The sequence below is a fragment of the Pan paniscus genome, chromosome 7, assembly GCF_029289425.2.
Source record: "Pan paniscus chromosome 7, NHGRI_mPanPan1-v2.0_pri, whole genome shotgun sequence".
Classification (NCBI taxonomy): domain Eukaryota; kingdom Metazoa; phylum Chordata; class Mammalia; order Primates; family Hominidae; genus Pan; species Pan paniscus.
This window is the reverse complement of record NC_073256.2, coordinates 98,213,783-98,502,140: the sequence shown is the minus strand read 5'-3', so window position 1 is coordinate 98,502,140 and position 288,358 is coordinate 98,213,783. Positions and strand designations below refer to the sequence as shown.

The window sequence follows — 288,358 nt, the reverse complement described above, 5'->3', positions numbered from 1 at the left end:
GGAGAGGAACAGAAAAGATAACTATGGGGTGCTGGGCTGAATATTTGGGTGATGAAATAATATGTACAATGAACCCCCATGACACCTGTTTACCTATGTAAAAAACCTTCACATGTACCTCTAAACATAAAATAAAAGTTAAAAAAGTATTTTCTGAATTTATAGCCCCCCAATTTTAGTACAATCATGTATGTCTTATATTGAATAACTCTTAGAAAGAGACTGGACTTCAAATACATTTCACTTAAATTTTGATTCTAATACATATAATCAAATATTTATGTTGTATTTTATTTATGCTATTTTACTTATAGTCTTATTTTTGTTTTATTTTACTATAGTAACTCTGAAGGGTTTTCTCGAAATGAATAATTGAACACTGTTGCCCTTGAGTATTTAGATAACTTTTTTGAGCAAATAAACATGTTTGCTGTGTATTGTACAGGATCAATTTAATAATAAAACTGATTTTATGAGGTTAAAGCTTAGTTCATAGCTACTCTATAAGACTACTGAATGAGTTTGAGACTTTTAAGTAGTTAGTCATAGTAGTTTTGTGTTGAAAAAAATTTAGACTGATGTTCCAGAGGAGGTATGAATCATATCTCATGTTTCCTCTTCCTTATTAGTCATTTTATTAAATCTCTAATTTATTTGAAGTATTCACTAGCAAAATAATAAATAATAAATAAAATTGTATTTCTGAATGAGCAAACACAGGAAAAATAAACAAAAAAGTGTTATTTCATCTATGTACACAAGGGTATTTCAAAATAAAAAACAACCTTATGTAATATTGGGGTCCATATTTAAACATTTTTGTCATGATTAGAACTGACTTTCAAAACACTAAAATTTTGACTCACATCCCATTTATCTTATTTCTAAGTTGTAGTCTAACCATAGGAAATTACCAATATATGCAATATCCAATTTATTTTCAGTTGATCTTGATGCTTTGATGTAGACATTTTAAGAGATTCTCCTTTAGTTCATTTCTGAGAATATTTACTTGAATGCAGACATAGTTTCTGAAGGTATTTGCTAAAATATGCTATATTTTACTTGTTTTAACAATGTGATAAATATTTTAAGTGCCTCTGATGTGCTCAGCATTGTTTTAGAGGCTGGTATACAGAAGTGAAGACATCCAATGGAGTCTCAGCTTTTATTAAGTTTATATTCTGTAGGGGAAAAGAGATGATGAATAACAAAAAAAACTGTAGCATCATATATGGATAAATGCTATACACAAAATGAATCACACTAAGTGGAGGCAGAGTAATTGCAAAGGTGATTGCTATTTAGGAACAGATAGTGAGATGATGCCTGTATTCCAGTTATCCACTTCTGTTTAACAAATTGTTGCAAAACATGAAAACTTAAAACAATTATTATATCTCACAATTTTTTGTGTTGGTAATTTGGACAAGTATTCTTTTGGGCAAGAAGAATATGGGAGATTCTTCTGCTCCAAGTATGTCAACTGATGTTCTTTGGTGGTATTCAGCTGGTGGATGGACTAAATCTGGAGGGTCCAAGAGGGCTTCACTTACATATCTGGTACTTTTGGAAGGGGCCAGAAGGCTGGTCCCTGCGGGGCTTCTTCAGCATTAGTCTCTGGACAGCTGGACTTGTTACACTGTGGTTCAGGGCTCCCTGAGAGAGCCTTCCAAGAGACTGGAAGCTGAAGTTGCACATTTCGTGAAGCCCATATCTAGAAACTATCATAACATTGCTACCATCATAGTCTATTGGTCGAGCAGTCACTGAGTTTATCCAGACCCAAGAGAAGAGGAAAGGGAACTCATCTAACAGTGGGAGGAGTGTCAATGGCTGTGCAGCCATTTATAATCTGCTACAGTCATGTGTGCAGAGGAAGTTAAACACTGACATACACTGTCCATTTCAGTGGCAAGTATTTGAGTATGTGACTATGTATGTATTTACACGTGAGGGTTTTGATTGTCAAAATCATGTGTTTCTTTAGATTTCATCATAACCTTGTAAGTGGAATAAAGCCTACCGCCTCAGTCTTTCTGTAGAAAGGAATCAGTAGTATTTGTAGCTAATTCAGAGTATACTTGCAGTCCACAGAATGAGATAAATATTCCTTTATTGATGATGGTGCCAGTTTCTGTAAGTCCCTTTTCTGTATTGGATTTTTTTTTCTTTTTCTTTTCTAAATTCACATTTTCTTTAAATCTTTGCATTCTGTATAGTTGACTATTTACAAAGCAAAATTATACTTGCGAATATTAATCTCTCTCATAATGACTTAGATTTTGGATGTATTATATAGAAGTGAATATGGAGCTGGGCCAAAAGGTGTGTAGAATAGAAAGACTATTCTGGCATATTTTTCAGGGTCCTGATTTTTTTGCTCTTGCTTTGACTTTTCTCTTTCAATTTTTTTGACAGTTACCCAAACAGGCCCTTGTTCCATGGATATTCACTCATTTTGTCTCTCATTGTATTGGTCAGTAGTATGCTGTCTTCTGAGCCTCTATGAATAATATTGAATATTTCAAACCAAGACTTTATCAAACAATTTGAACTTGACTAGAAAAATTGGCAATAATTGAAACTATAGCTTTATGACAACATGTATTTTCATTTCTCATTTTTTTCCTGTGAATGGACCATTCCATCACGTTTGCAAGATATCTATATTCCTTATCTCTAGTTGATTGCCTTCTGTCTAGATGGAAAGAAATATAAACTCACATATACACTTAATTGAATCTATTTAAAATTCTTTTATTTGTTCATTTGGGGCATCAGTATATGTCAAATATGAGGCTAAGTTTTGAAATGCTTGAGGTGACAGTATTTGCATTAGGATTTGTCTGTAGCCACATGATTTATTTTGCCATGTTTTATTTGTAGTTTTCAAGCTGTAGATCATATTTTATTTACTTTGAATTATTTTATCAAAGATTTTCATGTATAAACTTATAGACTGCTGTTTAATATGTCACTAGAGCTGTTTGGTTCCAAAGGAATTTTATTCCATTTCCTCAAACAGATCTCCAAGTGAACTGACTACATCAAAATCAAATGGGATTCTTGACAAAATGCTTATTTATTTGCCCTAACTATACTTAATAAGTCAAAGAATTTTGAGTTAATTGTTGGACACATGTCTTTTTCCAAAGCATCCCAGGCAGTTCTTATACACAGGTATTTTGAGAATATATTACATGTGTCTCAAACATTTTAATTTGGGAACTGATTGTCTTAATTAACATAAGTTCCTCCCTAATCATGAAATAGACAGAAATATAAATTTGAAACTTAGCATTTACTTTCCTATTGCAAACATAATTTAGGAGAAGCTGGTATTTTTATTTTCTTACCAAAGTAAAAAGTATTTACTTTATGTATATGTTCTGAAGTGTAGAGGTATTGACTCCAATGCAACAGTATTCTGCTTATTTTAAATCCCTGCATCAGAAGTCAGAACCTAATATAAACCAGTATAAACCAAAGAAGCAAACAATTTTCAAGTTCATGTGTGCAGTTCTATCCTTGTGCCATAGATCACACTTCTTCATTTACACTGAATTATCGTATCAAAGATTTTCAGGTATAAACATATAGATTGCTGTATAATATACCACTACAGTTGTTTGGTTCCAAAGGAATTTCACTCCATTTCCTCAAACAGGTCTCCATGTGAACTGACTATAAGCCCAAGAAGCAAACAATTTGCAAGTTCATGGGTGCAGTTCTGTCCTGTGCATTGTAGGGTGTGTAGCAACATGCTTGGTCTTTATCTACAAGATTCCAGTAGCATTGTCCAGAATCTACAAGATTCCAGACAACCAAAAATGTCTCAAACAATGTCAAATGTATCTAGAATCAGGGCTAGGAAATTACCTTCAGTGAAGAATCTCTAATCTTTTTCATATTTTAAAGATAGAAACAATGAAAAACTCTGTCCCTCTGGATTTTTCCTAAACTTCTTTCAATTTGGTGCAGAGCATTGCTAAATGACTGCCAAAACCAGAAAATCTATAAAGGCCCCTGCTCCCATAGGGCAAACAAAACCTTCAAGAATATTACCCTGAGAGGAATAAATATGCTTCCTATTTTTCTAATTAGAAGGAAATACACAGGCAAAAATATATTTATGATTATCTTTCTAAATTAGGAAAGTAAGCTATTCATATTATGGTGTTTGTGTGTGTGTGGTGTGTGTGTGTGTGTGTGTGTGTGTGTGTGTGTGTGATTTTAGCATTTATCCCAGGATTCTGTATCTAACCTATAAGGAATTAATATGTGGCAAAAGGGAATTTTAATGAGGGATTATATAAAGTATCATAGTTCATAGTAATATTAGGTCAAAGGGCAAAATAAAATATTGGCCTAATTTGCTTATAAAACCATCATTTGTATTACTATGCTACTTTTTAAAAGATTTATTATAGAGCTCGTTCTTCCTCTAAATCGCTTAAAGCTATTGTTCCATACCAAAAGATAAAGTTCAATTTTAAGCCATTTTGGAGGTTAGCTTACCTTTTTCATCTTAAACACAGAAATCCAATTTAGAACTTAATCCTTCCATATGATAATAGATGATTCCATTTTCATTTAGTTTTTAAAACAATTATAGCAGGATTTGAATAAATCAAACTCCCTTCATTGGAATAGCCCAGAACTCTGATCCTCTGTGAACTCTGCTTATTGCCAGATGCCGATTTCACAAAGTAAGTTATTCTTTTATCAAACAAAATTGTTTGTACTTCATAGCCATAGAAGTAAGGCTTTAAAATTGATAAAGAAGTTATTTGTTTTGTTTTTAACCCATTTCATGAAATAATGTCATTTTAAAAGGCAAAATAAAATAACTATGAGCAGCATATGTTTTAGAGACAATAAAGATCTAATTCTAAACTCTGGCTTTTGTCCAAACCTGACTATCTTTGTAAACCTGGAAATGATAATAATCTTGTCTAAGTCTCAGTTTCTGCTTCATAATATGGGGTTAATACACTACTTGATGGCTTAATATTTAGGGAGGACGGAATGAGGTATAATGGTTAAAGTGCTTTGCACAATGAATGACACAGGGTGATTCCTCAAAACGATTCCTCAAATATATAATACATCTGTTCTTAACTTTCAAAATGGAATCGCCTTCTTAAGTATTCAAAAGTAAATGCCTCCTCATATTAAGAAATTCTTGTGCAATTTTATTTGAGTGCTTCTGAAAAGAAAGACAGTAAACATATCTGAGTCTTCCCGGGTCTATCATCACCTGCTTCCCTCACTCACAGCTAACCCTAGTCAAAAACTGTTATGGTTGCTTTCCATAAACACGTTTGAGTAGAAAATATCCATTCAAAGGACAGCATGGGTTTTGGGGTTTCTATCTTTTTAATTCTGCAGTATTTCCTCAGGCTAAAGCAATTTCCACAAGGACTACATTGCCTGTAATATATATATATATATATATATATATATATATATATATATACACACACACACACACACATACATACACATATTTATTATATATAATATATATAATAATTATAATATATATAATATATATTATATATAATATATATTATATATTATATATAATATATATAATATATAACATATAATATATATTATATATAATATATATTATATATAATATATATAATATACACATATTTGTAATATATATATATACACATATTTCCTAGATTTTATTGTTCTGTAGTGAAATGTAGCCAAAAAGCAACATGTATCTAAGGACAAGATGATATTGGTTTAACTCTTCTCCTCAATAGGTGGTTCTCTGTCAAATAAGGGGAGAAGGGTATAATTGTGCATTAAGGATGCCAATGTATAAAACATTTTTAGTTCTCGTTAAAAATAATAGTTCACATATGAGTAGAAAATACATTTGTTAAGGTTTTAATATTATTAGAAATACATCAGAGATTAAATTGTGAGCCTTTATTTCACGACAATTTTCATGTATGTTTTGCATCTTAAGAATTCTTTCTTTTCTTTTGTTTTTTGGTGACTAACTTGATATACCTTCTGAATAGTCTATTCTCATGTTATATTACTGTTTTCAAGTTTATTAAAAATACCAATATATTGGTAATAGTCCACCAACCTTAGGTCATAGCAGACTAAGCCAAGGCATACTTATTGTCTTTGAGGTTGGTTTGGCAGTCTAGGAAATTTGACAAAGCATGTTAAAAGGAATTTGTCTTGTCATTAAAGAAATACTGTAGAAGCCAGAACTTGAGAATTCAGTGTTGAGGAAAGAGTATAAACTTGGAAACCTTGTTTTTTTTTTAACTTTTACCAATATTCTAGTGCACCTGAAAAGCAAAATGATAGGCAAAAGTGGCAGCTGGTTGAAACACCAGACAGAGTTTCAACTAATTTCATAACACTGAATTCTGTGTTCAACATTGCGCTTCTGGGCCCACCAGTGAGAGTCCTAGTGAACACCACAATGTTTCTAAGCTTTCCCACCACAAGCTTGGGATGTAGATGAACCATAAATAGACCAGTTTCAAACTGACTCAATCCTAATTGAATAAAACTACAGTATATTCAACAATTAAAAGCTGGTTAACAGAAAGGTAATTCATTAAATGATACAATAATTCTATTTTAAAATATAATATTACCTTCTAAGCTAAAATATACATGCAAATTTTACACCTTCCTTTTGTGTCAATTTCGAAATGTAGATTAGATACTCAAATTTTGAATTGAGAGTATTAATTGAAAACAGAAATTTCTATAGTTCAGAACTGTGAAAGAGGATTTCATTTCTGAAAGCCACTCAGAATATTATCATTTGTTCCATTGCGTAAGTCTGCTGGGTATTATAGCAAAATGATTCAAGTGGACCAGACCATATGTGGATATTAGATATGACTCTTTCTAGTTATGCAACATTAGGCACATTAATTAACTTCTATGTTTTTCAGTTTTCTCACTTGTACAAGGGAGTTAGTGATACATACTTCCATGATTTATATTAATGATTAAGTGAGAAAATTCTAGATAAAGGGAAAGCAGAGTGTCAGGTACTTAATGATAGCTTTTGTCTTTCAAATTTTTCTTAAAGCCAAGGTTAAAAAATAAAACCAAATAGGAAAATAAAAGAAGACAGTTCTCCCCTGATACTCTAGTTCATAAACATCATTGATTAACCAAAAGTAAAATGCTGCATTGTATACCACTGTATAGATTTAATACACTTCTAAAAATTCCAGTGCTTGCCAGGTGTGGTGGCTCATGCCTGTAATCTCGGCACTTTGGGAGGCCGAGACAGGTGGATCACCTGAGGTCAGGAGTTGGAGACCAGCCTGACCAACATGGAGAAACCCAGTCTCTACTAAAAATACAAAATTAGACGGGCATGTTGGCACATGCCTGGAATCCCAGCTACTCAGGAGGCTGAGGCAGGAGAATTGCTTGAACTCAGGAGGTAGAGGTTGCGGTGAGCCGAGATCGCCCCATTGCACCCCAGCCTGTGCAACAAGAGCGAAACTCCATCTCCATCTCAAAAAAAAAAAAAAATCCAATGCTTATTACCATTAGGAGATACCACTGCCAGTTTTCCAGTGGTTGTACCAACTTGCTCACCTCATAATTTTGTATGAGAGTTTTGTGAATTTACCTTTTAAACAATACTTCAAAACTTATCATCATCAGACTTTTTATGAATTGTCATTCTGTTGAGTATTTGGTGTTATCTCATGTTTATACAGTACATATCACATGGCTAAGCCTATATCTCATTTTGTTCAACGTAGTACAGCTCCCATAGACCTTTTGTTCCAGCATAAGTGTTAATGGCTTTACATTTCTTAAACCTGTCTTACTTTGGATGAGTAACTATATGACCAAATTACACACAATTTGCAAACGTTGGTATCTTTGATCTTTAAAAAAAACTTTACAAAATAATACAAAAAAGATAAACAACTTTGTCAAATAATGGGCCAAAAAAAAAAAAAAAACCTTGAAATGACATTTCACAAAGGAACATCTTCAACTGGTGGCTAAATATACTAAAATGTGCTTAGTTTATTAGTGACTAGGCAGTTTATAAGTACTGTATTATAAATATTTTCATCACTTTATGGGTTAACTGTTAAGTCTCTTATTAAGAAGTTCCAAGCTTTAATATAGACAAAGGTATCCATCTCTTTTCTCCTGATATATTTTTTATGTTTTTATATTATTTGCCTGTCACAGTTTCACAGAAAGAGCTCCCAGTGTCATCGTTTGGAAAATCTATTGTTCTTAATTTCATATTAGTCCTGAAATTTACCTGGGCTTGATATTTGCATAGAATGGAGGTCAAAATATATGTTTTCTTCCATATAAACATATAGTTGACCTAGATTAATTATTAGAAACACTGTTCATTCTCTTTGCTTTACAGTGCTACAGTTGTCAAGCGTGTATGTGTATATATGTGTGTATTTGCGTGCCTGTGTGTGTATGTGTGTGTGTGTGTGTGTGTGTGTGTAGGTCTGTTGCTGGACACATCATTCTGTTTCATTGATCTGGTTTTCTATTGCTGCCAATACCCCAGCATCTTCCTCACTGTAGCTTTATAATAAATTTTGCTTTTTATGTAGTTTCAGCCCTCCAGCTTTTACAATATTTTATTTACTATTCTTGGTCCATTGCATTTTTATGTAAATTTTAGAAGTAGCATGATGAATTCTAAAAAGTCGTTTATGATATCAACTAGGTTTGCATGGAATCATTGAATTTATAGGTGAATTTGGGGATAAATTGTATCTTTAGTGTTCAATCTACTCCATGAACATGGTAAAATATTTTATTTCTATTTAAGTTTTCTTTAATTTCATTCAATAATATGTGTTATATTTTATTTGTGCTAGTCTCACATATCTCTTATTTAGATTTATTTCTAGGCATGTTTACTTCCTATTAAATGGTTTCACTTTCAAGATTTTATTTCAAACTGCCCTTTGGTAGTGAAAGGTAATAAAACTGTTGTATATTTATTTTGTGCCTAATGATCTAAATGTATTCAGAAATTTTCTAATTTTTCTACTCACATCATTAGTTCATTTGCAAATATTACTGGGTTTTTTCCTTACCACATTTCTATGTTTTATTTCTGATTTCTGGTGTTTTTGAACTAGCTGAGGCCTCCACTTCATTGTCTAATAGATGTGGTAAAGCCTCATCCTGGCCTCATTCCTGTTATTGGTAAAATACTTTGCCATAAAACATGGTGTTTTGTAGTATTTCTATACTAATTACATGACTACATAACCTCTTAACTGTCAAAAATATGCTAAAATATTTTTGAAATTAGAAATAATTCCAATCCATTGGGTCCATTTCTGATGAGATGCCTCATCTGTTCACTCATTATTGTTAGTTTTTTACATACTTTAACTGGCAAAACTTAAGGAGAAGAATAAGATGAATAGACAGAGAGAAAATAATTTTTAGAACAGTAAAAATACTCTATACTTCATTTTGGTTTAAAAGCAGTTATCTAATGAAAATATCTGATGGCATACATTAAATGATTACCACAAAAATATTACCGAACTAGGATTCTCTTTTTATTTAAGCAGATAGGTAACTTCATAAAATTTTGCAAATTACTTTTTGTATTTTTATATAAGTTTTTGCTTCTCTTATACATTATTGCATTTAATAACAAAACTGAAGGAAATTGACCTAAAATCTTATTAACTTGTCTGACTTTGGGAAATTAATTAAAGTTTCTATGTGCTAGTTTTCTTATTAGGGAAAAATATTCACAAAGTGTTGTGAGAATTAAATAAGGATTAAATTCAATGAGGATTGAATAGGAAAGCATAGAATAATCTCAGGTACAGTGTAACAAAGTAAATTGTAGCTATTATTTATAGTAATTGCAATTTTTCAGGTGATGAGCTTAGGAAGTTTAAGCTACTTGTCAAAGGCTCAAAAGTAAATTGTGACAGACAACCTGACTCCACAGACTTTGATTTTAAACAGAAAGCTGCATAACTCCCTCCCATAGAAACCACTGGGTCACTTCCAACTCACTGGGCTTCTTTTTTTACACCAAAGACCTAGTCTGACTCCAGGTTCTATTCATGATGTATTTATACCTACTTCGCAACATGTTTCTTCAAATACTTTCTTACAATAATCCTTTCCACTTGGATTTCATCTAAGAAGAATTGTAATTCTTTGAGGTTAAGAAAAATCATTTTACATTTGATCTCTGTGAAGCCTTCCTAAATCTCCACAGGAATACTTTTTAAAACCTCAAAATACATTACAAGCCTCCATTTCAATTTATTACTTTTCATAGCAATTATATAAATGTCTGTAGTATACATTTATGAAAGCCTGTGGCTCACACCTGTAATCCTAGCACTCTGGGAAGCTGAGGTGGGTGAATCACGAGTTTGGGAGTTCGAGACCAGCCTGGTCAACATGAGGAAACCCCGTCTCTACTAAAAATACAAAAAATTAGCTGGGTGTGGTGGCGGGCAACTGTAATCCCAGCTACTCGGGAGTCTGAGGCAGGAGAATCGCTTGAACCTGGGAGGAGCAGGTTGCAGTGAGCCGAGATCGCGCCACTGCACTCCAGCCCGGGTGACAGAGTGAGATTCTGTCTCAAAAAAAAAAAAAAAAAAGAATTGTATCTATATTTTATATCTAAAACAAATCATATCTAATTACATATATTATTATATACATATTTTATAACACACATACAGTTACTTAACTAAGGTTTAGCTCAATACTTAGAAAGGTGTTTATTAAACTGAAAAGTAAATTAATAAATATTCTGGAATGTCATGGCTAAAAAGGACATGACATATATTTGGCTTAAAAACTTCTTTTGCTGTAAATATACTACTAAGAGGATTTTTGATTGGATAATTGATAGATATAATTTGTTTTGAATACCTATAAAAATTGTCATTTCAAAGATTTGTATGTTAACTTCCATATTTCCTAGCAGATTAAAAAGGTTACATGCTTATCTTTGGAGTTAGAAGCAGAATTGAACATAAGCAAGCTGTAATATGATTTGCATTCTTGAAAGTAGAAAAGGTATATACTGGGATGAGTATTTTGTATGTGTTTCTATTAATATCATGTTATATTGTATCAGTATGACCCATTTAAATGAAGCTTAAAGCCTAAAGACTTTTTTAAAAAGTCAGAAATATAATTTAAGCTTAAACATAGTTTATTCATGGAAACAATACAATTTTATTTGTTCATTTCTTTATTCAGACCATTCTCCATAACAAACAATGCCATTTTAATATCCAATTTTATAATTGCAAGAGAAAATGTGAATATGTATTCGTTTTTATCTGGTAAGTGGCTCTTAATACTTTTTAAGTTTTAATTAGGTTGCCATCCTTTCCTTTGACTTTTTTTCCATTTTAATGTTGTTGCTCACTCTGTAGAATTATGTACTCTCCTCCTTGTGCTCTCTCACCCTTGTATGCATCTTTATTAACATAGCAAAGTACATCTTTGCCCACTCCATCACCACCACCCCCACCACCACCTTAACCACCCACGACTCCTCCATTAGCTTCTGATTTTCATAAAGTAGTGATAGCATCAGGGGGCAGATAAATTCCTAGGCAAACAGGCATGGGTCCCTGGTGAAACCCAAACTTAAAACCAAAGACAGTTTGAAGCCTGAATAGTGAGCTGTCAGTTTCTGGTAGAGTGCATGACCAGAGTGAGAACTTCCTTGATGCCTTTTAGTCAATCACATGGCATTTTTTCCAGTCCTGTCCATGGACCAATCAGCATGCAGTCTATATTCTGAGCCCATAAAAACCCCAGACTCGGCTACACACTGGGCTGTCCGCTTTTGGTCCCCCTCTCACATAGAAGACTACCCACTTTGGATCCCCTCTGACTGTTGAGAGCTTTTCTTTTGCTCAGTAAAATTCTTCCCAGCCTTGCTCACTCTTAGGTGTCTGTGTAACCTCATTCTTCTTGGTCGCAGGACAAGAACTGGGAACTTGCCAAAGGCAGGAGCAAAAAGGGCTGTAACACGATCTGGGCCACCTTACTTAGCTGTGGGTAGTGGGAATGAAAAAGTTGCTACTCTTCTGGGGGTCCAGACATTGGGACTCTCCAAGCCAAACCTGTAACATGCTCCCATTTGCCATGCTGCAGGCCACGGGAAGGAGAGAGAGCTGTAACAGTTCTTGGAGACTCAGACCTTCTGATTCCCCATGCGAGAGCCATAATACCCCTTGGGGCTCTGCAGTTGCTGGCATCTCTGACTTTTGGGGTGATGCTGTATCCCAAGGCAGAAGCAGGTGGTGGCACACTCGACCCAGTTGCAGGCTGAGCACAGATCCCATGGTGAGCATGGGATCCGGACTGGGGCACAAAAGGAGTGCAGCTCACTGGGCCAAGAGGGTAGAGCGAGCCCAGTGGCAAGCCCAGAGCCAAGTGAGGCCCAGGCAGAGGCCATGCTGGCTGTGGAGATTTCTGGCTGGTTGAAGGTGCACTGAAAGAAACCTGTGTCAGTAGTTTTGGTTATTTCCTTCATCATCTAATTTACAGTGTTTATCCTAGTACCCAAGACTGAGTAAATTGTGTGCTAAACTTACTGAAACAAATGAGTTTTCTTGAATTTGAGCTCCTCTTACTATATTTATTAACTTTAATTGAATTATAATATGTTGATTAAATTAATATGTAACTCATGTTGTTAAGATTTGAGAATGAAGTACAAAACCCAATAGAAGTAAACGTTTTTTCTGGATATTCCAGCAATACATATAGAATATTAGGTAAGTCTCTGAATCCAAGGAATTGCTGAAGAATGGTTGATATGTTAAGCAACAGGTCCCTAAAAAAATTACAAATCTCATACAGCTGGATGAAGAGGTTTAGAAACCAATTTGTCTAAATAAATTTAGTATTGCTGATTTTCCTTTGAGTATATTTCATTGTTTCAAATTAGTAATTGAATTATAAATGGCATTTATCTAATTCAGTCCTCAGTTGTAAGCATATCTCTCTTAAAATATGATACTATATACTTGCATTAATAATATTAATAATAATTTATAATACATGTATTCATAAAGTCATCCTTGGAAAAAGGATTTTACATGGAATAACATATTTCTGTTTGCATAATGTTTGTGTAAAAATATAATTTACTATTCCCAGTTACCCAAATAAAATTGAAGAATATCAATATCAATAAATTGTCCAAGACAAGTAATAAGATACATAATAGTTATGGAATCCATATATAATTACCTGAGAGTTCAAATTCATACATATATTTACAAGATTCTTAAGTGGCTACTCTGAGATTTTATCTCATTTGTGTTTCTTCTTGCTCTCTCCTTTCTCTCTCCTTCTTTCTCTCTCCCTCCCCACCCCCTTTCTTTCTGTACCTAATTGTGGACATATTTTATTATTCAGAACAAAAGAATACAAATCTATATTAAGGAATCAGACTCTTTTCTAGTTCTACATACTAGTGACCTGATTTGTTTGTTATAGCCATAGATATATCACTGCTATATCAAATGTTTTTCTACAGTTTCTGTTTCAACAGACATTTCATCCCCTGTTAGAAATACTGTTCGGGAAATACTTTTCACACCCTTTGAGAAGCAATCTGAGATTCACCACAGATGAAAGGTCTCCAAATGTTAAGGGTCACATTTCTACACAAGGATTCTATGAGATAAGGAATTTCTAAACAACCTATGTTTGTATATCTAAGAATTTCAGCTTTGAATATAAATTCTACAATATTTGTGTTTCCAGTGTAAAAACTAGAAAATTCTTTTAAAAAAGTCCAATTATTTTCAAAATACATAAAATGTGTACTTTATAAAATAATAGGCACACAAGTATTTCTTTATCTTACAAATTATTTATTCTTCAGAGTAAAATGAAACTTAATAGTTTATGTTTTTTTACTTAATGTCTTGGGAGGAATTTCACTCTCTGAATTCTGCCCTACATTCTTTGTCTTCAGAGAAAATGTTTATTATGATCTTGATATGTATGTGAATAGGTGTGAATTTCAAACAGATAAGAAAAGCCTTCTCAAAGAATGTGTCACATAGTTTTATAGAAATGTATGTTTTTGTTGAAATCTGGCTGAATGCCTGATATTATTGGAACCTTCAGAATGGCTTGTTTTCTGTGTTGCCAGAGGAATAATTTTCTCTACAGGAATTGAGATGCTTTACAATTTTATGAATTCAGTATTAAAAATATGAGGTTTGCCTATCTAGTGAACACATTATTAGTTTATACTCTCATTTGCTCTTATTGTAAAAATAAACTTAGATCAAAATCCACTAAATTAAAGGTTTACCATCATAAATTAGTTCAAGCTTATTTACAAAGCATACTTAGTATGTTTAATTGTAAAATTTATATATATTATATACATAGAGAGAGAGAGAAAGAAAGGGAGAGTGAGAGAGCTACAATGTCAATAAGTTCCTATTTGATTTGGATTAAAGAATTTATTTTAGTCAGGGTTCTCCAGAGAAATAGAACCAATAAGATGTATGTAGATATAAAAGGAGATTTATTAGGGATAATTGGCTCACAGGATTACAAATCGAAGTTTCATAAAAAGCCGTCTGCAGGCTGGGGAAGGAGAGAATCTGGCAGTGGCTCAGTCCAAGTCTTAAAGCCACAAAACCAGGGAAGTCAATCGTGCAGGCTTCAGTCTGCGGCCAAGGACTCGAGATCCTCTGGGAGACCACTGGTGCAAGTCCCAGAGTCCAAAGGCTGAAGAAACTTGAGTTTGATGTCCAGGGGCAGGAGGAGAAGAAGCAAGTGTCTGGCACAAGAAAAAAAAGCCAGAAAACAAGCAAACCTATCTTACCTCATTCTACCTGCTTTGTTCTAACCATGCTGGCAGCCTGACTGGATGATGCCCACCGACAATGAGAGTGGGTTTTCCTCACCCAGTCCACTGACTCAGATGTCAAGCTCCTCCAGCAACATCCTCACAGATACCTCCAGAAACAATACTTCACCAGCCATCTAGGTATCCCTCAATCCAGTCAAGTTGACACCTAATGTTAACTGTCCCGGCACTCATTTTGACCACTACTGGGATTTGGGTGGCTGTTGATAATCCTTGGCTGACTGAGTCTCTATCCAGTAGCTGCCTTTCACCGAGAGAACTTTACTGCCCGAGGCCCTGGCCCTTCGCTGAGTGCTGTTCATAATCAATAATGGTTGATGTGGAGTGCAAAGGCCTGACTCCTTTATCTCAGTTACACTCTGTAGGGTTGGCTGAACTCTCCTGTGGAAATGTCACAGAGCTCAACTCCTCCTCTTGCCAATCCTTCCTTCATATGCTCCTACATATGTTGTAGAAATTATGTAAAAATTTCCATTGCTTTGATTCAATAAACCAATTTTAATATTATTAATAATCTGTGCATTGGGTTAATGTTACTATGTACACTAAATATGTTATCATCAACAAACAAGTGTCAAGCCACTAATATATACCAAGATCTGAATGCACATGCTGCTATTATGTATGATCACATCTAAGATTATAGAAGTAACATGAAATCAGTGCTATTAGACCTATTTTAAAGATTAGTAAATTGAAATTCCAAGAGATTAAGTGGTTTGCCCAACGTTATCTCTCTGGTAAATGAGCTGAGATTTTAACTAGTTATCGATGCCGATAATAAAACTTTGTTTTATATTTTATAATTTATTTCTTATTTCCATAATCACCCTTTTTCATATTCTTAAAATATTTTAAAATTAGAAGTTTTTTTTAATTTAGGGAAAACTCCACCCTTATTTATGTTGCCTAAAATACCATCACATTTTAAAAGCTTATCTATTATGTCTTTTTTCCTTAACCCATATTTGACCTTTTTTCTGGAAATTATATATTGCTTTTAATTAAAGCTCTTCACAAGCTCTATTGGACAACATTTTGAATTATGAATATATGAGCAAAAACTTTCCTTGGTCTCTTCTTTGTTATTATAATGTTACAATAATGACTAAATTCCTAGAAATTTTTCAGTACTCTACATTAACTCTAATGTGTCTTTAATATCTTTTACTAATAAATTAATGTTGTATAAATTCAGACACTCTGAAGTTAAATGATAATCTGATTAGAAAAATCTCACTACACATGCCCTGTAACAAACCTAGAAATTGATATCTTACTTAATCTGTTTCTTCTTTATGGTTTGAAAGGAAGTATCATACCTAGGTACAACAGTGAAGACAAAATAAAGAATATCACCTGTATTGGATTTGCCTAAGCATCTCTACTGCTGTATTTCCATTGTCAGTTTGTTCTACAGTTTCTGAATAGTTAAAATTGAGGGCAATGTCATTCTCGTGCATTTGAATAAATCAGGAGCTACCAAGGCAATGGATACTTGTAGGCCAACATTCCTGAGGGAAGAGGAGTCCAGAATATCAGTTAAATACATTGAACTGCTTTTCCACGTGAGATGTTTACTGCTTCTTTAAGGGGCACCGAAAGGTTGAGAAGATAACATCACTCTTGGCAATCTCATACAATTAGGGAATTCAAGTCCCACTAATGAGCAGGGCACAGGTAATCATTGCATGCTTTCCAGTGGGACCACACAGAGGTGCCAGCAAGAACCAAGGTTAGATGGTACATAAGCAAGGTCTTAAAAAAGTAGACAACCAACATTGTTTCAGCTCAATATTTGATTGGATGAAATGATTTTATCCTACTCTAACTACTTGCTACCTACTAAATAAATGCTCTATGAATGTAAACAGCCTCAGCCAGAGCTCAAAGCAGCTCTATACTAATTCATAACCAAAGACCAGCATTCAGTAAAAATTAGGCATAAAATATGCCAGATGAATGCATTAACATTTTATGTCAACATAATGAACAAAGTAGATAAAATTTTAAAATGTTGAGAAGCACCAACTTTTTAAAACCAAAATAAGAAAAATAAGAAATTCTGATTTGTAAAATTCTATTAAATAAATCTCTAATTAAAACCTTCCCAGAAACAATATTTCAAGGCTAGGGTATGGGAGTAATAGCCAGCACATCATAATAATAACAATTACATTACCTAAATTATTTCAGAGGAACTGATAGACTATTTAACCAAACTTTAGTCAGGCCCCTCTCAGCCTTTGTCTCAATTAGACCTTGACAGTGGTCCCTGTTCTTGCTGGGCCTGCGCAGTCTAGGTTTAGCAAGATTTCTGTCCTGCCACAACAGCTTAGAAAAAAATACACCACCCTTGATACTTGATCATTCTGGATTTTGGATCAAGTTTAGCATCCTCCACTGTTAATATCTGATAACTCTGGCCTGCCTTCAGCAAGAATCCTGTTAGGTCAGTTTAGCAAAAAATTCTCCCTACAGTTGATGTCTTCTCTTAGTAGCTTCCGATCCACTGACCCTCCCCGCATCCCACTCTTGGGCTATAAATCCCTACTTGTTCTTGCTATATCCAGAATTGAACCCAGTACTATACGGAGGTCTATTTTTCTATATTGTTATAGTTCCTGGATAAAATCTGGTTTTACCACCTTAACTACTGTCAGGCTCTGATTTTCTTTAACAAAATGGATCAAAAAAATTTTTTCCAACACTTTTTATAAGGCTCTCATAACCCTGATACCAACACCAAACCCTATGTTGTGGTATAATTACTCCATTTGTTGCAAAATTTACTAAATTGTAGTAAAATTGCAGGAAAATCTCACAAAAGACAATAAAGTAACAATCCTAATAAAGTATCAGGAAAATGAATCCAGCAATATGTAAATAGAAAAAAACACCGTGATCAGTTTGGATTTATTTAATAATACAAAGTTGACTTAATAATTGAAAATTTCTTTCTTAATTAGCACCACAATAACAGAATTAATGAAAAAATTGGGACATCTAAATTGTGGCACAAAAATAATTGAGGTTTTGGACCATAAATTTTAAATCAAACTAGTCTCAAGCACATCTTTATTAATCAAAAGGGGAACCATTACAATCAACACATTTTGCCAATGAGAAATAAGTTTGTTTGTTTCTGTAGCATAAAAATCCATGATTCAGAATTTGACAAACTCTTGGAAAGCATTTTCTGCATCCTGCTGATTGTGGAAGCATTTTCCCTGCAAAAAGTTGTCCAGATGCTTGGACAAGTGTTAGTCAGTTGACAAGAGGTGAGGTGAATATGGCAGATGAGACAAAACTTGGTAGCCCAATTTGTTCAACTTTTGAAGCACTGTTTGTGCACCGTGCGGTCGGGCATTGTTGTGGAGAAGAATTGGGCCCTAACTGTTGACCAATGCTGGCTGCAGGCATTGCAGTTTTTGGTGCATCTCATCGATTTGTTGAGCATACTTCTCAGATGTAATGGTTTCACCAGAATTTGGAAGGCTGTAGTGGATCAGACTGGCAGTAGACCACCAAACAGTGACCATGACCTTTTTTTTTTTTTTTTTTTGAGACAAATTTGGCTTTGGGAAATGCTTTGGAACCTCTTCTTGGTCCAACCACTAAGCTAGTCATCACCACTTGTATAAAATCAACTTTTTGTCACACGAGACAATCCAATTGAGAAATGGTTCGTTGTTGTTGGGTAGAATGAGAAGACAACACTTCAAAACAATTCTTTTTGATTTTCACTCAGCTCATGAGGCACCTACTTATCGAGCTTTTTCACCTTTCCAATTTGCTTCAAATGCCGAATGACTGTAGAATGGTCAACATTTAGCTCTTCCACAACTTCTTGTGTTGTAGGAGGATCACCTTCAATGATTGCTCTCAATTGGCTGTTGTCAACTTCCAATGTCTGGCCACCATGCTACTCATTTTCAAGACTCTCATTTCCTTTTCAAAACTTCTTAAACTACCATTGCACTGTACATTCGTTTGCAGTTCCTGGGCCAAATGCATTATTGATGTAGCGAGTTATTGCTGCTGCTTTATGACTCATTTTAACTTGAATAAGAAAACTGCTTGAATTTGCTTTTTGCCTAACATCATTTCCATAGTCTAAAATAAATATGAAATAAACAGCAAGTAATAAGTCATTAGCAAAAATAGTAGAGCAAGAAATGCACATTAAGATAATGTATAATATAACCACATTTAAGAATGTATTACAATATCAAACATCAAATTCCAACAATGCAAAAACCACAATTACTTTTGCACCAATGCAATATATAAAACGTAATTGATAAATTTAATATTTAAAAAGTCTTAGCTAATTGGAGATGGAATGAGCTTCCTTAAACTTAGGAAATATAGCATTGTAAAAACCTTAAGAAACATCATTCTTAAAACTAAAATATTGAGATCTTTCTCCCAGATAATAGAAATGAGAAAAAAATGTATATTACTACTTTCAATCAAACTTGTACTATATTTTTAATAGAATAGAAAGAAGAAACAAGTATAAAATGACTGAAAAGGGGCAAATGAAACTATTTTTATTCACAAAAGAAATATCATATGTAGAACATTAAAAATAACTTACAATTCTAAAAATATCACTTATACCTATATAAAAATAATCATATGCCTAAAAATGAGTCATGTGATAGTTGTGCAAGAACTGCATACAGAGAAATAATAAAACATTACTGAAAGAAAATTAAGTTTTTTAAAATAGGGGATACATTATGCTTATTGATTGGAAGTCTCTCTGAAATAAACATGTGAACCAAATCAATAAAAATTCCAGCAGGTTTATTATGAAAATTGGCAAACTGAATCTAAAAGTATAGAAGCATGCAAAAGGCCCAAAATAGCCAATCATGAAAAATAAGAAAATGTTGAAGGAACTACACTACTGGATTTTACAACCTACTATGGTTTCAGTAATTAAGACTGTGTGGATGGATAGAAAAACAGACCAACAGAATAAAGAGTTTTGTAATAGAGTTGATTAAAAGCAAAGAACACACACAAAAAATGTTGGACTACATAAAATTTAAGGGCTTCTATTCTTTAAAAGACAACTTTAATAATTGGAAAATGGTAAACCACTGAAAGAAATATGTAATTCTATATTTAAATATGTATTTCCATATATTTGCCATACATATAACTTGGATCATCATACATTCTAGTTTTATTTGGTTAAGTCTGAGTTTTGCCAATTTTCTTGGTATAATTATAAATAAAGCCTTCTCTGTTAGGCCCTTCTTGCATTCTTATAAAGAAATACCTGGCCAGGTGCGGTAGCTAACGCCTGTAATCCCAGCAATTTGGGAAGTCGAGGTGGGTGGATCACCTGAGGTCAGGGGTTTGAGACCAGCCCAGCCAACATGGTGAAACCCATCTCTACCAAAAATACAAAAATCAGCTGAGTGCGGTGGCCCACGCCTCTAATCCCAGCTATTCGGGAGGCTGAGGCAGGAGAATCACTTGAGCCCAGGAGGCAGAGGTTGCAGTGAGTTGAGAACATGGCACTGCACTCCAGCCTGGGTGATAGAGCAAGACTTTGTCTCAAAAAAGCAAAAACAAACAAACAAACAAAAAAACCCAGAAATAACTGAGACTGGGTAACTTAGAAAGAAAATAGGTTAAATTGGCTCACAGTTCTGCAGTCTCTACAGGAAGCATGGTTCAGGCATCTGCTGGGCTTGTGGAGAGGCCTCAGGGAGATTTTTTACATGGCAGAAGGTGAACTGGCATGTCACATGGCAAGAGCATGAGCAAAAGAATCAGTGGAGAGAAGGTGCCACACGGTTTAACAACCAGATCTCAGGAGAACTCACTATCACCAAACCATGTGGGATCTGCCTCATAACCTAAACACCTGTAACCAGGCCTACCTCCAACACTGGCGATTACATCTCAACGTGAGATTTGGAGGGCAGATCCAACTATATCACTTCCTATCATTCTCAAACATTTATCACTTAATCAATAAATTGTTGTCATTCTACAAATAACCAACAAAATATTTGTATCTAGAATATGTAAATGTCTCTTATAAATCATTCAGAAGGAGAATGAAAACCAACTAAAAAATGTTTAGGACGAAATAAGAATTTCATAAAATGAGTGTTCCAACGGATGATAAAAAATGATAAAGTGCTCAACATTTGTGATTAGTAGAATGCTGGTTAAAACCACAATTCAATATCACTATACTAAGAGCAGAGTAGCTAAGTTTGTTGTTGTTGTTGTTGTTGTTGTTTTTACAGTGACAACATCAAATTGAAGCTATGATTTCAAGCAATCGAAATTCATACACTGATGGGGTAGCATGATATATTTAAATTATTACAACCACTTTGGAAAATGTTTTGACAGTGTTCACTACAACCTAAACTTATATTTACTCTATGAGCTAGTAGTTCAACTCCTATTTATATAGCCAAAGTATGTACATATAAATATTATAAATTATTTATAAAGTTGTTTATAACAACATTGTTCAAAATCAACAAAACTAGAAACAACAATAATGTATATAACCAGTTGAATGAATATATAAACATTTGTATATAATATAAAATATATAGCAATTAAGCAGAATGTACTATATCACATGATATAAGTGTATATCAAAAGTAATGCAAATTCAATAAATCAGACTAAAAAGGATTTATACTGTATTATTTTATATTTGAGAAGTAACACGAAAAGTGAAACTATCTTCCAGAAATTAGTATAGATTTTCCCTTCAGGGAGGAAGATAAATATATTAACAAAGAGGGGACACAAGAGTTCTCCTGGCCTGCTGATGCTTTCTGTCTTAACTTGAACTGTGGTTACATGTATGTGATCTTTTTGTAGTGATTAATTAAACTGCACAATTGTGGCGTGTGCATTTTTATATATCTATTTTATACTTTAATAGAATGTGTCAAATATATTTCAACGAATTTCAGCAACTTTCCCTTTTCATTGAGGATAATAGTTTCTAATAAAAGAAAATGAGTTTTCTACCTTAGCAACACGATCCTGTCTACTTCACATATCTAAAGCATTTTAGTGACTGCTAAAAATAAAAGTTAACAACCCCAAATTGCAAGTCTTCAAAGAAACAAATATGCAAGATATAACATATTAAGATGCAAAAAAAGAATCTAACCAAAACAGAGTATGTTGCATCTAGATATAGCAAACACATTTATAATTTTTCTCCTATGTTCGCCTCTAAAACGTGGTGTGTGTGTGTGTGTGTGTATTTTCAAAATTCGTAGCAGTTGCCCACAATCTTACCTCTACACATTACAACTTGTTTTTTCAATTTTTTTGAGATGAAGTCTTGCTCTGTAGTCCTGGCTAGAGTGCAGTGGCTCGATCTCAGCTCACTGCAACCTCCACTTCCCGGGTTTAAGCAATTCTCCTGCCTCAGCCTCCCGAGTAGCTGGAATTGTAGGCGCACGCCACTGCACTCGGCTAATTTTTTATATTTTTTAGTAGAGACAGGATTTCACCATGTTGGCCAGGCTGGTCTTGAACTAAGACTGTAAGTGCTAAGATTACAGGCATGAGCCACCGTGCCCAGCCTACATGACAACTTTTAAGGCTTTTATTCCAAGTCGGTGTCCCCCATCAGATGGTGTTGGTTTAGGCAGGCTTCAATCACTCATTTAAACACACATATATTGTTAAAGTTCATCATTGGCTTGCTGGATTATTAAATCAAGATCAGAGTTATGCATTTGGTCACTATCATAAATTTTATAGGTGAGAAAATGGACAAAAAAAGAAGGTGTTACAAAGGCCAATTGCATTTTTATATTGGCTAGCGTAGATCAAGACAGATAATGTAAACCTTAGCTTTCAAACTATTTTCCCTATATGATATGGCAGGCAAGAAAGTTCTAGTGACAATTACATTTGTTTAATCTGTTAATAGATGATAAAACAACTTCTCTGCAACAAAATATGTATTGCAGTCAAGTACCTCCAAGTGCTCTATGCAAAATCTCTGAGACTTACTGTAGGACAAAAACTGCCTTCATGTTTAATATACCCTTGTTACACGATGTGCCAATGAAAGTTTGAATGTCATCAAATTAGTTTTATTTAGTATGACAATCCAAGGTTAAAAGTCAGAATAGTACTAATGAGTATCAAGGAATGTGTGTGTGTGTGTGTGTGTGTGTGTGTGTGTGTTACGCATATTCAATGTCAATTCAAAACAACTTCTATTTCTTTTTTTTTTTTTTTTTTTTTTTTTTTTGAGACAGGGTCTCACTCTGTCACCAGGCTGGAGTGCAGTGGCGCAATCTTGGCTCACTGCAACCTCTGCCTCCCAGGTTCAAGCAATTCTCCTGCCTCAGCCTCCCGAGTAGCTGGGACTACAGGCGAGCGCGACCATGCCCAGCTAATTTTTGTACTTTTAGTAGAGACGGGGTTTCACCATGTTGGCCAGAATGGTCTCGATCTCTTGACCTAGTGATCTGCCCGCCTTGGCCTCCCAAAGTGCTGGGATTACAGGCGAGAGCCACCGAGCCCGGCCAAAAACTTCTATTTCTTATATCTATTTAGTATAATACTAAAACACATTTCTTTGAGTCTAAGGGGACTTATAATTCACTAGATGAGCATTAGAAGTTAAATTTTGGTGAGTATATAGAAGAGAAAGGATTGTGTTCAATCGATATTTTACCTTAAGCTGAAATGTAAAAATACTAACATACTAAATTATACTGTGCTAATGAAAAGTAAAAGGAAAAAAATAAAGTCAATCTTTACCCCATTCCACTTTATTTCCACCATACTTTCAGTTTTGCTAATATTTACAGATTGAAGAAAATATCCAGAAAAACCATGAAATTCAGCACATATTAAAGAATGGCATTGTATTTAGTGTATCCCGGTCATGACTCACTTTGAAGACACAGAGATAAATTACAAATTACCCACAGGTGTAAAGTGTTTGAATAGCAGTATTGCATTTGAATATGACTATATGTACATATAATTTTTCATAAAATAAACTTTATTTGCTCCTTTTGTCTAGCCCTCCTCCTTCTCTCTGGGAAGAACAACATCTCTCCCTCTCTTCTCACTATAAAACAATTTGACCCTCTTTCCAAACATGAGATTTTTACTTAGAGTTTCCAGTCAAAAATGATTTTCCTTCTTGAAAAAATAATGGAATAAGTAACCTTAGCCACTCATAATACCAATTGCCTTAGCATTTACTGCTTACTCCAGGGTAAACATATGCCCATGATGGGTCTGGGTCAGGTAGAAGCCCATTTTTGTATCAAGTGGTTTAACTGGAGACGTGATCCCACAGCTGTTGATGGCCATCCACCACAATGTGTACACAGAGATAGCTAGAAAACAGAATACAACCAGCACATCTAACAAGCAAAGATCCAATTCTGAGACAAGTCATACTGGTTATACCATATGCCTGGATACCTTTGCTCCAAGCAAAATTGATTTTATGAGCCCCAAACCCTGTCTTTCACATACATGAATTTGAGTTGGATTGTTGTTGCTTGTAACATAAATAGTTCTAATTAATTTAGAAAGTGGGATCTGGAAATAGGAAAACTGCTAGGCCACAGGATGAGATTTATTCATCCCAGATATGAAGATAGCAATCCATATTACATGTTACACATATTAATATTAAACAGTTTCCTAAATTATTATTGGTACGTCTAAAAATAATTCACTCCTAGGATGGGGCTTTTGCAAACTGACTATAAACATGTCAGCATATTATTTGGCGTTATCTACTTCCTACGGCCTTCAGCATGTGCCATGAGAAATGCAAGCTGCAGTCCAAGCCAGATCATTTGAAAGCACACAAGGAACAGGTAAACAGCTATCTAACTTTTTCAAGAGATGCTCATTCTGCCAGTGATCCCAGATCTGAGAGGGTTAGACTATCATGAGCTTGCCTGACCTACAAAAGTCAATTACTCTGCTCCATGCTGAAGTTAGTACATGTTGTAGGGCTGAGACTACACTGGAAGAGTCAGAGGAACTGTGGAAGCCAGACCCTCCAGGCCCTCCTTTGGACCTCTTGCTAAGCTGTAGGATGCACACTGATGGAGCTGTCAATGGATTTAAAAGCACTTAGTAAATAATGATGTGTTGTATATTTACAAGGTCATGGTATTCAGAGTAGTCAGAGCATTAATAAGTAAAAGTCACAGCAGCAGCCATAGCAGTAGTGGTAATGGTAGCAGCAGCGACAGCAGCAATGCTCCTAATTAAATAGGCCTACATATAAAAATTTGAGTGGCATCTGGAAAATCAGCCCACCAGTATAAATAGGCTTGAAGTTACTTTACTAATTACGTTAAAATTTACATTTCTCAAGATTGTCGCTAATAAGACAATATCTGGATAAAATCAGCTGCTGGGTTATTGGGACATTCATTTTGTGTCTAAAATTGTCTCTCCCTTGAGATCCACTAGTTGGTTATTGCTACCCTCACTTTATAGTGGCTTCGGGATAGAGAGGGATGACTTTCTTTGTAATAATCTAGTACACATTGGTTATCATTTATTTGCCATGGAAGTGCTAAACCCCAGCTAGTTTATTCAAAAACACCTTAAACATACCGGATAACTAACCCAGATAAGTGCAAAGGTAGATAATCTGTATTGAAAGGCCTGGCTTATTCTCAGGTCTTGTTGAACTTTTATGTCAGCATTTCCCTCTGCTTCTGGTTTCAGGCATTTTTCTCTCTCTCAAGTCATGTGCTGGACTCTTTAAACCAAGATCAAAAGATCACAAAAGGTCTCTTTCACTTTTGAACTGATATACCTATTCTCAAATATTTCAAAGACCTAAGGACCATCTATCTCTTCTCTAAGTGATTGACACAAGCAGCAACCTCAAACTTTAGATGAAACTACACCCCAATAAGAAGTGCTGCTTTTCCCTGTAATTCCTAACAATATTGCTATCTAAAATAGTGCCACACCTTCAGTATGCACTCAACGACCCTATTACAATAACAAAAATACACTGACTGTGCTTCTTTTGCATTAAATATTATCAGTTCTTTGTAGTTTCTTAATTTCATTATATAATGTAAATATTAAATACATGTTTTTCTATATGAATGCATTTATTGATACTTCTTTCTATCTTTCATTAAATAGATCCAAAATAACAGATCCCTAGAAAGGAAGGGTGTGCTACAGTGAGGAAGGACTCAGGGTTGGAATTTTGGAGTATGTCTCTGTGTGTGTGTGTGTCTATAAGTTTCAGTGATGACTTTCATAAATTTCTGCCTATAGATGAAAAGATAAGCTAAATAACTATTGGGAAAAAATAAATGTCAAATCTTACTGATTACATAATGTTTCAGATGTTCAGACAAGTTCAAAGGGAGATTCTGGTACGTTTCTGTCACCACCTCACCTACCACTCCTGAACTCCATGCAGAGACATTAATTAGGCTCATTATTGTGTTGGTTACCTCTCAGTATAAAATAAAGTGTGTCAAAGTCAAGTAGAAATAATGTTAATTTTACATGGAAATTATGGTATTTTAATCATTAAAGTACACAATTGAATGTGTAGCATACAACGAGGAAATATAGAGCATGGAGATTTTCTAATATGTAATAGGAAAAAGGCAGATTATAATATGAAGCAGTGCTTTTTAATAGAAAATACAGAATACCTAGAAAAAGTTTTCTTTGGCAGAAAAACCTATAAATGCTTTAGTTGCTTTCTTTGTGAACATTTTAAAATTACATTATTGGCTATGACAAGTTATTCCCTAATTCAGGACTTAGCTTTAGATAGTAACAATAAAAGTCATTTGTTCAATTTAAAAATTGTGTGGAGTCTATTTTATAGCAAAATTCTTGTTAAAGCAATTATTATTAAAAATACTGACATTTAAAATAACATTCAAATGCTGACAGTGACTATCAATGTAAGATCACAACCCTCCTACAATATAGGATACCTGAATCTTTACACACATGGAAGTTTTTAGATGGGTGAAAGGACATGGAGAGAGAAGGGTTTAGTAAATCATAAAAAATATTGAGAATAAAGATATTTTAATCGCTTTTTCCATCACAGACCAACAGTACATGCATTACTCTTTCTCATGTTTATGAGCACATATCTATTTTATTTCATCATATAATGAGTGTGTGGTTGCATATACAGGATAATAAAGACAGAATAGAATGTTTGAGAAATATTTCTTGTGAACAAATTTTAAACAATCAATTTAAGCAAGTAAGATACTTGGTACAGTTCAATAATAAAACTCAAATTTATAAACCACTTTATTTGATGGAGACTACCACTATTCTACTTTACTTCAATAATTTGAGGAAACACATTTGAATTCTAGATCAGCATAAACAGTTTTTACTACACAGTAGTCATACATAAAAGGGTTTTAAATACTGGCAAAGGTAAAAGGAAGACTATAATATCATATTTCTTTGGAATTTTTTAAGAAGCCAAGAGAAAATACTTCTCAAGAGTTTGTGCTAATTAGTTGGCGTTCTTTACTAGGAACTTTCCCAAATCGAAGCATATCCTAATCGTGGTAACATATTCATGACAACATTATCTGCAAAATATTTATTACAGTCAAGCACCTCCAAGTGCCCTATGCAAAATCTCTGAGACTTACTGTAGGACAAATTTGCCTTCATGTTTAATACACCCTTGTTACACAGATGTGCTAATGAAAGTTTGAATGTCATCAAATTAGTTTTATTTAGTATGATAATCCAAGGTTAAATGTTAGACTAGTGCTAATGAGTACCAAGGAATGTGTGTGTGTCTGTGTGTGTGTCTGTGTGTGTGTGTCTATAAGTTTCAGTGATGACTTCCATAAATTTCTGCCTACAGACGAAAAGATTAAATAACTACTGGGGAACAATAAATGTCATATTTATGTCTTATTGTGTTTCAAAGTAAAATGCTCTTATATATAAGAGCAGTTTCTATAAAATGCAAAATCTTCTGCATGTAAGGTACAATGTTGCTATTAACTGAATACCCAACAATTCAATCATTGATTATTCTAGCGAGTTCTTGTTTCATGCCAGGCCTATAGATGAGGCTTCATTTAGGAAATACATATATATTTGCAGTGTATTTCCATGCATCTCCACATATAATGTAAATGTCATTTTTGAAGGGGCTGGCCTGGTACTGTTCCTGAGGTTTTCTTTGGTACGCATATTTTATCTTGGAACACAAACACTTTCCACATTTTTAGCAAGTGCTATTGGGGCCTTGCCCTATAACCCTCATCATTGTAGTGCACTCCTGCCTCTGTTTCCAGACAGTACCTTCATCAGTTTTCCTGAGCTTTCTCTGAGTAAAAGATCTTGCTCTTTCTGAGGATAGGATCAGATTAGGATCTGAGCAGATGAGGAATGCCTGGAAATTAATGCCCTACTGTTCACTCTAAGAGCCCTCAATCACTAACTGATAAAGTTGGTGTATAAATACCACAGCTCCCTTGTTCCTCAGGTGGGTAATTCTGAGGCACGTTTTGATTCACTGTATCCCAGAGATACCAGAAGAGTAAGTTTTAGTTGACCATATGGTAACTTGCCTGGTAATATAATTTTTAGGATTTCTTTTATTTTTTGAGATTACTGCTCTACTTATGTCTATTTCTTAGTTTTAATTATTAGTATCTGATGGTGTTTTTTCATATACTTATGCATGCATTATATTAAATTTATTACTACCTATATATAATTTAAATTCATATATTTCCAATGTATTTATTATTGTTGACTCCCCCAAGCCTCAAGCTGATCTAAGATTGTATTTGCCTCTTTCTTTTGAGATTGCATAAAAATATTAATTTTGAGACATTTTCTATGATCTAGTATTCTGGCGCTAACATTAACAAGCAAGTAAATGGATTTTCATTAAAAGTGAAATATTAATTAAATCTTTTGCATATCAACAAACATGAAGCAAAATTCACATTTACAGATATTTATTCAAATTTTATTTATGACAAAAATCAAACCAGATTTATTAAGTCCTAACATCCAGTATGTTTGGAATTAGTTTGGCTAGATCTCTAAAGCATTACAAAAATTATTACTTTGCTTCCTGCTGAGTAGACCCAGTCATGAAATAGTAGAATAGTATCTTTTGTTGTTTCCTTATTATTATTGACTTTTTTAAAAAAAGCACTCTTAGTAGGGATAAGTATACATCAAATCTGACTTCCCTATTCTGATGTGACCAATCAGATAACAGACCATAAAACTGTAATTTCATATAGTTTTTCTTGACTTTAAGCACACGTACCCTAAAACTTAAAGTATAATAAAAAAAAAGTCAGTTTGAAAATCTAGACATTAGGACATCTTGGGGTAAAGCATAAAGCCAGTAACAACCCCATTGAACTAGTTGATTGCTCTTGCATTTTGCTGGCAGAATTCAATTTCAACAAAATTGATTCTTTTTTTAAAAAAGGACTTTCCAGTCTTTGATGTAATCTATTTATAATAAACCTCCAAGTTTTCAATTATTAAAAAGGTACATGGACAGACATCTCTAAATTTTAATAAAAACTTGAGTTATCAGCAAACATCAAATATGGTAGATAGGAAAACAAAATATATCTGAGGAGTTGGTTGCTCTTTAAAAAACTCATCTAAGTAAATCAAAAATTTTGCACTTAAGATAGTGAATAAAGACACTGCTTTCTTTGGCAGCCTTTGTAGGAAAGGTCTGAGGTCAACTGAAAGGCCTCAAATCACTGTTTACCATTCATACACAGTGCTCTTCTATATACATGGAAGACATTTCTCATAATGTTGATTTATAGATGCACTTAAAAAGGGCAATTGAAAAGAGTGCTCTTTGGGGTGAGTATTAGCTGTGGGAGAAACATTCAGAGAGGCTTCAACTAAGCTTCCTAATGTCAAAAAATGCTGTTATATCAATTTGAGTATTTGGAGACATAGATTTCAGTTTAAGAACTGCTGTGTTTAATGCATTTTATCCTCTCAGTTCTATTCCTTTTATACTTTAAACAACATACCGAAGATGAATGGCTTTTAATATATAACTATTTTAGTGTGAGTAGTGAGTAGAACAATACAAATGACTTATTTAGTTGGAATAATTCTTGTTATTGCTATATTCCTAACTAGAAAAGTTAAAAAAAAAGCTCCACTAAGAAAAAAAAGAGACATACTATCTTTTGTTAAATGCTACCATGAACAGATTATTGTTTGTGCAGTAAATTATAGGGATATTTCCTAAAATCTTTTCAAAAATACTGATTTTTTCCAACCATTACTAAATTTTGAGAAAGAACGTTCAGCAGATTCAGACCAAAAATAAACATAACAAAATATGGCAATGCTCTTACATCTAAGCTGTTTACATGTATGTACATTATTTCTGAAATATTACCTATGTGTAATTTTATTTTATTCTGTAAAGATTTTATTTCTGTAAAGATTGTTTGAGTGAATAAACACAGTAACCCTCCCCCAAAATACATCTATTTTCATTGTGGTCATACCATCTTCCCTCTGCTCTCTGATAGCTAGGAAAAGGGCCTACTGGATTTTAATCATCTCTCAAGTGTAGGGTCTATGAGATATCATTTATTTGTAGTTTTAGCTCTAAAATGTCTTCACTTTTAAAATACTCAATTATTCAATATTTGTCAAAGGAATTGATTAATCAAAAGCTGAGGGTATATGTATTTTTTCCCATAGTGAGGGGAAATGGAGAATCTGTTCTAAATACAGTCTTTAAAATCTAATCCAAAGGCATGGTTCTCTATTAAAATGTGTTTGATCTAATAACTTGGAATCCATAATAGTTACATTGTCAGTTTTAAATGTGAACATCTCATGATGATGGTGATGATGATGATGATGATGATGATGATGATGATGATGATTAGAGACAAAGTCTTGCTCTGTGGTCCAGGCTGGAGTGCAGCGAGTCAATCATGGCTCACTGCAGCCTCAACCTCCCAGGCCCATGTGATCCTTCCACTTCAGCCTCCGAAGTAGCTAAGGCCACAGGTATAAGACATTATGCCTAGCTAAATGTTTTACAAATATTTTTTGGAGACAAGGTCTCACTATGTTGCCCAGGCTGGTGTCAAACTCCTAGGTTCAATCAGTCATCCTGCTTCAGCCTCCCTAAATCCTGGGATAACAGGCATGAGTCACCACACCCAGCTCATGATTATTTTAAATTTTATTATCTCCTCCGTTTGTCTAGCTCATCATAAATCACACTAACTTGATGTTCCTATTTTCTTCATGGGTCTTTTCCAAGTGTTTTGTCAATTCAATTGTGTTTTATGACCCTTCATGGTCCTCAAGGTTTTTTGTTTTTTTTTTTTTTTTGGACATTTATCTAATTATTAGTATATAGTATATATTTATTTCTAAAATATTAGAGATGTATTGAATATTTAACTAATATAGGTAGATACGCTACAAATTTCAAATAAAGCGTGTATGTCTAAAATTTCCAAGTAATTTTCCATCTTAGGGAGAAATGTTTTTAGTTCTTTTAGCCATTTTATATTACCTTTATAATCTGTTGTATTTACCTAATTGAAATACAGTTAACATTATTTCTGCTAATCTAAGGAAATGAAATTAGTATAGTATAGTTGAAATATAATCTAACACTTTTTTCTAGAAATGATTTTTTTTTCCAGAAATCATCAAGTAAACATCTAGAAATCTAGAAACAACAGAGGTTGAACCACAAAAAGGGAACGATTATAAATCTTGTGAAAGAGTTAATTGGTACTGGAAACCCGATTGTGATGAATAATTAAAGGACTCTGGTTTTCACCTACTAAGGTAGTAAATATCTCATAATAAACAGCATGATGCAATTTTTTCCATTTTTGTTCCCATTGTATTTTTAATGTTCTACAGGGGTTATTACAATAAAAATGACTCTAGTAACAACACTAATTTCCTAAAGTACTGAGAACCCTAATTTACGGGGGATTATGCAGTTTTGCAGAGATGGGTGATGGTACAAGAATGTCAATGACGATACCAAACTCAAAAGGCACCAGTCATATTAGTGCCAGCACTAATGACCTCATTCAACCTTAGTCATCTCTTTTAAGACTGTATCTCTAATTGCAGTATTATTCTGAGGCACTGGGGGTGAGGGCTTCAATGTATTCAATGTATAAATTTTTACGGCATACAATTCAGCCCATAACAGCAGAGAATAAGTAACAAGTACAGGAGATTACGAACTATGTTCATTTGCACAATATAACACACAAAGATGCAAACAAATTGAACAAATTTCTACCTACGCCTTGTGTGCTCTGTGATATTAAGTCAAGCCTTTTGGGTATTTGAGTGATTGGTTCATTTTAATTACTCTGTTCTACTTTAATTCCTCTTCCAGTTCAAAAGTGTTCTAAAATGCCTGAATGATTGCCATATATAAGACAGCCTCTTTTAGCCTCGTTTTTCTAATAAATGAGGCCTACATGACTAGTGTTTTGTATATTTACCTAAGAAAACAACAAAATTTGGTAATATGCTTTATAGTTCCGGTATAAACAGAGATTTTTCTACATGGCTGCTTATCATGTAGTATTCGCCATTATTATTCAGTTCAAGGAAGACACATCATCTTGGTCAATAAAAAGGAATGTTAAGGAGACACTTGCCCCTTATCCATTGTCTGTTGGGTCTGAGGTTACTTTCACTAGCTGTCCCTAAATGTATTTTGGAACTCGTCTCTCAATCATCACCCAAAGATATTCTGGGGCTGATGCTTTGCTGCTGATGCAGAAGCTCTTCCATTATGTCACCGGATTAAGGATATTAAGCTCTTGGTAGCACTTGTTTCTTCTAGATTTAAAGGAAAACTGAGTCTAAGAATGGTTCATATAACATAAATTCTCTAGGAACTAGCTCATATATCAGTGAAGTTAAAGGAATCAATTTGACTTTAAATATTACTAAGTCATCATGAAATAATTTTTGTAACAAAAAAAGTAAACTTATAAGACTGCAGTTTATTTTGAAGGAAGAAGATGCAAAGTTAATAAGTGCTGAGATTAATTTGGAACTTTTTCCAAATCTTGTTTACTCAGTCTTTAAGAATTTATATTAAATAATGTGTTGTCTTCAATTATATATAATTTATTTTAATCATAATGTCTACATTGTATTCACTCTGCAATTTATATAACTATCTACATGAAAAATCTCTGTCTTAGAACTTGTGACAACATAAATATATATATATAAACCCTGTGTATTAGTCCGTTTCCACACTGCTGATAAAGACATACTCAAGCCTGGAAGTAATGAGTGGTAATGGACTTACAGTTCCACATGGCTTGGGAGGCCCACAATCAGAGTGGAATGCAAGGAGGAACAAGTCATGTCCTATATCAATGGCAGCATGCCAAGAGAGAGCTTGTGCAGAGTAACTCCCCCTTATAGAGCCATCAGATCTTTTGAGACTTATTCACTATCACCAGAACAGCATGGGAAAGACCTCCCCCCTTTATTCAATTACCTCCCACCGACCCTCCCACAACTCATAGGAATTCAAGGTGAGATGTGGGTGGGGACACAGCCAAACCATATCATTTGGCCCATGGCCACTCCCAAATCTCATGTCCTCACATTTCAAAACCAATTATGCCTTCCCAACAGTCCCCCAATGTCTTAACTCATTTCAGCATTAACCCAAAAGTACACAGTCCAAAGTCCATCTGAGACAAGGCAAGTTCCTTCTGCCTATGAACCTATAAAATCAAAAGCAAGTTAGTTACTTCCTAGATACAATGGGGGTACAGGCATTGGGTAACTACTGCCATTCCTAATGGGAGAAATTGACCAAAACAAGAGCCTACAGACCCCATGCAAGTCCAAAATCCAGTGGGACAGTCAAATCTGAAAGCTCCAAAATAATCTCCTCTGACTCCATGTCTCACATCCAGGTCATGATGATTCAAGAGGTGGGTTCCCATGGTCTTTGGCAGCCCTGCCCCTGTGGCTTTGCAGGGTATAGCCTCCCTCCCAGCTGCTTTCATGGGCTGGCAATGAGTGCCTGTGGCTTTCCAGGTGCACGTGCAACTGTTGGTGGATCTACCATTCTGGGGTCTGGAGGATGGTGACCCTCCTCTCACAGCTCCACTAGGTGGTGCCCCAATAGGGCCTCTGTGTAGGGGCTTTGACCCCATATTTCCCTTTTGCATTGCCTAGCAGAGGTTCCCAATAAGGGTCCCGCCCCTACAGCAAACTTCTGCCTGGGCATCTAGGCATTTCCATACATTTTCTAAAATCTAGATGAAGGTTTCCAAATGCCAATTCTTGACTTCTACACACTCGCAGGCTCAACACCACATGCAAGCTGCATGTCTTGTGGCTTACACCCTCCAAAGCCACAGCCTGAGCTCTACATTGGCCCCTTTCAATCACAGCTGGAGCAGCTGGGACACAGGGCACCAGCTCCCCAGGCTGCACACAGCACCGGGACACTGGGCCTGGCCCACAAAACCACTTCTTCCTCCTAGGCCTCCAGGTGTTTAATGGCAGGGGCTGCTTTGAAGACCTCTGACGTGCCCTGGAGACATTTTCTCCATTGTCTTGTTGATTAACATTCAGCTCCCTGTTGCTTATGCAAATTTATGCAACCAGCTTTAATTTCTCCTTAGAAAATGGGATTTTATTTAGTGTCACATTGTCAGGCTGCAAACTTTCCAAACTTTTATGCTCTGCTTCCCTTATGAAATTGAATGCCTTTAACAGCACCCAAGTCACCTCTTGAATGCTTTGCTTCTTAGAAATTTTTCCGCCAGTTTACGTAAGTCATCCTTCTCCAGTTCAAAGTTCCACAAATCTCAAGGACAGGGGCAAAATGCCCAGTCTCTTTGCTAAAATGTAACAAGAGTCACCTTTGCTATAGTTCCCAACAAGTTCCTCATCTCCATCTGAGACCACCTCAGCATGGAACATATTGTTCATATCCCTATCAGCATTTTTGTAAAAGCCATTCAACAAATTTCTTAGGAAGTTCCAAACTTTCCCACATTTTCCTGTCTTCTTCTGAGCCCTCCAAACTGTTCCAATCTCTGCCTGTTACCTAGTTCCAAAGTCACTTCCACATTTTCATGTATCTTTTCAGCAATGCCCCACTCTACTTGTACCAATTTACTATGTTAGTCCATTTTCATGTTGCTGATAAAGATATACTCAAGACTGGGAGGAAAAAGATTTAATTGGACTTAGAGTTCCACAAGGCTGGGGAGGCCTCACAATCATGGCAGAAGGTGAGGAGCAAGACCCGTCCTACATGGATAGTGGCAGGCCAAGAGAAAGATTGTGCGTGGAAACTTCCCCTTATGGAACCATTAAATCTCTTGAGACTTACTCACTATCATGAGAATAGCATGTGTAAGACTTGCCCCCCTGATTCAATTACCTCCCACCAGGTCCCTCCCACAACAACATGTGGGAATTCAAGATGAGATTTGGATGGGACACAGCCAAACCATATCACCCTGTTTTCTAAAAGGTGATTTTTAATGACTGGAACACACACACACACACACACACACACTTCTCTTTATATATCAGAATAATTGAAATTAGAATACAGGAAAGTTAGGAATTGGGAGCACAAAGGAATTGCATACATTTTGAAAGACAGTCACTCTCAAATCCATAATCTACTTGTCATTGTGTCCTCACAGGTGATTTATAATTATCATTTATGACATAAATAATGGTGGCATACATTATTTATGTATTTATAAATTTATGTATTTATGTATTTATAAGGGCAGCCTACATGTAGAAGATGCTTTAGTTTTTAAGTTTACTGTAGATTAATTTATTTAGGTATTTAGGGGAAATGGCATGCTATTTATGCTTCTCACTTTATTGGGATGTGTCCTTTAGATTTATTACATGGAAAAATCTAATTATATATTAAAAGTTTAATAACCTATGCTTAGGATTTAAGAATTGTATTGACTATATGATAGCCACAGATAACCTTTAAATTTTATAGTAATGAAGTTTCAACCTTTCTCTGACAAATCCTCTATTATTTGAACCATAAAAAATTTTTGGATTAACTAATTTCAGTTTTGTTTTTCATGGTTTATATAATCTATTGAGGAGTAAACTAAGTGAATTTGTGGAAAAAGTGGGCAAAATACTGAAATAACAGCTTCCTCCTTTTGACAACATCTAAAAATTTAAAGTTGATCTTATGTGCATTATCGTTGAAGAGGATTGGTGGTACCACAGTGCATGGTAAGAGAAGACAATTTACCATGTTAAGATAAATTAATGTACATAAATAAGAGTATTTCTAAATTAAAAACAACTGTGTGCTGATTTGAATTAAGGTGGGTTTGAATTTTACAGTGTACGAAAAAGAATGTGCTCCTTTTAATTCTTGAGGCAAAATGATTTATTGAAAATGTTTGATGAGTTTAAACCAAATGAACAAGAAACCATTTGTTTGCTTTTTCAAACTGGTAATGTATTCTCAATGTGATATGATACAGGAATTATTACAACTGCACATATATATTTATTATTAAATACATATTGCTATAGTTGTATAGTATGTATTTTATAGTATTGAAGATTCAATTTTTAATTATGTTTTGAAAATTAAATATGCAAATTCGAAGGCATTGATGTCCATAGTGATATTGAGACATTAGAAAGCAGATGTCCAAAGGAAAATGCTTTCCTTTGGCTATTTGTTGACTAATTAGTATATTCTCAGGTTTATGCTGAATTGGACTTAATTATTCCATTAACCTATTATTATGATTAGAACATTTCTTTTTTCTAAGGATAATGTATTGTTATATTATTCTAAGAATATTTCTGAAAAAAGATAAAATCTTACAGACTGCTTAAATGATAAAATGAAAGAAATTGCTCCAGGAGTTTATATGGCTAGCTTTTAAAAAAGGTTACATAGTTTTATGGTCAATAAAATCTATATTTAGACATAATGAAAGAAAGGCAAAGGCTATGAAATATTATGCTTTGATATTTTAATAGTGTAAGGTCAGGAATGAAGTTCATTTCATTCTTATATTGTCATATTAACTTAAATAGCTCCAACAGAAGCAAATATGTTATTAAATTTTGTTTATTTTAATGAACAACTACAATGATGAATTCTAAAATTATGATGCTATTTTGTTTCTAATAAACCTATAAAATTAATTTAATTTTTTTCATAAAAAATTTAACATGGTAAAACTTGAAGAATATAGGATTTATAGTCACATATATAAAGGATAGCAAAGAAATGCTTGTGAGTGCCCCAAAACACTTAAAGTTGAACTTTATGTAAATTTGTCATTGTGTTTCACAATCACTTGCACATACACACATTTATCATCTTTTCCACATTTGATTACTAACATGCGAAGTAGATATTTCAACACCCCTAGAGCTAAGGTTATTACCATCCTGTTTAAAACAATTTATTCTATTCAGTTTTGTTGTAGTTTATTTTGTGAGCCCTGTTTGTGTTATGAAGTAGAAATAAAGAATAAATATGATATATTTCACGATTTTAAATTACACTTATATTTCGTGACACAACGAAAATGAAGTAAGCAACAGCAAAGTATCTCCATGGCGATGGGTGCCTTGCAAGAGACAAAGATAAATAGGAGGTTCTTTATGTAGCTTGTATGCAATAGTAACATCAGTCTACAATCTTATAGTCAACAGTTTTTTTTCCATTTTTGTCTTTAAGTTTTAACAGGCAAATAAATTGCTATACATGATACTCTATCTATTCAAGTATGAATGCATCCATAGAATCAAAAAACATTTTAAATGTTTTATAAGCCAATTTCCAACACAGATTCTGATTAATAAGTTAAAGTACTCAGTCCCCTGAAATGTAATGTAAAATGCAGGGAAAAAAAAGCAAAATCTTTCTATAATTGACTAATATAGAACAAAGGGTATACATGGATGTTCTTCCACTTTTTCCACAGAGAAAGTTTATAGCTTTTATATAATTTTATATAATTCAAAATTTTATATAATTCTTTTCTTAAAGATATGATTTTTTAAAAATGTTATTCTTTTTTCCTCAAGTCTACACAAAAAGAAAAGGAGAAAATACAAAGATAGAATTGTCCATAGAGAAGAGAAATAGTTGTCAAAAGTAATAGCCTAATATTGAGAAACAGGTCAGAAAAAATTTTTTAGAAATCACAACAGTAACAAAATAAAGCATGCTGAGATGACTTCAGATAGTTTTCCATAATATAAGTTAACTACAATGAGTGAAAAGAATCACAGAAGATCAGTATAGCAATAAGTACTTTTTAAGAATTGTATAAATTAAAGCATTGATGATTGATCAGGATAATTTGAACTATTCAAAAAATCCCCTAATGTAGAATACCTTATTCCAAGATGCCATTAAAGGAGGTAAGACTGCATCATATTAAATACAATGAGTTTTATTATTTAATAAAGTTAAATATATAGCTCTAAAGAGTTTAAAAGGACCTTTTGGTTCCTCTGATCCAACACTCATTTTATAAATATAGGTAAAATTCAGTTATTTTGCTCTAAGTCATGAAGGTAATAAAATGACTTGAAACTGAAGTTTGATATTCTGATGCTCCCTTACCCAGCTTAGCCTTTGCTCTCCAGGATGCCTCTATCTTCCTGAAGTTTTCAGTATTATTAATACAACAATTTATATTAAATACCTTAAATTTAAATATATAAATAACCCTCATATAAAGTAATTAAAGGTTTAATACTTAACAACATTGACAAAGCATTAGAGGGGTATCTTTAATACGTAAGTTCTGATGGTTGGCCACCAGTTTGTTCTGTGACCATGGATGAGGTTTTTATTATAACTTGTCTTTGCTTCAATTTCCTCATCCATGACACATGTATTATAATATCAGCCTCACATGGTTGCTGGACTTTTAACAAACAGCAAATCAAAGTTTGCTGGACTTTTCCCTTTATTTTAAGGGAAAATATAGCAGTTCAATAAAAAAAAAAAATAGCCTTAGTGCCTCCTAGAATATGATAGTGAAGAGGCTTTTTGGGTATTGTTCATTGCTTTGAAATATATACCTAGTGTTCGTAGACACTCAAATATTTGCTGAATGAATGAATAGATGAATAAAAGCTTGGCACCCATGGGGCTGAGATACAAGCATCTAAAAAAAAGATACAGTCCCTGCCTCCATGGAAATTATAGCTCCTAATATGTTAATAAAATGAGAAGATAAATTTAAGAAAATAGACAGACAAACTGTGAATGTACCTGCCCTTACAGAGCTCATAGCACAGCATGTTATTTCTGATAAATTATTTTCTTCTAAAATAAAACATGTCTCATCAACCATCTCAGCAGTAGTTGAAACAAGGACTTTCTAACTCCATAAAAATAAACCATGTTTCTAGTGTCCTGTGAAATTCAAAGGAAGAAATATAATCAATAAGGGGACTGGAAGCAGATGAGTCAGAAAAAGTGGGATGATTTAGTTGATTCAATCTGAAAACAAGCCAAATCAGGGGTTTCGCTATGCAGACATACACACACAAAACCACACACACATTTATAATTATTTTTACTTCTTTAAATAGAAAGAGATGATGTATATGTAACCTGGGTTATCTTCTTAACTATGCTAATTCTTTTACTACAGATGTAAGCCAATGCAAGTTATTATTCTGTAAATTATGTATGTGCTGTGTGTCTATAAAGGCATTATTTTCTCATTGTTTGATTTTCCTTTTTTATTTTCTAATGTAATAGGTAGAAATAATTTTTTTAAAAAAATTCTGGGCTGAATTGTATGATCATTGCCTAAATATTATTGATTTATGATACTAAAGGCAAAAATAATACTTAGCAATCATAATAAAATGAAACATGGCCTTTATATAAGAAATATTTTCAAAGCAATGAACAATAAAACATAAAAGCCCTATTAACATAAATGAAAATGTCACATTTATTGCCTAGAAGTCTAGCCTATAATTAATGTTAATATTTTTTATTGTCAAAGCTGATTATCTAAACAATTATAGCTATCTGGATTTAAATATATTTTTCAGAAAATATTTTACACACAGCCATTTGCAGAATATTATGGTTTGATCTCCTGAAATATACATGTTCCCACTGGGAAGATTTAAAGTATAAGGAAAACTGTGTAACAAGATCACGTTAATATTTCATGGAAACCATTGATGACTCTATAAAGATAAGACCATTGATTGTGAATTTGAAATTCTGCTCATTCTTTCCCTGGTAAGAAATGCCTGGACAAATTTGTCTTTTTTGTTGTTTCTCAAGTTTTTGAATGGGACTGTTCTTTCAAAGTTTGTACGAGAAATAATGTGATTGCCTATCAACGAGTCCCATATGAGGAAAAGTAAGACCACACATTCAGACTTTTTTGTTTTGTTTAGATAATCAAATGTCTAACAATATACACCAATCTAAAATGTTCTCACTCTTTCATCAGTTCGAATATACTGAAAAATGATAGGTTGGAAATATGTTTAGGATCTAAAAATTTTCACTTTTTATTTAAATCATGGTCACAAAAATGTAGAGTAGCCACTACATACTTTCATTGTTTTTTAGGCTTTTATTTTTTTTAATTTCAGACAGCAATTCCAACTTGAAAATATTTGCCTAGTGAATTTTGTATGTGGAATTTAAAACCAAATGAAATTTTATTTTCTCAGATAAGAAATAAAACAGACTGGATCAAGCTTTCAGTAAGATATATAGATAAACAGTTTTCAAGTTTTCAGCTTTCAAGTTTTCAGTAAGATATATAGATAAACAGTTTATAGAAACAGCAAACTTAACTTTCAATGGAGATGCAGCTTTGCTGGCATTTTTGGTTTGCTCTGCTACATAGTAACTTGATAGCTTTTCTTTTGGGAAATTGGTTTTGTAACAATTTATTTCTGGTTGTTTTGTCTCAATAAGGTTATTGAGCTTCACACTGACTTCAATGTAAAATGTCTAAATCCTAACTGCAAGCAGTATTGGCCTATCGTTTCGGGATTCAGAGAGAAAGAAAAATAACAGATTACACTACTGGAGATAAAAAGAGAAGTGATTCAAAGCTGTGACCCTCTCAGTTTATCTTATGATATTCAATAATTCAACTAGAATTTATTAAGAATGTATAATGGAGCGGAAAATTGCTTCTTACTTATACTTAAATGTAACGAAAGGCAATTTAGTAAAACCCACTAAAATCTACCCTACACATTCTGTTACACTGGAAACTTCTTACATTATATTTATTTTAATAACTAATATAGTTCAGTTTCCAACCAACTACATTATAGATTACTATTACATAAAAGGCAACCCATTCAGAACATTTACCCAGAGAGTACTAGATTCTGTGAATTCTGATGATCTTAAAGATCACATGGTTCAATTCTCTTAACTAAGGTAATACATCTATACCTTTTTCTTCCAGTCGCAAAGAACTGATTTCATTACAAAGTTATCAGTCCAGTTGCAATAATAATATCCAAAGGTTATACATGTTATTAATATTTTAATAAATGGTTTTAAACATTATCTTATTAGCTCAAACGCCAACTCTATGACTTGGTATTTATTGTAATTTCCAATTTTATAGATGGGAAGGAGATTTGAAAAATGTGCCTGTTCCACAGCTCATAAATCAAGATGTAGGGATTCAAACCCCAGCAGGATAGTCCTGGAGACCACATCCTGGGTCACTGGGCTAATCTATCGCATTCATTATTGAAGAATTCTTTCTTGTGTTTAACTTTAAGAAGGATCATAACCTGATTTGCCCTTTGGAGCTACATGTAACAATCTATGTCTTCTTCCATGGTACAGACCAATGATTAGAAGGTATTCATTTTGATCTTTCTCTGTTATTGGTCACCAAGTTAAGCACTGCCATACCCTGACATAGTTGTCAGACTCTTCTCTATATTGTTCACACACCCTCCCCTACTCCTGCATTTGCACTATATTTTATTACCTCTCTTAGAATGTGGTAAATTAAGGATTAGATCAATTTACTGGTTTGACAAAATATGGGCACTGCATTCAAGGATAGTTAGGATTTTTCATAAGCTTTTTAGACAAGATATTTTTCTAAGAAGCACACATTATAAGAATAAGGCTGATAAAAATATACATCAAATAGAGATTTTTTTAAAACTGAAATTATTTATTTCATAGCCCCTGTGGTAAAATGGAAAGTTACCTCTAAAACTTTATTATATTGAATGTTGGAGGATTTAATACTTGCCCTTTTTAATTTCAACTTTCATTATAGATTGAGGGGTACACATGCAAGTTTGTTACATGGGTAATTGTGATACTAAGGCTTGGGGTCCCAGTGATTCCGTAACTCAGGCACTAAGCATAGAACACAACAGGTGTTTCTTCAGCCCACATGCCCCTTTCTACCTCCTCCATCTAGTGGTCCCAGTGTCTATGTCTATTGTTACCGTCTTTACCTTCATGCGTATTCAATGTTTAGCTCCCACTTATAAGTGAGAACATACAGTACTTGGTTTTCTGTTCTTGTTTTAGATCACTAAGGATAATGGCCCCTAGCTGCATCCATGTTGTTTCAAATGACATAATTTAATTCTTTTGTATGGCTGCATCGTATTCCATGGTGTATATGTACCACATGTTTTTTAATCCACTATTGATGGACACCTAGATTGATTCCTTGTCTTTGCTTTTGTGAATAGTGCTGCATTGAACACATGGGTGCATGTATCTTTTTGATAGAATGATTTATTTTTCTTTGGGTATATGCTTAGTAACAGGATTGCTGTGTTGAATGGTCATTTTACTTTAAGTTCTCTGAAAAATCTCCAAACTACTTCCCACAGTGGCTCATCTCGTTTGCATTTCCACCAACAGTGTATAAAAGTTTCCCTTTCTCCATAGCCTCACCAGCATCTGTTCTCTTTTGACTTTAAAAAGTCAATTAAAATAATTGTCATTCTGAGTAGTGTGAGATGATATCTCATTGTGGTTTTGATTTGCATTTCTCTCATGATTAGTGAAGTTCAACATTATTTAATATGTTTGTTAGTCACTTGTTTGTCTTCTTTTGAGAAGTGTCTCTTCATGTCCTTTGCCCATTCTTTGATGGGAGTTTCGTTTGTTTGTTTTTTGCTTGTTGATACGTTTAAGTTTGTTATAAATTCTAGGCATCAGACCTTTATTAGATGCATAGGTTGAGAATATTTTCTTCCATTCTGTAGGCTGTCTGTGTACTCATTGGTAATTTATTTGCTGTACAAAATCTCTTTAGTTTAATTAGGTTTCATGTCTAGTTTTGTTTTCATTGCAATTGCTTTTGGGGTCTTTGCCATAAATTCTTTGCCAACACTGATGTTGAGAAGGGTATGTCCTAGGTTTTCTTCTAGGATTTTTATATTTTGAAGTCTCACATTTAAATTTTTAATCCAACTTGGGTAAATTTTCATATATTGTGTAGGGTAGGGGTCATATTTTATTCTTCTGCATATGGCTATTTAGTTATCCCAACATCTTTTATTTGATAAAGAGTTCTTACTCCATTGCCTATTTTTGTTGATTTTGTCAAAGATCAGGTGATTTTAAGGGTGCAGGTTTATTTCTGGGTTTCCTATTCTGTTCCATTGGTCCATGTGCCTTTTTTTTGTACCAGCACCATGCTGTTTTGATTACTGTATCCTAATAATTTACTTTGAAGTCAGGCTATGTGATGCCTCTGGCGTTTTTCTTTTTGCTTTTACCATGTTGCTTTGGCTATTCAGGCTCTTTAGTTCCAAATGAATTTTATAATAGATTTTTGCAATTCTGTGGAAAATGACATTGGTATTATGATACAAATAGTGTTGAGTCTGTAAATTTCTTTGGGCAGTTTAGTCATTTTACACTATATTGATTCTTTCTATTCATAAGCATGGAATATATTTCCATTTATTTGTGGAAATATTTTTTTTTTCTAATTTCCTTCAGGAGTATTTTGTAGTTCTCTTTGTAGAGATCTTTCACCTCCTTGGTTAGATGAATTCCTAGGTATTTCATTTCTTTGTGGCAATTGTATAGAGGATTGTGTTCTGGATTTGGTCCTTAGCTAGAAAGTTACTGGTGTATACAAATACTACTAATTTTTGTATCTTGAAACCTTACTGATTTTGTTTATCAGTTCTATGGGCCTTTTGGCAGAGTCTGTAGGGTTTTCTAGGTATAGAATCATATTGTCATCAAGGATAGATAGTTTGACTTATTTTTACTTGCATGCATCTTATTTATTTCTCTTGTCTGATTGTGCTAGCTAGGACTTGCTCTTAATTTATTCTTTTCTCTCTTTTCTACAATTCATACTAATGACTTATTTCCAATACAATAAACATAAATATTAAAATAATTCAAATAATCTAAATTTTATTCTATGAAATTTATAATTTTCACTAAATTTCACATCTAAAAGTATCCTCATTAGGGGAGATTTTCCAAACTATTTCAGTTACTTTTTGTAGAAGAAAAGGGAAATGAGGCTAACTTTTTAAATCTATGTATCTAACTTTTTAGCTTGTAAATATCAACTCTTCTGAGACACTAATAATTGCTGTACAATCCCTCAGAATTTTGTATTTACTAATATAATCTTGTAGTCCCATATAATGTCATCCTTTCCTACCACTCTAAGAAATAACTGGGTTTTTTGTTAGATTGTTTCTTTGATTTGTTGTTTTGTCTTGTTTTGCTTTGTTTTGATTTTGGGAACATGCAGGGAAATGTTCTAATGTACTTGACAATTTTATCATACCCAAATGCTGAAAAATATTGATATATTGAATAGAAAACATACAAAATTGCTAATGGGACAAATATTAAATCTGCAGAATCCATTCCCAAAGTTATTACCGAGTTCCTATAATTAAAGTGTTTATTTATCCTGTAACCATGGAAGGTGGGAAAAAATAAGAGATGAGGTGAATGACACAGCTTGCTTTTGTGTCTGGAAGCCAGAGATTCTGTACAATCTACCCACAAGTTCCAGATGGGAGCTTTAGTATTAATCCCTCACCAAACACTGCCTTACTTCAAAATTGAAAACTGTCTTCTAGAAGAAAAGCCATATGGTTACAGACCTTTTTATCTTAATACATCTTGAACCTTTGTTTTGGGAGTAAATATTTAAGAAGAAAGTGTCCTCGGTTTTCAGTAGCTTGGGATGCTTGGCTCTCTCCTTTCACTTGTCCCACTCATACTGATTTCCTGTGTCACTCATTCAGTACTTCTGATACAGCATGTAGCCAAAACCACCTCTCAGGATGTCTACACTTTAATACTTTCTTCCTACCTCGATTTCATCCTTTTCCTAAATATCCAAGTGCCTATAACATGCCAGAACTTTACTAAATGACAGGAAAAATGATGACTAGAATGCAGGTCTCTTTCTTTATGAAAGTTAGTTTTGTGAAGGAGACAAACGGGTATTTTTAATATTTGCTGCAATACATATAGAATTTATTTGCATGGGAGAATATGTAAAGGAAATAGCCAACTTCTGGGTGAGGGTTGGAAGACAGGCCTCATGAGAAAACAAAACAAAACAAAACAAAAAATCTGTGCACATACCAGGAAGTAAGTCACTCTCTGTGAACTGTGAACAGCACTTGACTAATGGAAGCAAGGGGTTTAAAATAGAGTTCAATAAAAATTGAAACTGTAGACGTTAAAGGTCAAATGTTTATATTTTATCTGTTTTAAAGATTTAAGATTTTACCTTGCAAATAATAAGGAATCATTATAAGTTTTTAAGCCAAAACTCAAAACAGAATTTTGAAAAGCTAATTTGGCTCAGATCAGAAAAGGCAATAACATATGCAGAGATAACAGTTAGATGGTTGTTATGCCAGTCCAGTCAAGTGACAATAGAAACTGACTTGAAGAAGTGGCATTTTACTAATGTAAGTGACTGTGACCTACAATTTCTAACTTGCTCTGTGTAAACACCAGGAATTCAATCTCTTTTTTTTTTTTTTTTTTTTTTTTTTTTTTTTTTTTTTTTTTGACAGAGTCTCCTTCTGTGGCCAGGCTAGAGTGCAGTGGCGCAATCTCGGCTCACTGCAACCTCTGCCTCCCAGATTCAAGCAATTCTCCTGCCTCAGCCTCCTGAGTAGCTGGGACTACAGGCACCTGCCACCATGTCAGGCTACTTTTTTGTATTTTTAGTAGAGACGGGGTTTCACCATATTAACAAGGATGGTCTCGATCTCCTGACCTTGTGATCTGCCTGCCTCAGCCTCCCAAAGTGCTGGGATTACAGGTGTGAGCCACTGCACCCCGCCCAGGAACTCAATCTTACTGTGATTGAATAGTTAAATATTTATCAAGGTTTCATCTTTGTTGGCAAAATGTGCAATCATATCAAATTATGAACTAATTATTTGCTGAATTTGTATTGTTTAAATGTAGCACAGTCCAGTAACTTATTTAAAAATAAACAGAGCCAGACACAATAGCTCCGATTGAAGGAAGGAAGGACTAACTCCTGTGGCTGAGCTTGACAAACTCAAACCCCAGCAAGGGAGACATGTGCAAAAAGTATCATTTTGGCTTGTGCTTTTTGACTTTGAAATTATTTAGGATATGTTAGATTCAGAGTCCATTTCCTAACTCTAACATTAAATGAGAAGAGGAATATTCCCATGTATATTCATAATGTAATTGATGTATAGGATGGAACACTTCTTCCAGCATAATAAATGATACTGTCATTTCAAAGAAATTGATAGTGTCTAATAGCACCATTTTCTGATAGCTCTACATATTTCTCCACTATAACCAGTAGAAAACAATGGATTTGCTTCCACATTCCTGACTTAGTTAAATCATATGAATATCTAGCATGAACTTAAATTGGAGAGATTATTTTATTATCTGTGCATGATCTATTTTATAAACTTCGTGTAGTTAATATATTTTGTCTGGTGTCTCTGTCTTAATTATTTCTAGATCTATGAGGTAAGCTGATAGGCAGAATCATTTGCCTCATGGAGTACCGAGTGAACCTAAGATGCACAAGTAAAAGAGTATTTGCAATATAAACCTTAATAATATAACATCTGCCCTTATTATGCCTTAAGTGCTTACTTGTGCTTTTCTTCCTAATTGTCATGTTTTGCCTTCCACACATACCATAGTTCTGTCATTCATTGTCTTTCATTAGTTTTAGTAAATTCATCACTGTTTTCTGTTTACATATATTATGGACGTTGCCCATGCTTTGCTTTCTGGAATCAAATCAAACTTGTTGTACTTTAAATATGTCTCATGGCTCTTGCATTATCTTTCCACTATTTTCCTGCATTTTTAAAATTAGCATTGCCATGATTATGTATATCATTACAGAATATTCGGGCGGTTTCAAGATACAAAATTATAATTTTTTTTCCTTTTCTCAAAAATAATACAACCACAGCTCACTTTCCATTAATAACAGAAGTTATCTGACATATTATTTTCTATTATTTTATTTTTCAATCATTTTTAGATATATTGCTTTTTCAGTTTTCATATCTTTTCTATTAAGCAGAGAGTTAGGACATAATTTGAATTCACTTGCAGTACACTTTATGTGGATTTATCTCACTTAGTTTTATGACTATAATAGATATATTTTTTCCTAATATATTAGGAAATTTTGTTTAGTTTAGGAAATTGAAAATAGAACAAATACTCAAAGGCAAAAGGATGAATAAAATTTATATACCTGGTTAACAATTGGTCCAAAACATACAGCTTGTAAATAATAATAATAATAATAATAATAATAATAATAATAATGTCTTCAAGATCAAGTGCCTGAAAACAAGACTTTGGCTTCTCACGAGCTAAGATCTCAATTAGCGGCTGGAACTGAAGCTGGATTTGGCATGGTGGGTCTTCTGTTAAGAAGGGAAAGCAGGTAAGGAATTTGGCATGAGGAAGTGAGAGATAAAGCCATAGGGCAAAACCTCATTGATGCCACCATGTTCGTTTTTTTCTGATTTATGCTGCTTAAAAGTTGGGTGGTCTAATGTTATTGGCCTCTCATACACTCTGGCCTTGGAAGATAATCATGAATCATAGGAATGAAGAGAAAAGCAGGGGAAATAGATGCACAATGGAAATAGGATGACAATACGCAAAAGACAGGATAGATTACTTTAGCTTTTAAAAAATAGTAAACATATGTTATAAAGGAGTTACACTTGCATTTAAAGGTTTTAAATAACATTTTCAAAAGCCTACTGAATTTAATATTTCTCAAATTTTTGTATATGACGTATTTGTTTTTATAGTGAGACTGTTCAAATAAGAGAAAGCAGTGACAGATATAAATATTCAAAACAAAAAAGTATTAATCTGGGCCACTGGATTTTGTAATATTCAGGATTAGTTTAGACAGTGTAGTTTAGATAGTGTAGAAAACAAATACTAAGATCAAATCAGCCTGGCGAAACCTACGAGATCTACTTTTTATTCAAAGAGTTGCTGTGGATTTAGCTTTTCAACGTATTTGGTTCTTATTGAAAGCAATTTTTCTATAACTTGAAAATCCATCTTCTTTTCTATTTCTCCCTCTCCCCCACCTCTCCATTTTCTGATAAACTCTTGAGATGAGACAATACATGGGAAGTAATGGGGCATAAGCCAAGTGTGCTGTGAAAGGGAACAAATCAGAAGGAATATTGCTTGAGGTCAGCATCTGATGTGTTCGTGATTTCTAGATCTGTGAGGTAAGCCCACAGGCAGAATCATTTGCCTCATGGAGTACCGACTGAACCTATCTAAGATGGACAAATGAAAGAGTATTTGCAACATAAACCTTAATAATATAACATCTGTCATGTTTCATTTATATTAACATAGGAAACATATAGTAATAACAGTAATGTAGCTTTAGGATAAATATACAATATTTCATGGCACTTATTGTGAAAAATAAAGATTAAGAAAAAAGTTAAAAAAATCTTGTGTTCAGTAAAATAATACACACAATTTTCACCTTCAGGCCACCAGTTTGAATCAGACTCATTTTTGATAATGAAAATGTGTCAGTTTCAATGTAATTACTTTGCTTACTATATATAAGCTAACTGGTTCTGTTCTTTGTGGAAATAAAATGCCCCCATTACAAAAATAGACAATGCAGATGAAAGATGTTCTTTCTTGATGACACTGGTGATTTTGTTAAATGCTGTATTTGTGCCGATTTAGAAACTGACTTCATGAACCCCATTCTATATAGATTTAAATGTTTCTTTATTTTATATATTTTCTGCTGGAAGTAAGTTTGAAAAATTAACTTGAAGTTGGAAATAAAGAAGTATTTATCTGGAAATTTTTAACGCAAACTTTTGTGCATCTGTCAGATACATTAGAGAAAGAGAATTTTGTACATGAGTGAAGCTGGGTGATAGAGATTATGATCCATTATTGGGGACATGAAGTTAAACAAGCTCCTAGAACACTGGCTCTGCTTAATCTCCTGGAAAAAAAAAAGTCTACAGTGACTGCCTAGTTTGAGTTTATGCCATGTAGGTTAAAATGTAAATCCCTATACTGCCTAGCATCACTCTTACCCCCAGGTGCACACATGCATGCTTTCACCATTCCTCTGAATTTACGTTGTACATTTATATGTCTTGAGCCTGCCTAACACATCTTACTGTTCTTCTAATTCCTTTCCCCATAACCTTCTACCTATGTTTTTCTTTTTCAGACCAAATACTTGCTCGATGATAATGTCACTTAAAAACCCAATTAGAAATGTTTTTCTTTTCATTGGCCTCAGTGAGAATATAGCTATGATCTGGTAGAAAACAACACAACAACAACAAAACATTTCAGACAATTCTTGGTCTTGCATCATTTTAGTTAGGTTCAGCTTATTGGATTGTGTTTAACTTGGCTGCCCCTTGACTAATTACTGCATTTGCTGGCATTGGCATGTCAATCTAAATTTGACATCTTGCTCCTTTTAATTTCTACTTATTTCAGGGACAAAGATTTTATTCCAAATAAACATTGCAAACAAGGGACTTTTTTTCAATCATTGCATACCCTTCATTTAACATCTTGTTATTGTTTCTTCTCATGGTTATTTTGTTGCCTTTTGAATATAGTTTCATTTTTATAACAATTTCGTCATGAAGCCGATAACAGAATTAAATTAATCACTTCTGGATTTGGCATTACATGCTATAGCATAATGTACATTTACAATACAATATGGCACTTCTCTTTATAAAATTAAAATATAGGCACAATGTCATATTTTCAGGAAAGTAGATAAACATCAATATATTGTTTTATCCTATGATAAGCAGAAGACTAATTTGAGATTATTAATTAATGGCCTCTAATAGTTTTCCTTTGAAGTGAGGTAAATATATTTTTTAAATTATGTTTTGATAAGAATTGTTTATTTAGTGAATCTTACATATGGATACTCCAGGGTGCATCAGATTTTAAAAAAAAGAAAAATAATCTTCACTTTCTTATATTTAAGTTCAAATCATGCTGAGCTACTGTTTTACTGAGCTTGTATTACTTGTGTATACATTGGCTCATGTTAAAGTTCTTGGAATTAGTTCTTTTGCTCCAGTTTATGTATCCTTTCAGTGACGTCTTATAAGCTGACAAGCTTTAAATTAAGCATCCCTAAGCTAACTTAGGCTTTGTTCCCACATTTCCATGAAATAGATTGGACATAATATCAATTGCATTCAGTCATCACTGATAACAAACATCTCAAATATTGTTAAACTATGTGTCTGTTCACCATCTTTATACTGACAATGAAAATCAATATCATGAACTTAGCAGTTCCAAGTATGTAATCAGCAGTATATGCAACTTAGTAACTAAAAACAATTAAATATATTCAATAGAAAATAAATATCACAGAGATTTGATGCCTACAATACAGTTAAAACAATGATTTTGATACATTTTGAATTAATCAAAAATTATATCATTATTTCTGACTCCTGAATTCACATACATATATAATATATATCTACACATATATATAATACACATATGTATACATACACATGTATGCAATTTCAAATCCTTATGTAATTATGTTCTTATGTAACGTATGTCAAAACAATTTTAGTAATCCAACTATATATTACTTTGCAGCAAAAGTTTCTATATTCTTTAGAAAAATGTATGGATTGTAAATTTCTAAGTCTTAAATATTGAAAAGGACTACCACAATTATTCAAAAGATGATAAAAACATTAATAATCTTGAAAAGCAAAAATGAGAAAAATGGTGATTCTTTTCATTAATTAATATATCCGTGATCAAAATTACTTATTTCTAAATAAATTAGGGGACTACATTCATTTTCTATTATTCTTTTTGTAGTTGTAAGTACTTATACACTTTGTTTATATAAACAAGTTATATATAAGCAAATGTGAATGGACTTTTGTTATTAAAATTCACCTAATTTTTGAACATGGTTTGGGTTGAATGCCATAAATCACAGTGATCTACTGTCAAAAGTTATTTTTAGATAAAAAGGTTTTCTAAATTTCTCTTTTAACTGACAAAAATTTTATATGTTTATTTTGTATAATGTGTTGTTCTGAAATATGTATACATTGTGAAATGGCTAAATCTAGATAATTGGTATGTGCATTATCTCACATGCTTGCTATTTATGGGATGAGAACACTTAAAATCTATTCTCTTAGCAATTATCAAGAATATCATACATTATTATTAAATATAGTCACCATATTGTACAATAGATTGAATTAATTTCTCCTACTCAACTGAAACTTTGTATCATTTGACCAGTATCTTTTCAATGCCACCCTTCTCCTCCTCTGGTAATCACCATTCTATTTTCTACTTCTGTGAGTTAATTTTTTTTTATTATACTTTAAGTTTTAGGGTACATGTTTAGATTCCAGATGTAAGTGAGATCATGTGGTATTTGCCTTTAGTGTCTGGCTTATTTCATTTAACATAATGTCCTCCAAATTCATCCATGTCATCACAAATTACAGAATTTTCTTCTTTTATAAGGCTGAATCATATCCCATTGCATGTGTGTGTGTGTGTGAGTGTATACACACATACACATTACGTTTTCTATATTCATTAATCTGCTTCAGGACAATTAGATTGATTCTATGTCTTGGCTCTTGCGACTAACGTTGTAATAAACAGGGAGAGCGTATATCTTTTTGAAATACTGATTTCATTTCCTTTGAATATGTACCCAGTAGTGAGATTGCTGGTCAGTGGTACTATTTTTAACTTTTTGCAGAATGCCTATACTGTATTCTACAACAGTGGCACTAGTTTATATTCTCACAAATAGTGTACAATGGTTCCGTTTATGCCACATCCTCACCAGCACTTGTTATTTTCATCTTTTTGATAATAGCCTTCTAACAAGTTTCTGGTGATAACTTACTGTGATTTTAATTTGCATTTTCCTGATGATTAGTGACGGTGAACATAAACCTGTTGGTTATTTAATGCGTTCTTTTGAGAAATGTCGACTCATATCCTTTGCCCGTTTTTTTGTTTCCTATAATACTATTGAGTTGTTTGAGTTCCATAGCTATTTTGGATATTAAAACCTTATCAGATGTATGGTTGGCAAATCTTTTTTTCCATTCCATAGGCTGTCCCTTTACTCTGTTGATTGTTTTCTTGGTTGTGCAGAAGCTTTTTTTTTTTTAGTTTGCTGTAATCCCACATGTCTGTTTTTGCTTTTGTTGCCTGTGCTTTTGGGTTTATATCTAAAAAATCATTGCCCAGACAAATGTCAGATCGTGCCACTGCACTCCAGACTGGGCAACAAGAGCAAAACTCCATCTCAAAAAAAAAAAAGAAAAAAGAAAAAAAAGAATAGTACTGGAGGAAGAAAGAAACAGAGGATGATATCTAAAGACTAGAAAGCTGTTATCAGTCCTGAGAAATATGTAATCAGAATGTAGTTTTGGTATTGTGTCCATTTAAACAGTATAAGGTGTATTGAAAGTAAATTTGGCACTTCCTTTCCTTCCTTCCTCTTCCTTCCTTCCTATTTCTTTCCTTTCTTTTCTTTGTTTCTTTCTTTCTTCCTGTCTTTCTTCTTTCTTTTCTTTCTTTTTTCCTTTCCTTCTTTCCTTTTAGTTTTTCTTTTTCTTTCTTTCTGCCTTTCTTTCTCTTTCTTTTTTTTCTTTCTTTCTTGCTGCGTTTCGTTTCCTTCCTTCCTTTCTTCCTTCCTTACTTTCTTCCCTTCTTCATTCCTTTTTTCCTTCCTTTCTTTTCCTCTGGAGGGGAGGAATACTGTGCCCTCTAATGGTGGAAGTTAGAAGGCAAGCTTTAGAACCTGTTTGAAGCCTCTTTTATAAGGACCTTACTGTCATTTATGAGGCAGGTGCCCTTTTGGGCTAATAATCTCTTACATGCCCTATCTCTAAATACTACCACATTAGCAACACTTGAATTTTGTAGGGACACATTCAAACCACAGCACAGAAATTTTCTGTTAAGCTGGCATTTGAGAAAAAAAATTGAGGAAATATAATACAGCAATTTGATACTGCAGAAAGAAATTTTCAGACAGATAATACACTTAATGGAAAAATTCCTGAGACAGTAACTTGACTGGCATTTTCAGAGAACAAGGAGGTCAGAATAATTAGAGTAGTGTTACTAAGAGAGAGAGGGTTAAAAGATGTAGTCAAAGAGATGGTGGGTGGAAGACGATTTCAGACTATGGAAGTCCTTATTCACCATTGGTAGAAATTTGCATTTTGTTCTCATTAAGAGGAAAAGAAAAAGGATAGTGTTGAACAGTAAAATTGCCCAATAATCCTCATCTCCTTTTCGTAATCCTATTATCTCTTATGCAGGCTGGACCTAGTGAATTGTTTCTAACAAATAGAACATGATAAACATGATGGAATATCATTCCTGAGTCTGAATCTTCAAAACTTACAGCTTTCAAAATCTGCGAACATTTTTAGCACAATAACCCTAAAACAAATCTTATGAACATCGTCCATATCCCAGTTTTCCAGAAAGATTTCCAATAAGTGTCTTTGAAGCAGTCCCTGCTCACCGATTGGAAGCTGTACTATTTCTGGAAAAAGCACTCACAGACTCACTATTATTTCAACTCCACACATCACTCTGACTGTTCACATATGGCTGCTAAATGATCAGGACACCTTTAACAAAAATCTTATTTCCAAGGAAAGGTCAGGGTTGAGAAATAGAAATCATTTTAAAGGGATATTTCTAGACTTATTCATAATGAAGGCATAATTTATCAATCTTCAGTGGTTGGCATGGTATCTTTAATTTAAAAAATACTTTCCTCTGAAATAGGGACTTAGATAATTGTATACATTGCAAAAGCTAAACTAGTCAAAATTTTTGAGCTCACATTCCTATTAAAGGTGCTGTCTGATATCTAAAGAAAACTACCAAAAGCTTTTTTATTGCTATCTGAAAGTATTAGAAACTGTCATATTACTTCCAAAAACAATAAAAATATTTAATAAAATGTTTCCTGGAATAGTTTGACATAAATCTGATTTACTTTTGGATTACATTATAATTATATTGTAGATTTTTTTTTTACTTAAAGGTTTTCACCAAAAAAAAAAAAAAAATCCCGTTCCTGAAAACCTAATTGTGAAGCTTCATATATTGGCATAATTAGGCCAAAACTCTAATTAAATATGAAGTGATATAAATGACCCTCACATGAACCTAATGTACAAAGATATGTATGCCAATACTGCCAATAGGGTGCATTAATAGGACAAGTTCTCATTTTTAATAAGTAATTTACTGCTCTTTAATAAATATTTGTTTCCTTTTCCAATAAAGTAAAATGTGTAAAGAGATCAAATCAGTATACAATAGCTTCCTCACAACAATATGCTCAGGACCAATTGGCTTCACTGCTGAATTCTATCAAACATCTAAAGAATTAACACCAATCCTTTTCAACTTTTCCAAACAATTGAAGAGGAAGAAATAGTTTCCAATTCATTTTATGAGGTCAGCATTATTACACTACTACTAAAGTCAGACAAGGACACTATAAGATGAGAAAATTGCAAGTAATTTTCCTGATGAACATAGACACAAAAATCCTCAAAAAAAAAATACTAGCAAACCAAATTCAATGGCAAATAAAAAGGTTCACGCCCCTTGATCAAGTGAGATTTATTCCTGTAGTTTAAATATTTAAACGTAAGACCTGAAACTCTAAAACTGTCAGAAGAAAATTTAGGAAAAAAGCTCCATGACATTGGTTAATAATTTTTTTTTGGATATAAACCCCAAAACACAGACAACAATAGCAAAACCAGACAAATAGAATTATACCAAAGGAAAAGCTTTGGCTCAGCCAAGAGAGAAAAAAAGTTAACAGAGTGGAGGGACCTCTACAGACTGGATGAAAATATTTGCAACTTATATATCTGACAAAGGGTTAATATCCAAAATACTAAGGAAATCAAGCAACTCAATAGTAGAAAAACAAATAACCCTACTAAAAATAGACAAAAGACCTGAATAAATATTTCTCAAAAGAAGACATACAATGGCCAGGAAGTACATGCTCAATATCACTAATCATCAGAGAAATGCAAATTAAAAAACACAATATCACCACATACCTGTTAGAATGACTACTATTAAAAGATGGAAGATAAAAAGTGTTAGTAAGGTTGTGAAGAAAAGGGAAGCACTGCACATTGTTGGTGGAAATGTAAATTAGCACAGCCGTTACAGGAAAATAATATGGAGGTTTCTCAAATATTAAAAGTGGAACCACTAATTCTACTACTGACACATATTCAGAGAAAATAAATTCAGTATGTTAAAGAGATATGTCCACCACATGCTCATTCAGCATTATTTACAGTATTTGAGATATGGAATCAACCTAATTGTCTAGAAACGGATGGATATAGAAAATGTGGTATATATACATAATGAAATCATATTCAGTATTTTTAAAAAGGAAAACTCTATCATTTGCGACAACGCCGATGAACCTAGAGGACATTTTGTTAAGTGAAATAAAACTGGCACAGAAAGACAAATAATGAATAATCTCACCTATATGTGGAATGCAAAAAAGTCAAACTCAGAAGTAGACAAGGAATGATGGTTACCAGGGGCTGAGCAGAAGGAGTTGAAGAGATGTTCAAGAACTGATACAAAATATGAGTTAGGAGAAATAAGTTCAAGAGATATATATTGTACAATATGGTGACTACAGCATATAACAATGCACTTTGAAACAAAATTTAAATAAAATTATTTTTGCATATATGTTCATGAGGGTTTTTCAGCTCTCTTTTTTCTTGCAGTGTCTAAGTCTAGCCTTAATATTAAGGTAATACTAATTTTATAGAATGAGGAGAGGTATTCTTTCTTCTATTTTGTAAAATAGGTTGTGAAGGATTATTATTATTTATTATTTACATGTTTGCTATAATTCACTATTCAATTCATAAATAAAAGAAACAAAGTTGTGGGCTTCTTTTTGTATCAGCATGGGGGAAGATTTTAAATAATATTCCTATTTATTATATTTACTCATTATAATCAGATTTTCTTTGCCCTCTTGGTCGATATTTGATAATTTTTGTCATTCTAGGAATTTGTTTATTTAATCTAAGTTGTCTAATCTGGTATCCTAAATGTTTGGCACTTCTGTGATCTATTTCGATACCACCTTTTATTTATTTATTTTTTCCAATCCATGACAAGTGGAGTGCCCCTGGCTTAAAAAATCACGGAGGATAAGGGTTCATAGCACAGGCATGAGAGTTTGGGATCCTTCACCAAGTAAGTCACTGAGACCTGCAGAGGTGTTTGCTAGCCGAGTGTGATTAGCATCCAGAATGGGTAGTAGGAAAGGGAGATGAATACCAGTTGTGGCCTTAACAAGAAGCAGCAGAGGGTGGAGAAGTTTGTCACTTTATCCTTCCTGTCACCTAACCACTCCCTTAAGAAAACATGATCACCATAATCCTCTAAGAACAATTCCCAGAGCTTATTTGAAGAAGTAACGCTCATGACTGCTCCTATATTTAAAATTTTTATATTGCTCAGCAGGGATTCTGATAGAATTCTTCAAGTTAACAATTTCCTTTTCCAGTGCTTGTTATTCATTATACATTTCAAGAGTTAAATAGGTAAATCTGTGTACATGGTTTGAATGTAAAGACACCTAAAGACTGAAAAATTAATAATGGTCTTCAAGCTAGTTTCAATATTTCTGTAAGATAGAACAATTTAAAAATTGTATTATAAATGTCAAATAGTTTGTTCTCTTGTTCAGAATACTATCAATTAGATGTGATAACAGCTTTTACCTTGTGCTACTCAGGGGCTCTGGTTGGCATTACAAACAAAACAAAAAAGAAAAATAAAGTTATTTCAAAGCACAGAGCATTCTGGTCTGACTACATTTTCCTTAAAACACACCTTGATATGCCAATAAGTTTAATTAATATAGTATATGAGATATAATCCTAATTTTTTAAAACAAACTAAAAAATAAAGAAAATACTATAAATATGTATGCACTTGTATGACTATTTTCTATGAGTCAAGTTTGCAAATTAATTTATAATCCCAGAAAAAAGGATGGAAGGTTTAGTAATAGACTGCTATTGAGTTACAGTAATAGAGTACTACTAAGAGAGGAGATGGAGAAAAAAATTAAACTGTTTTTCAAGTATCTCTTTATGTACTATTTTATTTGTTATAATATATTCTCAGGTATTACTGATACAGATATTATAAGCAAAAGATTAAGGATACAGTGAAAATAGTAAAATGCCACTATTATTTTTGGGAGGCTTAGACAATCACTATTATATATCTATATATCTAAGTCATTAAGTTCAAACATTGTGAAAAAAATTATAGAATATTGGTTCTTTGGAACTGTGGGAAAAGGCATTTCCTATTCATTTTTTATATGTATTAAACCAACCAGCACATGTATTGTTTGAATTTCATATATTTAAGATAAAAATGGTTTTTAAAAGCTTGTTGCAAACTACAGTCCTCATTCCTCTCTGAAATCAACGATGGGAAACAGTAATGCTGTCTGCCTCTTATTATTTTCAGCATAGATTTCTTCATCCATTTTACTAGCCAACAGGAAAGTTTTCCACTGAGCTACGTTCAACATCTCAGTATTGACTCAGACTTGACTCCTCTCCATCCAGTATATTGGTTTGTACCTACAATACATCTTGCTCTCCAAGAATCCATAAATCAGAACAGAACTTATTTCATTTCATCCTTGTGTTACCAGCAGGTATCATAGTGCCAAAATATTGTAGATTTACAAACTGAACATTGTGTGTTAAACACCATCTTAAGTAGTTTTTATGTACTTCCACTAATTTTTTAAAAAACTGATTAGTCAGTTATTATCCCCATTTTTCAGATAGAAACACTGAAGCCCAGAGAGGTTAGGTCACTTTTTAAAGTAAAAGAACATAATACAGAGCCAAGATTTAAGCCTAGACAATTTGACACCAGATCTCTACATTATACAGTCTTACTTGTGTTCTATTAGAAACTTCAAAGGGAGGCTGAGAACAAAAACGAATTATTGGGAACAATGTGGTTATTTCCAATAAGATGAAGAAAACTTTACCTTATTAATATAAGAATTGTAGTTTATTTCTAAATGTCAAAGATATAAAGTGCCCTTTATTAAGAGGTCATAGCAGATCTAAATAAAGTTATGTCAATGAGGCTTTAAGCAAAAACAATGTACAGACTTCATATGTCAGAACTTGTAATCTGGAATTTCCAGTATCAGCTTTATTGTATTTTATTTTTACAGCACATATATTCATTATGATGCAGTATACAAAACTCAATTAAATTGTGCCTATTTAACTATATTTTATGCATGGATGCTTTGTTTACCTTCTTGTACTATTCCCTTAGTTATGATTTTCAGTTTGGAACATGTAATTTTTTTTTCTTTAACTCAGGATCTCACTTTGTTGCCCAGGCTGGAGTACAGTAGAATGATCATAGCTCACTGCAACCTCAATCTCTTGGGCTCAGGTGACCCTCCCACCTCAGCCTTCTGAGTAGCTGGGACTACAAGCACAAACCATCATATTTGGTAAGTTTTTATTCTTTAGTAGAGACAGAGTCTCGCTATGTTGCAGAAGCTGGTATTGAACTCCTGGCCTCAAGAAATTCTCCTGTCGGCCTCCTGAGTTGCTGTGCACATCTAATCTTAAATGTCATGGATATCATCTACTTCCTTCACTTCACCTTATTTTTACTATTCTAACATATATATACACACACACACACACACATACACACACATATGTGCGTGTATATATGTATATATACATACAAAAAGATATACATACATTCATATATATTTTTTTTTTGTGTGTATATATATATATATATAGCAATGATATGAGCAAAGATCATTTCTTAATTTGGAGAAGTAAGTGGTCAGGGATGTGAGATATCTGCAAGATGAAAGATGAAAGAAAAACGAGAAAAAACAAGTAATTAAACCATCATTTAAATGGGAGGAATGATTAGGGAAGAGAAGCTGAGTAGATTGCATATGAAAGTTCCAAATTAACATTCCCCTGCTCTGCATCTTTGGACTGTTTCCACTACAGTTTTGTAATTTGTAGTTCAGCAACCATGATAATCCCTGGGATCTTGTTAGAAATGAAAAATCTCAGGATCAAAACTACTGACCAATACCAATAATTCATATGCACATTAGAATTTGAGAATATGTAAAATTTTATCCTTATTGAGTTTAGGCTATTTTGGTTTTCAAGCTTCAGTTAAAATGCCATGAAGACTCATAACCCTCAGTCATATCTTTTCAACAACTACGTGAGATAGCCACAGACAAGCAAGGCAGCCATAAAACCAGCATGACTTAAATTTGCCTTTACTCTATGTATTCTTTCCAGGGCCAGCACATGCAGCAGCAACTCATTACAATCTTTTAAACTACTGTGTCACCACACTATCCAAGTGCCTCAGACATTTGGTTTCTCCCATCACCTTGTCTTCCACTTGGATTTCATCTCATGTCACTCTGTGGATGGTTTAAAGTGTCTATTTTCCCCAGTAAGGAGGTAACCCATGAACTCTTCAGATATGTAAAACTGAAATCTCAAAATTCTATTTTCAAGGACTGTTTCCTGGGTCACTAAAGATACCATCTAATATATTGGTGGAGGCCCAAGATGCCAATAAGCGTATCTTCCAAGAGGTGATTGAACATAGTATAATGAAGGCACCACTTTCAAAAGTGTAGACAAGGTTAAGGGAAGCAATAGGCATGGTGGAGCACCCTAGTTGTGGTAAAAGCTAGCTCGGTACCTGAGGAGACAAGGTAAGGGAGTAGTTACCAGAACCCAATCTAATTTAATAAAGGAAAACGGCCATTGAAGAACTGTTGTAGGCAGTAAATGAGCCACAGAAATGTATGAATCATCTCTTCTTCCTCTGAGATCCTGCTATGAAACTCAATTCCTGCTGAGAAAAAGTAAGAGGGTACATTTTTGGAGGACATAATTCAAAGAGTAAGAACAAGGTGGACAACTCTGGATATTGGGTCTAGAGAGAGGAATAAAAGAATATTCCAGAAAAACTATGCGTTCTCCAATATCAATCCACTTATTGAGCTTTTAAAACCATTTTATTTTAAGTATTATATTTTTCAGACTTCACATTTCCACCTGGCTTTTTAAAATATTATTGTTCTTGTTACATGTGAATATCTTGTCTTACATCTCTATCTTATACATCAGATATACTTAAGTTTGTGTTTTATCTCTTTCATTATCTTTATCATTAGTTAAATGTTAGCATGTTGTGTTTCTCATGCATCAGTTGTACTTTAGAGATATCTAGGAGCTTAGCTTGTGGGCTCACATTTCTTTCACCATCAGTTACTCTGTAAATAATAAATGTCATGCAATGGCTAATGGATAGATTCTACTCCAGCTTTTGGCCCATTAGTGACATAAGAAGTACGTAAGCATTGTCTCTCAGTGTATCCCAGGCATCCAAGATACACTGCTAATTACTCTACTACAGAAGACCTCTGGATAGGTGCTATGGTTTGAATGTATCCCTACAAAATCCAAGCGTTGAAATATAATGTTTAACATGATAATATTAAGAGGTGGGGCCTTTAAGAGCTGATTAAGCCATGAGGGCTCCTCTCTCCTGAATGGGATTAAAATCTTTATAAAAGAGGTCAGTGAATACACAGTGTTTAATTCACTCTCTTCTGTTCTTCTGCCACATGAGGACCCTGTGTTATTCAGACAATGCAACAAAAAGACACCATCTTAGAAACAAAGAGCAGCCCTCATCAGCCACCTGGACCTGCCGGTGCCTTGATCTTGGACTTCCCAGCTGAGTGAACTGTGAGAAATAAATTTCTATTCAATATAAATTATCCAGTCACAGATTTTTTTCATGGCTGTGCGAATGGATTAAAACAATAGGTTCTGTCTTTAGAGCATGAGGAAGAAGCAACAGTACAGTAGACAAACCCCTTAAGTTTTAATCTGTGAGCTCTGACTTTCAGGAGAAGGCAATGTGGAAATGAATGCTTAAGAGAAGTAACTGTTGCATCAATTCCTCGTCCTGATAGAAATTTGTGCTACGTTGATCTTACCCCTCAGGTATGAGCCTTAGTGGCTGCACATATCTATAAAGTGGAAGCTGATGAACACTACAAGGAAATATGGGAAGGGAGGAGAACATAATTTTATGACTTACTGACCTATTCACTCAACTCTTGGATAGAAACAACTCCCATTCCTACTCCCAAGACAAGCAGCCTTACTGTTTTCAGGAATTCAGCCAAATGCACGATAGAGACCACTTAAAAGGTAATTTTGATAAAGTTTAATAAATGCATTTTGAGTAATTCAGGATTTTATGGGCCCAGAGAGAAGGGTCACCTAATGCTAACTAGAAAATCAGGGAATATTTTTGGGAGGAGGAAATCTATATCCCGAGAACTAAGCAATACGTGATTTCTTTCCTGCTGCCCTGCTACGTTTGAATGGTTCTCTGCTCAACGCACTACATGATTTAGAATTGACTTTTTCTATACAATAGAAAGTTTAAATTGGTAACCTCTGCTCCTATTGTAACTACCTGAAAAAGTTTATGTCTTGGAAACTAAACTGGCTCTCTGTTGGCAGAAACCTCTTGACCTCATTCCACGTGTTTATAAATACACAAGTGTATCTTGAACAGATAATAATACAATTTTCTCTACAGGGCATGTTTGCTTCTATCAGTTTAGGCTATTTTCAAATTTTATTTTTAGGGAAAACAAAGTCCCCAAATTAAATAATTTGTTTGCTTTTCCTATAAGATATAGTTTTCCTTTCTTAGGGGTCAGCTTTTCTGAAATAAATCCTGTCTCTAACACAGCCTGCTTCATACATGAAATCCTTTTACTGCTATTTTGTATCTGCTTAAACATGAACCCAAATGTCCACTGTTTTTTATGACTCTGTACAATAAACTTCATACAACTGACAATGCTGAGAAATGGCTCTACCCATCCCTTTTCCTTCTGGCCCTTAAAAAGGGGTAATTAGAGTATAAGATTTCAGGGCAAATACAAACAAATAAACAAAAACTTGGCTGAATGTATTATATTTTGGCTGCGCATCCTACCTAAAAATAAGTACATCTATTATTTAGTATTTATCTATGAATTTTGCACCCTTCAAAGTTTGAGAACATTGTCACATTATATTTGATTATTTAAAAGATATTGCCTTTTAATGTTCTCTAACCCACTCCTACCTTTGCTGTTAGAAGGAAACATCAAAGGGAGTGACTATAAATGAATCTCTAATCTCACATTAATTAATAAGCAAAGATCACTTAAGTTTTCTATTATTCATTTATGTATTTTGTGTTTGAGACAATCTTGTTGTGTCACCCAGGCTAGAGTGCAGCAGCATGGTATTAGCTCACTGCAACCTCTGCCTCCTAGACTCAAGCAATTCTCATGCTTCAGCCTCCTGAGTAGCTTCGATTACAGGCATGTGCCACCACAGCTAGTGTAATTTTTGTATTTTTAGCAGAGACAGGCTTTCCCCATGTTAGCCCGGCTGCTTTTGAACTCCTAGCTTCAAGTGATCAGCCAGCCTTGGCCTCCCAAATTTCTGGGATTATAGGCGTGAGCCACCATGCCCTGCCAACATAACATTTAACATATTTATTCTTCCTATACATTTGCATAGTTCAGTCATGAATAAAAACTACCGTTATCAAACATTTAGTGTATTCGCAGTGCTATAGTATGTGGTTAGATCATAGTATATGATGTGCCAAAACTGGCTTGTACTGACCCCACATCCAATTGTTAATTTTCAGAGATTTTGTGAGCTGGTAGAGGTCACATTAGTAGCTTAAAATCAACCATGTTGGGAGTCCTTATACCATGGAAATCAGCAATACTACAGATCACAGCTTTTTTTTTTTTTTCTGGAAAGCTAGTTGTTAGACATTTACCAGAGCATCACTGTGTTTGTGTGTGTCTGTGTGTGTGTGTGTGTGTGTATAACTAACTTTCCAGAAAAAAATATACATATATATTTGTGTATGTATATATGTGTGTGTATGTTATATACATATATACACATATATGCTTATTTTGTATACATATATACACAAATATGTATACATATACACATATATGTGTGCGCATACATATACACACATATATCATTTATCTCTAATAAAATCTATAAGGCAGGCATTATATTCTTCATTTTTTAATGATGAAAATAAATCGTTTTTATTATAAAACTAGCAACTGTAGAAAAACCAGGGTACATATGCTGTAAATGCTTTGAAAATCAAGAAGATTTCAAATGCTTTGAAAATCAGGCTACACTATGCATACTCATGATATTAACAACAAAACCTTAGAGAGACCACTGAGGCAAGGTTATTTCCTCATTTCAATAGTGTGGCATACAATTTAAAATTGCACACCACTTTTAAATCCTAGCTGACAGATTGTGGTTGTCTTTCTATTGTTTTTGTTCTTTGACGGCAGAAACTCCAAGGATCTTTCTGTATCCCTACTTGATTCAAAAATTGGTATTCAGTGAAAAATTGTTAAATCAATTCATAAATGTAGATTTTCAACCCATATGGAAAATGCATAAAGTTGTCTTTGGATATGCTCCTTGAAGGGAATCCGGAGAAACTGAAATGTTTTCATAATTGAAGCTGTTTTCTTAAGCAATTAAGGGTTAGAGAAGAATATAATCGTAGCTATTTTTAATCTCCCTAGCAGTTACCAAAAAACCTTGGAGAAATGTGATACTGATGGGCATTAAGAAATGGAACAGACTCTTTGTCTACATCTGGGAAATGAAAATTATTATCCTGAACATAAACATTAATGAATTCAGAGAGACTAACCTTGAAATAATGTGAGTAGGCCGAAGGCAAATAGAATGATACAAATAATTCAAGAAACATTTATAAATAAGTCAGAGGGCAGGTTTAAAATGCAAAATTACAAAATGAAGAAATGCAAACCGATAAAGTCTCCCTTTTCCCCCTTTGTCTGAAAAGATATATGAGGAAATAGTGAAGAAATTGGTTTTGAGATTCAAGAAGGTTAGCCATTTTTTTTTCTAGTCAACTTCTATTTTATTTTTTTTCTTCTTCCTTGAATGTAAGCAGATATTTGCTTGGCCGAGGACAAATAAACCTTTCTTTCTCTCTTTTCTTTCCTTTTCTCCTTCCCTCCTTCCTTCCTTCCCTCCCTCCCTTCCTTCCTTCCTCTCTCTTTCCTTCCTTCCTTCCTCCCTTCCTTCCTCCCTCCCTCCCTCCCTCTCTCTCTTTTCTTTCTTTCTTTCTTCCTTCCTGTCTTTCTTTCTTCCTTCTTCCTTCCTTTCTTTTCTTTTTTTTTTTTTTTTGATATTTCTAGGCATTGTATCTAATGGAAATCTCACCATTGTAAAGGAATCCACTGAATGAAGGGAAGTGTCCACCATGTTCTTCTGAATTTTAGTAGGGGTTGTTGAATAAATGCAGGTTCCTCACTCTCTTTGGGGAGTGGAATTTAATGTTTTTTACAATTTTTAAATATCCCATCAAGAGAAACACATCTGGGCTGCTTCATAAAGCATCTGACAACATGGATCAAATCCAGTAATGGAATAATCCTCCATTAATATTTATAACCATCATTTAATAGAGTATTCACTTGAAAAAGAATTTTTCTGGAATCTCTGAGTCCTCTTTACTTGGCTTGTCTTCTCTCTGCATCTTCATACAGTCTTTCCCTTGTGGATCTGGGTGCTAAGTTTTTTCTTCTTATAGGAACACCAGCCATATTGAAATAGACACACACATGTGACCTCATTTTACTTTAATTACCTCTTTATACATCCTATCTCCAAACACAGTTGCATTCTGAGGTAGTGAAGGTTAGAATATCAAATTATGAATTTGTTGGGGAGGGGAGCAAAATTCAACCCACGACAGTTTTCTATGGTCAAATTATTTTTATTTTATTTTGTTTTATAATTTTTAATTTTTGGAGGTACATAGTTGTTGTATATATTTATGGAATATATGAGAAGTTTTGATACAGGCATGCAATGTGAAATAATTCCATCATGGAGAATGAATGGGGTATTCATCTTCTCAGGCATTTGTCCTTTGTGTTACAAACAATCCAATTACATTCTTTTAGTTACATATATATATATATATATATATATATCATTAAGTCACTATTGACTATAGTCATCCTGTTGTGCTATCATATAGTAGGTCTTATTCATTCTTTCAATTTTTTATACCCATTAAACATCCCCACCTCTCCCTGAGTCCCCCACTACCTTTTCCAGTCTCTGATAACCATCCTTCTGCTTTCTATGTCAGTTATTCATACATTTCACATGCATTGAAATTAACTTATTTCTGTCTCAAGCTAATTTATTCTGTATATATTATTTCAATAAATAAAACCTACAAATGTTGTTTCTGGTTGATTTACCATTAGAGATGGTGTTGCCTGTTGGCAAGACAAGGGTTTGCAAATGGAAAATGTTGACTCTCAGTTATTCATATTAGCCTGTTTGGTTTCTGAGTATGAAAGATAATTTCCAAAGCTTACACTTACAATGTATTATAACATCATTAGCATTATTGTCTTTGAAAGAAAATTCATCAAATTAAAAATAATTAGCCTTATTTCTGATAATATTTTCAAAATGACCTCATTAATAATTTTCAGTAGATGACAATCAAGAGTTTATAAAGCCTTTCCAAACACACAGACACACAAACACGTATGTTCCAACACACTATTTTTTTCCCTAAGAACACTTTCAAGAGCTTTCTTCTGGTTCTCAAGATAGATATTGACTTAAAAGTTATTAGATGTGATAAAGCTGGTATCCGAATCAGGGCTCTGAAAAGTAATAATCCCTGTACTAGAACATTTACATAACTGGTGGTCCTTGACTCCACAGATTCAAAAATGATCTTTAGTCTTTGCAAGCAGATAATTGTTGGTCTTTTAAAATCTGCTTCATATCAGCTAAATTCAGAAATGCTCAATATATGAACTAAACTTCAATTAATTATTTATCTTGAAGGAGAAAGTTGGCTAATGGATTATATGGTTGTGAAAAATGTTTCTCCTTGAAGGAATTCCAATAAGAAGACATCCTTTAATCAAGTGTTTGTGTGAGTTAGCTCAGATTCAGGGCAAGGGTATTTGGGCATCTGGTAAATTGTTAATGCTAGTGGTATCAAACTATAACTCAGTGTTTCACTAATCAATCAATTATAAAATATTGACTTAGTGCATACTCAGTGTTAATTACTGTGCTAGGTCTGGGGATATAGCCAGAGTGATACATTCCTCACGAGTACATCACTTCAGTGATGTGTTTACAGAGGGTTAGAGAAAGACATTGAAGTGCAAGTACCACAGAGCATGAATGGCTTTGCCTGGTCAGAGGAGATTCCAGATCTAGATAAGCTCTCCCAAAACTTGTACTGGATGCTAACCATTTTCCAGTTGTTTCTGGCAATCTTTAAATATTTTGGTGAATATACTACAGTCAAATTCTGCATTTCCTATTTGTCTCTTTACAGATTATATTTCTAAATATAAATTGTAATTTATCTGAAAGAATTTTGAGTATTCTATAATTTTGCCTAAAGTAAAAATGTATATATGAATGAAGTTGAAGAGATTAATATGTTCTTTATTTCTGGTAGCTATGTATTAACAAGCTAAAAGTACCAAGTAATATTTGCAGAATGCATTGTATTCTGGCTATATGTTATAATACTTTAGGTAATTCTGTCATAACCCTTTTCTTCCATATTATGAACACATTGAGGGCCAGGGAATTTGTCCTAGTAACCATTGAGCACACAGCATCTGGTATGGTGCTGGTGAGAATATGTTGGATGATTTCCATTGAAAGGTTTATTCTTTCTGCTATTATTTTTCAGAAAAATAAAGCATTCAAATATTATATTAGAAAAGGTACTTTAAAAATAATGTCATGCCATTTCCTAACTCTAGAAATCTTTCTAAAAGTATCTCAGATAGATGATCACAAATTCCTGTTTATTGAAAAGAGAATGACTTTAACATTTTTTCTTTACAAAGGCAACAACTGATCACACTAATAATTCAAACAATATAGCCATTTTCACGATATTGATGATTCCTATCCATGAGCATGGAATGTTCTTCCATTTGTTTGTGTCCTCTTTTATTTCATTGAGCAGTGGTTTGTAGTTCTCCTTGAAGAGGTCCTTCACATCCCTTGTAAGTTGGATTCCTAGGTATTTTATTCTCTTTGAAGCAATTGTGAATGGGAGTTCACTCATGATTTGGCTCTCTGTCTGTTATTGGTGTATAGGAATGCTTGTGATTTTTGCACATTGATTTTGTATCCTGAGACTTTGCTGAAGTTGCTTATCAGCTTAAGGAGATTTTTGGGCTGAGACAATGGAATTTACAAAGAACTCAAACAAATTTAGAAGAAAAAACAAACAAACAAACCCATCAAAAAGTGGGCGAAGGATATGAACAGACACTTCTCAAAAGAAGACATTTATGCAGCCAAAAGACACATGAAAAAATGCTCATCATCACTGGCCATCAGAGAAATGCAAATCAAAACCACAGTGAGATACCATCTCACGCCAGTTAGAATGGTGATCATTAAAAATCAGGAAACAACAGATGCTGGAGAGGATGTAGAGAAATAGGAACACTTTTACACTGTTGGTGGGACTGGAAACTAGTTCAACCATTGTGGAAGACAGTGTGGCGATTCCTCAAGGATCTAGAACTAGAAACACCATTTGACCCAGCCATCCCATTACTGGGCATATACCCAAAGGATTATAAATCATGCTGCTATAAAGACACTTGCACACATATGTTTATTGTGACACTGTTCAAAACAGCAAAGACTTGGAAACAACCCAAATGTCCATCAATGATAGACTGGATTAAGAAAATGTGGCACATATACAACATGGAATACTATGCAGCCATAAAAAATGATGAGTTCATGTCCTTTTTAAGGACATGGATGAAGCTGGAAACCATCATTCTCAGCAAACTATCGCAAGGACAAAAATCCAAACACCGTATATTCTCACTCATAGGTGGGAACTGAACAATGAGAACACTTGGACACAGGAAGGGGAACATCACACACCGGGGCCTGTTGTGGGATGGGGGGAGGGGAGAGGGATAGTATTAGGGATATATCTAATATAAATGACGAGTTAATGGGTGCAGCACACCAACATGGCACATGTATACATATGTAACAAACCTGCAAGTTGTGCACATATGCCCTAGAACTTAAAGTATAATAACAAAATAATAATTCAAACAATATAAAGATATATAGGGAAAATAAATGATCTACCTTCTTCAGTCTAGAGATGATAGTTTTTAATATTCACATTGTAATCAAGAGGATAATTAAATGCATATAGGATAAATGGAGGTTTTCTTATGATTTCTTTATACTATCATGTTTTACTGCCTCCTAAAACAATAATTCCAGATACTTCTTTCACCAATTTCTTCTCCCTTTTTCCCGATATTGGTTAGGCAGTCATTATTCAAAATGCATCTTTTATAACTAACTCTCTTCTCCCATTATTCCAAATCACATTAATTGTCATTCTGAACATATAACAGATTTATTGCAATAACAGCTCCTTTTGGTAAGTATGCTAGAGCAAGCAATCTTTTGGAATAACTAGAAAAATTGCTGTGATCATTATGAAAATCACGCAGGAATGTGTTCTAATATAATGAAATTTCATGTATCTGTTACAGTCTGACTGATTTTAATAAAATAAAGGTTATTATTGTGATGAAGCAAAAAACAAAATAAGTAAAAATAAGTAGTTTAAAATGAACTAGATTTATTGGTAGCTATGCTGAAATAATAACTATCAGTTTTATGAAAGGTGAAAATGTATTCTTATTCAAAGTAGCAATTTTACAATTCACGGTACAGAACAATTTTTAGTGCAAAATCTAAGTTACAACTTGTAACTTCATCTTTGAATAAATTGCTAGTAATATTGCAGGTAAATGAGGACTGGTTTTTCATTTAGTTGTTATATTAGAATTATAAGTGAAATAGTTATTTTGATCAAATAATGAATTATTTCTCTAACTTTAACCATTATTAGATCATTCCTTCAGTAGTGACTTTTACCTATGTTTTGCAATACTGTCCCTCAAATAGACACATGAAGCAATCTTCAAACCCAGTAAGCATGAAGTTATTACAATCACCAAGTGACTCTCCACATCGTATGTGATTATTCTGTTTTTAGTAAATAAAATCATATAATTCAGGTCCATTTTAGAACATTTTGTTTTATAAGTCCTTTTTAATTTACAATTGAATTTGTGAAAATAAAACTTAAGACTCCACTAGGGATTGAAAAGATTTAGAGTTTACAAGTCAGGCACTGTGTAAATAAAAAGTTTACATCACTCATTTTATTAAATCCTTACAACGTCTCTTTGAAAAATACATTATTACATACTATACCAATTTGTTTTGCAAATGAAGAAAAGAAGTTTCAGTGTAGTTAAACTACATAACCAAATGTATATATTATACAATTACTGACCTTGAACTCCAGGTCTGGTTGACATATATACCATTTTTTCAAATGCTCACTCTACTTCCTCCAAATGGCCCAAATCTAAATGGAATACAATATATTGGGTTGGATCATGGGACAAATGGTGTTAGTGGAAATCTCAATAAAGTTTGTAGTTTAGTTAATAACGATATACCAATGTTAATTTATTTGTTTTGACAGTGTGTTATGATTATATAAGGTATCAACATTAGAGGAAACTGGATGAAAGGTCTATGAGAATGTGCTGTACTGTTTCTGTGATTTTCCAGTAAATCTAAAATTATTCTAAAAATAATTTAAATATTAAAATAAAAAATGACTCAAACACACTAAGTATAATAATGTGATTCATCATTGAACTGAAAAGCAAATACTGGCATGTTAAATATTTAAGTCTTTTTCCTTCTTAAATATTTTCATACTGAGTAGCAACTCCCCAAAAATGGGTAATTGTATTTCATACTAATAGATCTTTCGCTCACAATTTGATATGATAATTTCATTCTTAATAAACAGCATTGTATTAAACATTGTGTTAAAAATGTTTCAACAAGAAAACCAAATAAAAGACTAAGTCCCAGAAACTTTCATACCCACGATAAGTTATTCAACTTTTAGTAATTCCTCTAACAAAAGTGTTTTCTTAATATGGCCATGCAAAAATAAACAACTTTCGACAAGCCTCTGTTGGTTAATGGACTTTTGTACAAAAGCAACTTATTTTTCTTTTCTAGTGTTTTAATTTTTTGAGGACCATTATCACAGCTATACATATCTATTTTTATCAAGTTGGCACCCATTGTTATGAAAATTAAAACAAAGCCACTTAGAGTTATTTCTACAAAGTTTATTTTATTTCCTCCAACACTACCTCTAAATTGCTATTGTCTTTTAAAGCAATTATTTTCCCTTTACTAGTTCACTGCGGGCTTCCAAGCATCTTCCAAAGTGTCTAGAAGATGATAGGTACTCAAACATTTTTCAAAGTGTTGTAAAAACCCATGCTACAAGAAAAATGCCTGCAGTAAGCATTTTAAATTTGTTAATTTTGTATTTCTTTAGGCAAACTCTGCCTTATTCCAGGGAAAATTAAGTTGATACATTTATATATAATGTCTATATATGCATATATGTATATGTCTGTCTGTATGAATACACACACATATATACATGTATGCATACATACACACACAAGAAAATGATATAAAATAAGTATTAAATGAATAAAGAATAATAAACAAAGGCAAAATAAGCATAGGAAATAGAAAAGTGAAGCCAAGAATGAAGTTACAAAACAAAAATAATTCTGCAAAACTCTCCCAATACATTTGCTAGCATGGGAACAAAAAAAAAAGTCTCAAAAGTTTCTAATAGTAAAAATAAAAAGGGAGTCATCAACATTCACAAGATTCTTAGCATCAACCCAATTGCCCAGGATAAGTCCAGTTACTCCTGGCAACAAGAAGAGAAAGACATTTTTCTCCTTGCACTTCTCGTGAAGCTAGATGTTGTATAAATGTCTGAACAATGTACTTATAAACTTTCTGCCAGTAAATACAAGAATGAGTCATCTAGGACTATTCCTGGAAATGCCTGTTTCTTAGTGTAGAGGGCATCAGCTTATAGATAACTTCAGCAAAAACTAATTCTTCTGTATCAAAATAAGGGAACTCAAATTTGTAGTTCCTTTCTTTTCTGATTTATTACAAGGCTTCATTTCAGAGTATTTAGATGTTAGAATGGCACATAGGGGACATGCTTTTTGCTTATTCTCTCTTTTTTCTTCTGAACTTGATTGTGGCCTCAGACTCCTCCTCAACAGTGCAGGAGGCAGACCATACTAAATAGTTTCAGCTTCCATCCGAGATAAAACACATGCGCCAGTCCCTATCTAGAAAAATAAATTGACTAGATATTATTAGCCAATCTTTCATACATGTGATTACTGCCAAGCTAATTAATTTTAAGTGGTAATGAATGTGAAGCCATATTTTCTGAAGGAAATATATGGAGAATATAACAATTCTTTGTTTGCAGAAAACCAGAGCCACACACTTTAATAATCAAATAATCAACATGATGATAAATACATAATTTGTATTGAAATGTTACTCTGTACAAAGCACTGTACTAACACTTTCCTTGGTTTTTTTTTTCTGTTTAATTCTTAAAATAACTTTACAAGGTAGTGAATATCATCAGCTGCAGATGAGGAGAGGAAACTGAAATAAGGTGAAGTTGAGACCTTCTAATACAATACATGGAACAGCCTGACAAAGTATTTGCTTAAATGAAAGGCCAACCTACTTTTACTTGGGGGAAGACCATGGAAAGACCATTTGGAAGAGTCATGAGTCTCTCAATAAAGATAGTTGAGAATGTATGATACCTCTCCCAATGAAAAACAAACAAACAAACAAAACAGATACTTGGGGTTTACACACAGCAGACATTATGTCTGTTCTATTAAAAAAAAATCACATAATATCTAGAATCTTAGTAAATCACTATTGTAAAATGCGCTTTCACTTTGAGCTTCATTTCAAATAAAGTCATCACAAAATATATGTCTAGATGATTTAATAACTGAACTCATTGTATAACATTATTATTTATTTATTTATTTATTTATTTATTTATTTATTTATTTATGTAGAGACGGAGTCTCGCTCTGTCGCCAGGCTGGAGTGCAGTGGCGCGATCGCCGCTCACCGCAAGCTCCGCTTGCCGGGTTCACGCCATTCTCCTGCCTCAGCCTCCCGAGTAGCTGGAACTACAGGCGCCCGCCACCACGCCTGGCTAATTTTTTTTTCTTTTCTTTCTTTTTTTTTAGTAGAGACGGAATTTCACCGTGTTAGCCAGGATGGTCTGGATCTCCTGACCTCGTGATCCGCCCACCTCAGCCTCCCAAAGTGCTGGGATTACAGGCAAGAGCCACCGCGCCTGGCCTGTATCACATTATTTTAAAACTTAACTAAATGTAGATGATTACCAAAAATTATTGCGTGAAATATGTAATCTGCAGACCTGCCATTTTGGAAGTACTTATATAATATGGGTAGTTGTCTACTGTGTTCCAACTCCTATTTCTAGTAAATTTTCATATACCAAATCATGTATTTTTCCTCAACTAAAAATCAGGCACACTCTTAAAATATTTTAATATGCTACATTTCCACATAAAAATAAAATAACTAATTCAACCCATCAAGCCTTATGTCTCACTGTGCCCCAGTGGGAGATTTAATTTAAATTCAGGGTCCAGCTAGACTAAATGCACTATTTGCTGCTTGATAAAGCACAGTGCAGGATTTCTCCTCAGGTATGCTTAACTCTTCTTATGAGATCATTCCTAATTCCTTCAACTTGGTAATGAATTCAGTTATTTAGCTTAGACACTGCCACTGTAGGAAAACTACTATTTTTTATTTTATTTATTAATTTATTTATTTTCAAGATGGATTCTCCCTCTGTCGCCCAGGCTGCAGTGCTGTTACGCGATCTCGGCTCACTGCAAGCTCCGCCTCCCAGGTTCAAGCGATCCTCTTGCCTCAGCCTCCCAAGTAGCTGGGAATACAGGCGCCTGCCACCATGCCCGGCAATTTTTTTGTATTTTTAGTAGAGACAAGGTTTCACCATGTTAGCCAGGATGGTCTCAATCTCCTGATTTCGTGAACCGCCCGCCTCAGCCTCCCGAAGTGCTGGGATTACAGGCGTGAGGCACCGCGCCCGGCCCTATTCATTATTTCTTAAAGCTAGGTAACGTCCTTCTTTTAGGTGTTTATAACAGAAACTTATCTTGCTCCTACTATAACACTTACCACACTCATATTAAATTGCCTTTTTATGTGTCAGTCAACCGCATTTTATTGCAAGTAGCTTGAGAAAAGTGACTGTGCCTTATTCATCAGCAGTTCCTAGCACACAATAATAGTTAGATAAATATTAGCTAAATGACCTAAAGAATAAGTTAATAAATGTCCCTAATTTTTATTGTAGATTGACATACAATATATTTGAAAACCCCAGTTGGATGAATATCTGTTTATTTCAAGTGGCATTGTTGATAAATTTTTCTTGTACAGAGCATCAAAGGCAAAGAAAAGGTCAATATTTATCACTACTTACAGATTTATCCACAAGATTATAAAAATAGCCACTGCCAGAATAGTGCTGTCTAGGGTCCAATTTGTAAGACTGCAATTTGTCAATAATAAAATGCATGTAAATATTTTGGATAGTATATCTAAGAAGATAGTAAGTCTATGTTTTGAGAAGAGTATCAAAATTATCATATTTAAGGATTGGGAATTACTCTATCCCAGCTAGATATCAGATGTAAAATGTTCAATTACTGGATAAAACAAAATATGTGGTAAAGATCGACATTCACCATTAAGTATAATAATCTCAAATTGTTGAGTAAAAGGAAATCTTACCCTGGAACTTAATACAGAAATTTTGCAAGCCATTTGGAGTGTTGATTTTTGAGAAATAAAAATTCCAATTAAATGAAATGCTTTATTCAGGAAAGATCATGAGTAGATGAATTCCTTAGGGGGAAAAAAATCAGTGTGGAGCTTTACCAAGGACAGATCAGGCAGTTACTACCTGACTCACTAAATAGTCTTCAGTCTTGGTAACCCTAGAGTGGGAAAACCAGACATTAAAAACTCTTGATGTGCTGCTATATGAAGCCCAGGCTTGAAGGATTCTTGTTAAAAGAAAAAGAATGAGCATGATTCTATTCATGTCATTGGAGATAACTTTCAATTGTCTAGAAATATCGAAACTAGAAAAGAAATTCAAGTGAAATAACATTTCAAAGAAGTCAACAGACTAATCCAGATCCTAGGGTATTATATCATGAATCCAGTTTCTTTTAAAAGATAATGGGATAAGAAAGGGGTAAAAGGGCTGCTGCATATTAAATGGCATTTGAAATCTAATGACTATATGCAATGTTGGCATTGTTTTGAACCCGATTTTTACAAAATTCGGTGAAAAGACATTTTTTTTTTCTGACAGTGTAGTCATTTGACTATGGATTGGGATTAGATAACTCCCCCAAATACACTGTTAATTTCATTAATATTATGTAAGAAGATTGGCATAGGATCCAGAGATGAATATTAAAATACCTAGGACAAAAATGGTATAATGTTTGAGAGTTGATTAAAATGTTTTAGCAAATATAAAATAAGACGGGTAACTAGAGCAAGTCTAGTCAAACTATGATAAGTTTTTAATGCTAAGTATATGGGAATTCATAATGCTAATCTCTTATTGTGTAAGAAAATGTTATTTTTTAAAAATCCAAGATTAAATACATATGTTCTTTAAAATCCATTATGCATGCATCACCTTTCAAAAATCGTAGCTACTCTTTATTCTTCAGCCACCACGGTTTTGCATAAAGTCATGTATATCAAAGGTTATATAATCACCAGTCCCTAAGCCAGTGCCATTTACCTAATGTGTACTGAGAACTGTAGATAATAATAAATGAATAAAAAATTCAGCCTCTGGTTCCCAATTGATTTTAAGATTGGTGAATATTAAAAACAAATAAACAAGAAACTAGTATAGAAACAAGGCAAATCATACTGTGTTGACCGGTTTTCTGGATATTATATGTGAAAGTTTTGTTTTATCTTAAAACATTTTGTTGCTATATGGCCTTGACAGTTTATAAGTATGTAACAGTATTGCAACATTCTTTATGTTAGAAGGCTTACATAAGAAAAAAAGAATAGTAATCTCATCTTTGTCTTTATTTCACATTACAGCAATTGCTGAGAAAGATAAAGGCTTAATTTATGCATATTATACATAATTTGTATCCTCCCTTTCTTAGGTAATATAGTTAATGCTGTCATTATGATCATTGTAACAACCAATTCACAAGGTTCAGAGAGGGGACAAAATCTAGCCTTTCCTTAGGGGTGAGTTTTTTTTGTTCTTTAGCCAAAGGATACTGTTGTGAGTCAAATAAAAGACATACTAGTTGAACTGCATGGAAGATTTCTCTTGGAGAGCCAATGTATTTCCCTACCCGGAGTGAACACATATTTTTTATATGAGAAGGAGAATTATCATATTTCTATCAAGTATATACTCATGGTATATTTTTTTAGACTCTACGCAATATATCTATGTAATAAAACTGCACTTGTACCCTTTACATTTATACAAACAAAAATAACAATATAACTATAAAAATAATGCAATTATTAAAAATAAGACCAGTTTTTAGGGTTGGAAATATTACTGTACTCCTATTTTGTGACTAGTGAGAAATCCTATTGTATGTAACACTATTAGCTGTTACATGGTTTAATTAAATTTTCATTATGAATTTAAAAAGAGTAGTGCAAATTTTCATATTACTCAGTGCCTGAAAATAACATAGGTGATTAAGTAACACTTCAGTCTACTATGTGTTAAAGGGAATTCATTGTTATTTGTCTACTCATTTTTCAGAGAACTGCCTGCATGACAGTTTACATCTATAAGCATTTCAAACATATTGTAATAAAGTTATCAGAAAATAATACAATAATTAAGAAATATTGAGAGATGCAAATAAAGATGCAAAGAAGCTATAGACATATTCACACAAAAATCAACTGGAATGTTTCTAATTTGTATCCAACTAAAAAATCTGGTTATATTAGGCATTCATTAAAAATGATTACTTGTACTTTTCCACATGTAAACAAGGCTACTGAAGACAGATAATTATATTAGAATTAAATCATGTAGGTTTTTCCTATGAAAACATTTATGCTGTGCAACTAGTGAACCAAAACAACAATCTTTATATCTCCATGAGTATCATTAAACTTCAATAAATTATTAAGATTTGGTAAAGCAAAATAGGAACACCTGCCACTCTGTCAGCAGAACAGATGGTCAATAGTAAATTTTCAAATAGTCATTTCCCAAATTGACAAGAAGAGGCAGTTTGACACTTGGCACACAAAACAATATGTCTCTTGTGTAAAAAAGATCTATGCAAGTCTGAGGGTGAAATCCCATTTCCATTTTTTTGTTAAAAAGGCAAAAGAAACAATTGTTTTTAAGTATTAATGTGCATTTTAAATGTCTGCCAGGTGCTTAACATTTCATTTAATATAAATTCTGTCAAATGACACATTATAACTTAAACTCTCTGGTGAATCCATTGGTGTTTATTATATTATTCTTTTTACTATTTTTGTATTTAAAAAGTCATGAAATAAAACCCACACTGCTTCTAGTGACAATTGATCCTTGTTCTTTCCAAATATAGCATTTTAGATATTTTCACAGGGCTGCAGTTACGTAGAATTCAAGATGATATTTTTCACATACTGAATAAAAAATAAAATAATTCAACCTGAAATGCAATTTAATTTTGCTTTGAAAGAAACAAGAGGCCCTGTAGTGAGGTTAAAAGTCAAATAAATAAATATAAAATAGGTTTTCTTGCTCACTAATGAAAAGGTATATTACTAGTTTGACTTACCAGTTATTGTTAGTGGATCAAAAAATCATAGAATTATCTTTTTTATTATATTTAATGACATAAAAATGTTATTGAATATAATTATGTTCTAAATATGCTGAAGTAACAAATTTGCAAATTTCTTACTTCAGCATATTTAGAACATAATTATATTTCTAAAACAGGATATTAAAAATATTTCTAGAAATTTTGTTGAAGATATGTTAACTAACATAGTTTGCCCAAAAATTGTGCTTAGCTAATATAAAGGTTGATAAAATTGAGTCATTTTATTGAAACTGAATAGTTGAATTATAACCAATTCAATAAGTGTACCTCAATCTGTCCATACAATTCAAGAAGTAATTTCTGAAGAATGCAAATATGAAAATGCTTTACTAATTTTAAATTTGACAAAATCTTTCTGGTACTTGTCCTCTTTGTGGATGTGATTAATAGACATAAATTACAACATTTTCATGTATATCTTATAGACATTAAACAGGAAAAAGTCTTTAAAATTTCAAGAACAGTTCCTGAGTATACATTAGTTTCTCCCTGTGGGTTCCTTAACCTCAAATTTTGATCTCACTCAGGCCAACATGTACACCTATACACCCACCCATACACTCACACAAACTCAAATATACATGTGTACACATACATGCTCACATACACATACATGCTGATACACACACTAATAAAACACACACACTCACAAAACACACACATTTGACTTGTCCCTACATGGACATTTTTCCATATAAAAGGCCTAAGTGTCATCATTTCTGAACTGCTCTATAAGAGTTCTGTACATCTTACTTTTGCTGAAACACACGTACCTTCAGGGTTGTAATGACCCTGTATCTTTTTTTAATACCCAATGATTCATGTCTTCTTAAGCTTACATTCACTTAAGACCTCTGCATAAAGAAGGCTTCTATGAACATCGTATTATTTTGTCGTAAAAATGATAATTATATCATGGATAATTATATATGATGGATTATATTGAGAGATTTACTAACATTTAGCCACTTTTCTATCCCTGAAACACAATTCAACTGATTACAATGTACTATAATATTATTCAATATGTTGATAAATTATTTCTATGATTATGTTTTAATTTATTAAATCATTATTATCTTTATCAACTCCTCATTCCTTCTGTGTTTCTTTTAAACATATTTTCCCTTATTGGAATTTCATGAATTGTTAATTTTTAAGTTTTTTTTCCTATGGAAATGATTGGAGTTATAATATTTTCTCTAAATACTGCTTTAGCAATATCTGGTAGGTTTTCATAAGTAGTGTTTTCATTATTATTTTTATTGTGTTTTGCTTTATTTGTTTTTCATAGTGATACATATTTTGGGGATACATGTGATATTTTGACAATTCATGTAATGTGTAAAAAAGATCAAATATGGGTATTTGGGATATCCATCACCTTAAATATTTTTTCTCTTTATACTAGGAACACTTAAATTATTCTCTTTTAGCTATTTTGAAATGTATAAGACTTACTGTTAACTATAGTCACTCTATTGATCTGATGAATGCTAGGTCTTATGTCTTCTAATTGTATATTTGTAACCATTAATCAACCTCTCTTCATCCCCTTCCCCCAGCCCTCTTCTCTTTCCCAGTCTTTGGTAACCAGCAATCTACTCTATCTTCATAAAATCCACTTTTTTAGCTCCCACATATGAGTGACAACATGCAATATTTGTCCTTCTGTGCTTGGCTTATTTCACTTAACATAATGTCCTCTAGGCTCATCCTTGTTGTCACAAATGATAGGATTTCATTCTTTTATATATCTAAATATTATTCTGTTGTGTATATATAACACTATTGTTATACATTCATCCATTGATGGACACTTAAGTTGATTTCCTATTTCAGCTATTGTGAAGTGTGCACATGTAGTAGCGCAGCTTTCTGTTTCATATATTGATTTCCTTTTATTTTGGATATATATCCAGTAGTGGAACTGCTGGATCATATAGTAGTTCTAGTTTTAGTTTTATGAAGGACCTCTATATTATTTTTCATAGTGGCTTTACTTATTTATATTGTTACCAAAAGTGCATGAGGTTTCCTCATTCTTCACATCCTTGTGAGAATTTCATCATTCTCTTTTTGATAAAAGTCATATTAATTGTGGTGAGATAATATCTCCGTGTGGTTTGTTTGCTTGTTCGTTTGTTTTAGAGACAGGATTTCACTCTGTCACCCAGGCTAGAGTGCAGTGGCATAATACAGCTCACTGCAGACTTGAACTCCTGGGCTCAAGCCACCATTCCAACTCAGCCTCTCAAGTAGCTGGGGTTACAGGTGTGTGCTACCACATACAGCTAATGTTTTTTATTTTTATTTTCGTAGAGACCTAGTCTCCAACTCCTGGCCTCATGTGATCCTCCCTCTCGGGTCTCCCAAAATGCTGAGATTACAGGTGTGGAGTCACTGAGTCTGGCTTCCTTGTGGTTTTGATATGCATTTCTCTGATGGTTAGTCAAGTTGAGCAATTTTTTATATCTGTTAGCCATTTGTATGTCTTCTTTCAAAAAATGTGTATTTATATCTTTTGTCCATTTAAAAATAAAATTATTTTTTCACCACAGAGTTGTTTGAGCTTCTAATATATTCTGGTTCTTAATCCTTTGTCAGATGGATAGTTTGCAAACATTTTTTTTCCCATTCTGTGTGCTGTCTCTTCACTTTGTCAATCGTTTCTTTTGCTGTGCTGTAGCTTTTTAGCTTGATGTAATCTCATTTGTCTATTTTTTGTTTTGTTGCTTGTGCTTTTCTGGCCTTATACAAAAAATATTTGCCCAGACCAATGTCCTGGAGCATGTCCCAGAATTTCCCCCACAAAAAAATGTTTTATTTTCTAATAGTCTCATCGGTTTACTTCTTAGATTTATGTCTTTAATCCACTTTGATTTGGTATTTGTATCTAGGAGAGGTAGCGGTTTAGTTTTATTCTGCTCTATATGGTTATGGAGTTTCCCCAGCACAATGTATTGAAAAGGCACCCCTTTCTCCATTGTCTGTTATTGGCACCTTTGTTGAAAATAAAAGTTAGTTGTAAGTGAATTCATTTATATCTGGGTTCCTGACTCTGTTTCACTGGTTTATGTGTGTTTTTATGGCAGTACCATACTGATTAGGTTACTATAGCTTTGTTTGTTGTGTATTTTGAATCACATGGTATGATGCCTCTAGCTTTTTTTTTGTTTTTGTTCTTGTTTTTTTTTGCTTAGGATTCCTTTGGCTATTTGGGGTCTTTTGTGGTTTCATATAAATGTAAACTTTTTAAAAAAAAAATTTGCGATCAATGCCATTGATGTTTTGGTAGAGATTGCATTGAATCTGTACATTGTTTTAGGTCATTATTGACATTTTAACAATAATAATTCTTCCAATCTATGGTCATTCAATAGCTTTTTATTTTTTGGGTCCTGATCAATTTTTTTCATCAGTATTTCTTTAGTTTTCCTTGTGTATATCTTTTATTTCCTTGTTTAAATTAATTTCTAGGCAGTTTATGTCCTTTGTAGCTTTTGTAAATGAGACTACTTCCTCAGTTTCTTTTTCAGATAGTTTACACTTGGTGTGCATAAATTCTACTGATGTTTGCATGTTGATTTTGTATCCATCAACCTTACTGAATGCATTCATCAGTTCTAAGAGGTTTTTATGTGGAGACTATGTTTTTCCAAATATAAAATCATGTCATCTGTGAATAAGGCTAATTTGACTTCTTCTTTTCCAATATGGATACTCTTTATTTCTTCTATCTTGCCTAATTGCTCTTGCCAAGATTTCCAGTATTATGTTGAATAAACTGGTGAAAATGGGCATCTTTTTTTGTTTCAGATTTTAGAGGAAAGACTCAATTTTTCCCCATTTAGTATGATGTTCATTGTGGGTTTGTCCTATATGGCCTTTATTATTTTGAGATATGTTCCTTCTATACTCAGTTTGATAAGAATTTTCATCATAAATGGATGTTGAATTTTTTTTCAAATGCTTTTTAAATATCTATTGAAATAATCATATGATGTTTTTTCTTGTTTCTGCTATTGTGATATATCACATTTATTGATTTGTGTATGTTTAATCATCCTTGTTTCCCTGGGATTAATCACACTTATTCATGGTGAATGATATTTTTAATGTGCTGTTGGATTTGGTTTGCTAGTACTTTATTGGCAATTGTTGGATCTATGTTTATAAATTATATTAGCCTATTATTTTCTTTTTCTTTTTTTCTTTTTTTTTTTTTTTTTTTTTGGTGCTGTGTCCTCATCAGGTTTTGGTAGCAGGATAATAGCCTTGTAGAATGAGTTTGAACATATTTCCTCCTCTTCAGTTTTTTTGGAGAGTTTTAGTAGAATTGATTTTCGTTCTTTTTTCTATGTTTAGTAGAATTCAGCAGTAAAGCCATCATATTTTGGGCTTTTCTCTGATGGGAGACTTTTTATTATGGCTTTGATTTCATTACTCATTATTGGTTTGTTCAGGTTTTCTATTTCCTCATGGCTCTATGTTGGTAGGTGGTATGTGTTCAGAAATTTAACCATTCCCAATGAGTTTTCTAGTGTGTTGGCATATGGTCATCCATAAATCTCTAGTGATTCTTTGTATTTCTATGATTTTGACTGTGATATCTCCTTTTTGTTTCTGATTTTATTTATTTGGGTTTTCTTTATTTTTTTTCTTAGTTTGGCTAAAGGTTTTCCTGTTTTGTTTGTCATATCAAAGAAGCAAGTTTTAACTTTGTTGATATGTTGTATTTTTTGTCTCAATTTTATTTATTTATACCCTAATATTTATTACTTTTTTCTTCTACTAGTTTTGGATATGGTTTGTTCTTATTTTTCTAGTTCCAGAATTCCCTTTTCCTGTATGTTTCTGGGTAAGTTCCTTGAGATGCATCATTATGTTGTTTATTTGACGTCTTTCTACTTTTTTGATGTAGGCATTTATTGTTAAAACTTCTCTCTTAGCACAGCTTTTGCCATATCCCATAGATTTTGGTAAGTTTTGTTTACATTTTCATTTGTTTCAATACATTTTTAAATAATCTTCTCAGTATCTTCATTGACTCATTGGTCATTAAATTACATGTTGTTTAATTTCCTTGTATTTCTATTGTTTCCAGGACCTCTTGTTATTAATTTCTAGTTTTATTCTATTGTGATCAGAAAAGATACTTGACATAGTTTCTACTTTTTTGAATTTATTAAGCCTTGTTTTTTGGCCTAAGATATGCTCTATTCCAGAGAATGTTCCATGTGTAGATGGAAAGAATGTATTCTATAGCAATTGGGTGAAATGTTCTGTAAAATCAGTTAAGTCCATTTGGGGTACAGTATAGTTTCACTTTGATGTTTCTTTTTTGATTTTCTGTCTGAGTGACCTCTTCATTACTGAGAGTGGGATGTTAAAGTGCCCTACGATTATTGAGTTGCAGTTACTCTATCTGCCTCTTCAGATCTATTAGTGTTTGCTTTATATAGCTGGGTGCTCTGGTGTTGGGTGCATAGATTATATATAATTGTTGAATCCTCTTGTTGAATTGAAACCTTTATCATTATATAGTGACCTTGTCTCTTTTTACAGTCTTTAACTTGTCTATTTTGTCACATATAAATATAGGTACACCTTCTATTTTGATTTGTGTTTTGTTTTGATATTTGTTTTTAAGAGAAAGTAGGCAATTTTCTTTTGCGTATGGTCCAGAGTTCTGTCAGACAAACAGAGCCACGATAAGAATTATATATCCATGATAAGAATTATGGAAATAAAAGGTATATTTTAGAATTTATTTAAAAATTGGAAATAAAAATCTGAAAAATAAATGAGAGAATCAAGTAAAAAGTAAGCAATCAGTTATCCTAAGTCAGTAGTACAGAAAGAAAAGTTGGAACTTAGGGAAAAATGTGAAAAACTAGGCATGGCCAGCTGCCCAAATGGGACCACAAAATAGACAATTGTGACAAAACTAATATGAGCTGGCAATTCTTGGAGGGCTGTGTCTTTGGTGTAGCTCCTGCATAGATTAGTGTACAGCACCAATTGGAAGGGTAGGGTGGGTAGGGCTGTTAATCAGAAGGATCAGCAGTCCAGAAGCCTAATTAGACCTGTAGCAGAGTAAAGTCTCTGACCTTGTCAGGCTATCATAACCTTGTGATAATACTGGCTCCTTTTTCATTTCCCCCTTTCAAATTTTATGAAAGTTCCATTTCTGGCAAGATGTTACACAGAAACATACAAGAAAAGGAAATTCTAGAAACAGCTCTAAGCCCTGGCTGTGTTGCCACAATAAAACTTTGTTGACGAAGGGGGAAAAAAGGCTAGTTTCCTTATATTATCATTAATTTCCAGGTATAATACATTAAGATCAGAATTATATCTGCACTTTTCATAATTTAGAAAATATTGAGGCATTCAATTATTTTAATATATAGCAATTTTCATAAGTATTCAAGGTATAGTTAGAAGAAAGTTGTATTCTTAATGTTTCATGTTTCAAAGTTTGATTATTAAACCTTCATTATTTTTGGCTACTTCATCTTTCTTAATTAGGGAGGTAAATAATTAATTGCCTTCTAATATTAACATGTTGCCTTTACTTTTCCGGTTTTTTTTGTTTGCTTTTTTTGTTTGTTTTTTTGTTTTTGAGATAGCATCTCACTCTGTTACCCAGGCTGGAATACAGTGGCACAATCATGCCTCACTGCAGCCTCAACTCCCTGGGCCCAAGCTATCCTCCCACCTCAGACTCCTGAGTAGGTGGGAATACAGGAGCACACCACCACAGCTGGCTAATTAATTTTTTTTTAGAAACAAAGTCTCACTTTGTTGCCTGGACTGGTCTCAAACTTTTGGGCTCAAGCAGTTATCCCACCTCGGTCTCCCAAAGTGCTGAGATTATAGGTGTAAACCACCACAACCAAACTCATATTAAAATATCTCTAATTTTCCTTGTATCTTCTACAGTGTCTGCTTTACAAAATTTGCTGCTGTGATATTTGAGGCATATATTTTATACCTATTTGTTCTTCAGTGTTATTTGCAAAGTTTGGAGTGTGTCATTTTAATAACTGGAATCAAAAATATGTGAATTTTAATATTTACTGCTTTATACATTTAATACTGTTTGGGTCAAATTCTTTCTTGTCTAATATTAAGAAAAATGCAAGTAAAACATTAGCAGGAATCAACACTTAGCATATAACTAAAGCAGTGATTTAGCTAAGTCAAAAATAAAAAGAAGGCCTGATTCTTAATATAAAACATTAAGTTGAGATTTGCTTTTTGACCCAGTCTAAAAACATTTTTTTCTTTATGTAGATGGGTTAAAGTCATTTACTTTTCTAAAATGACAGACATTTGGCCTCCGTTCTGAGTGCTGAGAAGATGAGAATATGGATTTCAATCATGCCGATTATTAAATATAATTATACTTTATCATTTACTAGAAGAGTAATTGTTAACATATTCAAAATTCATGTATCAGTTTTTCCATCTATAACATTATGATAATAATATTACTTCTCTCCCAATGCTATTATGAGGAGAAAACAAAATACGTATGAAAATAAACAGAGCACATACATTTTTTGGAGATGTAATTGATGACAAACAGTAAACGTATGAATAGAATTCATATCCTCACATGTTCTACAGTTTATAAATGATCTTTATGATACAGTATGGTCTAAAGCACAAAATCCCAGGACGCAAAAATAAATATTTTGACAATATTCTAGTTTTCAGGATGTAGAAAAGATATTGCATATATTTGCCAAATTTTGAATTATTTATAAAACAGATTATTTTGGCCTTTATCCTTCTATCTCCCTTCATGTAGCTATATTTTATTCAATTTTATATTCAATAGTTTTTTCAATTTTATATTTCTTAATATTGACATAGAATGCTATAAGTATTTTTTTAACTCTTAGCAAAAGAAAGTCATTGCACTCAACCTAAGCACATTAGTGCATGCAGTGTTGGTATTTGAATGCATTAATAACTTTGAAGTTAACTAAATAAACAATATTTAATAGGTGAAGAAGGATGTGGAGAAGTGAACACTTCTAATTTTTTATAGCATGATTCTTACATTATTTTAATTGAAGAACCATTTCTGGAAATCAAGAGAGATAGTTGATTTCTTATTCCTCAGCACTTCTATGAAACCCTCTAATGATGGCAAGACAGTTAATTCTGAAATCAAAGGGGAAATCAAAGAAAAGATCAGAGAAGTAACATCTGATGGAGTTGAAAAATGAAAAAAAAGTCTCCACACTGTGAATTCCTAGAGCCATGATAAAACTATAAATAGCTGTGTACTTTATACAAATTACAAAAACTTCTTAACCTCTGCCCCAACTTTGACCACTCTCTATCAGGAAAAAAACATGGCATCACCTACAAGCAGCCCCATGTCTGTTAGTCAAAGATCTGTCATTGTTTATAAGGACAGTTTGGCTCTAGATTACAAACATGAACCAGATATTAGTTATAAAAATGGGAGTTTTTCTCCTTTCAAAAAGAAATATAAGATATATCCAGTACTAGCACAGAAGTTGTCACCTCTGTCTTTACCAAAAACAAACAAACACAAAAAATGGGCAAACCAAAAATTAATGATTTCTTGCACCCATCAAATAATGAGCATCCAGAGAGGTACTTGAAGAGAGAGCAGCATACCTGGAAGAGAAGCCACTGGAGCCATAGGTTGTTGATTGGGACACTGAGATGGAAGTTTTGAAGAATTGTTAGAGGCTATGAGTGGAATAGTGTGAGGCAGAGTAACTCTTTAGGACTGCAGTCTTACACAGGTATTCTCACTTGCATGGACTTTTCCTCTAGTAACCTCACCAGGTTCCCATTCCAAGGATCTGATAAAATCCTCCCCACAATCCTAGCAGGCAGAGAGGAAACATAACTTTTGTGAAATAAGCTCAGTGCCTTCTCCATAAAAAAGAGCTACTATCCAGAGGAAAGGGCTTTGTCAGAGTACAATTCTAAAATTTTATCCCAACTGGAAGAAAAGAATAACTCATCACTCCAGTCTTTTCCAGCCTTCTTATGACACTTAATAGGAAACACAAAATTACACAAAACTGAAATCAGCATAACAGCAGATAGGGCCTCAAGGAAAAAGATATGCAATGCTGACTGGTCATGGGGGGCGAAAAGTTACAACCATGGGGAAATATTTGTGAAGGCCACAATCTTTTAGTAAATAGGTCTACTAAAAGACTGAGATTTACTTGGAGGATGATAGAATGTTTCCCATCTCCCCTATCTTACCACACCAACAGGTATCCAGAATAAGAGCAGTGGACTATAACTGAAAGAGCTGCAAGACTTAGATTCAACAGGGTATATCAAAATCAAAGACACTGGAGGAATTTAAAGGCTCTGGTGCCCATAGTTACATCAAAAAGAGACCACAATTTGTAATCAGACTAACATAAGTCCTCACAGTAAAGGCCTATTTGTCTGAGTTTCTGTTACTTAACACAACATATCCAGCTGTGGAAAAAAATACAAGCCATGACAAGAGACAATGCAATCATCGAAACCAGGCTGAGATTTGACACATATGTTGAAATTCTCGCACAAGGATTTTAAATGAACTATGACTGATTAATATGTTAAAGGGAAGAATTAGACAACACGCAGTAACTGATGGGTAAAGTTAGGAAAGATGGAATCTCTAAGAAAGTGTCAGAAGGGAATGCTAAAAATCAAAACTGTGGTAACAGAAGAACAATGCTTCCAACAGGCTTATCAGTAGACTGGACACTGCTGAGGAAAAAATTAATGAACTTGAACATAGGTCAACATAAACTTCTCAAACTCTATTGCAAATATTTGTTTTAAACAAAAACAGAATAAAACCTCCAAGAACTATGGAAAAATATCAAAAGGTATAGCAAACACCTAATTTGAATGCCACAGTGAAAGAAAAAGAAAAACACTGAGAAGAAATATTGGAAGTAATGATGTCTGAAAACTGTCCACAAATATTGACAGACACCAGACCAGAGATCCAGGAAGCTCAGAGAACACTGAGAAGCATAAATTCCAAAAACAAAATCAAAACACTTAGACATATCATATTTAAAATTTAGAAAATAATGAACAACAACAAAAGGATCTTGACAGAATCTAAACAAGAAGAGGAGAGAAGCTTACCTATCCAAAAACACGGGTAAAAATTATATTAGATGTGCTACTGTAAATTCAGGTAAAAAAAATCAGAAGCTCTACAGGGAAAAAAAGAGTTGAATGGAATCTTCAAGGTGTTGAAAGAAAAATACAAAGAATTGATCAACCTAGACTTGTATACTCAGTAAAATTATTCTTCATAAATGTAGAAATAAGACTTTCTCAGACAACTAAAAACTGAAGTGTTATGATTCTCTCAGATTTCCTGTTATGCAAGAAATATGAAGAGTTGCTTCAGGCAGAAGAATAATGAAATAAGTCAGAAACTTGGCAATACATAAAGAAAAAACGAGTATTAAAGATGTAATAGAATAAGTAAAATAATATATTTTATTTTTCTTATTCTTAATTGATCTGAAAGAAAACTATTTGTATAAATACATAAATAAATGCAATGTACTGAATCAGAATAGCATAAAATAAATAAATAAATGATAATAATGTCACAAGGCAAGAGAGAAGAACTGGGAATGCTTTGTCATAAATTTCTCATAGTACACGTGAAGTCGTATAGCATTATTTGGAAGTGTGTGTACTTATTTTCACACTATATTTTAAACAATACAGTAACCACTGAGTTTTCTAAACTTAAATGATAATCTAAGAGACAAGAAAAATGGAAAGATAAAATATTTAGTTAAAAGTAGAAATGGAAAAAAGAAACTTACAAATGTAATGAACAGAAAATAGAAACAAACAGGCCGCTCTTGCTATCAAGTGGCCATTCTTTTATTCCTTGACTTAAAAAGAAAATAGTTACAAAGCATGTAAATAGTAATCAAATAATAGTAGAAATTATTTTAAATGTGAATGGTCAGATCATACAAAATACCAAGAGAGATTCTCAGAATGGGTTTTGAAAAAAAGAGTCAGAATGGATTATGAAAAAAAGAGTCAATTATTTTGTCGTGTATAAGAAAACCACTTTAAATATAATGGTTCAGGTAGGTTAAAAGTAAAGAGGAAGAGAAAATATACCTTCCTAACATTATTCAAAAGAAAGATGACATTAGCTATATTAATTTCAGAAAAGCAGACTTCAGAATAAGGAAAATTATCAGAGAGTAAGAGGGGCAGTACCATTCTTCAAGAAGACATAGCAACTCTAAATATGTAAGCACTTAGCAGTGGAATGTGAACATGCATGAGGCCAGCATTACACTAATACCAAAAAAAGTTAAAGACATTATGAGAAAGGAAACCACAGGGCATAATCTTTGTGAAACTAAACACCAAAATCCATAGCAAATCTTATCAATTTAATCAAGCAATACCTAAAAAGGATAATACATCATGACTACATGGATTTCATTCCAACAAAGAATGCTGATTAAACATTCATAGGTCAGTCCATGTAACTCATCATCTTAGCAGAATAAATAAGAAAATAAAAAGATCCTATCAATAGATGCAGAAAAAGCAGTTGACAAAACTCAATTCCCCTACATGATAAAGTATTGCACAATATTAGAATTGGTAGAGAATTTTCTTAATCTAATAAAGATTTATGGATACTTATACCTAATGTTGTACTTAATGGTGACAGACCAAGCTGTTTTTCTCTAAGATCAAGAATAGGTCAAGGGGCTGGCTTGGTGGCTCACGCCTGTAATCCCAGCACTTTGGGAGACTGAGGCAGGTTGATCATCTGACATCATGAGTTTGAGACCAGCCTGGCCAATGTGGTGAAACTCCATCTCTACTAAAAATACAAAAATTAGCCAGGTGTGGTGGTGCATGCCTGTAATCCTAGCTACTCTGGAGGCTGAGACAGGAGAATCACTTGAACCCGAGAGGCGGAGGTTACAGTGAGCCGAGATTGCACCATTGCACTCCAGCCCAACATGGGCAACAAGAGCAAAACTCTGTCTCAAAGTAAATAAAATAAATAAAATAAAATAAAATAAAATAAAAAGGATGCCCTCTCTCACTACTCCTAGTCAGCATTGTACTGGAAGGCCCACTGAGTGGAAAGAGATAAGAAAAAGAAATGAAAGTTATAAAAACTGGAAAGGAAAATTAATATTGGTTTTATTCATGATTACATGACTATGTGAAAATCCCTGAGGAATCTAAAATAAAAACAAGCTCCATAAGTGTTTGCTGTGCATAGTGAATTTCTTCTAAATAGTGTAGCATGGAAGGAAGAGGGACTTTCCAGTGGAGAAACATGGCAAACCTTACCTCAGCCAGGTGATCAAGGTTAACATCAACAGTGATAAGCCATGTTGCTAGCATGTACCCTTGATATGATGTGATAAGAGTGGCACTTTACCTCTATAATCTTCCTTCCCCAAAAGTATAACCTCAAAGTAATTATAAGAAAAACATCAGACAAGCCACAAACCTAGGGAATTCTATAAGGTACTTGAAGAGTTGTCATCAAAATTGTCAAGGTCATCAAAAGCAAGGAAATTCTGAAAAACTCAGTCTATAGCAGCCTAAGAAGATATAGCCACAGAATGTAATATGGCATTCTCAATGAAATTGTGTAATCAATAAGTGACATAAGGTAAAATATGAAGGAATCTAAATAATATATGTACTATAGTCAATAATAATGTATCATTTTTGGTCCATTAATCATGATGATTATAACATACTAATGTAAGATGATAATAATTGTCACGACTCAGTTGCGGATATAAGCAAACTGCCTGTACTATTTTCCCAACATTTCTGTAAGTCTACAACTATTCTAAAATTAAAACTTTATTAAGCACTTTCAGATAAAAAAAGATATCTAGAGAAGACTACAATTCTACAAAAGCCATAGCGAAACTAATGATTTACATCCAAGAAGTGTTCAAAATTTCTGGGAATGCAGCATTCAAAAATCACATAATCTCTTTTGTTAGGGAAGTAATATCTAGTGGGGACACAGAAAAATTGAAATACAAGGAGAGTATCTATCCCATCTTTGAGGGGTAGAGAATTCCTTGTGGAAGGAACCATGTTCAAGAGTTAATCAAGGTAAATGTGTAAAGTAGTTGTAATTCAAGAAAAGAGTGGGAAGAATTTTCCAGACTAAGGTCATGAATACAGTTTTAAACATTCTACTTACCCCTTTTCGTTGCAGCTTCCTCTTGCTGGACCTAAAATTTACTCATTTTCTCAGGGTACTTGTAAGAAATATCTTCCCTCCTCCTTCTTCTCCTCTTCCCTCACCTTCTCCCATTACTCTTTCTGAGCTTTATCTTCCTTCTCTTCCTCATCTTCTCTTTTCCCTTTGTCTCCTCTTCTTCCTCTTTCTTCTTCCTCTTCTGCTGCTTCTTTCTCATGTTTTTTTCTCCTGTTTCTCACCTTCCTCCTCTCCCTTTTTCTCTGTTTTCTCCTCCTCCTTTCCATCTAATCCTTAATGTTCTTTGTTCTTAGGACTGACATTAAGAAACTTCCAGAGGAATGTCATTAATTATTATTTTATCAACACCTTCAACTGGATTTGGATTAAGAAGTCTGACTACCATCAACTAAACTGGCCTCAATTTATCCTCCTGCTGAGTCTGAGGACCAACAAAAAGCACTAGAGACTACAAGAACACAAATAGGAATGGAAGGGTAAAGTGACATTTAAAATAAGACTCAAAAAGCAAGCAAACGTAGTTATGAAAAGATTTTATTTTTAAATGAGTTTTCAATTCTACCCTTGCCACCCCACTAAGTAGTTGCATAATAAAATTTCACGGTTGCCTTTTTATAACTCCAGTTATCCTTCTTGTGCCTAAACTATGCCCTTGCTGTAAATTAGACATTTTCAAAAGATATTTTCACTCATTCTTTTCTCCACATTCCTATTTAGCACACTAGCAGTAATGCGTCTTCAAAAAAAATTATTTAATCAGAGCATAATACAATTTATTACTTCCTCATATTAAATGAGCTGACACCCTGATGATCATTGAGATTCAAAACAATTTCCAAAGCTTCTTAATTTACAGCACAGTCTAGTTAAAGCTTTGGGGGAATCTAGTCATATAACATTTGTTGTGCTATCTGTCCAATGAAGGATGAATCTCCAGATACACTGAGCACACGACCATGTGATTTGTCCACTCACCACAGTGGCCAGAGATGCAAAAATACCATTATTAGTTCAGAGACTGGAACAGTTCTCTGCACTAAGATACTTTTCATGTTTATTACACTGTTTCACCTTCTGTATAATTTAATATTCAAGCTGTGTAAGCCTAAATAGCTCAGCACAGCTGGTGTGGTGTCTTGTTATTTCTCACTTTTCCTCTTATCTGTGCAATTTTAATAATTGGGAGCCTAAAACCGTTATGGTAAAAGGACAAAATTATTCAAGAAATTCACATACTTGGCACATAGTCAGTGAGAAGCTTAAATCAATTTTCTTGAACTGTCAGCCATGATGTAGATCTAAATGGAAAGCTAGAGTTTAGTCAGATTCATTGCTTATTGTTTGCCTCTGCAATTATGAAATATGAAGGTTGGTAAGGGTTGTTCAATGTATTTTATTTTTTTCCAATTTGAATGGCTCTGGTAAGTTATAAATATTTTGCAATTTAATCATAGAAATAATATCCCTTTTTTATTTAAAGAAATACACATTAAAATGTTTTCCTGTTTTTGTTAGGGAAAGAAGCAATAAGTTAAATCAAACTGCACAGTTTTACCTTGACCTCTCAGCCTCAGCAATATGCTTTCTCATATTTGATTCAACTAAATGCAATGTCTATGCAGCTCCAGATTTAAAATATGAATGTTAGAATATAGGCTTTCTTTGTTCTACAGTGACTTATTTAGATTGATATCTTAGCATTTTTCATCCAGATGCTTTTTTTGTGATAAAGAATTAAAACTTGTATTTTTATAAGTACAAGTTTGTTTACAGAAAAAGTTGAACACCTTGTGGAAAATAGAAAGATTTCATATTGGATAAATCTCATTCAAGGTTAATACTACACATTTCTATTCACTGCTTCCTAATTCTAAAATGAAACTGTCCATTAGGAAATATTGCAAAGGCTAACTGTTTATATTGAAGTGCAGAAAATTGCCGCTTTTTCCTTTTTAAGTTGTATACCAGAACATAGTTTTTTTGTTTTGTTTTGTTTTGTTTTTTTAAACTGCCTACAACAATTCATGTATTGTCTAGGTGTCTAGGTAATTGTCATTTGGGGTCATTTTAATTTAAATTTTAGATGAGCAAATTAGTAGTATTTTGAAGAGGGGGACATCTCATCACATTCTTATTCTCACACTGAAAATGACTCCATTTAGCTCAGTCCACTGGGTATTAATTCAGTAACTGAAATATAGCAATGTAGGATGACATTGTTTCATGGGTGTGCCTCCAAGTGGAATCCTAGACAAAGCGATCTGCATTTTACCTTTCTTCTTTAATTTTGGCCCACACAAGCAAAGCCTACATCTCTCACAGGACAGCACTCCAGATTTCTTTAACTACCTATCATCTCAGGTATTTCCTTTCTCTCTAACTTCTGAATTATTTAGAGACATGAGCCAGTTTGTGAAAAGAACTGTCTTTTAGCTGTTCTTTGGATAAGGAAATTATTTTTATAAATGTAAAAGTGACTTTTGTGAGCAAAGCTTCAGTGAAGTTCTGTATAGTGCAGTCATCTTTCCTGACTCACGCTACTGCTGTTGATTTGTTTTTTTCTTGAGGCAGAGTCTCACTCTGCAGGCTACACAAATTGGTATCACGTCAGAGTCACCTTCTATTATAAAGACACAGGCACGTATATGTTTATTGCATTCTTTTGCATTTGCTGAGGAGTGTTTTACCTCTGATTATGTTATCTAGTTTAGTGTATGTACTATGTGGTGATAAGAAGAATGTATATTTTGTTGTTTTTGGGTGGAGAGTTCTTTAGGTGTCTATCAGGTCCATTTGATCCAGTGCTGGCTTCCAGGTCCTGAATATCTTTGTTAATTTTCTGTCTCAATGATCTGCCTAATAGTGTCAGTGGGGTGTTAAAATCTTGCACTATTATTGTGTGGGAGTGCAGGTCTCTTTGAAGGTCTCTTAGAACTTGCTTTATGAATCAGAGTGCTCCTGTGCTTGGTACATATATATTTAGGTTAGTTAGTTCTTCTTGTTGAATTGAAGCTTTTATCTTTATGTAATGCTCTTTGCCCTTTTTTTTTTTTTTTTATCTCCGCTGGTTTAAAGTCTGTTTTGTCTGAAACTAAGATTTCAAACTCTGCTTTATTTCTGTTTTTCATTTGCTTGGTAGATTTTTCTCCATCATTTTATTTTGAGCCTATATGTGTCATTGCATGTGAGATAGTTCTCTTAAAGACAGCATAGCAATGGGTCTTGGTTCTTTATCCAGCTTCACTCTGTGCCTTTTAGTTGGGTCATTTAGCCCGTTTACATTCAAGGTTAGTACTGATATGTGTGGATTTGATCCTGTCATCATGATGTTAGCGGGGTTATTTTGCAGACTTGTGAATGTGGTTGCTTTATGGTTTCTCTCGTCTGTGTACTTACCTGTGCTTTTGTAGGGGCTGGTAATGGTCTTTCCTTTCCATATTTAGTGATTCCTTTAGGAGTTCTAATAAGGCAGGTCTGGTAGTAATGAATTCCCTCAGTATTTGCTTGTCTGAAAAGGATCTTATTTCTCTTTCACTTGTAAAGCTTAGTTTGGCTCGATATGAAATTCTGGGTTGAAAATCCTTTCCTTTAACGATGTTGAATATTGGCCCCCAATCTCTTCTGACTTGTAGGGTTTCTGCTGAGAAGTTCACTGTTAGTCTGATGAGCTTCCCTTTGCAGGTGACCTAACCATTCTCTCTAGCTCCCTTTAACACTGTTTCTTTCATTTCAACCTCAGAGAATCTGATGATTACATGCCTTTGGAATGATCTTCCTGTGAAGTATCTTACTGCTGTTCTCTGCATTTCCTGAATCTGAATGTTGGTCTCTCTAAAAGGTTGGGAAAGTTCTCATGAATGATATCCTGAAATATGTTTTCCAAGTTGGTTCCATTCTCCCCATCTATTTCAGGGACACCGATGAGTCACTGATTTGGTCTCTTTACATAATTCCATATTTCTCAGTGGTTTTGTTTGTTCCTGTTATTTCTTTTTTTCTCTATTCTTGTCTGTCTTATTTCAGAAAGTCACTCTTCAAGCTGTGAGATTCTTTCTTCCACTTGTTCTATTCTGCTATTAATACTTGTGATTGCATTATAGTGTTTCTTGTAGTGTTTTTTAATTTTTTTCAGGTCTATGAAATCAGTTTATGGTTTTTTTTTTCTATGCTGGCTATTTGTCTGTCAGTTTCTGCATTGTTTTATCATTATTTTTAGCTTCATTGGATTGGTTTTTAATGTAGTCCTGTAGCTCAATGATCTTTGTTCCTATTACTATTTGAATTCTAGTTCTGTCATTTCAACCATCTCAGCCCAGTTTGGAACCCCTGATGGAGAGGTAGTGCAGTCGTTTGGAAGAAAGAAGGCACTCTGGGTTTTTGAGTTGTTAGGCTTCTTATGCTGAATCTTTCTCATTTTTGTGGGATTATTTTCATTCAATATTTGAGGTGCTGATCTTTGGATGGGTGTTTTTTTCTTTTCTCCTATTTGATGACCTTGAGGAGCTGATTGTAGTATAAGGTGAGTTCAGCCAATTCGCTTTTTTTCTGTAAGATTTTAGCAGGTCAGTGCTCAGTTCCCAACTCCTAGACTTTACGCTCTTACTCCAGGAGACTTGTATTGGGCCCTGACCTTGTTTACTGGCTCTTTGAATTTAGGAATCCACTGTGCAGGAGGTGAGGTGCTCTGGGACTGCTGATCACTACACTCCAATGGGTGGTGTCAGCTAAAGCGTTTCATAGAGTAGTGGCAGCAGGATCCACCCTCATTTTCAAGTGCTAGCAGCAGTGGTGACGGCAGCTGCGACAGAGTGCTAGTGGGTGCTGGGGTGCCTGCCTCCCTGCCAGCATTCACCAGTGTCAGAGGCAACGCAGCTCAGGGGAGTAAACGGAGCCTGCTGGTGACTGTGCACATGGCCATGCTGGTGGCGGTGTTGGCATGGGGACAGGGCAGTGGCTGCTGCAGGTCTGGGTGCCTCTTCTATGCCCTGCAAGCAGGAGTGGTCGCTAAGGGTAGGGGAGGATCTGCTGCTCTCTGCCTAGTGTTAGAGTAAAGGCAGGGTGCTGGTAGGGCAGGGCTTCCTGGATCTGTGCCTGCCAAGGCTCTGTCTTCAATGGCAGTGGGGGTGAAGTGCTCTTGCACAGGCTGACAGAGCAAGAGAAACAAAACCCATCTGCACAGACACACTCCAGCAAAGCAATGTGATGGGGCCCAGGGAAGCTGCAGTGTGGAGAGGGAGCCTGCAGACTGGTACGTGGCCCTAGGGGCCGCCCTGCTGGGGCTCTCCATCAGTCAGGCATGGTCCTTCAGTGCAGAAGCTATGGGGCGGGCCCCCAAGGCACTTGAGGCTGCTTGCAAGCAGGCATGGTCACGCAAGGGCCCCAGGAGAGGTCAACAGACCAAGAGGTGCTCAGTTCATAGGAAGTGGTCTGATGGGCAAGACCACCCTGCAGAGTTGAGAACCACAGTTCCTGTAGCCTAAGTCTCCTATGGGAGCAAATTGAGCCTAGTGGGATGGCCGTCCCTGGCCATGCTCCACCACAGGTGCTCCCACACTAAACCCTCTGGGCTCCACAACAGTTGGCTTGCTGCCCCTATGAGTTCTCTAAGCAGCTCTCTCTGCCAACTTGCATGTCCATGGTGGTTGAGCGGTCTCCTGGTGGGATTCCAGAGGTCCGTGGGGATAACAGGTTTCTCCTTGCCAGTTCAACTCACCTCTTCCTCCAGAGCCTTTGGGGACCAGGAATTAGTCTGGGTATGCTGTAACCCCAGGTAGAATTCCCAGGTTTTTTTCCCATTCAGCCTAGCTTCTGTGTCTTCCCTCCATCTGCTCTCAGTGCCTTCCCATGAAGAACTGTTAGGGTGACGCTCGTCATCTCCCTGTTTTGGTGGGAGCTGTTCCACCTGGCTACATCTAGTTGGCCATCTTGCTCTCCTCCCTAGCCTTTTAGTTTTACCTCTGTTATTGATTTCAAATCATTCCATTGTGATTGGAGATGATACTTTACATTATTGTAATCTTTTGAACATTTATTAAGAATTATGTTATGGGCTAAGATATAGTCTGTCCGGAGGATTATCTGTATTTACTTGAGAAGAATATGTATGCTGTTTTTGTTGAGTGGAGTGTTTTGCATAAGCCTGCTAGGTTCAGTTGGTCTCTACTGTTGTTCAAGACTTTGACTTTCATTTTAGTCTTCTGTCTGGCTGTTCTATTAATTATTGTAAGTGGGGTATTTACCTTTCTAATATATCTCTAGCCTTCCATTTGTAGTTACAAAAGTGTTTTGGCAGCTGCCAACATCTTCATTTTGTACCACACTGGAAAATAAAATAATAGTAGTCACTTATAATGATTTGTACTAAGCCCTGGGTTTGCTTTTTCTGATTATCCAAAATTATATCACTTGGCTATTTGTAAACCAATTGCTATGGACAGGAAAATGTGCTGCTCCTGTTGCCTTAAGTGAATGAGGACCTATTCCTGGATTTGAGAGTATGGTTATTCCTGCCCAAATCATAGTCATGAATTCAAAGGAATAAATTGTCCCCCTGCCCCCACCCCCAAAAAAGTGAGAGTAAAGGTCTTCAGTTATGTTCCCACAGAAGTGGACTCTAAAACAATGATGTGAATACAGCTGTTTATCTCACCTTGGGAGATGAAGCAGTAAGCCTCTAAAGGGTGAAGTCTTAAGCAGTTTTCTATGTAGGCAACTGGTGACCAACCAATCTCACTAGAAAATTTTGGAAGAAAAACTTATTGATTATTGGTTGATGCCTGATTCAAAAGGGTGGTAACTCCATAGACCTTTCCACTTGGTTGGTAAGAGGGCAAAGTGGGGTCAGGCAGTTAGAGAAAGGCCTTAATCAAAGTCACAAGGGCTTGCAGTTGGAAGTAGTTAGCTCTTGGGACACAGGAAAAAATGCTAAGGGGTATATACTGTGCATGTTCAGCCTATAGTATAGAAATATAGATGTGAAAACCAAAACAAGACTAAATAGATTCTTGAGAGTCCAGAAAAAATATCTACCACCACGGCTCTAAAAAATTAAGCTTATCTAATTTGAAAATACAAGTAGTATTTATTTATTTTGCTGTTTTAAATAAGTATTTTTTAACTTATTAAAAGGTTGCCAGTTTTAACTAATTGCTTCATAAATTTTAATTGAATAAAGCAATATTCTGCTTACACTGCATTCTTTCTTCTCTCTTTTTATTTTTGATTTAAAATTTAAGAAACTATTTTTCAGTGTGTGTGTGTATATATATACATATATACATATATACGTATATATATATACGTATATATATATGTCAATTTAAATACATCTTTTTTGTAAAGAGCTGAACAGTACTTTGGATTTAGCATAGCTTCAGAACATCACATGTTATGTTTTAAAGCAATGCCAGAATCCACAATGTATTGGACACAATGTCTTTATAAACCTATTTAGGAAAAGTAATAAAAATACAACAGCTTTCATCCCAAAATTATTCAAATGTGCTATCCTCAAGATGGCCTACTTTCTAACATTTTAATAAATTATCCCTCTACTTTCCATATTGTCTCATAAAGGCAAGAATGCAATTCTTTTGGCTACATTCAGCTGAACTAAATAAAGTGCATAAGAACCTCTTAAGATTTTTCTTTTGAAAATATCTTTATTTCTAGAAAAATATGTAATATGTCTTTTAAATATAAAATATGTATCTTTATTTAAATCTAAAATAAAATTATTCATAATTATATATTATTTTTGATATAAAAATTGTTTACAGAGCCATTTTCTTTACAATTATCACTAAGCAGTCTATCAATATAGTATTTTACATTTCAGCCTTCCATATTCAGCAACTATTTTAATTTTCTACATCACCTGCTTAAAATAATTGTAGTCAATTTAGAAATAATCTTAGACATCTGAGATTAACCACTTCCACTCTGAGATTTAAACACAAAACAAAACAGAACAATAAAATACATGGTGTATTGTCTGAGGCATATCAAACGATAGTGGGCATTGCTGGTTGCCTCCCCAACATCCATTTCCCTGTTTCCTAATGGAAAATCTTCCTTGGTGTCATATATCTCAGGGGAAGTTGTTCCTCTCTCAGTCTCAGGAATGGTCCTAATTATATCTGCTTGTAGTAATTGACTAAAAAACAATTTGATTAAATTAAGGCCAATGAATTATAAGTGAATCTTTATGATAGCATAGAGATTATATCTTAAGAAAGGGAAGTTGGAAAACTATCCCCCTCCCCTGTGAATGAAAAAAATCTAATTGCCCTTGGATGGCATCCTGTGTTCTTTATGGGAGAAAGTCAAAAGATGAAGCTAATACTGTGTGTGGCAGAAATGAAATTAGAAAAGCAAATCCAAGTATTTAATAACACTGCAGAATGACTGGTTCAATATTCTTAAGCTCACTCTGTCTCTGAACATTTTGTAGACGAGCGAATCACTTTAGTTATTGTTCAAACGAGTATTTATTTCTATTATTTTTAGTGATACATAATGCACAGCTACTGCTCTTAGCCATTTAATGTCCTATATTTAGCAGTTTAATCTATAGCTTAGAAAAATCATAAAGTGCTTGTGGTTATTTTTAATTTCGTATATTGTAATTGTATATGATTTATCTCTGTTTTACAAATAACTCTAGCTTAAAATAATGAGCTACTTTTAAGCAGCATTCAATAAAGCAACAAGAGGGTTGTAGAGAAGTATATTTTCCCCAGATTCCTACAGTAACAATAATATTTCTTATAGAAGATAACATTGTCATCTATGTATCTAATATCAGATTCAAGTATAGACAATAAGCAAGCAATGCTATCTCTAGGAGTCTACTTGAAACTTAGTGTGTAATTTTGCTTGAAATACATAAAGACAACAATGATTAGTTACCTTTTGATAATTTATTGCCTTTTTGTGAGCTGCAGTTGACTAAAATTTTTTAAAAATGGTCCTGGAATACAATGATCAAGGAGGCATAATTTGAAGCTCATGCCATATAGTGATGTATTTTTTTCTGAGCAACTTGTCTATATATTTTTTCAAAGCAAACATAATGACAATGAAAAGGTAGTAAATTTGTGTGTAACTTTAGGTAATTAGCTTCCGTCAAACTTTCTCTTTATCTCACTGGCAATATTTCTAAGTCTTGATTCAATTATGTTCTGTAAACTATGAAATCAGTAATGTGTACTCAGATATAGGCTTAGTGCATCCAAGAGATTGAGAGTTTGGGAAAGAAAATGAAAGTAGGTAGTAAATTCCAAGTAAGTCTAAACATTGGCATTTGGTAATAAAAGAAAATTGAGAATGTGAGTGAGTATATATACATATATATACACACTACCTATACAGACAGACACACACACACACACACACACACACACACACATAGGTACAGTTGTCTCCCAGTATCCATGGGGAATTTGTTCCAGGACCACCTGGTAGATACTGAAATATATGGATGCCCAAGTTGCTTATAGAAAATGGTGTAGAATTTGCATATAACCTACCCACATCCACTTATATACTTTAAATCATCTCTAGATTACCTATAATACCTTCTACAGTGTAAGTACTATGTAAAGAATCATCGCACTATATTGTTTAGAGAATAGTGAAAAGAAAAATAGTCTGTACATATTTAGATACTTCAGAGCTGTGGTTGGTTGATTCCATAAATGTGGAACCCAGAGGTACGGAAGACCAGTTATAAACACAAATATATATATTTGTGTGTGTGTGTATATATATATATGCACACATGCAAATATAAATATATGTGCACACACACATGCACACACACATATAAATTGTCACAAAAAAGTTAAAAATCACACCTTGCCTTATAACATAATTTGAGTTCACACCTACAGCATCCTCAATGCTCTAATCAATCTCATGTTAAAGCAATGACAATGACACAGTGAAAAACTGATCCACTCACTACAACATCTTGCACTTACAAGGATCATTTCTGGAGTTAGAGTCATAGTGAAGCACTGGCTAGAGATTGCCTTAGAGAGTTGCATTTTATTGGATGGACAAGTGACTTTGATGATGAAATATTATTGTTATGTTCCTTATGCATGCTTTGCAACTACTGCTATACTACCAATAAATATTGTTTAATAATTTATTTTCATAGAAGTATGCTTAGATAACACATTAAAAAACAAATTTATACAAACATGGCATTATTTAACTAATATTTTAACCATTGCATTCCACAGGCAGGCTACCTAGGTAACATTAAATACTTAAAACAGAAGAAAGAGATAAAGTCATGTTATAGCTTTGAGTTAAGAAACAGAGGGTAATTCAAGCATGAAATGGGTAATCTTTGATATACAATCAGAGACAGGAAGCAGTGAATGGAAAGCCCAGTGACCGAGATGAGATACTGCATACAAAACAAATGCCTAGCTGATGTGATACCACCTTGTGCCTTGTACTGTTAATAGAAGCTCACAATCATTTCATTCTTAAAGTGAGAATTCATTAGGCTGAAATGAAAAATAAGTCTCTATAGAATAAGAATAAGGAAAATTATCCCAATAGCTTTGCTTTTTTTTACATAAAACTTTTCTTCAACAGCAACAGATAATTCAATATAGCCTATGGACTTACCACTACATACAGAAGCAAAATTTTAAAAAATCATATATTTACTCTTCTATATGGATTAAGAGGTACATAGGCCATATTTCGATGAGGTTTAAATACAATAATAGAATGAATATCTATTCTCTATTTCTCAAGATTATCTCTGCATCCTGACTTCAAATTTTACTTCGCAAAGGTTTATCGAGTATCAAATAAAAAAACACTGTGTGTATGCTGATATAGAAAAAAATCTCTGCCTCACAGAACTTAAATTCTAGTGGAGAACCTAGTATCTTGTTGGAAGGCATCTTTCATTTCCTATAATTTATCACGCTCTTTTTTTGCTGCTCTTTGAACTCAGAGTTTCTTTTGTTTTCATAAAAATTACTCTTACCTACTTCTACTCACTCTCCAATATCCCAAATATTACTTCTGGAAAGGTTTTCTAATTATATAAAATTTAATTTAGTGCTTACACTTTATATCCTAAGAGTAGCTGATGCATACTCTATTATAGTGCTAATTATATTTTATTGAAATTGAATTGGCTATCTTAATAAGATTTATATGTATTATTGGGTCTATTCCAGTGTCTACAAAACTGCTTGAGACATAAAGAGCGCTGAATAAAATTTGTTTAATTTAGGGGATGAATAGGCATTGTGTTATATTCTCTCTCTATATAAAGAACCGTTATGTATAAGTATGTTCTCTTTTATTTTAGAATGGATAAGATTAAGAGTTAAATGTTTCTTAATGAAGCAAAATCAACTATTTAATTTAAGAATCTGGTCAACAGATGAGCCTGGAGGACATTATATTAAACAAAATAAATCAGGCACAGATAGATAAATAATGTATATTCTCATATATGGGAGCTAAAAAAAATTGAGCCCCTGAAAGTAGAGAGTAGCATTGTGGGTTAGAGGCCAAGAATGGTAGAAGGGAAGGGAGACTAAGGAGAGATTGGTTAATGGTTAATTACAGCCATATAGGAGATATTAGTTCTGGTGTTCTACAGCTAGATTATGGTTAGCTATACTTTATTGTGTATTCTCAAAAAGCTAGAAAAGAGGATTTTGAATCTTCACAACACAAATAAATGATAAATGTTTGAGGTGATGGTTTTGCTAATTACCCTGATTTGATTATTATACATTGCACACATGTATCCAAATATCATTCTGTATTCCATAAGTGTGTATACTTATTACATGTCAATTAAAAATAAAAGAAAAATAGAATCTGGCCAAATTTATCTATAACATTATTTTTAAAGAATTCACTTTTTTGAATTTTTTCTTTTTGTTTTGATGTTATTGTGTCATGTCAAACAAGCAAGCAAAATAAATTAGATTTTATATTTGGTGACTTCTCAAATGTGCATTGAGAATATGGAAGCATACAGTGATGGAAACGTTTTATTAGTATGTTAGAACATAATTGGTAGTTTGTTCTACTAAGATTAAATGTAATTATGCATCTAAATTCATTTAAAGACAATATAATTTTCTAATATGCAAACTATATTTATTAGTCACAGTATGAAATGAGGAATTGGATGGACTGAGCAGGTAAAAACATTTGATAAAAAGCCCTATTCTTACAATTTATACCTGTACAATTGTGACAAGTTTTTAATTTCTCTCAGTATCTACTTCACTTTTAAAAAAATCCAACTGTCTTATTGTTATATTATAAAATGATACTCTTTTTAAATGTTTGACATGTATATATTAGAACTAGAGTAGTTGCAAAAATAATAATAAAATGTCAATGCTTTAAACTCTATACTTCATAATATTGGCTTAGCAAATTTTCTTTCTTCAGTGTAATGTATCACTGACAGCTTAACAAATTATTGAAAAAATGAAAAAGAAAAAAATGAGGACAATTTGTCTTTTCAGTCTTTGTGTATACTAGATTTGAATGAAAAACTATATTATGAATTGACCCTAAACTGTAATCTTAAAATAATCTGATAGCTATTATCTGTTCTTGTCAGAATATTTAAAAACCTCTCTATACATGGTATATTTAAATAATTTTCCTTTGGTTAAATAAAAATCTTATATGCAACATACTATGAAAGACTTAATTCATAAGGCAATATTATGAATGGAATTCTATAGAGGTCATTGTACATATTTATTAAGATTTTAAAATAAAGCTTCTAAGATACAATGTTTAATTTCTTTGCCTAACACAAAACACTTCATCTTCTATGTCTACAAAAGTTTTAAAAGCTTGCATACAGGTAAATGTTTGAGGAACATTTACCTGTGAAATAATTATTTAAAAATTAATATAAAATATTTGAAAATATTTATTTAAAATATCTTTTAAATTGAAATGAAAATATAAAAATATTTATTTAAAATTTTTAAAATATGTACTTAATATACTAGTACAATACCACCTGGTAGAAAGTGTTTATTTTTATTTTTCATTTTTTCAGAACAGTATTAGTCATTGTATGATACTGCAAAAGTCACACCTCACTATACTAATAAGCACACTGCAACCAAGTGACAAATTTGTTTGAAAAAGCCTTTTGTCTAAAGTCATGATTATGTCCTAACTGAATGGTAGACAGAAAGAATAAATTGCTGATTGTTCAGATTATACACAGCAGCTAATAATCTATAACACTGGATAAGAAACACATTACAGTTATCAAGTAAAATGATATTTTTCATATAGTTGAGATTAATGTGAAATAATATGGCTAGCTTGAAGCATATTGCTTTAAAATATATAACCCAACTTCAGATTTAAAAAAAAAAAAGATTAAAAGTAAGCAATATTAACGATGGGCAAATTATTTTTCCTCTGAAAATGAAATGAAAATCTCTAAATGTAGTGAAGTACATCCAAATTAGATTTGTTTTCTTTCCTTAGTCTTTCTTCCTTTGGCGTGTCCTTAATTTTTCACTTGCTCTGGATTTAAAAAGTGGTTTGACTCTCTTTCATTTTCTAACAAATCTGGTGCCTGATAAATGTTCACCGAGATCCTCATACTCTGGGGAACTTAGATCTGTATATATTAATCACAATGTGGATAGTTTATTTTCCTTTTTTGTTCTGCTTTCCTTGTCAAAACTTGAGCTGATATATGGACCCAGGAAGAAAGTAGCAACCTCAGTTCGATGTAATTCATATAATACGAGTTTGAATTTTTGTTCTCAGGATTTCCTCCTTGTCTTTGTGTTTTGAAGAGGCTTTAAATCTTTCTTTTTTCCTCTTTCGTCACTGTCACCATCTTTTGCAATTTCTTTGGCAGCTTTCTCACCATTCTGTTCAGGTTTAAAAAATCTTCCTATTACAAATGGCTTTTAACACATTGTTCTCTGTTCTTCTTTTCACGGCATTGTAACGTTGCTTTGATCCCTTTTCTTCCCATTTCTTCTCATTTCTCCTCTTTTTTTTTCTTTTGGTTTTCATTCCAAATGTCTTCTTATATTGACACTAGATTACTCAGTAGGTAGTTCACATTGATCTGGCTACTGTTTAGAAAGCAGATTTCATTTTAAGTAGAGAAATGGGAATGTCTGAAGAAGTATCCTTTGTAGAACAAAACACTAGGCTGCTGCTTTCAGATTCTTCCCCACTTTGGGGAAAGTGGGGAGTGATCGACCTCTAAAAATACTAACAGTTTATAATTTTATCCATCTGATTATTTTAAAACCCATAAAATTATTAATAAAATTCAAACCTTTCTGTATGTATTTTTCAAGTAATTTTGTTAGTGTAGTCTATTTCTTCATATACTAGAATAGCTCTAAGTTAGAAAAAAACAGAGGAAAGGAGGAGCCAAGGCAGGGATTGTTATCAAATCAAATGGGATGAAAATATATTCCTCTGGAAGCATGTGCTCATTCTCTTTAATTGAGCCCCTATTTGTTTCTCAATTTTTCTCTGTTGTAGTCTGATAGCTTTTATCCTCACTGTTTTGTTTCTCCCCTCTTCTCATTTATACTGTCAACTTACATTTAGGGCAGTGAGAGTTAACTGGCTCACTGTGACATTGCAATCAATTAATCACATTTAGCTTTCCATCCTGACTTCTTATTGGCTGGTTTGTAATTGAGCCATGGGGCAAAAGCCATTTCCAGCCACAGTCTGTCAGCTTGTTCAGCAGTTCATTTATTAGTTTGATAAGATAACCTTTCACAGCAACATCTAATCAAAAGCATCAAGTTTCACATACAGTGGAATTATTCAGAAATTCACGCCTAGATTTTTCTTGGGTCAGATATAAGGGACAGAATTTTGTTCTCTGGGAATTCGAAATAGTAATACAGTGTGTAGCCCCCTGGCCATTAAGCTCTGGGTCAAGATTTTGATAAAGACCGTAGACTATAAGGCACTTGACAGCTAAGTTCCTGGAGTACAGAAATGTAATTTTTTCCCTAACTTTAAATTTTATTATATAAATCTAAATTTACTAAGCCATAACATTTAGAAATGTTAGTAAAGTACTATATTTTGTAGAGAAATTTTAACTTTTTCTGTATTTTATACTGTTTAATATCTAGTAAAAAATTATCCTGACTTCACTCCTTTTGTATAATAAAAATGGCACATCAGCAAAAAGCCTCATTTTCTGTAGAGAGACATCTCTACTGTACTATTTAGTTCAGTGTAGTAGAAGGAGGCAGGGTTCCACTTACCCTAGGAGATATATCGCCAATACGTCAGTACTAACTCACAATACAAATACAACTCCCATCGTATTAAATCCATGGCAGAGCACAGCAGAACAGAAAGCAACATCACATACTCTCTAATATCCAAGCCCCTGCCTCCCTTACGGAAAGTATTACAGTCCCTTTTCTTTTAATCTTTTTATGTTTAATTTTATGTGTACATAATATTTGTACATATTCATGGGGTACACATTATATTTTGGTAGAAGCCTACAATGTATAATGATCGAATCAGGGTAATTGGGATATCCCTCAGTTCAAATGTTTATCATTTCTTTGTGTTGATGGATGAAGGGGGTTATGTAAATGCCAGGCCATTGCAGCCCTTTTAAGGACTGGACAATTTTAACAGATTTTTTAGATCCAGAGCTTCTCCGTGAGTTTGGTTGAGGCTGACACACCCGATCAGCATCAGAACCCAACTACTGTCATTTTTATTTTGCTTTAGTTTCCAAGATGGCAGATTAGAGGCTTTTAGTGTACCTCTGCCACTTGGAAATAACAAGATAGTGCATAAAAATAAATTCTGTGAGCTTTCATTCAAGAAGGAAAATGGAAATCCACCGCAATCAGGAAGGACATTCCAGATCCCTGCGAGGAGAACGTTGGCAAACAGCCCCTGTGATGGATCCGACTGATAAAAGTGAGTGAAGCCCCAGTATGTGAGAGCAGCAGAGAGCCTCCTTCTGTGACTCATCTTTCCACTGTGAATCTGAGCAATAATCCAGGCCAAGAGATAGCACTTTGTTTTTCCCCAGTGTTAGAGCTAACTTGGAAAGAAACTTGGAGCTGTTTAGTGGGAAAACGTGGGACGAAGAGCAGGCTGACATTTTTCATCCGAGTACATACAAAGTCAGCTATTCTTTGGAAACCTAGTAGCGTGGCTAAACAGGCATTTTATTCTTGGGCCAAAAACTGGAGTGCTTGCTCTGGAGTGGGACAGGCACCTCCACAGCCAGAATTGCAGAAAGCTCCTCAGCAGTAGATGCTGAAATTCTGCTCTCTCCTGGTGCAGGTCTGAGGTGGGAGGAGAGTTGCTACAGCTGCAGTTTCTACTGGGCAGCAAGACTTGCAGCCAGGACCAGTTTGACAACCTGGAACCCATCTGCACGCACTACTGCTGTATGCCCCAGCCTCCTTTCCTGAGATAGTGGTGCAGTGAGACCCTGTATGCTCCACTCCCAGGCAGAACTCCAGGCATTTGGAGCACACATTTACCTGGACCAGCAGCCTGAGCCACTCTACCCTTCCCGGGCATAGATCGTGATGCAGGAGAGCCCTCTCTGCTGCTTCATGACCAGGCAGATATCGAGGTATTTGGAGCACCTGCTCATCCAGATCAGCAGCCTGAAACACCCTCCGCTTCCTGTGCGGAGATTGTGGTAAAGTCGGGCCCTCTGTGCTCAGTTCCCAGGCAGATCTCCAGGAATCTGGAGCACCCACTCTCCTTGATTAGGAGTTTAGGCTGCCCTCACTCTGCAGAGTACTTGGGGCCAAGGAGGATTCCCAGCTCCATGCCTAGGCACACCTCTGGGTGCTTGGTGGCTACCCACTGGATTCTCCCTTGGCACTGGTGCTTATGTCTGCTATTGGGGGACCTGCAGGTCGGCCTGCTTGGTCCAGCCCTGCCCATCTTTCCCCCTATCGCCCCTGAGGCAGAGCAGGAAACTCAGACCTCTGTGCATTCCACAAATCAGTCCCTTGCCTGAGGCAAGAGAGAGTTTCTCCCAGTAAACAAGGATCACATAGAAACCCAGCCACATTGGCTGCAGCTGGCTCTTACACTTAAGTGCCATCTACTGTCTTGTAGGTCAAACCACACGGCTCAATATAAAATGTGCCAACATAAGTGCATAGGGCTACAGAAGCAAAACCAAAAGACCCTATCCATCATTCTCTATATTCACACCCACTAGGGAGAGAGTAGGAAAGAAAAAAAATAGAAAAATAAAGAAAAGGAAAAAATCTTAATCACATCAAAATAATTACAATTAGTAGAAGTGCCAGCATCTCCAGATGATAAGGAACCAAGGCAAGAATCCCGGCACCATGAAAAATCTGAATGTAGTGACACCACCAAAGGGTCACAGCAGTTCTCTAGCAATGGTCCCTAACAAAAGTGGAAACACAGAAATAACAGATAAATAATTCGAAGTGTGGATGCAAAGAAGTTGAATGAGATTCAAAACAAAGTTGAAAATAATCAACACAAAGAAACTTCCAAATCATTCCAGAAAGAAAAGGAAGAGATGAACATCTTAAAAAGAAATGAATCAGAGCTACTGGAATTGAAAAAAATCACTTAAGGAATTTCATAATACAACTTAAAGTGTTAGCAATAGAGTGAACCAAAGAGAAGAAAGATTTTCAGAGTTTGAAGGCCAGTCTTTCAAACTAACCCAGTGAGACAAGAATAAAGAAAAATGTTTTTAAAAAATGAACAAAGCCTTTAAGAAATATAAGATTATGTAAAGTGACAAAATATACAAATTATTGACATTGATGAGAGAGAAGGAGAAAAAGTAAACAACCTAGAAAACATATTTGAGGGAATAATTTAAGAAAATTTCCCTAATTCTGCTGGAGAGGTAGACAGTTAGATACAAAAATTCAGAGAACATCTGTGAGATATTACAAAAGACAAAAATATTCCCCAGGTATATAGTCACCAGACTGCAATGGACGATGCTAAAAAAAAAATCTTAAAGGCAGCTAGATAAAAAAGGTCATATCATATACAAAGGAAACCCCTATCAGGCTAATGACAGATGTCTCAGCAGAAACCTTACAAGCCAGGAGAGAGTGGGGGCTTATTTTCATCATTGTTAAATGCAAGAAATTCCAACCAAAAATTTCCTATTCCACCAAAGTAACTTCATAAATGAAGGAGAAGTAAAATATCTTCCAGACAAGCAAGTGCTAAGGGAATTTGTTACCAGCAGAACAGTCTTAAAAGAGTTATAAACATGGAAATGAAAGATCAATGCCTGCTACCACAAAAACATACTTAAGTACATAGCCCTCAGATTCTATAAAGCAACCACACAATATAAACTACAAAGCAAGAAGCTAACAATTTCAAAACTTCCCATATCAATATTAAACTTGGATGTAAACGGTACAAATGCCCCACTTAAAAGGTATAGTTACCAATTGCATAAAAGAAAAGACCCATCCATCTTCTGCCTTCGAGAGACCCAACTCAAAATGGATTAAAGATTTCAATGTTAGACTTCAAACTATAAAAATTCTAGAAGAAAACCTCAGAAACACTATTCTGGACATCAGTCTTGGAAAATAATTTATGACTAAGTCCTCAAAAGCAATTGCAACAAAAACAAAAATTGACAATTGGGATCTGATTAAACTAAAGCGCTTCTGTGCAGCAAAAGAAACTACCAACAGAGTGAACAGACAACCTACAGAATGGGATAAAATACTCACAAACTATGCATCCGACAAAGGGCTGGTATCTATAATCTATGAGGAACTCTAACAATTAAACAAAAAGCAAATGATCTCATTAAAATGTGGGCAAAAGACATGATCAGACCTTTCTCAAAGGAAGATATACAAGAAGGCAACCAACATGAAAACATGCACCACATCACTAATCATCAGAGAAATGCAAATCAAAACTGCAACAAGATATCATCTGACACCAGTCAGAATGGCTATCATAAAGGAAAAAAAAAAGGTGCTGGCAACACTGCAGAGAAAAAGGAATACTTATACACTGTTGGTAGGAATGTAAATTAGTTCAACCACTGTGGAAAGTAATTTGGAGATTTCTCAGATAACTTAAACTGTCATTTGACTCAGCAATTCCATACTGGTTATATACTCAACAGAAAATAAATTGTTCTACCAAAAATATACCTGCAGTCATTTGTTTATTGCAGCACAATTCACAATAGCAAAGACAAGAAATCAACATACATACCCATCAACAGTGGATTGGATAAAGAAAATGTGGTACATATACACCATGGAAATCCATGCAGCCAAAAAAGAATTAAATCATGTCCTTTACAGTAACATGGATGTAGCTGAAGGCAATTATCCTAAGCAAATTAATGCATTATCGTAAGTGAATAACAGAAAACCAAATATGGCATGTTATCACTTATATGTAGGAGCTACACATTGTTTAGTCATGAATATAAAGACGGCAACAATGGACACTGGGGTCTGCTGGTCAGGGGGCAGGAGCAGGAAGAAAGTTAAGTTCTGAGAAACTAACTTTTGGATACTGTCCTCACTACCTGGGTAACAAGAGCATTTTTATCCCAAATTTCAGCATCATATAATATACCCATGTAACAAACCTGCACATGTATCTCCTGATTCTAATATAAAAGTTGAAACTATTTTAAAATACAATAAAATAAATAAAAGTTAAAAAAAAAAGAGACAGAAACTCAACTACTCCCACTGCCAGACCCTGCTTCCTACTTCTCCTTTCCACAATCTCAGAGTCCATCCCAGTCTCCTTCCCAGAGAACTTGACCCATGAAATGTGGTAAGAATTTTTCACATTTTATTCATGTTCTCAATTCCAGTATGCTTTCATTATGCAAAAGCATAGGTTGACTCAATGCTATTAACTATGATTAAGAGTAAGGAAAATGAGCGTTTCTTCATTTAACTTACTATGTACTCACAAGACGAGCTGCTTAGAATGAAGTTAAAATGTTCCATTTGTTGAGTACTTACTATGTTCCAGTCATTTTTCTAAGTATTCTATTGGTATCAATTTTTTAATGTAATCCGCAAAACAATTGAGGAAAGAGAAATATGGCATTTAAAGTAATGAACAAAGTTATATGGCTCCCTGAAAGTACCAGAACCTACATTTTGGATCTCAGGCAATCTGATCTCAGAATCTCTATTGTTAGTTAATTTGGAGAAGGTTTATTCCAGTGGCTCTCACATATGTACATGCACATGTATCAGAAGTACCTGGGAAGCTTGCTAAAACACACATTGCTGGGCCCCACTCCCAGAGTGTTTCAATTAGTAAACTGGGGGTGGGGTCAGAGAAAGTGTATTTCTATCAAATTTTTAGGTGGTAATGCTGCCAACCCAAGACTACACTATCAAAACCACTGGTTTCAACAATGCTATAGATATCCTCTTCATTTATCTAGGTGTGATATAGTTGAATCAATTAACTATGGATCTAGACTAATTATTTACACAGTAAATGAAGTAAATGGATATGCTACTATATTTTTCAGTTGCTTATAACTGCTATTGTCTCCCCATGAACAAGGGAGTTGAACCCGGATTAACAATCTATATATACACTTTGATTTGTTTGTTGATAACAACGCAAAGATCTGAGAAAAGCTAAGTGGTAGAGTGGTTGTGGTTGTGGAGTTCTTTTACTTTTAAAAAATTTTATACAATTCTTCATTATTTAAAAAATAGTGTTTAAATAAACACATTAACTTTATAATTAAGCAAGAAGATGAAGAAAAAGAGGGAGAATGGAAAGAAGAAAACAGAAAAGCAGCTAAGCCATTTGCCCTTGGCTGAATAGGTAGTCAGTTCTGCTATAACATGACATGTGCATTTTAAACAATTCTTTTGCTACACAATATTGCGTAATAAAAATCACAAGGATGATGGAAATATGGAGAAACAACACAAAAATTTTCTCAGTGACATACTTTTTAAAAGGTAGAATCCTAATAAAAATTATAGCAAATTTTATTTATGTTAAGTAGTTAAGAAATGCAAAAGTAGTAAATAAATATATTAGAATGCCTTGGAAAAGACCTGACACTTGCTACAGGAAGTGTTGATGTTAGGTGGCTCATTTTTCTGAAATGTTGGAAGGAGCATTACTTAAAGTTGGATGTGAAATTTCAGCACATCCAACACATGCGGATGGGAATGGTTAATTGTCCTTTGCATTAGTACCAAACATTACAATTGCAGCAAATAGTTTTTATTTTTGACACTGAGGCATGATTTTATTCTTTCAGGATGTAATCTCTTGAGTCATGCATCTCTGAGTGATGCCTATTTCATCAAAATTGAAAAGTCGATCAAATGTGTAGTCTTCTTCAAATAATTTCTGTAGAATGCCTGGGAATTTTTTTTTTTTTTTTTTTTTTTTTTTTTTGCCCCTCAAATTTCTCCTATGCACTAATGGCTTGACCCAACAGCTAAATACGTAGGAGATTATAGCAATGTTTGAAATCACTAAACCAGTCACTTCCACCACTCAAATGAGACCCTTCTACAATGTAGGCATAGCAATTTAAAGTCTTCATATATAGATAATGCTTTTTTTTTTTAATTGTGAAAATGGTGCTTCCAAAATTTTTACAATTTGTCCATCCTTAGGCTCAAAATGGTCTCCCTTTTACTATTTCTTTAGATCGTGTTCTTATGGCTTCGCAGCATTTGAAGTTGTTCTTTTATTTTTGTGTCATTGTCTGATGTTCTACGATGCCGATTTCTTTATACCTACAGCTGGAGATACCACATATAATGTAGTTTCTCCCAAAATACTTTATTATTCCAATCTCTTTCTTACTGTCTAGATTTCCTTTTTTCATTCACGGCTTGGTGTTCTGGGATTGGAAGTGTTACACCTATTTAGTGTTAAATCATATATGTGTGTGTTTGTGTGCATGTATATACATATGTATTTTATATATATATGTGTATAAACATACATAATCTCTCACGAATGAAAAAGAATTGCAAAACACACCTTAGTTGAATAACAAGCAACATGAACCAAGACTGAGGTAGGTGGCGGATGTTTGAGGCCTATGCATGTGTGTCTTTTGTGTATTCCTACACAGCTCAATTCAGCTGGATGTAGTTATCTGCATTCACCTAGGGTTTATCAGAAACAAATCATGCCTAAGCAAACATGAAATTTTCATTATATTTAAATTGTTGACTAATATATCAATTGCATGGAGTAAATTGTTTTAAACCAAGCATTATAGCAGAACTGACTGTATATGCTTGTGAAGATAAAATATAAAATCATAGAAGCTGTGGCTGTTGGAGAGTAAATATTGAAAATATGCCTTGGAAAGGTTATAGGGTTGCATCTGCTATTATATATGTCATTTATTTCAATGTATTTTATAGGCTGAAGTCTTCTTATTGGCTGACAGAGAATTTATTTTCCAGATAAATGCACCCAAGTTAAAGATTTGCATTCATATCTTCTTTTTTTGCTTAGCACAAATCACTTTGCACCTTTGGTTCTTGGCAAACAGCATCAGCTGAAGAAATTTTGCTGGCAACATTTGACAAATATACCCATTTAAATGGTTCTTATATCTAATACCATATTCAATATTTTCTTCTAAAAATAATATCCTTTGTTCCACCAGATTCTATGATTTCACATATTACTAAAGCTGACAGTTACCTTTGAGACCAGCATTTTATTACCACAGGTTATACATGAAGAAACCGAGGTTCAGAGGTAGAGTGCTCCCTCTATTCCCACAGGTGTTCAGAGGTTACAGCAGGGCCTATATTACAGACCTTTCTACTCACATCACTGTGATTGTTTGCATTAAATATAGTTTTCTTTCTTATTGCACATTTTACTCTCTAATCACTTCATACACTCTCCCAGATAAAACAACAAACTTTTTAGAACTCTGAAACAAAGAGAATCCTTTCTCAAACTCACTGTCAATTTATCTGAGATGGCTTAACATAAAATCAATATATTTTCAAGAACTTCCTTTTGACCCAGCCATGCTTAGCAAACAAGGAAAGGTATTTCTGTGCACTAAGTGTAACAGGCAAAAAAGCCATTTTCAATTAAAAAAATTCAACAGAACTAGAAAAGCCAGATATAACTGAAAACACTCTCCTGTGATTTTTATATTTATGCCTTCTTTCCTTCTTTAGATCACAACTCTCAAAGAAGTCTCCTTGACCTGCCAGGTATATGCATATCCAAGGGTTTTTCACTCATTACAAAAGACATAAATAGACTACTGTCTTTGAAGTTAAAAAATATTGAGACAGACTTAGGAGTTCTGCCTATTTGTAAAGACGGCGTTAGTTAACCTCTCCGGGGATCTTTATGTGGAAGAGAGATCACTCTTGGATTGGTTGTAAAGATTAAGTAAGAATATAATAATGGTGGTTGGCTCATAGTAGGCTCTGAAATGTCATAGATATCATCATTACTTCTGTAAATGTAGCATTGCACCTATTGGTCACAGTGTGTGAACTTTAGAGCGTCATCACTTGAGTTTGTGTCTAGATTGCCACTTCCTAGATGAGTATCTTTTATCAAGTTCCTTAAACTTGTTGAACATCACTTTTCTCGTTTATAAAATGGGGTGATATTATTAGTACTTAACTTATTGGGTTGTTGTAAGAATTAAATGAACAACCTAAAACTTTGCATGTTATTTCACCCTCCACCCAGCTACCATAAAAATTCCCTATGGGGACTGTTGTGGAGTTGGGGGAGGGGGGAGGGATAGTATTGGGAGATATAGCTAATGCTAGATGATGAGTTAGTGGGTGCAGGGCACCAGCATGGCACATGTATACGTATGTAACTAACCTGCACATTGTGCACATGTACCCTAAAACTTAAAGTATAATAATAGTAAATTTAAAAAAAATTCCCTAAATGAATTTATATGTTTTCCCAATGGCACAAAAAACACAGGAAGTCAAACTTAAGGTTAGCTACTCTTATTGGAGGCAAGTTACAAAGAGAACGAAATACAATGATCCATGGTTTTCAACTAGGTTTAGTGCTATTTCTTTTATTTTGTAGTTTAGTCCTGATCTTATGTTGTAACAAAGAGTATGATTTTTAAAAGTACTATAAAGCCTAGAATTCTTCTGTGCAAAATCTTGACTATGTAATTTATAAATGCATTACATGTTTCACTGACCAAATATACCTCATACAAACAATCACATTCAAGCACCTGGAGAATTCTAGAAAAAAAGGAAATTGGAGCATAAAGGGATACTGAAAGCTGCATAGTGAAACTGTGGGTGCATAAAGCTACACTTTCAGATAGGGAGGCAGCTTTATGTCTGCAGTTAAAACTTAATCTACCATTAGAACTCAAACTCAAGGTCTAATAGGAGAGAGGAGGCACTGCATAGCGAGAGCGAGACTTTTATTCATACACAAATAGCAGTCGGGAAATACAACGCAATTATATAGAGAATTCCAGGCACAATAAATAAATGCACTCTTGTTAAATTTGCCTCAATGTGAAGGTAATATTTTAACATTCTGTTCTCAGCCTTTCAAATTGATTTCCTTTACTTGTCGTCCATTTTTAAACAAACAACTGCATTAAAAAAATAAAGTCATTTCAATTGTTGAGCAGTTAATACTAGTATCTACCTTATTTAAAAGAGTCAAAACAAGGTTAATGCAGGTGTATTGACATCTTAACGGCTCCTGACAAGGTAATAGCTCCCTAAGAAAAGTAAAGGGGAAAGGTGTGGATACTGTAGCAACATCTAACATAATAGGATAAAATTATATTAAGTATATTTTTTGCTTTGTTTTCAGGGGTATAGTATATAATAGCTTTTTGAGAATAATGGTCTTACTAAAAATCACTACAAGAGTTAACTAAGAACACAGACATAAAATGTATATTAAAATATTAATACAAGTTAGTAACTAGTATTCGTTAACTAGTAAATTAATAAAAATGTTAATATTAATATAAATACTAATATAGATTAAATATAATATATGAGTCAATGCACTAAAAGTTGTATATATTTCTTTCAATATGCATAAGAACTTTGGTGGTAGGTTTTATTTTTATCCCAATTTAATACACAGGGAATGAAAATACTGCAAGAGATCAATTACCCTGACCAAGGTCATGGCAACTTAGAGACACAGCAGAGAAAAAAGAGCCCAGTACCTGATTTACTTTTAAATATCAATCAAACGCATATGAGTTTTTCTTTTGTGTGACTTTTAATTCAGTTGTGCTGACAACATTTTCAAAATCTATACCTATACCGAAGTCAACTGATAAACCCATTTTAACATGGTGTTTATGTTCCTTTTACACAATCTGTAAATTAATTGCATTATGGTTTCTGCCCACTCACTTGTCATTACCGTCAGCCTTGTTTGGTGGATGCACTTCTCAAGGGTCTGCAGTATTTGAACAATTCAAAGCAATATTTATGAATTTGCAGTGATCCTTCCTTAATAACTGAGACAAGCCTAGTCATTGCTCAAAATTTTCAAGATATTCTAGGACTTTCATTGTGAAATTTCCTTTCTGAGCAAAGCCACATATACTTGTATTTTTCTCACTTCCTAACTCCTATGCAACAGGGTGTGCTTGCTTTATTTCCCTGTTTTCTAGTTTATAGGCTGTCTTCTGAATTAACCTGGTCCTCTATGAAGTCCAAACCACATGAACCACAATTTTAATGATGCCCTGTTTGTACAGCATTAGGCTTTTCTCAGGACTTTGTAGAAGAATGTCTGGGTCTCTAACTTAGCTTTAAAATATGCTATGTTTGTATTCTTGGGAGTTAAATAATTTTTGAAATCCAATTCCTTCATGTGTGAAAATGGATTAAACAACAGTAGTAACCATATAAAGTTGGTGAAAGCAATGTAATGAAAGAATTCAATTAAAACATGTTGGTTGACAAATAATATGTGTTAATTGACATTATTAGCATATAATATGTCTTTACCAAGTTTAACCTCCACCATATATACTAGCTTATGATCATTTCACTAGTTTCATCTTCAAGTATTTTCAGAATGAATCTATATTTTTATTACTAATGCTTTCTCAATATCTTGATGGCTAGTTGGAATTATTACAAATAAATTCATTATATCATCATAAATGGACATTTTCTCTGTTGTCTTCCTTAGAAATTATTTCAGAATTTGGCACTTTTGACAATAATTGATTTTAATTCTTATTTTTTTGTTTCTGCAACCTTTACTATTCTTGTGTCTTCTCCCACCTCATCAACACTTTCATATCTTCATCACTTCTCCTCCTATTCAATGAAACTCCTGTCATCAAAATATGTCATTGTTTTACCAAAAGGGTTTGGATTGTAACAGAAATCAGACCTTACCTAGCACCAACCTACATTAGTAATGTAAAAATCTAGGTGAAACTCTTGTTTCTGTAGAAATTCATATCTGTCAGACAGTTTCCTCAGTTTCCAAATTGATTTAAAAATAACTGAAGATCCTGAAAAATGTGTGCAGATATATTATTCTCAAAAAAGTTGTCCCAGTTTTGAGCTCCTTAGTTTTATGCTCTTATACAGAAAACTCCTAAACAACAAGCTCCTTTTAATCACGCATCCAAGCCCCACTAATCCAGATCTTTATTAATAATAGGTAAATCAAATGTATACTTCTAAAGAGCATTTTTTTAAAAAAGGACCTCGGTTAACTTTTCATTAGTACTACCATTAGTACTTTTCCAAGGACGTGTGATCAAAGTTGTTTATTTTCTTCTGCAATGAGACTTTCAGTAGGGAAGGAGTGAGTCAGTTACATGTATTCATTTCATGGACTATTTTTTTTCAATCCAATCCTAGAACTGGCATTTCCCCAAAATCAATTTCCACATCTCTTAACAAATTACTAACTCAAATATTCCTGCAAATGCCCTGCTATCACTTCAAACTCAATATCTTCAGAATCACAAACATCATCTTGTTTTATTTAAAATTTGTTCTTTCCATATTTTCAATTTGTCTTGATCACCTCAATGTCCTATTAGTCATTCAAACTTGCCTGGAATTCAAATCTTCAAATGTGTCATGAATTGGTCCTCATTTACATTTTCAAATCTACTTTCCAGTCACACTTTAGCCAAGTGGAACAGCTACTTATTACTGTTCTAGTCTATATTCTCTCACCTTTAATTCTTTTCTCAGTTCCTTTATTCAGAAAACCAATTTATGTATTTCATTATCTCTGAAAACCCCACTTAAACTAAACTTTCTTTCTCTCTCAAAACACATCTATAGATCTACTTCTTTTATCAATAAAGTAATTTTCCCTTTTTATTTATTGTTAACATTCAGATAACATGAAAAATTCAAAATGAAAGTGATATTCCTAGGTATACCTGCCATTATCCATTACAAATTTGTAGTTTCCACAGAGCAAGACCTCCAGTGTCTTATTGTGGATAGCTTTCAGCACCTAGCTAAGTGTAGTTTCGATTTTAAAAAAAATTTAGATGTTGTAGATTTAAATCAAATTGCTTCTTTGAAAAGCTCAAATTTTCTAGATCAATTTTCAATAAAATGTAATGAATAATATTTTTTTCTGAAAGCAAAGCTGTGAGGAATGAAATAGATTGTAAGTAATATTTCATTTCATATAGAATCTCTTGCAGATCCAGTTTCTGACTAAAAACACTAGTAATTTTCTTCTACTTTTCCACTTGCTTTGCCTTATTTGCCCACACTGAATTACATGTTTTTCTCAAACTTCTTCAATTATAATTGTTGTTCCGATGTGGTTTTATTGTATTATCACATAGAGCCTGGGCTATAGAGGGTGACGGTACAAAGACATATAGTACAAATTATAGTAGAGGTAATGTGTATTGGTCTGTTTTCTGTTGCTTTTAAGAAAAATACCTGAAAATGAATAATTTATAAAGAAAAGAACTTTATTTCTTACAACTTTGAGGCTGAGAAGTCTAGGTTGAGGGGTCTCAACTTGTGAGAACTTTCTTCTTGGTGGCGACTCTATGAAGTCACAAGGCAGCACAGGGCATCATGTGACAGAGGGGATGAGTGTGCTAGTTCAACTCTGTCTCTCTTTCAGCTTTATTGTTAGGATTTAAACATTTTACTAGTCTTTCCAAAGTACCAGCTTTAACATTGTTGATTTCTCTATAGTTTTTAAAAAAATGTTATTACTTTAATAAAATCTGCACATATTTTATTTATTTTATTTCATTTCATTTAATTGTTTGAGCTTTAGTTTTGTTTTTTTTTTTTCTTTTTCTAGCCTTTTCAAGTGAAACGTTAATCATTGTTACTGAAGTAGGAGGTGGGACTCGATTCTGGTGATGGGGCTCAGACACCAGAGCAAATTGAGGACTAGGTGAATCAGGGCTGGGATAGAAGCAGCTTTCCATATGATACACTCACCACTGTGCAATGTCAATTTACCATTGCCATGACAAACCTGGGGCATTTTGCATGTAATTAAAACTGGGTATAAATATGACTTCAGAATTGCCTCTGGGTTGCTATTATGGCCACACTGCCTATGGGGCCCTGCTCCACAAGGAGTAGAATCTCTGCTGCTATATATTGCCACTTCAATACAAGTAGTAGTTTAACACCACTGGCTCAATGTTGAATTCTTCCCTGGGTGAAGCTAAGAACTCTCCCAGGCTAAGCCATGATTTTGGGGCTTGCCTATCCTGCATCAATAATAAAGCATTATTTTGTTCTAATATAGGCACTTAGAAAATAAATTCTTCTCTAAGCAATGCTTTAACTCCATCCTATATTGTGTGTGTGTGTGTGTGTGTGTGTGTTTGTGTCAGGGTCTTACTCTGTTGCTCAGGCTGGAGTGCAGTAGTACAATCATGGCTTACTGCAGCCTCATTCTTCTGGGTTCAAGCAATCCTCCTGCCTCAGCCTGTTGAATAGCTGGACTACAAGAACATGTCATCATGTCCAGCTAATTTATTTTAAATTGTATTTGGAAAGATGAGATCAACAGCTCAGAATGTTGATCTGGGCCTCAAGCAATCCCCCTGCCTAGGCCTCCCAAAGTTGTGGGATTACAGGCATGAACCATCACACCTGGTCATCCTACACAATTTGATATGTTGTTTTGGTTAATATAACTTAATTCCAAATATTTCCTAATTTCTCTTGGCATTTATTCTTCAACACATGAGTAATTTATAATGTATTGTTATCTAAATATCTTGGAATTCTCTATTCTTATGATGCTTATTGATTTATAAATTGCTGTCAGAGAACATACTCTGAAATTGAGTTGTGACTTTCATCAGGCCTTATTTTATGTTACATCATATGGTCTATTTAGGTAAAATTTCGGTGTGCATTTGAAAAAAAACGGTCTATTCTGTATTTGTTTGATACAATGTTCTACAAATTTCAATTAGGTAAATGTGATTGATAATGTTATTTAGATCTTCTACATGTTGACTGATACTTTTGTACCTGTTTTACACAATTACCAAGATGATTTAATATTCCATATTATGATTATGTATTTGTCTAGTTTTCACTTTAGTTTTGTAAATTTTTGTTTCATATAATTTAAAGCTCTATTGTTAAGTATGTACACATTGAGAAGTGTTAGGTGTTTTGATGAACTGAATCTTTTATCTGATACACACACATTTAGGATTCTTATCTATTCTTCTGAAATGATCCTTGTAAATGGAAATGTCCCTTTGAGACGAGTCTCTGTCACCCAGGCTGGAGAGCAGTGGTGCAATCTCAGCTCACTCCAACCTCTGCCTCCCAAGTTAAGTGATTCTCCTATCTCAGCCTCCCGAGTAGCTGAGACTACAGGCGTGCACCACCATGCCCAGGTAATTTTTGTATTTTTAGTAGAGACAGGGTTTCATTGTGTTAGCCAGGATGGTCTCCATCTCCTGACCTCATGATCCACCCGCCTTAGCCTCCCAAAGTGCTGAGATTACAGGCGTGAGCCACCCTGGCTCGCCGAAAATATCCTTTTTTACTTCTCCTAATTTTATGATCCTTAATGTTTCCTTAGTTCATCTTATTCCACCTCTTAAATTTCACCCTGTCTTTGTCATTTTATTTTAAAGGTGTTGTGTAAGCAACAGATAACTGTTTATTGTTCTCAAAAAAAAAAAAAAAATTCCAGTCCACCACACTCGGCCTTTTAATTGGGAAGTTTATCTATTTTCATTTAATGTAATTGTTAATATGATTGGGTTTAAGTCTACCACTTATTTGTTTTCTATTTATTCAATCTCTTTCTTGTTCCTACATATCTTCTTTCCTTGCTTATTTTCGGTGGTCTGGCTATTTTGGTAATATTCTTTCCTTGAATTGTCTTTTTAGTTGTGTATCTTTTGTATCTTTAGATTTGCTCTATAATTTACTATATGACTTTTAAATTTATTAAGTCTATGTTCAGCTGAAATTGTACTCCTTCACAAATAATATGAGAGCCTCCCAAGCTGTGAGACATATCTCTTTTTTTGTATGCCACCTGCTAGCTTATGGCATCACTGGAGAGTCATCCTTGCCCTCCAGTTGTACCCCTTGTGTTCTGCTCCTCGGTGGTAGCTAGCCATTTTGTAATCTTGCCTCCAGTCTTCAAAGGGTGGCTACACAGTATTCAGTGAAGCTCAGATAGGCAGTCCTCAATGAAGCCGTCACAGGCTGGAGCTGAATTCTCTTAGCCCTTTTACTTTTGCTCTAGTTTTTGATTCTCAAATTTTTGTATTTCTACTGTCTTGTATTATGGAGAAGCCCTGAATGCTTTAGGATACTCCTTATTCAGATCTCAAACCCTGTCTCCAGTCATAAGTTTACTAGCCTTGGGGACTCAGTGAAAATAGGTAAGAAAAAAGGGCAGGCAGTTGCAACTCTATGGCTTATATTCCTTGGGATTCTAATCCATTATGTAAATCCACATGTACTACCTATTAAATGCCCACCTGGTTTCTCCTTAAACCTATCTGCCAATGTTGGATTTATCTTTATAATCTTACTTCCACACTGTAAATGATGAAATGATGGAAACAACTAGTAGAAAACACGTGTTAATACTTAGTATTTGGTTCTTCTAGATTTGTTTGTGCTTCCAGCTATGTATTTCTTTTAATGTTAGCATTCTGTAGCTTACATGACTTGTTCCCCTGGTTCAAATGAAAGTGACAATCTCTTGCTACTTTCCTACACTGTAACCAGTAATTGTGCTTCATTTTCCACTTAACCCTATATTTCAGGCTCTCCCATGAATCTACAATTAAATCTAATTACAGCTCCTGTTTGTTGCATAAACCATGCTATAATAATCCTTTTACCTGGTCTTGGCCCCATAGATCCCCTCAAGTCTGCGTTACCTCCCACAGGCTGTGTTGACTCTCCTGGCATCTGTCTCCTTATGAACTTTAGTTAAATTTATTGGAAGGGTTGTTTTTAATTGCTTTCCAGAAAAATCATGAGAAACAGAAGCTGAGTTGACCTTTCTTAACCTCTTCTACTATATTTTTGTTGGTTCTATTTATATCTTAGGTGGCTGGTCAGATTTTATCAGTTTTACCTGAGGTTGAACTCTCAGCTCCTCCGTTTGCCTCAGTATCTACCACAGCATGCTGCTTCTGGACAAGCCCACACCTGAAATGGTACAAACAGTTGTACCATTTCTTCACCTGAAATGGTACAAACAATTCTCCTACCTCTCTGGTCCACTTCCTGACTTCATTGAGAAACCGTTTCACAGGGCTTTAGATCCACCATCCTAAGCATCTGCCAAAAGTTCTGAATGAAACAAATTGTTCTCCAATGGGATGGTGGAAATAGGAAAGAACCAAGGAGATGAATTATTTTTCTCCCTTGGAGTGTTCCTAGGCAAATATTTTCTATGATGTTTCTTCAGTGATTTGCAAAATTTCACGTGCAGAGCCATTCATTAAGTCCTCTTGTGGCTCATTGTAAATTGGAAAGAGCTCCAACACAACACATTGCATTTTTTCTCATTCTCCCTGACCTTCCTTCTCTTCCTCCACACCTTTATTGTCCGGGATTTCTTCTCCCAAATAAAGCTTTAGTATCCATTTCTTGTCTTCATCTTTGTTCTCTAGGAACTGGAATATAGTGGTTAATAGTGCAGTCAGATCAGCTTGGCTCTGCCACTTCCTAGGTGTATGGTTTCTGAATGTCACTTCATCTATAGAAACATCAGTTTCTTATTATATAAAACAAAAGTAATATTAATAAATAATTTTGGGCTACCCTCTTTGGGTCCCCTCCCTTTGTATGGGAGCTCTGTTTCCACTCTATTTCACTCTATTAAATCTTGCAACTGCAAAAAATAAAAATAAAAAAATAAATAATTTTATGACTACATCAATGTAGTTAGAAGAGCCCTAGATAGGAAATAACAATTAATGTAGCCTGACTGGTCAGCCTCCAAGTATTCCCTGCCTCTACTTCACATCCTTTCTCCCAGTCCTGTGTACTTGCCATCATAACAGATGGTGGCAGGCCCTCGGAAAGGCCAAAGCCTGAGGGGTGAATGGAAACGGGGAGAATGATCCCAGATTTCAACGCTAGTGCTCTGAGACAGCCAGCTCTAAGGAGAAGAAAAGGCATGCAGCAGAAATGGAAAAGAAAGCAGACATGCAGGAAAAAGATTATAGCTACAAGAGACCATGTGATGAAAATGACTTTTGACATGAATGTAGATAGCTTCTACTTTGTAGTTTATGGTTCTTACTAAAAATCAGTCATCATTGTTCTGGTTTTCCATGTGTTAACCCAGTTTTCTCAAATACCTTCCCATTTTTCCCAGAAGCAAATTCATAACAGATTTATATTATTTGCAACAAGAATTTTAATTGACATATTCTTTAATATTTTTCCAATCTTAACTTATTTTCTTATCATATATTTTAAATTCATCAGCATTTACTCTCTTAATAAACTATTATGTTTTTGTAAAAGATTTTTCTTTTCATTTTAAGAAAAAAGACACAAACATAAGTATGATACGTTATGTGTGTGTGTGTGTTGATTATTACCAAGGTCTGTGAAGTTGAGCATTATATATTTAGGAAGAATTACCTTATCTTCTCTCGGCATAATGCCTGTCATATCTTCTGTGCTCAGTAAATATTAGTTTGATTAAATGGAATATGAATATTTAAAAATCTCATAGTGCTCACTAACTATAGAATTTGGTAAAAATGAATACATCTTTCAATTGCGTTAGTGACAGAGATATAGAGGGAAATATATTTTTGGAAACCTAATATATATCTACATTTTAAATAATTTTGCCCAGAGCTTAGATATGATGTTTGAAACATGAACAAATGTCAGGAAAGTATTATGATAAACTTTACATTAACACTAAATAAAGGCATTTTCTCTCTTTCTTTCTTCTAAGGATCAATAATTTGAAAGGTTAACATGTACTCCTTTGCCTAGTAACAAAAGGCAAAAGCACTGGCAAAGCTTCAAAATCAATACACATATTGGAGAACTGTTGAAACTCGTGGCTACAAGAAATAAAATAGAAGAAATGACATAAAAACCAATTATTGCTATCAGGTTTAACAAGATAACATGAAACAAAACAAAATTTATTGCAGCTTAGTGGCTAAAAATCAAATTATACATTTCATGTAAGAGCATATATTGCTACAAATTTTATCATTCTTCTTTGCCAGTTCATATCTACTGTAATATAAATTTCATCAATCCTATGATTGTATTGTGTGTCAGTATCTAATTCTTAAGCTACTGTAAAGCAAAATGTTATCATTAGCATTCTTTGTTTTACATTTTATATGTGGTATTTAAAAATGTGATATTATAAAGTCCCACTTTGTAATTAGTTCATGTTCCATAAATAACATTCCTGGCTATTAATAAATGATTAAGTTTTTCATGTGTTTATTACAACAAATGCTAATCACAGCATGTTCCCCAAGTACTTGCTTCCATTGTTATCTTTGCATGGTACCTAAGTGAATTTATGGGAGAAGTGTGTGTATTTACTAAAGAAGATGTTTCAGTTGTTTACTTTTACCATTACATACATAAGGTCCCATGGCTAGTTAATTTATAGCTTCATGATCACATACTATGCTAAACGTGTAGATGGTAGCTCTCCAAATATTATCAGCTCCTTTATGAATATATGATTAAAAAATATATCTCTGGCCATTTATAATTTGAGAAACAAAAACAACTACAAAATTATTTATATTTTTAAGCTGTGCAATGTAATTTTTTATTGGAGTACCTACAACTGATTTATAAATGTGCTGCTTAATATGTGGATGAAAAATTCTGTAAAAAAGAGAGCTGGAAAACAAGAGTAAATTAAGGAACATTTCACACAGCAAGAATGTAATACATTTATATTGAAAAAATTAATGAATTACTTAATTAGTGCAGTAATGAATGAATTTGTTCTTGCCTGCATGATGGATGAATGAGTAAAACACTGAATTAAAATCACAGAAGTTGTGGTTAAATTGGAGTTTCATTTTTGTTCTCCAACTGAGTAACTTAAGTTTGGAAAAGATAGACATATGTAAACATATATGTATTAATATACATTTTACATGTTATAAAATATATATTTTTATAAATATAGTTATATATATAACATATAACTATATATTATATAGTTTATATAACATAGTTTATATCTTTATATTAGATGCTAGATAAGGATCAAATTCATCACACTAAAAGAAGAAAGAGCATATATTTTTTGTCCACAGGTTTGCTGACTTGATCAAAGAGGACTTAAAGTGAAATTGTAGGAATCAAACCAGATATCCAGATAAAAATTTAAATATTGATATTATGAAGAACATTGCACTATTCATTCAGCACCAAACATGACAGTAACAAAATTAACGTGATAGTTTAACATAAGAATTCCAAGATGAGGTAATAAAGTTCTCATGGCTGTATTACTTTATGTGAAAAAAGAGATCTTATTCAAGATTACTAACACACTACTAGGTAAAGTAGAATTTTTTTTATATTAAGAAGATATAATACACCTGTCTAGAATTCTATTATTCTGGGAATGAAAATACTTTATGGGCTATTCTGATGGAGAAAGCTGAAAGGGAAATGAGCAATATAGTTGTATGATACTATTAAACTGGTTGAGCAATACAAGGACATTTATAATACAGTCTGAGTACAGATCGAAACTCTAATAATACAGAAAAATATCAAATATGGGAACTGCAAATTTCAGGTAATTCTAGAATTTTTACAAGCGCATTATATCTAATAAATTGCTCATATCAGAGATAAATAAAACTATTTGTATCAACTTATGGAAATTGGAAATGAAAGAATTCTGAAAATTTTGGAATAACCATAATTAAAGAGTTCAGTAATACTGAATATACAATAGGCCTAGAGGAAAAGAAAACAAAACTGTTGACCAAAAGCCTGTAGCATGTTGGGTTACTTTCCTCAATATACATTAAATGCCTGGGAGATTTTGCAATTTATTAAAAGTTTCACATAGCTTTAGGTCATCCTGGGAGGCATAATTAGTCAGTTTCTCAATGTGATCAGGCCACAAAAATCTACCAGGAAGCCAGAAATGTCATAGTAATCTCTTCCCATTAATACTTAAAAAATTATTCAAATCAAATTTTTACAGAAATTTTGATCTAGAAGTGTATGTCACTTCTGAGAATATATATTAAAGACAATATTTAGAAATGCAGGCTCCAGGAAACAAGCAAGAGTCACTTGAGTTTTAAAATAAAGGACCTTAAATGCTTATACAGGCAGACAATGGAATAGGTGAGATATCAAACAAAGGATGCTGAAACAAACCGTGGTTTAACAGCTAGAAGGGATTGCCAATGCTTGTTTGGAAGAGCAGAAGGAGACATTAACAGATCCCCAAGTCAAGGATAATATAACAGAATATGAACCCAGGGAGGAAAGAGTTGTTGCCACCCCCTCTTATTTGCCTGCTTTCTACCCTCTCCTTTCTATCCTCTGCTGCCATCCAAACTCTCACTAGTATAGCTCATTGGCCAGACACAGCCAGAAGCCAGCCTGGAGCCAAGGAGATGCAGCGACAGGAGTTAGCTCCTCTGTATTTTGAAAGAGGAAAGCAGAGGAGGAACGTAGATGTACCCCAGCTTTCACATTCCCCAAACCATATACAAGCATTGTGAATTTGGACAAATTGTGAAACTACTCTGAACTTTGGAGGCTATATCACTTTTCTCTTGAGAGTAAGAGTATATATATATATATATATATATATATATATATATATATACATACACACACACACTTTAATATACATTATATATAATATATAATAAATTGAAAACCTAAGATTATGTACAAATTAGAGATGTGACAAAATTAAATCAGTAATCCATGGAAAGGAACTCAAGGCAGCCTTTTTTTTTTCCAGACAGAGTCTCGCTCTGTCACCCAGGCTGGAGTGCAGTGGCAAGATCTCGGTTCACTGCAACCTCCGCCTCCCAGGTTCAAGTGATTCTTCTGCCTCAGCCACCCCAGTTGCTGGGACTACAGGCATGCGCCACCACGCCCGACTAATTTTGGTATTTTTAGTAAAGACGGGGTTTCACCATATTGCTTAGGCTGGTGTCGAACTCCTGCCTTCGTGATCTGCCCACCTCGGCCTCCCAAAGTGTTGGGATTACAGGCGCGAGCCAGCGTGCCAGGCCAAGGCAGCCTTTTTTAAGATAAATATTTTACAAATATGATTCAAATATTATAAGCTAGTCTTTTTTGGCAAAAGAGCAACAACAGAGCACAAACCTTGACTTACCCTGTGATCAAACTACATGAGATAAATATGCCTACCTAGAGAAATTAGTATAATGGAACCTAGCAAAATGTTAGACACAACTTTCTCTGTGTGCTAAGAGTATGAGTTTATTTTAGGTGTTTTATTTTTGTATTTTCCAAATTTTAGCTTTATATGGAAAATGAAACAAAAAAGTTAAATGATAAAGGATGGAGGCAGCATGCTGTGGAAAGTGGAAGCATACAGAACCTGAATTTAAGGATAGACCCATGTGCTTATGGTAACTATAAAATCTTTGCCAAATAAATTGACATCTTTTAATAAATTAAAGCATCTCAGTCACACTTTTATCATGCATAAATTATAGTTAATAATGTCTAAGTTATGGCATATTTGTTGGGATTAGTGAATTTAAAAAACCAACATGAATAACATAAAGGATTACATTAGTGCCTACTATAAGATAGCAGACTGAAAACTGTTCACAAAAATCCATTTCTTCTTCTCATATCAAACTTCTGGATTGTATTTCCCAACCCTCTACTGAAATTAGGTTCAAGAATGTGAATTAATTAGTCTTTACTGCAAAACAAACAACGCCCAAACTGTGGTTTCAAATAAAAGGCATCTATTAAATTTATAATTCCTTGGATTTGCCTTTAGGTTGGGCTCAGCTGGGCAATTTTGGTCTCAGCTTAGCTCTATTAAATGTCTTCAATCAGCAGATGGCTATGTGAGGGGCAAACCACTTAAAAGCCTCAGCTCAGAAGAAACACACATCAATTATAGTTATATCTTGTTATATGGAACTCTTCAATAGAACTTGCTGAGATGCTAGAAAAATTCTATGATTTATTTTGTCCAGTAAAGTAGCCACTAGCCATATGTAGTCATTGATCACTTAACATAAGGTTTGTATGACTAAATTTTAATTTTATTTACTTACAATAAACAGCCACATATGGCTTAGACCACCATATTGGACAGTGCATGCTCAGACCTTAAAGACAGAGTATACTAGAGAACAAAAAATGCTCACAGCTATTTTTGTCTCAATAATCATGGCTCTGGCAATCTGACTTTTCAGTAATTACCAATCAGTTAAAATCCACTTCCTCTCTTTTTATATTTGGGCTGTTTTTATGACCATCCTTTGGCCAAAACAATATGGCAGAAGCACTTGCCAGCTTCATACCTAGCCTCCCTCTCCTGGAATCTGCCCATTTATCAAATGAACAAAAGCTGCTAGCTTGTGCAACAATGAAAGAAAACCAGCAACACAGTCAATGAGGTTGTACACCCACAGTCCCAGAGATGTGAGATAGCCCATTAATATCATCATAGCCATCTACACATGAAATAAAATTAAACTCTGAAATCTTAGTGTATATAAAGTACTTAATGCAGCATCAGCCTGATTGGTGTTTTTGAAATTATCACTAACACTATTAGTACTACCAGTAAGCATCATTATTTTTATTATGACCACTGCTATTACTATCACGATTACTCTTAATCTGTCTCGCTATGACCACACTACTATTACCCATGTCACTACTACTGATAATTATGAATAGGATTTAAGTAAAATATAGATATCAAAGAATATGTATGTTGAAGTAAAATAACAGCAATATTTGTCTCCTGCTTACCTAAGTTTCAACTTAAAATTTTTAGCATTTAGTCAACAGATGCTTATGTTAATAACGTTTGTCCAAGAGAAAGGCAGTATAGGTGGAGGTAGTTAAGAACAATGCAGACTGGGGAATGTGATGTATCATCTCTGGATTCTGGGGAATTTATTTACATTTTCTGTGCCTCAGTTATCTCCTATATAAAAGAAAATTATAATTGTGCTTTCTTCATAAGATTGTCATAACAATTACATTTTTTTCTTGACACACATAGAGTGATTACTTCAGGTAATTAATCAAATGTTATTATTATAAACTTTAGGAAATCTGCATGAGGGCTCCATTAACGTATGTTCTATTTTATACTCTTTGCCAAATTTGAAAAAAAATCTGTTTTTGAAATTTATTGAAACATAAATCATTTTGAAAGTTCCATTGAAAAATTTTTTTATCTATTTGTCTTCCAACTATCTTAACCTATCATAAAATCCAATATGAACATATATGCTGATAATCAGATATGCAAATCAAACATGGTAGTAACAGATGTGACTTTTCCAATTATGTGAAATATCTCCTTAAAAATCAGTCAATTGCTATTCTTTAGGAAACAAAAATTGATACATTAGAAAATGTAAAAGATATTCTGTGAAATGTTTATCATTACTAAAAAGAGGCATTCTTTTCTAAAATTAGCAGATTTATTTTTGTGAACCCTTAATTTTTTTGTTTCTCCAGCATTGCATGATTTGGGGAAACTGCCCCTTCCTCACCCTTGAAATTATGGTGGGATAATCACCCATGGGAAAGTACAGTCTTCCTTCACCAAAAGCAGAGTGGTGGGATGTAATCGGCTGAATTGTTATCATAAGCTGCGCCACTTTAGCATAAGAGGTAGTCGGATCTTGTATTAGCATCATCAGACAATTTTTATGCCAATGTACTTGGGAAAATGTGTTCAAGTTTCTGCTTCTTAAATAACTAGAGATTCCTTTGTTTCTGTTCTTCTGAAGATCTTATTTTTCATAATCCACTGTTACCGTGAGCTATCCATGACCATTCCCATAAATACTGTTTTTTTGCTTCAGTTAGGCAGTGTCACTTTCACAAGATGTTCAAAAGAGCCACTTGAAGAAACTATCTGATTTATGATTCCTGTTAACGAATATAAAATGAATTGGGCCAATAAAACAATCATTAATAAAATAATGTAGGTAAGAATATGTATAATGTCCATAAGACTATGTAAAAGATTCTTATATATATCTGTGTATATATATGTACGTGTATGTATATATTTATATACATACACATATGAAACAAATTTTTCTCTTCTAAAAAAATAGTATGCCTCAGAACTACCTGCTCTAGTAGTGGAACATAGTGCTAATTTTTAAAATATTTCTTCTCAATTATTTCTGAAGCTGGGAAGTCCATACATCAACAAATAAGAAGAGAAAATGAAAGAATAATAGTTAGTGTTTCAGCAGGCATAGGAAATAAGAGAGAGAAAATGTTCTCACAGTTCCTCACAAAAATTCTATAATCTTGCCTTTATCACTCATTATATATACTTAGTTAACAGGAAATTAATCTTCATAAATTTTGGTTCACTTCAGATTCTACCAATTTTAAAATTTTGTTATTATTTACGGTGGATAACTAATGCCCTCTTACTCCCTGTTGGCAAATCTGACACCTGATGATCATCTGACTTCTTGTGTGGATCTATTTATATAGGGAATATGCTGGTTGGGGGACAAAGCATTTGGTATTATAATTCTCACTGGAATTACATAATTATGAATTAATTTAAAGTAAATTAAAGCTTTCTAATTTTTTAACAATGATAAAATAATGCTAAAAACAGTAATGCTATATGAAGTACATTAGATTGAATTACCTAAATCTATACAGAAATGGATTTCAACCGTTCTTTTTTTCCAACATAAATAAATGGTAAGACATTTGTGTAGGCATCAATAGTGTTATATCAGATAGAGTCTTGGCAACAATTATATAACACATTCAAATTAGTAATTTGAGAGTCTATTTACAAAGCTAGTTAAGGGCGACTGGATAATGATATTAGAGGACCTCAGAGATGGAAATAGCCAGAAACTCCTTTTACCTTAAACCTCAGAAGACAAGGAGACAGAGCAGTTACCAAAGCCCAAAAGGGCAGCAATTGAGGTACCAACCAAACAAGAGCTGTGGCCTTCAGGAGAGGAATGAAGCCATCTAATGTGAACTTACAGGGAGAAAGTTGGGGAATATGCACCATGACTTCATCTTCTTGCTCACTTGAACTACTGCCAGTATTTTTCACTGGTCAAACCAGTTGGAAGAAAGAAGGCAAAGGACTTGATTTATGAAATCTTTGTAAGTCAGCTTCCCAGGGTACAGAGTAGGGCGGAGAAAGGAGGGAGTTTACTAGAAAGGGAAATAGAAAATCTCTGCAACAAGCAGCTTACTGCTAAAGTGAAGGCAAAGGAAGGCAGGAATGGATAGAGCACATGCCCAGCAGAAATCTCAAGTAGCTTCATATTTTCCAGGTGACTTTGTATGTTGTGCTAGGAAGCATATTTTCTCCCTTTAGTCAATTTACATTGCTGCTTCCCCATATTTTATAAAATACATGGTATATTTCAAATGACTTTGTTTACTAATCTTGAAATATCTTTAATTTATATAGGGAATATGCTGGTTGAGGGACAAAATTAATTGCTGAAATAATTTCTCAACTTGTTTTGGTTGGTTTGATATTTTTAAAAGTATAACCAACATTTTTGCTAAATATAAAAATGCTTAACATTAGGTCTTTGAGATTACTAACTTTTAACATAAAGACAAAATATTTTAAAGTATGCTTATTTTAAAAGCTACTTTCTAAATCTGAAAATGAACAACAGTTGATTTGGTAGTTGCCTTTTCCATATCCTATTCTAACTTGCCAACAACAGGATACATTGCCTCTTCAAGAACAACAACAAAAAAAGGCATATAAATTTATCACAGTAGATCGTACCAAGTATTTTGAGGGAAAATTATCATCTAAGCATGTTGCTATGCCTTGTTTCTACTTACTGAAAATTTGATTATAGATAGTTAAAAAGTCCAAAGATATGCACGGAAATATGAACATATATTATGTAACTGTGAGTTTTACAATGTAATTTTGAAAGTATTGATGTGATTTGCCATAAAGAAAGAGCTTTAGTGAAAACAAAGACAAACAACTGATATATGTAAATAGGTAGCATAGGCATTGCATCAAGTGTATATCAAAGGAAAATGAAGTACAGTCTCCAAATTAGTATGAAATTAGACTCTATCCATTGAATACATGTGGTCTTGTTGACTATAAATTTTGGATTCTTAGTTACAACTGCAGGAAGTAGATTCTGGCTAATGAAAAGAAAAAGGAATTCAGGTATGTTATAATTGAAGAACCCAAGTCAGATGCAGGCCAGCCAGAGTTTTAGCCACAATGGCACCCTGAATCTGTCCCTTGAAGTCATTACTGCTATCTCTGCTGAAATCTAGGCACTGTCATGGTTGCCAACACTGTGAGCACAGGCCACTGGAGAATGTAATGCCCCTGTGGTTTGAAATTCAGATGTTGCATAACTGGTACTGCCTTTTTTCAGAGTGAATATTTCTACATTGTTCTTTGCATCACCAGCCACTACTATGGAGGATGCATTTTGTAGGCTGAGACCAGGTTATGTGCTGTGCTCCATGTACAAGAAACGATAGGAAAGTAAGTATCTGACAATTTCAACACTTGTATTTGGCAAGGGAGTTCCCCTTCCTAACAAGGATAGGAAATGTTCTCAATAGAGAAAGGGTGTCAAACACTGGAAAACCAAAACAATAATAAATATAATTCCATTAGGGTGTGGGTACCTGAGAATTTTTTGAATAACCAGATTTTCAAACTTTACTTTTGTTTTATATTCTAATTAGATATCCAATATTTTATCAGTTAAATGTCTTATAATTTTATATATTGCACATAATACTGAATATTAATATATAATAATATAAAATGTTATATATGTTTAAATGCACATGTATAATTTAATATAAAATATTGTTTATAATTTTATAACTTGAGTAACCTATAGTTATTTACTAATTAGATACCAAATAACTGCCACAAGATGTCTGTATTTTGTCTCATTTTAATAATAATAAAAAATAAGGATTATTAAATGTGTTGTAAAAGACAGCAGTTACATGAAATTAACTTAATTTTCGCTTTTATTAAAAAAAGTAAATTAACAGTTAGTTGGAAAATTAAACCACTGAAGTTATTTAGCTATTATTTTCTCTATGAATGAACTTTTCATGATACAAATTGCATATATTTGATTAAAATAAACAAAAAATGGAATTTCTGCACATGTATTCCAGGACTTTAAATAAAATAAAATTTAAAAAAATAAAAATAATAAATTAGAAAACAAAAAGTCACTTTTTTTGAGACAGATCTCACTCTGTCACCCAGGCTGGAGTGCAGTGGTACAATCTTGGCTAGCTGAAACCTCCACCTCCTGGGTTCAAGTAATTCTCCTGCCTCAGCCTCCCGAGTAGCTGTGATTACAGGCATGCACCACCAACCCGACTAATTTTTTTTATTTTAATTTTTGGTAGAGACGGGGTTTTACTATGTTGGCCAGGCTGGTTTCCAACTCCTGACCTCAGGTGATCCACCCACCTCAGCTTCCCAAAGTGTTGGGATAACTGGCGTGAGCCACTGCGCCCGGCCTAAAAAAACACTTTGAATCTGCACTTTATATTTATGTCAAATCTTCAGGTATAGGAAGAGGAGTGACGAAGAGGTAACCAGGTGAGAGTATATATCGCTTTGTGTATCTGTGCTTGGGTCAAAAAAAGGACTGTAATTTTATGGCATAAAATCTAATAAAGTGTATATAGTGTATAAAAGAGTAGATGGTGGTTACCTTAGTAAGAAATAGCTTTTTTATATTGAAGCATGGTGTTGAGGAAAAAATGTTTGTTCAAAAGTAGACAACATCTTAATAAACATGTATAGACCTGTGAAAGTTTGGGAACTTGTCAAATCTTATTATTCATACTTAATATATATCAGTTTTCTATAAATAGAGAGAGGAACTATGTGCAAAGCTTAATTTTGAGAAGCAAAACCTTTGGTGTGTTAAAGTAACTTGACAGCAGTAGGGTCAGTTAAACAAAATGTACCACATAAAATGACAGTTCCATAATTTTACTTAGTTAAAAAACAAAATTACTGACTTCATTGCCAAAACTAAAGATTTATTCAAGCACAGAGGTAGTGAATAAAACACCCAGAATATCTAATAAATATTAGTCCTAGACATTCATTAGACATCTTTTATCATTTCTGCTCAAAAACACACTATTCTTCCAGATTCAAAGGCAGTTATTTAGGCATTTTCATGCTCTACTACCCAATATTTAAAACTCTCTGGCAATCAAAACCATGGCTGAATTTACAGTGATTACAGAAAAAAATTGAGAAAGTTAATCTTAAATAATATAATGTGTGGGGACATATAGTGTGTCAATTGCACTGAATTGACTTGATCGTAGATACAATTCATTCATTAGTGCATTCATTATTCATTTATTTATTCAACAAACACTATTGAAAGCCTATGATGTAGCAGGAATTGTGAATAAACTTAATTAAATACTGTATCAGTTTTAAGGAACCTACAATTCATTGGAGAGAAATTATATTAGAGTAATAAATGATTTGGAAGCACAGAGGAATATTACATTTATTAGACCGGGAGTAATTCATAATATCCATCATTAGTGAGTTATTACACTATAATATTTGCTATATTTGAGTGTATCTCTACTGTGTACACATTTTTAAAATGAAACTTCAAATCAAGTTAAATGCCTGGAAAGAGAATAATAATGATGACCGATTAGAGATGCATGATATATTTCTAATACAAATAGATATAAAGGCATAACCTAATTTTTATCTCACGTAACATATATAGTTATCTGATGTCCCTGATTTTGGATAACACTAGATTTCAGGGTGAAGAAATTCATCCAGGTGAAAATTAGAATCAGTGTTTTATTGAAAATAAGAAAATAGACCTGATTAATCCACAAATTTGGAGAAAGGGATTTTAGACCAGCAAGAGCAAATTTGAGAGAAGAGCAAATGTGCAAAAGCATGTTTTGATTAGAATACTCCAAGAAGATGGATATGGCTATTACCACTTTTTTCTGATTTTACATTCAGCAAGTATGGAACTTATCTGTGAGATTCATCTGCCCATCACTTGTTCCTCACCTTCTTCTGTAAACAGAAGGCTGCTCTGTCAATGGAAAATAATTTCATGGGATTCAGGCAGGACCAACTCTACCTCTCTCTGTAGTGAGGGTAGACCAATGACAGAAGCCCTAGGAATCATATTTACAGATCTCTCTGACCACGAAGTTTCCTTCAGAGATGGTAAGATGAACCAAAGTACATCAAGCTGTATTACATGAATGTAAAATCATGGCTTAATTCTTTTGGCAACCTTCTTTCCTCTGTCTATTCAAGAATTTTGCCATCTTCAGCACAGAAATATTAACACTTTAGATGTTGCTAAATATACGTTATGATGAAAAAGAAAGAGCAAAATTATATTTCAGTTAGCATGAGGGTAAATATATAATTCATAGATGTAACATTTAGTGCAGTGATCACAAGGGATGGCTGATAATTAACATACAAATAAACTGATGAAAGCTGACATGGAGGCTGTCATAAAGTATATATCGTGGTGGTGGTGTGGGGGTGTGTCAGTGTGTGTATGTATGTGTGCATGTGTGTGTATGTGTGAAGTAATATAGTGTAAAGGAATAATGGATAATTCATAGTCATATTGAAAATTCCAAAGAAATTAACAAGAGTACAAAAGGTTCTATTTCACATTAAATAAAATAGTTGAAAATAATGTGAAAAACATTAATTCACTAGGAAAAGACAGGGAAGACAGACCATTATACAATAACCACAGCAAAAGCAAACTGATGGTACAGATAGAAAACAAATGCCAAGATGGTAGACTTCCAACCATATTATTCCTTATCTTGTGTGAAAATTAATTAAACATTCTGATTAAAAAATAAAACTTTAAAACTGAATAAATTCAACTCTATGTTCTAATATATCATAAATATTAAAAAGCCATGACCACTTGGTTCACTTGCATTTCATTGCTCAAGTTTGTTTTGACAAGAATTAAAGAGATAACTATACTGGGGAAAGATAGCTAGAGAGAGAGACAGATATTCTTTTACTATTTGACAAACTAGACTGTTTCATTAAGCAATGAAAACAAGAAAGTTTGAAATTTAGAATCATGAGATTATATGTGTATATTAACGAAAAGGTGATAAACGAAAGAAATTATAAAACAAATAGCCAACGATTAATGTACAAAGCGGTTTTTCTAAGACATTATTTATTATATTAAAAAGTTGAAAACTAACAAAGTATCACACACCAGAAGAATGGTAAAATAAATTATAATATTGTGCAAACATACTGTAAACCTTTATGTGGCTATTAAATCATGTATTCAAATACCATTAATACAAATAAATTATGGTTACAAAATAACATTCAAAGAACAAAGCATGATATGCTATATAACATATCTTTGTTAAAATAAGTAAAACTACTATAATTTTAATTGAATATACAAAACACATAGGGCTTTTAATTTTCTGCATTATGTCTTTTTATGTTTCTCATGATTTTATAACAAAGTATTCATTCTATGTGTATAGTATAAAGGGTTATAAATGAAATATTTATAGTATCTCTTCCCAAACACAATTATAAAAAAATGGTTTCAGGGTATTGAGCATATAAATTCATAAAGAAACTTATGTGAAAAAGTATCTTATGATTAAATTTTGTTAAAAAGGCTTTTATATACTTGGTCTGTAGGCTCTACCATGAGACTGCGTTTGAATTTGTTCCTGTTGGAAACAAGAAAATAATTTTTAGACAAATTCATCTATTTTTAAGAAAACTTTAATGTAGACAATTGAAAAGGACCTAATACTTATTGGTATTCTACTATCACTTCCAGAAGTACGTAAGACTGGTTCATGAGAAATAATAAATAAATTAACAAAAATCATCCTATTCCCCCAAGTTTTATGCTTGACTTCATTGTCTATCTTAAATTATGCTAACTTATATTGTCCAACATGGAATATACAGTGTCCAAACTGGGATATACAGTGAGTCAACTATAATCTAGTAACTCCAGGTAAAATGCCAGCTATGTAAAAAACTAGAGGTGTAAATGCCATCAACTCAATTCAATTATTCAGTTACTATTGTTTAATTTTCTAAATGAAATCTACTTCCCATGTTAAAGCCTGAAATATAAAAGTACAAATCTCTCCCTTCCTAATTTTTTCTTCTTATTATTAATTTATTAACAAGTATATAATTTGTGGGGTACAATGTGATATTTTGATGTATTTACACAATGTGGCATGATTAAATCAAGCTAATTAGCATATTCTTTATCTCAAATCCTATTTATTTATGGTGAGACGTGAAATTTACTCTCTTAGTTATTTTGAAATGTACATTATTATATATAGATCTGAAAACCTATTCTTCCTGTGTATCTGAAACTTTACTTCCTTTGATCAGCAACTGTACATTCTTTCCTTCCCCAGCTCCTAACCCCCTGCCTTGGGTAACTATCATTATACGCTCTACTTCTGTGAGATCAACTTCTTTTTTATTCCAACATATAAGTGAGATCATGCAGTATTCGTCTTTTCAGTGCCTAGGTTATTTCACTTAGCATAATGTGAATTCATCCATATTGTCCCAAATGACAGGATCTCCTCCTTTTCAAGCCTCAGTGGTCTTCCATTGTGTATATAAACACATTTTCATTTCCATTCATTTGTTGACGGACACGCAGCTGATTTACTATCTTGTCTTGGCTGTTATGAAAAATACTGTAATGAAAATGAGAGTGCAGACACTCTTTGACATGCTGATTTCATTTCTTTAGGCATAAACTCAGTAGCGAGATTGCTGGATCAGATAATGAATGGTTCTATTTTCAAATTTTCGAGAAATGTCCATACTATTTTTTATAACGGTTTTATACAAATTTACATTCCCACTACAATGTATGAGAGTTGCCTTTTCTCCACAATATCTCCAACACTTGTAATGTTTCATCTTTTGATAAAAAGCCATTATAATGGGTGTGAGATGATATCTCATTGAGGTTTTAATTTGCATTTCCTTAATGATTATGATGCTAAGCATCTTTTCATGTACCTGTTGGCCATTTGGGTGTCTTATTTTGGGCAGTGTCTTTTCAGATCATTTGCCAATGTTTTAATAGGTATATTTGTATTCTTACTATTGAGTTAAGTTTCTTATATACTTTGGGTATTGACCCCTTATCAATCTCATCTAGACAACATAGCAAGACCTCATCTTTAAAACAAAACAAACAAAAATTTAAAAAGATTCACATTTACCTATTTCTGCTTAACTAGTTTCTACATTCTTCGAACATGAGTACATTTTCCTTATAAGTCTTTAACTTTCCCACAATGTCTATAAATGTTACGTGCATAATAACACAATATATGCTTATTAAATGAAATATAAAGTTTTATGGCATTGGATTAGTTTTAAGAAATAGGTATTAGTTCTCTAGTCAGTATGAGTAGTTATTTGATTTTCATTGAAGAAAAACGTTTTTCTTCAATAAAAACAAACCCTAAAGATTCAGCTACGATTGCTCAAATTCTTCTATACTGCCAGAAAAATAGCTGATAAAATTCAGAAACTGGAAAATACAAAGAATCAGAAATTCTAAGAGTTCTGGAACTCAACCCTTGCTTTAGGCAAATTTTGTATACCAAAAGACAAACAAGGAAACAGAAGGCTTATAATTTATGAAAAGTGTTCTAGGCAACTTGAAATCACAATTCTAAGTATCTACTTCTGTTCTGAGATATGTGGCCTGCATTTAGCAATCAATAGTTTCCCGAAATAAAAATGCACACTTGGCCGGGCATGGTGGCTCACGCCTGTAATCCCAGCACTTTGGGAGGCTGAGGCGCGCAGATCATGAGGCCAGAACTTTAAGGCCAGCCTGACCAACATGGTGAAACCCTGCCTCAACTAAAAATAAAAAAATTAGCCAGGCATGGTGGTGCACACCTGTGATCACAGCTACTCAGGAGGCTGAGGCAGGAGAATCGCTTGAACCCAGGAGGTGGAGGTTGCAGTGAGCCAAGACTGTGCCACTACACTCCAGCCTGGGGGACAGTGCGAGACTCCATCTCAAAAAAAAAAAAAAAAAGCACACTTATGACTTCGTTATTTACATTATAGTTGTTTAGACAAATGATCACAAATGCATAGGATTTACAATATATTTATGGTATATAAATTTATCTATATAAGAGAACTTTGATAAAGTGATAATTTAAACTACCCTTGATTATAAGCGAAATTGAAAGTCTAAGTAACATTTTAATTCAAATTTCTCTTAGAGGTAAATATTTTAATGACAAAATTACCATTATGCTGTGATTTAAAGTTCTGAGTAATACTCATTTTATAAAACTTAAAACATAAGGGATACCTACTGTACTCAGTATTCTTCATATGGAAAAGAAAAATATTTGTGACTATAAGAACACAGAACATTTTTCTTTTCCTTCCTAAAAAATAGCAATAATTTAGTATTTAAAAAAATAATTGCAGGTTTAGTAGTAAAATTATTTCATTTCTTACAGACAGTACATTTTGTCTTAGGTTAGCATTACACATTTTTGAGTTTCACAATTTCAATTTACCTAATTAAAACAAATTTAAAGTAGTAAAAAAAATGAAATTAGGTTCCAGTTCAGCTTTCATTTTTCTAAACTATATTATGTTCTGAAATACACACACATTTTTGTAGCACATTTTTGCAGACAGAGAATTTACTATCAAAACCTTAAGTCAATAAGGAGCCAAGTCAGCCAATATTTATTTCATGTAACATTAATGTGGCTTTCATGAAGTCTTAACTCAATTTTACCCTTTCTCTAGGCCATATTCATGTTACTCATGGTTCTGCATAGATAAGCACTGTCTCATAAGCTCCAGTATTAACAGAATTAAGTACAAAGGAGTACATAGAAGTATGAGAATCCCCAGGGGAAGAAGAACACGCCAATGGTCTATATCTATGAAGAGAAAATAAAGAATTAAGACTTTGGCTGTATAATTTGAGAAAAATACATTACTTGGAAAACATCTTCAAATATTTTTTAGAACAGAGCGCTTCTGCCTGAGACTTTCCCTATGAAGATAAATAATTTTTCCATGCTATTATTCTTGTTGCCAATAAGTCCAGCAAGAAGCAAAACATTATTTTTTAATCTTTTAAAAAGAGTTTTCTGCTATTTGCTCTATTTAGTGTCGATGAAAATATTTTAGTTTTTATTCACCTAGAACAGAACAGTGTATGTTAATCAAAATTTATATGAGCCGAGATGGAGAAACAGTTCATTCTAATTCAAACAAAATTTTCAGTATCTTTGAATTTATATAAATTATTTTTCTATTCTAATAATTCTGGATATTTGTGAAGGACTATGAGAATTTTGTAACTATTACATAAAATAGTTGAGATTTGTTCATTTAGCTCTTTAAAATATACATATTGAGGCTATTTTCCTTAGCAAACTAATGCAGGAACAGAAAACCAAATACTGCATGTTCTCACTTAGAAGTAGGAGCTAAATGATGAGAACTCATGAACACATAGAAGGGAAAAACAGACACTGGGGTACACTTGAGGTCAAAGGGAAAGAAGAGGGAGAGGAGCACAAAAAGTAAATATTGGGTACTAGGCTTAATAACTGAGCGATGAAATAATCTGTACAGCAAACCACTATGGCATGAGTTGATCTATGTAACATTCACATGTACCCCAAAACCTAAAATAAAAGTTTAAAGGTCTTAACTATTATTATTATTTTTTTATTTAGCCAAACTTCAAGCTTTCTGTCACACATAAATATTCTTCCTCATCTTCTATTACCAGGACATGGACCTGAGTGAGAAAATGGTCATATGTATCCAACACCAAACTGAAGATATTTAAAGTTTTGCTTATTGATATATTAAGGGTCTTTTACTAACACTTCTAAAATTCTTTCACTATTTATATGTGATTTTATAACAATAAGAGATAGAGTGGATTGAACTGATTTGATTTATTCCACCATGTTTTAGCTACACAGACCATAAAATATAATTACATAAAATTTGCCAATTGATAAAGCTGTAACATCTATGACTTAACTTTATGAATAAAATTACTTTGCCTTTATTTACTCAGGGAATGAATCATCCATGTAAAATTGCCTTTTTAGAATAGATTTTAAAATAAAGTGTGACTGATTTACACTTCTAGCCTTTTTTATTTGACTCCGGTAAGTTAACTGAACTTCACTTAATTCACCTTTATAATGGAACTAATAATCCCTACTTCAAATAATTTTGTAACAACACAATTCATTTAAAACCCCAACGATGTACATAAAATTTAATATGTATTAATGTTTTCATTTGTAACTGCATGTTAATTTACTCTGACTGCATGTACAGAGTATGAAAGGTAACATTCAGTTGAAATGTTATCAACTGGTACTAAACATGGTTACATGAACATAAAGAGATCCTTTTTGTCAAGGCTCTACCTAGACAAGAGTACTACAATAAGAATGATCTGGTAGAAGGTTAAACTAGCACAGCTGGTGAAATGATCAAATCAAACTCACAGAGATCCCACCTTGTGTCAAATTTTACTAATAAATTTGAGGACACAAGTAACCAAGGAAGCCAGGCAGAGAAAGGGAAATCCGGGACATCCTATGTGGATCCTTCCTTTACTCATCACTCACCTGCAGTGACCCAGAGTAACAGATGGATTCTCTAAGGGAAGTTTTGGAATCATCTCACAAAGTGGGGAGCATTTAGGTTATTAAATGTCTCTATTTTATATCTCAGATTGTCACTCAGATTTCTAGACATTCCTGGGGTCCTGGGAGACATGCCCCATAAATCTATGGAACTTACGTTTGTGAACCATAAAATATTTTAAACTACTAACTTTGTGCTGAGAATATTCCATAAAGAAGAACCTACCTTCTAGAAAATATTGTTAATCTACCTACCAGGAGGTCAGTTATCAGTGTATTTACTAGAAGTTTAGACCATAATCTACCATTCCTTCTCTGTGGACATTTCCCACTCTCATAATCTAGAGAGAAGTGAACACAGGCCCATTACTTTAATGTATTTCTCTATAACCTGAAATCAGTCAATATATCCAGGCCACATTTCCCTCAAGTATGTTTTCATAATTTGACCTGACATATATCATTCACAAAATGTGAGTACACTCGATGACTATGAGGCTTTGAACATCTCACAAAGAGTAGATATTCAATCTATAGAAACATTAATGTTGGTCATCTTACTTCCAATAACTTTCAAAGTCTTTGTATATTTTCTAACCAGGTGAATTACTCTTTTTTTCTCAATTATCTGTATTTATGTGACTTTTTCATATGTATTGGTGAAGGCATTAATTAAGTATGTAATTATTCTAAGGCTGAGCTCACTTGCTTTTTGGGCCCATTATCTTCCATATGTACTGAACCAACAGGTGCTCTGACTCAGGTTTATGTAATATTTTCTCTTCCTGGTTCATTAATTCTCTACAGCTTACATTGCAATGAAGGGAAGAAGAAAATAAATAAATAAAATAACATCTGCTGGTACTGTGATAAGTACTGTTAAAAAATAAAGCAGTAACATGATACATAGTACCTGAGTGGAAGAAGGTGTTTCCTGAGTTGATTTATATACTGGGTCACATTTGGTAGGAAATAATTATTCCAAGACATGAGAGAAGAAATTTCTAAGAGGGAAAGCAATCAGAAAGACATAATTCTGTGGCATGCATGTATGAATAACAAAAAGAAAGGTAATTAAGTGATGTGAGCCAAGTGGAAAATAATTTGATTAGATATCAGAGAGGTAAACAAGGATCAGGTCTGGGTGTTCTGGCTTGGTCAAGTTTGGAGTTTTATTCCTCAGGTGATGGGAAGCCTTTTAAGTGTCTTTGAGCTGAGGAGTCATATGATCAAATTTCGTTTTTAAAGATTACTCTGGGAGCTTCTTCTTTTTTATAATAAACTACAATATTAAGGTTAAGAGCAAGGAGACTAATTAGGAAGTAAGCATATTTAAAGAGAAAAAAGTTAAATGATGTGAGTTCCAGATTCAAAATAATGATTTGTTTTTATTTTTGCAAATTTTCAACCTAAATATTAAAGGAAAAAGAAAGTATTGGATGTCTGCCAAGAACACAATATTAACATGATAATGTAAGCCATCTGCATTGTTTGTGCACTAAAAAACTTACTCTTCTTGTAGACATTTTTGGGAGTTACGGCTGCACATTGACTAACCTATTACTAAAAATAATATTTCTTCTAAAATGTATATTGTCTTAGTTATGTTTCCTTTTCCTACATAATGCCTTTCAAGTTTAGTTTAAGCACCAAGTTTGTCTTTTAAGCACCAAGTGATTCTGATTGGAAAAATTGAATAAATTATTGGTTTTCCCCAGAGTGAAATGACATGAATACTTGGCTCAGAAAATTCAGAAACAAAAATGCTTCTGGCTAATTCTTCCTTTATGCCTTGTTGCTAGGCTCCATAAGCCACCCTCTAAGTTGAGTTTAATGAAAATGAATTGCCGTATTATGTTCCATTCACATGATAACACAATTGGAATCCCTTTGACTGAAGAGAACTAAATAAGAAAAGCTAATAAGAAAACAAATATAATGTTAACTTTGGAAAGGAATAAACACATAGTTACTGTAACTGTTTTCACACTGTTAGTAACATGGCAATTACTTGAAAATTGCATCTTTTGACATAAGCTTCCTCATACTTCCCCTGCAAATTAAATTACTCATCTCTGCACCTGCAGTTCACTGGAGAACAAACTCTGATAAACACAAGACCATACAGGCATGCATATTTACTCTTTTTGTTTTTTTGTCTGCAGTGTCTCAAGATAAGAAAAGTTAAACCTAACAGTTAAGACAAAATGATAGCCAATGAACATCTCAATTATTGCCCTAAGAAAGTATTATCTGGAAAAGCATATACATTATGTTAGGATTTATATTTACTATTAAATGCATTTCAAATTTTGGCATGAGAGGCAATCTCTGATTTTCCAACTAATTCTCTAATTCATAGATAAGTAATTGGCATGAATGGAACCAGCATGGGAATCTCTTGTGAATATATATAAGTTGAGAGGAATCAACTTCCCAACACCCACCAACACTCCATCACACTATGGCAGATACATTTAGTTAATTTTCAAATATATTATCAATTAGATTTACGGAAAAGACTAAAAGTAACTTATTATTCAATTCAACTCACAGAAATAGTACACTATTTGAATTCTCTTTTTTTTTCAATCTGCACAAGAGCTAATTGGTATTAGTTTAAATGCAAGTAGGGAGAGAAAATTCTCAAATTAAAATCTTATCTAAATGTGTTTAGCTCTGAATAAGCGATTAGCAGAATTTTTGTAGATGTCTATCTCCATTTGACCTCTAAAGACAAATTTGAAAATTAAGATATCAAATTATTGATAATAAACAAACATATGAAAATTAGATTAAAACACTGTATGGCCAAGTCACCATCCTTCCTATAAGCTTAGTATGACTCTTAATAGTTTGTGTGACTAAGAGAGTAATTTGTTTGCTTGTTTGTTTTCAATTTGAGTAGCAAGGATATACATATGAAATATGGGGTGTTCATGTTATTTGTGGACAGTTCTAAGAGAACAACTGCAAAATATATAATAAACTTGTAATTCATAAGGAATATAATAACATAATGAAGAAGATCAAGATAGAAAAAGAGTAAGTTGCTATAGATGAATAGAGTACTTTGTTGCGGGTTATTCTGTGAAAAATCTCTGAGAATAAGGTGTTCAGAAAGATTTCAATAAGGCAAATACTTAATGAGAATATAAAATTCTAATACTTGAAAGCCATTTGTATGTAGTTCTTTAAGTATTAGGCAAAGGCAGAAATAAAGGGGAAATTAAGCTGGAAGTAAGGAAGATTTGGTCTGAGATTTGGAATAATATCAGATCACAATAAAGGACAGACAGAAGAAAAATAATCAGAAAACTTAGGATACCGAAGCTAAAGATGCCTTTAAAGTAATAAGCTCTTCAAGATGTTTCACAATAAATAATTTTAAGATAACTAACGTCAACTGATACATAGGTTACATTTTCAAATATTGGAGGATAATAACACTGTAATATTAGCAATATTAAATAAATACTTTCTATATGCCAAGCACTGAACTAATAACTTTATGTAGATTATCTTATTTGAGTATCACCAAAACCTTATGACATTAGTGTTTTTGTTACTCATGAAGAAATTAAACCAAATTATGCCAAAGCTATACATAACAGTAAAATAATAGAATATATATGCATATATATGGATATAAACACACATTCATACATATGCAAACACTAGTAAAAATAAGCTGGAGTCGTTATATTAACATGAGATACAGTAGACTTTAGAACAAGTGGTAGTAACAGGAATAAAGAGGGACATTGTATAATGATAAAATAGTTCATTATCATAATTGTAAAGTGTGTGCATCTGAAAACAGAGCTTCAAAGTATAGGAAGAACACTCCTAGAACTAAAAAGAGGAATAGGCAAATCCACATATAATTGGATGCTTCAACATTCTTCTCTCAGTAATTGGTGAAACAAGTAGAAAATCAGCAAAGGTATAGAAGATCTGAACATTATCAACCTAATTGACATATATAGAACACTATAACCAAAAAAAAAGGAATACATATTTTTTTCTAAAAGTGAACAATATACAGTCAAGATATATCCTATTCTGAGCTGTAAAGCCTGAATTAACAAATTAAAATAATTCATACAAACTATGTCCTTCAGTTCACCACTACAGAATTACACTAGAAATCAATATCAGAAAGGTATTTTGGAAATTCCAAATATTTGAAAAGTAAAAGACATGTATTTATACCTATAACTCAGAGGGTCTCATGGAAAATTAGAAATTATTTTGATTCATGTAAAAATAAAAATATAGCATATCAAAATATGAAGGACACAGCTAAAGCAAAATGTAAATGTACATTTATAGAATAAAGTAAAATTTGGGGATAAAAGAAAAATCTCAAATTGTAATCAAATGATATATTTTAAAAACTAGAAAAATAAGAGCAAATTAATCTTAAATAAAATAAGAGGAAGGGAATGATAAAGATAAGGGCAGAAACCAATGAAATTGAAAACAGAATAACAATAGGCTGCATTACTAAACCCAAAACTGGTTCCAATAAAAGGTCAATAAAATTGTTAAACATCTAGCCTGATTGACAAGTAAAAAAGAGGAAAGATACACATTACCAGAATCATCATAAAAAATGGAACATCATTATAGACACCACAAATATTAACTGGATAATAAGGGAATGAAACAAACAACTTTCTTCTAATAATTTTTACACTTCAGATAGAGTACTTCTTTAAACTATCAATACTAACTCAGGAAAAAATAAATAATCTTAATAGTACTAAATGTATTAAAGAGATGTAATCCATAGCTTAAAACTGTGCAACAAAGATAGCTCCAGGCCCAGAAGGTTTTGCTGATTAATTCTCTCACATATTTCAGAAAAGAGAGTCAATTCTATACATTGTCTTCCAAAAATATAGAAGGAGAGAACACTTCCCCACATACTGTATAGGGCTGGCATTAGCCAAATACCAAATCCAGGAATAGACATTACAAGACAAAAACACGGACAACCATCCCTCATTAACATATATGCAAACATCTTCAAAAACGTATTAGAAAATTGGATATAATAAAATGAAAAAAAGGAGAATGGACCAAGAAAATGAGAGAGGTTCTTCTTAAGAATGCATGGCTAGTTCAACATTCAAAAGTCAATCTATATAATTCACATGAACTAAAGAGAAAATGTGAATAGTATTCAATAAACACAGAAAATCATTTAAAAAATTGACTATTTAAAAATACAAGAAGACTGAAAAGAAAAAATTTTAAAACAACAATATTTGCAGGTGACATAATTGTCTATATAGAAAATACTAAAGAATTTACAATCTCACATGACTTAATTTAGCATGGTTATATAATAAATGTCAATATATAAAAAGCAATTATATTTCTATATACCAGCAGCGAATAATTATAATTTATTTTTTTAAAAAAACTGTACCATTTATAATAGCACTAAAATTTTGAAATTCCTAGATGTAACCCTACCAATATCAAGGTAGGATCTGCATGCTGAAAACTGCAAAACACTGATAAAAGTAATCAAATAAAACCCAGTTTAATACAGAGATATACCATGTTTATGGATTAGAGAAATATTCAACTATTGCTAAGATATCAATTCATTCTAATTTGATCTATAGATTCAGTAAAATTTCTATCAACATACTAGCAGGCTTTTCATCAATAAATATTTTATCAATAACATTTTTCTGAACATTATATGGAAAGGCAGAAGTATTAGAACTGGCAAGAATATTTGAATAGCCAGACAGTTTTGATGGGTTGAAGTTAAGAGACTCTGTGCTCCAAATTGAGGCTCATTAAAAGTAATCAGAGTTGTGTGAAGTTGGTGAAATGATAAATATGTTAATGGAAAAGGAGAGTTCCACATATAGACCCACACGTATAGAGTCAACAGGTTTATGACACAGTTATAAAAGCAATTCAATGGCAAAAGGATTGTCTTACTTCTTAGTCTGTTTAGGATTTCTACAAAGGAATACCTGAGATTAGGTAAGTTACAAAGAAAAAATGTTTATTTGGCTTAGGATTCTGCAGGCTGTACAAGAAGCATGGCACCAGCACACACTTCTGGTGAGGGATTCATGCTGCTTCTACTCATGAGGGAAAGTGAAAGGGACCCAGCATGTACAGAGATCACACGGTGAGAGAAGAAACAAGAGAGAGAACGAAAATGCCAGGCTCTTTCTAACAATCAGCACTGAGAGAACTAACAGAGTTAGTTCTCTCACTGAGCCTCCAGAACCTCCAGAGAACGTAAATCCCTCACTGAACCTCCAGAGAACGTATTCATCTATTCATGAGGGATCCACTCCCACGACCCAAACACCTCCCATTAGGCCCCACCTCCAACACTGGGGATCAAACTGTCACATAAGATTTGGAGGGGATAAATATCCAAACTATAGCCTCTTCTCAACAAATGGTGGTGGAACAGTTAGATGTCCATATGCAAAATATTAACCTTGACCTAGACCTCACAATTTAAACAAAATCACTTCAAAGTGGATCATGAGCCTAGTTATAAAATTTTAAATTCTGGAGGAAAACAGCATAGAAAATGTTTGCAAACATGTGTTAAGCAAATAATTTTTAGATACACTATAAAAATGGTATCCTTTAAGAATAAAAATAAATTGGCCAGGCACGGTGGCTCACGCCTGTAATCCCAGCACTTTGGGAGGCCGAGGCGGGCGGATCACAAGGTCAGGAGATCGAGACCATCCTGGCTAACATGGTGAAACCCTGTCTCTACTAAAAATAAAAAAAAAAACTAGCTGGGCGTGGTGGCGGGCACCTGTAGTCCCAGCTTCTCAGGAGGCCAAGGCAGGAGAATGGCATGAACCCAGGAGGCAGAGCTTGCAGTGAGCCGAGATGCGCCACTGCACTCCAGCCTGGGCGACAGAGCAAGACTGCGTCTCAAAAAAAAAAAAAAAAAAGAAAGAAAGAAAGAATAAAAATAAATTGGACTTCAAAAATAAAAAATTTTTCTATACAAAAAAAGAATGTTGAAAGAATGAAAATATTTGTAAATCACATTACTGGAAAACAAATTTTTCAGAATATATAACAAACCATCAAAACTCAGACATGAGAAAACATATAACCCTATATATGTGAACAAACATTGACAAATAACATATTCGGATAACACTAGACCAACATAACAAGACATTCTTAAGGAATTTCTAAACATGGAAACAAAAGAACAATACCTGCTACCACAAAAACACATATAAGTACATATATATTCCTTACACTTTATAAACAATCATATAATATATACTATAAAACAACCAGCTAACAAGTTCATGATAGGGTCAAAACATCATATGTGAATATTAACCTTGAATGTAAACGGTCTAAACAGTCCACTTAAAAGACACAGAGTGGCAAGTTGGATATAAATAATTAAATAAATAAATAAATAAATAAATAAAACAAGACCCAGCCATCTGCTGTTTTCAGGAGACCCATATTACATGTAACAACACCCATAGGTTTAAACTGAAGGGTTGGAGATAGATCTATCATGCAAGCAGATTCAAAAGAGAGCAAGGGTCACTATTATTATGTCAGATAAAACTGACTTTAAACCAACAATAGTGAAAAAAAAATGACAAAGAAGAGCATTGCATAATGGCAAAGGGGCAAAGAGTTCAATTCAACATGAAGACTTAACTGTCCTAAATGTACATGCACCCCATATTTGAGAGCCCAGATTTGTAAAACAAGTACTTCTAGACCTATGAAAAGACTTAGTAAGCCACACAATAATAGTGGAGTAATTTGGCACCCCACTGCATTAGGCAGATCATTGAGGCAGAAAACTAACAAAGAAATTCTGGACTTAACTTTGACATGTCACTAACTCTACCTAATAGACATCTACATAAGGCTCCATCCATCAGCCACAAATTTTACATTCTTCTCATCTGCACATGGAACATACTACAAGATCATCCACATGCATCCCTTAAAACAAGTTTCAATAAATACAAAATAAGTTGAAATCATACTAACTATACTCTCGGACCAAAGTGGAATAAGAATAGAAATCAACACCAAGAAGATATCTCAAAACCACAAAATGACCTGGAAATTATATAACTTGACCCTGAATGACTTTTGGATGAACAACAAAATTAAGGCAGAAATAAAAAAAATCATTTGAAATAAATGAAAACAGAGACACAATATATCAAAATCTCTAGGATGCAGCGAAAGCAGTATTAAGAGGAAAGTTTATACAGTTAATTGCCTATCTCAAAAAGTTAGAAATAGTTCAATGAACGATTTAACGTCATACCTAAGGGAACTAGAAAAATAAGAACCATAGAAGAAAAGAACTAGAAAAATAAGGCCATAGGCATGGGCAAGGACTTCATGACTAAAACACCAAAAGCAATGGCAACGAAAGCCAAAATTGACAAATGGGATCTAATTAAACTAAAGAGCTTCTGCACAGCAAACGAAACTACCATCAGAGTGAACAGGCAACCTACAGAATTGGAGAAAATTTTTACAATCTACCCATCTGACAAAGGGCTAATATCCAGAATCTACAAATAACTTAAACAAATTTACAAGAAAAAAATCAAACAACCCCATCAAAAAGTGGGAAAAGGATATGAACAGACACTTCTAAAAGAAGACATTTATGCAGCCAACAGACACATGAAAAAATATTCATCATCACTGGCCATCAGAGAAATGCAAATCAAAACCACAATGAGATACCATCTCACACCAGTTAGAATGGCGATCATTAAAAAGGCAGGAAACAACAGGTGCTGGAGAGGATGTGGAGAAATAGGAACACTTTTACATTGTTGGTGGGACTGTAAACTAGTTCAACCATTGTGGAAGTCAGTGTGACGATTCCTCAAGGATCTAGAACTAGAAATACCATTTGACCCAGCCATCCCATTACTGGGTATACACCCAAAGGATTATAAATCATGCTGCTATAAAGACACATGAACACATATGTTTATTGCAGCATTATTCACAGTAGCAAAGACTTGGAACCAGCCCAAATGTCCATCAATGATAGACTGCATTAAGAAAATGTGGCACATATACACCATGGAATAGTATGCAGCCATAAAAAAGGATGAGTTCATTTCCTTTGTAAGGACATGCATGAAGCAGAAACCATCATTCTCAGCAAACTATCACAAGGACAGAAAACCAAACACTGCATGTTCTCATTCATAGGTGGGAATTGAACAATGAGAACCTTGGACACAGGGTGGGGAACATCACACACTGGGGCCTGTCATGGGGTGGGGGAGTGGGGAGGGATAGCATTAGGAGATATACCTAATGTAAATGACGAGTTAATGGGTGGTGCAGCACACCAACATAGCACATGTATACATATGTAACAAACCTGCACACTGTGCACATGTACCATAGAACTTAAAGTATAATAATAATAATAAATAAATAAATAAAATAAAATAAAAATAAGAACAAACTAATCCCAAGGCCAGCAGAAGAAATGAAATAACTAAAATCAGAGCCAAACTGTACAGAATTAATACCAAAAAATCCATACAAAGAATCAAAAATACCAAAATTTAAATCTTTGAAAGCATACATAAGATTGATAGACCTCTAGCTAGATTAACAAAGAAAAAAAATAAAGATCCAAATAAGCACAATCAAAAATGAAAAAATGACAAAGGTGACATTACAACTGATCCCACAGGTATACAAAAGATACCCAGGGATTATTATAAACACATTTATGCAAACAAACAAAGAAGAAATTGAAACTCTGAACAGACCAATATTGAGTTCTAGAATTGAATCATTAGTAAACCTACCAACTAAAACAGGTCTCGGACCAGAAGGATTGACAGATGAATTCTTCCAGATGTGAAAAAAGAGCTGGTACCAATTCTACTAAAACTATTCCAAAAAGTTGAGGAGGAGTAACTTCTCCCTTACTCATCTTACAATGCCAGCATCACCCTGATACTAAAACATGGAAAAGACACAATGAAAAAAGGAAATGACAGGCCAATGTCCATGATGAATATACATACAAAAGTCCTCAACAAAATACCAGCAAACTGAATTCAGCAGCACATTATAAACTTAATTTACCATGATCAAGTTGGTATCATTCCTGGTATGCAAGGTCAGTTCAAAAAACACAAATCAATAAATGTGATTCACCACAGGTATAGAATTGAAAATAAAAACTATATGTTCATCTCAATCAACACATAAAAACTTTTCATAAAATCCAACATCCCTTCAAAATAAAAACTCTCAAGGTACTAGGCATTGAAAGAACATACCTCAAAATAATAAGCAATACCTCAAAATGATAAGCATACCTCAAAATAATAAGAGCCCTTTATGACAAACCCACAGCCAACATTATACTGAATAGGCAAAAACTAGGAACATTCCCCTTCAGAACTGGATCAAGACAAGGATGCCACTCTTACCACTCCTATTCAACGTAGTATTAGAAGTCATTGCCAGAGCAATCAGGCAGAAGAAAGGAAGAAACGGCATTCGAAAGAAAAGAGGAAGTCAAACTCTTTGTTTGTTGTTTGTTTGTTTTTTGAGACAGAGTCTAGCTCTGTCGCCCAGGCTGGAGTGCAGTGGTGCCACCCCGGCTCACTGCAAGCTCCATCTCCCGGGTTCAAGCCATTCTGCTGCCTCAGCCTCCCAAGTAGCTGGGACTACAGGCGCCTGCCACCAGGCCCGGGTAATTTTTTGTATTTTTAGTAGAGACGGAGTTTCACCATGTTAGCCAGGGTGGTCTTGATCTCCTGACCTCGTGATTCGCCTGCCTTGGCCTCCCAAAGTGCTGGGATTAAAGGCGTGAGCCACCGCGCCCGGCTGAGGAAGTCAAACTCTTTTACTGATGAGATGATTCTGTACACAGAAAACCATGAAGACTCTGCCAGAAGGCTCCAGAAACTGATAAATGACTTCAGTCAAGTTTCAGGATACAAAATCAATGTAAAAAAATCAGAACCATTTCTATACCTCAATAACATTCAAGCTGAGAGCCAAATCAAAAATATAACACCATTCACAATAACTGCAATAAAACTGAAATAAAATGCCTAGGAATATATTTGACCAAGAAAGTGAAGCATCTCTACAAGGAAAACTACAAAACACTACTGAAAGAAATCACAGATCAGAAAAACAAATGGAAAAGAATTTCATGCTTATATATTGGAAGAATCAGTATTGTCAAACTGACTATACTATCTAAAGCAATGCACAGTTTCAATGCTATTCCTATCAACCTACCGACATTATTTTTCACAGAACTAGAAAAATATATTTAAAATTCATATGGAACCAAAAAAGAGCCCAGATAGCCAAAGCACTTCTAAACAAAAACAACTAAGCCAGAGGCATCATATTACCTGGCTTAAAACTACACTAAAGGCTACAATAACCAAAATAGCACGGAACTAGTACAAAAACAGACACAAAGACCAACTGAACAGAATAGAGAACTCAGAAATAAAATTGCACATCTAAACCTATCCGATTTTCAACAGAGTCAACAAAAATAAGCAATAGAGAAACAACTCCTTATTTGATAATTAGCACTGAAAGAAATGGCTAGCCATGTGCAGAGGAATCTAACTGAACCCTACCTTTCATTGTAAACAAAAATTAACTCAATATGGATTAAAGATTTAAATGAAATACCAACAACTTGAAGATTCCTAGAAGAAAACCTAGGAAATGCCATTCTGGACATCAGTCTTAGGAAATAATTTATGACTACATACTCAAAAGCAATTGCAACAAAAACAGAAGTAGACGAGTAGGACTTGATTAAAGTAAACAGCTTCTGCACAGCCAAAAAGCAATAAATAGAGTAAACATAGAACCTACAGAATGGAAAAAAATATTCACAATATGCATCATCCGACAAAGGTCTAATATCCACAGTCTATAAGGAATTTAATTAAACAAGCAAAAAATAAAAAATAAAAAGTGGGCAAAAGATGTTAACAGATACTTCTCAAATGTAGACATACAAATGGCCAACAAACCTATGAAAAAGAGTTTAACATCACTAATCACCAGAGAATGCAAATCAAGACCACAATGAGATATCATTTCATAGTAGTCAGAATGGCTATTATTAAAAGTCAAAAACCACAGAAACTGGCGAGGCTGCAGAGAAAAGGGAAGGGAATGCTTCTACACTGTTGGTGGGAATGTAAATTAGTTCAGCCAATGTGGAAAGCAATTTGGAGATTTCTTTCCACAAAGAACTTAAAACAAAACTACCATTTGACCCAGCAATCCATTACTGGTTATACATAAAAAACAAAACAAAACAAAACTGAAACAAACTCTCCTAGCAAAAAGATGCATGTACTCATATGTTCATTGCAGCACCATTCACAATAGCAAATACGTGGAATCAACTTAGGTGCCCATCAATGGTGGATTAGATAAGGAAAATGTAGTACATTTACTACGTGAAATATGACATAGCCATAAAAAAGAATGAAATCATGTACTTTGCAGCAACATGGATGCAGCTAGGGGCCATTATCCTAAGTGAATGAATGCAAGAACAGAAAACTATGTATTGCATGTTCAGTTGTAAGTGGGAGCTAAACAATGGGGGCTTATATAAAGATGGGAACAATAGACACGGGACTGCTGGAGGGAGGAGGCAGAGAGGGAGACAAGAGATGTTAAAAGTTAATTATTGGGTACTATGCTCAGTACCTGGGTGATGGGATTAATCATATCCAAAACCTCAGCATCACACAATATACCTAGGTACAAATCTGCACATGTACCCCTAAATCTAAAATAAAAGTTGAAATGATTTTTTAAAAAGATGTCTGAATAACAAATGATAATATAAAAATACTTTCAATATAATTAACCTTTAGAGATATCCAAATTATAACTGCAATGAGATACCACTGCACACCTATTAACATGCCATCTTCCCAGCAAAAATATAATAATGATAGCATTGTACTAGATAGCTGACAATATCAAGTACTGGAGAGGATACAGAGCAACTGGAACTCTCATACTGCTGTTGGGATTGAAAGCTGATGGAATCATTTTGGAAAATAGTTTAGCAGTTTCTTATGAATTCAACATATAACTAATAATAGTATTATATGCCTACATATGTAACTCAAAGAAATAAAAATGTATGTTTACCCAAAACTTATATGTTAATATTTATGACATCCTGACTTATACTCACAGAAAGCAGAAAACAACCCAAATGTCCTGTGACTGATGAGTGACAAACTTTGGTATACACATACATATTAATAGTATAAAAGACTTGGAATACTACTAAGCAAAAGAACAGAGTGAGTCATTGATATATGAAAAAATGTGGATGGATCTCAAAAGCATTTTTTAAGTAAAAGAAAGCAGACTTGAACTGCTATATGTTATTTGATTCCATCTATGTGACATCTGGAATAATCAAACAGTAAAATAGAAGCATAGCAGAGCCTATGAAGGAGCAGTACAAAGGAATATTTGAATTGCTGGAACTGTTCTACATAACAGCTATGGTGGTGGACGTGTGACTCTATGAATTTGCTAAAATCCACAGAAATGTATGCATCAAAGTCTAAATTATACCTTTTGTAAATAAAAAACTTCAGTGACAAGAATAATATTGCTTTATATTAGTAAAGTTCTGTAAAGTGGATGTTTGTTCACAATGTTTAATTCTACCCCAGAAGAAAACAGAGATTAAAAGAACAAATTCATATTATCTACATCATATAGTTAATATTTTTAAAGTTGGCATTCAAACCCAGCTCTTTTGATTCTGAATCCACTGTTCTTTTTATTATACCAAGTTAAACAATTTATATGATTAAAGAAACTATATTCCGTGAGATAATTCTTATTTTTAAATTATCCTCTGTATTTTTCAACGATTTAAAGGACATTTATATTTGCCAACTTGACAAACATTTAATGTATTCCAAATATTATTCAGAGTAGAAAAAGCACTGTTGACTCCACAAATGCCTTGAAGTTTTAACATCTAATTTAGTATGCACAACACATATTTTTAGGTAAGTATCATTACATTATTTATCAGGGTGTAGTAGTCAAAATTGCTTTTACAATATTGCTAAAAGCAAGCTTGTGACATGATGATGTTACCTTTAATCATTTAGAAGCATAAGCTGATGAAAGCAAGTTTTCTTTCCATAATAATTATTTAATGCAATATTGCATTAAAAATAAATCATTGTTTCTCTGATTTTTACTTTGTGATCATTTTCATACAACATAACTACTTTGTTGCATACCTCATTTTTAAGTTATGACTATTCTATTATTTTGTCTGCTTCTTCAGGTGTGTTTTAATAGGTGCAACCAATTCACGTGTTTTTTAAATGGTATCAGTAAGCTATAATGATATTTGAATAATTCAAACTAAAGAGCCAACAAGAAAGATAAAGAAAAGCATTTTAAATTTAGTCCAGATCCACATTCTTCATAATAACTTATTCTTAGTATATATTTGGCAACTAATCTCAGTGTTTCTGAGAATATCAGTCCTTTGTTTCTATGGCTACTCATCAGAGTCAGTGTATGAGTATATGTGTGTATATATTTGGAGCTCAGAACAATGGGGTCCAGTACTTTTATAGTTCCAAACACGTCTGCTAGATTTTTCCTTTTTACTCTAGGTAAAATTTAACAATTTTTCTAACTGATGGAATGCGATTCTGAAATAATGGGAATTTACCCAAGAGAAAACCTATTTTTTGAATGTAAATTTAAAAATTGAGGCAATTTTCTACAGTATAAGGAAATAAATGACACAAGTTTATTCTTGTTCTTGTTCAACAAGGTTACCATTATTCTTCCATTTTGTGACTATCCAAATAAAAAGATAATAATGTACTTATAATTTAGACAGGAAATGAAAGAGCTTTGCTGAATATTGCCATGCTTAGGATTATAAAATATTGTGGGAATGATGCGTGAAGGAAGAAAGATTTCCTCAACAAAGTTTCTTTCTGTATACTATTAAAGAGATTCTAAAATCTATTTTATCTCCTTTGATGAAGACGTTACTGATAAACTTTGGTAACAGCATTTCAAGACATGGTAGTTTACATTTTTTAAAAACAATTAACCTAGACAAGGGAAGGACAAAGGGTGCATTTTTCCTTTACTGGCAAGTATGGAGGATTTTGCAGCACAACTCCTGTGAATATTAACAATGCCGATTACTGATCCAGTAGATGATGACGGCTCATTCTCAGCAGTCACAGTCCATCATGTAGAGTCATATTTAGGGACTGTAAGCAAGTTATGGTTCTTGGGCATCCTTTAGCTTGCAGATTCTTGACACAAAAGACAGTTACAGTATATTTATAGCCTTTAAGGTCACTGATCATTGATATGATGGACCATTATGTCTCCGGAACGTGTCAGCTGTTGGAACTATTGGTCTATTAACAGAATCTCCCCTGCACTAAGCCACATACACTATGAGTCCATCTGCCACATACCTCGATGAAAGAATTGCTAGAATCTGTTCTGCATATCCCTGCTACAGTAATTTCAATTTACACAGTGATGCTTCTGTGCATCTATCAGGCTTATATCTGAAAATCCTTGAGTATCTTTGCCACCTTCCTTATTAACAATCTGAAATATTATAGTTAATTATATTGTAACACGCTACTATAGCAGCCAACAGCAATGTTTATTAAGTCTCTTCATTGACTCCTATATGAGGCAGATTATTTCTTTTAAGTTTCACTTTTTATAAGAAGAGTTTTTGCGAAATAAAAGGCAATTTTGAAGAAAATTTCATTGATGTTAAATTTTGGGGGAGAGTAATTATATAATTTTGGACTTACAGAAATGTACAAAAACAATGCAGAGATTTTCTGTTTATCTTTCTTCCAGCTTCTACTTACACTGATGTTTTATATAACAATAAAATATTTTAAAAACCGTAAGCAATTAACCTTGGCCCAGCACTATTTACTAAAGCACAGACTTACTCCAAATTCAGTGGTTTTCTCATAATGTCCATATTTTTAATATGCCACTTATTATGCCCGGCATAAATTTTTTTTCCTCAAATATACTACATCCAATGCTCATCATTCTAAAAAGAATTTCTTTTAGTATATCTTATTTCCTTCAGGCAAACAAGAGGGAAGCAAATAACATGCAGTGAGTAGCCCTGACTAATGCTTACTAAGGACCTGAGGCCTTCCAACAGCCCTGATTGAGTTTGAAAGTGGACCTCCTGAAGCCTGCCAACAGGCTCTTTTTCCTCAAGTTTATTTAGTATTTTCCCTGCTGGGGCTTAAAATCAATCAGTTCTCCAAGGAATCTTGACTCCTTTAATTGGAGAATTGTATTTAGGAACTATGTTCTTGGTGCCAGGTGTGCTCAATGCTATTGTGGTGTCACTGCTTCTACTCACAGAAGAGACACATGTATAATCACACATGCTTATATACAGACATATATTTATTCCACCTTTTCTGTATTTTTATACATAAAATGAGTACATATTGATACCACTGACTCCAATCTAGCACCACACCATTTATTCTAGCCTGTCCACTTTTTATTTATAATGTCTCTCTCTAACAACTGTTTCTGAATGTTTAACTCATACCTTTATGAGAAATTTATCAACATACAACATATGTATGGCATCCTTTTTGTCTTTAATCTTACAGTGTTCAGTCAAGTCCTGAACTGCCTTGAATACACTCTATCATAAAATATGAGAAGAAATCTGTAAATTCATTAACTATTGTTGTATACCAGATTATCACATATTTAGTAGCTTGAAAAAACTTTTTTAAAAATCTCACATATTTTGTAGGTCAGTCACCTGGGTATAGTTGAGCTGGGTGCTTCTGATTTAATAGGTTTCACAGGCCTGCAATCAAGACATCAACTGAAGCTGCAGTCATCCTAAGTTTTTGTAAATAATCCACTTACCAGCTCACTCAGATGGCTGTGGGAAAGCCTCAAAAATGCACTTCCAGATTCCACACATGACTGTTGGAAGGCTTCAGAAGATCCACTTTCAAACTCACTCAGAGCTTGAAGGAAACAAGAAATAAAAAATATATTTGTAGTAAATCTCCTCTTGGTGAACATAGTTCATATGTGTTCTCCACATATATAATATATATTTTTAAACTATCAGATCTCAAACATATTTTTGTTTATTTTGTATTTTTTTTAAGACAGTCTCACTGTGTCGCCCAGGCTGGAGTGCAGTGGTGCAATCTCCTCTCACTGCCATCTCCGCCTCCCAGGTTGAAGCAATTCTCCTGCTTTAGCGGCCCAAGTAGCTGGGATTACCGGCATGCGCCACTATGCCTGGCTACTTTTTGTATTTTTAGTGGAGACGGGGTTTCTCCATGTTGGCAAGGCTGGTCTCAAACTCCTGACCTCAAGTGATCCACCTGCCTCAGCTTCCCAAAGTGCTAGGATTACAGGCATGAACCATTGCTCCCGGCCTTAGAATTTTTTTTTAAAGACTCAATTATGTGCTATTTTTAAGAAATGTATTTACATATAAATATACTTTTCTGATAAAAGCAAAAGCATGCAAAAGTTATACTATGAGAACACTGAATACATATAGAAAAATTAGAGTATCCATATCAATATTAGGCAATGTAAACGTCAGAGCAAGGAATATTCCAGGGATACAGCAGTACTTCTCATAATGATGAAGAGATCAATTTATCAAGAGGCTAAAACAAAACTAATGTGTATATACCTAATAACTGAGATCGAAATTATTAAAGAGGCAATTAAAAGAATAAATAGAATAATATCATTTATAATGGAATATTTTAATACCTCTCTCAATAATTTATTAAAATTACTTACTGAGAAATTTAGTAAGGATATACAATTTTTGAACACAACTGTTAAGCAAACCAATCCATTTATTTATGGATAACTCCACCCCAAAACACTAGAATACATATTCATTTTAATTGTACAAGTAATATTCAACAAGATAAAACATTTAATGCCAAAATGATTTTCAATTAATGTAAAATGACTGAAATTATTCACAGTATATTGAAGTAATGTAATTAAACTAGAAATCAATATTTGTCAAAACTCACAAATATCAGAAATGTAAGTAAACATGTCTAATAAGTCCAATAAGTCTAATGTCTAATAAGTCAAAAATCATAAAAGATACTAGAAAATATTTTAAATTTGATGAAACTAAAAATAGACCATATCAAAATTTATAAAATCTGTCAGAGTGACATTCATAGAACTAAATACTCTTATTAGAAAATAATTGTTTAAATGAATGATCTAAATTTCAACCTCAAGAAACTAGAAAAAGAAAAGCAATCGTAACTAAAAACGTGAAGAAGGAAGAAAATAATGCACCTTAGAACATTCCTCTTTTCTATTTTTGGATTAATAATGGATGCAGAAAAAAAAAGCACTTGACAAAATTCAACACCCAATCATGATATAATTAAGAATAAAACAAACTTCCTCAACCTGATAAAGGGCATATACCATGAATCTACAGTTGATATCACATTAAATATTGAAAGACTGCATCATTTCCCTATAGTATCAGTAGCAAAGCAAGGATTACCTCTCTCAACACATCTATTTAGCATTGAAATATAGGCTCTGGAGGTCTCATGTCTTGTCAGATACATTTGCCCTTCTGCCAAAGACCTATGATCTAAAGATTAAAATTATCTGCTTCATATTCACATTCTACAACAAAGGTACAGACATAGCAACTGCAGGGCATTTTTCTTTGAAAATGGAAATAAATGTCACTGTTCTGTACAATATCTGACATCCAAGCAGACACATGACTGCTCTCTCGAGATCATTTGAATGACTTGGTTCCACCCTCTCAGCTCTTATTTTCTCTCATTAAATCCTCTTTTATTTTCCATAAGAAATAACCCATCTTTACAATTGAGTACTTTTCTAACTGTGCTTCCTGTCCAAAAAAAATCTGTGATCTACAGATCTTTATTAATTATCTACTATTTACTGTCTCTGTCCTTTTCAGTTCAATTCTACAAGTCTTTCAAAAACCTTGTGTGATTTTTATAAAGCAATTTATAATCCACTCTCTTTGAGAGAAAGGACACATGTACATTCTCTATTGGGAGCCATCCTCTACCTTGGGGTCGCTATGAGATGGCTGTAGGAGAAAACATGAGAGAATCTTTGAAGTTCTAAATTTCAACCCAAAGATTAACCCGAGGGCCAAAGCAAACCTTGAAAGCCCTTTTCTCTGCTGGAAATGGTCTATTAGGAACCACTTTAAATTTTTCTGAGGATCAAATCGGTGTAATAGGTAAACACTTGGTTTCATCTTTATCTGAAGAATATTTTACTGAGAACAGCAGCGATTTCCTCCTTAACCAGAGGCCCTTTCCAAGTTACAGAAACTTCTGCTTGAGAGAGTTGGGATGATATATAGTTGTATTTTCTAACCCAGCTAACCTTATTCCTTTATATTTCCTCTACATTCTGCTCTATAACTGAATAATTCTTCCTTTATCATATCTCTATTAGCATCTTACAAATCTCAACTAAAAGAAACCAACTGACGCTTTCTATATCCTGCCTGGAAATAGTCTTGGTCAAATCCATCTATTCATTAGGTACATTTTCCTACTTTTCATGTTATCACAGCTGAAAATTTTGTTAAAATTTCTGCCACTATATAACACTGTTTCTTTTCCTTCAGCTTCCAATTATTATTTTTTTCCCTCCCTTCTTCAAGCTTTCACCGACAGACATAATGAGAACCATCAAATTTCTGAAGTCTTCCTCCAGGCCCTGCTAGCTTTTCAGCTGCTCAGTCCCAAAGCCAACGCCAAATATTTTAAGTTTTATTTGTAAATGTCTTACCTTCAGTTACAAATTATGTTCCATACATCTATTGCTGAATTAAATATTCCATAATTTTTTGTGGTTTAAAACAAAACCATTGTATTTTAACTCATGGATTCTATGTGAGTCAGGCATGTACACAGACTCAGCTGTGATGCTTGTTTTTCTCTTCATGGAGTTGTCAGCTGACAGATGAGCTGGTCTGAAGTGTTCAACATGGTTTTACAGAATGCATATAACTGTTTATTTTTTCCACTTAATCAGCTATTTAAATTTCACTAAATATATTTACTTCAGAGCTAACATTATGTACCTTGCAATTTTATGACCACATATTTCATATCAAGACATATTTTTAAAACTTGCTGATAATATAGTGGACAAAGATAGAGTATCTTCTATGCCAAATGACAGGCTGCTATAAACAAAACCATAGAAAAAAAAAGGTAACGGCCCAGCGCAGTGGCTCACGCCTGTAATCCCAGCACTTTGGGAGGCCAAGGTGGGCGGATCACTAGGTCAGGAGTTTGTGACCATCCTAGCTAACATGGTGAAACCCCTTCTCTACTAAAAATACAAAAAATTAGCCGGGCATGGTGGCGGGCGCCTGTAGTCCCAGCTACTCAGGAGGCTGAGGCAGGAGAATGGCATGAACCCGGGAGGCGGAGCTTGCAGTGAGTCGAGATCGCACCACTGCACTCCAGCCTGGGCAACAGAGCGAGACTCCGTCTCAGACAAACAAACAAACAAACAAAACCAAAAAAAGAATAAAAGGGTAACAATAAGACAAATATTTCACTAAACAAAGGAAGCAGCTTTAATTAAAAACTATGAAGCAAAAACTAAGATCATAAATCAATGAAATATAAAACAAACAACAGTTGAAAGGGTTAGTAAATGAAAGATGACATTTGAATGAATGAATAAAACATATTTCATGGCAAGACTGAAAAAATAAAAAGGGGTTGTGAGTAAAACAATATATGAAGTGACTAAGAGAAAACACCGAGTACAAACATGCCTTTCAAATATAATTATTTATAAATCACTACATACCAATAAATTAGAAAACCTAGCTAAAAATGTATACTTTGGGAAAAATATTAACTTTCAAGATAGTGTAAGAAAAAATTGATTAACAATAATTAGTAAAATTTATATATAAATTAAATTTTCTTAAATATCCCCACACTAGTCAGAGTTAGTAATCAACTTGTGCACAATTTTAAGAAATATTAAAATTTCCATTATATATTTTATAATAAAAATAATAAAGAAAATTTTCCATTTCATTTTTAGTGTCTATTAAAATATTGGCTTCAAATCCACACATTGAGAGTGTATGAAATAAAATAAGTTAAAAGTCCTATTCACATATGAAAGTAAAGTGATACAGTGTATATACTTGTCTATAAGTTAACAATAACTAGCAATCTATTATATAATTATAATCCATTCATATAAGTTAGATAAAGGTAAAGAAAAAAGTATCACAGAAATGCAAGGACACAAGACATACAAACAAAAAAAAAACAAAAATAAATGCAAGGACATCTGTGGTATAGAAACTCTGTCAATACAATTTATATTAATGAACTAAAAGAAAGATATTTTTCAAAGTATAATTCATTTTATGGGCTAGAATAACAAGTTGAATTACAAGAAAATTTATTTATGTAAGAAAGTCAAAAATGAAGAAAGAAAAAATAGAAATGTAACAACAAAGAAAAGATAACCTATGGTAGACATTATATTTAATTGTAGATATATTTCTCTAAAGATCGTTTTAAAAAGGGAGGTCACCAATTATCAACAATACTAAAAATCTGTAGCCAAAGAAAAGAAATAAGGACTGAACGAGAAAATGTCAGAGAAAGAGCTAACACAAATAATTAATAAAAACTTAGAATAAATAAGATAATCAACAATGCTCTAAAATACAAGATCAACCATAAAGTACTGTTTCTTTCTAGCATAGTAGCACACTAGAACTTATGTTAGAAAATAGTAATGCTTATGTTTTCAGAAAAATCTGTGAATTTTCTTGGATTTAACTGTTCAAGATCTTTAGGAAAAAAATTTATTAACAAAAGTAAATGGCCTGAGTAAATGTAAAAAACAAATGCAAAAACATGAAAAACAAATGTAAAAAAAAATTCAGCATATATTCAATGTCTAGTACATGCCAAGTACTCCTTTGCATTTGGGGAAAACACACTTCATAAAACAGATATAACCAAATATGTTCATGTTCAGTTCTCTACACCTTAACTTATTCATGAAAATAAATCCAAATAAAAATACCTGGATTATGAATAACATATATATATATATATATATATATATACACACATACATATATGTATATATAAAAAACACATCCTATGATTTATATACAACACTACATTTTCATTAATAGGTAAATAAGTTTGGAGAAAAAACAGCACAGATGGTAAATTCACATCAGATAAGAATTTTGGTATAAAGACTTAAAAATTAAAACAAAACCAAACAAAATATGCCTGTGGATAAAATACAATCAGAATAATAGAATATAAAAGACTAAAATCTGATTTATCTGTATAGGAATATAATGTATGATAAAAGTATCACAAATCAATGGAGAAATGGCATGTTTAATAAATGGCATTGGAGATAACGACATATAAAATAATAAAGCTACATCATAACTCTCTTTACAAACATTGCATAGAAAAGTTAACCATATGAATTATATGCCTAAAGGAAAAGCAAACTATAAATTTTAAAAATCTAATCAAATAAAGAGAACATGAAAATATGTCTTTGTGGATGTGGAGAATGTGAAAGACTTACTAAATAATACAAAACACAACAAAGTATTAGTCAAATATTTGCTAAACTTGATTTAATGAAAATTAAGAATTGTTTTTCAGGAAGAGGGAAGGGAAAGTTAAAATTAATATATTAAAAACATTTATAGTTTGAATGTGTAACATAGACTGAAGAAAAAATACGTATATAAACACATATACATCTATATATAGATATATATCCATATATGTGTATATATACTTACATATATACATTCATATGTATATATGTGTGTATAAATGTGTGTGTGCATATATATATATACACATCTGTGTATATATATATCTGTATATATATACATATATATCTGTATATATATACATATATATCTGTATATACATATATACATATATATCTGTATATATATACAGATGTGTATATATATACACACAGATATATCTTTTTGAGAATATGTCTCACTCTGTTTCTTAAGCTGGAGTGCAGTGGTACGATCTTGGCTCACTACAGCCTTGACCTTCTGGGCTCAAAGATCCTCCCACCTCAGCCTCTCCAGTACCTGGGACTACAGGCATGCACCATCAGGCCTACCTAATTTTTTGTATTTTTAGTAGAGATGGGGTTTTGCCATGTTGCCCAGGCTGGTCTTTAACTCCTTGACTCAAGAGATCTGCCTGCCTTGGCCTCCGAAAGTGCTGGGATTACAGGTGTGAGCCACTGCACCCAACTCTGAAGAAAAATAATTTTTATACACAAGAATTTCATGCAAATCATGAAGAGACAATGATAGAAAAAAACCTGCAAAGGTTAGAATAGTTGATTTTCAGAATGCTATGGACTGAAGGAATGTTTGTGTCTCAAAATTGATATGTTGATAATATCAGAACATAAATGAACATATATGCTTATGCCAAATAATACAAATTAATACTGAAGGAATGATAAAGTGACATCTTCTCTTTCGTGTAAAATAAATTGTCAATGTGATGGTATTTGGAATTGGGGCCTTTAGGAGGTAATAAGAGCTAGTTAGGTCCCCTAATGGGATTAATGCCTTATTAAAAAAAAAAAAAAAGAGGCAGTAGATATCTCTCTCTCTCCCCACGCCCACTCTTTCTTTCTCTCCTCTTTCTCTCTCTCTCTCTCTCTCTTTCTCTCTCTCTCTCTCTCTCTCACCAAGAAACCAACCATGGTATCACCCTAATTTCACACTTCCAGCTTCCATAACCATGAGAACTAAATTTGGTATTTAGGCCGCCCAGTTTATGGTCATTTGTTGTAGCACCTGAAAATACTAAGACACAGAAAACCAATCCAAAATTACAAAAAAAAAAGAAAAAGGAAAAGAAAAAAAGGGCCAGGCACAGTGGCTCACGCCTGTAATCTGAGCACTTTGGGAGGCCGAGACGGGCGAATCGCAAGGTTAGGAGTTCGAGACCAGCCTGGCCAACATGGTGAAACCCCATCTCTACTAAAAATACAAAAATTAGCAGGGCGTGGTGGCGCACACCTGTAGTAATCCCAGCTTCTCGGGAGGCCGAGGCAGGAGAATTGCTTGAACCTGGGAGGTGGAAGTTGCAGTGAGCCAAGATCGTGCCATTGCACTCCAGACGGGGTGACAGAGCGAGACTCCATCTCAGGGCATGGGGTGGGGGGAAGAAAAAAGAAAAAGAAAAGAAAAAGTGAAGAGATACTTGATCACTACAGAAATTAGTGAAATGCAAGCCAGCATAGCATTGAGATGCACCACACAGGCATCAAACTGACAAAATTAAAAAGTTGTCTCAAAATGAATCAAATAAAGAACATGTCTTCTTTCTCCAAAATTAAGAGGGGAAAGGTGGGAATGGCAAATGGAAATCATTTTCATTTGTAACAAAGTAAAAGTTGCAGGGAATTTGGTTTGAGAGTTAAATGAAATGTTTCATATAAATTCAACTAAATAGCACAATTCCAAAATGGGGTGGGCCTTTATCACATGGAGAGATTGCCCAGGAGAATCAGAAGAGAATCCCTGCTGCTTATGGGCTAACCTTACCAAAGAGGAAAACGAGAGTAGCAGAATCAAGTAAATAATATCAGAACATAAATGAGCATATATGCTTATGCCATATAATACAAATTAATACTGAAGGAATGATAAGATGACATTTTCTCTTTCGTGTAAAATAAATTATACAAACAAATAGCAGAAAAATTGCCGTTATTATGGCAAACAAATTATGTCACACACACAAAATCAAAACTGTACAGGTGAAATAAATAGGTATTATATGGGGATGATAATTGTATTAACTTTTATTCAGTATATTAGATACATTCACATTCTGAAACGAATACATTTGAGCAAAGATAGGCACAAAGATACAAAGTAGCTTGGCCACTTTCATTTTAGATTCATAATGTTAATTCCAGATTTCTCTTTTCCTGCTTAGAAGTTTTATGTTTTGCATTTCTTGGAAACCTAATCCTTAGATAGCAATAAGTGTGAATTAGAAAACGATTTCTCCAAAACATCTCTCATCTTCATTACTGTATACTACTGCCCTGTCCTCCTCTCTTCAATTCTCGCTGTCAGAATTAAAATATAATTTATTTATATAATATATATTTATATACAATATATAGAAATACAAATAATATTTATAATTATATTAAAATATCATCTATATAAAAATTAATATAGGTATAAATATATAAATGATATATAAAATTATGTACATTTAATATACAATATATATTTTATAATTGCATATATAATTATAAGATACATATGGAGAAGTGGTTGAGGTGAATTTGAGTAGTATTTCCATTATAAAGTTAAAAAAATTAGCCATGCAGTGACTACCCATTGTTAAGTCAAGCTTTCTTCAACTGACTCCTCTTTTTCCTCAGAATGGCCTACATAAATGAAGAAATTCCAAGTAGTCTCAAACAAGTCATACTTAAAGCATGCTAGCATTCTTAGTCATTCAACTTTCCTAAAGTTAGCTCAGGCTCAAATAGGAATTCTTTCAGAATTTGGTGTCCTGAAACAACACTAACAGTGAACACATTAAAAAGACTGTCTTGGTCTATTCGGTGTGCCATAACAAAATGCTATAGACTTGGTAGCTTAAACAACAGGAATGTATCTCTTAGAATTCTGGAGGCTAGAGGTCCCAAATCAGAGCTTCACATGGGTGAGTTCTAGTGAAAAATCAGAGCTCCAACATGGGTGAGTTCTAGTGAAGATCAGAGCTTCAGCATGGGTGAGTCTGGTGAAGGCTCTCTTCCTGGCTTGCATATAATCTCTTCTTGACTGTGTCTTCACATAGCAGAAAGAGAGAGGAGAGAGAGAGAAAGAGAGAGAGAGAAATCTTCCTCTTTTTATAAAGCCATTAACCCATCATATTAGGGTACTACCTTCATGACCTCATCCAATTGTGTCCCAAAGTCCCCATCCCCAAGTACCAACAAATCAAGGGTGACAAATACACTACAGATTTTTGGCGGACCACAATTCAATCCATAGCAAGCACCAACCCTAAACATGGATATTGTAAGCAAGGCGGTCTCTCTCTTTACCCTATTTAGTCAAAGGATGTCAATTTTCCTTTTTACTTTCATTTCCACAATGAAGGTTGAAGAAGGAGATGCCCTAGTTAAATGAACACTCTAATAATTCTATAACAAAGAGAGTAATTTAAATTCACTCATGTGCAGTATTATTAATTAAATAACACTTTGGTCTCCATGTTAAAATAACATAAACCCTGAGATTAAGAATATACAATTAAGAGTAGGTAGTTAAGAGATAAACATGCAAGTATACTAATAAAATAAAAGATATACAGAGGACTATGTAGTAGCAATTCTAAAAGGCCAGTTAGTTTTTGATCATCTCTTCCTCCATACCACAACTTGTTTCAATTAAACTATTCTAAAAAGACCACTGTTAACTTGCAGCATTATAAAGACATCTTTACAGTTTCTTTAATCATATCATTGGTCCACTCTTCTACTTTACTGCTAGGATTTTTGTTTTTGCTGGTTTTTGGGCTTTCTTGTTTACATCAATATTAATTCTATAGTAATTGCCTTAAGTGTTCAATTGCTGGAAAAACAAGACTCTGGTTTTTGTTTGTTTGTTTTTGTTTTTATTATTCCAAAAGAGATTTATTATAGGCAAAGGAAACACAACAGCACCAGCAAGGAAAGGACATACATTGAAAATGGTTTGGAGAGAGCAGGTGCAGCCTTCATTATATCACTGGGTCTCACAGGACAAACTTTGGATCCAGGTCTTGAAGCCCCTTGTGAACAGAAAACCAGAAGTCCTCTCCTGCTGGACTTCTCTTATAGTAAGCAGGTCGCAGAAATGCCTGACCTGCTTTTACAGTAGAAGAACTCCCAGCTCTACCAAAGTCAATCACAAATCTAGCTGTTCTTATCAAAAAATGCTGACATGCTAATGCATCCTCCCTCCAAAAGAGCTAACAGATTCATGATTATAGAACATCACCGATCTCTAGTTGATACATTCTATATATTCTTAGCCAAAATTCACCATCATGTTTCTTCACACAAATCTGAAGATAAGCATGTGATCAACCCAGCACAGCTGGAATTAGCCCATGCTCTTCACCATCTTTTAATAACTAATATGCCCAGGGGAAAATTCAGCACGTATCGAATTATGTGTCCATGCAGCAAAATTTTATCAAGTAAGTCAGTAAAGTTTTACACAGTTTATAATAAAGTACGAATTTGTAAAAAAAAAAAAAAGTCAAATAACTATCTCTCCATTTTCTCAGTGTGATATGTTAGAAAACCATACTACTATCAGAAAGCCAGACAAGATTTATTTAACTAAAAGTACAATGTTACAAATATTTTATATTTTTTCTTTTATAAGCCTTATACCACAGATTTCAGCAAATGTTTATAGACTGCTACAGAGTGTCTATACAAATAAATGTTGAAGAAACTGATGGATTTTAAGATAAAAATAGGAAAAAATTAAAAAGAAACAAATAAATTGCAATAATGACAAACCCACAGATATGTATAGCTGAACTTGCCAAATAAACGGCAACAGGAAGTTTTCAGAGGAGTCTCAGAAACAGACTGTTTCATTCAGTATAATTTGGTGTTGCTGTTTATTATTTGCAATGCTAACACATTAAAAATAATGTTACATTACTACACTTCTCAATATTACTATAGATTTAAATCTAAGGCAGGAGAAGATAATTTCCAGTTTACAAAACAGCACTGAACTTTGTTTGACCCAGTTCAGGGGACAGTCACTAGAAATTCCTAATCTCATTTATGTCTTTCTATTGTTGAAATGTAGGTGTTCCCCCAAAACCTATATGTTGGAACCATCACCAATGGGAGGGTATTAGGGGCCTTTTGAAGGTGGTTAGGACACAACAGTGGATCACTCATGAATGGCATTAGTGCCCTTATAAAAGAGAACGAGTTGAACTCCTTGCCCTTTCCACATGTGAGGACATAGATAGAAAGCACCATTCTGAATCAGATACCAAAAATGATGGTTCCTTGATCTTGGACTTTCGGGTCTTCAGAACTCTAAGAAATAAATTACCGTTGTTTATAAACTGCCCAGTTTACGATTTCTATACCAGCCCAAATGGACTGAGACATGTAAAAATAAGCATGCCTTATTAATAATCAGAACAAATCCCAAGAATTATTTCACATTAACAGCTCATGTATTTCTCTTCCTTTGACTGGTTGTCTATAGGTTTCTATTCGTCTTGTTGACTATACTTCTCTTATTTCTATTCTTTTATACTTTTTTTTTCTTTTCTTTTCTTTTTTTTTTTTTTTTTTTTGGAGACAGAGTCTTTCTCTGTTGCCAGGCTGGAGTGCAGTGGTACGATCTCAGCTCACTGCAACCTTCCTCTCTCTGGTTCAAGTGATTCTCATGATTCAGCCTCCCAAGTAGCTGGGACTACAGGAAAGTGCCACTATGCCTGGCCAATTTTTGTATTTTTAATAGAGATAGGGTTTCGCCATGTTGTCCAGGCTGGTCTTGAAATCCCGCCCTCAAGTGATCTGCCTGCCTCAGCCTCCCAAAGTGTTGGGATTACAGGCGTGAGCCACCACGCTGCGCCTTGTTTTTATTTTGTAATACAAGAAAAATATATGTGAACTACTGGAAAATATAGTAAGTTCTCTATTCCAAAGGCTCAAAATATAGAAATGTGAATACTTAATACTTCTCCTTAAAATGGCAAAACATGTTTTCCTTTTTCCTAAAACTGAGAGACTTATTTTCCCCCCAAGGCTAAAATCACTCTTGGTAGGAAATAAAGCTTCCTTATCACTCATTGTTCAAAGTATGAAATTTTGTGCTTTAAATAAAAAGTAATATAAAAATCATTCAGTCATGTATTGACAGCATGATTTTTAAGATGGTCTGGTTTGGGGACAATAGGAAAAGGTAGGATAAAACATTTATTTGAGATGGATGCAGAAGAGTAATTGTCAATCATATTTTATGAAACAAGAGTTCTCATTCTTCAAATGATCTTTAATGTAAGATGGAATTTAAGCATAGTGGTCAAAACCTGCTTTCAAAACTGTAAGATATACAAATGAAAATGGGAGCTGCAAAGGTCACCAGCCTCTTTTATAAGACAAACTAAACGTCTAAGGATTCACAATTCACTTTGCTTCTTTTCTATGTATTGATTTAAAAATCCAATCAATGACTCAATCAACAATATTAAAGATCTACTATGTGTCTAGCATTATTTTCAGCAGCTATAGGCACATCCATCTTAAAGCATGTATACATCAGTAGCCAAAGCATTTTTGGTTGCACAGCAATAAAATATTTGTCAATAATAACTAAATAAACAGTAGTATTGAGTGAAACTCAAATTAAACCTTTCTATGTAAAGTGGAATGTCAGATTACAATAAATATAAAGTTAGCTGAAGGGCAAAATAATTTATATGTGATGTGTCATCTCATGAGAACCTTTATTTTCCCCCAAATTTTCCAAAAATGCAATCACTTCCCATCACAGATATGAAAAAAATTCCAATGTCTTTTAAAATACTCTGTGATATTTTAACACCTTATGTCATGAGCATAATTACCTATGGAAAAAAATGGTATTTACAAAAGGAAGTATGAGATTTTTAAATCACATTGTAAATTATCTGTAGGCTTCAACTAACAGTAAACATAACATCTAGCCATTCACACCCCAAAACCATTTTCCCTTTAATCTTAAAATAACATTATACAACACACTAAACAAATGACCAAGAGTTTAATTAGTACTTACAATGTTTCAACTGGTAACATATATATTTTCTTCAACATTCTATGTCACCTTAGTAATTTAAAGAATGACTGTATATATAACCAAGTTGGAAAATACTACTTATTTACCCCCATATTCATTTGTGTTTTTCCCCCATAGAGTTGCAACTTTTCTCTTACTGTTGCTACAGTTCTGTGATTTCTCTATTGGGCATTGAGTTAGCAATTTTCGGTGGAGAGTGCAATCTATCAGCTGCTTTACTATATCACATTACAATTTAGGTTCCATTTTGTCAGTTTTGCAACTATTCTGCTGTGGGATGTGATATCTCAAGACAATTCTGTACTTTTCCAAGCTATCTTACCACTTTGAAAGTGTTGTCAGAGGAAGTATTATTTGGAAAAGTCAGTCTGAATTATGCTGCTGCAAATCTGTGCTGCACAGCTAACACAAATTGATTTACCAGAAAGCTTGCTGCATTCCTAAGACATACAGCCACTACAGCAGCTTAGCGAAATTATCATTCACAAATAATATATTCAGATACAGCATAAGAAACTCTCAGAATAAAGCTCTAATAACACTTCAGTACATTTAAGGTATATTTTATTACTAATTTGGAAGGAAAGGAAATATTTCCTGTTTAAGTAATGAGGTGTTATTAAAATTCATAAATTATTTACAACAATTTCTCTGACAGTGAGAGAGAACTAGTGTTCTAGAAGATACATGGTTCTTTTGGAAAAAGTAAGGATTGAACCGGGCATTTTCAGTCAAAAAGCAATGGTTGGTTTGACAAGGAGAGAAATTTCTATATATACATTGTTATATTTTGTCTATTCTGTAGTTCGCCTATACGTTCTTAACTTTGGGGATACCTGCACAAAACACACATGACATCTCTTCAAAATGCAAGAACATTGTGTTGATGAGTCATTGGACAGGAACCTCAGGTATCAAATGCAGATGATTTGGCCTCTAACTAGGAGTCACCATTCTTCTGTGTGTGCCAGCTCCCTTCACCCCCTCGAAGGAGCTGGATATAGATTCAGTAAATCCAAGGAGTTAAGGCTGTCATGCTACTAGAAGGATTATAATTTATTTGAAGTGCATTTAATAATCTGCAATTTTCCTTTTATTGTCACTTATTTGTTTGGGGCTCTATTTTCCTTGCTAAATAATTTTCAATGTTAAACAGAAATTTTAAAAATGCCCAAGAGTTATTAGGTTGGATTTTGGGGGTAGCTTTAATAAATAAATCAAGGGAAGATTATACTTGGTATTGTTCAGAACTTTAAAAGGGATTGTTCAATACACAGAAAAATAACATTATTCATGGTATTTTAGTTTCCAATAAAATCACACCTCTATGAGCCAATGTGTCCTCTCTCATAAACTCCTCTCCACGATATATAATACTATACCTGCAATTCATTCCCATTTGTTGTGTACCAACAAATGTGTTCTCTTCCTTATTTAAGCTTCCATTCTCCACGTTCCATGAAAAAGCAAAGGGAAATAATCACCATTTTTCCTATTCAACTTCCTGTTGAAAGACTACTGATTTTTTAAAAATAGGCTCTATTTTTAGAGAGTTTTAAAGTTAACAGAAAAAAAGACCAGAAAGTATACAGAATTCCATATACTACCTCCCTCCCCATCACCCTTTGTTTCCTCAATTATTAACATGTTGCATTAATGTGGTGTGTTTGTTAAAACTGATTAATTAATATCAATAGATTATTATTAAACAAACTCCATACTATATATTAGAGTTCACTGTTTATGTCATACAGTTCAATGGGTTTTGAGAAATGCATGTCAGATAGTAAGTGATATATTATCATATGGAATAGTTTCACTGCCCTAAAAATCATCTATGATCCACTGATTTATCTCTCCTTTCTTCCCCTTTCAGGTTGCTTCCCTAGAAACCACTCATCTTTTTACTGTCTCCACAGTTTTTCCTTTTCCAGAATATAGCTGGACTCATGCTCTGTTGTCTTTAGAGACTGACATTTCATTTAGTAGTATGCATTTAAGTTTTCTCCCTGTCTTTTCCAGGCTTAATAACTCATTTCTTTTAATTGTTGAATAATATTTCATTTTTTGGATGTACCACAGTTGTTTACCCATTCACTTATAGAAGTGCATGTTGGTTGTTTCCAATTTGGGGCAAATATGAACAAGGCTACTATAAATATTCATATGCATGTTTTTGTGGACATCAGTTTTCAACTTATTTGAAAAAGTAACAAAGATCATGATTGCTAGATCTTTTGATAAGCCAATCTTTACACTTGTAAGAAAATGTCAAAATGTCTTCTAAAGCAGCTGTATCATTTTGTTTTCCTACCATCAGTGAATCAGAGTTCCTGTTGCTCCAGATTCTCAAGAACATATGATGTCATCAGTGTTTTAGATTTTGGTCATTATAACAGGTATGCTTTAATTTGCGATTTCCAATTACATGTAATTTTGAGCATCTTTCCAAATGCGTATTTGCCTTCTGTGTATCTTATTTGGTGAACTCTCTCTTTATATCTTTTGCCCATTTGTCAACTGGGCTATTTATTTTATAATGGTGGAGTCATAGTGGATTTGTATAGTTTGGATATGAGTTCATCGTCAGGTTTGTATTTTGCAATTTTTTTCCCCATTCTGTGGCTTCTCTTTTCATTCTTTTAACACTGTTTATTTTTTTCAGAGTAGAATTGTTTACTTTTAATTTCTAATAAAGTCCACATTATTTTTTTCTCTCATGGGTCATTTTTATTTTATTTTATTTATTTTAATTTTATTGATACATAACATTTACATATTTGTGGGCTATATGTGATATTTTGTTACATACATAGAATGTTTAATGATAGAGTCAGGGTATTTGGGGTATCCAAATACATGTGAGTATTTACCATTTTTATGTTTTGGGAACAATTTATTTTCTCCCTTGTAGTGACTTTGAAATATACAATATATTGTTGTTAATTATAGTCAACTTATTCTGCTGTTAAATATTACACTTAATAACTTCTGTCTAACTCTATGTTTGTACCCATTAATCAACCTCTCTTCATTCCTCTCTCCTACTCACACGCTTTTTGCAGCCTCTGCTATCTTTCATTCTACTCCTACCTCCATGTAATCAAGTATTTTAGCTCCCACATATGAGTGAGAATATGTGGCATTAGGCTTTCTGTGCTTCGCTTATTTCACTTAATAAAATGACCTCCAGTTCCATCCATATTGCTCTAAATGACATAATTTTATTCTTTTTATAGCTGAATAGTATTCTATTGCGTATAGATATTACATTTTATTTATCCACTCATCTGTTGATAGACACTTAGGTGAATTGCTTATATTTGACACTGAACACTGCTGCAATAAACATGTAAGCCCAGGTAGCTCTTTGATATACTGATGTTTTTTCCTTTGGATAGATACCCAATAGTGGGATTTCTGCGTTGTATGGTAGTTGTAGTTTTAGATTTTTGAAAAATCTCCACTATTTTTATAGTGGCTGTACTAATTTACATTCCAACCAAATGTGTGTAAGAACAGCTCCCTTTTCTCTGTTTCAAAGCCAGGATCTGTTATTTTTTGTTTTTTAATAGTTTCCACTCTAACTGGGATACGGTAACATGATATCTTATTGTATTTTTTTTTTTAGATGGAGTCTCACTCTGTCACCCAGGCTGGAGTGCAATGGCATGATATCAGCTCACTGCAACCTCTGCCTCCCGCGTTCAAGCAATTCTCCTGCCTCAGCGTCCTGAGTAGCTAGGATTACAGGCGCATGCCATCACACCCAGTTAATTTTTGTATTTTTAGTAGAGATGGGATTTTGCCAAGTTGGTCAGGCTGGTCTTGAACTCCTGACCTCATGATCCACCCGCCTCGGCCTCCCAAAGTGCTGGGATTACAGGCGTGAGCCACTGAGTCCGGCCTATTGTAATTTAAATTCAGATTTTCCTGATCATTAGTGATGTTAAGCATTTTTTTTTTCATATAACTGATGGCCACTTATTTTTCTTCTTTTGAGAAATGTCTGTTCATTTCATTTGCCCACTTTTCCATGGGAATATTTGCTGTTTTTCTGAGTTGTTTGAATTTGTTTTATATTCTGGATATGAGTCCCTCGTCAGACGAATAGTATGCAAATATTTTCTCCCATTAAACAGTTGTCTTTTCATTCTGTTAAATATTTATTTATTTATTTATTTATTTTAATATTATTATACTTTAAGTTTTAGGGTACATGTGCACAATATGCAGGTTTGTTACATATGTATACATGTGCCATGTTGGTATGCTGCACCCATTAACTCGTCATTTAGCATTAGATATATCTCCTAATGCTATCCCTCCCCCTCCCCCCACCGCACAACAGTCCCAGGAGTGTGATGTTCCCCTTCCTGTGTCCATGTGTTCTCATTGTTCAATTCTCACCTATGAGTGAGAACATGCAGTGTTTGCTTTTTTGTCCTTGAGATAGATTGCTGAGAATGATGGTTTCCAGTTTCATCCATGTCCCTACAAAGGACATGAGCTCATCATTTTTTATGTCTGCATAGTATTTCATGGTGTATATGTGCCACATTTTCTTAATCCAGTCTATCGTTGTTGGACATTTCGGTTGGTTCCAAATCTTTGCTATTGTGAATAGTGCTGCAATAAACATATGCGTGCGTGTGTCTTTATAGCAGCATGATTTATAATCCTTTGGGTATATACCCAGTAATGGGATGGCTGGGTCAAATGGTATTTCTAGTTCTAGATCCCTGAGGAATCGCCACACTGACTTCCACAATGGTTGAACTAGTTTACCTTCCCACCAACAGTGTAAAAGTGTTCCTATTTCTCCACATCCTCTCCAGCACCTGTTGTTTCCTGACTTTTTAATGATTGCCATTCTAACTGGTGTGAGATGGTATCTCATTGTGGTTTTGATTTGCATTTCTCTGATGGCCAGTGATGATGAGCATTTTTTCATGTGTTTTTTGGCTGCATAAATGTCTTCTTTTGAGAAGTGTGTGTTCATATACTTTGCCCACTTTTTGATGGGGTTGTTTGTTTTTTTCTTGTAAATTTGTTTGAGTTCATTGAAGATTCTGGATATTAGCCCTTTGTCAGATTAGTAGGTTGCGAAAATTTTCTCCAATTCTGTAGGTTGCCTGTTCACTCTGATGGTAGTTTCTTTTGCTGTGCAGAAGCTCTTTAGTTTAATTAGATCCCATTTGTCAGTTTTGGCTTTTGTTGCCATTGCTTTTGGTGTTTTAGACATGAAGTCCTTGCCCATGCCTATGTCCTGAATGGTATTGCCTGGGTTTTCTTCTAGGGTTTTTATGGTTTTAGGTCTAACATGTAAGTCTTTAATCCATCTTGAATTAATTTTTGTATAAAGTGTAAGGAAGCAATCCAGTTTCAGCTTTCTACATATGGCTAGCCAGTTTTCCCAGCACCATTTATTAAATAGGGAATCCTTTCCCCATTGCTTGTTTTTGTCAGGTTTGTCAAAGATCAGATGGTTGTAGATATGCGGCATTATTTCTGAGGGCTCTGTTCTGTTCCATAGATCTATATCTCTGATTTGGTACCAGTACCATGCTGTTTTGGTTACTGTAGCCTTGTAGTATAGTTTGAAGTCAGGTAGCGTGATGCCTCCAGCTTTGTTCTTTTGGCTTAGGATTGACTTGGCAATGTGGGCTCTTTTTTTGGTTTCATATGAACTTTAAAGTAGTTTTTTCCAATTCTGTGAAGAAAGTCATTGGTAGCTTGATGGGGATGGCATTGAATATATAAATTACCTTGGGCTATATGGCCATTTTCACGATATTGATTCTTCCTACTCATGAGCATGGAATGTTCTTCCATTTGTTTGTATCCTCTTTAATTTCACTGAGCAGTGGTTTGTAGTTCTCCTTGAAGAGGTCCTTCACATCCCTTGTAAGTTGGATTCCTAGGTATTTTATTCTCTTTGAAGTAATTATGAATGGTAGTTCACTCATGATTTGGCTCTCTGTCTGTTATTGGTGTATAAGAATGCTTGTGATTTTTGTACATTGATTTTGTATCCTGAGACTTTGCTGAAGTTGCTTATCAGCTTAAGGAGATTTTGGGCTGAGACGATGGGGTTTTCTAGATATACAATCATGTCATCTGCAAACAGGGACAATTTGACTTCCTCTTTTCCTAATTGAATACCCTTTATTTCCTTCTGCCTAATTGCCCTGGCCAGAACTTCCAACACTATGTTGAATAGGAGTGGTGAGACAGGGCATCCCTGTCTTGTGCCAGTTTTCAAAGGGAATGCTTCCAGTTTTTGTCCATTCAGTGTGATATTGGCTGTGGGTTTGTCGTAGATAGCTCTTATTATTTTGAGATACGTCCCATCAATACCTAATTTATTGAGAGTTCTTAGCATGAAGGGTTGTTGAATTTTGTCAAAGGCCTTTTCTGCATCTATTGAGAAAATCATGTGGTTTTTGTCTTTGGTTCTGCTTATATGCTGGATTACATTTATTGATTTGCATATGTTGAACCAGCCTTGCAACTCAGGGATGAAGCCCACTTGATCATGGTGGATAAGCTTTTTGATGTGCTGCTGGATTCGGTTTGCCAGTATTTTATTGAGGATTTTTGCATCAATATTCATCAAGGATATTGGTCTAAAATTCTCTTTTTTGATTGTGTCTCTGCCAGGCTTTGGTATCAGGATGATGCTGGCCTCATAAAATGAGTTAGGGAGGATTCCCTCTTTTTCTATTGATTAGAATAGTTTCAGAAGGAATGGTACCAGCTCCTCCTTGTACCTCTAGTAGAATTCGGCTGTGAATCCATCTGGTCCTGGACTTTTTTTGGTTGGTAAGCCATTGATTATTGCCACAATTTCAGAGCCTATTATTGGTCTATTCAGAGATTCAACTTCTTCCTGGTTTAGTCTTGGGAGGGTGTATGTGTCGAGGAATTTATCCATTTCTTCTAGATTTTCTAGTTTATTTGCATAGAGGTGTTTGTAGTATTCTCTGATGGTAGTTTGTATTTCTGTGGGATTGGTGGTGATATCTCCTTTACCATTTTTTATTGCATCTATTTGATTCTTCTCTCTTCTTTATTATTCTTGCTAGTGGTCTATCAATTTTGTTGATCTTTTTGAAAAACGAGCTCCTGGATTCATTAATTTTTTGAAGGGTTTTTTGTGTCTCTATTTCCTTCAGTTCTGCTCTGATTTTAGTTATTTCTTGCCTTCTGCCAGCTTTTGAATGTGTTTGCTGTTGCTTTTCTAGTTCTTTTAATTATGATGTTAGGGTGTCAATTTTGGATCTTTCCTGCTTTCCCTTGTGGGCATTTAGTGCTATAAATTTCTGTCTACACACTGCTTTGAATGTGTCCCAGAGATTCTGGTATGTTGTGTCTTTGTTCTCGTTGGTTTCAAAGAACGTCTTTATTTCTGCCTTCATTTCGTTATGTACCCAGTAGTCATTCAGGAGCAGGTTGTTCAGTTTCCATGTAGTTGAGCAGTTTTGAGTGAGTTTCTTAATCCTGAGTTCTAGTTTGATTGCACTGTGGTCTGAGAGACAGTTTGTTATAATTTCTGTTCTTTTACATTTGCTGAGGAGTGCTTTACTTCCAACTATGTGTTCAATTTTGGAACAGGTGTCGTGTGGTGCTGAAAAAAATATATATTCTCTTGATTTGGGGTGGAGAGTTCTGTAGATGTCTATTAGGTCCGCTGGTGCAGAGCTGAGTTCAATTCCTGGGAGAAATAAAAAACTTCACAGACAAGCAAATGCTGAGAGATTTTTCACACCAGGCATGCCCTAAAAGAGCTCCTGAAGGAAGCACTAAACATGGAAAGGAACAACCAGTACCAGCCACTGCAAAAACATGCTAAAATGTAAAGACCATCAAGGCTAGGAAGAAACTGCATCAACTAACGAGCAAAATAACCAGCTAACATCATAATGACAGGACCAAATTCACACATAACAATATTAACTTTAAATGTAAATGGGCTAAATGCTCCAATTAAAAGACACAGACTGGCAAATTAGATAAAGAGTCAAGACCCATCAGTGTGCTGTATTCAGGAAACCCATCTCACATGCAGAGACACACATAGGCTCAAAATAAAGGGATGGAGGAAGATCTACCAAGCAAATGGAAAACAAAAAAAGGCAGGGGTTGCAATCCTAGTCTCTGATAAAACAGACTTTAAACCAACAAAGATCAAAAGAGACAAAGAAGGCCATTACTTAATGGTAAAAGGATCAATTCAACAAGAAGAGCTAACTATCCTAAATATGTATGCACCCAATACTGGAGCACCCAGATTCATAAAGCAAGTCCTTAGTGACCTACAAAGAGACTTAGACTCCCACACAATAATAATATGAGACTTTAACACCCCACTGTCAACATTAGACAGATCAATGAGACAGAAAGTTAACATTCTGTTAAATTTTTATTTTGGTTTGTAGAGGCTTTTTAGTTTAATATAGTCCATTTGCCTATTTTTGTTTTTGTTTCCTGCACTTTTGAGGTCTTAGTCATAAAATCCTTGCCAATATCAATGAAGATTTTGCTGTATGTTTCCCACTAGCAGTTTTATAGTTTAAGGTTTTCTATTTAAGTCTTTAATTCATCTTTGTTAACTTTTGTATATGGCAAGAGACAGAGATCCAGTTTTATTCTTCTACATAGATATCCAATTTTCACTGCAATACTTATTGAAGGGGCCATTCTTTCCCCAGTGTATGTTCTCGATGCCTTTGTCTACAATCCTTTGGCTGTAAATATGTGGCTTTATTACTGGGTCCCCTATTCTGTTCCATTGGTTTATGCATCTGTTTTTACACCAATACTGTGCTGTTTTGGTCACTATAGCCTTGTAATATATTTTGAAGTCAGGTAATGTGATGCTTTCTTCATTTGTTCTGGGTTGTTTTGATGATTCAGGCTTTTATTTTATTTTATACAAAATTTTAGATTTTTTTCTAATTCTATGAAAAATAACACTGATACTATGATACAGATTGCATTTAAACTATGGATTACTTTGGGCAGTATGGCCATTTAAACAATATGAATTTGTCTAATCCATGAGCATGGTATGCCTTTCCATATATTTGTGTCTTTACTTTCTTTCATCTGTGGTTTGTAGTTTTTCTTTTAGAGGCCTTTTATGTTTTTGGTTAAAGGAGACTTTCTCTCCCTTCAGTCTGGGTCCTCCAGAGTTGGATGCAGGTATGTTTAGAATTGTTATATTCTTTTGCTGAATTGATCCCTATGTTATTATATAATGGCCTTCTTTGTCTTTTTTTACTATTTCTTTTTTATATGAAATATTATTTTATCTCTTTTATTTCAGTCTGTATGTGCCTTTACAGGTGAAATAAGTTTCTTGTAGGCAGCATATGGTTGGTTCATATTTCTATTCATTCAGCAAGTCTGTATCTTTTAAGTGTGAAGTTTAATCTCTTTTTGTTCGAGGTTATTACTGATACGTGAGAACTTTTTCCTGTATTTTTATTAATTTATTTCTGATTGTTTTGTATATTGTTTCTCTTTTTCTCTCTTATTTATTATTGTGGTTTTGTGGTTTCCTTTAGTTGTATCATTTCAGTCTTTTCTCTATGTGTTTGTTCTACCAATATATCTTATATTTTCATGTGTTCTTATGATGATAGATGATGTTCTTTAGCTTCTGGGTGTAGGACTTCTGAAGCATTTCTTGCAGGACTGATCTAGTGGTGATGAATTTCCTCAGCTTTTATTTACCTAGAAAAAAATATTTCTTCATTTATAAAGAATAATTTTGTTGAGTACAGAATACTTGGCTGCCTTTTTTTCCTTCAACTCTCTTAATGTATCTTTTTTTTTTTTTTTGCCAAGAAGGTTTCTACAAAAAAATGCTTTTAGTCTGATAGGCATTCCTTTATAAGTGACTTGAAGCTTTTCTCTTGCTGTTTTTAGAATTCTGTATTTGTCTTTCACTTTTGACATTTTAAATATAATATGCTGTGGAGAAGACCTTGTTGACTTGTATCTATGAGATTCTCTGGGTTTTCTGTATCTATGTTTATAAAGGTCTTGCTAGACTTTGGAAGTTTTCATCTATTATTTGGTTAAATAGGTTTCCCAATCTTTTAATTTTTACCTTCTGGAACATCTAAGATTTGAATATTTGGTGCTTTATAGTGTCATATATGTCATGTAGGTTTTTCTCTTCTTTCTTTTTTTTTATCTTTATCTGAATTGAGTTATTTCAAAAGACCTGTTTTCAAGTTGTGAGATTTTTTTCTTCTGCTTGATAGATTCTAAATTATTGAAGCTTTCAGATATATTTTATATTTTATTCAATTAATTATTTGGTTCCAGAATTTCTATTTGATGCTTTTTTATGACATCCATTCTTTTGGTGTATTTTTCATTTATGTCCTGAACTGTTTTTTCTGAGTTATTTATATTGTCTTTCAGTATTCTTTTTGTATATCATTGAGCTTCTTTAATATGATTATTTTGAATTCTTTTTCTCAGAATTCACGATTTCCTTTTAATTGGAATATTGCTAGAAAAGTTTGTGTTCTTTCGTAGGTGCCATATTCCCTTGCTTTTTAATTTTTCTTGTGTCCTTATGTTAATACTTGCACATCTACTGTAACAGTTGCTTCATCCAGTTTTTAAAATTTGCTTTCATAGGGGAACACTCTTTTCTGAACATGTATCTATGGTGTTGGATGGGTAGGGAATGTTGGCTTTGATTCTGGGTGTATGCAGTGGTGTAGTCTTTGTATGATTTCCTCGGATGTAAACAGGGTCAATCGTTTCTGTGATTTCCTCAGTGGCTTAAAATGTAGTTGTTGGTAGAGGCTGTGGTGAAGTTTTACTGGGGACTAGGATGCCAAATAGGTCAGTCTTGAATCCCTTTGGTGGCAGTGTTAGGCAGAGAATGCCTGTTTTTGAGCCCCAAGGTAGCATATTCTGGCACCAGTGTTAGCAGATCTAGTTAGCCAATTCTTGGGCTCCTAGTTGGGTTGCTTGTGTGCCAGTATGATAACAGTGGGCTGGGAGAATGCACAGGTTCTTGGGACCCTGAGCAGTGGATGTGGCAAGTGGTCTGCACTGATGTGGGCAATGGTTGCAATGAGCTGGATAGACAAGTTCCTAGGTCCAGAGGTGGTGCATGTGGATGGATGCCAGCTGTGGTAGTAGTGACAGGTTGGGTGTACCTGAATTCAGGCCCCTGAGCAGAGTGCTCAGATATCAATGCTGATGGGCTGAACTGAGTAATCTTCAGGCTGTAGGTGTGTTTGGATACTGTGGGGGCAGAGCTGGGTTGAGTGGACCCATTCTGAGGCCCCATGGTGACATGTGCATATGCTGCCTGTGGTAGGGAGGGGCAAATGGTTCCAGGCTACCAGTGTAAAGCTCAGGTGAAGGTAGCAGTGGTTTCACTGTGGCCCTGCTACTGGGATGAAAATGGTTGCTTTCAGTGGCTGCAACCACAGGTAGGCGACTGGGAATGGCACATTTTGCTTTTGCCTTGCCCCTGGCTGCAGCAGCCTGTAGCAGCAGTGGCTGCAGGCAGTGGTGTTCTTCCTTGAGCTGTGTAAAAATGCGCAGTCAATTGTCTGCTTGGGGGCTTGGATCAGGGTTGCTTCCAGTGGTTCATTCCTGGACCCTAGCACTGGGAAAACTGGCAGTTTTGGCCATTATAAATGGGGTGGCCTTCACAGCTGCCCCTCTGCTTGGGGTCAGGTTTGCTGGTGATGGCTCACTCTTTGGCCCTGGGGTGACATCTGCTGGCAGCAGTATCAGTGGCTGCAGGCAAGATAGCCTTTAGTCACAGCTGCCACTCTATTGGAGGGGCGAGGTTGCTGTTGGCAATTCCTGTTTTGGCTCTGGTGGCACTGGCAGTAGGCAGGGAATGTCAATGGAGCTACAGGGGTGTGGAGATACAGGGGCTCTTCAGCTCCAGAGCAGGCTACAATCTGACGGGGTGCTGAGCTGTCAAAATGATGCCATGCTGTAGCTGCTTAGGACTTGGAGGCTTGTGGAACTCAGCATGAGCTCTCTCTCTGGAGTAATGCAGTTGTACAGTCTTCAGGCATATACCTGTGTTGGTTTCAGGGCATGTAAGGGTCAAGGAGCTCTCCCATGTCTAGGGTTTCAGGAGTCCACAGTGAGAATATGGAATACTGGGGGTATCTCACTTATTCTTTCTCCACATTGAAGAGTTTCCTCATGCCTCCAGCTGATCCTGGCCAATCAGACTGCCTCACTTTCCTCTTTTTATTCTCCTGTAGGTGTTTTCTGTCACTTATCTGTTGAATTTCAGTGTTCTCTTTTATATGATCTATTTGAGGTGTGATTATCTACTTGCTGTTTTGGTTTTACTTTGTGGAATGTGTGAGTACCAAATGTATCTAGTCAGCCATCTTGAAGCCCCTTAATTGGGTCATGGTTTTTGTTTGCTGTTGTTATTATTTTTGTAGAGATTACTGATTTTCTGTTCCCATTTAAAATATTCTTTGTTGTACACATACTTTCTTTTGATGCCCGCTTTTATGTTGAAATAATTTTATATTTTTCAGAGAATTGCAAGTAGAATACAAATAGTTTCCATATATTATTCACTGAGCTTCATTTAATATTAATATATTGAATAACCACAATACATTTACCAAAACCAAGAAACAAACATATGTACCATACTGTTAATTAACCCACAGACTTGTTTCAGGTTTCACCAGTTTTCCACTAAGGTCCTCTGCTGTTCCACCATCTAATCCTAGATGCCAGGTTGTATTTAGTTATCATGGCTCCTTAGATTCCTCAGATCTATGACTGCTTCTCAGTCTTTCTTTCTTGTGTTATACATTTGATAATTTTCAAGAATACTGGTCAAGCATTTTGTAAAATGTCTCTCAAGTTTATATCTCTTCTTATGATTACACAAGGAATATAATTTTAGGGAACAATATCAGAGATGTCAAATGCCCTTCTCACCACATCATATTAAATAATATCAAAAAAATTTATTACTGGTAATTTTAACTTTAATCATTTGATTATAGTGGTGTCTGAAACACTTCTCTATTGTAAAATTACAATTCATCTTTGTTATGAACTGAGAGTTGTGTCTCTTCAAACTCCATCTGTTGAAGCCCTAACCTCCAACATGATGGTATTAGGAGGTGGGGCTTTTTGGAATTAGTTAAGTTTAAATGAAGTCAGGAGAGTGGAGTATCCATGATGTAATTTGCACCCTAATACCAAAAGGAAGAATAAATTTTAAAAAGGAAGAGAAATCAGAGCTTCCTCTCTCCATCATTTGAGTAAACACAAGAAGGAGGCATCTGTAAATCAGGAAGAGAGCCCTCACCAGAAGTCAAACATGCCAACATATTGATCTCAGACTTCTAGCCTACAGAACTACAAAAACATATTTTTTTTTCTTATTTAAGCTGCCCATTCTATAGTATTTTGTTATGGCAGCCTGAGCACACCAAGTAATTTGTAATGAGAAGTAGGGTGCTGCTGTAATATGTGTGTAAAATTAGATAAGCAGCTTTGAAACAGGGTAATTGGTAGAAGCTAGAAGAGTCTTTAGGTGTATGCTAGAAAAAGCCTACATTACTTGGTGATTCTGGTGAAGACTCAGAAAAAAAAGGGAGGAGAGCTAGACAGGAAGCCTCCAACTTCTTAGATGATAAATAATCATGAACAGAATATTGATATAAATATAGATGGTAAAGGTCATTCTGATGAGGTCTCTGATGGAAATAGGAAATATGTTACTGGACAACGGAGAAAAGGAGATTGCTTATGGTGTGAATATGCCTTAAAATTCATATGCTGAGATTTAATCTCCAATGTGATAATATTAAGAGGTAAGTCCTTCATGAGGGTGGATCCCTAGGATTAGCACCCTCATAAAATGGCTTGAGGAAAAGGATTGATTCTCTTCAGTCCCTCGTACCATGTGAGGATGCAGCAAGAGGTACCATCTTGAAAGCAAAGAGTAGACCCTTGCCAAACACCAAATATGACAACTTCTTGGTCTTGGATTTTCCAGCCTCCAGAACTGTGAACAAATAAATTCCTCTTTTAAAATAAATTACTCAGACTTAGGTATTTAGTGATAGTATCAGAAACAGATGAAGACGGTGATCTTTGTTATAAAGTGATATATAGCTTGTCTGAATTTTGTTTATGTTATAGTGTTTCAGGGAAGGTAGAACTTGCAGGTGATGAAATTGAATATTCAGTTGAGGAGATTTCTAAGATTTCTAATTTTTGAAGGAATGGCTTAGTTTCTCCTGTAGGCTTATAGTAAAATGCAAGAAGAAATAAATTAATTGAAGATGAAATTGTTACGCAAAACGGAACCAGAAGTTAAAAATTTGGAAAATTCTCAGCCTATGTTGCAAAAATTATCAAGAGTGTGACTGAAGACCCTCTTTTGATGAGATTAATAGAAATATGAACCATAGACCTAAAAGCCAGCACTTTAGAAACACTGCCAGTTTGAGTTGAACGAACAAAATTAAGGAAGACTGCCAGACTTCTTAGAGCCTATAGGAGTGCTATTTGGCTTCAAACAGTGTTACTCTTCAAGACAAGGGAAGAAAGGCCCCTAAGGCAACTCAAATACTATATGGTTCCCAGGACAGCTTCAGAGATGAAGTGGTTAGTGGGGTTATGGAGTAATCACCCTTCATCCGAGTGAGTTCTGAAGGCAGAGCATCAGACCAAAGAGAATTATTCCGAGCCTTAAGTATTTGCCTTGCTAAGTGGTGGACTTCCTTGAGACCTCTTACTATTACTATTCCCTTCTTTTTGATTTCTGTCCTTTGGAATAAGAATGTTTATCCTTTGCCTGTCCACGATTGTAGTTTGGAAGTGTGTAGCTTACCTGTTTTCACAGGTTCACAGCTGCAGGAAAAGCCTTAGGATGAACCATACCTCTACTCTTATTTGTATCTGATGATGTAGATGATATTTAGGTGAGACTTTTGACTTCAGGCCTTAGAGTTCATTCTGGGACAAGTTAAGACTGGGAGCTTTTGGAACAAAATAAATCCACTTTGCATGTGAGAATGATCTGAATTTTGGGAGGTCAGGGGCAGAATGCCATACACAGAATATTTGTGTCCCCTCAAAATTCGTATGTTGAACACCTAATACCCAATAAGATAATACTAAGGGATGAAGTTTTTAGAAGGTAATTAGTTTAGATGAGGTCATGAAGGTAGAGACCCTGTGACGGGATGAGTGCACTCATAAGAAGAAGAGACACCAGAACTTCCTTTCTTCACCACATACATATACTGTAAGAGGGTGGTCATCTACAAGGCAGGAAGAGGCCCTGCTCAGAACCAGACATGCTGGCACTATGATCTCAAACTTCCAGCCTCTAGAAGTGTGAGAATAAATTTCTGTCATTTGAGTCATTCAGTCTATGGCATTTTGTTATGCAGTTAGAGCAAAATAAGACAGTTTATTTCCATACTTAATTCATGGAAGTAACTAAATTCAGACATTACTTGAGGGGAGAAAATTAAGCTTTACCTTCTAGAAAAAAAAAAAAAAACATTATCAAAAAGTGTATGAACATGTGTTACACCACCACAGTAAGTTATAAGTATTTCAGAGGAGAGGCCTTGAGTATCTCATTTCTCTTTAAAAGTTCCATCTCTAATTTTAGCGTTCATCAGTGGACTTTGCCTAAGGTGATTATCTCTATGGTGTTCTAATGGTGATTTTCTGTGTCCTTGATTCCACATATTTATCATTTAAAATTATTTTGTAAGGAAGGATTCTCTCATTTATTTATTCATTCATTTATTTATATCAGGATGAATCAACGGATATTTTATTATTATGTAATAATTCAATACTATGGTTATTTATTATATTCAGCAAACACCCTTATTTACTGTCCACTTATCATCTTTCTAAACTCAATTCAAATGTTACCTTCACTGGCTATCCAATTCAAATCCTGTATGCTGGTTTAAATGTCTCTTCTCTAAACCTTTGTAACATAAACAGACCTTTTTAAACCTATCGATCTACTTTCTCTCTCTCTCTAGGGGAATCTGACTGTGCCTTATGTCTGTGTCCTTGGCATCATAACAGTGACTAGAGCAGCATAAGCACTCAATATGTCTTTTTAAAATGAATGTAATTGTTAATGAGAGATAATGAAATGGAAGTAGTGCATTTGGACCATTCTTTCAGGAAACTTAGCTGTGCAAGTTAACAAAGAGTACACTCATCAGAGAGGGATTTATATTAGGAGTATAATTCACTTTTGTAGATAGAAATACATTGAATATACAAAAGGCATAGGAAACAAGATAGGGTGAAAAGAGGCTGGCATACTGAAAAGATTTATTGCCGCTATGAAGGCAAGGCCCCAGAGGAAGTAAAGGGAGCAAGATCACAAGGAATCTAGAGAAGAGTGGGAACGCTATCCTTGGTCAGAGAAAGAGGGAAATGTGAATACAGATTTATTTGGAGATAAAAGATGACAAAGAACTGAGAAAATTGAAGCAGATATGCTGCTGTAAAAGAGAAGATAATGTAACATTCTGGAAGGAAAGTGAGGTTTTACTTTTGCTACTTTAATACTTCTAAGTTGCCAAAAAAGGGAGCAGTAGAGAAAGAAGTGTGGGTGTGGGTACTCACCTTTGTGAAACACACTGATTCTTCCAGGTATTGCAACCCATGCCAGTACCTCAGCCTAGAATTCTTGCTGGAAGAAATTTTGCCAATAGCCAACTTCTTCGACTCAAACTTCCTCTACCAAACCCACCATACACACACATACACACACACACACACATAATTGCTACTCTCTAAGTGCTGATATCACATTTTGGAACTACTTAATTATAACACATATACTGTACCATAATATCATTGTACTCATATTACATCTACCTTACCAAGTAGATCTCTTAACATTTTTCCTCATCTGGATATGAACCATATCTTGTCTTATTTAACAACAGTGCAAGGACAGTACCCTGATTATAGTAGGTTTTAAAAATAATTTACTGAATAAAAAATAAATTATATACATAATGACATAGCACAGACATATAGGTTAAGGGCTTTGTTATATTTCTAGTTCTTAAAATAGTCTATAAGGAAAATTCAGAACTAAGCATCTATTTGTTAAATGAACCAGAGACTATTATCAGAATTTTACATAAGTTTTGAATTCACAGCTCAGAGACATAAAGAGGCATTAGCTCCCTGCTCTCACCAAAATTTAAAGATAAACAATAACATATTTCACTAAGGAAGAGAAAACCAATTTTCAATTTAATGGGTAAGATTGAGAGATATGGTAAATTTGAAAAACAGAATTAAATCCATTCCAAAACAATCAAATAAACTATTCTTAATGATTGAGAAAAGATTTACACAAGAGGAAAACCCGTATTCAGAATTAATCAATAGCAAGTACAAGAACATCCACTAAGCAAGATTAACTACTGAGATTTTAAATGTTGCCAACGCTGTTTTATGTTAGAGTAAGAAATAATTGTCAATACATGTTTTAACAACATTCCTAATTCAAAAGTAGTTTTCTCGACTAGAGAGAGAAGAAACAAACAAAATCTTACTTGAGTGAGGCAGGATTTGATGGAAATTCTGATTAAGAGATAAGAAAGGAGTAAATAAACTATTAAATCTCAGAAAAAAAATATAGAAGACATGCAAATTTTTCCATTGTGTCATCACTTTTATATTTTCAGGGAAGGATCAAAGAATTTGAAAATAGAATACAGATTTTGTGCATGGTCATAAAGTAAAACCTTTCTATCACTTAGTCAAGATAACTCCTCTTATGTGCATGAGATATCCTAGAGAAAATAATTTTTTATTCTTTTTCAAAAATATCCTCTAAACTTTAATACAATTTATTGAGCTCCAAAAATAATATAAAGTAAATCCCCTATTAATTTGATGTTTTCATATATGATAAGATAAAATTTATTTTTTTTAGCAAGGCTGGAAATCATATTTTCATGGTATTATTTTATGTTGAAATCACACTTGCTATTTGGTGGTATCTCTGAGTCTCTATTTTTTCATCTAAAAATTGAAGAAGACTTTTTTAAGAGTTTACAGAAGAATTAAAATAATTACGAAGCTTAGAGAAGTAATTTTTTTCTGGCTTGGCCATCAATAAATATTAATTACTTTTATTTCCCCTCTTCCCTATTTGAGCAGATTAAAAAACATTAATAAAGAATAGTCTTAAGTTTCTAAACAAATAATGCAGAATCTTTATTTTAGGCAGCAGCATAAAAATGTCTGGAAGTACAGATCACATGATCTCATTACTGTGAAATAACTTATGTGTTAAAACTTTTATTATGGAAAATTTCAACCATCTAATAAAAGTATATAAAGTAATGTCTGTTAATGTGGTGAAATCAATTGATTTTTTAGATTAAACCAATCTTGTATTTTGGGGATGAACCATATTTGAACAGGATGTAATAAACTTTATATATTAATTGGTTAGATTTGCAAATATTTTCAAGGATTTTTGCATTTATGGTCAATAGAGTTATTGGATTCATTTTCTTTTCTTATAACATACTCTCTTTGGAACCAGAGCAATGCTGTGAATATAAAATTAGTCAGGAGACATTATCTCCTCTTTAACTTTCAGAAAGAGCTTGAGTAGAATAGGTTTATTTTCATATTTAAGTATGTGTTATAATTATGCAGTGAAGTCCATAATTTCAATTCTTTTAAGTCCATTCAGCCTGTTTAAGATACATATTTCTTCTTTAATGAGCTTTGGTAGCTTGTGTGTTGTAGGATATTTAAGCATTTTATCTAAAATGTCACATTTATTGGGATCAGTTTCCCCATAATGTTTTTTTATATCATTTTCACATTTGAAGGATCTGCAATATTTCTGACTTTCATCCACCATATATATAGATATTCTGAATATTCTTTCTATTCCGATTTCCTGATTAGTTTGATTAGAGATTTATCAAGTTTATGCATTATTTTAAAATGACATTTTATTTTTATATTATTTGTTTTGTATCTTGATTTTCTGTTTTCCTTTGCTTTGGTTTATAGCTTTATCTTTTTTTTATATGTAATTTGGGTTTAATTTTCGCTTTTTTCTCTATTTATCTATATATTCAAATTTGGGATTCAAATATTTTTTATTTTTATCCATACATTAATGATATAAATTTCATCTTAGCACTGATTTATCTGTATATTACAGTTTGCATATGTCTTGGTTTCATCTTTATTCAGTTCAAAGTATTTTCATACATCTCTTAAAAATTCATCTTTTGATCCATGAGTTATTTAGATGTGTGCTTGTTTATTTCTAAATATTATCAGATTCTCCAGATATATTTCTGTTATTTATTTCTAATTTCATTGTAGTCAGAGAATATACTTTGTGTAATTGGATCCTGTTGAAGGTATTGTGATTTGTTTTATGTTCCAGAAAATGATTTATATCTGTGAATGCTTTGTGTCCACTTAAACCAAATATTTATGCGTCTGTGTTGGTAAGAGCTTTTTAAACTTATCAAGTTAAATTGGTTCATAGTATTTTCAAGTATATTAGCTAGTTTTTTGCTTGCTTATTTTGTCAATTACTATGAGATGAATGTAGATTGGTATTTCTCTTTTTAGTTCTAACAGTTTGTCTTTTTGTAAGTAGAATTTCTGCTGTTAGATCCATACGTATTAGGCTTATTATGTCCTTGTGATGTGCTAACTCTTTACAATTTGGTGATACCTGTCTTTGTCATTGATATTTTTCTGAAGTCTACTTAACTGATGTTCAAATTATTCCCCCATGTTTCGTTTAGTTACAAACTGCATATATTTTTATTTTTAATTCTTTTAAGCCATCCATCAGTAGACATTTTTTTCAGACAGAATTTTTTAAACCTGTTTGAACTTCTATGCTTTTTAATTAGTATGTTTAGGGTATTTATAGTTAATATAATTATATTATAATTGAGTTTCATATCTATTGTTTTGTATTACTTTGCTACTAATACCCTCCTTTTATTTTCTTTTTCTGCCTTTTTTATTAATGGAGCTTCTAGTTCTTTTATCATAATAAATATATATTTGTCTTATAGATTTATTATTTATCATAATAAATATATATTTGTCTTATAGATTATTTTAGATATTATTTCCCTTGCATTCGTCTAATATATTATTTGATTTAGATATTATTTGCCTTACATTTGCCTTACACATATAATATTTTTATGGTTATATACAATTATATGCCTTATTTATTTATTGGCTATACCTCTATGATTTTTAAAATTATTTTCTCTACAATTTATGATATAATACTCAATCATCAAATAATAATATATTATTCCATGTCTAATAGAAGGTTTAACAGCATATTTTCATTTCAAGCCTTCTATATTTTTTGCTTTTTTATAATATGCTATAAATCCCTCTATATGTTGTTACTATGTTTGCTTTAAATAGTAAATTATCTGTTATGAATTTTAAGACATGGGGAAAAAGTGTTTTATATTCATCTATCTATGCCGCTTGCATCAACTTTTTTTTTCTTTATGTACATTCAAATTTTCGTCTGGTATCATTTCTTTTCTGCCTAAAATGACTCCGTGAGTATTTTTTTGTTGCGCAAGTCTGTTAACAATGAGTTTTCTGAGCATTTGTTTACCCGAAGTGTCTTTATTTTGTCTTCAATTTGAAACATATTTTGCTGAGTCTAGAATTTGTTGGTTCATAATTAGTTTCAGTTGGTCAAGTATATTGGAATGCTTAATAGTTTTTTTCTGGGCAACGAATACACTTTGTAAATGTATTTATACACTGCATCTTTCAGTATGGAAAATTTCTATTACTATATTCAGAATCATTCTTCTGCAGTGTTTATTTTGCTACTAGTGATATACGATGTATTTTAAGTTTTATATTTATTCTTTAACATAAAAAGCTTCATTCAGCCTTTACAATATCTTACATTTCTTTCCTATCATGCCCTGTATCATTTTGAACTTATGGAACATATTTATAATTTATACTACAATGGTCTTTGCTGTGTGTCTCACCATCTATGTCACATTTTGATTTGTTCCTATTGATTATTTTGCTTCTGGTTTAGGGTCATATATTCCTATTTTTTTGTGTGCCTGACAATTCCAATTACCACTGAAACCTGGAAGTGGTGAATTTTATACCTTAGCTGCTGGATTTTTGCATTTCTTTAAACAGTGTTATATGTTTTTTTCTTTCACATTTAATTTTCCTGTTGGATATTTTCAAGAATTAAGTTTAAATTATTTTTTTCTAAATATTTCTCATGCAGCTTTTACTTTAATGATACTGTTCCTTCTGCATCCCTAAAATATCTTTCAGAGGATAATACCTAAATGCCTCATAACTAGGAAGTGTTTTCCTCTGTCTTGTGGAAATCTAAACTATTCCCAGTCCTGTGTTGTCCTGGATACTTTTCAGCTTAGTCATTGCCAATGATTCTTTTCTGTGCTTTGAGTAGTCTCCTCTCATTACTGTGAAGATCAGCTCTGAGTCAGCAGTTTGAGTGGCCGTTTTGAACATTTATCTATCCGGTTTCCTCCTCTCCAATACTTTGCTTAAAAATTCTCATTGTCTTAGCTTCATTGAACTCCAGTCTCTGTCTTGTGTCTGCATTGAGAAATCTGGGATCTATCTGAGTTCCTTCTCTCTGCACTATAGTCTGGAAATTTCCTGTAGGTGACTTATACCGCATTGCGCTCATGTTGTTTATTCACCTACAACTAGGAATCATAGCCCTGTACCAACTGTTGACTAAAGGCTAAAAACCACTTTTTAAATGTTTTGCCTGGTTTTCTTGTTGATCATTGTTGCGTGGTAAATCCAGTTTCTGTTCTTCCACATGTCCTGAAGCACAATTTTGAGGAGGATTTTTTTTCAGCGTATGCTAGTCAGAATAATGGCCCCACAAATTTACCCATGCCATAATCTCTAAAACCTGTGAATATGTTATTTATGTGACAAATGGAATTTTGCAGATGTGATTAAGGGCATGGATCTAAAGATGGGAAAATTATCCTGGAAGCAGAAATTCTAAGAAGCAGAAAACCTTTCCCATTGAGTTCAAAGAGATTTGGCCTGAGAAGTACTCTACCTGCTGTTGCTGGCTTTGAAGATGGAAGAAGGGGACCATGAGTGATAGCTGTCTCTTGAGGTTGGAAAAGACTTGCACACAGCCAGAAAACGGGGACTTCTGTCTTATATAATAATTGCAAGAAACTGAATTCTGCCAACAACAAAAATGATAAGAAAAATCCATTTTTCTCTAGAGCCTTTTCTATTCAAGAAATAGTTGTTGAGTAGTAGGCTTTCATTATAGAAGTATTCCAGCTAATAAATGAATAAAAATAATAGAATTACAATACTTTTATTTTTCAATCTCAAGTGAATTAATAGGCACTACATATCATTTGATGCTAAAATCACAAAGAGAGATTTTGTGTCTGCTAATTAAAGAATCTTACACTTCTGATACAGTTGTCTTGCAAAAATCAAAGATAATGATTATGGCAAAAATCACAATGACTTTTGCACCAACCTAATAATAGATCTACATATGATTAATCATAATGAATGTAACACTTTTGAAGACATAAAAAGGAAGAGGGATTTATTTTATTTATTTATTTATTTTTTTGAGATGGAGTCTCGCTCTGTCGCCAGGCTGGAGTGCAGTGGCACGATCTCAGCTCACTGCAATCTCCACCTCCTAGGTTCAAGAAATTATCCTGCCTCAGCCTCCTGAGTAGCTGGGACTACAGGCACACATCACCATGCCCAGTTAATTTTTGCATTTTTAGTAGAGACGGGTTTCACCACATTGGCCAGGATGGTCTTGATCAGAAGAGGGATATTTTTTAATGTTTCCATGGGATGCAGTCACTAAGATCCAGAATATATAAAATTCTACTGGACAAATAAATAGTTTACTCATAAAAAAATTGCAAGGAAAATCAAGAGAGATGGAGGGAACAACCATATATTGAAATAAATGTTAAATGCAGCTAAACAATAGCAGTGTATTTGTATTCTGAGTCAAATGATTGGTCAAAAAGGTATTTCTGACATTTATGAAACAATTAGATGAACAATGGGTAGATATTTGATGAAATTAAGTTGTTATTGTTAAATATCAAATAGGTGTGGTGATGGAATTGTGGTTATAATAAAAATACTCAATAACTTTTAAAATTAAGGAGAAGACTCATGAAAAACAACAGTAAGGTATAAGAAAGAATTTTGTTTTCTCCTAAAAGAAGACAAATGATCAAAGGAGGAAACATTTAATGCAATAAAAAAATGAAGATAAATGAAAAAATAAATATTTAGGTAAATATAAATGAACATTGACTACCTAAAACATAAATAATAATGTTTTGTGGAATTCAACTATACAGTTGGCCCTCCCTATCCATGGGGTCTGCATCTGCTGATTCAACCAACCATGAAATGAAAATATTAAAAAACAAAGCAAAAAAACAAAACAAAATAACATTACTGCAATAAAATATAACACAAACTAAAAATAATGCAGTACAGTATAAGAAGTATTTACAAAGCATTTATCTTGTGTGTTAGGTATTATAAGCAATTTAAAGGTGATTTAAAGTAAACCATAGGATGTGTGTAGGTTATATGTAAATATTATGCCATTTTATATAAGAGCTTTAGCATCCATGGATTTTGATATCAATGGGAATGGGTTCTAGAACTAATCTCCTCGGGATACTGAGATACAATTATATATGGACTTTCAAATGCATGGCAACAATTGCAGAAAATGCAGGAGAAGGTATATGGATCTTAGGTGTTTCTAATGTCTTTTACGGCCTGGGAAGTGTTAAAAGTGTTCAAATTAATATTTTATAAGCCAAAGATGCATGTTGTAATTTTCAGTGTTACTATTAAAAGTGCATCAACATATTTTAACTAAAAGTGCATAAGATTAAAATGAAATAATAAAAATACAATTTTAATTAAAAAGAAGACAACAGGCCAGGCACGGTGACTTACAACTGTAATCCCAGCACTTTGGGAGGCCAAGGCGGATGGATCACGAGGTCAGAAGTTCAAAACCAGCCTGACCAATATGGTGAAACCCCGTCTCTACTAAAAATACAAAAAAATAAAAAATAAAAGATTAGCTGGGCGTGGTGGTGCGCCTGTAGTACCAGCTACTTGGAAGGCTGAGGCAGGAGAATCGCTTGAACCTGGGAGGTGGAGGTTGCAGTGAGCCAAGATAGTGCCACTGCACTCCAGCCTGGTTAATAGAGTGAGACTCTATCTCAAAATAAATAAATAAATAAATAAATAAATAAAGAATAGAAAGAAAACGAAATATAAAACAGAACAAAGAGAAAACAATGAATTTGTATATTTAAATCAAATTTATCGTCACTGTATTTTATTTTACTTTCAAACTCTTTGAGTAATTATCTTTAAAGTTTGTTAAAGATAGTTTATAATTAAAAGCAAAATTTCTTTAGACATTATTGCATTTTAATTGGATTATTTCTTAAGGGCTAAATCAATTTAATGAATGCATTTATTATTTCACATGCTTATTTTTTGTGGTGAGAACACTTAAAATCTACTCTTTCAGTAATTTTCAAGTATAAAATAAATATGCCACAAACAATCTTCGTCCTTGGAAAAATGAGCCAAAGCAATAAACCTCTGATTAGCTGAGAAGAGAGAAAGAAAGGAAATTAGTAGTAGCGGAAGTTAAAACGGGAATATTACTGAAGATTTTACTGACATTAAAAAGAATGAGATAATATCACCAAGAATGTCGTGCTTGTACATTTGAAAATTTAAGTAAAATAAACAAATTTTTGGAAAAATTCAAACTGTAAAAATAAGTAGAAAATTTGAATATTCCTAGATCTATTAAGCAAAATTTTTCTTTAATTTGCTCTCTACCACAAAATGAATCTCCAGGCCAAGACAACTACATCAGTAAGTTACTTCAAATATATAAGGTGGAAATAAGAGCAGTATTATGCAAATTTCTTTGGTAAATAGACGAAGATAAAACATTTGTAAAATATTTCTAAATATTGACCTCTGAAAAGTTTTGAGGCCAATTTCACTTATGGATATAAATGCAGAAATGCTAAATAAAATGTTATCAAGCCAATACAGTTTTAGATTAAAAAAAAATACCCCATGATGGGTTAATCCCATTATTGCGAGTTTGAGTTAGTTTTCAAAACTCAATACATAAATTATATCACAACATAAGAATTCACGTGATCTCCATTTTATACAAGTATCTGATAAAATTCAAATTCATAGTGATAGCAAATTCACAGAAACTGTCATTTCTAGGAGGTACGTCCTTTAGTGAATTGAACGTTACGTACAAGAAAAAGCTTATGGAAAACATCAAACATAATACTTAAAATTCAAAATCAATTTCCCTGCATTAGGAAATCTCACAATATGGTATCACTATTTTTATTCAGTACTGCATATAATTTATGTTATTCAAAACTTCATGTAACATATATGTTGGAAGAAATCTAACAAGATCCCACCATAAAAAACTACAATAAATTATTGAGAAAAATATTGAGCAATATCTGAATACTCAGTTATGAGAAATATTATATGTCATGTTTTAGAACACCAATGTTGTGAAGATGTGAACTATTGTCAAAATAATCTATAAATTATTTTGATTTATTACTATGTAGTAATTAGATGAATTATCAGTATGATTTATTATATTCTGTGTAACTTCTAAAAAGTGAAATGTGATGCTATAAATACTTACACCAGGACAATAGAGTAAATTTTGAATGTTCCAGGCAAGCCTGGTTATATGGCCACCCCCTAACTAGAGTCAGTCAATTTTCATTCAAAAACACAGCATGATGTTTCATGGAAATGGCTGTGACAATCCTAAAATTTCTACAGAAATCTAACAGCTAAAATTGACCAAGGCATTTTCTTTAAGAAAAATAAGATTAGAAAACTTGCTCTACCTCTGTAAGTCATGATCTTCTCAAATATGTCTTATTCTGTACACCAAATGAAGGTTATCATATCAGAATATGCTCCATTAAGAGGCTAGATTATTTTATATCTACTTTAGAATAAAAGTGCTAAATACATTAAAAGGTGTACTTTGTATCTCTATAATTTTTTTCTCCTTCTCCTAGGCATTATTGGCAAGTGGAATGAGAACAAGAAGAGGTGAAGTAATATAGTTTTGTGTGATTATATGAGGAACTATTTGCTCCTTTTTCTTTCTGTCTTGTACGTTCCATAGATCATCTTCCATATTAGAGCTTAGAAAATGGGTTTTCTCTTTTTCTTTCCTGATTTTTAAATTATTTTCTGTTTTTAACAATGCTGAGATTGTCTCATCCTTTCCTTTCCCTTCATGAATGCATTATTTGTTATTATTATTTTAACATTTTAATTTTATCACTGTATTATAGAATATTGTTTTAAATGTAAATATATTCATATTTTTCACGATTAATTGGGAATACTATTAATATTCTACATTTTAAATATTTTTATACTACTGAGTCTAAATGTTGATCATAAATCAATAGTCAGGTCACACATAATTCATTAAATGACTGGGTTATTATGTTGCATTCTTAAGATGTATCTTTATACTTCTGAAAAATCATCCCACTTGAAATAATTATAATTGTACATTTGATTTTTGAAATTTCAGATTCTTCCACTGCTATTGATTTGCATTAAGTACCAAAAGACTTCCTGACTTAAAACAGTCCAAGAATATGCTAAATTTAAAAAGAGTTGCCATAGTGATTTTTCTTTCTGCTCACTCTGAGGTGTCATCTTCCACCTTTCTTTAATCTCTCTTTATCTCCTGAAGTGCCGAGTGCTTGCTTCTACTTCAAAAGAAACTTAGTAAAATATATTTCTGCAAGGAGTAGTTACAGAACCCCCAAGGAGACTGCAGGCTAACCTGACACAAGTCATTGTCAATTCTTTCCTTTCCTTCTCCCACCTGAGTCCCTTACATTATCCAGATCTCAATTGACAAAAGAATTGCATTTGTACCAAGATCTATCTGTGTGCAATGGGCAGTTTTTATGCTTATTTGGTACTACCATTAAATAAACAAATTTTCTTATCAGAAAATTTCCCTCGCTTTTTATGGCTTTATATAAGTTTTGATTTATTCATGTTTAAAAATTCATTTGAAATGTATCATACCATGGGAAAATATATTCTATAGTTAACACTTATTTTGTCAATGGTAACTGAAGTGAAGTTTGGGGCCAATATAATAAAATAATAGACAAACAGTCATCTGTTACTATGATATATTTATTATAACTGAGTACTCCTGATGGATTATAAAGCAGTAGATTGGAATTGAAGTGTTGTGATCCAATAACTACAGATCTTCTATTAAACTACAAATTTGAAGAATATATCAATTTCATTTTTTTAACTTGGTAATACTTCCTGTTGAGAGAAAAAAAAAGGGAAACATATTCTGGAAAAACCAGGAATGAGCTTGTCAGCTCTAAGATCATATATAAAAAAATGAGTTCTGCATTTTCAACTAGTTAGACAACTCAATTAGTACAGATAACAGGAAGCCATCCAAAATATTCATCATTTTGTCCTACAGTGAATGGAGTTGCCATGATCCAGACTTGCCTTTTGCACAGCCACTTGTGAGGATACTAAATAGTTTTCTTTATTCATAGATGTTTTCACGAGAACCGATTCTGACAACCGATTGCAAAAGCTGAATAAAAATAATAATATAAATTGCAAATTGGATTCAATTAAATGTGATGAAATTGCTACATGAAAACATGTAGATGTATTTACCTAGCCAAATACTGATTAAAGGCTCAAGAGTTGAGTCCTTAATTTGTATTATTTCAAAATAGTGTTGGAAGACAGTTCTACATGGGTCTATCATGTTTTGTTTTTGGTTGTTGTTTTTTGTTTTTATTTTTTGCCTGGTAGATCTTGTAAGGAAGACATGTGCTCCCTTTTGTCCTAGACTATCTCTTCAAGGATATCTTTCTAGTGAACAAACTTGAGTTACAGACGTAATGTTTATATAGTGACTTATAAAAATAAACAAGTTTTCCTGCAGTCTTAGAGGAGTTACACTCTCCCTCCAGTAAAAAGGCAAAGGCTACTATCAAGAATCTTACAGCTAATGCATTCCTTGAAGGCAAATAAATGTTTAATTTATATTGTAAAAGCTATGAGTTCTCCAAGATCAGTGTTCTTTCCCTGTAAAGCAACTCACTGTGTGTGCAGGTGTTAACTGGCTTTTACCTCACTCTGTAGTCACTGGGGTTCAAGAAACCAGAAAAAGAATCCTGATACTATGACTACTGCTTTTGCTCTGAGCAATAAGCTGTCCCTCTCTGACTCAAGAGTCTCATGTCTTCTACCAGCATTCATTAGAATTTTGGTTGATTCTGGCTACACCACTGTAGCCCTTAAAACTAATCTTTGTCATGTTTTTGCTTCACAGACTATTTGTAATCTAACACTTTATTGCAAAAAACAAAACAAACAAAAAACAAAGAAAAACCACAAGAATGGGGTTATAGGCAAATTGTCCATGTCTCCTACCTTCCACAGTCATCCAGTCTTGTGGAGTATTGAAATGGCTTTCTCAGTAATTGACTCAAAAACAGTTCTGATTCTACCTTCATCATTTCCTTCTGGTTCTCTACCTTAGTAAGGCAAGTTGGTCACTAAATGTGGATGTCCTCAGAAAGAGAACACATATCAGCTGGTTTCTGAATAATAATCACAACAGAAGTGATAGGAATTCATAAAACATCTATTTTATGAATTTGAGATTCTGCTCAGACTATTTTGGGGCATCATATATCTTTCTTACCTACTGACAATCCCTGGTTGGACTTGTTCAAATACCGTCTGGGTGGCAGGCTGTCCAGAGGAAAGCCTAGAAAATTATGACTTAATTCCGGTTTACTACCTGGATTTCCTATTGAACTCTCATGGTCCTAGATCATAAGGATAATAATTTTATGTTTGAGTATACTGTGCACCATGCATCTCTACATATGCTTACATGGGTATTTATAAATTTTGTAAAAATTCCCTTGTCTCTCCTTCACTTGACATTGGACAAAATGTCTGGGTATATATAGGGTCGATTGGAAACAATATGCAAATTATTTGCTACTAGAATGGCACACACTATTTTTTTTTACAGTAGAAGAACAACAATCTTAGAACTTAACATCTCAGATACCAAGATTTATCAAGGAGAGAAGCGTATTAATGACATTTATCATCCAGGATTGTTAACTGCCTTAGAACATTCCTCATTAAGGAAAATGACCTGGCATATCTCTCCTAAACAGTCTCAATTGCTTTAAATTTAATTGACTTATCTAGATCAGCCATCAATTGTCAGATGACTGGTAATGATTTGATTGAGTTATGTTAACTTTTCTCATAAGTCTATCAAAGTAAGCAAGGAGGGCTCTAACATCTAAACTTGCCATGTAAACATGTCGCAGTGTCTGCAGCTTTCTTTCCCAGTGCCATTGCTATTCCTCATCTTTCAGTGATGTAGACAAATTCTACACTGGAATATATACATAATTCTCCCCAAGAAGTGAAGGACATGCTTGATTACCTCTTTGGAAGATATAGATAGTGTCTCCTACCTGAGAAAAAGCCAATGTGGCAGGCCAAATTCTAAGATGTCTTCTGATGACACATCTCTCTCTACGAACTCCTCCCTTTTGAGTGTGTGAAGAGCCTGTGTATATAGTGAGATATCACTGCTGCAATCACGTTACATTATGAGGCAAAAGGGACTTTATCCTGGACAAGTATGACCTAATCAGGTAAGCCTTTTAAATGCAGATATTACAAAAAAAATCAGAGAAACTCATAGTGGGTGACCTGAAAGAAACCAAACATCCATTTTTTGAACTGCCTCTGTGGACCACACTGTGAGAAACTGTGGGCAGCTTCTAGGAGCTGAGATATACCCCTACCAATCACTAACAGGAAAATGGGAACCTCAGTCCTGTAACTGCAAGAAAACACATTGTTTCAATAGCCAGAAGCTTCGAACAGACCTCTGAACCCCAAATAATAACTACAGCCCAAGTGACACCTTAATTTCAACCTGGTAAGACCCAGAACAAAGAACCCATCCATTCTATGCCATGACATCTGACCTATAAAACTTGTGAAATTATAATTGCTGTTGTTACAAGATTCTTAATTTGTGGTAATTTGTTAGTATTACAGAAAACTATACAGGCAGGCAAGTTATTGCCCATTATGAAAGATTTGGGCTCCCTAAGCTCAAGGAACACACAATCCACTATTATGTAGATACCATTTCACCCTCCTCACATTGTCCATGAATTTGGGACTCAGAAAGCTGGTACAAAAATGCTGGTACACAAACTACTACTTCTGTAAGCAACAAATCTTGTGTCAAAAAGTTGTGCTATCTTCCAGCATTTATGAAACCAGCATCTATGAAACCATGGCATGCTAAATTGTTAGGTTGTAAGTAGGATGAAATCTCAGAGTCTTCACATTTGTTCTAATATAACTTCCCAAATTTCAAAATACACACCTTTTTTTTTTTTTTTTTGAGATGCAGTCTCACCCTGTCACCAGGCTGGAGTGCAGTGGAGTGATCTTGGCTCACTGCAAGCTCCACCTCCTGGGTTCACGCCATTCTCCTGCCTCAGCCTCCTGAGTAGCTGGGACTACAGGCTCCCGCCACCACACTGGGCTAATTTTTTTGTATTTTTAGTAGAGACACGGTTTCACTGAAAATACACAACTTTTTATACCCATGCCCTTATGTGGAAAAAGGCTTAACATCACAAGCTATGGATAATTATTAGCTCTTACTTGACCTCCTGTAATTATATATCTTCACTTATTTAATTATGATTGATAAAAGTTATACTAATTTTATAGTCCTTCAAGATAAATACCACTATGTGCTGCTTATGTTATTTTTATAAACAGAAATGTCAAGGTGGCAGAAAATTGTAAAAGTCCTTTTCTAATAGTAAGTTTGAAGATATCTTTTGACATCTTTTTCTCTGCTTTCTTTTTATTCCCATCTCATATATATATATATATATATATATATATATATATATATATATATATAAATTCTCACCTTGAAATAAGTCCTCAGGGATGTCAATGAAAATGTAGGCTGAATAGTAAACATTGAAATGACTCAAACAGGACAGTAGGAGTTAACTCATTATTGAAAAGATTGTCAACATTGCATTTAGTTTCATAATCAATTAACCAATTTAGCTGAGGACAATGAGCCCTAAGAATCACAAATGACACATTTAATTTATAAAACTTGGGAAATTTTTTCACTTTTAACTTTAGTTAAATGTCAGATTTTTTAAATTTAAGGATTAATTTTACTTTCAGGTCTTCGAAGAGGCTTTGACATTATCTGAAGCTTCCTATGAGGTGAACTTTGAAGAGTAGATTGTTGTTCCAGAATCTATCCCTTTTTTTTTGTTCCTTTGGTTGTTGGTCCCTTGGGATATCTGCTTACTCATGAAACAATTGAAAACTGAAAGTTCTTAGTTGATATGAAGGACTAAATATAAAATTTTTACCACATGTGTTTGTCAGGGTGATGTGTTAAAGTATTATCTGAGATGAAAGGATACTGAAGATTTACACAGAGAAGTAAGAATGTTAATCCAGACACTAAAATTAACTTCAATTAAATAAATGCAGCATTGGATATTAATAATGTAAACATCAAAAAGAAAGCTTTGCAAACAATTAATTACTAATGTATAACAAGATAAAGAGATTTCTAATGAAGTACAGGACAAATTTTAAGAAATCTTTACTTTTATTTTTGTGTGTGTGTCCTTGTTGTTTGTTTGTTGTTTGTTTGTTTGTTTTGAGATGGAGTCTCGCTCTGTCAACCAGGCTGGAGTGCAGAGGCTCAATCTCCGCTCACTGCAAGCTCTGCCTCCCAGGTTCACACTATTCTCCCGCCTCAGCCTCCCAAGGAGCTGGGACTACAGGCACCTGCCACCATGCCCAGCTAATTTTGTTTTTGTATTTTTAGTAGAGGCAGGGTTTCACCATGTTAGCCAGGATGGTCTCGGTCTCCTGTCCTCGTGATCTGCCCACCTCGGCCTCCCAAAGTGTGTGTGTTAACTTTTTAGTAAATACTAATTTAAAAAGTTTGCATTTTCTACTCATTAGGAAAACAACTGAAATGCAAATTTTAACTTCTGATAGTATTAGGTGGAATATTTGCATTTTTAATATGTGTCATACACTGTTCTGAGTACTTTGATTTCTTTATCAATTAGCTATTGCTACATAACAAATAACCCCGATCTTTGCGACTTAAAACAATGGCAATTTAATCATAGACTAATTTAGTAGTAGTGTACAATTCTGTTAATGGACAATTTGAGATAGTTTCAACTGGATGGTTCTTCTCAGAATTCACACCAGAGTCTGGGTGAGCTCATGCTACCGTCTACAGTAGATATACTCTGCAGTCACCTAGTGGTCATCCAGGAACTGGCAGTTTTAAGATGGCCTTATGAACATGTTTTGTCATTGGCTGGTTATCAACTGGGATGGTATGAATGAGCAAATTTTCTCTCATTATCCAGTAGTCTAGCATGGGCTTATGCTCATGATAGTTTGCCAGGTTTCAAGAGAAAGAAGTCTACAAGACTCTTTATGCAAAACCTGAAAACTAGCACTCAGTTACTTTTGCCACAGTGTATTGGCCCACTCAAGGAGAGGGAAAGAGACAACACAGCCTAATGAGAGGAGTGTCAAAATCACACTGTAGAGGATACAGGATGGAGTGAAAAATCACAATTATTTTTGTAATCAATCTTTCACACATGCATTATCTTGTTTAATTTTCTAATTAACTTTTGATATTTGGGTCATTATAATTTCCTCTTTACAGTTGGGTAAACATGGGCTTGCAAGAGTTAGTAACTTGAGTAAGGTCACAGTCCCAGAGAGTATAAAAGTTGGATTCTAGTACAGGTTTGCTTGAATTCTGATGATGCTCAGCTATCAACTACTATTCTATGCCCTCCAAAACAAATCTACATACATTTTGAATAGGTTTCCATCTAATATTTGAATTTGTGAGCGCTTATTTAGTGAGAAAGAGGAATAAGACAAACTGAAAAGACTTTTGTCTCCATTAGATCTACTTTAGTAATAATTTCCTATTTTTTAGGTCACTTAACCACCAAATATGCATATATTTTACTGCTAACCCAAAAGAAAAGAAAAAAAAATTGGTTTTACATTTTTTGGTTTTTGTTTCCTTTTTTATTAGAAAGATAAAGAGGATGAAGGAGGGAATCTATTTCAGTGCAGGAAAAAAATCTATACAAAAATATGTTTAGAATTATTGTTTAAAATATTAATGTTTTAGGTAAAAAAATTTCCATACCATTTCTAATGTTTTATTAAGCTGCCCTTTAGTGTGTCCTATATTCATCCCATAGATATTCATTTTTCTTCTCTAGTTTCAAAGATCTCAGATATACCTGTGTAATTTATCTTTGATTTTTCTTTCTTTGTAGTACTGATTATTGTCTAAATAAGCACTCCTTTTCCTGCAGCAGTGATTTCTTTTCTTAGCAGGTTTTTTATTTTTTTACATTAATTTGAATCTTGATGATATACTAAAAATCATTCTTAAATGAGCCAGGGGACACTGCAGTTTGCTTAGTTGATGTGATGCATCCTACAAATCTCATGAATGTTTATGAGCATAATTAAATCACATATAAATGTAAGTGGAAGAAAATTTACTTCTTACTATTACAGACTCTGTTTCCTAAAAAAAGATTACCTACCACAGTGTGAAAGGAAGAAGTAAGAATTATTTACCAGGCAAAAGAATGACATGTAAATAGTCACCATACACATGTCATGATGAGTACATTAATAAGCAGGTATTTATTCTAACAACATTTTCTAGAAAAAAACAAGAATATGTAATACTTTTGCAAAATAGCAGGTAGTAAATTTGCAAAACTATAAGACAAATTAGATAAATATTATAATTACGGTATGAGAAATGTAAAATTTGTGCTATTAATAATAAGTGCTACAAAAATTTTGTAGTTTTAAAGCTTTTGTTTTTTTTTTCAGCTGGAATAGACAATGTTTTGTTATCAGATCCTATTTTCCATTGATTTAATAAGCCAGATGATTTCTAAAATTTATTTCTCTATGTAAAGGTAGTCCATGTTGATTGAGGTCAAATTATCTCACGCTGCCTGAAAATAAGACTTTTTAAACTCTAACATGGTTTACTCATCTTTGAGTAGACACAGTTGGAGTGTCTGCCAGCCCTCATGACATTGCTGTGTTGAAGATGTTGCTTAAGAGGACGTAGGAAGCCACAATCAAGACACAACTGATTGGATCAGGAGGGTGCAATTGATGTGCTTGTGATTTCCCCTCCTCCTTTAGCCAGGAGTCAGTGAGATCCCTGTGAGTGAGAATTTAAACTAAGAGACAAAATACTAAATAGCTGATGCCTGGAAATGCTACATCAGGACAAGCAGCTCACTGGTGTATAAGCAGAGAAAGACAGTTTGGAGAGAATATCAGTTGAAGAAAGTAAGGCTTTAGTTGAACTAGTTTAAAGTTTTCTCTTTTAGAAATCAGGTCATAGTAGCTAGAGTACAGCCATCCAGAGGAAACCATAAGTTAATAAACAAACCACCCAATTTCTGGCACAATTCACACTATTTAGGGAAATAGTAAAAATTTGTTTTAACTGACATTCTTGAGAAATTTAATCTATATTTCTGTGTGTGTCTGTGCAAATAGTCAAACTATGTGCAAGATTCAAGAAGAAAATGACCTCAGAATTCTGATGTAAAGATCTAATACCAAGCATGAGTATTAATTTTTCAAAGTGATTTATAAAGGTCTCAAGGTATCACACAAAATTCACTCTTAATAAATGTGCAATTTGCTAATTTTTAACACATATAAAGAATTCTGCAAATTACACAATCTAAATTTTACAAAACAAAATACTTATATTTAAAAGAATAGAAACATTATGATGAAGAATATACTATGCTATTAAAATGTAAATAAAATACCTAAAATATATATATGGTTCATTATTTTTCATTAAAAAACATTTTCAGATGTCTTTCTCAATAGGATTTTAAAATTGAAAGCATATTACACTAATCATCGTATATATAATGATGCATATATATTGTTTCATGAACCGAATTTGGAGTCCAAATATAATATGGATAAATTGAAATAAATGAAATAAATATAATTATGAAATAAATATTAATTAAATATAATACAGATAAATTGAAATAAAATGAAAGAAAGGAATATGTCTATAAGATCATTGGGTAAAGGAATTAACTAAACAGAGCAGATATGCTTCCTCTGATGATTGAAAGCTAAAGTGTGTAGTCAGCCTGATTCATGGCTTTTTCATGAATATTTTGTCATTACTTTCATCAGCCTGACTCCTTAATTTTAAGAGGTCCTGTTCAGTCATTACCCTTTCCCACTCATTCTTAACCTCTCTTTAGTAAAATTCTCTTAATTGCTATGCTACTTCACTCAGAATATTGTTTCCTGTTGAAGGTCATTAAATTCAAATATTCATTCAGCAAATATTTATTGAATTCTTACTGTGTATTCATACAAAGCATAGTTTTAAGCACTGAGGCTAGACTATTGAAGAAATCAGTGTCTTCCTTTACAGAGTGTATTATATTTCAGTGAGGATTAGAGGCAATAAACAAAGGATCAAACACAATATTAGATTGTGACAAATTCTAAGAAAAATGGAGCAGAGCAAATAAGACTGCAAAAAGACTCAGAAGGAGCCTCTGGAAGAGACTCAGAAAGACTGGAAAGAGACTCACTGTCTATTTCAGATAGTGTGGTTAGCAAAGGTTAGTTCTGAGGAACTAACATTGAAGTTGAGGTTTAAATGAAGTAAGAGAATGGATCCAATGAATATCTGAGAAAAGAGCATCCAGGCAGAGAGAGTAGAAAGTGAAAAGGCCCTGGGCTGCAGTGTATTTGAAGAACTTCAAGAAAGCCAGCAGGGCTGTGGTAAAGGATCAGATGCACCTAGTAGCCATTTGGGTTTTAAGAGCCAGGGAAATAATATGTATGTGGTTTTAAGTGTGATAAAAAGTCGTTGGTGTGTTTTGAGCAGAAAAATAGTAAAATCTGATTCCCTGGGTAGAACCAAGTGAATAAACATATAGGTGTACATGTGCTTAAGCAATAAACCTTGTTGTGCTGGGATACATTGCTTCAAGAAATAAGTTATCAAAGGGTTATGACCTGAAGGAGTAGGCTCAGGGCATTTACTGCTTGGGTCACAGGCATCTATCTAGAGAGAGAAGGCCAATTAAAAGGAATGCATGATATAAATGAGATTGAGTCAGTTTCCTGGCAGCAGAGTAGGTGGTGTTATTCATTGTAAAAAATGAGATTAAGTTAATGAACATTAGGGTTGGCAATGAATTGGTTATTGACTAACCATACCTGTTTGAATTCAAGCCAGTAAGAGCAGCATCTATAGTATGATCAGGAATGATGACTAAGATTTATTTAAGGATGATATTAAAAGTGTATTTCTGCACAGAATTTGTACACATTTAAGAAAATATACTCAGGAAGTACGAAATCATTTTAATTAAATCACGACAATTTTAAATCTATATGTTTTACAAATGAGCTGGTAATCTAAACTTGCATTTTACAAAAACTTTAATTCAGTGTTTAAATTTTTTCCATAACTTGTATTTAGTTTTTGGGAAAACCCCATACAACATCGATTTCTTAAATTTAGTTTTAATAATTGAGTTTTTTTTCTATGCCTTTGCAAATTCTGATTGTTCTGCTTCAGAGTCCCTCTCTTCTTTGGTTAACCTCTACTAATTTTTGAAGACTTAGCTCCATACTATTTCTTCTGAGAAATGTTTTTTGATTTTATATAATTTAGGGAAAAGTCAAAGTTCAGATTATTGGTGAATAAATAATAATTCCAGGTATGTGACTTAATGTTATCACTTAAGGAGGAAGGGGACCTAGAGAGGAAAAGGGTAATAAGGGCATAATCTTGTGGCCTAGGGGCTTTGAGTATATACATTTGGATATGTGCATTTAATGAGCTTCTTACCATTATAATTTGATGAATATTTCAATCAGTATAATTATTTTGTGTGCCAAAAAATACCATGGCCCATATTCATTCAGAAATTTTTTCAAGTATATAGATTTTGAAATACAGACTATACATGGCTCAAATTAGCAGATATCAGAGTTCTATTAAAATCTCTTCTGTTAAATGCTATCTTCTACAATATATTAATTCATTAGGTATCTAGTGTCTTGATTATTTTTAAAAATAAATTTTACTGTGTATGTTTGAGGTTTATGACATAATATTAGGTTGATACATATAAATAGTAAAACTGTTACTATGGTAAAGCAGACTAATATATCTATTATCTCACACAGTTACTTTTTGTGCAAAAAGATAATTTTAAAAGTTAAATCTGGAATACTTACATTGTGTCTGCTGGAAGACAATTTGAGAAGATGAGAAAGACTGTTTTTAGAGTTTTAGAGGCAGAAGAAGTGGCCACATAGGTTGTCTAATCACAATTCTCTTTAATAAGTAAAACCATGAAGTCTTGAAATGAAATGTTAGGTGACTTATTAGGATTGTATGTCTAGTTGTGCCAGACCCAGGATAAAAACCTGGATTACTTGCCTTATTTTTCATCACTTTTCAGCTTCTTTCCAGGATTTCACTGAAACCTACAACTATATTAATTGTATAATCTCTTTCACCTTTCTCTTGAAAGAGAAAATTTTCATTTTAATATATCACATCTTAAGATGCTTGCACTTTCACTTCCAATCAGGATATTTTTCTGATAATTCTGTGCCTAGATATGCCAGCTACAGTGAGTGAAATTACTTGCAGAATAGCAAAATGGCATAGTAAGGAGTAGTTCTTTTGGGGACAGAGGTTATCCATGACCATTTTCTAACTTTAATGATTAATCTATTATATGCAAGTTTATAGATACATCCAGATTCACGCCTGTCCCCTGACTTGATATTTCATTTTAATCTTGAATCTTCTGGATGTTGCGTTTTGTTTTATATATATATATAATATATATTATAGCGGTATATATTCCGGTATATATATTATATATATAATATATATTTATATATAATATATACTATAATATATGTTTTATATATATTATATATACTAGAATATATATTTTATATATATTATATATACTAGAATATATATATTTTATATATATTATATATACTAGAATATATATATTTTATATATATGTTAACCAGAAAATCTATACTGCAAAAACATCCCAGATCTTCAATATTTTTCCTCTTGTTATCATAAATGATGAAAATATCCCATAAAATCCTATGTATCTGTATTCAAACAAAATCTTACATGTTATCTCTCTACATAGTTATAGAGAAATGCTGACCTTGAGTTTCACAAATATTCTCATTACAGTTTTTTTTTATGCTGTGCATTGTTGGAAGATCAATTTTATCCAATACCACTCAACAAACAAGTAACCAACTTTTATTACATATAAGAATTTTACAGGTATTTTAGCTCAACGCCCTAGAAAGAAAAATATGGATATGTTATGCCAAAAAGTCTAATGACAAGCTCCAAATATGTGACCTTTCTTTAATCATAGAGAAATTGCCTCTGGGGAAGCAGACATTATGGCTGTAAAAGAATACTAACAGGTCCAACAAAAATGAGTCAGTTGGAGAGTCAGCCAGATTCAGAACCTGGGAATGAAACAGAAGGAAGCAAAACCCCCCTGTGAAAATCTGGACATGAGGTCACGATTAGAATGTAAACTTCATGAGCATAGTGGTATTATTTTATTTAACTTTTTTTAGGTCCCTAATACCAAGAAAAGGGTCTGGTATCTAGTACGTGCCTGATAAACAATTATAGACAGGGTGAATGAATAAAATAATATGACATAATATGATAAAAAAACATTTTAAATGTCAAGGATCATGTTTCATCTGAGTGGAAGATTTCTAGTTAATGTTTTCCTTCTTCATGAAATTCATTTCTCTATTTTAAAAATGTACATTATATATTACTAACCTCATTTTGCTTTCAAAAAAAGGCAATATAATTTCAATAGGAACTGAGGGTACCACAGTTAATATTTTGCCTGAAACTGGATTCAACTTGCAACTGGGTGGATAAATTTCTTCACTTCAACCTAGTACAATGTACTGCATTCTACCCCAGACTAACATTTTCTAAAGAAAAGCCTCAGTGAAAATTTGCATGTAAGATTACAATTTGTGTCACAATTCAAAATAAGCACATGCCTATTAATGAAGGAGATATACTGATGACCTATTTAAAAGTAAAAATCTCATTGAATTCTAAAAATAACAGTGGAAAATGATAGGACATTTAAAAAATGGTGAACTACTTAAATGCAAGCTAGGCTAAGGCAGACTTTCAGATGAGATGGTGATATAAACACACACACATTTAACATTTTTCATTGTAATGGTCAAAATAATGTTAAAAAATAGGAATCAAATCAGCATAAGCACTAAGGAAGAGTGCCATTCATGAATGGTCTAGACATTTTAAGAAATTTCTGCTAGATACTATAAGAACGAGATAATCTAATTTGATAGCCTAAGGGCAGCAATATGCTTAGTGAGAAATGAAAAGCTTAACATTATTACTTCTTAGTTGCCAGGCACTTTTCTGTGAACTTTACGTGTATTTACTTATTTAGTTCTTGTAACACCATGAAGTAGATATTCTTATAAAAAGAACAGAGAATCTGTTACTTACCCACTAACTCATATTTTTACTAACTTGCAGAGCTTGGACTCAACACTAGGTAAACAGGTCCCTGGAGCCAACATTCTTAGCTACTCCTTTGCCTTACCTTATAAATTAATAGTTAAATATATTGTGATGTGTCTATGCACCTTGATTCAACATAGTCATCAAAATATAATTTGGAAAAATATTTAATGACAGATGTAAATATTCACAGCTCATCACTGAATTGAAAAAAAAAATAACATGAATGAATACATCCACATACAATATGTTTGGTTAAGCATGTTAACAGCTATATTTATTATTGAGGAGCTCATGAGTGCTTTTTTTTTTCTTCACATCATTGCATATGTAAAATTATCTCACTGTTGCTTTCATGCATGGATGAAAATTTGTCTGCATATAGAATGTTTATCTACATGTTTAAGTCTTTTGAAACAAGAAAATCAGAGTATCAAAGGACTACTAGGAAATGAGACCAGTGAAACTTATGAAGCAAAATAGAACTTTTACAGATGTGACAGCAAACTTAAAGGCAAAATCCAAGAAATATTTTTGAAAATGTTAGTGTAATTACATTTTCTACAAGTCCAGATTAAAACAATGCAGTCCTCTAGACAGTGGAAAATAGGTAGATTTCAAGAGCAGTTAAAATAATTCTGGGTGAGGCTGGGCGCAGTGGCTCACACCTGTAATCACAGCACTTTGGGAGGCTGAGGCAGGTGGATCATTTGAGGTCAGGAGTTTGAGACCAGGCTGACCAATATGGTGAAACCACATCTGTACTAAAAATACAAAAATTATCCAGGCATGGTGGCATGTGCCTGTAGTCCCAGCTACAAGGGAGGCTGCAACAGGAGAATTGCTTGAACCTGGGAGGTGGAGGTTAGAGTAAGCTGAGATCATGCCACTGCACTCCAGACTGGGTGACAGAGCAGACTCCATCTCAATAATAATAATAATAATAATTCTGGTGGAGAACACCTTTTTTTTTCCTTGGACATCATCATTGGATAAATATATCTTAACTATAATCACTACAAGTGCACAGTTATTAGTAGAATTAAAAACTAGATGCCTAACATTCAAATCAAATAATAACCTAAATAGCAAGCATACAAAAGAAAATTGAATTAAAAAGAGAAACATACTGCTTAAAATGAAAATGACTAAAATTAAACAAAAAAAATGCTTAATAATGATACTAAGTAATTGAAAACAACTGTTCCATAAAAAGGTCGTGGATTTCAGTGCAACGTTTGGGGCCACTTTTTTACTCTTGAAAATTAGATGATTTCCAAGAATGAATGGTAGGAGACCCAGAGGCTGAGCAGCACTCTTGCTTCCATCAAAGATTTAAGACAACAAGATTTGTTCTAACAAAGAAGTGAGGGCAGGAGAAAACAGTGGTAAAGCACTCCAACCTTGGTGTACACTTGGGTTACAAGCAAGATATCAAAGCAACCTCAGCTCATTTTAATCCAGAGTGCTATTGTACCTGGGCAACTGAGAGAAGAAAAGCAAGTAGTCTGTGGAAAAACATAACATCATTCTAGGGCTCACATTATTCCTAAAAAATCAGCTTTCCAAACCAATGGTTTTTGGTTACATGGGTAAATTTTGTAGTGGTGAAGTCGGAGATTTTAGTGTACCCATCACCCAAGTAGTGTACATTGTACCCAATATGCAGTTTTTTATCTCTCATCCTCCTCCCACCATCTCTGCTTCTGAGATTCCAGTATTCATTATACCAATCTGTGTGCTTTTGCGTACCTATAGCTTAGTTCCTGCTTATAAGTGAGAGCATACCGTATTTGGTTTTCCATTCCTGAGTTACTTTACTTAGAATAATGGCCTCCAGCCCCTTCCAAGTTGAAAAATACATTATTTCATTTTTTTTTTTGTCTGAGTAGTATTCCATGGTGTATATATACCACATTTTCTTTACCCTGATGTGGAGGTTCTATAAGAACTCAGAAGGCCATAGGAATACTAAGTTTTCTGTTGTTTGGAAGTAGACACACTTGATTGAAGTGGTGTATTACATCCATGCCCAGTGCCATTGTTGCTGGAATTGACAACTTTGAGGCCAGAAAGTGAGAAGGGCCAACAGCTCTAATCATCAAAAGTTGCATGACTGGGAAAAGCATATGCGTGTCTCAGTCTGTGTATATGTGCAACCAAGAATGGAGAAAGCCTAAGTCAGACTCATATTCCTGGCCAATCCTGGCTTGTACACATGTGAATACAAGATTCAAAAGGGCCCAATGGAAAGTAACAGCTAAGACGACTTAAAGGTGGCCTAAACTCTCAATGTATTTCCTAACAGATCTTTTAGAAAGAAGCCTTGCTAGCTTATAATGGTTGACCACAAATCACTGTCGAACTGACTACTAATTTAAAAACACAGAGGGGTGACATATATGAAGCCAGGTTTAAAAATAAAACAAAAAATATTTTTTTCCAAAAATCTGAACAAGTATATCAGCAGTAACCCACTTCAAGAAATATTAATTTCATAAATCTAGTTTAACAAGTTACTAGACAAAGAAATAAAGACAAAACAACAAAAAAGAGGTATCAGTGGGGAAATCAAATCCGCAGTTGCTACAACATGTTATCTAAAATATTCAGTTGACAAAGAAACAGGAAAGTGTAACCCATACTCTAGGATAAAAATTGTTCATGGAATCAATTTCTGAGTGTCCTTCATATTGTGAATTTAATAGACAATAGATGAACATTTCGAAACAGCTGCTACAAATGTATTTTAAAAACTAAGAGAAACCAAGTTTAAAGAATTAAAGAAAAAACACAACAATTAAGACAAAAATTATGAAAAATAAGAAAATGGAACTTCTCAAGTTGAAAAGTATGCTAATATTAATAGAATTGTAGTTAACAATAATTTATTGTATTCTTCAATTCAGCTAGAACAGAAAAATTGTAATGTTCACAACTCAAAGAAAGATAAACGTTTGAGGTGATGGACATTTAGTTACCCTGATTTAATCATTACACATTGTCTACATTTATCAAAATTCCATATACCCCCAAAATATACAGCTATAATATAGCAATAATAAATACAAAAATTATTCATGAGAGAGTCTCAATTTGAATTGACAGGAAAAAAAGAATCAGTGAACTTGAAGACAAATAAATAGAAATTATACAATCTGCAGAACAAAATAAAAAGGATTGAAGAAAAATAAGGACAGCCTCAGAGACCTGTGAAGTAGCAATAAAATGTACCAACATATGTGTAAGGGGAATTACATAAAGAGAGAAGGTAGAGAAAGGGAGAAAAAAATCAGGAGAAATAATGACTGAAGACTTCCCAAATTTGATAAGAACAATCTCCACATCCAAGAACCATACATAGACATATGATAGTCAACTGTTGAAGACCAAAGATAAATACAAAATCTTAAAAGCAGCAAGAGAAAAATGGGCTCATTAAACACAGGAGAGCATCAGTGAAATTAATAGCCAACTTTTGCTCTAAGTAAAACAGAGGCCAGAAGGCATACTTAAAGTGCTGGAAGAAAAAAAGGAAAAAATCCCAAAACCTGAGAACCAAGGACAAACGAACATATATACATATATCTATATGTTTGTGCATATATATATGTATATCTATAAAATATCCAACAAAAATCTACATTCTTTAAACATGAAGGTAAAATAAAGGCATTGTCATATGTAGACTGAAAGATTTCATTACTAATAGACCACCTTACCCAAAACACTAAATGAAGTCTTATAAAATGAAATAGAATGACTTCAGATTGTAACTCAGTTTCAAAAGCAGAATATGAATGGGCACCAGACATGGTAAATATATGGGTTAATATGAAATATTCTAATTTTTTTTGATGGAGTTTCACTCTTCTTGCCCAGGCTGGAGTGCAATGGTGCGATCTCTGCTCACTGCAACCTCCGCCTCCAGAGTTCGAGCGATTCTCCTGCCTCAGCCTCCCTAGTAGCTGAGATTACAGGCATGTGCCACCATGCCCAACTAATTTTGTATTTTTAGTAAAGACAGGGTTTCACCATGTTGGTCAGGCTGGTTTCGAACTCCTGACCTCAGGTGATCTGCCTGTCTCAGCCTCCCAAAGTGCTGGGATTACAGGCGTGAGCCACTGCACCTGGCCAAATATTTTTAAATCATTTACTGTCTTAACACTTTAAAAATACAAGATAGCATATGTGAATAATTGTGACAATGTATTATTAGGTGCATATCATATAAAGATTAGTATATGTGACAATAATATCCAAAAGGAGAGGGAAGGAACAGGCCTATATTTGGACAGGTTTCCATATTTAACTAGAATTAGGGTAGTATTAATCTGAAGTAGTCTGTGATTAGTTAAAATGTCTATTATTATCCCTCAATCAACCAATAAAGAAACCTCCAAAATATAAAGTTAAAGTGAATAACAGAAGAATTATAATGATATTCTTAAAATTATTTATCACAAAAGAGTAGTCAAATAAGAACAGAAGGACAAGAAAGGAGATATATAGAAAACATACAGCAAAATAGCAAACATAAATCCACTTATATAAATAATAACACTAACGTGAATGGCTTAGACACCTCAATTAAAAAGCATAGATTGTTAAACTGAATAAAAATCCAAGATTTAACTATATGCTGTTATGTAAAACAACTGACTTCAATTCAATAACAAAATAGATTGAGTGTAAAAAGTAAACTATGTAAATCTCAAACAGAAGAGTAACTTTAATATTACTATCAGCTAAATAGACTTAAGACAAATATTCCTATTGACAAAGAGGGATATTCCATAATGATAAAGTGGTCACAAATCAGGTATATATAAAAGTTATAAAAGTATACACACTTAAAAAGAGAGATTCAAAATAGATAAATCAAAAACTTGCAGAATGGAAAAGAGAAATAGACAACCCTACAATAGAAGTTGGAGATTTCAATTCTCAGAATAATAACGATAGCATTATTATTATTTAGAGACAATTATCATTATTTAGAGACAGGGTCTCACTTCACTTTTAAGCCTAGGCTGGAGAGTGCAGCAGCACAATCATAGCTCACTGTAACCTCTAACTCCTAGGATCAAACGATCCTCCCTCTTCAACCTCTGAGAAGCTAGGACAACAGCTGTGAGCCACAATGGTTGACCATCTCACAATTATTGATAGGATAATTAGACAATAAGTCAAGAAGATGTAGAAGACTGGAACAATACTATCAATTAGCTTGACCTAATTGACATATATAGAATTCTCCAAACTACAAATACACATTTTTCACAGTTTCACATGGACTACTCTACAGGACAGAATATATACTAAGCCATTAAAAGAGTTGCAATAAATTTAAATGGATTCAAATCATAGAAAGTATAATTTCTAGAACACAATGGATTTAAACTGAAAGTTAAAAATAAATAAATAAAATACCCTTAAATAGTTGGAAATTTAAAAATCACATATCTAAATACTCTAGGCCAAAAAAGAAATCAAAGGAAAAACTTGAGTATTAAAAAATTGAAGTAAAATTTAAATCATAATTGACTAAATGAAAACAAAGTATTTATATAACAGTTTAAAAAGTACCTAGGACATTCATAAAGGCCATAAAAGTTTTGTAGCTGAAGACCCTAGCAGAAAACATTACTAGTCATTACTGTAAATTAACAAAAACAAAAAGATTGTAGCATATTTTAAACTCTAGTTATTTATGACTTCTGGAAAACACAAAGAAATTAATAAATATTTACTCTATATAGTGCTATGTTGTCCAATATTTTCTATCACCCACATGTCGTTATTGAGCATACCAAATTGAGGAGTGCTGTAAGTGTAAAATACATAGTTTTGGATTTCAAAGGCTTAATAAAAAATTGAATATATAATATCTCATTAATAATGTACCTTGATTACATGTTGAAACAATGTTTTGCTATTATGTTGAAATGTTTCTGTACTGTGAATAATGGATGTGTTTTACCAAATGTTGTGGTTTTCTGCTCATCTCAACTTGAATATAATGAGATGTCTTTTTTTATTTTTGAAAGTCAGGAAAAAATAGGGATATTAAAAAAATATATACCTGAAATATCATCAAGAGAAAATACTTCTAATCTCTTAAGTGTCAAAGCCAACTTAAGGTATTCTGTTATCACCCCTGAATACCCATATTACATTATTCTAGATTTTATGTGGCATATAATTTTATAATAGTAATTTATTAACTTTTTTCTGTTATTAGGTTGAAGATCCATTAGGTCATAGTTCAGGTCTTATTCCTTTTTGAATACCACATGCTAATCCTTTAGTGGGTGATCAATGCCACTTGTTACAGGCTTTTGAATTAACTAATTTAAGTGTAAAATCACATTTCAGAGCTAAATGGTCATAAATTTTGGTTTATTATCACTTAGCTCACATATGTTTCATTTACTAGATGAACACTATATTTCACACCTATAAAAGCTTCATCTTTCAATACTTTGATTCTTAAATATTTATTGAAAGGAGATTTTGTGCTAGCTGCTATAGGAGACGCCAAGTTAAGTCAAACATTTGAAAAGTTAACAGTCTATATCTTTCCAGGTCTGAAGTAAGATTGCACATATTTCTAATGGATACACAAACGTAGAAAATAGATACGTTTTTTGCAGTTAAAGACTTAGATGCAAGGTAATTTCTTTTAAGAGAGAAAAGAACATGAAACATTATGCAAACAATGAAACCAAATTAAAGAACAAAGACTAAAAATTCACCTCACAGAACCTCATATTTAATATGAACTTAATATTTAATAAGTGTTAATATCTTATCTCAAATAATGTGGTATTTTCAACACAATTTTTCTTATTGTACAAATAGTCACGCATTTGTATGATAAATTTCACTTTAATTAATGCCCAGAAAGGGGAAAACAGAAAGAAGCGTTTCCTTCTTTTAAAAACTGAAGGGCCCATCATTGACTGGAAATTTAAAAATGCAAGAATGAGCTCATTGTGTATTTCCTCAAGTGTAAATTTCTTATTATGAAAAAAGACAGTGTGCAAGAAAATGTCGGGTTATACATGTGTCAAAAAGGAGAGAGAGCTTGGGCTGAAAGCTGCTAGTCTAAGTCTAATTCACATGAGTATACAAAGATTTGCATACACATGCACACACACAGACACACACACCCACATACCACCATAGCACTTGGTACTGAGAACCCAGGAAAATGTGCCTACACATCTGGGTATTTCCAGACACTTTGGGGTAAAGCTTGCTGAGAGACAGTTTTAAAAGTTTTAACTAAGAGTAAGTTGCTCACAGAGCAGCTTAATTTTAAAGAACTGTTGGCCCACTAGGTTTATATTCAACCAACAAAAAACAGTTGAGATATTGCATGTAAATTACTTTCTAGGAAAGACAGAGAGAGAGAGAGAGAGAGACAGGAAAAAGAAGAAAACATATATTAAAGAATACATGACTGAGAGAAAATTGTTCTCTTGGAGTAAGTTTGTTGTGAGGAGAGAGAGAAGAAACTGTTTGAGAACTGAATGATTAAAATTCAAGCCCAGATACCATGAGGGGATTTGAGATAGAGAATTGAAGACACAGACAAACATTTCCCACTTCACATATTTTATTATCCTGGTACTATATGACAGTAAAAAATTAGTTACTATATAAGACATAAACGTAGAATTGGAAAAATAAATATTTTGTTCTAAGTATGTTTGGGTAAAGAAAATAATCTTGTCTGACAAAAGAAAAAACCTACTGTTTAACTTATGGCAATAAATTGAATCCAATTTAATGACACTAGGTACTTTGTGGGCTCCAAAATGTAATTCGTAACCTATAGTTATTTGTCTAATTGACAATTTTATACCTATGGTAGTTTAATTTGAAAGTAAGGAAAGATAACTGCACTTTTAATTTTCTCATTTTCAACCAAGCGAAATGTTCCTCACAATAATCTTTCTGCTTTTTGAGAGAAAATTACTCTGATAGAAATGCCACTTTGAATATCATGAAATTTTAAGGATTCTTATTATGTAAAATGTAGAATATTTAATTATTGCAGTTGTTATAATTTCTAAACCCATATGGAAACCGATCTGATAGATTATAGAATAAAGAAAAAAATGGAAATGGTTTAATTAAAATTAATTTAATTCTCTGATTTTCTGTACATGTAATACGATTTTAGTTTTAGTTTCTATGTTCTTCTTAGGCATCTGTGCCAGCACAAAATGTATAGTTCAACATTAAAATTGTTTCCTTAGGCAGAGACTCAATTTTACTTATCATCATATGCCTACCATTTCCTCATCACACACTCCTTCAAAACAGACCTCCATACATTCCTCTGAAGCCCGGTTGCTGATTGTCATGAATTACTTCTCCCCAACAAATAACCACAAATCAAATCAGAAATTATTAAGTAGTAGCCTGAAAATGATGCTCCTTGCCCATCTTCTCCTCTCCCTCACCACCTTCAGAAGAGTCACTGCAAAGGGGATGTTCAAGGCACTATTTATATATGTGTCTGCAAAGTGCCAAAGCAACAGATTTAAAGTCCAATTTTAAAGTATAAACTATTTTTCTGTCTATGAGGACACAGATAATCAGCTTGTATATTTTTATAACTTTCCTCAGTTGTATTTACCATTTTTTATATTGAAATACATGGATGTGAAATCTGTTTCAATGTGATAAGTCAACTATTCATTACATGTCTACATGGTACTAAAAACAGGAGTAGGAGCCACAAAATATGTGGAAGAAAGACATAGCAGGGCACCCATTATTGCAGATAAGGTAGTCAATCCTTATTGAGTAGATAGCTCTACATGAATTAAACAACTAAAAATGTGTGAAGAACTCATAAACTGAATAATACCAAGACCAAATGATTTGCAAATTAGTATGTCTATTCTCCATATGTGTGATATCGGTTGCCTTACGGTCAGATGAAAATATTTGTGTTTACTCTACTGATGATATAGCTAGCCAAAAAACATTCCCTTTTATGTCACTGCCAATCTGTGGCTCATGAATTAGTATAATACTTTCACTTATTTATCCAACTAATATTAGCACTTATTACTTGCCATACATTCTATAAAGAGATCAATCAAAACAATCATAGTTCTTGGCCCTATGGAGCTTCCACTATAATGAGAGGGATGTATGTTAATCAAATAATTATGCTATATATTTGATTTTAAAATAAGAGTTCTGAAAAAAATTCAGAGAGGAAGAAAAAAATAATAGGTTATTTATTTTATCATGGAGAGCAGAAGGAGTTTAGACAATTCCTTCGACCCCTGAAAGTAAATGATGGTTTGAAATTTTGAAGTTTAGAGAATGAAAATGAGTAAGCAAGTCATAATAGAACCAAACAGTTTGTGGGTGTGGTGGACAGGTGGTGAGGAGTGTTCACAGACTCTGAGGACAGAGGAGTATAATGTGAAAAAATTTTGTAATGAAAATTCACAAAATGGGCTGGGCATGGTGGCTCACAGCTGTAATTCCAGCACTTTGGGAGGCCAAGGCCGATGGATCACCTGCAGTCAAGAGTTTGAGACCATCCCGGCCAACATGGCGAAAGCTTGTCTCTACTAAACATGTAAAAATTAACTGAGCGTGGTGGCGGGTGTCTGTAATCCCAGCTACTCGGGAGGCTGAGTCAGGAGAATTGCTTGAACCTGGGAGGCTGAGGTTGCAGTGAGCCGAGATCACACCATTGTACTCCAGCATGGGCAAGAGAGCAAGACTCCATCTCAAAAAAAAAAAAAAAAATTCACAAAATCCAGTTGAAAAGTGAGATGTTTTGGGTGAACCTGGAGAAACAGACAAGGGTCAAGTCACGTTAAATCTTATTCACATGTCATGATACTATTCTTTGTAATTATTTTTTTTAAAAATGCAGAAGCCATTGACAGATGTTAGGTAGGAAAATAAGTAAAATTGTGCTTTAAATAGATTTGTTCTTCAGGATTAAGAATGCATTAGAAGAGTGGAAGACTATTCAGTTCATAGCTTTATTAGTACTGCTCACCTTTTGCTTGGTAAGAGTGGAGATCCATTGCCTTACTTGGGAAATTATTTGGGAAAAATATTAAATTATGGAATTAACAACTACTTTGTTGACCAGATCAGAACAAACTCATAAAAAGCAGATATTCTTTAAGACTGATTATGAAATTTATCTTGTAATTGATTTATGATATCTTAAAGATTTCAAATATGTGATCTTTTCAAACACCACATACTAATTATATTGTTTGCATTATAAGAAAAAAGAAACATCTGACATCACTGCCCACAAATATATGACCATTCTTAAATCCTTCCTGAGACACGGTGAAAATTGGATAACCCAGAATTTCATGGCAATCACACAGTTTTATGTTGGCTCCCCTGGTGCTGTCAGGAACTAAGAGAAATGTTCACAACTGTGCTTCTATTTTTAGTGGGATTAATATTTTATAAGATTTCTATCTCTGTATATTGCATTAAACAATAATGAATTGAATTATGCCTGACAGCCCTTTCCCATTTGTGTTACTTTTTCCTCATATACAAAAATAATAATTCACATTGCTTCAGTAACATGAACTGTACTTGACAGCTAACTGATTTTTTGTCAGTAGGCTTGGCATATAGAAGAACATTTATGATGGACTAATTAAATTTTAAAAGCAAACAAAAATCAGTAAAATGGTCTTAACCATGCACATTTAATTTTTTTCACCTATAGTACATGTCTATTCTGGAAAACTGTTAAACTGAGGAAGCATTCATCAAGCTGTTATCTAATTACTGAAATGGGCTATTTGTTAGTTTGGTTTCTGTAATGGAATCAGAATTCAATTAATACTAGAAATATCTTGAAACAAACTTTGAATAATAAGTACATTGCATGAAATAGTTTTCTAAGAAGAACTTGTATTTGGAAGTTTTTCATTTCAGTTTTACCACTGATATAATAAGTAGGATTGTTCACTACTGAAAAGACACCTATCCTTAGTTTTTTGTGTTATTATGAAAACTAGCCTTTTCTGTTAATCAGATTTCATTTCCAAGCATTTCAGTGGGTGTAGTTAAAATCCTTCTCTTATTAAAGAGCAGGTCTTTTTTTAAAAAAAAATAATGGTACAAGTTTTTTAGAGAACTAAATGAATTTTAAAATTAAATATATCATCTCCCTTGCCTTTTATAATACTTCAATAATTCAACATCTGTAGGAGGCTACCATAATACATAATTGTAGGCAGAGTCAAACACATTACAATTTATAGGTATAGAACTTTCTGCAAGTTCACTCACATCCACTCTTTCCTGTGGCATCTTTGGGAATTCCTAGAATTTTTATTTGTTTTTTCGGACTGAGTCTCACTCTGTCACCCAGGCTGGAGTGCAGTGGTGCAATCTTGGCTCACTGCAACCTCTGCCTCCTGAGTTCAAGAGATTCTCCTGCCTTAAACTCCCGAGTAGCTGGGACTACAGGCATGTGCCAAAGTGTCTCTCTAATTTTTTGTATTTTTAGTAGAGACGGGGTTTCACCATCCTGGTCAGGTTGGTCTCGAAATCCTGACCTCAAGCAATCTGCCCACCTCAGCCTCCAAAATTGCTGGGATTACAGACGTGAGCCACAGCTCCCAGCCTGGAATTCCTAGAAATTTCTGAAGCCTCTGACCATGTTGGAGTAACTGGAATGTGGCTTGATTTCCTGCTATTAGGTATATATAATATACACCTTTATAATATGAATTTCTAAAGCTGTAAAAAAACTATTTTCAGATATTGAAAACATAGTGCAGAACTTCGATGCATGAGAGAGGGAAAAATATAAAAAAGAGCCCCATATTTGTTTAAACTTTCTGCCTAGAGTCATTCTCAGACTGGTGCAGAGAAATGGAGGCCAACCAGAGTGTATGGCTTTGCTGAGCTAGACTAATACTGGAGATTGGGACTGACAAGGTGACTGGGGTTTGTGAAGTAGGATGCTGCAGAGAATAACAGCTGAGCAGAAAGGAGGCACCAGAAGTCTGGGTGGGGGTTTTCTACAAGTTCTTGGTTGAGAGAAATATGCACAAGTGTAATGAAGTCTTCATGAGTCCTAGCAGAAATCAACTTCTGTGAGACGCAAAAGAAGATGAAGGTTGTGTAGTGTTGGGAGGTTTTACAGTTTTAGTCAAGTCAGATGGTAGAGACCTTGATGAGCATGCATAGCATTCATTTGACACCCTAGAAATAAAATAAAGTCTCCAGAAACATTTTAGGTGAATGGAACACACACTGCAACTAAAAACCAAAACTGAGCCAGATCTTCCCTAAGAAAAAATAGCAGAAATATAAAGTCAAGGATGAGAGCATTAGCAGGATCATCAAGTAATATGATTGTCTATGAAAACATAATGGGAAGAGAACATAATTAAACACAATAATTAATATAATCCTCATTGTCCATCATTCAATCAACATTACTAGATATGAGAAGAAACTAGAATATGTTACACACAATGAATCAAAAAAGCAGTAAATAGAAACAGATTCCAAGATGACAAAGATGTTGAAATAATCAGATATAAACTTCAAAATCTCTATTAGAAATATTTTAGTAAAGTTTTAAAAATAGACATAAGTAGTAAAGTAGGGAATCTTAGCACAGAAATATAAACCATGTACAAAACCAAATGAAAGTTATAGAATTAAAAAGTGTGCACTAAATTCTGGGTGACAAACTAACAGGGTGAGACCTTGTCTAACAACAACAACAAAAAAAGACAATTGCATTTCTTCTGGAAGGAGACATTCTTGGTCAGTTAAGAAAATTCCAGAGTCCCTTCCTGCACTTAAAGGAACAAGACAAGCTGGAGTGGAGAACGAGACAAGGTTAGAAAACCTTTGACTTGGAGTTTTGAGCAAGATGGCCGAATAGGAACCACTCCGGTCTGCAGTTTCCAGCGAGACCAATGGAGTAGGTGGGTGACTTCTGCATTTCCAACTGAGGTACCCGGTTCATCTCACTGGGACTGGTTAGACAGTGGGTGCAGCCCACGGATGGCAGAGGGCAAGCTGAAGCAGGGTGAGGAAGCACAGGGGGTCAGGGAACTCCCTTCCCTAGTCAAGGGAAGCCATGAGGGACTGTGCTGTGAGGCACAGTGCTATCTGGCCCAGATACTATGCTTTTCCCATGGTCTTCACAACCCACAGACCAGAGATTCCCTCTGGTGCCTACACCACCACGGCCCTGGGTTTCAAGCACAAAACTGGACATCCATTTGGGCAGACACTGAGCTAACTGAAGGAGTTTGTTTTGTTTTGTTTTGTTTTGTTTGTACCCTAGTGGCACCTAGAAAGCCAGCGAGACAGAACCGTTCACTCTTCCGGAAAGGGGGCTGAAACCAGGGAGCCGAGTGGTATTGCTCAGCGGATCTCACTCCCATGAAGCCCAACAAGCTAAGATCCACTGGCTTGAAACTCTCACTGCCAGCACAGCAGTCTGAAGTCAACCTGGTATGCTCAAGCTTGGTGGGTAGAGGGGCATCCACCAATACTTAGGCTTCAGTAGGTGATTTTCCCCTCACAGTGTAAACAAAGCTGCCAGGAAGTTTGAACTGGTTGTGGAACCCACTGCAGCACAGCAAAGCCACTGTAGCCAGATTGCCTCTCTAGATTTCTCCTCTTTGGGCAGGGCATCTCTGAAAGAAAGGCAGCAGCCCTAGTCAGGGGCTTATAGATAAAACTCCCATCTCCTGGGGACAGAGCACCTGGGGGAAGGGGCAGGTGTAGGTGCAGCTTCAGCAGATTTAAAGTTTCCTGCATGCCGGCTCTGAAGAGAGCAGTGGATCTCCCAGCACAGTGCTCGAGCTATGGTAAGGGACAGATTGCCTCCTTAAGTGGGTCCCTGACCCCCATGGCTCCTGACTGAGAGACACCTCCCAGCAGGGGTCGACAGACACCTCATACAGGAGAGCTCCTGCTGGCATCTGGCCAGTGCCCCTCTGGGACCAAGCTTCCAGAGGAAGGAGCAGGCAGCAATCTTTGCTGTTCTGCAGCTTCTGCTGGTGATACCCAAGCAAACAGGGTCTGGAGTGGACCCCCAGCAAACTCCAGCAGACCTGCAGAGAAGGGAGCTGACTGTTAGAAGGAAAACTAAGAAACAGAAAGCAATAGCATCAACATCACCCAGCAACAAAAAGGACGCCCACTCAAAAACCTCATCTGAAGGTCACCAACATCAAAGACCAAAGGTAGATAAATCATGAAGATGAGGAAAAACCAGCACAAAAAGGCTAAAAATTCCAAAAACCAGAATGCCTTTTCTCCTCCAAAGGATCACAACTCCTAGCCAGCAATGGAACAAAACTGGACAGAGAATGAGTTTGACAAGTTGACAGAAGTAGGCTTCAAAAGGTAGGTAATGACAAACTCTTCTGAGCTAAAGGAGCATGTTCTAACCCAATTCAAGGAAGCTAAGTACCTTCATAAAAGGTTGCAGGAACTGCTAACTAGAATAACCAGTTTAGAAAAGAATATCAATGACCTGATGGAGCTGAAAAACACGGCACAAGAACTTTGTGAAGCATACACTAGAAACAATAGCTGAATCGATCAAGCAAAAGAAAGGATATCAGAGATTGAAGATCAACTTAATGAAATAAAGCATGAACACAATATTGGAGAAAAAGGAATGAAAAGGAATGAACAAAGCCTCCAAGAAATATGATACTATGTGAAAAGACCAAACCTACGTTTGATTGGTGTACCTGAAAGTGACAGGGGAAATGGAACCAAGTTTTAAAACACACTTGGGGAAATTATCCAGGAGAATTTCCCCAACCTAGAAGATAGGCCAACATTCAAATTCAGGAAACACAGAGAACACCACAAAGTTACTCCTCAAGAAGAGCAACACCAAGACACATAATCATCAGATTCACCAAGGTTTAAATGAAGAAAAAAATGTTAAGGGCAGCCAGAGAGAAAGGTTGGGTTACCCACAAAGGGAAGCCTATCACACTAACAGGTGATCTCTTGGCAGAAACCCAACAAGTCAGAAGAGAGTCAGGGCCAATATTCAACATTCTTAAAGAAAAGAATTTTCAACCCAGAATTTCATATCCAGCCAAACTGAGCTTCGTAAGTGAAGGAGAAATAAAATCCTTTACAGAGAAGCAAATGCTGAGGGATTTTGTCACCACCACACCTGCCTTACAAGAGCTCCCAAAGGAAGCATGGTGGCTCATGCCTGTAATCCCAGCACTTTGGGAGGTCAAGTCAGGTGCATCACGAGGTCAAAATATCAAGACCATCCTGGCCAACATGATGAAACCTCATCTCTACTGAAAATACAAAAATTAGTTGAGTGTGGTGTGCATGCCTGTAGTCCCAGGTACTCGGGAAGCTGAGGCAAGAGAATCACTTGAACCCAGGAGGCAGAGGTTGCAGTGAGTTGAGATCATACCACAGGACTACAGCCTGGTGACAGAGCAAGACTCCATCTAAAAAAAAAAGGAAGCACTAAATATGGAATGGAAAAACCGGTAGCAGCAATTGCAAAAACATACCAAAATATAAAGACCATCAACACTATGAAGAAACTGCATCAACTAATGGGCAAAATAACCAGCTAGCATTTTACTGACAGGATCAAATTCACACATAACACTATTAACCTGAAATGTAAATGGGCTAAATGCCCCAATTAAAAGACATAGACTTGCAAATTGGATAAAGAGTCAAGACCCATCGGTGTGCTGTATTCATGAGATCCATCTCAATGCAAAGACACACATAGGCTCAAAATAAAGGGATGGAGGAATATTTACCAAGCAAATGGAAAGCAAAAAAAAAGCAGGGGTTACAATCCAAGTCACTGATAAAACAGACTTTAAACCAACAAAGATCAGAAAAGACAACGAAGGGCACTACATAATGGTAAAGGGATCAATGCGACAAGAACAGGTAACTAGCCTAAATATATATGCACACAATACAGGAGTACTCAGATTTATAAAGCAAGTTCTTAGAGACCTACAAAGAGACTTAGACTCCCACCCAATAATAATGGGAGACTTTAACATCCCACTGTCAATATTAGACAGATCAATGAGACAGAAAATCAATATGTACATTCAGGACTTGAACTCAGCTCTGGACCAAGCAGACCTAATAGACATCTACAGAACTGTCCACCCCAAGTCAACAGAATATACATTCTTCTCAGCACCACTAGCACTTATTCTAAAATTGACCACATAATTGGAAGTAAAACACTCTTCAGCAAATGCAAAAGAACAGAAATCAAAACAACCAGTCTCTCAGATCACAGTGCAATGAAATTAGAACTCAGGATTAAGAAATTCAATCAAAACTGCACAACAATATGGAAACTGAACAACCTGCTCCTGAATGACTACTGGGTAAATAACAAAATTAAGGTAGAAATAAATAAGTCCTTTGAAACCAATGAGAACAAAGACACAACATACCAGAATATATGGGACACAGGTAAAGCAGAGTTTGGAAAGAAATTTATAGCACTAAATGCCCATGAGAAAGACAGAAAGATCTAAAATCAACACCCTAACATCACAATTAAAAGAACTAGAGAAGCAAGAGCAAACAAATTCAAAAGCTAACAGAAGATGAGAAATAATGGAGCAGAACTGAAGGAGATAGAGACACGAAAAAACCTTCAAAAAATCAATGAATCCAGGAGCTGGTTTTTTGAAAAGATTAAAAAAATAGACCACTAGCTAAACTAATAAAGAAGAAAAGAGAGAAGAATCAAATAGACACAATAAAAACATAAAGAGGATATTACCACTGGTCCCACAGAAATACAAACCACCATCAGAGAATACTATAAACATCTCTATGCAAATACATTAGAAAATCTAGAAGAAATGGATGAATTCCTGGATGCATACAGCCTCCCAAGTCTAAACCAGAAAGAAGTCGAATCCCTGAATAGACCAATACAAGTTCTGAAATCGAGGCACTAGTTAATAGCCTACCAACCAAAAAAAGCCCAGGACCAGAAGGATTCACAGCTGAATTCTACCAGATGTACAAATAGGAGCTGGTACCATCCTTCTGAAACTATTCCAAACGATAGAAAAAGAGAGACTCCTCCCTAATTCATTTTATGAAGCTAGCATCATCTTTATACCAAAACCTGGCAGAGACACCACAAAAAAAAAAAAAAATAGAAAAGAAAATTTCAGGCCAATATCCCTGATGAACATTGATGCAAAAACCCACAATAAGATACTGGCAAACTGAATTCAGCAGCACATCAAAAAGCTTATCCATCACAATCAAGTCAGCTTCATCCCTGGAATGCAAGGCTGGTTTAACATACACAAAACAATTAACGTAACCCATCACATAAACAGAACCAATAACAAAATCCGCATGATTATCTCAGTAGCTGCAGAAAATGCCTTCAATGAAATTCAACAGCCTTTCATGCTAAAAACTCTGAATCAACAAGGCATTGATGAAACACATCTAGAAATAATAAGAGCTATTTATGACAAATCCACAGCCAATATCATATTGAATGGGCAAAAGCTGGAAGCATTCCCTTTGAAAACTGGCACAAGACAAGGATACCCTCTCTCACCACTCCTATTCAACATAGTATTGGAAGCTCTGGCCAGGCCAGTCAGGCAAGAGAAATAAATAAAGCGTATTCAAATAGGAAGAGAAGAAGTCAAATTGTCTCTTTTTGCAGATGACACGATTGTATTTTTAGAAAACCCCATTGTCTCAGCCCAAAAACTCCTCAAGCTGATAAGCAAATTTAGCAAAGTCTCAGGATACAGAATCGATGTGCAAAAATCACAAGCATTCCTATACACCAATAAGAGGCAAACAGAGAGCCAAATCATGATTGAACTCCCATTCACAATTGCTACAAAAAGAATAAAATTCCTAGGAATACAACTTACAAGGGATGTGAAATACTTCTTCAAGGAGAACTACAAACTACTGCTCAAGGAAATACGAAAGGACACAAACAAATGGAAAAATATTCCATGCTCATGGATAAGAAGAATCAATATCGTGAAAATGTTCATACTGCCCAAAGTAATTTATAGATTCAATGCTATTCCCATCAAGTTACCATTGACTTTCTTCACAGAATTAGAAAAAAACAAATTTAAATTTCATATCGAATCAAAAAAATAGCCCATATAGCCAAGACAATCCTAAGCAAAAAGAACAAAGCTGGAGGCATCATGCTACCTGACTTCAAACAATACTATAAGGCTACAGTAACCAAAACAGCATGGTACTGGTACCAACACAGATATATAGACCAATGGAACAGAACAAAGGCCTCTGAAATAACATCACAAATCTACAACCATCTAGTCTTTGACAAACCTGACAAAAACAAGCAATGGGGAAAGGATTCCCTATTTAATAAATGATGTTGGGAAAACTGGCTATCAATATGCAGAAAACTGAAACTGGACCCCTTCATTACATCTTATACAAAAATTAAATCAAGATGGATTAAAGACTTAAATGTAAGACCTAAAACCATAAAAACACTAGAAGAAAACCCAGGCAATACTATTCAGGACCTAGGCATGGGCAAGGACTTCATGTCTAAAACACCAAAAGCAGTTGCAACAAAAGCCAAAATTGACAAATGGGATCTAATTAAACTAAAGAGCTTCTGCACAGCAAAAGAAACTATCATCAGAGTGAACAGGCAACCTACAGAATGGGAGAAAATATTTGCAATCTATCCATCTGACAAAGGGCTAATATCCAGAATCTACAAGGAACTTAAACAAATTTACAAGAAAAGAAAACAACCCCATAAAAAAGTGGGCAAAGGATATGAACAGGTACTTTTCAAAAGAAGACACTTATGCAGGCAACAAACATATGAAAAAAAGCTCAACATCACTGGCCATTAGAGAAATGCAAATCAAAGCCACAATGAGATGCCATCTCATGCCAGTTAAAATGTCAATCATTAAAAAGTCAGGAAACAACAGATGCTGGAGATGATGTGGATAAATAGGAAGGCTTTTACTGTGTTGGTGGGAGTGTAAATTAGTTCAACCATTGTGGAAGACAATGTGTTGATTCCTCAAGATCTAGAACCGGAAATATCATTTAACCCAGCAATCCCATTACTGGGTATATACCCAAAGGATTATAAATCATTCTACTGTAAAGACACATGCACATGTATGTTCACTGCAGCACTATTCACAATAGCAAAGACTTGGAACCAACCCAAATGCCCATCAATGATAGATTGGGTAAAGAAAATGTTGCACATAAACACCATGGAATACTATGCAGCCATAAAAAAGAATGAGTTCATGTCCTTTGCAGGGACATGGTTGAAGCTGGAAACCATCATTCTCAGCAAACTAATACAGGAACAGAAAACCAAACACTGCATGTTCTCACTCATAAGTGGGAGTTGAACAATGAGAACATATGGGCACAGGGAAGGGACTATCACACACTGGGGCCTGTTGGGGGGTGGGGGGCAAAGGGAGGGAGAGCATTAAGAGAAATACCTAATGTAAATGACAGGTTGATGGGTGCAGCAAACCACCATGGCATATGTGTACCTATGTAATAAACCTGCACATTCTGCACATGTATCCCAGCACTTAAAGTATACATATATATATGATATCATATATATGATATATTTATTTCATTAATCACTCAATTTTTCTTAACCAAGACCGTTTTCGAAATGTATGTGGTATATAAATATCATATATATATATATATATATATCTGAAAATATATTACCTGAATTAGGAAAAAGGCTCAATAGCAATATATTGGACATTACAGAAGGAAGTACTAATAAACTTCAAGAAATAACAGTAAAATATACCCAATCTGATGAATACATTAAAAAAATTGAAAACAATGAGCAGAGCCTTAGAAACAAGTAGGACAATAATAATCACAATAACTTACATGTAATTTGACTCAGAAGGAAAGAAGAGAGAGAAAGAGAAACAGCGGGGTAGAAAAAAAGTATTAGAAAGAATAATGGCTTAAAATTTTCCAATATTTGCTGAAAACATTATCCTACAGATCCAAGATGCTAGCAATCATCTTGATGCTAGCAATTCATATCTAAATAGATGAATAAAAGGAAAATCACATGAAGCACATCATGGCTAACCTGCTAAAAAACAATGATAAAGTACATTTCTAAAAACCAAAACAAAACAGGAGAATAAAACCCATTACACACAGAAGAAAAATTATACAAAGCCATTTAACTTCTCAGAAACAAAAGACATCAAAGTCAAATGATGTTTAAAAACAATTTTTAATGCTGAAAATAATTAAATTATCAGGTAGAATATTGTAATCAGAATAAAATATCCTTCAAAAATGATGCTGAAGACATTATAAAATAAATGCTGAAAGGATTGTCAAAAGAGTTACACTACCAAAAGTGCATCAACATAATCACACCGAAGGAATATAATACCAAATGGAAAACTAGATCTCTAGGAAGGAATAAGAAGTCCCCAGGAATTGAAAATATATGTGTAAATATTAATTTTTTCTCTTATTTTTTAAAAAAGAATCTGCTCAAAGCAAAATAAATAAATACATAATTGTATGCTATGAAGTCTATAACAGGTAGAAGTAAAATGTGTGACCACAAGTATATTACAAATAGTGTGGGAAAAAATATAAATATGCTTTTATAAGTTTCTCATATTTTACACCGAGTGCCACAATAAAACCAGGTCGACTGCATTAATTTAAGGATGCACATATTCATTTCTAGTGCAGTCACTAAAAACACAAAAAAGAAACTCTTCACAATTATAAGGTAACAAGTAAATTAAAGCAAAATGCCTAAAATGTTTGCCCCAAATGAGAAGAGGAAACAGGAACAAGAGAACAAAAATAGATGGGATAAATAGTAAAAATAGCCATGAAAATATATATATTTGCATGAAATAATAATTGAATAAAAATTCAAGTTTAAGGCAAACACATTTATAAAACATTAAGAGAATAAACTATATGATACCTACAATATATGTAGATCATAAATATAAAGACATAGATATGTTGAAAGCAAAAGGATGAGGAACAAATGCAGCATGCAAAGTATTTATAGAAGAAAATGTTGACTATGTAACATATATAGAAACTGAGAATTTTTTACTGATAAAAATATCAGCTCAGTAGGAATTACAGAAAACCTACACATGCATGCCTCTGTGAACAGGTCAACTTGGAGGCGTTTCTTCAGTGTTCTGTATCTTTACTGATATTCAGTCAATATTTTATATTAATTATTGAGAAATGCGTGCCCAAACTTTCCAAGTATATTTTGATTTCTCCTTTTATTTCTATGAATTTTAGGATGTATTTTAAAGGTCTCTTGTTTTCATGTGTACACATTTAAGATTGTCATATCTTCTTGGATAATTGATTTCTTTATCATTATGTATTCCCCTATTCATCTCTGGTAATGTTTCTTTTTCTGAAATGTACTTAATATAGCTATGTTAGGTTTCTTTTGATTATTGTTTTCATGGTAAATCTTTTTCTATTCTTTGTTTTTTAACCTACTTATATCTTTGTGTTTCATTGAATTTCTTGTAGACAGCATATAGTTAGGCTTTGTGTCTTTAACCATTCTGAAAAATCTCTAGTTTCTAATTGATGTAAGAGCATTTACATTTAATGTAATAATTGATGTTCTGTTAAAATCTACCATCTTGCTAGCACTCATCTTTTTTTATGTCTGTTCTTGTGTATTTTTTTCATTTTACAGGCAATACTTTGAATTAATTGAGCTTTAAATTTGTTTTTCTTTTGTCTCCATTATAGGCTTATTATATTTGTTATTGGAATAATTTTTGGTGGTTACCCTAGGTTTTATAATATCCACTTTTAGAATTGTGCTATTATGGTCATAAACTTTATTTTTATATATGCTATACAAATGCAATCCTTGACTTTTTGACACCACATTTCTCCAACCGACTCTGCATCTTTCTTCTTTTTTCATCCCACCCTTACCATCTATTTAGTTTTCTGTTATCATGAAAGAAATTACCATGAACTTGATAGCTTAAAAAAAAATTCAGAAGTCCAGGTATGGCGTATCTGGGCACTCTGCTCAGGATTTCAAACAGCTGAAATCCAGGTGAGAGCCCGGCTGCATTCTCATCCATAGCTCACCTGGAGGTTGGCAGAGTTCTGTTCCTGTGGTCTTGAAACTTACGTACCTGTTTTCTTGCTGACTGTTAGCTAGGAGCTGCATTCAGCTCATAGAGGTTGTCTTCAGGTTGCAGATTTGTGGTTTTCTCTCAACACAGCAAATTGTTTATTTGAGGCCAACAGAAGAATGTCTCTTTTTTCAAATCTCTCTGACTTCTTTTCTCTGACCTCTAAATTATCTTTTTAAAAGGTATCACTAAATTAGGCCAGGTTCTTCCACACTCAATGGGAGGAGATTATTCAAGGTACACAAATCACGGGGAAAGAGCTTGGGGGGCTATGTTGGAATTCTGCCTACCACTTTGAGCTTTACTTCCTCTTCCAACAATCCACTCCTTGCGGTATTTAATTATCAAAATAGAATTAGCCTAATTTTCAACAAGAGAATATCCATGCTTTTCATGAAGGAGAAGAAAACTAAATCAAGGTGGTAATAATAGGATTCTATTTAGTCAGTCAGAAAAGGGAGGACATCTGGTCAGGAGGGAGGAATTCATGCATGTTTTATTTCACTAAGCAATAATCATTAGGTATTCTCTCTTTTTTTTTTTTTTGTAAAAGATCACCAGGGTGTCAGAATTGTCACCTTTCCTTTCCAAGTATTTCCTGAATTTGCTTATTTTTTACTATCTCCACAGCCATTTTCACCAATATACTATTATCTCTTTCTGGAAGATGGCCCTCTAACCAATATCTCTTACTATCTACCTTCTGATCTTCTCTGACATCATTCAGGCCCTTCCTTCAATCCTTCAAAATTTAGTCAGATTGAGGAGTGAAAAGAAGTATTCAATTGTGGCTTCCATTAAGAATTTTGATAATTGTATCTTTTGATTAATTATCTCCTAACTATCTCCTTAAACTTCTGCTTTCAACATTCAGACCAGTAAAAATTGACTGGCACACATATTTATAGCCACAATGACAAACTGGCTTAGTTTGATAACTGTTATTGATGCCCTTATATATTCAGAAATCCCCTACTTATGGGACTTTCTAGACATTAGAGGTTCAATTATAACAATATAGGGAAAGACAATTTATATGACACTTAAAAGACTAATTCAGAGGCTCTATATAATGCAGTATTAAATAGAAAATGAGAAACATCTGGGGTTTTATTGCTCACAAGACAGTTGAAAATTGATTATATTCAGATGACTGCACTGATACAATATAAAATAATCATGGACAATATATTGATCATAATGAAATATATCTCTTTTAAGAATGGCCATATAGCATTTTCTTTAAAATTTTAGAATATTTAAAATTCAACATAACTGAATAGAGAAAACAAAATATCCCTTGAATAAAAATAGGTCCCTTCTTATCTCTGAAAGATTATTCTTCTATGGTGTTTGATTGTTCATCATGATCAAAGAAAGGCATGAGTTGACTTAAAATAAATGTATTTTTGTCTTACAGATCCAAGGCTGAATTCTGCAGTTTTTGGCTTCATTCCAACTTGAATTTATATAGGTATTACTTTAAAGGTTCTTCCCAAATTAGCCATAGTCAATTTCACACAGATAGAGTAAAGATAATGATCATCTTCTGCCTGTAAAGATTTGGAAATCCAAGTATAAAATTGCTGCAAAGTACAAAATATTACTTTAATAGGATACAAAACACTGAATTCTGAGGCTCTTGTTGAGTACTTCCTTTTAAGATATTTAATGTTAATGTGTCTCCAGCTAATTTTTCTGGCTATACACCATACATCTGCTCTCTGTCTTTCTGATAAATGACATCCTCCCACTTTCTCTGTATCCTATGTGTTATTGAAAATGTAAATCTTCAAGAAAAGAGGCCCAGCAATGACTTTGCCAAAAGACTTTCCAAATTTCTACTTACAAACTTGGAAATTATTATTTAAACTTTGCAAACTCAAAGTTATATTTTCTCTACATTCATTTTTAATATAATTTGACTGTTAAGTCAATCTTGGTTTTACTTTTTCATTTTTTTTTTTTTTTTTTTTTTTGCTAAGCTGCATCTTTGCATACGCTTTTAAATTTTCTCTTTGAATGAGAAAATCCTGTGAGTAAATCTGGTAAAAGTACTCTTCTGAGGGCAGCTATGGTAGTTTTCCCTTATCTGTGGGATATATATTCCAAGATTCCCAGTGAATGCCTGAAACCAGGATAGTACTGAACTGTATATATACTGCTTTTTGCTATACATAAATATCTATGATAAAGTTTAACTTATAAATTAGGCACAGTTAGAAATTAACAATAACCAACAGAAAAATTATAAGAATATGCTGCATTAAAGTTGTGTGAATGTGTTCTCCATTTTCCTTCTCTCTCAAAAGACTGCAATATTTTTGAACCAAGGTTGACTGCAGGTAACTGAAACAAGGGAAAATGAAACCATGGATAAGGGAACACTACTGTACTAATGATGCATCTCACTACCCTTTCGTTAACTTTGTCAAAAATATAGAAACTTGAAACTTGAAAATTAGTATGACTCCGTGAAACAGATGAAATTAAGCTGACCTTAAGGAAATTAATATTGAGAGATCACTTTTTTAAACATGTAACTAAACATACAAGTCTAACCTGAAGTTTATCCTTGACCTTCTTTGGGTTTCTGATGTATTCTTTCATTAGATGTATCATTAATCTTCTTAAAATACCTACTAAGCCTGCCTAATATATGCTTTTACTGTAACACTTTCAATAATGGCTGCTATTGATTCAGTCCATGTGTCGTTAGACAAGATCCTCTCATAATTCTTACATTTATCTCACACAATATTTTCCATACTTATGGAGGCAAAATAAGGTGTAGAATTATGAGCAAGATTTCCTTACTAGAGGTCTTCTCAGGTATTTTAATATCTTAATGTGCATTTTGCTTCTCAAGAAATGAGTCTATAATGCAATATGATGCAGTGCAATGATCCTAAAATGTATACATTTCACAGAAGCAGCCACAGTAGAGTATTTGATGAGATATATCTAACCTCTGGATACAATTAGAGTAATTCCTAATTCCTGAGGTCCTTCACATTAGACAGTAAAGTTGACAATGTGGTTTCTGGTTTTTCTTGCCTGGCTGCTTGACTTTTTAAAAAGAAAGCAGTAGCATCATTCTGATTAAAGAGAATAGAATCACAAACTACATACTTCTTCTATAGTTTTATTTTGATTTAACTGGATGGAAAAAAAGTATTTTTCTAGAATAACCAAATTTTTGTAATTAAAAGAAAACTATTTGAAGATTTAGATATAATAAAAATAACAAACAGAATTATTTTACAGATTCCTGTATGTGGTTTATTTCTAACCTACCATTTCAATGAGAGAGCCTACTCCTTAGAGAATTAATTGTTTACGGGGTGTGAACATGATACTAATTTAACTCAAAACTAAAGGTATAAATTATGTATTCTCTTTCTTCTGAAATCTCAGATGATATTCATGTTGACATAAACAAACAGCTTCTGAGACATTCCTAAGAACGGTCTAGAGAAGTAATACATTTACATTAATTATTAATGCGTATTAGCCATATATTTTAAGATAGAGTAGAAAACATTATTTTCTTTGCAATTTAATGTTATAATTAGGATAAAACTTAGAAAACCAAGAGAGAATAATCAGACAAATGTTACGCCTTGATAGAGTAGAAAAGCAATGGAGAAAAAAAGAAAAGGTAGTATTGTGTTAGGAAATGGAGGGAAACGTTGAGTGGCTATAACAACAAAATTTACATTTAAGAAGGGCAAGAAGTGGGATTTAAAGTAGCATTATATGGAGCTTGATATATTCTGAAGACATGCAGAAAGATAATTTTGAGCATACAGTTCAAAAGCCAAATCTCTGCAGATAGAGAAATTTCAACAGGATAAAGGACCTTTACATTATTCCTTGGTATTAGCAGGGGATTGGTTCCAGGACCTTCTGCAGATGACAAAATCCTTGTATATCAAATTCAAGGATGCTCAAGTCCCATATAAAATGCCATAATATTTGCGTAGAACTTAAGCACATCTTCCCAAATACTTTAAATCATCACTAGGTTACTTAAGATATCAAACACAATGTAAATTCTACATAAATAGTTGTTACACTGTATTGTTTAGGAAATAATGACAAGAAAAAAATGTTTATACATTTTCAGTACAAAAACATTTTCTTTTCCAGAATATTTTCAATCTGTGGTTGGTTGAATCCACAGATGCAAAACCCACAGACGTGAGGGCTGATTCTACGTGCAAACTGGCCACAAAAGTCCTGGCTTTCTTCAAAGCTGCATCCTAACGAGGGCAGAGTACCTGGTACAATGAATCTGATTGTAATTTACAAGAAAATGACCTCTACTGCCTACAATATGTTACCTCATTTGTTTCCCAGTTCCTAATTTGTACCCTTAGATCCTTAGACCATAAAGTATTTCCTGAAGGAATAGAGGGCTCCAAGTGGGATGATTTGAGTAGTTCATTTTGGTGGCTTTTGTTATGGAAATATGTGAGGATGGGTGAACTTTAGTACTGATTTTTCATTCACATGACAAGAATGCCTACATAAATCATGTTGTTCTCCCATTTAAGTAATTACTAGGTTTGAAGCCAGTTAAAACAAATGATAGAAGATATTTTAGGTTAAACAACATGGTTTTGCTTTCATTGACATCAACCATAATAGGCCTAAAAATATAAGTGCAGAAAAGCATGTTAGTATCTTTTATTTCTTTCAAGTATATTCATTTAGTTGACTTTTTCAAATATATTTTAGCTTATTTTGCCTTCTGATAAGAATAGGACAATTGAAGAAAAGGTTTTCTCACTTCCTTAACATTATGAAAGAATTTTATTTTGGAATTGCCTGAGAGGTAAATGGAAAATATGCTCAGTTGGCCCAAATTCTTTATTAAACAACATTATAAGTGAAAATCTGTTTTCCCTGCTATTATCTGAGTGCTATGCTTAAAGAAACAAATAAACATCCTGACAGTTGGCAGACAGGAAATATGTTTTGTTTCCTTTTTTATTCCGGCTTCATTATTTTCCATGGAGATGGATTCTTGAAGCGACAGGCTGTGTTCATTTCAGTTCAACTGTTCATTGACTTGTGCAACATATCAAATTCCTTACCAAAGTGAAAAAAAAGAAAAGCAGAATGAAATTTAGCTATGATTCAACCAGAGAAATTTACATGTTGGGCAAGGATTCTTGTTATTTAAAGATAAAGGCATTTTTGAAAGTCCACTGAAAAATGGCTAAAATTTTTCTAATTCTGGTTTGGTGATATATCCTATTAATCTGCCACCACTTATTAATGGCACTCATAATTTAAAGCCCTCTAACACTGGCACCGCATATCTCATTAAGGTATCTCCTCCCATTCTTCCTGCAAACATGACATTTAGGAGACCATTATATGACTTACACAGATAATTGCCACAAGGTTCTAAGCAGCCTTGATCCTGCTCTGGCTTACAGCTTGTCAGCCTACTAGCCTACTGTCAGCACATGATAGTAGAACTCTTATTAGTTAAATATTCTTGGCAGAATCTCACAAATGGTATGTTTTTAATGTTCGAAAGTTTAAATAGCTTGACATTTTAAAGGTTATCACTTTCTTTCCCAGGATAATTATTTCCAGTGTCAATAAAGTATTTTTTAAAACCCATGTATTGACAATAGAAATAAGTTAGAAGTTCATCTTTTACAGATTTATTTCAGTGTCATTTTAAGAAATAACACAGTGTTATAAACAGTAGGTGATATGAGTCTGGTTTTTTTTGCACATATAATTATTCTGTGCTTATTCTTCTGAAATCATGTAATGCAAGATAAAGCTTAGATAAAGTAGAGTTTAAAGGTCTGAAAGTTGAGATAAAAGCTAAATTCATGGCAAAATTGCAAGTCTTCACTTCCTTTTTAATGTAGGAGACAGCTAATTTAAATTTAAAGTCACTCTCAGAGCAGAAGTAAATTAGCCTGGGAAAACTCCTTGGATTCCCACCCAGCTTTGAGCCCTGGCCTATGACTGGAAAAATAAGAACAATTTTCTTATCTGTTAAGTATAGCAGAAGTATGAAAACAAATTCAAGAGACACTTCGGAAATATACATTTTTCTAAATGTGAGAAGATTTCCAAATAATTGCAATACTGAAGCAAGGAAATATTTATTAGAAGGGACTTTAAATGTGCTTAATAAACTACAGAATTGAATTAATGCCTTACTTATGGGTCTGAAAACAGAAATATTGATATCTCAGAATCTGAAAAATGGACATTTACCATGTTCTTGAACAATTCTGATAAGGAAAGCTCACTTTAAAGCAAATAAATTCTCAGTGTTGGATAGAATTCTTTTTTTGAAAGCTTTTTTTCATATTAAACCAATAACTGCTTTTCTGCAACTCATCTTTATGGTTGTGGTAGCAAAATGACTCTGCAAAAAACTAGTCACATCCTAATCCCTAGAACCTGTAAATAGGTTCTGTTACATGGGAAAAAGGACTTTGCAGGTGTGATTAAGGTTCAGGACTTTGAGATGGGTAGGTTGTAGATGATTGATCACATGAGGCCTTAAAAGCAGAGAACTTTTTCTAGCTAGAGGCAAGAGACATGGAGCCAAAGTGGAGGTAAGAGAAATCTGAAGCATAAAAAGGGCTCTATTGGCCGGGCGCGGTGGCTCACGCCTGTAATCCCAGCACTTTGGGAGGCCGAGGCGGGCGGATCACGAGGTCAGGAGATCGAGACCATCCTGGCTAACACGGTGAAACCCCGTCTCTACTAAAAATACAAAAAATTAGCCGGGCGTGGTAGCGGGCGCCTGTAGTCCCAGCTACTCGGGAGGCTGAGGCAGGAGAATGGCGTGAACCCAGGAGGCGGAGCTTGCAGTGAGCCGAGATCGCGCCACTGCACTCCAGCCTGGGCGACAGAGCGAGACTCCGTCTCAAAAAAAAAAAAAAAAAAAAGGGCTCTATTTGTCGTTGCTGGCCTAGAAGATGAAGAACCCATAGGCTGGGGAGTGCCGGAGGCCCCTGGAGCCTGGACAACAGTACCCAGTTAAAACAAGTGAGTGAACAAGTACTTAGTCCTACACTGCATGACAATGAATTCTGAAAACCACCTGAAAAAGTCTGTTAAGTGCGTTTCCTCTCCAGAGCCTTCAGATAAGAGCCTACAGTGACCTTTCTTATGAGAACCAAAGCAAAGGAAACAGCCAAGCCCACCCTAATTTGTGAAACACAGAATTATAAAATAATTTATGTTGTTTTAGGGTGTTAAATTTGTGGTAAACAAAAATGGCAGCAATACAAAATAACACAGTTTTCAGTGGTTCTTTCCTCTGGCCCAACATAGAATATCTACAACTTTCCACCCAACTGCCTGGAATCATTTCAAATTTTCAAAAATAACTTAATGTTAGCTGGGCGCACTGGCTCACACCTGTAATCTCAGCACTTTGGGAGGCCAAGGAAGGAGGATTGCTTGAGCCCAGGCATTCAAGGCCAGCCTGGCAAGATGGCAAGCCCCATCTCTATAGAAAATTTTAAAAAATTAACCAGCCTCGGTGACATGCACCTGTGTTTCCAGCTACTGGGGAGATTGAAGTGGGAGGCTCGCTTGAGCCCAAGAGGCTGAGGCTGCAGTGAGCTGTGTTGGTGCCACTGTACTCCAGCCTGGGTGACAGAGTGAGACCTCTCCTCAAAAGTATTAATTAATTTATTTCCATATGCCCTGCTTCCTCAATGCCCATCATAAACTCTGGTGCTCTGTGTTAAACACAGTGATTCAGAAGTAAACTGACTTATAAGAACTCAGAAAGATCTGCTACTTATGGTATAAAGTTATAACAATGCAAGGGTTTTTTTTTTTTTTTTTTTGGAAGATTTTCTCATGGTTGACATACTTACATGTGGCCAAGTTATATCTTTGGATATTTCTCACATAAACTTCTCTAAACTACTGCATTCCATTCTAAAAATGATCAGTTGACTTTTTAAAATTGCACCTATATAAACACTCATGTAGACACATTTATTCCACATACAAACATGCAATTGACATAATATTTTTAATAATTTTTCTCTTGCTGAGATTTTGGTCCATTAACCAATGAGTCAAGATTATTTAAATTATCTTATTTCCCTAATTCAAATAAATATTGCATTTTAATAACAGACTTTGGAAAGAAAATAAGCCTATAACCAAATTAACTATGCACATCTATGATACAACATTATTTAATTTATAAATGCTAAAATATAAAATATAATTCTTCTTAGGAATGTTCTATATATAATATACATAAGCACATATGTATGTACACATATATATGCACAGATATATATGCATATATATTCATATATATAGTTTTATGTGTGTATATATACATAGTTATAAGTGTATAGCTATATGTATTTACAAATTTTTACTCTCTTTTTCAAAACAGTTACAACATTTTCAAGTATTATCTTCTGTAGTGAATGTGACCATACTTGGAAACAGAATCTTTACATACATAATTAAGTCAAGGTTCCCCAAATAAGATCATCTTGGATTAACAGTAGGCCCTAAATCCAATGACACGTGTTTTTATAAAGGAAAAGGAGGGTGAATTGAAATAAAGAGGCAAAAAGAAGAGACAACCATGTGGAGACTGAGGCAGAAATTAAAGGGATGTGAAGCCAAGAAGCACAGAGGATTTCTGTCAACCACCAGAAGCTAAGAGAAAAGCATATAGCGAATTCTTTCTTAGAGTTTCCAGCAGGAAACAACCCTACATAAATACCTTGCATTTGGACTTCTGGCTTCCAGAACAGTGACATGAAAAATGTCAGTTACCAAGTTTCTGGTACATTTTTATGGTAGTCCTAGGAAACGAGTAGATTTTGGTACAAAGAAAGGTGAGCTTTTCTTACAAATATCGAAAATATGGAAGTGAGTATGAATTTGGACAATATAGATAGAGGATGGAAGTATTTTGAGATACATGATTAAAGATTATGTATAGATTGGCTTGAAGGGACTAATGGTGGAAATTTGGATTTTAAAGATGCTTTTGGTGAGATCTCATAATAAAATGAGGAAAATATTATTGGAAACTATAGGGAAAGCAACCCTTGTCATACAATTACACAAAAGTTACCTGAATTATATTTCAGAGTTGGATGGAAAGCATATATTGTATGCAGGGAATTTGGATATTTAGCTAATATTTCCAAGCGAAGTGTGGAAGCTCTGGTTTCTTCTTGCTACTCATAATAAACTTTGAGAAGAAAGAGATGAATTGAGGAAGAAACCATAAGCAAAAAAGAACCAGCATTTGATGACTTTGGAAGTTCTTGGCCTATCTAGATTGCAAGGGATTCTAAAGTTAGGAAATTCACTGCTGAGAAAGTGTGCTCTGGCCAGAAGGCCAATTGTGTGCCCAGACAACTTTTGCTGAAGAAACTAGGTGTATGACTGAAGGATCCCATCAGCCATCTCAACATAAGCCAGGGATAGAGATGGGGTTATCTAGGGAGGATCTTTGGGCGACCCTCTTGTCTACTGTTACATATCACTTTGACATGCACAGAAGACACACAATGTTTCATGGAATGTTATACCTACAAAAACATTGCCAAGCTCTATTGAAAGGGGCAGAGATGGGACATAATAAAGGAAAGGTGCTAGACTTCTAGGATTCTACAGGCAGAAAACAGGCTGATAGAGCTATTTGGCTGTGAGCACGTACTAACCTTCAAGAAAAAGAAATAATGACTTCAAAAGCAGAGTCGCGGACACTGAGGCAAAGGGCAGAGAGGCATGCCCAGAAGCAGGGGCCAAGGGAACCTCCACACGCTCAGGGGATAAAGGACTAATCACGGAGGATTATTTCAGTCCTTGAAACCTACTAGAACTTGTCCTTCTGAGTTCACACTCCTTTAGGACCAGTGAATTTTTAAAATTTCTTCTGATTTCTCCGTTTTGGAATTGTTGCTAAAACAAAAAGGGTTCCAATCCAGACCTCAAGACAGGGTTCTTGAATCTCATACAGGAAAAAAAATTCATGCAAGTTGCAGAGTGCAGTGATAAGACATAATTTATTGAAAGCTACTCAGTTACAGAGTAGAACATCCTCAGAAAGCAAGAAGAATGTACTGTCTCGGTTTTAACGTCTTAAATTGGGGTCTTATCTATATAAAAGCTAAATTCTGTCTGTGTGAGAGTGGACTGAGATTGTGACCAAATGTATTACTTTGTTGATTTAAAGTAAGTTACCCTTGGCATATTAGTGAACAAGCACTTCAAACATGACTATAATTATCTTTAAAAGCATACATTATTATGTGATATTGGGACATCTGGACATTTTGCTATTGTAGGAGTTTGTCCTTGCAGGCGTTATTAAGCTACTTCTTTAACTGTAAACATCTTATGACCATTGGTAATGACCAGCAAATAATGTGTTTTGCTAATTTAAGATGAGGTCATTTTTAAGATGGTGTCACCCTGGCTCTCCTAGGCTACTGCTTCCCTAATAGAATGAAAATTTTAACCCTATGCCTCTCCATCACTCCATTTTGGGAGGATATAACTTGTTTTCTAGTCCACAGGTCCATAGATGAACAGGAATTTTACCCAAAGATGGGTCATACCCAGAGTTTCACCTATACCTGACTTAAATGGCATATGGGACATTTTGAATTGATGATATATGAGATTTTGCACTTGGGTTGAAGCTGGAATGAATTAAGACTTTTAGGATTGTTGAATTGAGTGGATTTATTTTTCACTCCATTGGGACATATATAAAGTATTGTGGGACAGAAGACGGACTACATTGGTTTGGAAGATGTTTCCCAAAAAAGATATATCCCATTCAGAATCCCCAGTTCCTGTAAATGTGACCTAATTTGGACATGGTATATTTGCAGATATAATTGAATTAAGAATATGAGGATAAGATCATCTTATATTTAATGTGGGTCATAAATCCAATCACTTGTGTTCTTGTATGAAAATGGAAGGGGGGAATTTGAGACACAGAGGCACACAGATTTATGTGAAAATGAGGGCAGAGATTGAAGTCATGTGTTTATATGTCAAGGAATGTCAAGGATTTCTGGGAGCCACTAGAAGCTAGATGAGAGGTATTAAATAGATTCTCCCCAAGAACCACCAGAAGGAACTAACCCTGCACTGATACCTTGATTTTGGACTTCCAGGACTCCAGAGCTGACAGAATAAATTTCTATTGTTTTAAGCCTCTAAGTCTGTGGACACTTGTTAAGGAAGCTCTAGATAACTAATATATATGCAGACACTATAGTCAAGGACTTAAAAATTAATTTTTAGAAAATAATTGATTCATTAACTAATTCAACAAATATTTATTGAGCATCTTCTCTCTGCCACACAATAATCTACATCCTGACAACACCCACTTTGTGTAATCACAACTATGTTCCCTGATAATTATGAAATGTATAGTATGTTAATAGAATGTGACAAAAAATGTAAAACTAAAGTTGTGACAAAAGTTTGAGTGACAGTATATCTCTGAGGGTCTTTAACTAACTGGAAGTTATCACTGTGAGATACTGATGCCTAAGCTTGAACCTAACAGGTCAGTTGAATTCACCAAGTATAAAATTGAAGGTTGAAGACTTAAAGAATGTGCAAAGCATTTGAGACAATAAGGATCATCACAAATAAGAGGGACCATAAGATATTGACAATGTCTGTAAAATGGTTGTATAAATCAAAAAAGAGGTATATAAATTAACTGGACATTTTCCAATACTTTTGTCAACTGATCTGAAACATATGGCAATTGTGAAATAATCTCACTGGGATAATCCTGTTTCTCATCATAGAAGTTCATAATTCCATACAATTTCCCTACTCTCTCAAATCTAGGGGACATGTATATATGAGTTAGATTATACCAATCAGTATCCATCACTGATGTTTAATCAGAAGCCAGTGCAGGAAAAATTTGTAATGTCTTAGACCTCTTTCCAGTTGAAGATTGATGGGAACAGTAGCAGCTATATCTAGTTTCCAGGAATAGTTTTGAAATCAGTATCTCATGATCAGTTATCAATTGTGTCCTGTATCTGACAATAAAATCTTTATTCTCAGCATTGGCAGCAAAAGTGTCTTTGTGGCATCAATTCTGTGGTGTGATTTTGGTTACTGTTGCAAGTTGCATAGCATGTGGGCTTGGCTGTCTGTCTCTTCAGAAAATTCTATGAGCTACCCAATATATTTTAATACGTTTTTTTTTTTTTTTTTTGCCAAACTATTTTCTCTCACTTGGAATTAAGAGGCAAAACTATGCTTGATTGTTGGGATCCATTTAAGAAAGATACTTTATCCTCTTGTCATACTTTGAAACATGCTCACACTAAGATCTGAAATAGTCACATTTAGAATTTGAAAGATCGCTCTGGCTTGAGTGCCATATTATAATGTGATAAAACCAACTAGGAGACTATTTCAGTTATCCAGGGAAGAGAATAATGATAGTTTCTCAAGCACAGTGGTGATGGATATGCAGAGAAATACATATATTTAAAAAACATTTGGGGAAAAAAGTTGGCAGATCTAAAAAATATATAGCAAAAGGGGTGATGAGCAAGACATGGGTGTCATTAATGACTACATTTTCTTCATTACAGAGCTGAGTGGATTATTGTGACATTTATGCAAACAAGACACACTGGAAAAAGGTCACTTTGTGGAGATAACAGGAGGGGATGACTTGATTTAGTTTGGGCAGGTTGAGTTTCTCTTTGCCACAGCCTACCAGGTGTGATCAGTGAGTGATCTGGGTGAGTGATCAGTGAGTGAATGGGAAGGCCTAGGATTTTATTGTACACTACCATAAACTTTATAAACACTGTATGGTTAGGCTACATTACATTTATTTTTAAACCCGTTTTATTAAATAATACATGAGCCTTATCTTAGTGTAACTTCTTTATTTCATAAACTTTAAAAACTTTTTAACTTTTGGATTCTTTTGTGTTCTTACCCAGAAGTTCAAATTCTCAGTTGCTGAAATACAAGTGGAAACCCTATTCTAAGAGTTTGCCAATGCAATCTAAGATATTGGTATGATTTGGTTGCCCAATAAAAAGTGTTTTATGTTTCATGAAGGTAAGGGAAATATTATACCAGGCTTATAAGCTCAGCAGAGGCCTCCTATTCTTTTAGTGCAACACTGAAAAGCAGTGAGCTTGGCATAAGAATATTTTTATTTTTATTTATTTAAGCTTTCAATTCTTCCTATATATTTCCATTGGGTAATCAGAGAGGTCTCTGAGAAGTTTCTCTGAAGAGACAGAACATAAGACAGGTCTGAAACTTTCTCCACAATCATCAAGAACTTTTTGAAGAACTCAAAAGTAAATAAATAAACAGATTCACTTATATGCCCCATGATCTCTTCTATGGATTGTGACTTTGATTACTTTGGCAATTAGCGATGAACTAATTAATTTATTTGGATAATTTGAACCAGAGAACACAGGGCTTAAGGGGATTCGGGAACAAAGAGGTGAAAGTTATTTAGCCATGATATAATAAGACCATTCAGATTCATAAAAATAATCCTATTTCATATTAACAATAACTCTCTATGTTGAAGATAAAATAATTGTAAATCAGTTTAATTTGAAGCAAATGTAATTGGAATTACATAAAAAGAATTACTTATGAATATTAAATATTTAAGTAGGAAAAATAGATTTAAAGTCCACAAATTTATCAATCATGTTAAATTAAGCATTTTAATTTTGTAATCAATTATATTTTTACTTACTAAATATCCCATATTATTCCCAAATTATAAAATATAACAATAATATTTTATGAATCCTGGCAGCAAATACTGTGTCTTTATACCGTCACAAACCTATTTTAAATACAAAACTTCCATTGAAATAGTTTTCTCATCAATGATACTGTATGTTTTCTGGGTAGATAAAATAATGACTTTGTACTTCTACTTATTAAAATTCTATTAATATGTTATGATCCTTGCACTATCAACTTATGTTGTAACAAAGGGAAAATGTTATTTTGAGGCAGAGATTAAAACAATAATACTTGACTTCAGAGAACTATTGATTCTATTAATTTAATGATGTTTCCCCACTCTATTTTTTTTTAATCAAAATTCCCTCCTGGACACAACATCTGTTCTTGCTTTTACTACTCCAACTTAATTAATACCAGTTTTATGCTATGGAAGATATCTGAACCTTAAAAGATGATGATAAATGAGGCCAAACTTCAAAATAAAAGGCGGCAGTTTTCTTTGCTAAAATGAACACATAGACACATAGGCTTTTAAAAAATCATACTGTGTCCTATTGTGAGTTATTGAATGAAAAGGATAAATAAAGAAATTACATCTAAGAATAAGGATCAGGTAGAAAAGGAAACTTTATTGTAACCTGTTAGGTAGGTGTCATATAGGAGAATTTTGAAGTGCTTTTAGAAATCTACGAGATGAGTGAAAATTAAAAACAAAAACAGTAAGTTTAGTTTCTTTTCAGGAAAGAGCTCGAAATTAGTCAAACTGAAAATATTATACTAAGAATTTAATTTATTATCAAAAAATAAGTACGGATAAGAATATAGCTATTGTGGTTTAATTTTATTTGAAGGGTCATGATTTTTTTTTCTTCTTGAAATATGTTTTCTCTTAAGGTTAAGATGTACATAGAAGCAGAAAGATTAAGTTTGTTCAGGAAATGAAAAAGCTAATAATAAAATCCAATAGCTTTCTTCATACTCCTTGTAGATTTTGGACAGCTGCCTAATCTAAACCCGAATGTAATGGAAGCTTTAAGAAGTGATATGTACATTTGATATTTTCAGCCCAAAAATAATTTATAAGTGTAATGAATGGACTACCTACTTTACTTGTCTTTATTACCTGTAGAATAAAATATATGTATAATTAACTCCTGTTTAATTATGTTAAAGGTGACCTACAAAAATATCATAAATTTCAATTGCCTCAGCTGTGTGCTTCAGCAGTTAAATATCCCTTCCAGCCAAGCCAAGATAAGTCAGCAAATAAGTTGATAAATAGTGACCCTTTGAAGCACTTTTAAAGTCCTCAAAGTCAAACTATGCCATGCTTTACTTTTGCCAATAACATCAGGCCTTAGGTGTCAGATCTTACAAGAGCTAATGGATAGAAAGTCCGGAGACCTTCATAATCTTGTCCACTCAACTGCCTTTATTCAATAAAAAAAAAAAATGGGTTGATAAGATAATTCTCTGGGTACTTTCCAACCTGAAAATACTGTCATTCTTAGCCATCAGATTCCAGGAAAAGATAATGAGAGAATAATGACTATGATGTATATTTTAATAAAAGATGTAACTTCAATAATTTATAAAATTTAATTACTAAAGTTATTAAAGTTCTAATGCTGTACCCATCATTTTCTCTTTCTTTTCCTCCTATTTCAGGATTCTCCAGATAAACAGATTCAACCAATTGGAAGCATATATCCATCCTATTGGTGGAGAGAGAGAGAGAGTAAAACTTAATCATCATATCCCATATGTGATGAGTCTGGATATGTAGACTCCTCAAGTGTCAGAAAGCTGCAGCTCAACAAAAATGAATGCTCTTGTCTTGACACATAAACTGATATGAATCTACTAGAGAGAAATGTCAGTGGAATCGACACTTCCTCTGTATGAGACAGGTCACTTCTCTGTTATTCCATAACAGAACCTCTGATTCACTCCTCTGAAATCTACATATGGATAACAATTTTAAAATTGCCATGTAATCTGGTAATAACAATAGTCATCATTCTTACTGTGTGCTGAAGGCAGATACTTACCAAATGGGAACCCTGAGAAATTAAAACTATATCCTCTTTTCACATAGCAACAAAAAGGATCAAGGAGTTCAAGTAATTTTTTCAAGAACAGATACATTGTGAATTCTAAAGCCAATATCTAACACAATCTGACATATTTAAGAGCTTTTTCTGTGCTTCTATTTGCATTCTTTTTGGATAGTTAAGAGATCCTACCGCCTCCAACCCTGTTCCTCCTGGAAAGCCTACTGCTTATTATCTGCTTCCTGGCCTCCCCAGCCCTACTCAGGTGAATTATAACCACAGCCTAAAGAAACCCCTGCTGCTTTGCAGTCCGCAGCGTACTCCCTAGAGTTGCCCAGGCAAAAAGCGCCTTGGGAACAAATCAACACCTGCAATTCCTAGTGAATCTTCTTATGGATTGCTTTGGAACTCATCGTGGAAACAACTGTGTGTCTTCTCTTCCAAGGGGGTTTAAACCACTTCTTTGAATTATTAATTACACAGTGTCTTTCTGTATTTTCAGTGATCATCATTTCACTATGTGACTGTACTTCACTATGAACTGCCTCAAAGTCTTTCCGAGTTCCCCTATACCACATAGCCTATATTTAAAGACATACTATTAGTGAAATACTCTCCAAAATGTGGCTTAAATATTTTCATCCATTTTGTTTGATGTGATGACAGATGCATTGAAACTTAGTCTTATTTATACAATCGTAATGATGCTCAATACACTATTACTCGTCTTGATTAACTGCTTCATATGTGAATATCTTGAATACTCATAATGAATATGAGCTCCTCTACTTCATTTTGTGTGAACATGTTCAACAAATATTGGCTCATTTAATAAATAACTGAATGAATAGGCAACTACAGAACAAATAACCAAGCTAGTGGAATGATATTCTGAAAATGAAGAGTGCTATAAGCAATGTTTGTGTCCTCCTAAAATTTATACATTGAAATCCTAACTCCCAACGTGATGATATTAGAAGATGAAGTTTTAAGTAGATGGTTAGGTAATGAAGGTGGAGCTCTCATAAGTGGATTATAATGCTCTCTTATAAAACACACCTCAAAGAACCCCCAAACATCTTCTGCTGTGTGAGGACAGAGGGAGAAGCATCCATGAACAAGGAAACTAGACACCAAATCTGCCAAGACTGATGGTGAATTCCAGCCTACAGAACTGTGAGCAATACATATCTGTTGTTTATAAGCCACCTAGTCTATGGTACTTTTTATACCAGCCTAAACAGACTAATCCAGAGAGTAAATACAAGACAGAAAATTTTCATAGAAGCTAAATAAAGCCCAATTACCATACCTTCTAAGTTGTCATCGTGCAGTATTTAGACTCAATAGATTTCAAAGTTTTACATATACCATACTTGATTAAATTAAGACTGCATGCCTTTGTATGTTTTATGAGAATCTTCTGAGAAAATTAAGTAAATTTCAAGGAAAATAATCAATATAATAGGGGTAAAGGAGAAGAAAACAAAAACAGATTTATAATTGGAAGGATTCATGGCAGAGTAATGTTTACGAATTAGGAAAAAAAATACTGTGAGGGGTTAGGCTAGTTCTCACAGAATTCTCTGTGGCAGGCCAATCGTTCCTCTTATACTTTTATAAGGATTTGGAAGAAGATTCTTTGGCTCCAAGTTATGTGTGGGTGTGCTCTTTAATAATCATATGTTCAAGCCCTCCATTACTGAAGATGGAATTACCACACCTCTTTAAAAGTTCAATTTTCTGTTTATATGCTAGATTACATTTATTGATTTGCATATATTGAACCAGCCTTGCATCCCAGGGATGAAGCCCACTTGATCATGGTGGATAAGCTTTTTGATGTGCTGCTGGATTCGGTTTGCCAGTATTTTATTGAGGATTTTTGCATCAATGTTCATCAAGGATATTGGTCTAAAATTCTCTTTTTTGGTTGTCTCTGCCCGGCTTTGGGTATCTCAATAGATGCAGAAAAGGCCTTTGACAAAATTCAACAACCTTCATGCTAAGAACTCTCAATAAATTAGGTATTGATGGGACGTATCTCAAAATAATAAGAGCTATCTATGACAAACCCACAGCCAATATCATACTGAATGGGCAAAAACTGGAAGCATTCCCTTTGAAAACTGGCACAAGACAGGCATGCCCTCTCTCACCACTCCTATTCAACATAGTGTTGGAAGTTCTGCCCAGGGCAATTAGGCAGGAGAAGGAAATAAAGGGTATTCAATTAGGAAAAGAGGAAGTCAAATTGTCCCTGTTTGCAGACGACATGATTGTATATCTAGAAAACCCCATTGTCTCAGCCCAAAATCTCCTTAAGCTGATAAGCAACTTCAGCAAAGTCTCAGGATACAAAATCAATGTACAAAAATCACAAGCATTCTTATACACCAATAACAGACAAACAGAGAGCCAAATCATGAGTAAACTCCCATTCACAATTGCTGCAAAGAGAATAAAATACCTAGGAATCCACCTTACAAAGGACGTGAAGGACCTCTTCAAGGAGAACTACAAACCACTGCTCAATGAAATTAAAGAGGATACAAACAAATGGAAGAACATTCCATGCTCATGGGTAGGAAGAATCAATATCATGAAAATGGCCACACTGCCCAAGGTAATTTATAGATTCAATGCCATCCCCATCAAGCTACCAATGACTTTCTTCACAGAATTGGAAAAAACTACTTTAAAGTTCATATGGAACCAAAAAAGAGCCCGCATCGCCAAGTCAATCCTAAGCCAAAAGAACAAAGCTGGAGGCATCACGCTACCTGACTTCAAACTATACTACAAGGCTACAGTAACCAAAACAGCATGGTACTGGTACCAAAACAGAGATATAGATCAATGGAACAGAACAGAGCCCTCAGAAATAACACCACATATCTACAACTATCTGATCTTTGACAAACCTGAGAAAAACAAGCAATGGGGAAAGGATCCCTATTTAATAAACGGTGCTGGGAAAACTGGCTAGCCATATGTAGAAAGCTGAAACTGGATCCCTTCCTTACACCTTATATGAAAATCAATTCAAGATGGATTAAAGACTTAAACCTTAGACCTAAAACCATAAAAACCCTAGAAGAAAACCTAGGCATTACCATTCAGGACATAGGCACGGGCAAGGACTTCATGTCTAAAACACCAAAAGCAATGGCAACAAAAGCCAAAATTGACAAATGGGATCTAATTAAACTAAAGAGCTTCTGCACAGCAAAAGAAACTGCCATCAGAGTAAACAGGCAACCCACCAAATGGGAGAAAATTTTCACAACCTACTAATCTGACAAAGGGCTAATATCCAGAATCTACAATGAACTCAAACAAATTTACAAGACAAAAACAAACAACCCCATCAAAAAGTGGGCAAAGTATATGAACACACACTTCTCAAAAGAAGACATTTATGCAGCCAAAAAACACATGAAAAAATGCTCACCATCACTGGCCATCAGAGAAATGCAAATCAAAACCACAATGAGATATCATCTCACACCAGTTAGAATGGCATTCATTACAAAGTCAGGAAGCAACAGGTGCTGGAGAGGATGTGGAGAAATAGGAACACTTTTACACTGTTGGTGGGACTGTAAACTAGTTCAACCATTGTGGAAGTCAGTGTGGCGATTCCTCAGGGATCTAGAACTAGAAATACCATTTGACCCAGCCATCCCATTACTGGGTATATACCCAAAGGATTATAAATCATGCTGCTATAAAGATACATGCACATGTATGTTTATTGCGGCACTATTCACAATAGCAAAGACTTGGAACCAACCCAAATGTCCAACAATGATAGACTGGATTAAGAAAATGTGGCACATATACACCATGGAATACTATGCAGCCATAAAAAGGGATGAGTTCATGTCCTTTGTAGGGACATGGATGAAATTGGAAATCATCATTCTCAGTAAACTATCGCAAGAACAAAAAACCAAACACCACATATTCTCACTCATACGTGGGAACTGAACAATGAGAACACATGGACACACGAAGGGGAACATCACACTCTGGGGACTGTTGTGGGGTGGGGGGAGGGGGGAGGGTTAGCACTGGGAGATATACCTAATGCTAGATGACGAGTTAGTGGGTACAGCGCACCAGCATGTCACATGTATACATAGGTAACTAACCTGCACATTGTGCACATGTACCCTAAAACTTAAAGTATAATAATAAAAAAAAGTTCAATTTTCACATAGATAAAAATGAAGAAGATAAAGAGAAAGGTTTCAATTCTTTATCTCACATTTGAGGATGCTTATAGATATTTTCTCTTTCTCAGTATTTTTCTGTTTAAAAGTATATGTTTATGTTTAATGGGAATATATACAGAGAGAAAAATGGAGTAAAAATGTCTCATAAGAGACAGGTAATGACTATCAACATTTTTTTATATCCTCTAGTTATATCTCCATTTCATATGCTACCTAGATTGACCCTTCATCATAAGACTCAGGAAAGAATATGGCAAACAGTGTTCCCCTATTCTATGGTATATCTGATGATATATTCCCAAGAGTTTAGTGAATTCCTAGGAGTAATTTATTTTTCTTTTTTTTCTTACTGTCTTTCTTTTCTTTTTCTAGTTATTTCTGGCTTTGATTACTGCCTTCTGTTGAGTTCATTTTCTCTACCCTGCATCTGCTCACCCCAGTATTGATAATGATCCTTTCATTATTTCCAAAAATATTCAGTGATTTCCAGTGCTGTGTTAGGCACTGTTCAAGACACTGGGGAAACTACAGTAAGAAAGATAGATGGAATCCCATCCTTGTCAAGTTACTTTCCAGGGATAGTGAAAAGGATGTGGGGCAGAAAAAAGATGAACAAGTGTAAGTAACTCATATTTCACATGACATTCAGTACTATAGAGAAAAATAAAACAGGAGACTAGAGGAACAGTTACAGAATTGGAGGCTGCAATTTTTTTTTTTTTTTTTTTTTTTTTGAGACAGGATCTTGCACTGTCACTTGGGCTGGAGTGCAGTGGCACCATCTCAGTTCACTGCAACCTCTGCCTCCTGGGTTCAAGCGATTCTCCTGCCTCAGCCTCCTGAGTAGCTGGGATTACAGTCACCCGCCACCATGCCCAGCTAATTTTTTGTATTTTTAGTAGAGACGGGGTTTCACTATGTTGGCCAGGCTGGTCTCAAATGCCTGACCTGGTGATTCGCCCATCTTGGCCTCCCAAAGTGCTGGGATTACAGGCGTGAGCCACCACACCCGGCCAGATACCTAAAATGGTATCTGGGAAGATGTAACTGAAAAAGTGGCATTTGACCAAACACCTGGGTGGGATCTGTCGGGTCTGAGGATATTTCTTATTGCTAACTCTTCCTATCAAACTAAAATGAGAAGAAAAACAAAAACAAAACTAGTACAAGGCAGCTGTGCTTTGACTTTTATGTCCTTCGGTTTTAGGAGAAATAGATGTGATTTCACTATAGCAACCACAAAATGAAAACATTAAAATTAAATATTACTTTTTATTAAAAAATTCTCATTGACATGACTCTAGCCTCTTGCAAGTCTCCCTTGCCTTTTATTTGTTTTGATTTCATTTGCTTTCTCTTTCATCTCTTTTATTCTTATTTTTCCAACTATTTTTCCACTTCTTTTATCTTGGCTTTTCTTTCCTTTAATGTCATTCTTCTCCCACACTAAAATCCTATACATGAATATATAAATACAAATACATATTAATTTTTGTCTTCTGTATTGTGATTTACCAATCATTTTCTTGGCCTCTACCTTGTAATGACATCAGTGTCTCATAATCTATACTTAGACAATTATCAGGGTACTTTCTTGGACAAAGACCATTCCATCTTGAGGATAAATAATAGTTGCTAAAGACAAGTTTCTTGCTATTTTATATATGCATACATTTATAAATAATCAGTAATATATTTAGATGCGTTTTTAATCTCATATTTATTTTATAAAACACTAGCTTTTTGTCCTATCAGTAGAAATTTTCAAAAAATAAATTTCGGCCAGGCACGGTGGCTCACACCTGTAATCGCAGCACTTTGGGAGGCCAAAGTGGGTAGATCACAAGGTCAAGAGATTGAGACCATCCTGGACAACATCGTGAAACCCCGTCTCTACTAAAAATACAAAAAAAAGTAGCCGGGCGTGGTGGTGGGCGCCTGTAGTCCCAGCTACTCGGGAGACTGAGGCAGGAGAATGGCGTGAACCCGGGAGGCGGAGCTTGAAGTGAGCCGAGATCGCGCCACTGCACTCCAGCCTGGGCGACAGAGCAAGACTCCTTTTCAAAAAAGAAAAATAAAAAAATAAAATAAAATTAATTTCAACTGTTGCACATCACTTCGTCATATGTTTCCTAGTTTTTGTAAAGTATTTCACTCTTATAAGGTATTATGGCTATTTCAGTTATTATTGTTATCCCTAACATAACATAGTATGTAACAGCACATAGTCTCCAAGAACTTCCTAGGTATCTAATCTGAATACACTCCTAAACAACTGTGAAAGTGTAAAAGTTACTTAAACCCTCTGGTCCTCATTTTTCTTATAAGTAAAATAGGAATACTAATAGTACATATTTAATAGGATTGTTGTAATAATTAATAAGTTAGCATGACAATGGTTCATAAAATGTTACCTGTCTTCATAATTATTATTATTATCATTATTAAATATTGGATAAATATTTGTGTGTAAACTTCTGATTATTTCATTAGGGTTGGAAGTTAATATTTTAAGTAAAAGTAGATACAACAAATTTTAAGGCTATCATAGTACTTATTATAGACTGCTTTTCAGGTAAGAATAAGGATACTTGTCTAGCATTATTAGTACTAAATATTATATTTTTAAAATATTTGATAAATTGATGGGCGTTAATGATACAACAAAATTTATACGTTATTAGTTTTATTATTTTTCATGTGTTTATTGGATATTTTTGTTCTTCCAATAATCATTATGTATATCTCTACCCATTTTTTTATGGAGTTTTAGGCTACTTTTTATTTCCATTTAGGCAGAAGAAATGTAAATGTAAGATGGTGCACATAACAGGCTTTCCAGCCCTTTGATTTTAGAAATGATTTGACACACAAATCTATATAGATAATGAAAATCAAGAAATTTAAACCCACTATCAAAAGAATTATGAATTTTCTTCTAGCAATCCATTCTGATCTTAGAAAAAATTAATTATATGTGGCTTTCTTATTAAACAAAGGGATATCTTTACAAAGTTCCATTAAAGATTGATTTCTGACTGTAGGAGAGTAGAAAAAACGATAATAATAAACTGTATTTTAGAAATTAGAATCATCCAAAACTCAATGTGTAAATGATAAAGATTCTTTTGGCACTTACTTGTAAATTCAATTTATGAAAATCCCAGCATTGTTCTATTTAAATTACAGGCTTTACAATAGCCAAATTGAATTCTGATGGCTTACCATTATAAGATCAGTTGGTCAGCCGATTGTTATAGATTATTGTCTCAGCAGCTTTAGATTTGTATCAGGGAACTGTTGGAAGCTTAAAATTTAAAGCATATTCAGTTGCACCCTGTGTGATATAAATAACTAGCTTAGTATTTACATTTCCCTCTGTTGGAACACAAAAGATGTATCTCTATGTACTTTGTGCAAACAGAAGATAGATACATTCTGTGGTTTTAATTTTCAAATCTCTTCACTGATGCACTCTGTCTTACGATAATCAGCTTTCTTTAATTTTCCTTTTACATTATGGAACTCTGTATACCCTATGAATAAAGACTCCATGGAAAATGTTAATAACCTCTCAGTATGAAAAATATTTCTGATTTTGGAAGGTATGTAGATTTGTATATTAGAAGAATCTCAGGAGTTCAAGTTTCTCTCATTTCTAATCATTCACTTAGGGGCACAGGTGAGATAAGCTTGGGATGTCGGGATTTGGTTTTCAATTAGATTTCAATCTTTCATTCCACCTGGAAGTACAGAGGAATAATGAAAACAACCAGAAGCTGTTAAGGTTTTCACCCAACATTTGCAAGAAAGAAATAGTATGAATTGAATAGTTTAAGTTGAGCTTTTTATAGAATGATATCCTAAAATATTCTAAGTATTTGGAGAACTATTTTGCAACTTGTTGGTTTCTACAAGGTTATGATAATCGTTTTATTAGAGTTCCCATTTATCTTTATTTGATGTAAAGAAATACGTCCGTTTTCTTACACAACGTAAGCATCTCATTCTATCTCATGATTTAAAAACATTAAACTACTAGATAACATAATTATCTCTGCAGTATTATAGTAATTGAAGGAAAAATTTAATTTTATTTCTTTAATAAGTTTACTGCAAACTCTGTGAAATAATGAAACAGAATTTAAATGTATTGATACATATAAGTCTATTCTATTTTGGAGAAGATAATCTACATGGAAATGATTAATATAAATTCATGGAATCTTCTCTTTTTTGCGATAGTTATTAATAAAATGTATACAGAAAAGTTTTCTAGAGCAAATGCAAATCTCTTTTTAGGTATAGAAATGTGGTTTATTCATTTACTTATTTTAGAGACAGAGTCTCACTCTGTCATCCAGGCTGGAGTACAGAGGTGTGATGATAAATCATTGTTGCCTGGAACTCGGGCTCAAGCAACCTTCTGCCTCAGCCTCTCAAGTAGCTGGGACTACAGGCGTGCATCACCATGCCTGGCTAATTTTTTAATTTTTTGTAGAGACTGAGTTTTGTTATGTTGCCCAGGTCTCGAACTCCTAGTATCAAGCAATCCTTCTGCCTCTGCCTCCCAAAGTGCTGGGATTACAGGCAAGAGGCACCAGCCCAATAAAAAATGTGGTTTAATACCATCTCTAGGAAATAGAAAAGCATGTGGCAAAATTGGCTCGATTCAATATTTTTTTAAAATAAATTATAATGTTACCTAGTGTTAGATACCAATGCATTTACATCTATTAGAAGACAGAGTGTATGACTCTTCTCACAGCTGTAGATAAGCAAAGCAAAAATGTTCTCTCAATGCTCTGATGCAGTTTCATTAAATTACTAATGGATAATTCCTTACCTTGTTATTGTATTTCTGATGATTCTAAACGATCAGGAAAATCAGATATCTTACTTAGGACTGCTTTAACATATATTAGAAAAGTTTCCTTTGGACAAAGGCCAGGTTGAATTGATCTTTATTCTCACTCCAATGCTGTTCTGAATCAGTCAACTGTCCATTCCTTTCTAGTTATCTTCAAAGAAATTTGTGTTCTTTCCTGGGCAAGATGTTCTCTAATACTCAGGGAAATTGTTCTGTGTGTACTTTTTCCTTTTCTTGGAATTTCCTGCTACTATTTAAGCCTTTTCCTTATTTCAATACAGTTAATAACTATGTCAACAAGCAGTTAGAAGAAGGGTTGTATAGCATTGACAATACATGTAAGGAAGCTCAACCTTTTCCACTATTATATAGTTCCAAAGGGGTTCTTTCAAATTTAGGCATAAATATTAATATTGTTTCCTGTTTACAAGGACACAAAATAATTGAATGCCAAAGGCAGGAAAAGGGCATTTAAGAGTTGCAGGAAAACAAAAATCATATTGAGGGAAGAAAGTTTTTTTAGAAAATCAGTTTACTGTGGAGCTTAAATGAAAAGTTGAAGCCACTGCATATAGCCTAAATAGAAGTCTACACATATTAAAATAATATAATTGTAACTCAGTGAGTGTGCAATGGGTAGCAGGAGATGAAAAGGCTTATTTAAGAAAGAACAGAAAGTTAATGAAGAAAGATTTTTATTGAGAAGGGAATTGAAAGGGATATGGAATCCAGAAGAGGCACAGTTGGTACTACCCCAAAGGGTTCTTTTGTGGAACTAGCTGATGTCGGAGATTAACCCTAGGCCACAGCTCAGAGCTGAATTTCACACTTTATTCATTCATTCATTCAGTTTAGTGTCCTTTTTCAAGGCACAGTCTGTACATCTACATGTGGCTGTCTGGGGTAGGGCTCTGGAACAGGATGATCTGTTTCTGACAAGAGGAGTGACTAGAGAACACAGGAACATGATACCTAGCAGCCAATCTTCAGTCACTCTTTGGTCTGTGTTAGGAAAAACTTCATTCTTTCTTATACTCTATTTGGTGAGAAGACAAGTGAAATAATGTAATATTTTACAATAAATTTTGTGTGAACTGTGAACATGAGAAGGTGAAGTCTCCCAGGAAACCTTAGAAATTAATGTGGAGGTATCTGATGTATTTACTTAAAGACAATTTCCAAGTTTTCAGAAGATTTGAGAACATCTAGTAGATACACAGAAGGGTGGGTGGCTCTTTCACTGTTACGTCTTAAGTAGCTTTAGTTATCACACACATTTTGATGGTGAAAGAAACTGAAGAGACTTTTAGGAAAATAACAAGGCAGATGTTATTTCCTCTTATTAGATCATTTGTTTCGACACTTTTGGCACTCCATCAAATTATCTACCAACATATCTTTACATTTATTAGTGAATTATTTAAGAGCATAAGTAACACTTGAGGAAAAACACTGGTAATTTCCCGCAAGTAATGGGAATATTGCAATTTCCCATTGTCTCCACACCCTCAATCTTACTGTGGGTAACTAAATTCTGAAACAATCCTATTTCAGTGAAAAGAATGAAAAACAATGTATGCCCTTGTTAAATTACTAATAAGTTTGTTCATTTTCTACTTTGTTCCTCTAGATTTACTAAGAAGCTGACCATTTTCCCTTTGGCATTTAGCCTTGTATTTCCCTGTGTTTTGTACTTGCCTTATTTTTTCTGTCTTTTACATCTTTTATTTATCGGAAGGTGGGGGTGGCACCAAATTTTCTCTTAAACTATTTGTTATTGTTGGCCTAAACATTTTCAATTCCCCCTGCTGGTTAAAATGTCAATAAACAGAGAAGAAAACCAACAACTATTCTGAACTCAAACAAACAAAAACTTTCTAGGCCTTGCTATCTTATATCTTCTATTTCAATTATATAAAAGTGAAGAAGTTCCAAACATCAGTTTACCCTTTGTTCATTTTTAAAATACAGTCATACTCCCCATAACAATGTTTTAGTCAACAATGGATGCATTTATGACAATGGTAAATAATGGAGCTAAAAAAATTCATAAGATAATAATGGAGCTAAAAAATTCCCATCACCTGTTGACATCAGTCATTATGATGTCATAGGTCAGTGCATTACTCATGTGTTTGTAGTGATGTTGCTATAAACAAACCTACTGTGCTGCCTGTCATGCACAAAATTATAGCATATCCAATTATGTACAGTATGAAATAATTGATAATGATCATAAATGACTGCTACTAATTTATGTGTTTACTCTACTATGTTGTTTATTGTTATTTTAGACTGTACTCCTTCTATGTATACAAATAAATTAACTATAAAACAATATCAGGCAGGTCCTTCAGGAGGTATTCTAGAAGAAAGAATTATTTTAGGAGGTGACAGCTCCATGTTTTTTGTTGCCCCCTGAAGACATTCCAGTCTTTCAGACCTTCCAGAGGAAGAAGATATGGAGGTGGAGGAAGACAGTGATATCAATGACCCTGAACCTTGTAGTTCTAGACTAATGTGTGTGTTTGTGTCTGATATGGTTTGGCTCTGTAACCCACCCAAATCTCATCTCGATTTGTAATCATGTGTCAAGGGAGGGACCCATAATCCCCACATGTTGAGGGAGAGAGGTGCTTGGATCATGGGAAAGATTTCTCCCATTCTGTTCACATGATAGTGAGTTCTCATGAGATCTGATGGTTATATAACTGTTACATAACTGTTTGACAGTTCCTCCTTCACACTTGCTCTCTCTTGCCTGCCACCATGTAAGACGTACCTGCTTCCTCTTCTACAGCGTTTCTAAGTTTCCTGAGGCCTCCTCAACCATGTGGAACCATGAGTCAATTATACCTCTTTTTTTTTCAGATTTGTCAACCTTAAGGTATGATGTAGAATTTTTTTTTCCTCTTCTCTTTTACCCAGTGTATTAGTTACCCATTGTATTACCCAGTGTATTAGTGGTCTCATGCTGGTAATAAATTTACCCAGTGTATTAGTCTGGTCTCATGCTCGTAATAAAGTGTATTACCCAGTGTATTAGTCTGGTCTCATGCTGGTAATAAAGACATACCCAAGACTGGTTAATTTATAAAGGAGAGAGGTTTAATTGACTCACAGCTCTGCATAGTTGGGGAGGCCTCAGAAAACTTAACAATCATGGTGGAAGGCGAGAGACAAACAAGACACCTTCTTCACAAGGTGGCAGGAAGGAAAAGTGCTGAGCGAAGGGGGAAGAGGCCCTTATAAAAACATCAGATCTTGTGAGAACTCACTGATAATCATGAGAAGAGCATGAAGAAAACCACCCCATGATTCAGTTATATCCACCTGGTCCTGCCCTTCTCATGTGGGGATAATGGGGATTACAATTCAAGGTGAGACTTGGGTGAGAACAGCGCCAAACCATATCATTCTGCCCCTAGCCCCTCCCAAATCTCATGTCTTTTCACATTTCAAGAACAATTGTACCTTCCCAACAGTCCCCCAAAGTCTTAACTCATTTTAGCATTAACTCAAAAGTCCACAGTCCAAAGTCTTATCCGGGACAAGGCAAGTCCCTTCTGCCTATGAGCCTGTAAATTCAAAAGAAAGTTAGTTACTTCCTAGATACAAGGGGGGTACAGGCATTGGATAAATGCTCCCACTCAAAATGGGAGAAATTGGCCAAAACAAAGGGGCTACAGGCCCCATGCAAGTCCAAAATGCAATAGGGCAGTCTTTAAACTTAAAGTTCCAAAATTATCTCTTTTGACTTCATGTCTCATATCTGGGTCACACTGATGCAAGAGGTGGGCTCCACGGCCTTGGGAAGCTCTGCCCCTGTGGCTTTGCAGGGTACAACCCCACTCCTGGCTGCATTAATGGGTTGGCATTGAGTGTCTGTGGCTTTTCCAGGCACATGGTGCAAGCTGTCAGTGGATCTACCATTCTGAAATCTGGAGGATGGAGCCCTCTTCTCACGGCTCCACTAGGAAGTGCCCCAGTGATGACCCTTTGTGGGAATTCTGACCCCATATTTCCCTTCCACACTGTCCTAGCAGAGGTTCTACATGAGGGCTCTGCTCCTGTAGCAAACTTCTGCCTGGACATCCAGGCATTTCTGGACATCCTCTGGAATGTAGACAGGGGTTCCCAAACTTCAATTCTTGACTTCTGTGCACCTGCAGGCCCAACACCACATGTAAGCTACCTAGGCTTGGGGCTTGCACTCTCTGAAGCAACAGTCTGAACTGTACCTTGGCCCCTTTTAGCCACAGTTAGGGATGCATGGCACCAAGTCCCAAGACTGCACAAAACAGCAGTGGGGCCCTGGATCTGTCCCAAGAAACCATGTTTTTTCCTAGACCTCTGGGCCTGTGATGGGAGGGGCTGCTCTAAAAACCTCTGCCATGCCCTGGAGACATTTTTTCCATTGTCTTGGTGATTAACATTTGGATCCTCATTAGTTATGCAAATTTCTGCAGCCTGCTTGAATTTTTCCCCAGAAAATGGGTTTTTCTTTTCTACTGCATCATCAGGCTGGAAATTTTCCAAATTTTTACGATCTGTTTCCCTTTTAAATATAAGTTCCAATTTCAGATCATCTCTCTTGAGTTCAAAGTTCCACAGATCTCTAGGGAAGGGGCAAAATGTTGCCAGACTCCTTGCTAAAGCATAGCAAGAGTCACCTTTGTTCCAGTTCCTAACATGTTTCTCATCTCCATCTGACACAACCTCAGCCTGGACTTCATTGTCCACATCACTATCAGCATTTTGGTCAAAAACATTCAAAAAGTCTCTAGGAAGTTCCAAACTTTCCCACATCTTCCTATATTCTTCTGAGCCCTCCAAACTGTTCCAACCTACGCCTGTTACTCAGTTCCAAAGTTGTTTCCACATTTTCCGGTATCTTTATAGCATTGTGCCACTACCCCATACCAATGTACTGTATTAGTCCGTTCTCACACTGCTAATAAAGAAATACCCAAGACTGGGTAATTTATTAAAGGAAAAAGGTTTAATTGACTCATAGTTCTGCATGGCTTGGGAGGCCTCAGGAAACTTACAATCATGGCAGAAGGCGAGAGAGAAGCAAGGCACCTTCTTCACAAGGTGGCAAGAAGGAGAAGTGCTGAGTGAAGAGGGAAAAGCCCCTTACAAAACCATCAGACCTCATGAGAACTCACTCCCTATCATGAGAACAGCATGAGGGAACAGGCCCCATGATTCAATTATTTCCACCTGGTCCCACCCTTGACATGTGGTGATATGGGGATTACAATTCAAGGTGAGATTTGGGTGGAGACACAGAGCCAAACCATATCACCCAGTCTCAGGCATTTCTTTATAGCAGTGTGAAAATGGACTAATACAGTATCTTAGTTTTTAACAAAAAACGTTAAAAAGTTTAAAAAATAAAAGAATAAATAAACTCTAAAATTTGAAAAAGCTTATAGAATAAGGATATAAACAAAGAAGATATTTGCATACATCTGTACAATGTATGATTTAAGCTAAATGTTTTTATTAGTATAAAACGTTTAAATACTTAAAAAATCAAATTTATACAGTAAAAAAGTTATGAGTTAATGTTACTTTATTACTGAAGAAAAAATATTGTTAATAAATTTATTGAAGCCTACATGTATGGTGTTTATAAAGTCTGCAGTAGTTTACAATAATGTCCTAGAACTTCACATTCACTCACTAGCCACTCATTGACTCACGCAGAACAACTTCCGAATATGCAAGCTCTATTTATGGTAAGTTCCCTATACAGGTGTACTAGTTGTTTTTTTATCTTTTATACTGTATTTTTACTGTACCTTTTCTACACTGAGATATGTTTAGGTGCACGAATACCATTACGTTACCATTGCCTAAATTTGAGTACAGTAACATGCTATACAGGTTTATAACCTAGGAACAGTAGGCTAGGCCATATAGCCTAGGTATACAGTAGGCTATACCATCTAGGTTTGTGAAGATTCACTCCATGATGTTCTCACAATGACAAAATCACCTAACCATTTCTCAAAACATATTCTCATTGTTAAATGATGCATGACTGTACTTGCATTCTGAATTAAATCTGCCCATATATTGCTACTAAAAGCTCTATGCTTTCTCAATTTATTTTATTTTATTTTTTTCAAGACAAGATCTCATGCTGTTACACAGGCTGGAGTGCAATGGCACGATTATAGCTCACTACAACCTCAAACTCCTGAGCTCAAGTGATCCTCCTGCCTCACCCTCTGGAGTAGCTGGGACTACAGGCACACACCACCATGCCTGACAATTTTTTTTTTTTGGTAAAGACAGGGTGTGGCTGTGTTGCCCACACTTGTCTGGAATGCCCAGAATCAAGCAATCTGCTTCACCTTCCAAAAGTGCTGGGATTGCAGGCATGAGCCACTGCACTCAGCTGATTGATTTTCACTTTCATTCATTAAATAGATACCATTTTTTCGTCCTTTTCTTTGTTCAATCTCTGCTCTTTAATTCCTTGTTCCACTTTGATCTACAAATCACCCAATCTCTCTCACTGACATCTTCTTTACACTGTTTTGGTTACACAGTTTGTCAACTACTTTGCTTTATCATTCATTTTATTTCTGGACTTTTCTTACAGATTTTATTCTGAAAAAAAAAGTGATTTTTTTGCCTATCTAGACAGTCTTGAATTTCTTAATGCCTGCTGAAACTTTTTCATAAAAATGTCATTGATCACTTGACTCATATTCCTAAAATATATTCTTTCCTCGGCACATCCTCATTCTCCACTATGCTGTATCTCAAATTCAAGTTAGAAACCTCTACGTGAATTGTATACATGATGGAAACTTCTACGTGAAATCAGGAATGTTTCTTTCATCTGACAACTTGTTATTTGAATTTGCTAGTTTTCCTTGTTATCAATTCAAGATTTTCCAAGAAAACTGAGTAAGTAAACTTGTGCTACCTGTAATAGGAATCCAACAATATGTATTGATAATAGTCATGACCTTGGTCTCATGCCAAGCATATGACAAGTTCACATTATTTAACTCTTGTTCTGACTTTTCCATAATAGCACTGTTTTAATTTTATGTTTCCTATGTAAGCAAAATACATCACTAAAAGAAAATTTATCACTAGACATAAATATTCCTTTCTTTTCCCTAATATGTTTCTTAATCAAATAATAATTTTCACAAGAAGTTTCCTTAGAATTAAAATTTTCCATACCCAGGTTCAGCTCCTAAGATACGTAAAAAGTGTTTAAATATTTTATTCAAGATAAAAGAATATGTTTTTCCCCCCACAGGCAATTTTAGTCGTGTTTATTGAATTCAAGAGTACTTGAATTTTAAAAATTAAACTTTCCCATTAATTTTTTATGACATATATTGTGAATAATTTTAATAAATAATATTTGAATGCATTGAAATCCTACTCACAATTTGCATATTAGCATATAAAATTGCCCTTTTAAAGATTGTGACATTTCATGTAAGTTGACTATGTTTAGTATTATTACAGAAGCTATAACTGATTTATGTGCAGCATGACTCTCCAAAGGAATTTTACATTATTTAGTACTGTTTTAACATATTAGCACATTAACCCTATTTTCAAAGGAACATTTACTAGAATACAAGGTGTGATATAAAGTGGGAAATAGTGATCCAAAGCAGAGAGTCATGGATTTTTATGTTAATTAAGTTTTTTCCACTTTAGAAGAACATATATCATTACACTAAAATAAGAGTACAAAATACTAAATTAAAATGAGTAACAAAAATATGCCTTTAATATAATTAATATTATAAATTACTGTATTATTAAATTCTTTTTATAAAGGATGATGATGCTTATGATTAACAAAGGCATTTTACCTTTGTGACACCAACTATTTTGGTTGTATCGAGATTAGTCTACAAAAGTGTCCTGTCATTTCTACTTTGTATTATTATTATTATAAAAATGCCTCTTGACACAGTCCTACCAAATTGTATGTTGGAAAATGTTATCTGTATTGGAAAAATGATAATAAGACCAACTACCATGGGTACAAAAGCAAGTTAATGTTTATAAAATAGAATTAAGCATGTATATATAGTATGGGTGTATACACGTGTTTGTGTGTAGGGGGTAGACATACAATTATATTGGCAAAAATCAATATATGTATGTGTAAACAGATTTATATTTTCCTGTATGTATAAAATACAATTAAAGGAAGTTAAATTCATGTTTTCATAAAAATAGGGCATTTTCAAAAATAAACAATTTTTAATGTGGTTATGCTAAAATAAAACCACTTTGATGACTTTAATAATAATTTTAAAAATTCTTTTTCAGCCAAAAATAATATTTTCAGAGTTTCACAGAGTAACAATAACAGAAACATGACAAATACGGGAAAAATTAATATACATTTTTATATACATGTCTACAAAAACGTATATGCATGTTATGCTTTCAATGTGTAAAAGAAGCTGTGCTCTTTAATGCATCCTCCTCCCCTATCTTATTTCTCAGGTAGGAAACTATATAATTAAAAAGCCTTTTCAGTGGACCAATATAGACATGGGTATTTTTACCTATTACAAATAAAAATATGTAATGAGATTATATTTCCATGTTCTTAACCATATATGCTTTAGTCAGAACAGGCTTATGAGCCTTTCATCTGCACATGCATGTGCACATAAATACACAAAGACTTTAATAGAAGGGAAGATATACAACATAGAGGGATGGTTGATTATAGAATGGGAGTTATGTTAAAATATATAGGTTGAGGTGAAATTATCTGGATTGCATATTTACTGGTGGTGTCCCTAGTGGAGAAGCACCACTTTTCAATCATAATACTTGGAGCTATGAATATAAATGAACATCTTTAGACAACATAGGCCTCATATATCTTAGGTCTTTTGGTTCCCAGAGGTAGACACTGAAGTGGTCTGCCTTCCACCTAGAGTGAGCTATTTGTAAAACCTAATAATAGCTATTCCTGTCTTAGTTTAAGTGTCCACAGAAAGTGTATTCTGTCATGGACTCACTCCATTTATCTTATATCCAATTATCTTACTCTACTGTGATGAAAGCCTTCTTCAGGTAAGTGTATCAATTTTAATTTCTATTCTTTTACTACTGTCAGTACTATACTATATTATACTGTAAAATTTAGATATATAGTATATTACTGGTCACAAGTACCTTAGAATTTAGTGTATGTATAGTAAGATAACATGAGAGTAAGAAGGATATTTTCTATGGAGCAATGTAACCTAGTATGACCTGAGTTAATTACTTCCATCAGTTTGTCTTTAGATATCATACATTATGGAAATATATAAAATATTTCTAATGATATATTAAGTGTGTTGCTGGACCCAGAAATATTAGCTTCCACTTTGTGACACAATTCTGAGCAAGTGAGAATCAGTATAAAAGGTCCACTTATCAAAAGGGGCTTTTAAGGTTGCTTAAGACAATGGTAGGTGTATAATTCACCTCCTCAAAATTCCTTCTCAAATAGTATGAAATAACCTCACAAGTAAGAAAATTCTACAAAAAATTATACCCTAGGCATTACTAGATGACAGAGAATGCCAAAACTGGAAGGTGTAAGTGAAATAAAAAATTCGAAACCCCAGCATTTTGGTCTAACATGTCATCTCCAACCTTGCACCTCCGCAAGGCTTTGAGGAAAGGCCAATTGAGCAAAACTGCAAGGAAGACAAAGGAGGTTCCTTGGGAAGAGTTCAAGCAACCACCAGAAAAATTAAAACTATTATATCTGAAAATTTAAAATACTAAAATACTATTTTCGCAAGTCAGAGTGCAGACCACAGAGAAGGGATTTCAGAGAAGGTGCCATTTAAAAACATAGATGCTATGGAAAGGACCAAGTGTACAGCTTATGGCACAACTTTAGTTTAAAGGTTATGAGCAAGACATAAGGGACAGGATTCTAAATACATAATTTATTTGAAATGAAAAGACAAATAGGAAGGAGAAGGTGTCTTTTGGCAATTGGGTGGTAAAGACAGAAACAAGTAAAAAGGAAAGTTTTAGAGTCTTCTGTGGCTAAAGGGTAAGAAAAACCGTACATCAGATTGAAAGACCTACCACCTATCCAGACCAGCCAAACCAACAGATGATCAAATAAATGGGCAAACTAACTCTGATTTTGTACTTGAATTATCCTAGTCTGGCAGTAAAAGACACTACTAATATAAGAATTTAGTAAAATTACTTAACATCTTAAATGAATAAAAGAAATGTAGAGTTAAGAGAAAAATATTTTTAAAAATCAAAACACAAAATTTTACACAAATAAACTAAGTAAACCTATCCTGAAAAAAAAAATAAGAAAGCAGAAAAAGAAAAATATAACCAAAATAATGAAAATGGCATAACAATGCAAAATTGTTAAAAAGAAAGTAGTGGAATTTGAAGACCAATAAACCAACAAAGAATGAATAATATTTATATGATTGGAGTCATAAAAAAGTGAAAACATTAAATATATTTAAAACTATAAACAAAAATTTTCAGATAGAAAAGAACTACACATTGAAAAGGCTTACCAAACACTTGAGGAAGTTATCCTGAAATAATAACTACCTAGACATTTCCCAGTAAAACAATTACATTTCAAAGATAAAGATAAAATCTTCAAGGTCTTTAGATAAAAAGACCAAATCATTCACAAAAGCAAAAGAATTAAACAAGCAGCAGACTTTTTATATCCAACATACAAAGCAAGGTACCAATGGAGCAGCAATTTTTAAAAATTCAGTAAAAGACAGTTTGAACCCAGGGATTTATATCTAGGCAAGATGCCTTAGAATATCAACTCTTAGAAAAAGAGTGTTTAATATACAAGACTTAGAGAAATCTGTGCCTATTAGTCTTTCTCAGAGGATCTACTACAAGATAATGTCACCCAGTTGATGATGGAGAAAACTTTTGCTGAAGACTGATGGTGAGCATTATAAAACATGTAAATATACATATACAATTAAAACAAAGGTAAAGATGAAGGTGGATGATTAATGTCATATATTCTGACAAAGTAGTAATAATGCAGATAAAACACTAGATGAGAGGAAAGCATAAACAGACAAAGATAATTGTTACCAAGGCAATGAGTTATTCAGAAGATATGAAAGAGCCAAATAATAAAACTTAGCATTAATGGTGTTAGTGAAGATATAAGTCCAAAAGCAACCACTAGAGCAAAACTAAAAGTAATTGCAAAAACGACAATTACTTCTGCTCCAACCTAATGTATAACCTCCTAGGAGTTAAAAAAGAAAGAGAGCAAAGAATGTTTACCTAGTTGCAGATAATGGATTATAAAACTAGTGTGTGAAAGTATGAGGAGAATCCGGATTTACATAACCTCAAAGTATTTCTCCCAATATATTTATTAACTCCACAGGAAAAGATAATAACTGATATAGTTTGAATGTTTTTACCTCCAAATTTCATGTTAAAATGTGATCCCCAATATTGGAGTTAGGGCCTGGTGGGAGATGTTTGGGTCATGGGGGCAGATCCCTCATAAATGTCCTGGTGCCCTCCTCACAGTAATGAATGAGTTCTCATTCTGAATTCATGTGAGATCTGGTGTCTAAGAGTGGGACCCCTCTGCCTTTCTCTTGTCAGGTAACACAATGGCTCTCCTTTCACCTTCCACCATGAATGAAAGCTTCCTGAGGACTTCACCAGGAGCAGATATCGGTTTGTGCTTCCTGTACAACCTGCAGAACTGTGAGCCAAAGTAACCCTCTTGTCTTTATAAATTACCCAGTCTTAGGTATTCCTTTATAGCAATGCAAGTAGACTAAAAAGTAACTTTATATTGGAAAAACCTATCAAAAATCGCCTTAAGCAAGTGATCAAGGTAAACATCCCTGTTTATGAGACATAGTGATATCATAAAGTCCTTGATATTATGCATTGAGAACATAACATTATTTCTGTGCTATTCTTGCAAAAATGCATAAATTCATTCCAATTATAAGGAACATCAGACAAACTCAAGCTGATGGGCCTTATGGCAACAAGTATAGTAATCATTAGTCTAAGTGTGTCAAAATTGTCAAGGTCAAGAAAAGCAAGGAAAGACCAAGAAATGGATACAGATTGAAAGAGACTTGAAAGACACAAAAACAAAATGCAACATCGAAACACTGATAGAATCCTGCAACAGAAAAAGGACATTAATAAAAAAACTAGTATAATTTTAGTAAGTCTGTAGTTCAATTAATAAATTACATTAATATTCATATCCTTTGCCCATTTTTTGATGGGGTTGTTTGTTTTTTTCTTGTAAATTTGTTAAAGTTCTTTGTGGGTTCTGGATATTCGACCTTTGTAAGATGGGTAGATTGCAAAAATTTTCTCCCATTCTGTAGGCTTCCTGTTCACTCTGATGATAGTTTATTTTGCTGTATAGAAGCTCTTTAGTTTAATTAGATCTCATTTGTCAATTTTGGCCTTTGTTCCCATTGCTTTTGGTGTTTTAGACATGAAGTCTTTGCCCATGCCTATGTCCTGAATAGTACTGCCCAGGTTTTCTTCTAGGATTTTTATGGTCCTAGGTCTTACGTTTAAGTCTTTGATCCATCTTGAGTTGATTTAAGGATATGAACAGACATTTCTCAAAAGAAGACATTTATGCAGCCAACAGACATATGAAAAAATGCTCATCATCACTCGTCATTAGAGAAATGCAAATCAAAACCACAATGAGATACCATCTCACGCCAGTTAGACTGGCAATCATTAAAAAGTCAGGAAACAACAGATGCTGGAGAGAATGTGGGAAAATACGAATGCTTTTACACTGTTGGTGGGAATGTAAATTAGTTCAGCCATGGTGGAAGACAGTGTTTCAATTCCTCAAGGATCTAGACCTAGAAATACCATTTGACCCAGCAATCCCATTACTGGACATATACCCAAAGGATTATAACTCATTCTACAATAAAGACAAATGCACACGTGCGTCTACTGTGGCAACTGTTCACAATAACAAAGACTTGGAGCCAACTCAAATGTCCATCAATGATACACTGGATTAAGAAAATGTGGCACATATACACCATGGAATACTCTGCAGCCATAAAACAGGATGAGTTCATGTCTTTCGCAGGGACATGGATGAAGCTGGAAACCATAATTCTCAGCAAACTATCACAAAATCAGAAAACCAAACACCACATATTCTCACTCATAAGTGGGCGTTGAACAATGAGAACACATGGACACAGGGAGGGGAACATCACACACCAGGGCCTGTCAGGGGGTGGGGCGCTAGGGGAGAGATAACATTAGGAGAAATACCTAATGTAGATGACGGGCTGATGGATGCAGCAAACCACTATGGCACGTGTATACCTACGTAACAAAATTGCACGTTCTGCACATGTAACCCAGAACTTGAAGTATAATTTTAAAAAACTAATTTAAAAAAATTTAAAAATACATTGATGTTAATATTCTGATATTGATACAATTGTTAGGCTTTGTAAAGTGTTAACATTAGCAGAAATGGGTTGAGTACAATATTTTTGTTGGTCTAAAATTTTTCTTAATTTTAGTTAATTTTTTCTTAAAAAATGCTCATTGAAAATAATTAATAAAAATAGGTAATAAGTTCTTCCAGAATGAAGAGAAATTGAGTGATCTGAATAAGATATCATCCTTATAACAAAGGGGACTATTCAAATATATTCCATTTCTAACTTTAATTTAACAGTTAACAAGACACTTGCCTAATTAGACATCAAATAAATATTAAATTATGAGCTAGCCAAGTTCGTGATTAGGAACAAAAATCCAATATCCTATTTAAATTAACCACAGTTAAATCCACTTTATTTGTTATTATTGAAAAACTAGAGCTTGCAGTGCCATGTAGGCAGGGCACCTCAAACCTGGATAGACACCTGTAAGGAGCTGATTTTGATCTCCTCTGCAGGAGGTTCTCTAATACTGTACCAACCCTGCCCACAGACCCCGCATGCAACATTACCATCACCACCACTGGCTGACATGATTCCCTTCATGATTTCACCCAGAACTGCAAGACTGGGGCACCAGAATGGTGTTGACACCCTGAATAAGAGTGATTCTCACTCAAGTTGGACATGGGCTGAATTTAGGAATTTGGATTACCACTGTCTACACTTAAACTAGAGCTACTTCTGTGGGCCTATGAAAAAGGCTCTATCAGGTTCCACCTCTGGTCTAGAAAAACCTAGAGAAGCAGGAGGCAGCCCTTAATAAATACTGGGTTTGCCATATGTGGCTGAATGGCACAGAGATATTGAGTATTGTTTATGGTACTATTTCCCATCCAAAGCCAAAACAAATGTGCCCAAGCTACCACTAAAGAATGTATTTGTCATGAATATGACAGGTTATCAAATGTTACCAAGGGATAACATAAAAATTTTCAGTTGCATACTTTCTTGTTTTAGCATTCTATAGCAAAGAAACTTCTTGTTCAGTAAATTGAAAGATACAAAGAAGAACATTTTCTCCTTTGATATTCTTAATAATGACTTTCAAATGTTGGCATTTATGCATGAGCAGAAGCCACTTTTCAAAGAATAATGTAACTGAATTTATCTTCTTCTTTTGACCTTTAAATGACTTTTTGGTCTTGCCTCACTTATCTATCTTACTTTTTGGTTTGCCATTCTCTCTCATCTTCTGAGATCATTGAGCCAAGGCTTCAGGGTGAACTTCTTCAAAGAAAAATGCTTTCATATGAAAGCCTTGTCTGTTTTGGATCAAGACTTCAGAGCTTGTTCCTGCAAGAAAAATTAGAAATAATACATCAGTTGTGTAATTACTTTTTAAAATCCTTCACAAATGTAGACTTTTCTGTTTCTCAAGTAATGACCTGTATAGATTTTATTTGATATTTTAATAATAATATTTCCCATAGAGTAGTATCTTCTAAAAAATCTTCTAAAGAATGTTTCAAAATTCTATTACCTTAATTAAGCAAAGTAGTTCTTAGAAAAAGTCTTAAAAATATAATAGCAATACTCTTTTCACATGTTTTATATTTTTTAAAAAGTGACCCAATGAGAAATACAAATTATAAAATATAAAACTGAGTTTTTAAAGTCAATTTTATATCTTCTTATGTACACCATTAGATTGAACCACTATTGATCTATAAAAGTTTAAAAAAACAAAAATCCTCAGTCTTTGTGGTGATTTCTTTTTAAGGTTTATTATATCTATATCTATATCTATATCTATAGATAGATAGATTCATACTGCCCAAAGGAAGATAATGTTTGACAATTATTAAATTGTTGCTACTCCAATAAAAATTATTATTATTATAATTTTTATTAAAAAGAGGCCCTTGTATTTACTAATCTATATGTACTTACATAGTGGGAAATATTGACATAAAATAAGGTAGTACCTTGCCTTTAAAATTTTTTTATATTTTTACTTCAAAATAAAGCTTTTATATGTTAAATTTAGGCATGTGGATCTAATTTATGAAGTTGTTTTGTAGCATCTTACCGTGTTATCCTAAAATATACCTTTATTGTCTCTTTTACATTTTGTCAGCACAAACTTTAACCAAAACATAAATACTGTCAAATCATACATATTCTTAGGAAATGAGCTCTATTTTGCTTTACAATATATATTAAACTAAAATGTTCTAAAGTAAATAAAATGTGCAAGTTATTAGAGGAATTAGATGAGTTTTTATTTTAATAAATCAGAGTATAAAAATATAATTTAGCTCAATAATATTTTTAAAGTTTTTCTAGATTTACATAGATTTAGAACATTTTACATATATGTAAAACAAAATGAGTTATGCAATATATATACATATCATATTAGAATATCTGCAGTGACAGTCATTGTACAAAATACTTGCTTCACTAAATTTTAAAAAGCAGCTCATTAATTATCTAAATATTGGCATGTTATGCTTTTCCTAATTTTTTCCGTGTAGCTTTATATATGGGGACAGTGGGTATCAGAAAGACTTTTTAAAAGATTTCCATTGTACACTAGGTTCATTTAAATTTAAATTCTCAACAGAATTGAAAACACTACTGCTGGCTTACAGGGTGTTAGACATTTTGCTAGATGCTGTGAAAATACAGACTAGTGGTTTCTTATTTAGAGGAGTATGCAGTCTAATGGAGGAGACTTTCATGCAGGGGACTGAGTAAAGTGCAGTATACTAAATTTCAGGGTATCCCAGAGGAGGGCTGATTTATGTTGTCTGAGGATAGTGGATATTCATTTTCAGAGGAATTGGCATTGAACTGGGCTATGTGTGATATGTTTTTGCTTTTTACCTCTTTCTGTATTATCTCAATGAGAGCTACTCCAAACCTGTGACTTTATAATCCTATCATCCCATTTTCTTCCCACATTTTCACACATTTGGAGCTAGAATATATATGAAGCAGTAATGCATGATAGGAAATCTCCTTGATGATTAATCTCCTAAATATTATAAGATTTAGCCAGGTAGACTTCTAACAGCAGAAGACTTGTAAACTCCTCTGAGGAAATTATTTTATTTAGTTTCCTCATTTAATATATAAGGAAAGTAGGTAGCAAAAGGATTATGCTATTTTTTCTTTACTTTATTCTATTTTATTATTATTATACTTTAAGTTTTACGGTACATGTGCAAAACGTGCAGGTTTGTTACATATGTGTACATGTGCCATGTTGGTGTGCTGCACCCATTAACTCGTCATTTCGCATTAGGTATATCTCCTAATGCTATCCCTCCCCCTCCCCCCACCGCACAACAGTCCCCAGTGTGTGATGTCCCCCTTCCTGTGTCCATGTGTTCTCATTGTTCAATTCCCACCTACGAGTGAGAACATGCAGTGTTTGGTTTTTTGTCCTTGCAATAGTTTGCTGAGAATGATGGTTTCCAGCTTCATCCATGTCCCTACAAAGGACATGAACTCATCCTCTTTTTGACTGCATAGTATTCCATGGTGTATATGTGCCACATTTTCTTAATCCAGTCTATCATTGTTGGACATTTGGGTTGGTTCCAAGTCTTTGCTATTGTGAATAGTGCTGCAATAAACATACATGTGCATGTGTCTTTATAGCAGCATGATTTATAATCCTTTGGGTATATACCCAGTAATGGGATGGCTGGGTCAAATGGTATTTCTAGTTCTAGATCACTAAGAAATCGTCACACTGACTTCCACAATGGTTGAACTAGTTTACAGTCCCACCAACAGTGTAAAAGTGTTCCTATTTCTCCACATCCTCTCCAGCACCTGTTGTTTCCTGACTTTTTAATGATTGCCATTCTAACTGGTGTGAGATGGTATCTCATTGTGGTTATGATTTGCATTTCTCTGATGGCCAGTGATGATGAGCATTTTTTCATGTGTTTTTTGGCTGCATAAATGTCTTCTTCTGAGAAGTGTCTGTTCATATCCTTTGCCCACTTTTTGGTGGGGTTGTTTTTTTCTTGTAAATTTGTTTGAGTTCATTGTAGATTCTGGATATTAGCCCTTTGTCAGATGAGTAGGTTGTGAAAATTTTCTCCCATTTTGTAGGTTGCCTGTTCACTCTGATGGTAGTTTCTTTTCCTGTGCAGTAGCTCTTTAGTTTAATTAGATCCCATTTGTCAGTTTTGGCTTTTGTTGCCATTGCTTTTGGTGTTTTAGACATGAAGTCCTTGCCCATGCCTATGTCCTCAATGATATTGCCCAGGTTTTCTTCTAGGGTTTTTGTGGTTTTAGGTCTAACATGTAAGTCTTTAATCCATCTTGAATTAATTTTTGTATAAGGTGTAAGGAAGGGATCCAGTTTCAGCTTTCTACATATGGCTAGCCAGTTTTCCCAGCACCATTTATTAAATAGGGAATCCTTTCCCCATTGCTGGTTTTTGTCAGGTTTGTTGAAGATCAGATGGTTGTAGATATGCAGCATTATTTCTGAGGGCTCTGTTCTGTTCCATTGATCTATATCTCTGTTTTGGTACCAGTACCATGCTGTTTTGGTTACTGTAGCCTTGTAGTATAGTTTGAAGTCAGGTAACATGATGCCTCCAGCTTTGTTCTTTTGGCTTAGGATTGACTTGGCGATGCGGGCTCTTTTTTGGTTCCATATGAACTTTAAAATAGTTTTTCCAATTTTGTAAAGAAAGTCATTGGTAGCTTGATGGGGATGGCATTGAATCTATAAATTACTTTGGGCAGTATGGCCATTTTCATGATATTGATTCTTCCTACCCATGAGCATGGAATGTTCTTCCATTTGTTTGTATCCTCTTTTATTTCATTGAGAAGTGGTTTGTAGTTCTCCTTGAAGAGGTCCTTCCCGTCCCTTGTAATTTGGATTCCTAGGTATTTTATTATTTTTGAAGCAATTGTGAATGGGAGTTCACTCATGATTTGGCTCTCTGTTTGTCTGTTATTGGTGTATAAGAATGCTTGTGATTTTTGCACATTGATTTTGTATCCTGAGACTTTGCTGAAGTTGCTTATCAGCTTAAGGAGATTTTGGGCTGAGATGATGGGGTTTTCTAGATATACAATCATGTCATCTGCAAACAGGGACAATTTGACTTCCTCTTTTCCTAATCAAATGCCCTTTATTTCCTTCTCCTGTCTGATTGCCCTCGCCAGAACTTCCAACACTATGTTGAATAGGAGTGGTGAGAGAGGGCATGCCTGTCTTGTGCCAGTTTTCAAAGGGAATGCTTCCAGTTTTTGCCCATTCAGTATGATATTGGCTGTGGGTTTGTCATAGATAGCTCTTACTATTTTGAGATACGTCCCATCAATACCTAATTCATTGAGAGTTTTTAGCATGAAGGTTGTTGAATTTTGTCAAAGGCCTTTTCTGCATCTATTGAGATAATCATGTGGTTCTTGTCTTTGGTTCTGTTTATATGCTGGATTACGTTTATTGATTTTCCTATGTTGAACCAGCCTTGCATCCCAGGGATGAAGCCCACTTTACCATGGTGGATAAGCTGTTTGATGTGCTGCTGGATTCAAGGCTCATAGATTTAAAAGTTGCCAAACTAGTACAAAAATTCAGACATTTAGATTTAGAGTTTGAGTGCTCATCTTAAGTCTAATTTGATATTCCAAGCTACATCAATATTACCCAAAGTTGCATCTAGATTAGAAAATAAGAATATCCTCTTAATTGTGTATATTTTTTTGCCCACTGTTTTCATGAATATTTGAGTCATTTCAGAGAAAAAAAAGATCCATATATAAGTTGTATAGATTGGAAATGTGAGTTATCAATCATTTACTTTTTATTAGAGAGATCTTCTTCTGCAACTTGTTCATAAAAAATATTATTTAATATTTACTGTCCTAACTCTTTGATTTGTGAAGCAATAACAAGTATTAAGGTGCTTAAAATATTTTACATACATTTTTCAGGTTCTTTAAATTTAGCTGTGAAAATTCTAGTATTCTTGTTCTTACATGGATTTTCAAGAAAACATTACTTAGCCTCTATGTACCTTGAATACTCTTTTATTATTTTTATTTTGAAAAAAAAATTTCTTAGTATGACCATATCTCAGGTTGTCTATAGATTTACACTGTTTATTGCATTATTTTCCCTCTAGATTTCTTGCCCTGACATTTCAGTATAAGATATGTATCTTCACAAACAGCACATTTTCTCACATAGCACCTTTAAAAATTAACAAATATTCTTTTTTCCCTAAGATTTCTTCTGCTCATGATTAAAATATATAAAAGACATTCTACCAATGGAACAGAACAGAGCCCTCAGAAATAATACCACACATCTACAACAATCTGATATCTGAGAAACCTGACAAAAACAAGAAATAGGGAAAAGATTCCCTATTTAATAAATAGTGCTGGGAAAACTGGCTAGCCATATGTAGAAAGCTGAAACTGGATCCCTTCCTTACACCTTATACAAAAATTAATTCAAGATCGATTAAAGACTTAAATGTTAGACCTAATACCATAAAAACCCTAGAAGAAAACCTAGGCAATACCATTCAGGACATAGGCATGGGCAAGGACTTCACATCTAAAACACCAAAAGCAATGGCAACAAAAGCCAAAATTGACAAATGGGATCTAATTAAACTAAAGAGCTTCTGCACAGGAAAAGAAACTACCATCAGAGTGAACAGGCAGCCCACAAAATGGGAGAAAATTTTTGCAACCTACTCATCTTACACAGGTCTAATATCCAGAATCTACAATGAACTCAAACAAATTTACAAGAAAAAAAACAAACAACCCAATCAAAAAGTGGGTGAAGGATATGAACAGACACTTCTCAAAAGAAGACATTTATGCAGCCAACAGACACATGAAAAAATGCTCATCATCACTGGCCATCAGAGAAATGCAAATCATAACCACAATGAGATACCATCTCACACCATTTAGAATGGCGATCATTAAAAAGTCAGGAAACAACAGGTGCTGGAGAGGATGTGGAGAAATAGGAACACTTTTACACTGTTGGTGGGACTGTAAACTAGTTCAACCATTGTGGAAGACAGTGTGGCAATTCCTCAAGTATCTGGAACTAGAAATACCATTTGACCCAGCCATCCCATTACTGGGTATATACGCAAAGGATTATAAACCATGCTGCTATGAAGACACATGCACACATATGTTTATTGCGGCACTATTCACAATAGCAAAGACTTGGAACCAACCGAAATGTCCAACGATGATAGACTGGATTAAGAAAATGTGGCACATATACACCATGGAATACTATGCAGCCATAAAAAAGAATGAGTTCATGTTCTTTATAGGGACATGGATGAAACTGGAAACCATCACTCTCAGCAAACTATTGCAAGGACAAAAAACCAAACACTGCACGTTCTCACTCATAGGTGGGAATTGAACAATGAGAACACATGGACACAGGAAGGGGAACATCACACACTGGGGCCTGTCGTGGGGTTGGGGGAGGGGGGAGGGATAGCATTAGGAGATATACCTAATGTATATGAGGAGTTAATGGGTGCAGCACACCAAAATGGCACATGTATACATATGTAACAAACCTGCACATTGTGCAGATGTACTCTACAGCTTAAAGTAAAATAAAAAAAGAACAAGCTAAATCCAACATTAGTAGGAAAAGATAAATAAGAAAAATCAAATCATAAATAAATAAAATCGAGACTAAAAAGCACAAAAGATTGATGAAATGAAGAGTTGTTTTTTCTGAAAAAAATAAATAAAGTTGACAAAACTTTAGCCAGCCTAACTATAGAGAGAGAGAAGATGCAAATTAATAAAATCCGAGATGAAAAAGAAGACATTACAACTGAAACTACAGAAATACAAAGAACCATTAGATAATATTATGAACAACGATATGCCAAGAAATTACAAAACTTAGGAAAAAATGAATCAATTCCTGGACACATGCAACCTACAACAATTGAATTATGAAGAAATAGAAAACCTGAATAGATAAATAATGAGTCCTGGGGCCCTCATCGTGCTCTGTGCTGTTGCCCAGTCTCACAAAGTGAAATGTCGAGAATTTGAATCTTTCTGACCCAGCCTGTGTTCTCTTCATTTTTGAATATTTACTTTCTCTTTGGTATCAATGGATTTGAACAGATTTTTCTGGTCAGGAAAATGAATTTTCTGACTCGGCAGATATTTTGTGCCCACAGCAGTCTAACTTCCACACAGAGTACAACAGACACCACTTCTTGTAACATAGAAAAGAGCTAAATTGTAAAATGCAGTTTCCTGAATCTCTAATACTATTTCAAATCCTTACCAACTATCCTTTCAAATTTCCTTTTCCTATTTAAATTTTTATCTTTTAAAATCCAATACATCATTAAATCTAACAGTTAAACAATATTTGGGAATGAAAATACAATTCTGAAAGACTGTGAATAGGTGGCAAGTCTAAATTTACACAAAAGTCAGTTAAATGTTTTTGACAACATCCTGAAAACTGATGAAATCATGCTCCATTAGTTCATAAATGAGCGAGAAATTCCAGATCTATGGCCTTTCCTGGAAACACCTTGCCCTTGTCCTAGAGAATAATTCTCTATCTTTTTACTCTCAGCAGAAGGTACTTTGTTAACCTTAGCTGCCTGAGGGGAATTTCAGGTGGAGAAGCATTCACAAGCTGGTTATCATTAGTTAGTTTTCCAGTGTCTGTTATGATACATGCCACTATTCTTTTCATTTGCTTCATCAGGTTGTAAAACCAGAGAGGCAGAAAGGTACTAAGGCAAGATCACTGAGCAAAGTGCTAAGGTGTAAGTTCTGATTCTGGGTTCTGCCACTGACGATAACAAATTGGAAGAACCACCAAAACTTCTCTGTGCCTCTGTTTATTTGTGACCTAAAATTGTTAGATCATTCCTAATCACTCTAATGTTCCTAATCAGTCTAAAATATCTATGCTTAGGTATTTAAATAATTATATGAGTTTGAATCAACATGTAAGACAGAAAATCTAAAATATTGAAAAATGTTCCTAATAAGTAGTAGAATGTCTGAGTTCAAGCTTTATCTAGAAATGATAAATGTAGTAATGAATGATGTTAATAATCATGCTAATGATAAATAATTGTGTCAGCCTATATTCTCATTATTTTCTCTTGACTCTTGAGAGAAGTCTAAGTGGCATTAACATGATAAAATTGTGTAATAATAATCTTCTATCTGTACAACACAATGCATCTATGTAATTGCTACTTTTAGTCTTTTCAAATGTTAGTAAAATACTTTTTTCTTTTAATTCAGTGATGTTGATAAAATACTTAATTACATTTTATGACCCTGAAATATTGGGTATATATTTCCTCAATCATAATTTATTGATAAAAGCTTTGAATTCTACACTACTTTACTAAAATTACAATTATTGTACATATCATTTAGGATAGTAAATCATTGTTTGGAAAAACTATTAATATGAGACTGTTTATTATATTATCTATTTACTGATTCATTCTTGATAAATATTAAATAGAAAAACACCTTATTTTGTTTTCTAAAAACTATGTTATGTTTCAGCCACCATTTATAAACCTAACTTGGAGAAGAGCCAGCCGTTTCAGTTAAAAGAATGAGACCAATCATGGTTCAGAAAATAATTTTAAGTAGAATTCCTGGAAAAGGTCTTTACCTGGTTGGTATCCTATAATCTTTCATGTTTAGCTAACCAGTCTTTCAAAATTAGCAGTTACTTACACAGAAATGCTTTTTGCATGCATTATTTTTTGCTTGTTGGAGATGAAACATTTTCATTCTGAGCGTGCTCTGAGGACCGGCAGAATTGGTACCACCTGGGAACTTTTTATGAACGCAATCATTGTGCCTCATCCAAACCAAATGGGAGAGACTAGGGATAGGCCCAATGGCCTATTTTAAGCAGCCTCCAGGTGATTCTGGTGCACATAAAGATTGAGAGCCACTATTCCTATGTATATATGGGGGTTTTTTGTTTTGTTTTTGTTATTAAATTCTATTAAAAATTAATTTTCTTAGAGAAATGTTAGGTTTATAGCAAAATTACACAGAAAGTACAGAGAATTCTAGACCACCACCTGCCCCAATACATGCTTAGGCTCTTTTATCAACAACATCCTACACCTGAGTGGTACATTTGTTAAAACTGATCGATCTTCTGTGTAGTTTTAAGAATGAGGCCAGTTGTGGTGGCTCACGCTTGTAATCCTAGCACTTTGGGAGGCTGAGACTGGTGGATCACGAGGTCAAGAGATCGAGACCATCCTGGCTAACATGGTGAAACCCCATCGCTACTAAAAATACAAAAGTTAGCTGGGCGTGGTGGCAGGCGCCTGTAGTCCCAGCTACCCAGGGGGCTGAGGCAGGAGAATTGCTTGAACCTGAGAAGAGGAGGTTGCAGTGAGCCAAGATTGCACCACTGCAATCCAACCTGGGTGACAGAGCGAGACCCTGTCTCAAAAAAATGATAAATTTAAAAAAAGAATGATAAAATTTGTTTTCCTCTTGAAATCATATTTTGAACTTTTAATTTTTTTTAACTGGTTAAAAAATAATCTAATGTATTAACTGCCATTTCATTATTATACCTATTACTTGTTCATCTTTTTTGCTAGTTAGAATTATGTAATGGTAACATTGAAGCTTGAATGAGCACTTATTGGCATATAGTGCATTAGTGATATTGTGGAGGGTTTGCTGAGGACCTCAAAGATTCTTTGCGTCCCCTAAGAAATTTTACTCTCAATATCAGCCCATAACAATCAAATATGGCACTCAAAAGCAATTGTTAAATATTTTTAATGAACTAAGGTGTTCTTGTAAAATTTAGAGTTATCATTTTGGTGAAAATCTTGCTAAAGTATGATATAGTTTCTCGGTGTATCTCTCTTTAGTACTAATGGGTTAGCTGTGATATATCAGTTCTTGTGGATTTTTTAAATTAAGTTTCCGTGTTTAAATATTATAATTTCTAGTAGATGTCAGACATTATGCCAGCCTTAATAAGAAACACAGTTTCAGAGAAACCATTAAGAATTTGTCTAACTCATACAGCTGGGAATAGCATTTTATTTAATGTTTTACTGGCTCAGTATATTACATTCCAGTTTTTCAAAGGCAGAAAGATGAACCAGTATATTACATTCCAATTTTTCAAAGGCAGAAAGATGAACCTTCAAGAAGATACTTTTGAGAGTGAAAGAAGTGCTATCAATGATTACTCAGAGACAACAGGTTTAATTGGCAAGCTGGGATATAAACATGCCTGACTTTTTTTTTAATTTTACTTTTTAATTAACAAATAAAAATTGTACATATATTTTGTGTACAAATGATATTTTGAAATATGTATACATTATAGAATTATTCAAGGTAATCAACATATGCATTATCCCACATACATAAAATTTTTGTGGTGAGAATACTTAAAATACACTCTCAGCTATTTTCAAAGTACAATACATAGATATTTACTGTAGTCTCCATGTTGTATCATAGATTTCTTGAACTCATTTCTCTTAAGTAACTGAAATTTTATATTCTTAGACCAATTTCTCCCCAACTCCTCATCCCCAGCCTCTGGTTAATCATGATACTATCTCTACCTCTATGAGCTCAATTTTTTTAGATGTCGCATGAGTGAAATCAACTTTTTTAGATGTCACATGAATGAAATCAGGCAGTACTTTTCTTTCTGTTCCTTAGCCACTCTAATTTAAATTTTTTTCTGACAGTCAAGGCTTGATTTTTAAATTTTCTTTTGTATTTGTTTTTTAGTGATTCCTAGCTGTTGGGATAATGGTTGTGTTACAATAGTGGCCAGACAATAGTAATCTATTTTATCTAACCTGTCAGTGTTTTCATCTTCTTGAATGGCAACTTTCATGAATACATGCTGCTAAGTTTAGATGAATCATAGAAGTGTAAAAGTAAAAGTATTTTAGTTTTTCTAAAATATGTACATTAATTATATTTAGAATCTTATGCTCTGTAAGAATATATCATATTTTACCCATAGCATATAAATACTATATTAACAAAATATTAATAGTTGAACTTCAAAAATATGAAAAAGAGATTATAAGGGTAGTGATTAAGTTAAAAATAACCCCTATTAATAAGAAGAGCATATCTCATATAATCTGCAAAATAATGAACACAGTGTTGCATTCATATAGAGGAATTTTTAATTAATTCTCATGACTGAATTTTTAGTGTATTACTTTATGTTATTGATATAAATCTGTAGTGAAAAGAATATGAGATGAAGAAAGGGGAAAAAAGGCAGAAACGATGTTTTTGTTTTCACATAAAATGACTATTACTGAAGGTCAGCTTATGTAATTTATATTTTACCACTTGACATACAGAGAGTGTTTTGGGGAAATGTGGTAGAAGAGGATACTGGGCACAGAATTATAGGTACCGACTTAACAAAAACACTTTGCACTACCAATATTGTTATGTGTCCTTTATTGGAAAGGGGAAAACATTTTCATTTTATAATTCCAATTAATGGCTTATATGTTTGTTTCTGACTTAGAAGCAGATAACACACGTTTTAGGAGTTAACTGCTAGGTGTATGGTAATACAGCCAAAAGGTATCATTAAAAGTACAGAGCCAACAGAAATTGCAGTGGGCCTTATTCAGAATTTAGAATGCCTAGCGTAGTTTTTGTTCTTTTTCTTGATAGAACATGCAAATATTTATTTTTTCAGACCCAGTCTCAATGCATTCTGCTATTCCTTTTAAAATGGTAAAAGGCATAACATAAAACCTACCATCTTAACAAATGTTTAAGGGCATAGCAGAACATAACAGAATATGCACATTGTTGTACCACAGATCTCTAGAACTTTTATCTTGCATTGCTAAAATTCTATATCTATTGAAAAGCAACTTCCCATTTCCCTCTTCCCGCAGACCCTGGCAACCACACCCCTACTTTAGGTTTGGATGATTTTGACTACTCTGGAAACCTGATATAGGTGGAATTATGCATTATTTGTCATTTTGTCACTGGCTTCTTTCACTTAGCATAATATCCTCAAATTTATCATGTTCTGCATATGACACAAGTCCTTTCTTTTAAAGGCTTTATAATATTCCATTGTAATATTCCATATAATCCATTCCATATATTATATATATTATATATAAAATATATATATATATTATATTTTGCTTATCCATTTGTCTGTCAGTGAACATTTAGGTTGTCTCTAGCTCTTTGCTATAGTATGTAGTGCTGCAATAAACATTAGTGTAAATATGTCTTTAAAATCCTGGTTTCAATCCTTTATAATTAATACCCCAATGTGGGATTGCTGGATCATATGGTAGTTCTCTTTTTATTTTTTTTCAGAATCCCTACAATACTTGAGCTATTATTACTCTTTGATTTAATTAACAATTTGCCCATCTCATATAAACTCTTGGGAAGCAGGAATTTCACCCTTCATCTGTATTTCTTTTTGGCTATTTTGCAATGAAAAAATAAAGAATGAACCTGTGAGGAAAAAGATATTCACAATGTTGTGAATAGATAACCTAAGTCAGTGGGTGACTTCAGAGCTGCAAAGTATGTTTGCACTATTGGAGTTTAGGATGTTGCTATGCCAGAATAGTTTCAACTACTTCTTTGTAGACACTATAATCGAAGTCATGTTCATTCTTTGTGTTTTTATGCAAGTTCAATTTTATTAATAAAACAGCATTATCCCAGTGGAAAATGCTGGAAAAAAAATGTGCCAAGGAACAAAGAAGAGTTGATTTCAAATCAAATTAGTCTAAGGATTTGAAGTGATGCTCTGTATTGATTTGTCTCTTAAATTTTTAGAACCTATCAATTTAATTCTTTCAACCTAGCAAATTGCTCTTTTGCATTATTTTTCAGTCTTACCAAAGGGAAAAACATAAGAAGTGAGAGGGAGATGGCAGGAGAGAGAGATTAGACTGTAATAGCCTACATGTCTCTTCAATTATTTTATTTTTCTAAGATAAAGGAGAATAGCATATTTCTAATGCTTTATATCTGTTAATTAATGCTATTATATTCTTAGTTTCTGACTGTCTCAAACTATTTCTGTTGATATTTTCATTTCTCTTAATGGAATAAATGTTAAAGATTTTTTTCAATACATATTAAAAATATGCTGAGAGAGAGACAAACATTAACCCTTGTAGGAATATCTTATCCTTGGATATACTGACTATGTTATAATATCAATTTATAACAGTGATTGAGATTTTCAAGAATGCACTTCTTGTGCCTGCAATTATAGTAGAATGCTGTTGTGTTCAAAATATCTGTGAGCATTTCTTTGCCACATAACTTTGGATAAGTAGAAAACACAATAAACATCAATTTTTAAAATACCTGGAATAGAAAATATTCCTGTGCCCTCCAATCATATATCTTATATGCAGGTTGAAACTGTTCTCAAAATCTCATTCTAAATATCTTTGCCAACATGGTTGCATCTAAGAGACAAACATTTTAGTCAAACCTTTTCAAAAGCTAGGCAACAAATTATACCTTTCTCCCATAATGCCTCTATAATCATATACATCTAAGTAATATATTTATATCTCTCTCTGTATAATGACTTGTTAAAGATGTTAAAAAATACTGTGCTTGATGCATGCCTAAAATAAAGATGATGCCAAAATATGAATGTTTGGAATGATTTCTAGTCTTGAGAAACCCCATCACTTCATAGAACTCCCTAGGAAAAGAGGGAAGAGAAGAGAGTTCATAATCATCCTCTCCTCTGTACATGTAACCCCCAAAATATCAGCATCCCAAATCTTTTAAAGGAATGCCTCATCTCATGACCAGCTAAGAGAGAGAATAATGATGTATCGATTTTATTCATA

General features: G+C 33.9%; 1 long non-coding RNA gene across 3 annotated transcripts; it reads left to right on the top strand.

The window, feature by feature from the left end:
• Positions 1-92,533: 92,533 nt before the first annotated feature.
• LOC134730987 (uncharacterized) lies at positions 92,534-239,968 on the top strand. 3 transcript variants are annotated; one of them, XR_010112982.1, is made up of 5 exons: positions 93,763-94,955; positions 175,032-175,110; positions 194,761-198,982; positions 236,427-236,480; positions 239,159-239,968. It is a non-coding gene; the product is annotated as an uncharacterized LOC134730987 (long non-coding RNA). The 3 variants fall into 3 exon arrangements; XR_010112981.1 differs by lacking the exons at positions 93,763-94,955; positions 236,427-236,480; positions 239,159-239,968 and adding an exon at positions 92,534-93,478 and having other exon boundaries at positions 194,761-200,183; XR_010112980.1 differs by lacking the exons at positions 236,427-236,480; positions 239,159-239,968 and having other exon boundaries at positions 194,761-200,183.
• Positions 239,969-288,358: the final 48,390 nt, after the last annotated feature.